General features: G+C 41.3%; 4 protein-coding genes, 1 long non-coding RNA gene and 2 other non-coding genes across 13 annotated transcripts in view; 6 read left to right on the top strand and 1 right to left on the bottom strand.

The window, feature by feature from the left end:
* The window catches only part of dpysl5b (dihydropyrimidinase like 5b), a 51,473-nt gene extending 3,339 nt beyond the window's left edge, over positions 1–48,134 (top strand). The window contains exons 2-12 of the mRNA XM_078399361.1: positions 9,838–9,996; positions 12,396–12,575; positions 12,820–12,888; positions 14,551–14,595; positions 14,688–14,763; positions 26,444–26,600; positions 31,098–31,239; positions 35,219–35,361; positions 35,907–36,114; positions 37,648–37,810; positions 38,377–48,134. Coding sequence (XP_078255487.1) covers positions 9,838–9,996; positions 12,396–12,575; positions 12,820–12,888; positions 14,551–14,595; positions 14,688–14,763; positions 26,444–26,600; positions 31,098–31,239; positions 35,219–35,361; positions 35,907–36,114; positions 37,648–37,810; positions 38,377–38,462 — 1,428 coding nt within the window. The 3' untranslated portion in view covers positions 38,463–48,134. The remainder of the gene's footprint in view (positions 1–9,837; positions 9,997–12,395; positions 12,576–12,819; positions 12,889–14,550; positions 14,596–14,687; positions 14,764–26,443; positions 26,601–31,097; positions 31,240–35,218; positions 35,362–35,906; positions 36,115–37,647; positions 37,811–38,376) is intronic.
* Positions 48,135–48,872: 738 nt separating this feature from the next.
* On the bottom strand, positions 48,873–61,347 carry LOC144593584 (uncharacterized). 2 transcript variants are annotated; one of them, XR_013547269.1, is made up of 4 exons: positions 61,110–61,347; positions 57,790–57,979; positions 54,581–54,750; positions 48,873–49,451 (listed from the first exon to the last, which is right to left on the bottom strand). It is a non-coding gene; the product is annotated as an uncharacterized LOC144593584 (long non-coding RNA). The 2 variants fall into 2 exon arrangements; XR_013547270.1 differs by having other exon boundaries at positions 61,124–61,346.
* mapre3b (microtubule-associated protein, RP/EB family, member 3b) lies at positions 61,224–115,718 on the top strand. Of its 2 annotated transcripts, none has more exons than XM_078399359.1 (7): positions 61,224–61,364; positions 78,766–78,893; positions 80,929–81,074; positions 95,617–95,818; positions 97,312–97,457; positions 107,806–107,958; positions 114,925–115,718. In XM_078399359.1, exons 2-7 carry the CDS (start codon positions 78,773–78,775, stop codon positions 114,994–114,996), a joined length of 840 nt encoding a protein of 279 aa, XP_078255485.1. In that variant the 5' UTR covers positions 61,224–61,364; positions 78,766–78,772; the 3' UTR covers positions 114,997–115,718. The 2 variants fall into 2 exon arrangements, with proteins under 2 accessions (XP_078255485.1, XP_078255486.1); XM_078399360.1 differs by lacking the exon at positions 61,224–61,364 and adding an exon at positions 73,827–73,993.
* A 23,656-nt stretch (positions 115,719–139,374) lies between these two features.
* Positions 139,375–177,803, top strand: tmem214 (transmembrane protein 214). Its single transcript, XM_078399358.1, is given in 18 exon segments — positions 139,375–139,485; positions 139,487–139,568; positions 145,322–145,527; positions 148,280–148,430; positions 149,716–149,850; positions 151,841–151,923; positions 153,839–153,941; positions 154,519–154,600; positions 156,736–156,837; positions 157,685–157,826; positions 158,393–158,484; positions 164,060–164,108; positions 165,168–165,281; positions 166,169–166,286; positions 169,397–169,493; positions 173,717–173,885; positions 174,547–174,698; positions 175,997–177,803. Coding segments are annotated over 18 exon segments (2,046 nt in total). The 5' UTR covers positions 139,375–139,443; the 3' UTR covers positions 176,124–177,803.
* Positions 177,804–189,930: 12,127 nt separating this feature from the next.
* trnay-gua (transfer RNA tyrosine (anticodon GUA)) lies at positions 189,931–190,017 on the top strand. The gene is given in 2 exon segments: positions 189,931–189,967; positions 189,982–190,017. It is a non-coding gene; the product is annotated as a tRNA-Tyr (tRNA).
* Positions 190,018–190,413: 396 nt separating this feature from the next.
* On the top strand, positions 190,414–190,486 carry trnaa-agc (transfer RNA alanine (anticodon AGC)). The gene has a single exon. It is a non-coding gene; the product is annotated as a tRNA-Ala (tRNA).
* Positions 190,487–194,300: 3,814 nt separating this feature from the next.
* agbl5 (AGBL carboxypeptidase 5) lies at positions 194,301–287,121 on the top strand. 5 transcript variants are annotated; one of them, XM_078399353.1, is made up of 17 exons: positions 194,301–194,747; positions 206,005–206,304; positions 208,212–208,383; positions 211,478–211,644; positions 214,007–214,184; positions 217,763–217,941; positions 218,109–218,676; positions 221,566–221,735; positions 226,283–226,418; positions 233,043–233,224; positions 237,326–237,549; positions 246,805–247,011; positions 263,378–263,493; positions 269,356–269,408; positions 272,420–272,574; positions 277,873–277,991; positions 283,751–287,121. In XM_078399353.1, the coding sequence occupies exons 2-17, from the start codon at positions 206,084–206,086 to the stop codon at positions 283,820–283,822; spliced, it is 2,919 nt and encodes a 972-aa protein (XP_078255479.1). In that variant the 5' UTR covers positions 194,301–194,747; positions 206,005–206,083; the 3' UTR covers positions 283,823–287,121. The 5 variants fall into 5 exon arrangements, with proteins under 5 accessions (XP_078255479.1, XP_078255478.1, XP_078255480.1 ...); XM_078399352.1 differs by having other exon boundaries at positions 272,420–272,577; XM_078399354.1 differs by having other exon boundaries at positions 272,420–272,577; positions 283,601–287,121.
* Positions 287,122–288,358: the final 1,237 nt, after the last annotated feature.

The raw sequence follows: 288,358 nt of genomic DNA, 5'->3' as shown, positions 1-288,358 counted from the left end.
CACCCAGATCTCGTTGAACTCCCCCTCCTCCTAACTTGACACCATTCAGATAATAATCTGCCTTTCTATTCTTACTTCCAAAGTGAATAACCTCACACTTATCTACATTAAACTGCATCTGCCATGTATCCGCCCACTCACACAACCTGTCCAAGTCACCCTGCAGCCTTATTGCATCTTCCTCACAATTCACACTACCCCCCAACTTAGTATCATCTGCAAATTTGCTAATGGTACTTTTAATCCCTTCGTCTAAGTCATTAATGTATATCGTAAATAGCTGGGGTCCCAGCACCGAACCTTGCGGTACCCCACTGGTCACTGCCTGCCATTCCGAAAGGGCCCCATTTATCCCCACTCTTTGCTTTCTGTCTGTCAACCAATTTTCTATCCATGTCAGTACCCTACCCCCAATACCATGTGCCCTAATTTTGCCCACTAATCTCCTATGTGGGACCTTGTCGAAGGCTTTCTGAAAGTCGAGGTACACCACATCCACTGACTCTCCCTTGTCAATTTTCCTAGTTACATCCTCAAAAAATTCCAGTAGATTTGTCAAGCGTGATTTCCCCTTCGTAAATCCATGCTGACTCGGAATGATCCCGTTACTGCTATCCAAATGCTCAGCAATTTCGTCTTTTATAATTGACTCCAGCATCTTCCCCACCACTGATGTCAGACTAACTGGTCTATAATTACCCGTTTTCTCTCTCCCTCCTTTCTTAAAAAGTGGGATAACATTTGTTATCCTCCAATCCACAGGAACTGATCCTGAATCTATAGAACATTGAAAAATGATCTCCAATGCTTCCACTATTTCTAGAGCCACCAAGTACTCTGGGATGCAGACCATCAGGCCCTGGGGATTTATCAGCCTTCAGTCCCATCAGTCTACCCAAAACCATTTCCTGCCTAATGTGGATTTCCTTCAGTTCCTCCATCACCCTAGGTTCTCCGGCCCCTAGAACATTTGGGAGATTGTGTGTATCTTCCTCAGTGAAGACAGATCCAAAGTAACGGTTTAACTCGTCTGCCATTTCTTTGTTCCCCATAATAAATTCCCCTGCTTCTGTCTTCAAGGGACCCACATTTGCCTTGACTATTTTTTTCCTCTTCACGTACCTAAAAAAACTTTTGCTATCCTCCTTTATATTATTGGCTAGTTTACCCTCGTACCTCATCTTTTCTCCCCGTATTGCCTTTTTAGTTAACTTTTGTTGCTCTTTAAAAGAGTCCCAATCCTCTGTCTTCCCACTCTTCTTTGCTATGTTATACTTCCTCTCCTTAATTTTTATGCTGTCCCTGACTTCCCTCGTCAGCCACAGGTGTCTCTTACTCCCCTTAGAGTCTTTCCACCTCTTTGGAATAAATTGATCCTGCAACCTCTGCATTATTCCCAGGAATACCTGCCATTGCTGTTCTACCGTCTTCCCTGCTAGGGCCTCCTTCCAATCAATTTTGGCCAGCTCCTGCCTCATGCCTCTGTAATCCCCTTTGCTATACTGTAATACCGACACTTCCGATTTTCCCTTCTGCCTTTCCATTTGCAGAGTAAAACTTATCATGTTGTGATCACTGCCTCCTAATGGCTCTTTTACCTCTAGTCCCCTTATCAGATCAGGATCATTACACAACACTAAATCCAGAATTGCCTTCTCCCTGGTAGGCTCCAGTACAAGCTGTTCTAAGAATCCATCTCGAAGGCACTCTACAAACTCTCTTTCCTGGGGTCCATTTCCAACCTGATTTTCCCAGTCTACCTGCATGTTGAAATCTCCCATAACCACCGTAGCATTACATTTTTGACACGCCAATTTTATCTCCTGATTCAACTTGCACCCTATGTCGAGGCTACTGTTTGGGGGCCTATAGATAACTCCCATTAAGGTCTTTTTACCCTTACAATTTCTCATTTCTATCCATACTGATTCAACATCTCCTGATTCTATGTCACCCCTTGCAAGGGAATGAATATCATTCCTTACCATCAGAGCAACCCCACCCCCTCTGTCCACCTGTCTGTCTTTTCTATACGTTGTGTACCCCTGAATATTCAGTTCCCAGCCCTGGTCCTCTTGTAGCCATGTCTCAGTGATCCCTACAACATCATACTTGCCCATGACTAACTGAGCCTCAAGCTCATCCACTTTATTTTTTATACTACGCGCATTTAAGTACAACACTTTAACTTCTGTATTTACCTCCCCTCTCACATCGTTCACAATTGGCCCTGCCCTTAATTTCTTTTCCGCTCTAGAACTTCTGTTCCCATTCTTCCGAGAGTCTTTTGCAATATCTCCTGTATTCCCTTTTACCTCATCTTCATATTCACAATTTGTTAACCCCTCCCCCCCACTACTTAGTTTAAAGCCACAGGTGTCACACTAGCAAACCTGCCTGCCAGAATGTTTGTCCCCCTGCTGTTAAGATGCAACCCATCCCTTTTGTACAAGTCACCCCTAGCCCAGAAGAGATCCCAGTGGTCCAGAAATCTAAATCCCTGCTCTCTGCACCAGTCCCTCAGCCATAAATTCATACCCTCTATCTCTCTGTTCCTGGCCTCACCAGCACGAGGTACCGGTAGCAGTCCAGAGATAACTACACCCAAAAGAATAGGCTGAAATTATTTATTGTTGAGCAATCTGTTTGATCAGCCATCATAATATTGTTTTATATTGATTTGCCTACACCCCCTACCCACCGGATCCCCCTTCATTTTGGTCCCAACATTTGGAATTCGCTGCTTGGAGAATTTATTAATTGGCATAGCAATTATAGTGTGTTTAGAGTGGTCTTTGGGCAATGTTTAATAAATTGGATAATCTCTATTTAAACTTGTTTAGGTTTTGTCTTTGGATAATCAATAATGTGTTGTGTCAGCCTGCTCTAAATACTACCAAATTATTGTAAATTTGAGATTTGCTGATTTGGTATTGCAAAACAATTAGGAACCAGTTGTATGTAATAAGAAACATTTATTTCACTATCATCAACATGGTTTGGTGCTGGCTATGTTGCAGGAATGTCAGGCATGTTCATTGTTTTTATTAGTAGCGGATGATAGTGGGCAGAAACTGGAGGAGGTGTCATTATTGAAATACCAGCTACGATCAAAATGTAATAGTATCTGGTGTGTTCGGAAGATTCAAAGAAGCTGCTAGGGATTGGTTGATCTGAGAGGAGTAGAAATCGGGCAGCTGTTCTGTTTTTGTCATATTGTCACAGCTGAGTAGCTCGGTCAGAATCTGTTTGCCAAACAGATCATGAACATCCCCAGCCAAACACTGCATTTGCATTATAAAGTAACTAGGATTGGGATTTGATTTACAGCACATCTCTCATTTAATTGTCAGTTTTGATATAGGTCAACGTTGATGTAAGAACAATGGATCTGTTCATGAAAATATCTTTAATATTTATCAGCCATTTATTGCTGATGTATTAATCTTAATCTTTTTTTTGAATTATGACTTTTGAATTTTGAATTGTTAAATGAGACTGAAATGCGAATCATGATGATTATGATGTAAATTTGATCTTCATTATCTCTTTTTCACACTTCACTGCACTTTAGATTTCAATGCACAATTTGAGAGCAAGTAAAATTCACCGAAGATAGACACAAAAAGCTGAAGTAACCCATTCCTTCTCTCCAGCGATGCTACTCCAGCTTTTTGTGTCTATCTTCAGTTTAAACCAGCATCTGCAGTTCCTTCTTACACAAGTAAAATTCTCCCTTTGGCTATCAGTGTACTCGGGAGAATATTTTTCAATCAAACATGTTTCAATTATTGAATATTAATTGTTACAACATTGTAGAATGTAGAAGTGAGTGTTACAGCCCTTGACAAGAAGGCAGCATTTGAATGTGCATCAAAGACTCTGGGTAAAACTAAATTCAAGCCAAACTTGGTTAGTTGGAGTCATCCCTCACACAAAAGAAGATTAAGGTTGATGAGATGTCAGTTATATAAGTGACTGGTCAATGTTGGATGTGTTCCTTGGTTTCAAAGACTAGCCATCTTCAGCTGCTTTATCATTGAAAGACACACAATGCTGGAGTAACAGCAGGTCAGGCAGCATCCCTGGAGAATATGGACAGGTGACATTTCAGGTCAGGACCTTCTTCAGACTGATTGCAGGGTGGGGGGGCGGGGGAGAAAGCTAGAAAGGTGGGGGAGAAAGCTAGAAAGGTGGGGCGGTGGCAGAACAAATCATGGCAGGTTGTAGCTGAAAACAGGTGAGGGGGGGTTAGGGATTGATAGGCAGATGGTTGGACAAAGGCCAGATACACAAGGTGTGAGTTAAAAGGACTAGTAAGTTGCAAATCATGAAGCTAGAGGAATGACAAGGTGCAAATTGTTTAGGTGGTCGGGGAGTGGAGCGATAAGTGCAAGATAGCTGCTTTATTGTTTATCTTGCCTCAAACATGATTTAAAACTGGGGATTTTTGCTTACATTTGGGTAGTATTCAAAGTTAACAATTTTTCAGACAATAAAGCAGTCACTGCCTGTCTGCATGCAATGGACATTAGACAGCATTCACTTGTTTTTATAAATGGCAAGCAATATTATTTTGGTCGGACAGATCAACTCCAACAAGCGAGTGGCATTACCATTGCCAAGTCAAGATTGGAAGGGTTGTGGTGGTTCAGAGAAGGAGGTGGAAGGTCGGCATTGACTACCATCTCAAATGCACCTCTGTCTCAGTCTTTTGTGTGAGGGATGACTCCAACTATCCAAGTTTTCCCCTACATTTGCCTAGGGACAATTCACAGAGGCAATTCAATTGATTTTGACAGCACCCCAAATATATGAACTCTCACAAGGATGTGCTAACCTCCAAGATTTACACCGTTCCTGTCTTGGAATTTATATTGTGGATTAAGTTTAAATGCCAATCAATAATATGAGGAAAGATTTCAGTACAGTGACTGATGGTTCAAAAACACCTCATCATCTCAAGAAAAGTGATGGGGAAAAAAAGTGCTGTCTTGCAGGCAATGTCCACATCAAATATTAAAGATGACATGTTAAGATCAATTAAGGGCACTATTCAGCTGTAAATTGCATTTTGCAATGAAGTACATTAGGTTAAGAGCATTCTCTCCAATTGATCTGTGCATGTGTTTGATTTCACAAAAGCTTCATCGTCTCATCATCACATCCTCTAACCAGGTCCTTCTATTTCTTTCTCTTTATTTCATCCTGTTTAGCCTAAAAGGCATCCGTGCTATTTCTCCCAGCTGTTCAATTAGTAATGTTCAAAATTCTAAGTGTAGTGATCTAATTAACTAATATCCATTAGCTATTTACAATATACATTAATGACTTGGATGAAGGGATTAAAAGTACCATTAGCAAATTTGCAGATGATACAAAGCTGGGTGGTAGTGTGAGCTGTGAGGAAGATGCTATGAGGTTGCAGGGTGACTTGGACAGGTTGTGTGAGTGGGCGGATGCATGGCAGATGCAATTTAATGTGGATAAGTGTGAGGTTATCCACTTTGGTGGTAAGAATAAGAAGGCAGATTATTATCTGAATGGTGTCAAGTTAGGAAAAGGACGTACAACGAGATCTGGGTGTCCGAGTGCATCAGTCACTGAAAGGAAGAATGCAAGTACAGCAGGCAGTGAAGAAAGCCAATAGAATGTTGGCCTTCATAACAAGAGGAGTTGAGTATAGGAACAAAGAGGTCCTTCTGCAGTTGTATAGGGCCCTAGTGAGACCACACCCTGGAGTACTGTGCAGTTTTGGTCTCCAAATTTGAGGAAGGATATTCTTGCTATTGAGGGCGTGCAGCGTAGAACCAGGGGCCACAGTTTAAGAATAAGGGGTAGGCCATTTAGAACGGAGATGAGGAAAAACTTTTTCAGTCAGAGAGTTGTAAATCTGTGGAATTCACTGCCTCAGAAGGCAGTGGAGGCCAATTCTCTGAATGCATTCAAGAGAGAGCTAGATAGAGCTCTTAAGGATAGTGGAGTCAGGCGGTATGGGGAGAAGGCAGGAACGGGGGACTGATTGAGAATGATCAGCCATGATCACATTGAATGGTGGTGCTGGCTCAAAGGACCGAATGGCCTACTCCTGCACCTATTGTCTATTGATGCGTAGGGACGAATTTTAGACATAAATATCCACAATTTCTAAGATCACTAGATAGGAATTGACTGCATAAGCATAATCTAAATTCACTTTCCATGTCCAATGACCAATGTTCAATTCAAAACTACCACAATTGCCCTACTTGGGTACAGTTAAAGTATAAAGGAATTGTTTTTTGATAGAAAATGGCACATGGTGCCTGTACAGTAAGGCCTTTGGGTGTTATGAGGATTGTTTTCGTGAGATAAATTAGAATAACAACTAGTGGCTGGGCTTCCGTAAACTAGGTCAAACATAACATTGGAGCATTTATTTACTATTAGGTTGTAAACTACCCAAATAGAATATGAGATGCTGTCTGAAACACTGAGTTACTCTGTGATTTTAATTCTAATCTTATTTGCAAGATGTGAATGCTCACCTGTGGATCTCTCAACCTAAAGGTTTCAGCCGGGATGGCATAAGGAGGTGGCGGTATCCATTGGAGAAAGATAGACACAAAAAGCTGGGGTAACTCAGCGGGTTGGGCAGCATCTCTGGAGAAAAGAAATAGGTGATGTTCGGGTCTAGACCCAAAATGTCACCTATTTCTTTTCTCCAAAGCTGCTGCCTAACCTGCTGAGTTATTCCAGCTTTTTGTCTATCTTTGGTGTAAACCAGCATCTGCAGTTCTTTCCGGTCCATTGGAGAATATGGTTTGTTTGAAGGTGTTTGAAACTACTCAAAAACAAAGTGCGTCTATTAAGCGAATTGATTAACATGGGTAAAAAGATGACGAGCAGATGCAAGCACGGTATATTTCTGAAAGAATCATGATTGATGATGTCCTGGCAAATGTTTGTTTTGGTTAAATATTTAAGATTCAGGAAAAGTGAAATGAGTTAATAATGTCAGATTTAAGTTCCAAGAAAAATAAAATGCCAAAGTCACAGTGATTTTTGAATTACACGAGACATGATAGAAATGAGAAGTGTTCAGAATCCTAAAGGTACAGACCTATTATTTGATGAGAAAGTATAACACAAAATGGTACATTAAATCCCCATGTTAAAGCAAGTCATAAATTTCCATGCAGTAGTGGTTATGAGAGATATGCCTAACACAAATGCTTTCCTCCAAGTTGTGTGTTAATCTTCAAAATGAAATTATGAATTTAGGTTTCAATACTGTCACATTTTTATCTGGTTTGAGACTGCCTTGCCATGCCAGCAGAATTACAAGTTCATTAGTCAATTTAATTTTTTTCAAATATGTTATCTTTTGATCGATTAAATTATATTTTGTGCTACTAAGTGTACCTTTAAATTTTTTTATTTTTTTAACTCTCTGGGCATGTTTTTGGAAAATCCTAATGTGGTTAACATGAAAGTATTATTGTGAAATAATAGAAAGGTTCTGTGATATCTGTCAAAATTCCAGTCATCTTGAGAGCTGTTCAGTAGATGGTGCTGAAGTTTCCTTGTATTCCAGGAAGCAACGGGGTGTTTGGAATGCGTTGAGTTTCATTCAAATTAGGTTAAAATGTATCACTTTAAACCACATGGAATGGTTCATAACGAGGCATTTGCAGATTGTCCCTCAGGCATTCATAGATAGCATTGTTATTGTGTTAAAAATAAGTTATTTTGCCTTTACAATCTGTTTACAGGATCTAGTTATGTTTTTTTTGCAATCAGGATTACAAAAATGGACAAAGTTATAATTCCTGAAATTCTTGGAAGTACATGAAATATTTATAATCGATTTACATTTTTACTTTGACTTTTCACAAGGTCATGCAAACAACTAAAACGTACCATTTAGTTCACCTTGGTCAAAATTCACCTTGCCCCATTGAGGACTTTAGCGTGAGGACCAGTTCTGTCGTTTTCCGTGACTACTTTAACACTGGTCACTGGTCCCAAATGGCCTCCATTGACATCTTAGTCACACCCCACTTCACATTGTTTTTACAGCAAATTTAAATTTGTTTTCAAAATCACATGACCAATCAATTGATTTCTTAACCAACTGTTGGCACTCAATCCAGTTCATTGCAAAAGAAGTTTGAGTACTAAGTAATTTTCTTCATGGCAGGACAGGGGAAATAAAGTTGGTGTATTTACATTTTGATTACAATGTATGCTGAATCACCTAGAAATAATGTTGTTTCAAAAGTAAAATTGAGGCATTTGTAGCACAAGTTCAGCTGTAGGAACAAGATTGAGATCAAAAATAGACCCGCCGTCCAAGTTGTTTAGTAATTAATTGGAATTCATACAAGAGCTAACCATCCTGCAGCAGAAAGCAGGGATCCGAAAGTCAGCAGGCAAATTAGTCTTGATTAAATTGGGGAAATCCAAGTTAACAGAGGGAGTGATCTATTGTCTTCAGCATGCTGATATAAAATGAAGAATGTTCATGAACATCATGGAACAATGAAAGAAGAAAACAATATGACAGTAATGATTGATTTTATTGATTGAGTATAGAAGTTGGGAAGTCATGTTGCAGTTGTTTAAGACGTTGATGAGGCCGCATTTAGAGTATTGTGTGCAAGAAGTGAAAAGGACACAATAGGGTGTCAGATAAGGAAATGAGAGGAGTGAAATGTAAAGCCAGAGAGATGGATATGGATAGATGGGGAAGGAGGGATAAAAGGGAAAGGGGGTTGGGGTATGGGAAGGGTGGTAAATGAGCGTGCTGAGGACGGGAAAGAAGCAGAGTGACAGGGATGGTAGGAGAAACATGTCACACCAAGGTGGGGGGGGGGGGGGGGGGAAAGGCACAATGGGTATTACTTGAAATTGGACGATTTAATGTCCATACCATTGCGTTATATGCTACCCGAGCGGACTATGATGTGTTGTTCCTCCAGTTTGCGTGTGACCTTACTCTGGCGTCGGAGGAGGCTAGGGACAGGAAAGGTCGTAATGGGAAGGGGAATTAAAATGGGGAGTTTCAGCAGACCTTGGCAAGTATTTTCAAAATGGTCATCTAGTGTATGCTTGGTCTCAGCTCTGTAAAGAAGGTCATGATTGGAGGCATCAAATGCAAGAGATGAGGTTGAAAGAGTGCACATGAATCTTTGTCTCACCTGAAAAAGTTGCTGGGGTTCCAGCCTGGAAGGAACAGTTTTTGGCTCAAGATTCCAGCATCTTTAGTTTCTTGTGCCTCTGGTCATTTTTTGAAGTTGGTCATTGCCTTACACTTATTGAGTGAATGTTACCATTCATCAGTCCAGTGATCGGTGTGCTATTTTTGCCTTGCTGTGCGCTGGGATGCATTGCTTCATTTTCTGAACACCACCAAAAGTCACTACTTCGGATCTTCTGGTTGAAGAAAGGTCGGTGTAAAAGCAGATGCTATAGAACAGAAAATGTTTGATAGCTTCAGTGTTTAAGGCAACATATGTGCAAAGAGAAACTGTTAATGTTTCAGCTCTGATACGTTACGTGTTTCTCTTTCGACATCATCGGTGCGCCTTGAGGATATTCTATTTTTATTTCAGATTTTCAGCATCAGTAGGCTTTCTATTTTCTTGAAGCAAATGAAGACAGTTCTCTGAATAACTGTCACAATATCTAAGCCCTTGGATGATGAAAGTGACATCCATCTTTCTGCATTGAAGGATTTCCATCCAATGCCCAGGTTTTCAGATTTCTTGTTAAATATTGGTATCTGTGCATAAGTGATAGCAGCAATAAGTAATAGTCCATCATTATAGTGTTAATTGTTTTTTTTCTCTGCAGGCTGCTCTTGTTGGAGGTTCAACAATGATAGTTGGCTATGTATTACCAGATAAAGAGACTTCACTTCTCGAGGCCTATGAAAAAGCTCGCAATCTTGCGGATCCTAAAGTGTGCTGCGACTACTCTCTTCACGTTGGTGTGACATGGTGGTCTCCACAGGTAGAGCTATATTTTATTGCTGGCTTTTTCAAAAGTTGTCTTTTTTGTCAGTAAATAGATGGTTCTTTTCATCGGGTTTACATTGAACAAAAGCCAGTATTGAAGATGTTCGATGAAGAGATTAGAGCTTGTTAAAACAAGATTAGTAAAGAATTGGTGAAATAGTAAAGATTAATACATAATTGATTTATTGCTTTGAGTTGGTGTAATGAGGCCTGTCTCGTAACTCTGAATGTCAAAAGTCATAGGATGAAGTTCACATCTTCACTTGAAAAAAATATTACTTTGCCTTGTATTACCTCAATACCTCATTGAACACATAATTGAATGATTGAATCTTGCTTTCTTCCAAGATGACTTCAAATCTCAAAGATTGACTTTGGTGTTATGCTAAGAAGAGGACAGCACAATGGTGCAGTAAATGGAGCCACTGCCTTAGAGCATCAGAGACCAGAGTTGAATCCTGGGCTCCTCCAGCTTCATTAAAAACTCTAGTTGGGCTGTATTTAGAGTATTGGGTGTTATTCTGGTGGCCCGATTCAGCAGGATGCTTCCTGGATTAGTGTATTAGCCATAAGGAGAAGTTGCACGGCAGATTGTTTATTCTGTGCAGTTCTGGTTGTTCTATTACTGGAAGGATATGGAGGCTTTGAAGATGATCCTGAAGAGTTTTACCAGATTGCCATCTGGATTACGGGGTATTTAGCTGCAGCTCCTTCCAGGCACCACCAATTTCTGTACAAAAATGCCCAACACACCTCCTTTAAACTTTATTCTTCTTGACTTAAAGTATGCCTTCTTGTCTTTGACATTCCACCCTGGGAAATATTCTGTCTGTCTGTCTTTTCTATGGCAATCCAAAATTATCCAACCTCTCCTTGTAGCTATTAGCCACTGATCCAGGCAGCATTGGTAAACTTCTTCTGCATCCTTTCCAAAGCCTCCATCCACACCCTTGCTGTAACGGGGTGATCAGAACTGCACACAATATTCCAAAAGCAGTCTAACATAAGTTCTACAAGTCTGCAAAATGACTTTATGACACTTCGCAATGCCCTGACCAATGAAAGCAAGCATGCCATAACCTCCTTTACCACTCTATCTACTTGTGTTCCCACTTTCACGGAGCTGTGGACTTGGACCCCAAGATCCCTCTGCACATCAATACTGTTCCAGGTCTTGCCATTAGCTATGCACTTTCCCCTTGCATTTGAAGTCCCTGGGTGCAGAACCTCTCATTTGCTTGGATTAAACATTTCTGTAGCTGATCTGTATCCCGCTGTATACTACGATAGCCTTCCTCACTGATAAGGGAGATAGTCAATCCAGAGTGGAAATGCCAAATGCTGGAGGGCATAGCTTTAAGGTGAGAGGGGGAATGTTTAAGCGATATTTACAAGACAAGTTGTTTTTTACAAGTTGGTAGGTACCTGCAACGCACTGTTTGGGGAGGTGGTAGAAACAGATGGGATAATAATGTTTGATAGATATTTGGACAGACGCATAAACAGACAAGGAACAGAGGGATGCAGCTCGTGTCCAAACAGATTGGATTAGTTTAGATTGGCATGGCAGTTGATGCAGACATGGTCGGCTGTTCATGTGCAGGACTATTCATGTTCCAACCTCTGTGCCACCAAAGTGCCAGAAAATACCATCTCCACCATTTAAACTTTATATGTAAATTCATTATTATTGCCAACTACTGAATTGTCAAGGTCCTGCAGCATGCCATTGAGCATATGTTCCATTCAATAGTAACAATTGCCAGGCGAATAAATGTGTAGTAAGTCTGTCTGCTGGTAATTAAGGCTGGGCACTTGGTGAACGCTGATGATTTAGTCCAACTTATGAAATGATACATTTGTCTTTAAAGGAAGAAGTGAGGAATGAAAGAGCTATCCTGCGAGGAAATGTTGAGTAAAATTAGCTTTTATTCTCTTGAATTTCCGCAAATAAATAATAATCGTCATGGTCAAGTAATTACAGTAATAAATAGAAATAAAGGAAAACAGATGAGAATTTGTCGGGTAGTTACTGAGAGGCCATTTACCTTTACTGGCATGCTGGCAGCAGCGCTCGTTGCCTTGGGGCAAAGGGTCAGCCATTCAGGAATAAAATTTGAAATTTATCAACTTGGATTGCGAATCCTTAATTCTTCACACGGAGAGCTGCAGCTGTCCTGTTGTTAAGAATGATTGAGAAAGAGATAATAGCATGAAGGGATCAGAAGGGTGGCACAGTTGTTGAAGTTTAGTTATGATATTGAATACTAAAGCGGGTCTGAGGGGGCATTTCCTCATCCTGCTATTTTAATTTTACTGATGAAACTGCTTGCACTATGATTAAGCTGCATGCATGTGAGCCAAATCATCGATTTATTCTTTATAAATATTCAGGTACAATGTGAAATGGAGGAACTGGTGAATGACCTTGGAGTGAATTCATTCCAAACATACATGACATACAAGGACCAGTACATGCTGCGGGATAATGAACTTTACCAGGTTTTTCGTGCATGTAAAAGTCTGGGAGCCATCGCTTGTGTTCATGCTGAAAATGGAGATCTTGTTGCTGAGGTAACACATTTAAGACTACCTGACATGTCATAAATTATAACTATTTGAAATGAGACAAAAAGGAAGTTTAAATTATAATGGGAAATATTCTGGAGAAGGTGACAACAGAATTTGATATTGCCTTTGAGCTTTAATTAATCCTCTGATATATATATATCCCGGGATGCAGATCTTCCTGCAATAAACTGAATTAATTTGATCCAGTTTAATTCCAAGGGAGCTTAAAACTGTACTTTTCTTTCAGGGTGCAAAAGAAGCTCTTGAATTGGGAATCACTGGGCCCGAGGGAATAGACATCAGCAGGCCTGAGGAGGTTTGTCACATTAAAATGATTAACATGCATCAGCTTGAAATCTATTATCAGTCTTGTACCTTCAGATATGCAGATGGTGTTTGAGTACTATGTTTTCCAAGAGAGTAAGAGCACCTTTGGGTATCAAGGTGAAAGTGAAGTAGACTAATGACAAATATTTCACTTATGAAAAATATAATATGTAACTACTTTGATCCATCTGATATTCAGTCTGAATGGCTCTTCTTCATAGCCATTGTAAATCCAGAAAAGAAATGTCACCTTTTTGTCAAAGTGGATGAAGCCAGTTGTTTCTCTTATTATGAAGCCGGTTGTTTCTCTTATTCTGTTCCCTTTGAAATTTCTACTCTTTAAAAAATGGTGGTCTTGGATAAGCTGAACTGTCTTAAAACAAGAACTGTTGCAGATCTCAAGTAGAAACACAAAGGTGAAAACATCTCAGCAGGTCAGGTAAAATCAGTAAAGAGAGAAACTGAGTTTATGTTTACCATCAATTAACTTTTGTCAGAATTGAAATAGGCGAGAATAGTTGTGTTTTGAGGTGAAGGTTTGGCGGGAATAGAGGAATAACGGGGATTTCTCCGATAGGATGGAATGGCAAAAGACATATGTCGACATTCCAGTTGAGACCCTGAATTCTTAAGGGACTGACCAATCCCTCTGTGACTCCTTGGTTCATTTTTCCATTTCCACCAATAACCACTACCTTTCTTAGGGCGTGTTCCCAAGCAACTATGACGAGAAGCCACGTTTGCTTTTTTACCTCATCCCTTTCTGCATGTAGGAAACAAAGTATTCCTTTGCTTTCTGTCCAACTTACTCTGTTGGATTTAGTGTTCACAATGTGGAGTCTACATTTGAAGAAACCAATGCAGATAAGGCAGCTGGTTGACAGAACACCTCAGTTGGGAGATTGTGCTTCGAGTTGTCAGTCCTGTTAATTTTCCACCCGCTATCAGTCTGACTTGTATATTTGACCTCTTATATAGTTTCTATGTAAGCTGCAGGAAAGGTAGCTCATCATCTGAAAGGGTATGTTGTAGCCCCCATATTTAATATTGAACTATTTAATTTCAGATAAACATCTTTTCCATTATTTTGTCAGGTAACTTTAAATAATGTATTGCTAACTGATAGATCTGTTGGGGATTGCTTGGAATGGTTACATGGCAACTGTACAAACAAAGAAGAAATATTCACTGAAACAAGAGACTGCAGATGCTGAAACTTGAGCAAAAAATAAACTGCTGAGGAACTTGGTAGGTGAGGCAGCATTTGTGAATGGAAATTGGCAAACTGGGTTTTGAGTCAGGACCCTTCTTCAAGAATGGAGTTGAGGGGAGATTAAGGTTCTACCAGCTATCTCTCCTCTACTCCAGTCTTGAAGGGTCCCAACCCAAAACATCACCTTTCCATTTCTCTCCACAAATGCTGCTGAAGAAATTCCGATTGACTACCTTCACCAGTAAAATAACTTTGCAGGTCTCTGCCTAAACTCCATTGAATTTCATTCCAACATCTATGGTTATATCTAATTTATTTCTGAGACATGTCCATAAGGTAGTGGGAAAACATGGAAGGCTCTTTACCTTTTTTATTCAGTTAAATAATATATTTTTTCCTTTAAAATTTTTTTAAATACTTATTGTTTGTTTCATATAGGTTGAAGCAGAAGCAACACATCGTGCCATTACAATTGCAAATCGAGTGAGTTTTTCAATAAAATGTTTGTTTCAGCATATTTTTAGTATTTCATTGGGACTCATTATCTAATTGATACCATTACTTTTTCCCTTTAGACCCATTGTCCATTATATTTGGTTAATATCTCGAGCAAGTCTGCAGCTAATATCATTGCTTCTGCACGAATGCACGGTAAGGTTGGTTATCAGAGTATGGAAAAAAATAACCAATAAATCCAGTGGGGTTTTTTCCTCCTATATATTTTGCAATATGTTATTCTTGATTGTCATATTGGTGTATGAGGGTTGTGTATTTTTAGTAGTAGGACACTGTTACTGGTCAGGAAGTCTGAGTCACTTGTTATTCCGTTGAGTAAGAGTGATTTAAAGACAGGACTATAAAGATTTGAGGTATATAATTTGTGGAATTTGCTTCAGATGAAAAGTTGTTTCTCACATTTGTAAATGTCTTTAAAAATTGTAATTTTTTTAAAAAACAACTGTATAAAAAAAATATTTATCACCTTATATTTTCCAAGCATAGACGAACATTGTTGGCTTTTAATGTTGAAATTTTGAATGTGTGATATACTGATCACTGAGAAATCAACATTGATGTTTTTTCAAGGCAACAGTTTTTTATAAATCAAAATTTCACATGACTGAGGCTAAAAAGATATGAATCTTGATGAGGAACACAAAATATAAACAAAAATCACAGCAAAACGGGAAACACAAGTATCATATGTTTTCAGTTCTCTCATCATCAATTTAAGGGTTACAGGAAATCTCATTACTAGAGCCAAGATGTTTAGGCGCTAAAAATCTCTGAAAGAGGCCGGCAAGTAGGCATAATAAAATTATAAAAATGGCATGTAAAAGGCATTTATTGACCAAAAAAGGCATAAAAAGCAGGTATTTCCACCACCAAAATATGGTTAAAAATGATAATATAAAGGTATACTACATTAAATGACAAGTTGCCTGGTTGCACATAATTACTAGCATTTTTTTCAAATTATCTGGTGTCAAACTATGCCGTCCGTCAGACAGAATATGCTTCAATTGTGAAAAACCTCTTTTTACCCCAGCTGAGGTCACTGGTGCATACTCGAAACAAGCTACAGACTCTATATTCATGTCAATATCGTGTGCATAACAACTACCTTTGAGAACTTTAGCTATGTTTTGTATTTCTTCAAGATCTTTGTTACCTAAAATCACTCTCACATTTTCCTTGTATGTCTTTACCTACATCACCAGGATCTTTACGAATATCATCAGTTACTTTGTTGGAAATCTGTAAGTTTTTCACTAATGTTTTGCCACGTATCTCAAGGGAAGTGATAGCTTGTGGGAAGTTTGCAAAATTGGAAGCAATAAACACAAGATCGCAGCGGAGGGACTTTTTCTGCAAGATTTCACCGACGATCCTGACTGCAGATTCTTCTTCTTCAAAACAGTTGACGATTTATTTTATCTTTTCAAAATTTGCAGCATAGTAGAGTACAGCAGAGAGCCATGTACTCCACCTAGTCAAAACGGGCTGAGGAGGTAGAGGAATCTCGGGTGCCATTTCCTTGAACAACTGCACACGTGATGGTGCTTTGAGGAAGATTTTCTTCACATTGGAAACTAGGCGATCGACATTTGGAAACAAGCTACGTATGTGCTCTGCAATTTTATAGAGTCCGTGAGCTAAGCATGTCAAATGCAGCATTTTGGGGAATAAAACTTTAAGTGCACGAGCAGCTTTTATCCTGCACGGAGCTGCATCAGTCACAAACAGAAGAACATTCTCGTGTTTTATACTTCTTGGCCAAAGTACAGCAAGTGAAGTTGTAAACAACTGAACGATAGTTGAGCTGTTTGACTTCTCTAATACTTCCGATGTCAACAAATACTCCTTTGATGGTTGACCTGTCTCCAGTGTACTGATGACCACATTGGCAACATGTCTCCCCACAGCATCGGTTGTCTCGTCTATTGAGATCCATATTCTGTTGCATGCAACTTAATCTATAATTTTCTGCACAACAATGTTGAAGTTGCTGTCAACATAATTTTTCCATAATGATAACTTGCTCGGTATATGTTCCTTTGTATTTCTCTAAAAAACCTCAGAGATTTGTTTTCCAATTTCCGCAGTGGAATTCCAGCATCAATGAATGCCTTGCACAGATCACACGAAAACTCTAATTTGCGACTGGAACCAACAGTAAATGTAGCGAGGAGACAATCTTGCGTATTTCCCACCTTCAGTTTCTCTGCCGCCGACTTGTGTTTAGCTATCTGTACATGCTGGGAGATGTAATATTTCTTCTCATGATTCACTGCTTTCTCACATGCTTTGCAAAACAGCACACAGTTGTCTGTAGAGAAAATATCACTCCCGTACACTCTCACTAAATCGTTCAGTATTTGACAAGGTGTTGGCTTGACTTTAGGCATTTTGACGCTAGCAGGGGTAGATCCTACAGGAGCGGGGATGCAGACCTCTACAGGCAGGCCAAGTACAAGCTCAGAAACATGGAAACATAGAAAATGGGTGTAGGAGGAGGCCATTCGGCCCTTCGAGCCAGCACCGTCATTCATTGTGATCATGGCAGATCGTCCACAATCAATAACCCGTGCCTGCTTTCTCCCCATATCCCTTGATTCCACTAGGCCCTAGAGCTCTATCTAACTCTCTCTTAAATACATCCGGTGATTTGGCTTCCACTGCCATCTGGCAGAGAATTCCACAAATTCACAACTCTGGGTGAAAACGTTCCTTCTCACCTCAGTTTTAAAGAGGAAGAGGAATCAGAGCTGCCAAGGAAAGGAACTGAGAAGTTGAGAAGCAAGTTCTCAGCTAATGACTCTACTTCAGTTTGGAAGGGCTTGCAAGAAATCACAAGCTACAAGAGGAAAAGCCCCTGCTCCTTGGACAATCGTCAGCTGACCAACGACCTGAATGAGTTCTACTGCAGGTTCAATGAACAGAAACTTAATCCTGGTACCCCCTCCCCTCCCTCCCCAACCATCACTTCACACCTACTCACAGCCTGACTCAAATTTGAAAACACTGGACCCTTCCCCACCCACCCCTCTCCAATCACCACTTAACACCCACTTACAGCCTGACTGCAAAAGACTGGGGACGCGTCCACTACCCACGAATGAACGACCGATGGTGGCTCCCCCGGTTTCGCGCCGGTGGTGGAAATTTTCTTGTAAGTTACATTAACATGGCAAAAAAAGGCTAATTTAGGCACGATCATGAAAAAAGGCATTATCTTGCTGAAATCAAAAAAGGCATTTATGGCAAAATCCTGGCTCTACTCATTACAAAATGTCCGTATCTTTGATTTTAAACATATTACCAATGACACCTGTCATTCAAATGAAAACATACAGTGCAGAAATATAATTTGAAATCAGATAGGACCCTGCTTCCATCACATTCTGCTTCAGGGTAAGAACTAAGACCATTCAGTCATTCACCTGATTTGTGTAATTCTGTTTCCATTTTGACTGTTATAAGCCTGATACCTGGTAACAATATGTCAGACTTCTATCAACTACATTTCGATGACTCAGAACATCAAATCACGTTAGTTCAAACATTCATTACCACCAAGATCAGAGTTATTTTAATCTCTTCAACAGGTCCTAGCTTTTTTCCAGTTCCATCACTATCCAAACTCCTCATGTCATTTAAATGGTAAAGATTGGAATTTGTGAAGACACAAAAGAATGCATGTTGGAATGTGAAGCAAAAAGTAAACTGCTGGAAGAACTTACTGGATCAAGCAGCATTTTTGATTCGAGACCTACATCAGGATTGAAGCAGAGAGCACTATCCTACGCACTAGGGACAATTTACAATTTTTACCAAAACCAATTAACCTACAAACATGTACGTCTTTGGAGTATGGGAGGAAACCGGAGCACCTGGAGGAAACCCAGGCAGTCACAGGGAGCACTTACAAACACCATATAGACACCACCCATGGTCAGGATCGAACCCGGGTCTCTGGCGCTGTAAGGCAGCACCTCTACCATAAGCCCCGAAAGCATGGAAGATGCGGGCATCGATCCCACTACCTCTTGCATGCTAAGCGGATGCTCTACTATTTGAGCTAATCCCCCTGCTATAGTTTATAATTTAGTAATCCGTTGGTGGCTTTGGTCAACATCAATAAAGATACCCTTGTTGTTGCTGATGGGATCTTGCCATGTTTCATTAAGGATACAAACTGGTTTGCTGCTTGTGTAATCTAAAAAAATGTGTTCAGTTATTGGGTTTTTCCCAAACCTGATGCCAGATGAAATCAGACCTACTCTGTCCCATTTCCAGCTTAGTTGCACATACCACAACATATACCATCAGAAGCATAAAAACACGAGTCAAAGTAGGAGTCGTCAATATTACCTCTCAAGACTGCTTCAGTAAGTTCATGGCCAATTGTTTACCTTATCCATCTTACTGTCTTGTTCTGGTATCAAAAAATATACTGAGCTAGGTGTTAAACACTGAGCACCCAAAGCCTAGTTAAAGGATGACAATTCCAAATATTTACAACGTGTGCTCTGCAAATAATTTTGGTTCATCTTGGTTTCGATACTACCTTAATTTTGAGGCCTTCCATGTAGAAGAAAGAGATTTCTAGCGTATGTATGTTGGGAACCCTCAATGTTGTGTTCATAATATAATTTCATCTGTTCTAAACTGATGATTATTAGGCAATTGTACACAATTCCTGCACATTAGATAACCTCATCTCCAGAATCAATGGTGCATTGAATCTTCTCAAAATTCAGAGACCAAAATTATGCAGATGTACTCCAAATCAAGTTTCTTCTTAGCTGTGCATATTTGGCATTATTTTTAAATTATAATACAAGGATCAGCATACCATTTTGCCTTCCCACTTCTCTGTTGTACTTGCATGTTTGCTATCTGCATACCTTGAACCATCACACTAAAATCTCTCACCATTTACTTTTTTCATTTGCACCACTTACATCATTAAATATCATGTACAATTTCTCAAGGGTTAAAGTGATTTCTTCTCTCATCCTATTAAATTACATTGTCAGCATTTATACAAACTGCTGCCCATTGATTCATTCACAAGCCCTCCCTCAACTCCCTGTCACCCAGTTTTCACCTACTCCATCTGGCCATCACTTACACATTCACCCCACTGTTCCCAAATGCCCACCATCCTTCCATTTCTTGGTTCCGCTCTGCATCTGCCTTATTGAGTTTGATAATCTGTAGCCCTTTTCGTCTTCCCAGCCACCTACCAGCCTCTTTTGCCATATCCACCCTTCCCTCCCCCACCTGCCAACATCTGCCGATCAATCCCTTCTCCTGGATCAACCTAGATTCACAAATTGCTTGTCAGTTTTTGCCCCACTCCTCCCTCTTGCCTCTATACTGGCCATCTCCCCATTACTCTTTCAGTCCAGGTGAAGGGTCTCAATCCAGAAAGATGATTTCTATTTCCCTCCACTGGATGTTTTTTGAACTCGTTCATTTAATCTGCTTATATCATTTTGCAGAATTTTTGCATCTTCCTTATAATTTCCCTCTCTGCTTTGTATAATGAGCAAATTTGGATATTTTGCATTCTACGGGAATCTGTTCCTCTTCAACTTTGGTTTCAACTTTTAAAATACACCAATCAGCCAAAACGTTATGACCACTGACAGGTGAAGTGAATAACATTGGTTATCTTGTTACAATGGCACCTGTCAAGGGTTGGGATATATTAGGCAGCAAGTGAACAGTCAGTTCTTGAAGTTGATGTGTTGGATGGAGGAGAAATGGGCAGGAGTAAAAACCTGAGCGACTTTAACAAGGACAAATTGTTATGGCCAGACAACTGGGTCAGAGCATCTCTGAAACGGCAAGGCTTGTGGGGTGCTCCCAGTCAGCTGATGCGAATACCTACCGACAGTGGTCCAAGGAGGGATAAACGACAAACTGGCGACAGGGTGTTGGGCGCCCAAGGCTCAGCGATGCACGAGGGCAACGAAGGCTATCCTGTCTGGTCCAAACCGACTGGGAAGACGACAAGGAGGGAGTGTGATGCTCTGGGCAATGTTCTGCTGGGAAACCCTGGGTCCGGCCATTCATGTGGACGTCAATTTGACAAGTGTCACCTACCTAAACATCGTTGCAGACCAGGTACACCCCTTCATGGCAATGGTATTCCCTGATGGCAGTGGTCTCTTTCAGCAGGATAATGCGCTCTGCCACACTACACACATTGTTCGGGAATGGTTTGAGGAACATGAAGTGTTCACGGTGTTGCCCTGGCTTCCAAATTCTCCAGATCTCAATCTGATTGAGCATCTGTGGGATGTGCTGGATCGACAAGTCCGATCCACGACAGTTCCACCTCACAACTTACAGGACTTGAAGGATCTGCTGCTAACGTTTTAGTGGCAGATACCACAGGACACCTTCAGGGGTCTTGTAGAGTCCATGCCTCGGCGGGTCGGCGTTGTTTTGGGGGCACACGGAGGGCCAACAGCATATTAGGCAGGTGGTCGTAATGTTTTGGCTGATCGATGTATAAACCTTCCTCCGGTCGATAAGATAGTTAATCACTTCCAGGGGTCATTACATCCAAGCTGTTTCTGAGTTTTAATGTTGGGCGAGTTTTCAGTTGAGTGTGATAACAGTTGGGTGTTTACAATTAACTGCTGGTCAAATGGGCAGCTTTGGCTTGAATGGCATTGAGTGCCTCAAGTATTAATGGAGCAATCAACCAGCAAACTGAGAGAATTCCAACACATTCTTGACTTGGAGACAACAATGCTGGAAGGACTTTAGGCAGTTTGGAACTCGGTCACTTGCTGCAGGAAACTTAGCCTCTCACTGATTTTAATATTCTATTTACATTAGGTTTACACTTATTACTGTCACGTGCACCCGGGTACTATGAAAAGCTTTATTTTGCATGTTACTTGATCAAATCAGATGATACTTTACATTTGCATAATCAAGCCAAACTCCAGTACAATAAGTGACAGGGTAAGATGCAGAATATAGTTCAACTGGAAATGGTGCTAAATTTACTGGTAGAAAAGAGATTTAATGGTAAGATGATTGTATTAGATGACCGGAGATCTGTCTCTGGGACCAGCACACAAGGAGTCTCCATGCTCTAGTGCCATCTTGGAGGGAAGTCCATGATCTAGTTTAGTTAGGACTAGCTAGACCTGTTGGGGATTACCATTGCCTAAGATTTGTGTAGCATGCACAAATGTTGTCTTGGTGAACATTCAAATGTGAGCCGTTTCAGTTTCTGAGGAGCTGCAAATGGAACTGAATTTTGCAATCATAATATCCCCAATTTCAATTTGTTGGAAAGACGACCATTGATAGTTCAGCTGAAGATTGTTTGGCTTGAGGCATTGTCCTGAGGAACTCGTGCAATGATGTTCTCGTGTTTAGATGATTAACTTCCAATAGTCAGAGTACTGTCCTTTGTGTGAGTTTTAACTCCAAAAAAGCAAAATTGTTCTGTTGATTCGTATTCTTTTTATGGTTTTACCATAGCTCCATTGTGCCACATTTGATAATCAGAGCTTTCACTCTAGCCACCTCGTTAGAATTAATTTCCTTAGTCCACTTTTGCATCGAGACTTTGAGGATTGGTGGAACATTCACTTGGGCTTCAGTGAACAGGGTATCGTTGGGTATGTGCTCTCTGAATGCATTCTCCATGACATTGTACATTACTTTGTTGATTGAAGGCAAACTAATTGGGTGATAACTTCTAGGAATGATTTGACCTGCCTTTGGATAGGACGTTCCTGGATAGATGACTGCAGCAAAAATGCTGAAACAATATGACTAGAGGCATTGAAGACTTCAGTGTTACTGATGTGATGTTGCCTGGTGCACTGTCATTGCTGTCAGCTGTTTTTGTTTTTGGTGCCATGTGGATTGAATCAAATTGACTAAAGATCAGTCTCTGCAATGCAAAGACAGAAAAAGTTCAAAGTTAAATCATTCCAGACTCAAGATATAAATATATCGACGTTTCATTTAATGCATGTGAGACAATAGACAATAGGTGCAGGAGTAGGCCATTCGGCCCTTCGAGCCAGCACCGCCATTCAATGAGATCATGGTTGATCATTCTCAATCAGTACCCCGTTCCTGCTTTCTCCCTGTGAGCTGGGCTCTGCCATCATTGAAGATGGGATATTCTGGAAACAGCCCCCAATTTACAAATTACCCACCAACATTTATCAAAGTGTAAGGTACAGATGCAATTCAGTGGTTTGGGACTGCAGTTGTCCTTGCAATTTTATTATTCTGTTCTTATGTTGCATTTTTAATGAACTGTTACATTACATTTACTCAAATACCATCATAACCATAATGGCACAGATTAACACCACCATCCCCTTCCTTTCTGACCTCTGCATTGTGTCCCTTTTACATTCGTTCACTGCGATGCATCTTCTTTTCCACTTCCCCTGCTACCTCCAAAATGTGATGTGACAATTTGCTGCCTTCACCCCTTTTTGGGTTTCACTGGACGAAAGCCCATTTGTCCTACATCTGCTTTTACTATTTATTTATTTTTAGCTCTTGATAATGTCAGATTTTCATAATGCTCTTTGAACTACCTTCTCCAAGAGTTTCTTGCCTTAATGAATAAAAATTGAAGGGAAACTCTTTGGAATTTAATTCTGATAGCAATTTCATACCACTTAGAACTATATAACCAAATGGAATTGGCCCAATTGTGAAGAATGTAAAAATACATAGCATGCTTATAATAGTGGCAACAATATTATACACTTTTCCCTTCCTTAGAATTGCACATCCGGAAGGTGTGGCCTCATGGATGCTCTCGGCGAAATAAATTTAGGACCTTCCAGATAAATAGACTAAAGTTTGAAATAATTCGGACACCTGATTAATTTTGTTATTCATATTTAGATTATTTTTGGCTCAATATCAGTTGAATTAAAGTTTATTTGCAAAAGAGCTTAAGGAGTTGATTTATATAACTGAACTACTACAGGTAGAATTACTATCCAAGTTTAAGATGTATTTGTGGGCATTAATAATCAAAAAGGCTGATGCCAAAGTCCATGTTAACAGGAAGGAGCGCTCTGATGTTGCAAGTTCATGTAGATGTTACATTTCTATTATTTTCCAAGGCTGAATGTCGAACAGGATGCCAATGATATGTTACAATGCATCTTCTTTCTTTTAGCAATCCCTATGTTGAATATTTCTTCACCTTCATTGCCACTCTTTTCATTCTAAGTCTGCCACACAAGCAGAGTCCTTGGGCACATTGGCTAAGATCATATAGAACCTTGGAACAGGCTTAAGGGGGCTAGTGGCCTGAACCTGTACTTATTTTCTTACATCTCTTCTACATTTTCTTTAAGGCAGACTCTGCCAAAGTGGAACAAACATCATTATTGAATATTTGATGCCAGGTGCCAAGTATGTAAGCAATTCACTCATGGAAGAGCAAAAGCACAGAGCTGATAAATCTGAGAAACAAATATCTGGGAACCAGAGAGAGAATGAAGGCAGAATACATGAATTCTCTAGCAGGAGGTGGTAGAAGAGAAAGAGAAAAAGTGACTGATGGGGAACTTTGCCCAGCACCTCCAAATTCATTCATGTCAGTACACTTTGGTATGTTACTCAACAGTAGCTGTGTACAGTGCCCTCCATAATGTTTGGGACAAAGACCCATCATTTATTTATTTGCCTCTGTAATCTACAATTTGAGATTTGTAAGAGAAAAAAATCACGTGGTTAAAATGCACATTGTCAGATTTTAATAAAGGCCATTTTTATATGTTTTGGTTTCACCATGTAGAAATTACAGCAGTGTTTATACATAGTTCCCCCATTTCAGGGCACCATAATGTTTGGGACACAGCAATGTCAAGTGAATGAAAGTACAGATGCTCCCCACCTTACGATGCTTCGACTTACGATATTTCGACTTTGCGATGATGCAAACGGCAGCGACCCATAGTGAGCCGAGGCTCGCTTCCGGCCATGTGATCAGGTGTATTGAATGCATTTCGACACGATATTTTCAGTTTCTGATGGGTTTCTCAGAACGTAACCCCTTCGTAAGTTGAGGGGCACCTGTGGTCATGTTTAGTATTTTGTTGCATGCCCTTTGCATGCAATGACTGCTTGAAGTCTGTGATTCATGGACATCACCAGTTGCTGGGTGTCTTCTCTGGTGATGCTCTGCCAGGCCGGTATTGCAGCCATCTTTAGCTTATGCTTGTTTTGGGGGGTAGTCCCCTTCAGATTTCTCTTCAGCATATAAAAGGCATGCTCAATTGGGTACAGATCGGGTGATTGACTTGGCCACTCAAGAATTTACCATTTTTTAGCATTGAAAAACTCCTTTGTTGCTTCAGCAGTATGTTTGGGATCATTGTCTTGCTGTAGAATGAACCGTTGGCCAATGAGTTTTGAGGCATTTGTTTGAACTTGAGCAGATAGGATGTGTCTATACACTTCAGAATTCATTATGCTATAACCATCAGCAGTTGTATCATCAATGAAGATAAGTGAGCCAGTACCTTCAGCAGCTATACATGCCCAGACCATAACACCCCCACCACCGTGTTTCACAGAGGAGGTGGTATGCTTTGGATCTTGGCCAGTTCCTTCTCTCCTCCATACTTTGCTCTTGCTATCACTCTGATATAAGTTAATCTTTGTCTCATCTGTCCACAAGACCTTTTTCCAGAACTGTGGTTGCTCTTTTAAGTACTTCTTGGCAAACTAACCAGGCCATCCTATTTTTACAGCTAACCAGTGGTTTGCATCTTGCAGTGTAGCCTCTGTGTTTCTGTTCATGAAGTCGGCTGCGGACAGTGGTCATTGACAACTCCACACCTGACTCCTGAAGTGTTTCTAATCTGTCGGACAGGTGTTTGGGGGTTTTTCCTTATTATGGAGAGAATTATTCTGTCATCGGCTGTGGAGGTCTTCCTTGGCCTGCCAGTCCTTTTGTGATTAGTAAGCTCGCAGTGCTCTCTTTCTTCTTAATAATGTTCCAAGCATTTGATTTTAGTAAGCCTAAGGTTTGGCTGATGTCTCTAACGATTTGATTCTTGTTTCTCAGTCTCATAATGACTTCTTTGACTTTCATTGGCACAACTTTGGTCCTCATGTTGATAGCAGCAATAAAAGTTTCCAAAGGTGATGGAAAGACTTGGTGCTGAGAGCTCTCTTATATCTGCATTAAGGAGGCAATTAAACACACCTGAGCAATTACAAACGCCTGTGAAGCCTTGTGTCCCAAACATTATGGTGCCCTGAAATTGTGGGGTGGGGGGGGGGGGGGGGTGTATAAACACAGCTGTAATTTCTACATGGTGAAACCAAAATGTATAAACATACCCTTTAATAAAATCTGACAATGTGCACTTTAACCACATGTGATTTTTTTCTATTACAAATCTCAAATTATGGAGTACAGAGGCAAATAAATAAATAATGGGTCTTTGTCTCAAACATTATGAAGGGCACTGTACAACTCAAAGTGGAGCAGAGACCCAATGAATCGTTAGTGACTTAGGAAAACAAATAATCACAGTTCTGTAAATATTTTCTTCATAAAAGAAAGTTTTGTTTTTTTATCATGCTTTCTGCATATTTATTTCTCTTTCCAGTTTACCAACATTTAGGTAATTTGGGTAAGACAAGTTAGTAGAGATGAAAGGGTCACTGTAAATTGGAGAAGCTAAATTAAAGTTTCTCTGTGCATGTTGATGTATATTTAGCTGATGAGCTATAACTAAATAAATTAAATGGCCATGTTGATGGGTGTTTTGAAATCCCAACACTTTTTTTAAAGGCAATATTATATATGGAGAAACAACCTTGGCACACACGACTCTGAATGGATCAAGCTATTATCATCCAGACTGGTCTCACGCTGCTGCCCACGTTACTGCCCCTCCTATCCGACTGGATGCCAGCACTCCCAACTACCTCATGAGCTTGCTCGCCAGGTATGGTTCTATAACAGGCTAAACAAGAAAATCTTTATCCTTTACTACCACCCTCATGTTGAATTATCTTTCACTGAGCTGTGATCAATTCTATTAATAAATAGAATATGATTTATTCTGCTCGTTAATTGAAATGTTAGGAAACTTATAACTTAGCAAATGCATTCTTAAAATTTTGATTGGTGCATATGTAAAAGTGAGAATTTTTGGTGTAAATTGAAAATGCTGCTCACAACATGAGAGTAATTATCCATGCTTAAACGATAAACATTAAAACCTATTTTTGCTGTTCAAAACTTAAAAGTTACAAATTGGCTAAGCCCATTTTAATGATCAGCCCACTCTTGAGTAAATCTTGAGAACCAGCCATCAGGACTGGATATCCTGCAACAACTACCAACTTCTGATTCCCATGGACTTTTCCTCTATCTACAATACACAACAGTCAGATAGAATATAGTACACTTGCTTGAATGATTACAGTTCTAACAACACATGAAGCTTGACACTATTCAGAATAAAGCAATCTGCGTGACTGGCACCCATTCTACCACCCTAAACATTTATTTCCGCATTCATAGGTACTATCTTCCTCACTTGCGAGTTATGTTTCCAAAGACTCCAATAATTGAGTTATGTTCACAACAAAGAAAGATGGTTGTGGTCTTCAAGGGCCAATCATTCCAACCCCAAGGCTTCACTATAGGAATTGTCATGGTACTGTTATTCGGCCAATCATCTCCATTTGGTCTGTGACATTTCTTCCATCACAATAAGCAAAGATTGCACAATGTTCAACTCCTTTGTAATATATTAGCAAATGAAGCAGTGCATGACTGCATAAGACGTGGATTGAAAATGACAATTGGCAGCCAGGCAATGACCATGTCCAACATGAGATGGTCTAACTACTCACCCTTGACATTGAATAGAAATGCCATCACCATGTTCTACCCCATCAAAGTTCTGTGAACTACCATGGACCAGGAACTCGACTGGATCACATCAGTACTATGTCTGCAAGAGTAGGTCAGAGGTTGTGTATTCCATGATGAGTGAATTGCCTTCTAACACTCAAAGGCTAATCCACCATCTTCACAAAGGAGCAGTGTGATGAAAGACTTTCCAATTGTGTAAATGAGACCAGTGCCAATAACCTTCAAGAACCTTGACACCATCCAGGACAAACCAGCCCACTTGATTAATTCTCCTTCAATCTCCCTGAATATTTATTCCCTCCACCAGCACAAAATGAGTGGTGTATGTAGCATGCACAAAATATTACTTGCCTGGGCTTCTTTGACTGCACCTTCCAAGCCTTTAGACTTTAGAAATACAGCGTGGAAACGAGCCTTTCAGCCCATTGAGTCTGCACAGACAAGCGATCATCCCGTACACTAAGACCATCCTGCACATTAGGGAAATTTATAATTTTACCAAAGCCAATTATAACAGGTATAACAGGTATAACAGAGCTTTATTTGTCGTTCGGTACCGAAGTACCGAACGAAACTACATAGCAGTCATAGAAAAAAAAAAAAAGAACACAAGACACATAACCCCAACACAAACGTCCATCACAGTGACTCCAAACACCCCCTCACTGTGATGGAGGCAACAAAACTTCCACTCTTCCCCACGCCCACGGACAGACAGCTCGTCCCCGACCGACCCGCTCAGTCCCAGCACCGGGCGCTGAAACGTCTCGCGGCCGAACCGGGCGATGAAAGGCCCGCGACCAAGCCTTGCGCAGCTAGGTCCCGTGGTCGAGCCGCACCGGGCGATGTCAAGTCCGCAGCCGAGCCGCACCAGCGATGAAAAGCCCCGCAGCCGAGCTGCACCGGGTGATGTTAAGCCCCGGAGAAAACCCATTCTGTACAAAACAAATTCTGTACAGGCGGCACCCGTAGTCAGGATCGAACCTGGGTCTCTGGCGCTGTAAGGCAGCAACTCTAACACTGTGCCGCCCCTTCCTTGACCTCTTCCATCAAAGAGGACAGTGATAGTAAGCAAAAGAGAATGCTGCTACCTACAAGTTTCCATCCAAGTTACATACCATCTTGACTTGGAAGTAGTGTGTAAGAGGGGACTGCAGATGCTGGTTTAAACTGAAGATAGACCCAAAAAACTGGAGTAGCTCTGCGGGTCAGGCAGCATCTCTGGAGAGAAGGAATGGGTGATGTTTCTGGTCGAGACCATTCTGCAAACTGGTTAGGGTTAAGGGAAACAAGAGGTATAGACGGTGATGTGGAGAGATAAGAACAATGAATGAAAGAAATGCAAAAAAGTAACGATGATAAAGGAAACAGGCCGTTGTTAGCTATTTGTAGGGTGAAAATGAAAAGCTAGTGCTGTGCCTTGGGTGGGGGAGGTATAGAGAGAGGGAATGTCGGGGCTACCTGAAGTGAGAGAAATCAATTTTTAAACCACTGGGCTGTCTGCCCAAGCAAAATATGAAATGCCGTTCCTCCAATTTGCATTTAGCCTCACTACCACACCTCCATCCCCCACCAGGAAGGCCTTAAAGCCCTCAATTTCTTCCTCGACCGCAGAACCATCCAATTTCACTCTACTACACCTAGCGGAGCTAGTCCTCACCCTCAACAACTTCTCCTTTGACTCCTCCTACATCCTCCAAGTTCAAGGTGTAGCCATGGGCCCCAGCTGTGCCTGCCTCTTTGTAGGGTACATTGAACAACCCCTGTTCCAGGTGTCCACTGGCCCTATCTCCGAACTCTATCTCTGTTACATTGATGACTGCATCGGTGCTACCTCCTGCATCCATGCAGAACTCATGGACTTCATCAACTTCACCACCAATTTTTATCCTGCTCAAATTTACTTGGAACATCTCCGACACCTCCCTCCCCTTTCTTGATCACCATCACAGGAAATAGACTATTGACTGAAGTCTATGACAAACCCACTGGCTCACACAACTATCTCGACTACACTTCTTCCCACCCTGCTTCCTGCAAAGAGTCTATCCCCCTACTCCCAATTCCTCCGTCTATGCCGCATCTGCACCCAAGATGATGTGTTCCATACTAGGAACGTCTCGACCCGAAACGTCACACATTCCTTCTCTCCAGAGATGCTGCCTGCCCCGCTGAGTTACTCCAGCTTTTTGTGTCTATCTTCAGTTTAAACCAGCATCTGCAGTTCCTTCTTACACATTGGACATCCGAGATGTCCTCATTCTTTAAGGAACGGGAGTTCCCTTCTCCCATCATAGATGAGGCCCTCACTCGGGTCTCCTCAGTATCCCGCAGCTCCACCCTTGTTCCCCCTCCCCTGGTCGCAACTGGGACAGAATCCCCCCAGTCCTTACCTTCCACCCCATCAGCCGTCGCATACAACAGATAATCCTCCGAAATTTCCGCCACCTCCAACGGGATCCCACCACTAGCCATATTTTCCCATCTCCACCCTTTTCCGCAGAGACCATTCCCTCCGCAACTACGTGGTTAACTCATCCCTTCCCAACCAAACCACCTCCTCCCCAGGTACCTTCCCCTGCAACTGCAGAAGATGCAATGCCTGTCGTTATACCTCCTCCCTCGACTGTCCAGGGACCCCGATAGTCCTTTTACGTTCGGCAGAGGTTCACTTGCACATCCTCCAATCTCATCTACTGTATCCGTTGTTCAAGATGTGGGCTCTTATACATCGGCGAGACCAACCGCAGACTGGGCGATGGTTTCGCGGAACACCTTCGCTCAGCCCGCCTGAGCCTACCTGATCTCCCGGTTCCAGACACTTTAATTTTCCTTCCCATTCCTACACAGACCTTTCTGTCCTAGGCCTCCTCCATTGCCAGTGAGACTACATGCAAATTGGAGGAACAGTATCTCATATTTTGCTTGGGCAGCTTACAGCCCAGTGGTATGAATATTGATTTCTCTCACTTCAGGTAGCCCCAGTATTCCCTCTCTCTATCCCTCCCCCACCCAAGTCTCACTAGCTTCTCATTTTCACCCTACAAACAGCTAACAATGGCCTGTTTCCTTTATCATCGATACTTTTTCGCATATCTTTCATTCATTGTTCTTTATCTCTCCACATCACCGTCTCTATCTCTCGTTTCCTTTATCCCTAACCAGTCTGCAGAATAGTCTTGACCTGAAACGTCACCCATTCCTTCTCGCCAGAGATGCTGTCTGTCCCGCTGAGTTACTCCAGCTTTTTGGGTCTATCTTCGGTTTAAACCAGTATCTGCAGTTCCTTCCTACACAGGTCTAGCTGAGAACATGTAATGAAGATGGTGGTTGTGGGAGTGTAACAATCTCTTCTGCATGATTATTGATTAAAAGCTTCAACAAAATCTATAAATTTGTTGCGGGATATTAGACAAGAAAAACAAATGTACATCATAACTCGGCTGTGAGGAATTATTTGTGTTGTCAATTATACTTGAATTGAAATAAAGTCTCATGCCCAAAGTATCTAATAACAAGAACACTGCTCAAATACTGTTATTTGATTTATTTTTCGTAGTGATACTATTAATGTTGTTGCCTCGGATCATCGTCCATTTACTATCAAGCAGAAAGCTGTCGGAAAAGAAGATTTTACCAAAATTCCTCATGGTGTAACTGGAGTGCAAGACCGAATGACTGTCATCTGGGAGAAAGGAGTGGTAGGGTTAATTTTGTACAATTACAAATAATTTTGTATTAATGTTGATTATTCTTACATTTGTATTGAAAATTTTGGCTTTTCACACCATTGCTTTTTTTTTTAAAGTGAATTTTGTTTCATGGAATTTCTTTCTCATTGTTTGTTCACTGGTATCACACAGAAATTGCAATGATAAGATCCTGCCTGACATCTCTAAAGTCATAAAAGGGGGGTGTTAACAAATGACTGCTACATATCTTACTTTTCTATCTTGCTGGAATTTCTGAAGAATATGTTTTGGGTTCTCCTTAGTTAATAGGTTGATTTATGCAGTGGATCGATTCTTACCAGTTATCAAATGGAAGGTGTAGCAAAAAGACCCACTTTGCAGAGAGCTGAGAGAAAAAGGCTATACCTGCACCCCGCACCCTCCAGCCCACCATTCCAAAACTGTCTGCGTTTGGTTTCAATATAATATCCATACCTAAAAACATGCATTTCTGGTTGATAACTCTGCATTGGCTGCATTCTTCAACCTTTTCAAAATAGATAACAGCAATTCACCAATGCTTTTTCAGCAGTAAATCCAAAAGTCTTGGTCTCTGCGATCTAAAGATACGGACAGTGATGATCTTGGAATTTTCAATACTTATGTCATTCCCTATTCTCAATCTTGGAGTTGTCCCACTTCTAGTGTAATCATATTCAGTACTTCCTACACTGCAAACAACACATGGAAAATTATTCCGCAATCGGCCTCGATGGGAGTTGAGGATGATCATTTATTGCCAAACACCTGCACATAAGAATTTCATTGTTCTATCTGGGGCATATGACAATAAAACACTCTTGACGCTTGACTATTGATATATTGACAGTTTCCATTGTAGAATCATTCAGCTGTTAACTATCTCCATGTCTGCAAAAAATTGAAAATGGGAAGTGACCAAATCAACCTGGCATAACATTGACTATGTTTGTGCCTGGTTTCCACATCTGACCTCTTTCTTCCCTCCTCTCTGCCACACCCCCTCTCACTGCATCAATGGCTATAGCCAAGTGGGTGAATGGTGCTCTTTTATTGTAGAGAAGGCTGATGATGGCTACGAAGCACTACTTTGAGCAGCTGTGAGCTTGGGCGGACTAGCTTTTGAATATGGAAGATAGACACGAAGTGCTGGATTAACTCAGCGGGTTGGACAGCATCTCCAGAGAAAAAGGAGGGGTAATGTTTCGGGTTGGAGCCCTTCTTCAGACTGAAAGTAGAGGGGAGGGAACTGGAGATAGGAAAAGCCCAGAACAAATCGGGGCCGGCACTGATGACCACAGAAGAGTGGAGCCCATAATGGCCCATTGTTGGCTGGGGAAGCTCTGGTGAAATTAGATCTGACTTCTGTCGCCAAGATGACACAGCCAGCAGGAGGTGGGTGACACACCTTAGTGAAACTTTGTTTACCTGTTCAAAAAGGGCAGAAAAGCTGATCAGGAAGAGATGTGTGTGTTGTTGCCCGAGATTGAGCCTGATTTGGGCTTATCGTCCATATTGGTATTTAGGCCCTGGCATAATTGGTTGTCATTTGCTTGATTGAATTGAGCTTTTAGCTTGTTTTGGAATTCTGTTTTGTCATTCTTGTGGTCTTACAGAGATCGTACTAGGCCGCCTTGTACAGTGCAATGGCATCTTTCTTAAAAGCCTCAGATTTGTTCATCGTAGAGTAATCTCCCTGTTCATCCAAGGTTTCTCCTTAGGATGGACCCGAATTGTCTTTGTCGGAGCGCAATCATTAATGCAAGTCTTGATAAAATCTGTGATGATTAAGGTTTGCTTATCAAGACTGGATGAAGTCTTAAACATGTTTCGGTCCGCTAACACAAAGTAATCCTGAAGTAGACAATCGGCCTCCATGGACCACTGCTATAATACCCTCTTGGTGCTTCATGCTTCAATTTCTGCAGGAACAACATGATCAAAATGAATGAGAGGGATGGAGCAATAAGCATACTTGAAGAATCCATTCATCTCGTGGTTGCTGACTACATGTTGGATTTTCTAAATACATTCCACAAGTCATCTAATTAAGGATGCTAATTATTTCTTGGCTATCGACATGCCCTGCAAATCTGTTTTTCTTCCCTTTCTAAGCTGTGATAGTCCTTTAAGAGTTCCTTGCATTCGTAAATTACTAGCTCCTGAATTGCTACACAATTATTTGTGTGGAATATTTGGTCCTCTTCCTACATTTATTGATGACTTGTTCAAGATTATTAATTACTTTTTCAATGAGTATAATCCGTGCACATCTTACTACTTGTATCAGTGACAATCTATAAAGACAGATTCTATTAGCTATCCCTTAACTGATATTCTCTCCTTGCAAAATTTCTTGAGCAGAAAAATGGGTAAGGTATCTGCAGAGCTTCAGATCATCTGTACCCAATATTCATTTTTACACGGTGAACTCAGAAGTAGGATTAGAAAAAATATTTTGTTTTGTTTGGAATTGATTGAAAAGAATATATGTTCTTTTTCAATCCCTTTTTACATTAGGCTTAATGGTCTAGGTTTTTTATTTTATTTTTCACAAAGTCACCTTTCAATAGACAATAGGTGCAGGAGTAGGCCATTCGGCCCTTCGAGCCAGCACCACCATTAAATATGATCATGGCTGATCATTCTCAATCAGTACCCCGTTCCTGCCTTCTCCCCATACCCCCTGACTCCGCTATCCTTAAGAGCTCTATCTAGCTCTCTCTTGAATGCATTCAGAGAATTGGCCTCCACTGCCTTCTGAGGCAGAGAATTCCACAGATTTACAACTCTGACTGAAAAAGTTTTTCATCATCTTCGTTCTAAATGGCCTATCCCTTATTCTTAAACTGTGGCCTCTGGTTCTGGACTCCCCCAACATTGGGAACATGTTTCCTGCCTCTAAAGTGTCCAACCCCTTAATAATCTTGTATGTTTCGATAAGATCCCCTCTCATCCTTCTAAATTCCAGTGTATACAAGCCTAGCCACTCCAGTCTTTCAACATATGACAGTCCCGCCATTCCGGAAATTAACCTAGTAAACCTACGCTGCACACCCTCAATAGCAAGAATATCCTTCCTCAAATTTGAAGTCCAAAACTGCACACAGTACTCCAGGTGCGGTCTCACTAGGGCCCTATACAACTGCAGAAGGACCTCTTTGCTCCTATGCACAACTCCTCTTGTTATGAAGGCCAACATTCCATTGGCGTTCTTCACTGCCTGCTGTACCTGCATGCTTCCTTTCAGTGATTGATGCACTAGGACACCCAGATCTTGTTGTACGTCCCCTTTTCCTAACTTGACACCATTCAGATAATAATCTGCCTTCCTATTCTTACCACCAAAGTGGATAACCTCACATTTATCCACATTAAACTGCATCAGTCATGCATCCGCCCACTCACACAACCTGTCCAAGTCACCCTGCAACCTCATAGCATCTTCTTCACAGTTCACACTGCCACCTAGCTTTGTATCATCTGCAAATTTGCTAATGGTACTTTTAATCCCTTCATCCAAGTCATTAATGTATATTGTAAATAGCTGCAGTCCCAGCACCGAGCCTTGCGGTACCCCACTAGTCACTGCCTGCCATTCTGAAAGGGACCCATTTATCCCCACTCTTTGTTTTCTGTCTGCCAACCAATTTTCTATCCATGTCAGTACCCTACCCCCAATACCATGTTTCATGCTATATATTTCGAGAATTGACCTGAGTTCAGAAAAGGAAAAGGTTGGACAGAGGTGTACTTTGACCCTGCTTTCAGCATATTATCCTGTTGAGTACATTGATAAAAACGTAGATGCCACTGCATATTATACCAATCACTGTAGAATGCAGAGAGAAATATAAGAATATACATAATGCAATTTTAAGAGTCAAGAATGTTTAATTACTCTCAGTACAAAAACACGAAGAAAAACTTTTTTTTGCAAGCGACAATGAATACAATTTGATATTTTCAGGTCGGTGGCAAAATGGATGAAAACTGTTTTGTTGCTGTGACTAGTTCCAATGCTGCAAAAATTTTCAATTTGTATCCCAAGAAAGGAAGAATTGTTCCAGGAGCTGATGCTGATATTGTTGTGTGGGATCCAGAAGCTACAAGGTATGTTTTTGGAAACATGCGAGTTTTGATTTTTATCAGTCAAGATTTTTGTGGTGACTACAGTGGAAATTATCTGCCCCAGGAATGCTGATGAACTAGAAGCATTGATTGTTGCTGGAAACAGTTCCTATCCATTATACCATTAATCCATATGTAGATGTTTTCTTTTGGCAATAATCAGTTTCGGGAGAGGAAGATTTTGGGGTTAGAAGTTTAGGTTATGACTTATGTGCAAGGCTCTTTGCTGTTTTATACTGATGTGCTAACCTGCATTGTGCGCTTAAAAACCTGCATTAAACCAGGCCCTACTAATTTGACCGTGCTATCATTTTTCCTCATTGCTACATTTTATTCATTATCCATTAGTTAAGAGGCATAATTCGTTCCACTGAATGATAAAACTGAATTGTTTAACGTGGCATTTAACTCCAAATAAACTGGTATATCTTAGGGTTTTTTATTTCTAGATTACAGATAAGGAAATCACACATTTCTTGAACAGTTTTACTTTGCATTTTGTAGTAAGAATGTATTGGTCATTTCAGAACTATCTCTGTGAGCACGCAAGTGCAGGGTGGTGATGTGAACCTCCACGAGAACATGCGATGTCATGGCATCCCACTGGTGACAATCAGCCGTGGTAGGGTTGTCTATGAAGATGGGATCTTTACATGTGCCGAGGGAACCGGGAAGTTCTGTCCACTTCGACCCTTCTCTGAATTTGTGTACAAAAAGCTGATCCAGAGGGAAAAGGTAGAAATGATTACAATTTATATATTACTCCACCTGAATAAAAAATTCAAACTTATGTTGTGCCCTGTTTTAAATCCTTCAGTTGAGGTCACAAGCAGACATTTGAAGAAGGGGAAAACAGGATCGCCTCCTGCTATTTTGTAGTTTTGATAAGGCACATAATGTTATTCAGTGATGACTCCAGTAGAAATTGCAGAGTTGCAAGTGGCAGATGGAATACAGCGTAGCAAAGTGTGGAGTCATGCATTTTGGTAGTGAAAATAAATGTGTAGACTATTTTCTAAATGGGGAGAGAATTCAGAAATCGGAGGTGCAAAGGGAGTGCTGGTGCAAGATTCCCAAAAAGTTAATTTGCAAGTCGAATAGATAGTAAGGAAAGCGAATGCAATGCCAGCATTTATTTAGAGTGGGCTTGAATTCAAAAACCGGGATATAATGCTGAGGCGTTATAAGGCACTGGTCAGACCGCATTTGGAGTATTGTGAGCAGTTTTGGACCCCATATCTAAGGAAGGATGTGCTGGCTTTGGAAAGGGTCCAGAGGAGGTTTATGAGAACGATCCCAGGTATGATTGAGTTTACGTAAGATGAGCATTTAAAGGTACTCGACCTGCACTCGCTGGTTTTAGAAGGGTGGACCTCATTGAAACCTACCAAATAGTGAAAGGCCTGGATAGAGTGAATGTGGAGAGGATGTTTCCAGTAGTGGGAGAATCTAGGACCAGAGACCATAGCCTCATAATAAAAGGATGTACCTTTAGAAAGGAGATGAGGAGGAATTTATTTACTCAGGGGGTGGTGAATCTGTGGAATTCATTACCACAGACAGATGTGGAGGCCAAGTCAATGGATATTTTTAAGGTGGAGATTGACAGATTCGTGATTAGTAAGGGGGTCAGGGGTTATGGGGAGAAACCAGGAGAATGGGGTTGAGAAGGAAAGATAGATTAACCATGATTGAATAGCAGAATAGACTTGAAGGGCTGACTGGCCTAATTTTGCACCTAGAACTTGTGAACCTATGAAGTTGTGGGCTTTTCCCAGGCCATCATACCAACCACATCCCTTCCATTGATTCCATCTACACTGCACACTGCCTCGGCAAGGCCACCAGCATAATCAAGAAACAGTCTCATCCTAGTCACTCCCTCTTCTCCCCTCTCCCATCAGGCAGGAGGCACAGAAGTTTGAAAAGGTGTACCTCCACATTCATGGACAGTTTCTTCCCAGCTGTTATCAGGCAACTGAATGGGTACAGTTCCATCTACCTCATTGAAGACCTTTTGAATGATCTTTAATTGCACTTTTTCAGAGTACAATGTTACATCTTGCACTAAATGTTGTATCTTTATGCACTGTGGATAGCTTGATTTTTTTCATGTATAGTCTTTGACTGGATAGCAGACAAACAAAAGCTTTTCACAGTACCTCAATACACGTGACAATAATAATAAACTAAACTATTAAAGTCTTTACTAAATATTACCGCAAATTGTTACTGGAATTTAATTATTTAAGACATTTCTATTCTTAGAGTCTGAGTGCAAAACCTGTGGATCGTGCTCCATATGCGGGTGATGTGGCGGTTGTACTTAATACAAAAAAGGACATGGCACTTTATTCAGAACATCAATCTCGTGTAACAACACGCCACAGTGGAGCGAGGGACTTGCATGAATCCAGCTTCAGCTTGTCGGGTAAGAGTTCACCACGTTTTACAAATTTCTGTATTTTATATCTTTGAGTAATTAACATTTATTATGCCTGACTTGAGTGTTATTATGTTCTTAATGACAACATTTAACATTGAGAAATCAGATATCAGTGCTTCTCTTTCATAGCAGGGAGTGGGAATGGTAGAGACTAGAAAGCAGATTGATGAATGGTATTGTGAAGTATTAACTGCTTCTCTTCAGAGCTACTGGCTGACTTGCTGGATACTTAGAGCATTTTATGTAGATCTTAGTTTGGAATTTTCTGGAGCAATTAAATTGCTTCTGCTTGAATATTGTTACCTCTGGAATTATTACATAATTACGACGTAAAGCTGATTTTCCTAAATTAATGACACTCTTTGACTAGTTTTATGTGGAGTTCCATGTGGAGTGTGATTCTATGGATAATGGCTTATTTTATTTATACATGATTCAGTGTTATATAGTGTTTCCATATTAATATTTTGTGGGAAAAATGTGATGATATTTTACTTTTACATTTATTGGCAAAGGTAACTTTATTTGCATTTCTTTTCTGTTCTTTGCAGGATCCCAAGTTGATGATCACCTGCCAAAGCGCCCTGTATCTAGAGTTCTGGCTCCACCTGGTGGTCATTCTAATGGCATTTGGTAAAAGAATAGCATGCTGCTAACTGAAACCAACGAAACCAGAATACGAATGAATAAACTTGCTACACACTGGAAACATCTCAGTAACGCAGTATTGACATCTTAGGAATGAACAAACATGCAATCTTTTTTGTTGTTTTAAGGCTTTTGCAAGATGTGTGAGAATATTAGATCAACACTGCAGGAATTTGGTAACACCTGAAAATTGGCTGCTAATAAAATTCACAGATCCATTGACCGTATGTTCGGCTCTGCTGCTGAGTACAAAAAGTCCATAATTCTGCTGTAATAAATTGTGCACAAGTGAAATGTTTTGTGTGTGCATGATGCAATCTGACTTCATATCCTGTACAGGTTCCTCAATTCGTTACTTCCAAAAAATTTTGAATACTTTGAGGGCAATATTTTAAAGTGTATAAATATTTAATGTCTGCACATAAATCATAGTGTAATTTAAGTTGGTGCACACTCGGGTTTTTTTAAATACCAACCGTATATGCTGCTCTCAATTTGAAATTGACAGTTTGTAAACTGATAATTGCATTTACATATATAGATTTTGGGGCGTTTGATCACAATTTTAGAAAACAAATGGAAAATGTCATAGTATGTTACTAATTGTTAATTACATATAATGTATGCTACTTATTAGTTGCATAGATGTCACTACTTAGTTTATTTGGAATGAGTACTATTCTCTGGTTTTTAGAAGGTACCTCAAGTATTTTGTAGCCATTTGAGAAAAATCAAATATAACTAGAGAATTTTCAATTATTTTCCAGAATTGGCTTGTTTGTAGTTTTTGTGACTTCACCATGTAAAGTTAAAGGATCTGTGTTTTTCATACTGTGAATGTATAATCCAACAAAGAATTTGGGAGGAATATCTTTATTTGGTGAAAACTTGAAATTCATTACCTCACACATGCACTGAAGAGGAAGTGTATGGAGGAGAAATGAAATTGGAGATTTACCTGAAACATGAAAATCAATGTTATGATAATGGGCTATTACTGTGCTGTAATATTCCATACAACTAACCTATCTGTGTGGTTTCCAAGTTGACAGTGTGATTATACTGTACACAAATTCTTGAAGTAACTAATTAATGGTTGGTCTTTGATTGTCTTCTGGAAGTAGAAAGAATTTATTTACATTGATGACACCATTAGTCCCACCAATTATCCCACAATGCACACAATTCTGTAACTCTTTTAATGTTTTTAATATCTTGAAAATTATGAAATATGACTGTTTCAAAGCTCAATGGTTATTTCAAGAAACGTGAAAGTTGTGAAAACTTTTCATCTAAAATTTAAATAGTGGTGCCCGACCTACGACCACACACACCTATTAAATAATTTAATCTATTATAATTAAGCTACATACATTTGTTGGACATGTTTGCCTCAATTATTAAAAGTGCACAAATTAATGTGCTTTCTAAAGCAAAATTAAAATTGACTATTATACTTTTATTGCATAAAAGGACTGTTTGCTTGGAATTTCACAGATTTTGTTAAAAATGTTACCTTAAATTAGAGATTGCAGTTAATAAGCATTTATAGCATTAAGAAGTTTTTACCTTGACATTCTTCTCAGTCCATTTCCCTATTTTAGTTTTGAAGATTGCATGCGGCAGACTCTTGTTGATGAAAAGATCTATTGAAAAAAATGTAATTCCAAGCAGTGTTCCGAGTTTGAACTTGGTTGATTTAAAAAAAATGAGATTAACAATATATTAGGCAATTTTTCCCAAGTGAACTATATACTTTGGTATATTTTGAGTTTCGACTATTTTCCTCTTTCTAGGAAAAGGCATTGCATTAATGGAAAAATTAATAATTTGCTTTAATGAAGCTAGCTAAAAATTGGGGAAAGTAACTTTCTTATTTGTGCCATAACATCTGTTTTAAATTGATTTGTTTGCATTTGTGCATTGCTGAAAGTTATCATTTGGCTTAAATATTTCATAAATGTGCATGTAATTTTTATTGCAATTATTATAATAAGTGAAATGGTTTTCTTGACTTCTGTCAAGGTAAGGATTGTGGCAAATTACTGAGGTGTTATCAATACCGCGTGTTGCTAGATTTTTAAAAATCAAATGGTCATTTTAATTTTTTAACAAAATTCAAGGTCTTTATCTCGTAAAGTACAAGTTTATGATTTAATCAAAATTTAAGGTGACCTTTCCTACTGCGGGATTATATGCTTTAAAGAAATCCCATGTTATTTATTTTTCATTATAGCAATACACTATTATCCAAAGCTGAGCAGAATTGTTGTAATTTGGTCAGAAAAATTACAAATGCAATGATTGTGAGCTAGAATTTTTGTGTAATTAAGTAATGAATTATACTTCATTGTCCAGAATTAACTTTTATTAGTGAGTGAAGTTTTAGGATATTGTGGCATTGTGGGGAAGACGGAATTAGACATGTAGTGAGGTCTGTAAATGTGTTGTCTGTAATAAGCACTAATAATCATCATAAGATTTTGTCAACGGATAAAATTTATCATAATTTTAATATATATTATTTATAAATAATTTGATCTTAAATTCAGGCTGCTAAAACAAAAGTATTTTATTTGTTCCACTGAAAATGAATTATCATTGAGCCGATGACCATAGCCTTAATGTGCTACTAACATGGACAGCACAGGTTTTGTGTGTGTTGTGCCAACGGTAAGGAAAACTAGTTTCATTATGGCATTGCTGCCGACTTATAATTGATCTGTCATATGAGAAGGAAGCGGAGAAACCATGTTTTGCCTGCTTTACTTCAAGCATTAACCAAGTGGCATTTTTCACAATGGTATTTAAGAGAAGTTACCAAGTTGCACCAAAAGTGCAAGTTTTTTAAATCTTGAAATTAGAATAGTCAATGGAAGGGTACAGGGCCAGAAGAGACTATTGAAATCCATTAAGACTCAGTTATCAGATTACATGATATCTGCTAAACCCTGAAGAAACCTTTTTTAATCAAACATATATACAATATCAGTATTTCTCAGATTTGGCTGAAATGTTGAAATACTGTACATTTTCAGCAAATAGATTCGGTCATTTAAACTGAAGACAAAATTCAATCTGCCTTTTAAAAAAAAATAAACAAGAAGAATATTTTGTCTTTTAAGTGTTGAATATTTGTTTTTTAGATAACCATGCTCTGCTATAATTTGTGTTGACTTATCAGGCATGTTTGTATTAACCTGGTTCCATTCAGTTTACTTTTGGGGAAATTACTAGGAATGGATATGGTTGTTTTCTAAGCATACAGAAGAAAATTAGAATAGAAGAATAGTTGTAATTTTTTGTTCACCTTGTGACTTCTAACTGGCGGCACGGTAGCGCAGCGGTAGAGTTGCTGCTTTACAGCGAATGCAGCGCCGGAGACTCGGGTTCGATCCTGACTACAGGTGCTGCACTGTAAGGAGTTTGTACGTTCTCCCCGTGACCTGCGTGGGTTTACTCCGAGATCTTCGGTTTCCTCCCACACTCCAAAGACGTACAGGTATGTAGGTTAATTGGCTGGGTAAATGTAAAAATTGTCCCTAGTGGGTGTAGGATAGTGTTAATGTACGGGGATCACTGGGCGGCACGGACTTGGAGGGCCGAAAAGGCCTGTTTCCGGCTGTATGTATATGATATGATATGATGATATGAAATCACAAGGGAAATGGTTGTTTTCCAAATGAATAAAAAAGGCTGTTCAATAAATGGATCTTGACTCCAATTAAGAAATGATATCTTAATGACATTATCTGAATAAAAATAATAAAGCAATATAATTTGGTGAAACTTTTTAATGGTTTCAACAAGCCTTAAGATTAGCTCTGAGAAGGGTCTCGACCCGAAACATCACCCACTCCTTCGCTCCAGAGATGCTGTCTGTCCCGCTGAGTTGCTCCAGCATTTTCTGTCTACCTTAAGATTAGCAGGGTCATTTTTACATAACCATTGTAGTTGTTCTGGTTAAGGGCATGAACCTTTCTTATCTTCTAAAATGGAACCATGGCCTTAAGAATTGATGCAGATAGTCATTAAATTTATAAAATAGAACAATTGCTCTGTGCTTAATCCAAATCTACTTGTACTCTGGCTTCAAAATCAATTTGGAAAGTTTCCAAAATGTGAAATTGTGTTGTGAAGAGAAATGAACAGCTGCTTGCCAGAGACTAGTCTGAAGTGCATGGATAACTAACATACACCTCAGATTAGTTGTGAAAATGGGTTCGTGGTTCAGCCCTCTTTATGCACATTAAAGGTATCTACAAGCAATGTGAATGTTAACAAAATATGGACACTCCACCTGTTGTCTTTCTAGATATTTTAAATGCAAGCCACAGATAATAAGAGACAAAGGTCTCGTCATGAACAGAAGAATTTGAGTTCCAAACAAGCACTTTTTTTCACTGAAATCCACAATGTAGCTACAGGCTGGAGACTATTAATTAAGACACAGCATATGTTGAATTATAGTCATTTTTATCATTTCAAATTTGCAGCTTTTTCAAGGAGTTATCCCTCCAGGTGTTTACTATCCCTTGATTTTCAGCTCAAGTGAGAAAGAGACAGTTAGCTTAGAAATAGCTGAATTACTATTTAGCATTATTATTTATGTGCATGAAAAGTTAATGTTCACATTTTTTAAAATTGAAGTTTCTAATCCTTTAAATTGTTTGTTTTTCACTAAATGTCCTTTTCCCATGTTAATTAAGGGCTATCCACATGGCATTGGTCTTTTAGGGATTTATTGAGAATCGCCTATTTGTTGCTTCTTGCACTTGAATGATTCTTTACCATTGTAGGATTTTCGATACAATTGAAATGTTCTTATTTCTTCAAAATATGATGGCTCGGCCCTGTTTTTGCTGACTTCCAGGAAAATGTTAAAATCAGTGTTGGTTAATAATGCCATGCTTAGTTTACCCATGAAGTGGTCATCCTTGTGATTGCATATTTGTGATGCGATTGGCAATTTCACAAATAGTTTTAGCTGTATACTCTCCCAAAATAGAAAAATGGTTCCCTACTACATCCTTTTAACATTTTTATAGATTTGATAATGTATTAAAAAAAGTAAGAAAAATATGAAGTTAAACACTCATGGTTTTAAGGAAGTATATTTTAAATCAATTGTGGTTTCAAAAGTGGAGGCACAAGGAACTGCAGATGTTAGTTTGCAACAAAAAAAATACATTGTGCTGGAGTAACTTAGCGAGTCAGATAACATCTCTGAAGAACATGGATAGGTAACAGTTTGGGTTGGGTCCCTTCAGTCTGTTTTCCAGGATGCTGTGTGACTGTCTTTTTCTGTTTCCAAAAGTGATTGTCTTTTTGCTTCCCTAATTTCTGCATTATAGCCATGCAGGTTATAGTAATTTCCCCCTTGGATAATTCACAAATCACCAGTGCGTTTTTTTTGTGGCACTTTTAATAGATATACCTGTTACATGGCCAGAAAATTATATAATGATGTTTACCTTTTCAGAGATGCTGGTATACCGTATTAGTGCATATTGTCACCAAAATGCAATGCAAATCATTACTCAAAAAGGAGATATGAAATTCACCCTTGTGTGATTTATAAGTAAATAAATCAACACTTTTTTAACTTGTTTCTTGACGTACGTGCAGATGACTTGGCTACATGTTATGGAAAATAGCGATAGCAGTTTTCCAGGAATGCAACCCAAATCTATTAGAAAAACACATTTCTCCTCAGTTTTTCTTCTAACTCTCAATAACCATTCTAAATTGGTGACTCAACTTTAACTGTCCAACCTATGCAGATAGTGTTTCCTTGTTCACCATGTCAAACTATCTTATTAAATGTCTGATCTGATATGCTCCAGTTAAAATCATTTCAATACCTCCGACTTGTTCAGATATTGCATTCAACTTGCATTGAGGAGGATAGTTTTCCTCCTCAAACTATCCAGTTTGCATTGAATAGTTGAGGACTTGAAAATCAAACCCTTTGATAACAACTATTGACACACAAATTAATATGTAATGCATTATAGTTGTTAGAATGGTACAAAGGAATTGTACAAAGGATCAATTCTAAAAGCAAGTTTTTGAAGAAGGTTCCTGGCTCAGAACATCACCTCTCCATGTTCCCTGGACATGCTGCCTGACCTGTTGATTAATTCTTGCACTTTGTGTCTTTTTTAGTTTAAAAAGCAACCTTGGTTTAAGAGCTATATTTGATCCTTGTCAAGAGCACATAATTTATTTGGTCTGCTCAGGAACTTCAAAAAGGTGCTAATATAATTTATCATTGTAATAGGAAATGGGACACAGGTGCTAAAGCAAAGATGAAGCCACATACCAAATACCAAAATGGATTTTCTCAAATAATGATCTCTCTTCATTCCTTGACAAAAAAAACTTTGAGTGCAGTCCTTAACTTTTACTCTAAACAGTAGATCAGAACTTTCTGGATGAAGGTTAGTTTCTGTGAAACATGACACGACTTGTAAAATCTGGTGATGAAAAAAGCATGTAAAAATAATTAGGCATACTTACATAATTGGCCAACAGCAGATTGATATCAAAACAGCCTGTAATTTTTACAATGTCTACTTTTTTCGATCACTTTCACCCTCTTTTTGCAAGAAATTTTAACTTTATAGCAACATTAAACACCTTAAGGTGAAAAATTTCAACAAAAAGCATGCAAAAGAGGGCATTATACTTTCATAATGGCCTAATTTGTAGATTGTTTCAGGATATCAGTAATGATTATTATGAAACCAGAGATTTTGGATTCAAAACTATGTCAAATTGGAGAAACACCTGGACATAATATTGAAACAGATTTTCTGTATATGTTTAAATATAGTAGTAAAACTAAAATGTGGCCTAATTTATGTTCCTGATATCTTATTTTATTATTTCTGCACATGTGAACACTAAAATTGACATAAGAATGTGGTATATGTGGACTAAAATGAATGGAGATTAACAGTTGCAGTTTCTGTTGTGAGTATTCTTATATTGAATTAAAAGTTGTTTTGTTCCAGTGATAATGGTTGCAATGAGAATTTAAGAGGCAGGAGTTGGTCCCTTGAGCCTGCTCTGCCATTTAGTAAGATTGTACCTATTATAGTTTGGCCTCAATACTACTTTCCTCCTTTCTGCCATTATCCTTTGGCACCCTTGTAGGTCAGTCATTTCCTTAAATAAATTCAATGACCCTGCCTCAACAGCTTCCTGTGGTAGAGAATTCTAAAGAGCTCTGAGCGAAAAAAATACTTCTTTCGCTTTGTCATTATTCTGAAGCTTTTCCCCCTATTTCTAAGTAACTCTACTTGAAGAAACAATGTTTAAACATCTACCCTTTAAAAAAAAAACCCTGAGAATTTTATGTTTCAGTAAAATCATCTCTGAAACTTCCATATCCCAATATATAGACCTACCTTGTTCAATAGTTGTTTATATGTCAAGCCCTTCATCCCAGTATACAACCTAATGAACTTTGCTTTGCCTCCGATACAATTTCTCCTTTCTGAAATACGGAGACCAAAACTGTACAAAATATTCCTTTTATGATTTGCACCAGCCCTGTGAGGTTGCATCAAAATTCCCAACTTTTGTACTGCTTACCCCTCGTAATCAAGGCCAACATTCAATAACCTTCCTGATTCGTTTTACCAGCATACTAACTCTTTGTTATGAACTAGGACCCAATTATTTTGTACTACTACATTTTATTATCTAACCAATAATTTGCTTTTGCAGTTTTTCCTGCAAAGTTCAAAACCTAGCATCTTCTTTCATGATAGTTCATTTCTCAACACTTTCCACTAAAGGGCCTGTCCCACTTTAGGCGATTTTAAGGCGACTGCCGGCGACTAGGCTGTTGCCGGGTGTCGCGGGCATGATCGTGAGGAGTCTTCCAAGAATCGTAGTGGATCTCAGCGCGTCGCCGAGAAATCATCAGGAGTGAAATTTCTCGGCGACAGCTGGCTTGTCACCAGGTATCGTTGCTTATTGCGGGTGCTGTCGCCTGCTGTCCCCAGGTTTGCTAGGTTCTCTTAAATGCATTTAGAAGCACATTATATTAAAATAAGTAAAGTCATTTCAAAATACCATAAAATGCTTGTGATTAACCAATTTATTTACCGTCATGGCATTTGACAGGTAGATTGGAGGCGACAGTTTGACGGTCAGGTAAGCGTGGGAATTTTGCGATATTTATGGCCATCAGCCATTACATTTAAAGTGGGCTCCCAACCCAGATATGCAACCCAGAAACCAGATATGCATCTCCCGTACATTTTTAAAGAATGCCCACACACTTTTCACAAAAATCCACAACCACTTTTTAAATTATTTTTTTAAATACAGCTTTTAGTAAACTGGAAGTAAATCCAGTTTATGCCTTGTTGCAGTGATGCTTGGTTTTTAAGTAACCCATACAAGATGTTATAGTTCAAAACTCTCAAATACTTACCGACTTGTCAGTGATTTCAGCGAAAATTAGGGTGCCTGAGAAGCATTGACAGCGTGGGAATTTCGCGATGTTTCCGAAGAAGCTGTAATCTCGACCTGACTCGGCATTGTCGTCGGGTAAAAGAAAGGTTCAGCGATCTGCTACGACTTTGACAATCGCCGGCAGTCGCCTTAAAATCGTCTAAAGTGGGACAGGCCCTTAACTTAAGCAAGGTTACTGCAGATTGTTTGATTTTACCCTGTATAATGGATTTAAAGTTGATTTTTTTAACCAATTTTAAGGTCTATATCAATATTCATTACTGTTTTGCTTTAATTTGTTTCAACCATGGAGAATTTTACAGTGACTGCAAAATCTTAATGTTTGCTCTGCACTATAAGCTTAACAATTGTATGCAAATGTTATAAGCTATTATGTATCACATAATGCTACTTTAGATTTTCAGAAGAAACCATTTGTGTTTTTGTTATGACATTTTCCACTTGGAACCAGTTTGTTTATTTTCAAGTGAACTAAACCATCCCTTTTAGCAATACTTCAAAAAATGCACCATTTCCAATGTTTTTGTCAGTGGTCTCTCATAGCTACAGCTATATTTCAGCCATGTTGGATTTTAGAAACCAGATTATTTAAACCATGTATTTGAGCAAATTGCTGTTCCTTCAGTTGCTTTGAAGGAAACGGAAAACCACTCAACTAGGATTTTGCGTCGTGATTAAAAAATGAGATGTGCATATTTGCGTTTTTGTACTGTAATGCTGTGAGGAATTAAGCCTTTGGCACTCTGTAGTTTGTTTAGCAAACTAAAATATTGCTGTCGTTGTTAGGAAAGAAAACATTGTGATAACTAAGCTATTTTATAGTTATTTTGTATTTGTGTGTGTATACATGTAAGGTTTGTGATATGGAAAACAGTATTAAAATTGTTTTGGAATGTATACTAGTTTGTGAGATTTCTTTATATAAAATACAAACCGGAAACAAGATATTGGTACAATTAAAATGCAAATAGTCTGTATATGTTTTAGCATATTACAGGTCATTTTAACAAGTGTTTTAACACGTAATCTATACGACATTCTTATACTACAGTTTAAGCTTCAAAGTAGGCTTTGAAAGTATGAAGTTTAATTACCTCGGAAATGTGGTTTGATATTGTAGTTGTAAAGCTGACACACAGCAGACTTAATTTGCTGCCAATGTTTTTAGCTGGTACTCCACAATAAACAACTTATCTTTGAGATCCTCTTTCTGTTTCCTTTACTCCATTCTCGGTAAACAGCTGTCCACACGATTTCCATTTCAGGCCATTGCTACTGATGGTCTGTTTTTTTCTTCACGCATTGCACTTTCCTTTCAAAATCAATTACATTAATTCCCTCAAACATTGAACCCGAACGTTCTACAAATCCAATGCCAACTCCATCAACTTCCTCTTAGCTCCATGTGCAAGTCCATTACAATTCCTATTTTAGTGTTCTTAGATTTCGGCCTTTCCTATAACACCCAAGCATATCAAACCAAAGCAGCAAAGTGTTGTGTCCATCCCCCCCCCCCCCCCCCCCCCCCCCATATTGGTACTTGTCCTGCTGCCTCTCAAAGGTTAACTGTGGCAAACTAAAGTTTTGTACACTAAATCTTTAATACATCATTTAAAATATACCAGCTTTCAATTATCCTTTGTGCAGAGGACATCTGTCTCACTAATTCAATTGAGTTTTTTGGGAGGAAGTGTTGTAGGGAAAGAATAGTGAGGGATAATAACTAGTAAATAGGGTTGTGGATTGTGCTAATGTGGTGCCAGAGAACAACAGACAAAGACTAAAAGTAGGGACATCGAATGCAGCGGTGACAACACCCAAGTTTCAGGAACTTCATTACTTATAGCGTTTTAATAGACAATTGGGACTACAGTCAATGACTTCTGGATAATAATTTTAATCTGTTTGTTACCTAATTAAGTCTGTAAGCTTCATTCTACAATCAAAACCTCATTTTACTGCTTATAAAATTTCGGAGTAATCTTGTCAACTCAATAGTCAATCAATAGTCGTTTATTTGTTACATACACATAAATGTGTAGTAAAATGAAACATTACCCGCAGTTGAACAATAAGACCAATAAGATTAATCAATAAAAATGCAATAACACATACAATCACAACTAACACCAAACAAAAAGAAACATCCATCACAGTGAGTCTCCTCCAGTCCCTCCTCACTGTGATGGAAGGCCAGAATGTCTTTTTCTCTTCCCTGCCGTCTTGTCCCGCGGTCAGGCTGTTGGAGTTGCCACGTCGGGGCGGTCGGGGCTCCCGATATTGAAGCCCCCGCTGGGCGGTGAAAAAAAATCCCGCGGCCTATTTCAGGCCGCGCCGGATGGTGAAAGGTCCGTGGCGGGCCGACCCAAGCCCCGCGATTCGGGGCGGGCGAACACGTTGCCTCTGCCGCTGCCGGAGCTCCCGATGTCGGCCCCCATCCAGGGGCCTGCGGGCTTCCGACTGAGCTCCATTCTGTAATCAAAACCTAGTTTGACTGTTAATCGAGTTTCTGTGTAATCTTGTCATCTGACAATATAAAAACCATTCCAAAGTCGCACTCGGTAGATCAGCTTTGACTGGTCTCCTGGTGTGCCCCAGAAGGAGAATGTACAAACTCCATACAGACACTTGTACACCTCTTATTTCACTTGGGCAGCTTACAACCCAGCAGTATGAATATTGTTTTCCCTAACTTCAAGTAACCCTTGCATCCCCTCTCCATCCTTCCCCCACCCTAGTTGTCGTACTAATTTCACTATCGTCATATTCAGTTACATTGTCTAACTCATTATCACCAAACCCACAACCAACAATGGACCATTTTCTTGGTCATCGTTACTTTTTTGCAAATCTTCCATTCATTTGTTCTATGTCTTTCTATGTCATAATTTTTGTCTCTTAGAGTCATAGAGTGATACAGTGTGGAAACAGGCTCTTCGGCCCAACTCACCCACACCGGCCCACAAAGTCCCTGCTACACTAGTCCCACTTGCTTGGTCCAGATCCCTCCAAATCTGCCCTATCCATGTACCTGTCTAACTCTTTCTGAAATGATGGAATAGTCTCAGCCTCAACTACCTCCTCTGGCAGTTTGTTCCATACACCCACCACCCTTTGTGTGGAAAAAGTTACCCCTCGGATTCCTATTAAATCTTTTCCCCTTCATCTTGAACCTATGTCCTCTGGTCCTCTATTCCCCTACTCTGGGCAAGAGACTCTGTGCATCTACCCGATCTATTCCCCTCATGATTTTGTACACCTCTATAAGATCACCCCTCATCCTCCTACGCTCCATGGATAGCTCACACCCTTTAGTCCTGGCAACATCCTCAAATCTTTTCTGAACCCTTTCAAGCTTGACAATATCCTATAACATGGTGCCCAGAACTGAACACAATATTCTAAATGCGATCCCACCGTCTTATATAACTGCAACATGACCTCCCAACTTCTATACTCCATACTCTAACTGATGAAGCCCAGTGCCAAAAGCCTTTTTGACCACCTTATCTACCTGCGACGACCTTCAAGGAACCATGCACCTGTACTCCTAGATTACTCTGCTCTCCAACACAACCCAGAGGCTTACCATTAACTGTTTTTGACGACCCAAAATGCAACACCTCACACTTATCTGAATTAAATTCCATCAACCATTACTCAGCCCACCTGGCCAATTCACCCAGATCCTGCTGCTATCTTTCATAACTATCTTTATCTGAAAAACCACTCACTTTTGTATCGTCAGCAAATTTGCTAATCTTGCCCTGTATGTTCTCATCCAAATCAGTTCCACGACAGTCCCGACTAAGATGTAACGCATGGCTCAGTTTGGGCATGGCGATCTGCGTGCGCGTCCCGCTCCCCGGCACAGTGTGGGCCACTCCATCCCATCGGTCGCTCCGCACTCCGTCCCGGCTCTGTGATGCTTCCGGTCCGGGCTTCGCCTGCAGCCATTCCGCCTCTTGCTCCTAGGGGGCTCCCTGATGAAGCCCCAGTCCATGCTGATGGGCTGCCCGACCAGCTCCGACCCGTTCAAACCCTCCATGGCTGCCTGCACCTCCTTGTAGCCTAGGTCTCGGACTCCATCAGAGCGTAGCCTTTGAGGTGTTTTACACTAGGGCGTCAGAGATGTCCTCATTCTTCAGGAAACGGGGCTTCCCCTCTTCCATTATAGATGAGGCTCTCACTCGGGTCTCTTCTACATCCCACAGCTCCGCTCTTGCTCCCCCTCCCCCCACTCGCAACAAGGACAGAATCCCCCTCGTTCTCACCTTCCACCCCACCAGCCAGCGGATCCAACAAATCATCCACCAACATTTCCATCACCTACAACGGGACCCCACCACTGGCCATATCTTCCCATCCCCTCCCCTCTCTGCGTTCCGCAGAGACCGTTCCCTCCGTAACTCCCTGGTCCACTCGTCCCTTCCTACCCAAACCACCCCATCCCCGGGCACTTTCCCCTGCAACCGCACGAGATGCAGCACCTGTCCCTTTATCTCCCCCCTCAACTCCATCCAAGGACCCAAAAAGTCTTTCCAGAAGAGACAAAGGTTCACCTGCACCTCCTCCAACCTCATCTATTGCATCCGCTGCTCTAGATGTCAACTTATTTATATCGGCGAAACCAAGCGCAGGCTCGGCGATCGCTTCGCTCAACACCTGAGCTCGGTCTGCATTGACCAAACTGATCTCCCGAAGGCCGAGCACTTCAACTCCCCCTCCCATTCCCAGTCTGACCTTTCTGTCATGGGCCTCCTCCAGTGCCATAGCGAGGCCCACCGGAAATTGGAGGAACAGCACCTCATATTTCGCCTGGGCAGCTTGCAGCCCAGTGGTATGAACATCGACTTCTCCAACTTTAGATAGTTCCTCTGTCCCTCTCTTCCCCTCCTCCTTCCCAGATCTCCCTCTATCTTCCTGTCTCCACCTATATCCTTCCTTTGTTCCGCCCCCCTGACATCAGTCTGAAGAAGGGTCTCGACCCGAAACGTCACCCATTCCTTCTCTCCCGAGATGCTGCCTGACCTGCTGAGTTACTCCAGCATTTTGTGAATAAATACCTTCAATTTGTACCAGCATCTGCAGTTATTTTCTTGTACTACTTGTAGCCTTTGAGGTAGCTGGTGCGCCAGTCCAGGTTGAGGTGCAGGTTTTGATCTCACCGTACTCTGCAAACTTGTCGTGGATGTCCTCCTCGGTGGTTTCCTCGTGGACCCCGGTCACAAACAGGATCCACCCCTCCACCGAGCGTTGATGGCCTGGCTCGTCACCATCTTGCTCCACGGCGTCGTCCTCTCGCATCCTGGATTGAGCGCCTTCCTCTTCTTCGCCTTCTTCAGTTTGTGGATAATTTTGTTGCCCTCATTGTCCATGACGAAGTCCTCGCCGCCCGCCTCATGGAGGTCCAGCAGAAGATGGGTGACGTTTCGGGTCGAGACCTTTCTTCAGACTGAGGATTCTTTCTCTCCCGAGATGCTGCCTGACCAGCTGAGTTACTCCAGCATTTTGAGTCTATCTCTGGACAGTGGAGGCCCGGGCACTGCCAAACGGAGGTTGCTTAGCAACCCGCCTCCTTGCCCGGGCGGCCGCCATTGGTGGAGCTGGAGCACGTGGCCACTGGTTGGGTGAGGTCACGTGGGGCGCGGGGCAAGACGTCACCTTGTCCCATATTTGGGAGTGAGGAAGTTGGCATCCCTACCTTCTACATACTGCTTAAGAAAACTCTCCTGAACACTTGAGGAATTGTACCCCAATTAAACCCTTCACACTATGATTTTCCCAGTCTATATTGTGAAATTTTAAATCCCCTACTACAACCTTATTTGACCTGCAGCTGTCTGCAATCTCCTTGCATTTTTGTTCTTCCAATTCCCGTTGATTATTCGGGGATTTGTAGTACATCGCCAACAAGGTGACCATCCCTTTCTTGTTCCTCGTCTCCACCCATATAGCCTCACTAGATGAACCATCCGTAATGCCACCTCTGAACACAGCCATGACATCCTCCTTAACCAACAATGCAACCGCACCCCCTCCACTTTTTCCCTCACCCCTGTCTCTCCTGAAGCTCCTTAACCCCGGAACATTGAGCTGCCAGTCCTGACCCACCCTTATCCAGGTTTCAGTCATGGCTACAACGTCCCAGTCGCTCGTACCCCCTATCCATGCCCTAAGCACATCTGCCTTACCCGTCAGGCCCCTTGCATTAAAATACGCGCAGTTTAAACCAAACATCCTTCCTCGCTCTCCGCCTTTCATCTGCCTATTATGTCCACTAACCGTTCCTACGCCACCCTCCATACCAACTTCTAGCCTCTCACATGGCTCTGTCCTGTATGAGATCCCATCCCCCTCTCCCCCTGCCCGGTTTCCCTTTCCAGCTGACTTGGTCTGAAGAACAGTCTCGACCCAAAACATCACCTATTCCTTTTCTCCAGAGATGCTGCCTGACCCGCTGATTAGGAGAGTCACAGAATGATACAGGGTGGAAACAGGCTCTTCGACCCAATTTGCCCACACCAGCCAACATGTCCCAGCTACACTAGTCCCACCTGTCCGCATTTGGTGTATATCCCTTCAAACCTGTCCTATCCACGTACCTGTCTGTTTCTTAAACATTGGGATAGTTCTTGTTTTAATTACCTCCTCTGGCAGCTTGTTCCATACACCCACCACCCTTTATGTGGAAAACGTTACTCTTCAGATTCCTATTAAATCTTTTTCCCTTTGCCTTAAACCTATGTTCTCTGGTCCCCAATTCACCTACTCTGGGCAAGAGACTCTGTGCATCTACCCAATCTATTCCTCTCATGATTTTATACACTTCTATAAGATCACCCCTCATCCTCCTGTGCTCCAAGGAATAGTTCCACCCTACTCAACCTCTCCCTATAGCTCAGTCCCTCCAGTCCAGGCAACATCCCCTTAAAACTTCTTTGTACCTTTTCCAGCTTGACAATATCTGTCCTATAATATGGTGCCCAGAACTCTAAATGTGGTCTCACCAACATTTTGCACAACTGCAACATGATTTCCCAACTTCTGTACTCAAAGCCTTTTTAACCACCTATCTAACTGCAACTCCACCTTCAAGGAACCATGCACCTGCACTCCCAGATCCCTCTGTTCTACAACACTCCACAGAGCCCTACCATTCACTTTGTAGGGCCTACCCATGTTAGGCTTCCTCCATGTAGCACCTCCCATTTCTCTGTATTAAACTCCATCAACCATTCCTCAGCCCACCTGGTCAATCGATCAAGATCCTGCTGCAATTTTTCTCAACCATCTTCACTATCTGCTAAACCATCCACTTTTGTATCATCTGCAAACTTGTTAATCTTGCCATGTATGTTCTCATCCAAATCATTGATTTAGATGACAAATAATAATGGTTCCAACACTGAACCCTGACGCACACCACTATTTACAGGTCTCCAGACCAAGAAGCAACCTTCCAACCTGGAGTTACTCCAGCTTTTTGTGTCTAACACCTGTAGACAACATTGATTTTGAAGCCTGAATGCTCTCTTGTGTTGTGAACTTTCCATGAATCGTTCCCAAAGTGATAGCAACCCTTCAATACTGCAGTGTGATGAAAGTACTTACAATGTGCTATTTGATTAAATATTTAAGGTTTTCTCCCAGCAACAATAAAGGAAGGAACTGCAGATGCTGGTTTACATTGCAGACACAAATGCTGGAGTAACTCAGCGGGACAGGCAGCATCTCTGGATAGAAGGAATGGGTGATGTTTCGGGTGGAGTCCCTTCTTCAGGCTGAGAGTCGGGGGAGAGGAAGACACAGAGATAAAGAAGGGTAAGGTGTGAATATGACATCAAAGGGGATGGGTTCAAGGAAAATATAACATATCTCATTGTTAGCTAGTGTAAGTTGTTGACGAAGCATACAAAAATAAAAATTTAATCAAGCCGACGGTTAGACTGGTCGTAGAACTAGGATGGGGGAGGAATGGAGAGGCAGAGCAAGGGTTACTTGAAGTTAGAGAAGTCGATATTCATTCCGCTGGGTTGTAAGCTGCCCAAGCAAAATATGAGTCAGAGATGCTGCCTGTCCCGCTGAGTTACTCCAACAATAAAGGAGTGTTGTAAAGTACAACGATGTGTGATCTGGAGAAGTATAAGCGATGAAGTCAAAGAAGTGGTGGATGTTGTCATTCATGATGCCTCTATCCCTCATAAATTTAATGAAAATGCCAGTGTTGCATTTAAGAATCCCGAGTTCTGTTTGTTAAGATGGAGTGAGGATTAATAGAGGGAGGGAACAGTGAAATTGACAGCTAATGCCTCGCAGGCATTTTGCATTGTAGTTCTAGTCCGTGTGAGAGGACAGAGGGATCACGATGTAGTGAAAACTTTAAAAGCAAGAGGAAGACTTGGCTTAAAAGAAGTTAGCAAAAAGATGATAAACATGTTGCAGTATGCCAATTATGTCTGTAAATTATTTAGGTAATAGTTGGCTGTTCATATATGTTTCTGTAATTCACCATTAAACCAGCTTTGCCGATAAGTCAATATGAATGGTCCAAGAATGATTTAAAATTAATCTCAAGGTTGAGTTTTAATTCACAACACATAACTGACAAACTTGCAACATCAGTCACAAATCTAGGTAGAAACATAAACATAGTGCAGCGTAGATACACGAGATTGATCCCTGGGATGGCGGGACTGTCATATGAGGAAAGATTGAAAAGACTAGGCTTGTATTCACTGGAGTTTAGAAGGATGAGAGGGGATCTTATAGAGACATATAAAATTATAAAAGGACTGGACAAGCTAGATGCAGGAAAAATGTTCCCAATGTTGGGGGACTCCAGAACCAGGGGCCACAGTCTTAGAATAAAAGGGAGGCCATTTAAAACTGAGGTGGGAAGGAACTTTTTCACCCAGAGAGTTGTGAATTTGTGGAATTCTCTGCCACAGAGGGCAGTGGAGGCCAAATCACAGGATGAATTTAAGAAAGAGTTAGATAGAGCTCGGGGGGCTAGTGGAATCAAGGGATATGGGGAGAAGTTATGTATAGGTTGCTGATTGTGAATGATCAGCCATGATCACAATGAATGGCGGTGCTGGCTCGAAGGGCCGAATGGCCTCCTCCTGCACCTATTTTCTATGTTTCTAAAATAGGTGCAGGAGGAGACCATTTGGCCCTTCGAGCCAGCATCACCATTCATTGTGATTATGTCTGATCATCCACAATCAGTAACCCGTGCCTGGCTTATCCCCATATCCTTTGATTCCGCTAATACCTAGAGCTCTATCTAACTCTCTTTTAAATTCATCCAGTGAATTGGCCTCCACTGCCTTCTGTGGCAGAGAATTCCACAAGTTCACAACTGTCTGGGTGAAAAAGTTTTTTCTCATCTCAGTTTTAAATGGCCTCCACTTTATTCTTAGACTGTGGCCCCAGGTTCTGGAATACTAATATATATTATCTCAGTTTTCTGAATCTGTGTAGTAGGCATACTTCCCTTGTCTCCAGATGATGGTGTTAATACCCTGGGACACCAAATAATCCTCTGTGCCTGGATGTGTCTCCCCCAATCCTTTGCTCTGGAATATCCATGTTGTGCACGTCTGAGCACAACAATATCTGATCCGATAAACTTTGTTTTACAAAGTCAAACCAAGTAATACAGTTCAGAGCCAGATTAGTCTCTGAACTGCATGATCATGGCTGATCATGATCTGAACTGCAGCAACTTTATCAGTCCAATTCCACTACAATTTCAACCTGCTCTTTGATGCAGATCAGCTGCAGTTAAATGGCAATATTTAACAATTGAATTAAGACTGGACTTATCAGGCTTTCAATTTTTTATGGGTGGGAATCAGCTAGTGACTACAAAATTATATGTCTTTATGCCTTTTGAGTGACTATCTGACTATCTCAGTGTCATTCTGGTTCAAATTTCCCAGGACTCAATGTTGGATACCAATGAAAAAATCTGGGCTTGCTAGAAATCTGAAGTGTGAAATCTCAAAATGTTAGACACACTCAGCATGTTAGGCAACATCTATGAAAATAGAAACAGTGGATGTCTCAAACCTGAAATTAATTTGGATGTCTGGTTTTAGGAAAATTGTAGAGCAAAAGGGCAGACAATATTTTGTTTCATGATGTAGCCCATCTTCTATCTTAAAACAAATGAACGCATGCAATGCAAATGTTGGCAACACTGAATGCTCCCCATCTGATTTCTGCCAGGTGAAGGAAGTGACACCAGAGGCCCAAATCACTTTTTCACTGATTTGATTTTAACTGACTTGCCACTGATTGGAAGCAGCATTGAAAGTTCTTTGATATTTTGACACTGGACAAGCAATTTTTTTGGTTGTTGATATTTCACTGAACCTTGTAGAAAAATCCAATTATTCAGTTGAAGGTAATCAATCAAATTTGACTTGCAATTTTTACTTCTGCTGCTCAGCTCTCTGTTATATAACACATTAATATCACTTGAGTAGACACACTTAAAATTTCCAAAGTGCTCTCCCAATATTTAAATTTTGCCTAAATGAGAACTTTAATGGAATGGCAAAATGGCTGTGACTGTCTTGAATTCATTTGGACATTTGAGTTTTAACCCACACTAACAAACTGAAACATTCCTGTATCTGCCAACTCATGCAGGTCCCATTCATCTCACCTGATGAAAATGGCCAAACTTTAGCAAGAAAAATGTTTGCATTATAGATTTAGAAAACTTATTTTAATGAAAAGATGCAGTGAGAATGGGCCAAGACCCTTTGGATGTTTTCCCATGAAAGGATGCCATAAATCAGAATGGATACCTGCCATTGAAAAAGCCATTGTTGCAGCTCAAGTATGTAAGCTGAACCCCTTCTGTATTCGGGTGAGAGGCCACACATGTATTACTGTTCTGAAGGACAAGCCCATCATCTGAATCCACCCCTGCCATGTGACTGGCATCAGGTGTAGATGCTCCACTTGGCCACTGATGAGAGGATCCAAGCCAAATAGCTGAAATGAGATCAAAGAAGGAAGTCAGAGAATGAAATGGAATAATGTTGTGCTTCTACACTGAGTCATTCGCCTTTTCAACACAGCTCCCGAGACGGGTAATATACAGTAGTTAGATGTTTGATAACTGAAAATTACATGGAAACCTCAATGTGAAGTCACCGGTGTGAGTCAGAAGAGGCACTCTCCCATGCTCAAATCTGGAACACTCCACTCGACTTTTTACCATGCCCTATTACAACACCTCCTTTCTCAAACAGTAACATCTTATTTCTTTCAACTAGTTTCTTATCATTTTGCTCCAGTTGCTTGTCACCCCATGGTGGTGAGTTTAATCAGCATACTTTTATGTAAAGATGTGTAAAACACCTCATGGATGTCTAAGATAAGCACACAATGCTGGAGTAACTCAGCGGCACAGACAGCATCTCTGGAGAGAAGGAATGGGTGACGTTTTGGGTCGAGACCCTTCTTCAGACTGTCTAAGTTGCCAATGGTTCAGGACCTACCACATGCAAGAGTACATCACTTTGAAGAAACCAAGGTACTTTGCAGGATATCATCCGCATCTGAAATCATGTTAATCCTGTATCCTAATTCTATGTGTTTCCTTTTTTTTGTTTTCAATAAGTACATCACTTGAGCCTATTTTTTGACTATTTTACTCCCTTATCCCCAATGTCTCCAGTACAATGATTACCGATGCCTTTCAAAACTTCATTCTCTCAACTCTCTGTCATAAATTCAACACAGTGGCACAGCAGTAGAGTTGCCAGCGCCAGAAGACCCAGGTTCGATCCTCACTGCAGATGCTGCCTGTGTGCAGCGTTTGCGCGTTCTCTCTGTGACCATGTGGGTTTTCTCTGGCTGCTCTAGTTTCCTCACACATTCCAAAGACTTGCAGGTTTGTAGGTTAATTGGCTTCTATAAATTGCCCCTAGTGCGTAGGTTGCGAAACTGGGATAATATAGAACGGGTGATCGAACGTTGGCGTCGACTCAGTGGGTCGGTGTCGGTTTCCACGCTGTATCGCAAAACAAAACTTTGTTTGTTTACAGCTACTATTCAATTCATTCCATAGACTCACAAATCATTTTACATCTTATGTGCAGGGGGGCTGTTGTTCCTGTACCGTAAGTGATTATTCAAAACATACGATCTGATCTTTTAATGTTTATAACGCTGAAAGAATGGTTTGCTTATATATATTTGGCACTAAAAGCTGTTTTTCATCTTGTCTCTTCACCTTTCCGATTACCACCATTTTAACTTATTACTGCAAAGTTCCATATGCAAACACAATTCCAAGATAAGTTCTTCACAGTTGTAAATAAACACTGTGCCCTAATTATGCTTAAACAGCCTTTACAGTGCCTTTCGTCTGAATTTGAATTGGTTCATATATTTGGTGCGACCATACAATGAGTAGCCATCTTTTGTTTTCTTGATGATTGTTCTGTATTGTGCCTGCTTGTGTCATTGACAACATTCTCACTGTTCAATCATATAATTGATTCGAATGCCATTCTATGATCTCAGCACATAATCTGGAATGATATTTCAGAGCAGTACAAAGAGGGCTGCTGTGTCCGTTGACAAAGCAACAAACCACTGCTCTATTTCCCAATGGAGGTGGACATAAATCATCCCCTGAAAATGACTTAATGAGCAAGGAGAACATTTGGTGCACACAGGCCACTATTCCATTTAAAGAAATACAATATTTTATTTTCTGTCTGTGGGATAACTGGCTACAAGTTACCTTTCAAGTTTGCATTTGTAACAAGATTATTAAATGGTGCTTTAAATCCCCAAAATATCAAAAGAGGGTCGTGAATTCAATACATTTATTTTTCCAAATTCAATCTCTTCCTTCTCACAGTAAAGATGCACATAAGCAGATGTGGATAATGTTCAAAATGTCTTTCTTTAAAGGTGCGAATGAAATACATTGTAAATGTTTACCGTAGCTTTTCCTGGTGAAGAGGTTGGAACCACCAGCATTACACATTCTGGCATATCAGTACTTTCAACTTTTGGAATGGAGGAAAGGAATAAGCATGACTTATAACAATGCAAGGAGCAAGTGCCACGTGTGTTTCTTCTATGGGGGGAACAGCACCCCATATTCCGTCTGGGTAGCTTACAACCCATCGGTCGGAACATTGAATTCTCCAATTTTAGTTAGGCCAACCTACCTCTCTTCTTTCCCCACATCCTTTCTCTCCCCTGTGCCCCATCTGTACTCGCACCTATTTTCCCCTCCTCGCCTTCCAAGTATATTACTTTCTCTATCTTCGCAATTTGTGTCTTGTCAATCTTTTTGTCTCACATCTTCTGTCTTTTCTCCTACTGTCTTTGTCCAACCATCTGCCTGTCAACCCCCACACCGTATCTGTATCCACCTATTATCCGTCAGGCTTTACTCACTCTGCCACTAGTATAAGAAAATAACTGCAGATGCTGGTACAAATCGATTTATTCACAAAATGCTGGAGTAACTCAGCAGGTCAGGCAGCATCTCGGGAGAGAAGGAATGGGTGACGTTTCGGGTCGAGACCCTTCTTCAGACTCTGCCACTCTTCTCTTCCAGTGTTCTCCCTCCTTATAATCACACTGAAGAAGGATCCGACCCAAAACGTCACCAGTCCATGTTCTCCACAGATGCTGCCTGACGCGGTGACAGCTCCTCGACAGTTTCTCCAGCACTCCTCTCTCCCCCCCACCCCACACCACCCCACCCCCCCCCCCCCCCACACCACCCCACCCCCCCCCCCCCCCCCCCCACACACCACCCCACCCCCCCCCAAATACAAGATAGTGGTTGCGTAGGGAAGAAATCCATCCACCTGCCAGCCTTTATGTATCTTAGCTGGCGTACTCTGGTCTGCGAGCACTCGGAAGAGACTAGCAAAGTCAACCATAAATTATCCCCTGAAAAGATTTAATGAGCAGAGAAAGCTTCCAGTGTGTGCAGCCACGATTCAGCGAAAGAGATGCGATCTTTCATTTGCTGCTGGTCAGGCAGCTGGCTGCAAGTTACGTTTTACATTTGCATTTGTGACACCAATATTATTGCATGTGGCTATAATTTTTTTTAAATATCAAAAGCGACTCAATACTTCACGACCTGTCAGCTCTCACTTTGTTGCTGGCGATGTGCTGCAGCGGGCCTCGCGCTGTCCATCCAACGGAACGTGCGCGGGCGGAGCGGGGAGGCGAGGAGTGCGCGCGCCCGCCCGCCATCCACCGGAGTCAGTGCCGCAGCGCTCGGGGCCGCACATTCCCCCCTCCCGGCCAGAGCGCGCATGCGCAGTGCGGACTCGGTGCGCTGCGTTGATCGGGAGACGGCGGCCTGAGCACAGCTTCAGACCTGCAGCAAACGGTGAGTCCCGCAGCCGCCTCCCGTCCCGCAGCCCCCCCTCCCCTCTCCTCCCCTCCCCCACCACCCCCCCCTCCCCTCCCCTCCCCCACCACCCCCCCCTCCCCCACCACCCCCCCCTCCCCCACCACCCCCCCCTCCCCTCCCCTCCCCCGCCACCTCCCCTCGGCCTCCTCCTCCCCATCCACGCCGGGCTTCTCGGAGATCGAGGTGGGAGGGGGTGGTGTGTCTGCTCCTCTCCTCACCCCCCGCTCCGTCACCCCAGGCCGGGCTGCTCGGCGTTAAATAACAGCGCGGCGGCCCCGCACACAGTCGGAGCCATTCAAAAATAAACGGCAGCTTCGGGCGTCGACAGCAGCGAGGCCGCCCCCTGCCCTGTCCCGGCTCATCACTGCATCGAGCACACCGCCATCCACTCCCTCTGCTCTGCTCTGCTCTGTTGTGTATAAGAATATGATATGTATATTGAATGACTTGCGCGAATGTACGCATGCGCGGGGGAGACACCAGATGGTGATAACATGGCAACAGCACGTTTAAATACTTGTGTGTTCCGAGTTTTATTCTGAGTCAGATTCCAGCACAAATACATAACAATTTGGCGACGAGGATGGGATTCCTCTAACAGGAACAGTATTGCGGTCAATTTGAAGCTTTTCTCACGACCGGACATGAAGTTAATAACGCGTTATGTATTTGGAAACTTCGCCGCAAATTTTAGACTGGAATCATGGAACACACGATCGCCGAGTGCACGTCACTCCATCGATACAACCTACCGTACAAGTAGTACTGTAGCTGTGCAGAGCAGCTCATCAAATCGGCCTATAGCCAGCAGACCATCAATTGTGTTCGCTTATTATTGAGTTTCCAGTGCCGTGCAGCCCATGGCCCAAGTCCAGCCGCCGCCATCTTGTCACCAGCAACCGCCACCGACGACGAGAAGCCGAGAGCAGACCCTGGCATTGTGAAAATGAAGGCATTAGCAAGATCATACGTCTGGTGGCCAGGAATCAACAAAGAGTTGGAACAACAAGTGAGAAGTTGTCTAAGCTGTCAGCATAGTCCTGTTGCAGCCCCAATCCATCCATGGGAGTTCCCTGAGAGACCGTGGAGTAGAATTCACTATGACTCTGCCAGCCTCGACAATGAGAATGTGCTGATTGTGGTCGATGCTCACAACAAATGGATTGAAGTCATTCGGGTGAAACACGCAACAGCAGCAACAACAGTGATTGCCCTGAGGCGGTTGTTTGCACCTCATGGGTTACCAGAAACGGTGGTCACAGACAACGGTACGCAGTTTGTGTCTGAAGAATTTGCCAACTTCCTCAGCAGCAACAACATCTGCCACATTCAAACATCACCCAAGCACCCGTCCAGCAACGGACTAGCAGAAAGAGGGGTACAGACGATGAAAGCAGGTGTGAAGAAAGGAAAAGAATCAGACCTGGAAGTAAAGATCCAGAAGTTCTTGCTGACGTACCGAGTCACACCTCAAGGAACGACTGGGAAGTCACCCAGTGAACTGATGTTCAAATGAAAGATCCGCACTAAACTTGGCAGTCTGCGACCCGATCTCAGCAAAACTGTTCGAAGGAAGCAAGCCTCCAATGAAACAGGCAGCAGATCGAGGAAGCAAGAAGCGAGTCTTTGATGTGAATGATCATGTCATGGTCATTTTACATCAGGTCCCACTTGGCTTTACGGAATGATAGCAGAAGTCATCAGTGAAGTCCTGTACAATGTAAAGTTGAGTGAGGGAAGAGTCGTTCGTCGTCATGTCGATCAAATGAGAGCGTACTTGCCAAAAGGTGACGAAAACACCAACTTCCAACAAGGAGAAGTGGTTCAACCAAGCGAGGAGCCACCGATAGTTCTGTCAACTCCAACTGTGGGTGTAGATCCTGAAGGCACCCCAAATGGTGTAGATCCTGAAAGCACTTCAGAGAGTAATGAACCTGATATCCACAGTGATAACACAACATCACAACCAGAGCCTGATATTTCAGAACACATGAAAAATCCAACACACAGATAGACGCGTCTAATAGAACTACAAGAACACCTAAAAGATTTGATGATTTTGTTCTTTATAAACGAACCTACATATACACAAAGCAATGTGTCATGTATTTTGTTTGTCACACATTTTAGTTACGATATGCAGGTCTATTGTTTGATATTATGTGACTTTAGACATGGGTATGGGTGTAGTTGATTTCAAGATAATCCATTAGTAATATTACAGGTTTTGATATATGGTGTTTTGATTAATCTAATTGTAAGACGATTTTCATAATACTATTTGAAGAAGTGTATTTATTCATATAGTATAAGAAAATAACTGCAGTTGTTGGTACAAATCAATATATTCACAAAATGCTGGAGTAACAGCAGGTCAGGCAGCATCTCGGGAGAGAAGGAATGGGTGACGTTTAGGGTCGAGACCCTTCAGAGTGTATTTGTTCAATTATATACACATTGTGGTTTTACACATTGCACCTGGGATCACAGATCATGTTGTTTTGTGAGTTACATTACATTTATTATACATAAGAGAAGAGGAATATTCTCACTAAAGAATATATCCAAGACCGGTTTAAAGTTGTGAACTGAGTGAGGTTAATTGATTTAGTAGGCGACAAGAAGTCACTTGTACAAGCTAAGTTTTGGAAAATAAATTTCATAAGTTTTGGTGTCACAGAGTATGGATTTGTGTAAAAGATCATATACAGTGAAGATGAAATTGTGTTACCCGCCTCCAAGTTAAAGGGGGAGGAGTGTTGTGTATAAGAATATGATATGCATATTGAATGACTTGCGCGAATGTACGCATGCGCGGAGGAGACTCAAGATGGCGATAACATGACGACAGCACGTTTAAATACTTGTGTGTTCCGAGTTTTATTCTGAGTCCAATTCCAGCACAAATACATAACATGCCCCGAACACCTCCCGCCCCGCCTCCGGCCGACCCCCTGCCCCAGATCCCTTATCCATCCTCTTGCCCGATCCGCACCATTCTCCCACCCCCGACCCCACTCCTTCCGCCACCGATCCTCTCCTTTTACCCAGTCCCCGATGCCACTCTCCTCTACCCCAATCCCCCCCGCACTCCTCCTTCCCCCAATCCCCCTCGTCCTGCCTTTGATATCTCCTCCTCTGTCCTCATCCTCACACTTCTCCTGATTCGATTTCCCTCTCCTCCTTACATCAATTCCCTCCTCCTCATGCCTCCTGAGTCCCCCCTCCTTCCCCACCCCACGACCCCCCCTCCTTCTGCAACAGCCTCCAAACCCCTCCATCTGCCTCTCCTAGTTCCTGCACCCCCCTTCTCTCCCTGCGGTCCCCTCCTCCTGTCTACACAACCCCCTCTGCCTTTCATGGCCCCTGAACCTCCACCCACTTTTTCATGTAAACCCCTTTCCTAGCATTACCCCGCTTGCTGATCTAGATGCCCATATAAGCCTGTTCCGTTTGCCTGCATTAGGCCCACAACCCTCTGAACCTTTTCTATTCACGTCCACCTATCCAATTGTCTTTTAAATGTTGTTATTGTACCTGCCTCAACCACTTTCTCTGACAGCTCGTGCCATTTATGTACCTCTTCTGTGTGAAGAAGTTGCCCCACCGGTCCCTTTTTTAATTTTTCCCCTCACCACTGAAAGATCTGTCCTCTGGTTTTTGATTTGGGGGAAAAAGAGACTGCATACATTTGAGGAAAGGTTTACCATACTGGATCCAGGAATTATTGTTTTACTCAGAGAAGAGAATAAAACCAATCTGATTGAAATTTAAAAGGATTCTTACTGGGCCTCACAGGTTTGATGCTTTCCCTTGCAGGCGAGTTCTAGAACCAGGAACAAGGATCGCACAATACTGAGTAGATTCTTTGGGACTAGAGGGGGGAGGAATTCTCTAACTTAGAGGTCTTTGGAAGCTCAGCAATTGAGTTTATTTTAAACAGAAATTGATAGACTACTGAATCTTAAAGGAATCAAGTGATACAGAGGAATGCAGGAAATGGTCCTGAAGTGGAACTTGATTTTATTGAATGGCAAAAGAGACACAGTGTCATATTGCCGACTTATGCAGGGTTGTTTACATAAGTATCAAAGGGATTTTTTGAAAAATTATGTATTTGAACCCTGTTAAAGCAGATAAAAACAGAAAAATGCTGGGAGTATTTAGCGTCGAGCAAGATCTGTGCGAAAAATAATCAAAGTTAACTGTTGCTGAGTGAGGCAAGGCCTTGTAATAGAAATATTTTGCTGAACATTTGTGTTCCTGAACATAATTGTAATTTAATGAAGAGGTTTCAAAATGAAATTATTTGGTAATTGTAGACAGCTCTGGTGCTTTATTTTTGTTTTCCATCAGTATTTATGTATCAATAAATACGCTAAAGGGTTAGTGGCATAATATCACTGTATTATAGTGAGTTGCATAATGCTTGAATTTGCACATTTCTTGTTCATTTTAAAATTAAAACCATAATCACTATAGGAAAAATGCAGTGATATTGAAGGAAGTCACTTTGTTGGTTGAGAGTATTTCATCTGTAATATATATGTAATAATATAAGCGGGTAAAACGGTGGCGCAGCGGTAGAGTTGCTGCCTTACAGCGAATGCAGCACCAGAGACTCAGGTTCGATCCTGACTACGGGTGCTGTACTGCACGGAGTTTGTACGTTCTCCCCGTGACCTGCGTGGGTTTTCTCCGAGATCTTCGGTTTCCTCCCACACTCCAAAGACGTACAGGTTTGTAGGTTAATTGGCTGGGCAAATGTTTAAAAAATTGTCGCTAGTGGGTGTAGGATAGTGTTTATGTGCGGGGATCGCTGGGCGGCACGAACCCGGTGGGCCGAAGGGCCTGTTTCTGCACTGTATCTCTAAATCTAAATCTAAAATCTGCATATATTTAAAATTGAAAACAGAAACTGAGTCCATATTTGCAATATCGTCAAAGAGGTAGAATAAAGAGTTAAAATTTGGCTTTATATAACACATCCGTTTTCCCTGTTTTCTCGCTCACCGTTACTTTTACCAAACCTTTGTGGAAAAAGCTCAGCCCTTCAAGATATGCAATAAATACTCAATTAACTTTGAATGAACTCTAGTTTTTCTTTAAAATTTGGTGTGGGTGTGAATAGGATCTAATGATTTATCCATCTTGTAATTAACATTTATGGATTGTGGATTATCACCCCCCATTTTAATACTATGATTAAATGCAAAATATATCTTTGCATGTTATGAAGATACAGAGCTACATCTTTTTATGGAGGTTATAAATGTACAATTTAGCTTTGTACTGATTTAAAGTTTGGATTTTGTTTATTCTGAATGTATTTGTATTACAAAGTTAAAATGATGTTCATAAACTGGTTTCTGCTTTCTGTAAGTGCATTTATTAGCTATAGGTGTAATGTTAGTTATTGTTCTTTTTTGGCAAACTTAACACAGGTATTTAACTGTGGATAAACAGAACATTGGAGATTTTTATCTGGATCTTATAATATAGATAGGTTTTCTGAATGCTAGTTAGAAAAAAATACAAATTACAAGATGAAACTCGGCCAAAGGCCAAGTTCATTCCTTAGAGCCTGCACCACCATTAAGTGCAATTAAGGTTGACATCATTTTGATACCAGATTTATACCCTCTTTCTATATTGCTTGTTGCCATCTGAAATGCATTTATCAACTGGTCTTATGGAAAATCCTGCAAGTTCACTGTTCTCTGTGAATTTTTGTTTAGCTCAATAACGTAATTATTTCAAGCTTTGTTTTGTGAACACTTAATTAGTCAACACCAGTCAAGTATTCATTTAAAGGATTCTTTCCTTGCCTTGCACTTCTAACGATGTAGCGCAGGATGAATGATCACCAACTGTGCGGTACCCTCTATGGTTTAGTCTGTGAAATTGTATTTTTATGATGGAGCTTGAACTCTGGAACATCTGAGCAGGTCTTTAGAGGAAGTGTTCCTCAAACATGATATAAATTGGAGTTGTGTGTATGTAGCAAAGAGGTCATTTGAGTATCATTCCATGGAGTATCAGTGACAGGAAGGAAAGTTATGACTTTCTCGGTCTTTTTTAAAAAAAAGTGCAATGTGCAGTCACCCAACCCAGGCGACAATGAATGAATGAATGAATGAATAAGTTTATTGGCCAAGTATGCATATACAAGGAATGTGCCTTGGTGCTCCGCTCACAAATGACAACACAAACATACAGTTAACAATTAAGAATAAAGCATAACCACATCAAAACAATAAGGATACAACATTACGGTCTAAACATGTGGGTGAAAATAAACCAGAGCAAAAAAGAGACTACAGACTGGTTATTGAGTAGAACTATCACTCGTGGAAAAAAGCTGTTTTTATGTCTGGCTGTGGCTGCTTTGACAGTCCAGAGTCGCCGACCAGAGGGAAGTGCTTCAAAGAGTTTGTGGTCAGGGTGAGAGGGGTCAGAGATGATCTTGCCCGCTCGCTTCCTGTCCCTTGCAGTGTACAGTTCATCAATGGGGGGAAGGTTGCAGCCAACAACCTTCTCAGCTGTGCGAACGATCCGTTGCAGCCTCCGGATGTTGTGCTTGGTGGCTGAGCCAAACCAGACCATGATGGAGAAGGTGAGGACGGACTCAATGATAGCAGTATAGAATTAGACCATCATTGCCTGTGGCAGATTGTGTTTCTTTAGTTGCCGCACGAAGTACATCCTCTGTTGGGCCTTTTTGACTGTGGAGTCGATGGTGCCCCCCATTCAAGGTCCCTGGAGATGATGGTTGCAAGGAACTTAAATGACTCCACCGATGTGACTATGATGTTGTTGATGGTGAGTGGGGGGAAGGGAGGAGGATCTCTTTGAAAGTCTACAATTAGTTCCACTGTCTTGAGAGCATTGAGCTCCAGGTTGCTGCGATGGCACGAGGACGCCAGCTGTGTCATTCCCCTCTGTAGGCAGATTCCTCCCCATCCTGGATCAGTCCAATCAGGGTAGTGTCATCCGCAAACTTGAGGAGCTTGACAGAGGAGTCTGGAGGTGCAGTCGTTGGTGTAGAGAGAGTAAAGGAGAGGGGAGAGTACGCAGCCTTGCGGAGCTCTTATGCTGAAGGTCTGCGGGTCCGAGATGTGCTTTCCCAGCCTCGCATGCTGCTTCCTGTCCGTCAGGAAGTTGATGATCCACTGACAGAGGGGTTCAGGCACAGTCAGCTGGGAGAGTTTGTAGTGTAGTAGCTCTGGCACAATGGGGTTAAAAGCAGAGCTAAAGTCCACAAACAGAATCCTGGCATAGGTTCCCTTGTGGTCTAGGTGCTGGAGGATGAGGTGCAGGCCTAGATTGACTGCGTCGTCCACCGATCTATTGGTCCTATATGCAAACTGCAGGGGGTCCAGCAGGGGTTTTTTGATGTTTTTCAGCTGGGCCAGCACGTCTTTCAAAAGTCTTCATGACTACAGAGGTAAGTGCGACAGGCTTGTAGTCATTAAGACCAGTGATCCATGTATTTTTGGGTACAGGGACAATAGTGGAGACCTTGAAGCAGGCAGGGACAGTGCAGGTTTGCAGGGACTGGTTGAAAATGTCTGTGTAGAGAATACAGAATACAGAGCTTTATTTGTCATTCGGTACCGAGGTACCGAACGAAATTACATTTCCAGCAGTCACACAAAAAAAAAGAACACAAGACACATAATCCCAACACAAACATCCATCACAGTGACTCCAAACACCCCCTCACTGTGATGGAGGCAACAAAACTTCCGCTCTCTTACCCACGCCCACAGACAGACAGCTCGTCCCCGACCAACCCGCACAGTCCCCGCAAGGGGATGGAAGTCCCCGCAAGGGGATGGAAGTCCCCGCGGCCGAGCCGTACCGGGCGTTGAAACATCCCGCGGCCGAGCCGGGCGATGGAAGGCCCCGCGGCCCCTCAGAGTTTGAGGGTGGAGGGGGAATCATTGTCCTGGAGATTTCCGGCTTTTCTGTTTTCTGAATAGCCTCTCCACTTCTGCAATTTCTATTGTTAAACTGGAGTCATTCTGTGAGGATGTGCAAATTGGTGATTGCAGGGGGGGGGGGGGGAAGGGCCAGTCTTTGCAAACTCCAGCCAGTCTCTGAGTAGGTGTGAATTGCTGCTTGGGGAGGAGTGGGTGGGGACGGATCCAGTCTTTGCAAACTGGAGTCAGTCTTTGAGTATAAGAAAATAACTGCAGATGCTGGTACAAATCGATTTATTCACAAAATGCTGGAGTAACTCAGCAGGTCAGGCAGCATCTCGGGAGAGAAGGAATGGGTGACGTTTCGGGTCGAGACCCTTCTAAATCAGTCTTTGAGTACGTGTGAAGTGGTGGTGGGGGGAGGGGGTCCCAGGATTATGTTTCTGTTTCTCGAACCTGCAGTAAAACTCGTTCAGGTCGTTGGTCAGCTGACGATTGTCCAAGGAGCGTGGGGTTTTCCTCTTGTACCTGGTGATTTCGTGCAAGCCCTTCCAAACTGAAGAAGTGTCATTAGCCGAGAACTTGCTCCTCAGCTTCTCAAAGAACCTTTCCTTGGCAGCTCCGATTCCTCTTCTCAGCTTGTACTTGGCCTGCCTGTAGAGGTCTGTATCCCCGCTCCTGTATGCATCTTTTGACTGACGGAGCTGTTGTTGAACCAGATCCGGGTCTTCATGGGAATGCAACTGTCCTCGCAAAAGCTGACATAGGATGTCACAGTGTCTGTGTACACATCGAGGCTTGAGGTTGCTTCCCTGAACACATTCCAATCAGTGCAGTCAAAGCAGGACTGTATTTTTTCAATGCCCTTGATTGTCCACGTTTTCGTTGTTCTGACCGCAGGTTTAGCAGATTTTAGTTTCTGCCTGTAAGTCGGAACTAAACAATGATCGGAGAGACCCAGAGCCGCCCGAGGAACAGAGCGATATGAGTTCTTGATTGAAGAGTAGCAGTGATCAAGTGAGTAGCAGTGATCAAGTGTCCTCTCCAAACTGATCTCCCGGTGGCCGAGCACTTCAACTCCCCCTCCCATTCCCAGTCTGACCTTTCTGTCATGGGCCTCCTCCAGTGCCATAGTGAGGCCCACCGGAAATTGTAGGAACAGCACCTCATTTTTCGCCTAGGCAGTTTGTAGCCCAGTGGTATGAACATCGACTTCTCCAACTTTAGATAGCTCCCAAAGTACAGACTTCGTGTTACCTGCCCCACCAGAGGGGAGAGGACACTTAGTATAAGAAAATAACTGCAGATGCTGGTACAAATCGATTTATTCACAAAATGCTGGAGTAACTCAGCAGGTCAGGCAGCATCTCAGGAGAGAAGGAATGGGTGACGTTTCGGGTCGAGACCCTTCTTCAGACTGATGTCAGGTGGGCGGGACAAAGGAAGGATATAGGTGGAGACAGGAAGATAGAGGGAGAACTGGGAAGGGGGAGGGGAAGAGAGGGACAGAGGAACTATCTAAAGTTGGAGAAGTCAATGTTCATACCGCTGGGCTGCAAGCTGCCCAAGCGAAATATGAGGTGCTGTTCCTCCAATTTCCGGTGGGCCACACTATGGCACTGGAGGAAGCCCATGACAGAAAGGTCAGACTGGGAGTGGGAGGGGGAGTTGAAGTGCTCAGCCACCGGGAGATCAGGTTGGTTGAGGCGGACTGAGCGAAGGTGTTGAGCGAAACGATCGCTGAGCCTGCGTTTGGTTTCGCCGATATAAATAAGTTGACATCTAGAGCAGCGGATACAGTAGATGAGGTTGGAGGAGGTGCAGGTGAACCTCTGTCTCACCTGGAAAGACTTTGGGTCCTTGGATGGAGTTGAGGGGAGAGGTAAAGGGACAGGTGTTGCATCTCCTGCGGTTGCAGGGGAAAGTGCCCGGGGATGGGGTGGTTTGGGTAAGAAGGGACGAGTGGACCAGGGAGTTACGGAGGGAACGGTCTCTGCGGAACGCAGAAAGGGGAGGGGATGGGAAGATGTGGCCAGTAGTGGGGTCCCGTTGGAGGTGACGGAAATGTTGGAGGATGATTTGTTGGCTACGCTGGCTGATGGGGTGGAAGGTGAGAACGAGGGGGATTCTGTCCTTGTTACGAATGGGGGGAGGGGGAGCAAGAGCGGAGTTGCGGGATATAGAAGAGGCCCTAGTGAGAGCCTCATCTATAATGGGAGAGGGGAAGCCCCATTTTCTGAAGAATGAGGACATCTCTGATGCCCTAGTGTGAAACACCTCATCCTGGGCGCAGATGCGGCGTAGACGGAGGAATTGGGAGTAGGGGATAGACTTTTTGCAGGAGACAGGGTGGGAGGAAGTGTAGTCCAGATAGCTGTGCGAGTCAGTGGGTTTATAGTAGATGTCAGTCACTAGTCTGTCTCCTGTGATGGAGATGGTGAGGTCCAGAAACGGTAAGGAGATGTTGGAGATAGTCCAAGTATATTTAAGAGCAGGATGGAAATTGGAAGTGTTTTGTGCTCCTGAGATGCTGCCTGACCTGCTGAGTTACTCCAGCTTTTTGTGAAATAAATACCTTCGATTTGTACCAGCATCTGCAGTTATTTTCTTACATAACTAAAGTCCTTCATCTCTAGTGACCCAATGAGCTGCTTCTCCAAGACACAAAAGAACCATGCAAAAGCATGTTTCCTAGAATAACACAGTGCTCCAGCTGAAATTTAACCAATGATTGGTAAAGGCTTAGCATGACTTTTTGAGTATGAAGAAAATAAGTTAGAGATGGAAGTGGCAATTGGAAAGGATTTTAACTGAAAGATTAAGCATGATTTTTTTGATTGATGAAGTAGACTTAAGGTGCTGTGTACTCCTTGCTTTCTCCATTACTCTTAGTTAAAATTGTTTTCTTCTCTTTATATTTGCAACATATTTAGAAAAACAATTACCAAATGTTTCTTAATTGTGACATCAAAATTTACCTTGCAATGATTTATGAATTTATTTACTAAATCACTGTGCTCTCCCAACCTCCACATCTTGTTTACTTGGCACTTATCCAAGTTAATTTGCATCTGTGGCAGGTCTATCAATTTTACTGTAAGGATATGAAAATAGGAGTATGCCAAACTTGATTTATAACCGAGGAAGATCATAATGTATTTTTGTACTTGCCTGATTTTCATTCAGTACGTCCCTGGAACTTGTCAAAATAAACTTCAAAATAAACGTCTCGGGGGGGAGTAGGGTTGGGGGGGACATGGACCGTTGTGATTTGCTGTTGAAGACCACTGGAGCAAGTATGTCTTCAACTAAATTAGGTATGTGCAGTTTTTTAAATGAAACTCTTCATTACTTAGTCATACATTTTATGACCATTGTTCTTTTATTCAATAGCAAGAGAATTGGGATGTGTAAGGAAAAAGCAAAATAGAAAAAACAAAACAATTTTTTCTTTGTTGTAAAAAGTATTTCTGTTCAATAACTTTTCTATAATGGTAGAATATACTCATGATAGGCCTGACATTGTACATGAAGTCCAAGAACTGCAGACTGTTGGAAATAATAGTCGTTTTTCACATGTGAATGTAGCGCAACGCGTACGCGCATTTGGCGTGCATACTTTATTTTGCTGAAAAGTTGCATTACGCGCCATATTATGAATTTTGATTAAAAAAATCTGAATTTTGGACATCAAAATTCTGAATTTGTAAAATCAAATGTTGGGAGGTCTGCATAACACCATTAGTGTTCTACTGCTACAGTATTTATAGCAACTCCTGTGGTACAGAGGTGGTCACGTTTTTAATAAAAGGAGACATTTTATTTGGAGGAAGAACAGGATTTTAAAATATAGAATTTGAACTTGTCTGTCTGAAGAAGGGTCTCAACCCTTCTCTTCTCTCCAGAGATGCTGCCTGACCCGCTGATTTACTCCAGCATTTTGTGTCCACCTTCGATTTAAACCAGCATCTATAGTTATTTCCTACACATTAGAACTTCTTAGTTTTTTTTAGGTTTTGGCTTGTTCATAAGGTAAAATTATCATTTCTGTTTTATTCGATGCTCTTTGTTTCTTTTCTGCTGGAATACATAAAATAAGATTGAACTCCTGTAAATGCGGCTGTGTGAGGGGTAGAATTCTGGATTAGTTGGACCATCCAGTTTTTTAAAGTAGTGCCTGACAGTAAACAGTTACAAACGAAATTAGTTCAGGCAAATTTTAATTCAATCTTTCAAGTTTATCAGAAATTATGTACGGTATTTTGCTTTAAAGATAACATTTAGAATTTAATAATTATGCTTGGTAAATCATTAATATATTAAATGAAAATGTTTGGTTTGTACTGTGATCTGAAAATCTAAATTAACCAGCAGTCACCATTAAGACTACATCATGTCAAATTGTTTGAATATATACCCATGATCTGTTCTCTTTCTTCCAATCTAATCCTTCAATTGCTTTAGCAATTATTTGCTGTTATGTCAAGTGGGAGGTGAGCTGTGTTATCTCAAATAAGCTCTAATAATCTTCTGAACTAAATGCTGAGTCACTGCAGCATTTCATTCACTATCATGGCTCCTTCCCTGTTTCCTCTCTCTACTTGTTCTCCATCTGGAAGCAGCAATTCCATTGAAAGCAAAATAATTTGCAAGAACAGCCAGAAAAGATCAGCATTTTAGGTATGCTCTACTTGGTATATAAAAATAGTATTTATGTAAGATAAATCTGATATACTGTAGGCAGTTGTTTTGTAATTTAATATAGTTTTTCATATTTATTGGGAAAGGAAAATATTTACACTTTTCTCAGTTCTGCAATGTTGTAGTGAAGGAAAATTATCTTAGTTGCTGTTGAAGTCAGTGTTCATTAAAGTACAATACATTTGAACAGTAGTTAATTTAATGTTTACTAATACTATTCTTTGTAACATTCGTTAAATAAATATTTTTTTAGTTGTTACTTGGCCAGATAAAAGTAGGTGTGTTTCGGAATATGAAATGTTCTGAATGATAGAAATATTCTCTCCAAGATATCAAATGCTGATATCAATGCATCTATTAAAATAAGCTAAGGCAATGTTAAAGTTGCATTTAAACAATATCAAATGTACCCTTCTTTTCTTATCTTTGATTTTTGCTTTTTTAATGCTGCAATTTGCTTGACTTTAAATACAACATGTAACAGGTTGGTTTAAGAATAAAAATTAATCTGAAACATTGGAACAAATTTAATGAATCTGCATTCCAAGGTGGTAGATGCATTAAGTTAAATCAGGAAAATATTTGATTGGTAAATTGTTTCGTGTGGAGATTTAATTTTTAGTTGCTTTACATCGCATATGGTCTATAGATGGATTACACAGTGAAGATTTATTTGTAACACATTTTAGTTATAAGCGACTTTGGAATAACACATTCACATTTTCCATTTAATGTTCTATACCATTTACCATCAAGTTAAGACAAAAATAATTTTCATGAAAAGTGCAGTTATTTTTGTCAGTAAAGTATTAGACAATTTAGCTCTAAAGAAAGCTGCCTCAATTTTGCATATAAAGTTGTGAGAGATGCTTTATTTTAGTGCAGTAGGCTCTGATCCAACAGTGCAGTATAATATCTGCAGTGAGACATTGTTGATTCGAAATTTACAGTATAAAACATGATACAATTTCAACTTTCCTAGTTGATTAAAAAGGTATCCTAATTTTGAAGAAATTAATAAGCTGCTTCGGTAATATTAAATGAGTAACATTTATAATTCAATTTCATTTCATTAAGTTTACTTTTTTATATTAAAGAAAATTTAAGGCCATTAAAATATCATGTATTAAAATAAATTTTATCGAGGCAAAATTGGATTTGTTTTGATACGTTTTGGTGCTGCAATGAATTGCAACCGATTCTTGCTAATGCTTCTATCAACAAATGATATAGGCTACTGAAGCTTAATTTATCTAAAATTGCAGTGCTGTTGCTGACGTGGCTGTAAAAAGTTCCAGTTCAGCCTGCATTTAACATGGTTGAAAGGATTGCTTTCAACATTCATTGAGCTAACTTTCAAAAGGTACATGCACTTTTGTACCAGGGAAATGAAATTATTGAAGTGCAGTTGATTGACATGGTTTAGGAACATTAAACCTAAAACGAAATTCGGCAAAAAGGCATGTTCAGCTGGATGTTTCCAAAGTCGTAGAATTTTTTAATGTTCAAAGTATTAGTTGATTTTCTTTTCAGGTGAGTATTAGAAATGACTCAAATTTGCAAACATGAATGATTATCAATGTGACCAAACAAGCTGGACATTTTATTGCCTTTTGGTCTTCAACTTGAAATGTGTAATTTTTACAATTTAATTATGCAAACTGATGATATCACATATGGTCAGTGATTAATCTCATCCAAGAATAAAGACTAATTTGAGTGAGAGTTTCTGAATTTTTTTTTGATGGTGCTACATTCAGAGACATTTAAAATAAAAAAAATAACGGAATTAACTTCGCAAAATCAAGGGTATGATTTTGTCCTGCTTTAAATTGGGCATTGTTTCAGACTTGGACAAAATGCTTTTAAGGAAACAGCAATTGTTTTGAGCAGGGAAAATAACTTTTCTCATAAATTGAGCCTGACTATCCTCCTCCTTGGCTGTATACAGATGAAGTTTGTGTTAGTCTCACTTGAGATGCCTAATCCTGTTGTATTCTGGTTGCTTAACATACGTTCTATTAAATGTTGAAGCTCATTCAACTTTGCAAATGCATTTCTATTTTGTCAGCAGCTTCTTCTTTCTGATGGCAACTGTTACTGAAATTGTTTTCTAAGTCTAAAGACAGAAGAAATTTACTTAATTTGTCTTTTCATGTTGAATCCTCGAGGTCCACCTTTCACAAATTGTAGGCTTTTGATGTTTCAGAAGTAACAGAGGAGTTAAAGGAGGTCAGTTCCTCTACTAATCAGGGAGAATGTCACAACAACACTCAGAGAAGACATGCTGTAGGGTCCGTCCCCGATGGTAGAATGGGTAGATCTAAAAAGAAAGACAGGTGCAATCACTCTAGTGGGATTGTACTATAGTCCTCCCAGTAGCCAGTGGGAGATAGAGGAAATGGATATGTGGACAGGTTACAGAAAAATGCAAAAGCATCATTGTTATCTTAGTGGGTGACTTTAACTGGTATTGCTTCAGCACATAATGCTTTGATGGGGCAGAATTTGTTGGGTTTATCCAAGAGGTTTTCCTAATACTCTCCAACTTGAGAAGGGAACATACTGGACCTTGTGTTGGGAAATGAGCTTGGCTAGATGACGGTGTTTCAGTGGAAGAGAATTTTGGGGACAATTATGACAACTCTAAGTTTTAAGATTGTTTTGAATGGGGATAAACTGAACCTTGGGGGAAGGTACTAAATTGGAGTGAGACAGATTACGGTGCTATAAGAGTAAATTGCAAGCAGTTATTATTAGGTAAGTCCATATGTGACACGTGGGAAAAAAACGCACTAAGTGGTAGAGTAACTCAGCAAGTCAGGCAGTATCTCTGGAGACATGGATAGGAGATGTTTTGGGGCTGGAACCCTTAAGTTGGAGGCCTCACCTTTATTCCCCTCCGCCCCCACCTCAATGAGTTCCAGGTTCACCACGATGTAGCGCTCTTCTTCCGTCGCCTCCGTGCCTTTTTCTATGGGAAGGAGTCCTCACCACCCAGTGATGACCCCTTCTCCTGTCTCCACCTGACCACCTCTTGGACTCCCCAGATGGCCCTCTACCTTTAGACCTTTTCATTTCCAACTGCCGGCGGGACATCAACCGCCTCAACTTTTCCACTCCCCTGACTTATTCTAACCTCTCTCCCCCCCCGGAATGTACAGCCCTCCGCTCACTCTGCAGCAAACTTGACTTGATAATCAAACCCGCTGACAAAGGAGGTACCCTGGTAGTCTGGCGCGCGGACCTGTATCGGGCTGAGGCCAGGCAACAACTCTCAGACACCTCCTCCTACTTATCCTTGGACCATGACCCCACAGATGAGCACCAGACCTTAATATCACACACCATTTCTGATTTAATTACTTCCGGCTCTTTGCCCTCTAAAGCCTCCAACTTTATCGTTACCCAGCCCCGCACGGCCCGATTTTATCTTCTCCCCAAAATCCACAAACAGAACAGTCCTGGTAGACCCATTGTTTCTGCTTGGTCATGTTCCACCAAATTAATTTCCACATACCTCGACTCCATCCTACCCCCCCTGGTCCAATCCCTCCCTACCTTTGTCCAAGACACCTCACATGCTCTTTGTCTCTTCAATGACTTCCGTTTTCCAGGCCCCCACTTCCTCATCTTTACTATGGATGTCCAGTCACTCTACACTTCCATCCCCCACCAGGGAGGTCTTAAAGCCCTCCGTTTCATCCTCGACCGCAGAACCAGCCAATTTCTGTCTACTAATACGCTCCTCCGCCTAGCAGATCCGGTCCTTACCCTCTTCGACCCGTCCCACTTCCTCCAAATCCAAGGCGTAGCTATGGGCACTCGCATGGGCCCCAGCTATGCCTGCCTCTTTGTAGGGTACGTCGAACAATTACAGTTGGTGGTGGGGGGGGGGGGGGGGGGGTGTTGATCGGTAGATGGTTGGACAAAGGCCAGAGATGAAAAGGAAGTTGAGAGACAAAAACATATGTGAGATCCAGTAGACCTTGGCTGTCTGAGCACGTGTTTGGCGAAACGGTAGCCGAGTTTACGCTTAGTCTCAGTAATGTACAGAAGACTACATCGAGAACACCTGATGCAGTAATTGAGGTTAGAGGAGGTGCACGTAAGACTTTCTCTCACCTGAAAGGACTGATGGGGTCCCTGGATGGAGATGAGGACGGTCTTGGGACAGGTGTTACATCTCCTGCTGTTGCAGGGTAAGGTACCTGGTCTCAGACGTAGTTAAATTGCATTTAATAATCTAGAGGGTCTCTGAAGAATATTGGCAAGATTCTGGAGTTGAGAGAAAAAAAGAGTTCACTGGGTTATGTAGCATTTCCAGTGTTTTGGTGAATGGTACAAACCCCCCTGGGTCTTGATATCAGTCCAGAAACTGTAACTGGATTTTGTTTTTTAGCATTGGGTATGACTTAATTTAATGTATTTGTGAGGGAATCGAATAAAATAAAATAGGTATTGCAAAAATTGTTTGGGTTGTGTTCTAAAACTGCTGACATTTTTTATCTGAACATCTCTTCCGCTGCCAGATTTCACTCCATCACAACGTAAGATAAGCAGTATTCAGTGAATTTCTTAGTTTTGGAAGTTTCAGAAATGAGTGAGCTTCAATTTCCTATTATACAGATTACCTTTGGCAAAACATATCATTGTTTTGAGCACAATGAGGAGAAATATGCCTTTGCAGGGTGTCTATATCTTGAATTTGATTTGTTTCTATCTTAATCTATTTCTTGTTCTTGCTGCAGCTGGGGGATGGCAGTAAATGTATATTCCACTTCTGTGACAAGTGAAAATCTTAGCCGGCATGAGATGTTGGCATGGGTCAATGACTCTCTCCTGCTCAATTATACCAAAATTGAACAACTATGTTCAGGTAAGAAAATAATAAGATTTTTTTGTGTAAATAATGTGCCTTCTCTAACTTCCAGTCATAATATTTGATCAGTTTTACAAATTAAATAAATGAAAAAAAACCATGTTACTGCAATAATGTTTACTTCTGTTGAATACACTGTGATGGAATGAAATGACACATTGTTAGACATACAAGATAGTTGTCTTAATTATCCCAGGCTTAGAATATAAGAACAGAGGAGAAGGTGATTGAATTCCATGAAATGTATACGAGGCTCTATGCTGTGTACCGTGTAGTTTTGTCACCACACTGCAGGAAGAATGTGATAACGAATCGCCAGGACAACTGAATTGTGATTTAGTGGGGAGACTGACTAAACTGGGATTATTTACATTGAGGTATATTAAATCATGAGATATGTAGGCTGGTTTAGCAGAAGGATCTATTTTCTTTGGAAAGTAAGTTGATAAATACGGGACACAACATTTAAGTATATTGGTGGAGTGTAATAGGGAAGCTGAGGAAATTCATTCTTTTCACCAAGATAATCTGGAATTCAGTATTTTAAACGATAGTAGGGACACAAATCCTTATTGCATTAAAAATAAGCACTTGAAAGGTTATAGCCTACAAGCCTTATGGACTAAGAGCTGGGAAGTGGAAGTAATTTCTGATCAAAATGGACGTGATAGGCTGAATGGCCTCTGACTCTGTACATTTCCATGATTCTGAGGTAATCCTTCCTGGAGGTTTGAATTTGAAGTATTTTCAGAGGATGGGTAACCAATATCATTTGAAGGAAGAGTAATGAATCTTTTCCTGCATCTCTATCTTGCACCACCACATTAAGGCACTAGGCACAGTACTTTAGATGGGACTTAGACACGTTTTATATTAAATAATTGTAAAATGCACTTCAGTGATACATTTTGATTTTTGTGCCGGTCATAAAATATTAGAGCACAAGAAAATAGCGTCAGGAATTGGCCCCCTTGCCCTTCAAGCCGCCTCCTCACTCAGTGTAACTGGCTGATCTACCCAGGCCTCAACTCCTTTGTCAGATCCCCATCGCCTTCAATTCCCTAATTTTCATAAATTTAATCGCCTCCACTTTAAAGACTACTGAGCCTCTGCAATTCGCTGGGTTAGAGAATTCTAAAGATTCACTGCCATCTGTGAGGATAAAATAGTTGTATTTCTTTGCAATGTAATTTCTTCCCATGACCTAGCTCAGAATAGAATGTCTGTTCCAGGAATCCAATGTCATGCTTGAAAATTATGTGATCTGCCCACTATAGCCAACTAAGTGTAAACAAAAAATACTGCAAATGTTTGAGATTTGAAATAAAAACAAAAAATGCTGGAAACACTCAACAGGTCAACCAGCATCTGCTGAAATAGAAACAGTTAACATTGCATGTTGAGATCCTTCTACAGTGCAGCGAAAGAGAGGATAAATAATCTCCCACAGATGTCTAGGCAGAGTTATGGACACTTGCATCACATCATGGGTTACTTAAAGATTCCATTCCTGAGAGCTGTCCGTAAGCCGATTTCTCTGTAACTCAGAACCACCCTTATCTATCGTAACCCATACCATTGTACGTCCATTTGCTATGAATTTCTTTGAATAATCACACAAACACTATCCATAATTAAACTAAAGGAATATATACTGCATACAGTCATTAATGAAACATTATTACTACTAATGTTTTAAAATGCATGGAGGAATTTGAGTAAAAGTGGTTTTCCGTAAATCAGGTCATTCGTAACCTGTAATTCCACTGTGATTTCACTTGAGGCCTTGCACTTGGAGAAATAATTAACTGTGTCATTCATTTCAAAGTTGATATGGGGGCGGAAGGTCATGGGCTGTATTGCCTCCTACTTTGTCACAAATCTCAAAGATGATCGGAACTTTGTTATGCCAGTGCATCCATTCAATGTTTATAAAAATATAAAGTCCATATATTTTTTTTAATCATTAATTGCCTGCCTATATTTTAGAATTCTTGAGCATTTTCTAAAATTTGGATTGTTTTTCCAACAGGAACAGCATATTGTCAGTTTATGGATATGTTATTTCCGGGTTGCATTCATCTAAAGAAAGTCAAATTCCAGGCAAAATTGGAGCATGAATATATCCACCATTTTAAAGTCTTACAGGCAGCCTTCAAGAAAATGGGTGTTGATAAAGTATGTACTCAACTTCTGATTAAAGTAGCATATTTTTATCAGTAAATGGGATTGTTTTATGTTGTTACATTTTCTTGCTGCTTGTCTCTATCTTTCCTTCCTGGGCTGTCAGTTCAATATGGCATAGGAAGTGCTTCCTGCAGGCAACAAAACGTTTTAAAGATTTTCTAATGAGCAATCTCTTTTGCCTTCAAAAGAGTGGAAGACTCAATGGATCTGGCAGCCTCTGGAGGGTGTGAACAGATGACATTTCAGGTTTGCATTCATCTTCAGACTGAAAGAGTAGAGGGCAGAAAGCTGGAAAAGAGAAGTTGGAGAGGGGCATAGCTTGGCTAGAGACACAGTGGATACTGGGGTGTGAAGGTGATTGGCACAAACTAGGTAAATTAGGTAAAAAGACTCGAGATTAATAGGAGACAAAAGGGTGTCAGATTAGAAAAGAAGGGAGTGAAATTTAAAGCTAGAGAGAAGCATTTAAATAGATGAGGATGGAGGATGGGAAATAGGGGGACAAAAGGGAAATAAGAAAATGAAGAATTCAACTTTCCAACCATTGGGTTCTGGGCTACCCAAGTGAAATGTGAGATGTTGTTCCTCTCGTTTACCTGTGATGATGAGAAATGGAGAGGCTCAGGACAGAAAGGTTGGTAAGGGAAGGGGAGTGGTTAGCAACCAAGAGCTTTGTCAGGTCATGGAGGACAGAGCGCAAGTGTTGGGTGAAACGACACCTCGTCTACACTTGGTTTCACCAATGTGAAAGAGTGCACATTGGGAGCACAAAATCTAATAGACAAGGTTGGGAAAGGTGCACCTTGTTGCTTATTTTCTGTTGACTTTTGTTTACCAAACTGTTTTAGCTGTGTCAATAACATTGAAATCCAAAGTGTTTTTTTAAATATATAACAATCAAATTTATATTTCAGGGGGAAAAAATTAAGAATCTGGCAATTTTAATTAAAAAAAAAAAGTATTTAGAACATGCAATAATGTCTGTGGAAAAATTGGTTAAATTGATATTTCTGTTTTGGACCATTCATCAGAGCTTTTTTGATTTTTCAGGTGCAGTAGAATTAAAAGGAATTGTACAAAGGGAAATGGGGATGTTTGTTTGTCAACACTTGCAGTAAATTAAATGCCCAATTAAATGCCCTGTTTGACACATGTGAGGGAAAAGTCTATGTTTTGAGAGTGTGTAAATAACTGAAGAGATGGGGAGTAATGCAGGTTTTCATCATTTTTTTGGAAGCAGATATAAATGTAAAATAATATCTATAGCCAGGCATTTTTGACGCGTCAAAGCCGTTGCCAGTTTTTCGTGCTTTCATTTCTTTCTGCGTGCTCCCCACTCCTCCATTTCTTGAGCAATTTACATGTTGATTTGTTGGTGGCTTTAGTTGTCTTTTGTTAATATCATGTCTGTTATTTAAGCATAATTTTGCACTGAAGCAACTCTGTGTCTTATTGATAGAAGTGTCCTCTTTCCTCTCTGTTCTTTTTAAATTCTGTGAAATGTTCCAGTTCTGATGAAAGGTTTACAATTTAGAATTTTAGATTTGGCTTCATGGATGCTCTTCGACCAGTAGAGAGTTCAGAAAATGTCCTGTTTTATTCCAAATGCTATAAACTCAATTAAAATATAAAATAAACCTTTGGACAATTACTCACATCCAATTGGTGACTCTTTTTACGTCTTTTCATTGAAAATAATTCATGATTTTTCAAACAAATTGTGGTGATTCTACGTGTAGGAAAGAACTGCAGATGCTGGTTTAAATTGTAGGTAGACACAAAATGCTGGAGTAACTCTGCGGGACAGGCAGCATCTCTGGAGAGTCTGAAGAAGGGTCTCGACCCGAAACATCACCCATTCCTTCCCTCCAGAGATGCTGCCTGTCCCGCTGAATTACTCCAGCATTTTGTGTCTACCTTTGTGGTGTTTCTATCTTGTTGGAACTTCTACTAAACCAAGTTTTGGATTAGAAGATTGAAATAACTTTATAAAATGAAATGTGATATCTGGCCGCAATCATGGTTTGAAATTAGTTACTGTTATTTTGCGTGATTTGCACTAATATTTGATTGTGATTGTTTTGCTATTTTGTTTTTAATTTTTCCAGTAAATATTTCCCGTAAATGACTACTATTTAAATGTGTACCAGTTATTGTTCTAGCAGTTGAATTTTGATAGTGTTAGTTAATTTATATTCATTAATTGGCTTACTCTCAAATATTGAAATTTGTATTGTTTTTTAAATCTGTTTTAATTATGCATTTTAATGTAAGGCATAGAAGCCTAAATTTCCACATCTAGGTTCTGGTTTTATTCTCAGCATATATGCAAACTGATCATTCCAATTCATTTCTGTGTGCACATTACAAAAAAATCATTCAAAAGAGGCCTGAATTTGTTGCCATAGTTTGTTGCAATAGTTAGTACAAGTAAATTTTAATTATGTTGAAGGAATAACAATTACAATGGCAATTATAAAGCCTTAGTATTTTTTTCAATCACTGGATTACAAATAAGAAAGTTAAATTCTAACCTTGAAAACCTTTTTAGATTTATCTTTTCGGATCTTTAAAGGTAAGATCTTGAAGTAATTATGGTTTGTTTCAGGAAATATTTTTTTCTGTCTTTATAGCTTCTGCATGGTTATCCATCTGGTAAAGAAAATTATGATATTGTTAACTTTGAATTTTGATAACTTTTCCCTAAAATATTTCACTATCAGAAAATGAGGTTAAATATCCTGGAGTTCATTCTATCTTTTAAGTTTAGCAAAATAATTATGATTGCAAATAATGTTTATATGCACATAATGTTGAATACAAAGACAATTAGCTAAGTAATCTGGTGTTAAACTTCAATAGCTTAAAAACTAATATTTGCACAATTCTGCATCATATGATCCATCAAGACATTATACCTCCAGAAAATATCTACAATTTCTATGTCTTCATACATCCTCCATTTTCAGATGAATTGGGTCTGTCATTCAGCAACAGAAATCACAGGAATCTTTTGTATCTTCCTCAAAGGTTACATGATCTCTCTCACTATTTTGGTTTATCTGACATGTCAGTCCTGATTCCTTCCTTTTTTTCATTCCCTGTTTCAGCAATGTAGTGACTTTATAGGATATGGAAAAGAGTTGTGGAGTGAAGAGGTGAGACTCTCTGCGCAGAATGTATAGTCTGTCCTGCATCTGCAGCCACGGTTGTTGGTGCAGTTTAATTTCTTGGACAATGAATTAAATAGGTTTATATTCCTTTGCATCAAAAGCTTTTTCTTCATTTCTCAGTGGTCAAAGTCTTAGTCTGGGAGTATATACCCAGACAGCTTCTCAAACCTAGCACCGGGTTCATGGTCTACGAGCAGCAGTGTGTGCCCCTTAATGCTTTGGAATCATGAACAACCTCACTGAGTACTACCACACTTTCTCTATAAAATCCCTCAGATCATTTGGCAGGATAACTAAACTAATGTCACTCTCCATCTTGGGCCTTACATCCCAAGCATTGAGGCTCTGATTATGTCCAACCAGCTCCATTAAATGGTTGTATTGGCCCCATGTCTGACTCCTATTTTCTGGAACAAGCACTACACTCCCAGGAAAATTTCCAGGAAGACAGAAAACTGTTTCAAGAACTCACTGACTCATGGGAATTTTAGTTCTTTCCCACTCAACATGGACAAGAACCATTGAAGAAGCAACCAAGTTTATTTAGACTCTGCAATTGTAGCATACCAAAACTATTGGAAAGTGCTCACAATATCCCATACAATCCACCCTGTCAGACTTCACAAGTGGCAGAGTTTGTGGATTCAGCCTAAACCCTTCAGTTAATTCAGAACCCACAGAACCAAAGCTAAAAAAGCAAGTTTCCTTGACTCCACATGACTGTCAAAGAAGACAATGACACCAAGATTTTCCAGGTAAGGAAAGCAGCCTCTCAGCATCTACTCCGTCAACCCCACTGAATATCTTGTGTCAGAGAGATCATCTTGTAAACTCCATCAGAGGAAGAGATTTCCTGGAAGGCAGAAAATGTAGGCCAGTCTTCCTTTCGGCATAGGTCATCCTCTTAAACTGAACAACCAATCTTCTGAATCACTAACTGCAAGGCAAGTACTTCATTCTTCAGATATGAGGGCCAAAACTACCCACAATTTTCCAAATGAGGTCTAACCAAAGCCCTGTACAATTTCAGCTACCTTTTGTGTTTTTCCTCAAAACAAATACCATTTGTTTTCCTAATTGTTTGCTTTCACTTTCTACTTGTTTATATTTTATGCCTTGTAATCCAGCACACCAAATTACCTCTGAACACAAGCATTTCCTAGTTGCTTGTCATTTAAAAAATATTATATTTCTACCATTCACCATCAGCTACTGGGCTCTGCCATGTCTTTTTAAAATTCCCACATGTACATAATTATTTTTTATTTTTCTGAACTCAACTTTTGACTCATCTGACTCATTTTGACTCATCAACCAAGCTGCAAATCGAACGTTATCACATTGTGATTACTTTTGCCCAGAGCACTCATTGGTGTAAGATTACTTATCATTGCCATTATGCAAGGTTAAAGTTACACTGTCCTTGTTTGGTATCATGAAACATTGTTCCAGGATATGGTCTGAAAAGGTGAACTCCAAACTACTTTTTGCCAATTTTATTTTTTGTGCTCAATGTAAATTCCTCATCATTTCTGTCTGTACTGCAAGCTTTTTTTGTATGTTTGCCAATGCGACCTATCAACCACTCACATTTTCATTTATTAATTATTTTTGCCAACCTGGCTGTTGTTTTTGTTTTTCAAGTATCCTCATCACGGTCATCTACTCTTTCCCTTATACCTCTCCAACCATCATCTCTTTTTTCATTTTGCTTTTACTTTAATGTTAAGCAATCTGAAATATGTAATTACTATCCTCGATCACAGCTCTGTAATAGCTATTAAGTCAAACTCGTTTTTTTAATGAATGACATTGCCTCTATTGTATTACAAAAGCTTCTTGCATTCAGACACAATCTTTTAATTTTTAACCATATTTCTTCAAATTTGTTTACTGCATTTTATCATTTAACCCTAACATTCCTATCTCATTCTACCAATAGTTAACTAAATGGCTACTTGATTCTGTCTTGAACTTCTCTTTGAAATCTAAAATTTTCCCTTCACTTGAATCCTATTCCCTTCCACTACCCTGGGCTCCACAAATTCACCAAATTGCTTTAAAATATTACTTTGTTTTACATTGCCTATTAAATGTATCTTAAAATAACAAATCAGCTGAGGTTACGAAATGCTTGATATTTGGTTTCTTTTTACCTATATTATCAACTGAAAACTAATTATGTCACATAACTAACTACTTTGTAGTATGGTTTTTTTTCACACCAGGCATCAAGCAAAATACTGATTTTAAATACTCATTACTTTCATATTCCATTGACCACTAGTATTAAGTGCACAAAGCAGTACCCCTCCTTATGTGGTTAGGAATGTAAAGGTAAAAATCAAATACAGGTGACCACTTGGTTAGTGAGTTCAATTTGTGCATCAACAAATGGCATAAAGTCATCAAAGACTGAAGTTGTTGACCGCTGTTCAGAATCCAAATGGTTAATATAAAAGTTGTGTTATGTGTAAATCTCTGGAGAATCATACATTTTGTATTTATGTTGTAGCCCTTCAGCAAAGTGTTTGTACAGAATATATAACACTTCAGATTTTCAAGAGGACCATAATTCAAATTATCTAAAAGCAACTTAATTTTTTGGGGGATCACGTTCTGAAAACTATCTGGGTTGATCACTTTTATCTTTTTGTTTTGAACTATTAACACAGTTCTTTGATTTGTCATTGATAATCTGGGTGAAAAATAATACTCTACGTTTGCACATTGACCATTCTGTCTTCCTTTCTCTTTTGATTTTTTTTAACTGATATCTGACTCCTAGAAAAGGCCAGTTTTCAGGTATTTATTGCTTTAATTGTCTAAATGGGATCCCAAGCACTTTACAGTCTTAGTTGTTATTGTGTTTTATAAAATGCACTTGGAACTAAGAAGTATTTGAAATACCGTTGGGTATTGGTTCTACCTTTTTCTTCAGATGTACATTAGCCTCTATAAATAGATCTTTGGCACCAGCTTTTGATATTTATCATTTTATCTAACCTTTTATACCAGTTAATATTTCGTTTATGACAATAGACAATAGGTGCAGGAGTAGGCCACTCGGCCCTTCGAGCCAGCACCGCCATTCAATGTGATCATGGCTGATCATTCTCAATCAGTACCCCGTTCCTGCCTTCTCGCCATACCCCCTGACTCCGCTATCCTTAAGAGCTCTATCTAGCTTTCATTGTGATCTTTTAAAATCTTCTATCAGTAGATCTCTTGGTGCTTATTTTTGCACAGGGAACTGACATGCTTTGGTCCTGCAACCACTGTACTTTGGAGTTCAAGTGCAGACTTCCTTGTACCACTTTTAGATATTTTGTGTAATTTATTTATCTTATAATCTGGAATCAGAACTTGATTTCAGCATTGACTCTTTAACATTTTAAGAGGAGACGCATGAAAAATGGATTGGTTCTAGGGCCTGTTATATGAGACAACAATTTGCTTCTATGAGGTAGCTCTCTTCAGTGCACATATCTCCAAGCAAGACATTGTGGAAGGATAATATAAACATAGCACAAAAAGTAAGGAAATTTGTGTTTGGTAGATTATTTCTTTGTTGTAACAATGCTTCTTGGCAATAAATCTTATACCGTTGGAAAGCCTGTTTATTTCCCTTTTAAATGGTGCCACATTTGTAAGGAACATGCATTTGTGGGATGAGCAGCAGAGCTGAGTATATGGGTTGCCCCCATGAAAAATTTGCCAAATCTTCTCTGTCAATGCCAAACAGCTTATTCTGCTGTTGCTATTGACTCTTGTTTTGAGCTTCTGGTACCCCCAGGTGCTGACATTCAGGTGCCTGATTGCCAGCATCTGTGAGCATGGGCCCTGCTACAGTGGTCAGTAGGTGTCTGCTCCAAGAATCGGCATGCCACGTTTGACTGATCTGGATAGGGCCCGTGCGAGAGGGCAACTTCAAGCTGGTGTTCCGCAAAACCAAGTTGCCGCATTATTTGGAGTGAGCCCTAGTACCATCTCCAAAGTGAAGGCCAAGTTCCATATAACGGGGGATGTCAGAGACAGGCCGCGAAGTGAGCGTCCCAAGAAGACGACACCCGAAGAAGACCGTTTCCTCACCCTGTCAGCACTTAGGAACCGTAGGCTGTCTTCTACAGATTTGAGGTCAAGGTTTGCAGGACGATATGGCCGACGGCTCTCTGCCCAGACAATTCGGAACAGACTGCATGCAGCCGATCTCCGGTCTCATAGGGCTGCCAGGAGGCCTGCCATGACTGCCCTTCACCGTCAGGCCCGTTTGCGCTGGTGTCGGCAACACGTGCACTGGAACCTGAACATGTGGAGGAACGTTATGTTCAGCGATGAGTCCAGATTCTGCCTACGGCAGTTGGATCATAGGGTCAAAGTGTGGAGAAGACGCGGAGAACGCTATGCTGATTGCTGCACCGATAGAGTAACATCTTTTGGTGGAGGCAGTGTGATGGTGTGGGGCGGCATCTCCCTCACTAGAAAAAAGAGGCTTGTCATTGGAGGCAATCTCAATGCAGAGAGATATCGAGATGAGATTCTGCAACCAGTGGCAATCCCATATCTCCACAGTCTGGGACCGAACTCTATCCTCCAAGATGACAATGCTCGCCCCCACAGAGCAGGGTTTCTCAGAGACTACCTCCAGAATTTGGGAGTGGAGAGGATGGAATGGCCTGCCAGCAGTCCTGACCTCAACCCCATTGAACACTTGTGGGATCAGCTTGGGCGTGCTGTTGGTGCCAGAGTGACCAACACAACCACGTTGGCTGACTTACGACAAATGCTGGTTGAAGAATGGGATGCCATCCCACAACAGTGTGTGACCAGGCTGGTGACCAGCATGAGGAGGAGGTGCCAGGCTGTTGTGGCTGTGTATGGTTCTTCCACACGCTACTGAGGCTCCTGTTTATTAAATGAATAAATTGTTAAATTGCCAATATGTCTTGTTTCTTCAGACTTCAATCATCCAATCCACCAAACAACACCGAACAAGAGTCATTGGCAGAATAAGCTGTTTGGCATTGGCAGAGAAGATTTGGCAGATTTTTCATGGGCGCAACACACATACTCAGCTCTGCTGCTCATCCCACAAATGCATGTTCCTTACAAATGTGGCACCATTTAAAAGGGAAATAAACAGGCTTTCCAACAGTATAAGATTTATTGCCAAGAAGCATTGTTACAACAAAGAAAAAATCTACCAAACACAAATTTCCTTACTTTTTGTGCTATGTTTAGTTTATTTCACTCCTGCAATATGTTAGCTTTTTTGACAACTTACAACCAAACAAAGGTTGTTCTACCTAATGTATGGCTTCTGAATTGATCATTTCAAGATTAGCTGCAATCTTTGTTACTTGGGAGTGTCTTGATGCATTTTCGAACACCACTGTTGGGATATATTTGCAAAGGCAAATACATCTTTTGCAAGATCAATTCTGTAAATTGGTATGTAAATCAATTCACAGAAATCCACATCACCATTTTTCCCTCAATCCTGATATAATTGTCTTTTTCTGGAGAATAAAAATGAGGAAACATATATGATGCCCCATCTTTGGCACTGATACTTCCTCACTCTAAATATATTTTATCCTCTGAATTAAGAACTTCTGTCTTCCTTCCTCATTGTCTTCATGCTGATTTGAAGTACTTGGAGTTTGATTGTTAATTTTATTTAATTTCTCCTTCGTCATACCACCTCGGTCTACTTTTCAGCCACCTCTGTCAAAAAAAACCTAAGGAGGGAATCGGGATCGATGACTTGTGTACAGTGTGGGAGTGAGGGAGATCACATGGCTGTTGCGAGGAACATTGTTAAAAGAACAGTGTCCTGTGATTTCCCCCTTTGGATGACAGACCTCATTCATCTGTATGTGGAGGATAAACTACATTGAAATCAGGAGGAAAACCTTATTAAGGTAGGTTAACTTTCTTTGCACAGTCCAGCAGCAATGGAGAACTTGCATTTTGCAAAAACTGAGACATGCTATTCGATAATATCAATCGTTTCCACAGCACATTCCTTTGGAGAATGTCAGTTTCTCAGATTTATATACACTAGTAACATGCTCGGTGAATCATATGGCCCACTCCTATTTTCATATTCCTAATGAGTGTCGGTCACAGTTTACCACAACACAATAGTATTATGAGCATTATGTGACACAGGCAAAAAAGACAATTTAAAAATATTTTTCCTGATTATTTTTTTACATTTGGTCAGTTCTTTACATGTTTATTCCAATTGTCCTCTGAATTTATCACTAGCTTCACTTTGATTTGCAAATTTAAGATCTTTATCGTCTTTGGTTTCACCAGTTTCAATGCACTTTCGATCTTATGCACAATAATGTGAGTAATCTGCTTCAGTCTATGCATTTTGAAACAAACATTTTGAATATTCATATGTATTTTAAATTAATACCTGACATAGTGATAATTCAAGCATTGCATTCCAAGGTATAATTATTCTATTCATAATAAACAAGTTAATTCAGGCATTAGTAAAGATTATATAATGATGATGTAATTTTAGGTGGGGGTTGTTCTCACTGATTAGAATACAGCAAGCACTATGTTACTTGGCGAGTAATACAGAGCATAGGAGTCAAATCATAAATAAAACCTTTGAATTCAATCTCAGTATTTTCTGAAATAAATAAATAGATAGTAATAAGATCAATTCTGAAAATAATAAGTTCATAAGTTGTTGGAGCAGAATTAGGCCATTTGGCCCATCAAGTCTACTCCTCCAATCCTGCATTTCCTAGCCAGTCTGGCCTAGCTCTGAACCCATCCTTTTAACTGCCCTCTGAAATGATTTATGAAATAATTCAATTTTTTCAAACCACAGCAGAAAAGAATAAAACTGGATGGCTGAATCTATTACCTAGGCACAGGATATAATAAAGTCACACCTATCTCAATTAACATGCAACGTCTTCCTTGAAACCAGCTGGGAAGTGATGTAAATGTTGGGAGAAGTGTCCTAGAGTTTTCAATGAATACTATGTCATTGCAGTTATTTTCTTTCCAAACCTGCAATCATTGACTCCCAGGAAGGCAAGGACAGCAAGTATGTGGGAGTACGGTTCTGAATCTCATACCAAATTAGATTTGGTTCAAAATCTTAAACACGACTTACCAGTAGTGTTGGCATGTCGTCACCAAATAGGCTTCAGACTTTGAAGGAAAAACAAAGCTCATCTCAGCCTTCTTAAAGGCAACATTTGGTGACTTGGCATTGTTAACATTCACTGTGAAAGAGAAGAATGCATCCATGCTAGTTTCAGATTAAATTGCCCTTACACTTTGTAGTTAAGTGAATTTGTTGGTAGAACTCTGCTGGTTGATACCCGTGTGTTAATCTTTCAGGTTTTTTTTCACTCTTCAAGGAATTACCATGGCTACTTTGAGGAAAGCAGGAGAATGTGGAATAAACACCTCAAATATGGAATATACATCACAAATTAATTTCTGAATATTCATCAACACAGTTATATGGTTTCAAATGAAGACCACCTTGTTTATTGCATGTATTAGATGTTCACTCTGTTCATTAATTTTCCATCCATTACTTTGGCAGTTGTATGTATAAAGAAAAATTTGTATTGCAATTGTTTGACTGTGTGCACATGTCTGCTATTTGGTGGGGGAGAAAAATCTATTTTTTAGCCTACAAAATGAATGGGCTGAATTTAGTTTGATTTTGGTGGTTGTTTCACAAGGAGCTGCCAGCATTTGCCTTGTGTGTGTGGACACATTTGGTACTCACACCTAAATGTGGAAATTGTGAATTTGATGGTAGAACTCCGCTGGCAGTATCAATTTGCACTTTGTCACTGAACGTGGCATGGAGCTCATTCTTATCAATTGGTGTTATACAGCTGTAAGGAATAAAGATAAGAATAAGGTGAGTCACAATTTTTGATTTTGTTTATGTTCATATTTTCAGTGTTATAGTTGATTTTGTTTATATTATGAATTTTTTCAAATGTTTAATTGTGTTTTTCATTTTTGACAGTTTGCAATTGTTTCTGAATGTCAAGAAAATTCAGTAACGCTGCCAGGTATTGAGAGCTTTGACAGATTGCAAAGCAAGGGCATGGCTTTGCCATCAGTCAAGTTTCTTAAGAAGAGTTTCTTGGACAGGTCTTGTTCAGGCCCATCAGCAGCATGCCTTAGTTGAATCTTGCCAAGCCCTGTCATCACTCAGTGCTTTATCAGGACAGTCACTGTCAGCAAGTTTACAGGAGTAAGAGCTCCCTGTCTGCATGGCTGTGAGGTAAATGTAGTCAGCAGACCTTACTGAGCAAAATCCAAGCCAGAAAAGAAGGACTTGGCCTTAACACATTTCTTAATAAAGTTTTGACTTAGAACCCCAAGGGCTCTTAAAATTAGCCTGCAGATGAATCAAACCAAAATATTTTCTTTGAAGAATGTGCAGACTTTATTCTTGACTTTGATTTTCTTAATGCCACATACTTATGTAGGCCATTTTGGTTTACTCTTGAAGAATCTCCTTGTCACAACTCAGATGCAAAATGACCAGTGAAGAAATTTGGGAATATTATGTGAAAAGAAAAGGAGGAATCAAAGTGGGACTCGGGATCATTCCATTCCAAACAATCTTTTCACATTTGTAATAGTCGTCTCCTTTCTGCTGGTAAACAAGTTCCAATCCACATCTGATATTTTACGGCTTCCATAATCATTCTTTAAAAGCATTGTGTGGAACATTACGCTGTGCATTCTGAAAATCCAGGCCAAACAAAAAAACATTTTTGATTGATTTTAGTGGTCTTTATTCACAAATATCACCAACATTTGTCCAGTGAATTGTCCAATTCACAGATTTTTTTTGTATATAACTTTTGATTATAATATGCATTGTCCTCAAGATTCTTCAAGCACCATTTTTCCACTCAGTTTCCCCATGTATATCTCTGCTAATGACCTATTGCATTTACTCTATATTTGGGGCATTGGATAGCTTTGGCAGATAAGATTGAGAAATGAAAGGGATTTTATGTACAATAAGCATAATAGGGTAACCAGAGAGAGAATAGGGCCCCTCAGAAACCAAACGGTCACCTGGAGCCGCATTAGATGGGCAAGGTCCTCAATGGATTTTTCTCCTCTACTATTACTGTGGTGAAAGACATGAAGACTAGGGAAGACACAAAGCGTTGGAGTAACTCACATTTGTGAGGCAGCATTCCTGGAGAACATGGCTCGGCCACATTTTAGGTCGGGACACAAAACGTCGCCTACCCATGTTTTCTGTAAATGCTGCTTTACCTGCTGAAGTTACTCCAGCACTTTGCATCTTTTTTGGTCAACCAGCACCTGCAGTTCTTTGTGGCTACATGAAGATGAGGAAACTTGAGACAGTTAATGGGACAGATATATGAATCACAATTAGACATGAATGTGATGCTGGAAGAGTAACAAATGGCTAATGCTGTGCCTCTGCAAAGGAAGGGCTGCAAAGAAAAACCTGGGAACTATGGACCAGAAAGCAGAACATCTGTGGTAGGAAAGTTATTGGAGAGGATTCTGAGGGATAAGATATACACGTATGTGGAAAGATTGAGGTTGATTTATGGTAGTCAGCAAGGTTTTATGCATGGGAGACACTGACTCATGAATTTGATTGTTTTTTTGGTGTAACCAAGAAGGTTGATAAGATTAGGCCTTAGACATAAACTACATGGACCTCAGCAAGGCCTTTGTTAAAGTTCAGCTTGGTAGGCTGATTTGGATGGTTAGATTGCATGGCATCCAGGGGGAGCTAGCTAACTGGATACCTAATTGACATGGTAGGAAGCAGAGGGTGGAAGTGGAAGGTTGGTTTTCGGACTGGAGGCCTGTGACTACCCTATTGTGCCTCAGGGATCAGTGCTGGGCCTATTGCTACTTGCCATTTATATTAATAATTTGAATGAGAATGTACACGACATGAGTAGTTTACAGCTGACCCTGAAGTAGGTGGTATGGATTGAAAATGATTATCAAGAATTTCAGCGAAATCGTGATCAACTGGGGAAGTGGGCCAAGGAATGGCTCATGAAGTTTAATAAGTGAGGTGTTGCATTTTGGGAATTTCAATCATGTCGGGACCTTCATATTGAATAGTAGCCCCCTGGGGAGTGTTGTAGAGCAGAAGGACCCAGGAATACAAGTATATAATTCCTTGAAAGTGACGTTGCAGGTAGATAGATGTACAAGGCTTTATGCATGCTGGAATTCAGTCCGGGAATTAAGTAGAGAAGTTGGAATGTCATGTTACAGTTCAAGACACTTCAAGATTTATGAGGACGTCAAGAGTGTTTTAATGTCATACACCCCAAAACCAGAACAATGAACAATGAAATGTGCCAGGACTCGAGGATCTGAGCTATGGGAGGGATTGAGCAGGCTTGGACTTTTATTCCTTGGAGCTCTGGAGGCTGAAGGGTGATCTTATAGAGGTACATAAAATGATTGGATGATAAATAGGATGAATGCATAGAATCTTTTTCCCTGAGAAGATGAATCAAGAACTAGAGGACATGGGTTTGAGTTTAGAGGGGAAAGAATTAATAGGAATATGAGGAGCAACTTTTTCCACACAGTGGGTGGTAGGTTTTATGGAGCGAGCTGCCAGAGACGATAGGAAGGGTTTTGAAGCATATGTGCCACATGGGAAATGGGACTAGCTTAGATGAGGCATCTTGGTTGGCTTGGATGAGTTGGGCTGAAGGGCCTGTTTCTATGAATATTTGGCCTGTTAGGTCCAATCTGGTTCCCAGGTGCTCTTGTTTCTGCTTAACTGGCCACTATAAATTATTCCTTATTGTAGATTAATGGCAAAAAACAAACAAAAGTGCATTGATAGGTCGATGTGGTAGAATAAGTTACAAAGATGCAGGGAAACAAAGTGGGAATTGGGACTAATGGATTGGCCCAGGAAGCTGTCTAAGATTGCATGGGTGGCTTTGGATGTGGGAAGAACCTGGAGCCCCTGGAAGCAACCCACATGGTCACAGAGAACACAGACAGCACCAAAAATTCTGATCAAATCCACGTCTCTGGAGCTGTTGGGCAAGAGAACTGACTGCTGCACCACTGTACCATGCTGGTTGAATTGTTGAAATCAAGTATTAACCTAAGAAAAACAAATGCTGAAAAATTAAAAGAAAGGCATGGCATCTGTCCATGTAAAACACTAATGGCAATTAAATCTTTTAAGAAGACATTCTAATGTAAAATCACCAGTGATTCAATGGATTTGATCTGTAAGATTGACATAACATAATTTGGTTAAGAAAAATGATGAGACAAAATTAAGCTTTTTGCTCTTCTTTTTCCAGATTATTCCTGTTGAAAGATTAGTGAAAGGAAAGTTCCAAGACAATTTTGAATTTGTTCAATGGTTCAAGAAATTATTTGATGCAAACTATGATGGAAAAGAGTATGACCCGGTTTTGGCAAGACAAGGACCGGATGCAGTTCCACCACACAACCAAGGTGAACAAATATTCAACAAACCGAAGAGACCCGTGGGTACTGCAGGTAAACCTATTAACTTCTTCAAAATTATTGCATCCGCTGCTCTAGATGTCCACTTATTTACATCGGCGAAACCAAGCGCAGGCTCGGCGATCGCTTCGCTGTACATCTGCGCTCGGTCCGCATTAACAAAACTGATCTCCCGGTGGCCGAGCACTTTAACTCCCCCTCCCATTCCCAGTCTGACCTTTCTGTCATGGGCCTCCTCCAGTGCCATAGTGAGGCCCACCGGAAATTGGAGGAACAGCACCTCATATTTCGCCTGGGCAGTTTGCAGCCCGGTGGTATGAACGTCAACTTCTCCAACTTTAGATAGCTCCTCTGTCCCTCCCTTCCCCTCCTCCTTCCCAGATCTCCCTCTATCTTCCTGTCTAAACCTATATCCTTCCTTTGTCCAGCCCCCCTGACATCAGTCTGAAGAAGGGTCTCGACCCGAAACGTCACCCATTCCTTCTCTCCTGAGATGCTGCCCGACCTGCTGAGTTACTCCAGCATTTTGTGAATAAACCTATTAACTGTTGGGTTTTGAAGTTTTTACCTCTTTGTGCCTCCTCAAATGAAAACATTGTGCTTTTACTTCATGTTCAGTTACACGCACAGGTTGAGTATTGAAGATGAATGTACAATGTGTATAATGACCAAAAGAACTTTGGTCACAAAACTAACCGAAGTTAGGACATTCATGGCAGAGATTAATGCTAAATAAATTACATCATGCAGAAATATGTTATACTATGCTATAGATTCTCAATTTCAACCAGGGCTCCTGAATGCTTATTACATTCCCACATTGAATCATTCTGGCCATTCTTGTAAATGTTTAATCTATAAATTCACCCTTTTTATCTCTTAACCTTTAAAATGCTGTTGGAAACCTATCTCTCTGCCTAACCAATTAGTGATAATGTTCAAATATCTTTTCGTTTGAATCAGTTGTAAATTTTTCAGCAAAGCAAATTGGAATAAACATGTTTCTCTTAACTGAAGTTTATGTTGGTAATGAAAATGTTTTTTTTAAAAGGAGCTCTAATATTGGTATTTTTTAAAGGATGGGGATAGTATATAAGGTGAAATTGGTTGCATTGTGTCAACGAAATAAAAAGCTTTGAAGGTAGACACCAAATGCTGTAGTAACAGCAGGTCAGGCAGCATCTCAGGAGAGAAGGAATGGGTGACGTTTTGGGTCGAGACCTTTCTTCTGAAGAAGTCATCCGTTCCTTCTCCCATGAGATGCTGCCTGACCCGCTGAGTTACTGCAGCATTTTTTGTCTACCTTCGATTTAAACCAGCATCCGCAGTTATTTCCTTGAATGAAGTTTCCTTGGATGGTGGAGAACGGAAGGACAAAGAATGCAGGCTCAATACTGAAAATGAACTTATTAGATTCATCAAAAAATAAATGTTTTACTTTTCAAAATATTGGTCTGTGAACTTTAATCTTTAAATGATTATTTTTGAACGTGCTGAAGTTATTTCTTTTTGATTTCTGGTTTAAGTGCCACAGAGAACATCTCCAACACCACCCAAGATTACAACCAGAATGCCAAATACACCATCCTCAATTGGCATGAGGAAAGCCCAACGTTTTCCTCGAAATGGAGGTAGTGATGCAGATGCACAGATAATAGAACTAAATCAGCAGGTGAGCATTGTAGAAATATACTTCGTAGTTTCAATCCCATGTGGTACCAAATGTTGTATTGCAGACTACATAATCTAAACAAATTAAATATTCACCTTTTGAAACTCAAATGCCTCTGTTGTATAGATGTATAATTTCAACCCAAATGGGGACATAATGAGTGATAGAGTAAAAATTCCACGTTTCATGTCCATAGAAATTAAGGATATTCTGAAAAAGTGAAGAATAAATTAGAGAAATTAATTGTACTTCTGTGTTGTAGCTTCCTAGCCTTATTTTAATGAGGTCAAATGTGAAATACATTGGACTGATGTAGAGTCATAATGTTATACAGCATGGAAACAGGCACTTGTCCATGCTGACCAAGTTGCCAACTTTAGTTTGTACTATTTGCTTGTGTTTAGCCCTTTTCCCACTGAATCGTGTGTGTATGTACCTGTCCAAATGACTTTTAAATGTTGTTATTATTTTCACTTCTATTATTTTTTCTGGTAGCTCATTCCACACAGCCACCATCCTCTGTGGGGAAAAAGCAGCCTCTTGGGTCCATGCTGGGCAAAAGACTGCAACCATTCATCTTATCTATGCTCATCATGATTTTAGATTCCTCCATAAGGTCACCCTTCAACCTCCTACGCTCAAGGGTAGAAGCCCCAGCAGATTCAGTCTCTCTTTATAATTCAAAATACCTCCAGTTCTGGTAACATCCTGGTGATTTTTGGCTGTATCCCTTTGAACTTAATGACATCCTTCCAATAGGTAGGGAAGCAGAACTGAGCATAATACTCCATTTAGTTTCACCAATGTTTTGTACAGTTGTAATTACCTTTTTAATCAATAGTTGGGAATTTTGTTTGTTCTTTGATAAATACATATTTAGATTTTGTGAATTACAAATTAAGCAAATATTCTATGACCCATGCGCCCCATTTTGCCTATTCGGTTCAATAGAAAGTGTACTCATTTTATGGAAATATTACACTAAAAAAGCTGACGATTTACCCCCATTGCTAAGAGACTGGCTGCTTCACACAAAATCATGAGACACCACTGAATTATTGTCAAAATTCAATGTGTTATATTAGCCTGTTGACCTCTCTGGTATTTGGTCAATCATGCCAAAGTTATACAGATCCTTGTCTTTCTTGCATTGTGCTTTAAGACATGGTTAACTGAATGCAAGTTAAACAGTTGAATAGTTTTACGCTATCAAATAAAACCACTGCCAATCCAGTAATAAATGTTTTCGTAACCTAATACATTTATCAAACTCTCTAAACTTTTCACGTAATTTTAAATGGAAGAAGTTAAATATGCATCCCAAGAAAAATGTTTTATTGATTTGGAATTCTTGTTTTAAAATAAAGACTTATTTCCAGGCATTATATTTCAAAGATTTCAAAGATCTTTTATTGTCACGTGTACCAATTAAGGTACAGTGATATGTGAATTGCCATGCTAAAAAAAGCAACAAGACACACAACTACATAAAAGTTAACATAAACATCCACCACAGCAGATTCCCCACATTCCTCACTGTGATGGAAGGAAATAAAGTCCAATCTACTTCCTCTTTATTCTCCCGCGGTCTGGGCGATCAAAGCCCCCGCGCCGGGGCGGTCGAAGCGTCTGCGGCTTGGAGCTCCCGAAGTCGGTCTCTAACCAGAGACCGTGAGCTCCACAATGTTAAAGTCCGCAGGCTCCAGCGGTTGGAGCTCCCGAAGTCGGTCTCCAGAAAGAGGCTGCCACCTCCACGATGTTAGGCCACAGTGCGGACGGAGACACAATACGGAAAAAAAATCACATCTCCGTCGAGGTAAGAGATTAAAAAAAGTTTCCCCCAACCCCCCACCACCCACATAAAACAAGCTAAAGAACAATAAAAACATACTATTAAAACACTAAAGATTCCGGTGGCGTTATGGACTGAACAAGTCGCACGTCAACTAGCTCCGTGAACATTCCGATTTAGGAGAGAGGAACGGGTCGGGCCCGTTGCAACTTACCGGCAATTTTCAACGAAGGGTGGGTGACATCAGATCGCGACTTTTAAAAGTAAATTTCGACAAGTCGCACCCCCCCGTTAAAAATCGTTAAAAAAGGAACGGTCAGAACAAGACCCGTGGAAGAAGAAGAATCAAGCCAGATGGAAGCCTCTGCTACAGCCCAAACCTCAGCATCGGGTCAGGAAGAAACTGCCAGACGAGCAACCCGGAATCCACAGCCTAAAAAAATTGGATTGGAAGAATTTCGCAGCGTTGTGGGTGAGGAGCTTTCAGATATGAAGTCTAAAGTGGTAAATATGACAGTTGAATTACAAGAGATGAAAGCTGAATTAGTTTCCCTTAAAGGAATGAAGGGGGATATACTATCCACTATTAAGGAGCAGTTGGATAAATCAAAGGCTGAAATGAATGAACACATGGAGGAAGTAACCTCCAAGTTACAAAAGTTGGACTCTGATTTTTCTGGTAAGCTGAATCACATTACCGCGTCAATAGAGCAACATGATGAGGCTATAGGTGACTTGGAAAGTTTAGCCGAGACAAGTGCTGAAACTACAAAAGTAGTATTGTCGGAGACTCAGCGTCTTTCTGATTTAGTGATGAGATTAACCGAAAAATGTACTGACTTAGAGGGTCATTCAAAACGACAAAATTTAAGAATCCTTGGTGTTAAAGAAGGCAAAGAAAAAGATAAAAACGTTCGTGATTTTACTGCTGAGTTATTACAGGAAGTTTTGAAAATGGATTCAAAGCCCTTGCTGGATCGAGCCCATAGAGCACTGAGAGCACGGCCAGGTGCTAATGCGCCTCCAAGACATTTGATTCTGAGGGTGCATAATGCTCACGTTTTAGAAGATATGCTGACAAGAATTGCTAGTAACAGAGCTTTATCATTCCGAGGCGATGAGATTCGCATCTTCAGAGATTACCCCTTTGAGGTGGTTAAGAAAAGAGCACTGTTTAATGAGACAAGATCTATTCTTAAGAAGATCCCAGCGCTCAGATTTGGTATGTTGTATCCAGCAAAACTCCGAGTGACCTACAATCAAAAAGAATCCTTTTTTACTGACTATAATAAAGCACTGGAATTTGCTCGGGAGATCGAAAGGTCGCTGAAGGCTTGATTATGATTTCATGGCTATCTTAATTGGCAGACATTTAATTGGACTTTAAAAATATGAAAATTCAAAGATTTAAGTTTAGTGTATATACTATACGTATATTAACCGTAATTAATAATTATTAATTAAAAAAACATGTATATTTTTATTAATCATCACTAATAAGAAGTATAAGTAATATTTGATTTATGTAAACCTTACTTTGAATACTTAATTAATACACTTTAGATAGAAAAATCGATTTAATATAGACTAATTAGTTTCGGGCCTGCCCCGTTTATCTCTCTTTTTAAAAAACAAAAAAAACAAATAATAATTGTGTTAACAAACGGAGCTAGTATTAATTTTATTTTACATCTTACGGAAGCCCTTAGATTTTTTGCCACCTTAGGGTGGCTAACACTAACTGCACTAATTGTAGTTGTAGCTTTAGTTGTCTCTTCTTTTTTCCTGCACTCTTTTAACCTTTTAGATATTGATTTTTTTTTTAGATTTAACTTTTATTATCATGTCTTTTTTCAGAAATTATATACTTTTGGGAGATATTTCCGGGAGGCACTCTACGCTGTACAAAAAATCATCCACCCCTCATTCAAGAAAAATGTTGTAGTCTGGGTGCCAGACCATTTGCTTTATTATAGACCATTCATTGGTTAAGATGCAAGATTCTATTAGGAAAACAGGGGTTAAAGGTATTACATTTTGTAGTTGGAATGTCAAGGGTGTTAATGAACCAATTAAAAGAGGTAAAGTACTTTCACATTTAAAATCTATTGATGCAGACATAATGTTCCTTCAGGAAACTCATCTAAAAAATGTAGCACATAATAGACTGAAAGGCAAATGGATTGATAAAGTATTTCACTCATCGTTTCCCTTTAAATCAAGAGGTGTTGCTATTTTAATTCGTAAGGGTATACCATTTATAAATACTTCCTCTATAGTCGACACTGAAGGTAGATATGTTATATTAGTGGGAGAACTATATTCTACAAAATTGATATTGGTGAATGTCTACGCACCAAATTTTGATAATCCGTTATTTTTTAAAAAAATATTTAATACCATTCCAGAATTTGGACAATATAATTTGATAATTGGAGGAGATTTAAATTGTACATTAGATCCTTATTTGGATAGATCTTCAACTCAAAGGAAAACAAAATCCAAGTCGTGTGAATTATTAAACTCTTATATAAATAATGCAAATATAAAAGATGTTTGGAGGATTGATAATCCTTCAGGCCGAGAGTATTCATTTTATTCACCTGTGCATAAAACTTATTCAAGAATTGATTATTTCTTGGTGGACTCCAAACTTATTCCTTATACGTATAATTCAAAATATCATAATATTATTATATCCGATCATGCCCCTTTAACATTTAGGGTAAAACTCCAAGGAGCAACGGGGAAACAGACTAATTGGAGATTTAACCCGCAAATCTTAAATGAAAAAGCATGTTATGACTATCTTAAATCGCAATTTGAGATTTTTTTTAACGCAAATGACCTTCCTGAAACACCTGCGTCCCTGCTTTGGGAAACATTTAAAGCGTTTGTGAGAGGATGTATTATTGCTTTTCAAGCGTCTCAAAACAAGAAGAACCGAGCTGAACAGAATGACCTGGAAAGTCAGATAAGACAGTTAGACATAACAAATGCCATCGCTCCCTCTATTGAAATACATAATAAAATTGCAGTTCTCAAATATAAGTTAAATTATATCCTTTCAGCTCATATTTTAAGGCTTTTTCAATATACTAAACAAAAACATTTTGAATTTGGAGATAAACCACAGAAATTGCTAGCACGTCAACTCCGTAAATTAGAAGATGATTCTACAATTCATAAAATTAGATCAGAAAATGGAGATTTGCTTAAACTACCTAAGGATATTAATCAGAGATTTTTGCAATTTTATCAGTCATTATATTCATCAAAAATAACAGATACTTCTGCGCAGATGCAAAAGTTTCTGCAGGAATGTAACCTTCCTGGGTTGAATGTGAGTGATAGAAATTTACTGGGCGCAGAAATAACTATGAAAGACGTTGAAGAGACTATTAAATCCATGAAAAATGGGAAGACTCCTGGCCCTGATGGCTTAAATAATGAATTTTATAAAAAATTCAGTGGTTTGATCTCTCCACGTTTGCAAACTGTATATAGTCACGCTTTTAAACAACAGATTGCCACAAACTCTGACTGAATCAACAATAATCCTCATTCCTAAAAAAGATAAGGATTCTGAAGACCCTGGTTCGTATAGGGCGATAGCTCTTTTAAATACTGATCAGAAGATATTAGCGAAAATCTTAGCTCAGAGATTAAGTCTAGTTATAGACAATTTGATACACCCCGATCAATCAGGCTTTATAGCCAAACGATATTCATTTTTCAATTTGAGACGCTTGTTTAATATAATTTATTCAAATAGACTATTAAATGAAGATTTAGCAATCATCTCGCTAGATGCTGAAAAAGCATTTGATCAAGTAGAATGGCCCTATCTTTTCTCAGTGATGGAAAAATTTCAACTAGGGGAAAATTTTTGTGCATGGGTGAAACTTTTATATACATCCCCAACAGCTAGAATATTAACTAATCAAATGCTGTCATCTAAATTTCATTTAGCTAGGGGTTGTAGACAAGGATGTCCACTATCACCACTTTTATTTGCCCTAATTATAGAACCACTTGCTGAGAGTATTAGATCAAATTCACATATTTATGGCTACAACACTAAACATACAACCAATAAAATTTCTTTATATGCGGATGATGTATTAATATATATTACAAAGCCAGAAATTAGCATTCCGAATTTATTAAATCTCATAACTCAATTTGGTTCATTTTCAGGTTATAGAATTAACTGGTATAAAAGTGAAATTATGCCAATAATGGAGCATAATCCGGCCATACTTCAACAATTTCCTTTCAAAATTGCCTATGAAAAGTTTAAATATCTTGGAATTTACGTGACTAGGAAATATACTTCTTTATTTAAATCAAATTTTCCTCCTTTACTTGCTAAATTACACAGAAATATCCAATTTTGGAAAACACTTCCTATATCATTAGTTGGTCGTAGTAATGCTATAAAGATGATCTTTCTGCCACAGCTACTATACTTATTTCAAGCAATTCCGATCTACCTTCCAAAAAAGTTTTTTTTTAAAATTGATTCAATTGTTACTAATTTTATTTGGGACTACAAGACTCATAGAATAAATAAAAGACACTTATGTAAGTCTAAAATTAATGGAGGAATTGCTTTACCTAACTTTTTATTTTATTATTGGGCGGTTAATATTAAAAATATAACCTGCTGGTTGGATGATTCTGATCAACAACCGGATTGGTTAAAGATGGAGAAAGAGGATTGTTTACCATTCGATATTGGTGCGATCCTCTTAGCTCCAATAAATTTAAATAAAAAAACATATGGAGGTAATCCCATTATACATAGTGTTATCCGTACCTGGAAACAATTAAAGCTTACGTTAAAATTGAGTAAATTATCTGTTTTCCTTCCTATTGCGAATAATCCTTCTTTTAAACCGTCTGTCTTAGATAGAGGCTTTGCTCAATGGAAAAGTTATGGAATCAAAAGGGTGGGAGATCTTTACCATAAGGGAACTTTTCTTTCGTTTCAGGAGTTACAGCAGAAGTATGGATTACATGTTAATAATTATTTTAGATATTTACAACTTAGAGATTATGTAAAATCACACATGCAAGAATATAAGTTTAGAGGTCCAGAAACACTTGATGTATGCCTGAATCGACATTATAACTCAAATAAATTAATATCTTTTATTTACAATATTCTCCTTGACATTGACATTCCGTCATCAGAATCTTATAGACGAGCATGGGAGGACGAATTGAATCAATTTATAATGCAAGATATATGGGATGAAAGTTTACAACATATACATCAATGTTCATTAAATACTAGACATTCCTTAATACAATTTAAAATAATACATAGATTACATTATTCGAAGACGAAATTAAATAGGATTTTTCCTAGTATCTCTCCTATGTGTGATAAATGTCAATTTCAAGAAGCTAATTTAACTCATATTTTCGTAACTTGTATAAAAATGCAAAACTTCTGGTTGGAGATTTTTAAAATAGTTTCTAAAGTTATTAATAAAAAATTAGATATGGACCCAAAATTAATTATATTAGGATTATCAGAACATACTACAAATTTTACAGTAAGTCAGGTACATTTTCTTGATTACAGTCTAATAACTGCGAAAAAACTAATACTTAAATTTTGGAAAAAACCAATAACCCCCACAATTAAAATGTGGACTATGGAAATGACAGAGACCCTGCATTTGGAAAAAATAAGGTTTGCCTTAATCGACAAACCTGAGTTATTTTTAAAAATATGGTCTCCATTTATTGAATTTTTAGAAAAGTAAATGGGTTTGGCACAGGACTAAAATTTAAAAAAAAATTTAAATAAAAAGTTGAAACTTGAGTTGGGGGTTGGATGTACAGCTGTGGTTTTTGTCTCCCGGATCTACTCCCGTTAATTTTTATTGTTAGATCCTTTTTTCTTTTTTTTTTTAACCCTCTTACTCTCTCTCCCCAAGTTTATAGTTTTATATTTTTATTTTTACTTTCTCTCTTTAAAAATTTAAAAATTGAAGCTATGTAAGAACGTTGTAACAAATGTGTTTTTTCTTATTTCGATTTGTACATATGCTTTTCAAAAATAATTTTAAAAAAAGATATAATATTAAAAAAAAAAAAAAAAAAAAAAAAAAAAAAAACACTAAAGAAGGTTGGGGCAGTCTGACAGATACGATTTGGTTCAGACATACTTAAATTTAAAGAGACTTAGCTGATCAGCACATTGCTAAATTTTCCATGTTTCCTTTTATACAATTTCCCCCTGGCTGTGTGGTTTACGGAGCTTTGTAGGTATATTGTATTTTTTTCCCTTGCTTAGAGGTACAGTCATGCAAAAATTCACCAAAATCACTGATCAGGAAAAGACTTTTGAGGGCAATGTAAATGCATTGCTGATAGAAGCAGAAGAATTTGAGCATTTAAGAAATGGCAGAGGAAACAAATAAATGCCATTTCTGTCTTCACTGAATAGGAATAAAAATACCCGTAAAATATTATAATCAAGGAACCAGTGCGAATGACAAAAATCAAAGAATTCACAAAAAAACAGACGAGTATTGGGGGAAAAAACAACTAGAGAAGTTTATGAGCCTGAGAAGGGATGCAACTTTATGGTCTGAAATATGTGACCTGAGAAACAGTGGATGCTAGGTGAATGCCAAAATGTTATACGTTTTATAGACAATAGGCGTAGGAGGAGGCCATTCGACCCTTCGAGCCAGCACCGCCATTCAATGTGATCATGGCTGATCATTCTCAAATCAGTACCCCGTTCCTGCCTTCTCCCCATACCCCCTGACTCCGCTATCCTTAAGAGCTCTATCCAGCCATTTTGGGAATGGTTCTGGCAGATTAGAGGATAACAAATGTCACCCCACTGTGCAAGAAAGGAGGGAGAGAAACCAAAGGACCTGGGAAAATGCTGGAATAAAGATGTAATATCCAGCACTTGGAAAATAATGATACGCTTGAACAGAGTCAATATGAATTTATGTAAGGAAAATCAAATTTGGCTAATGGATAACAAAGTTGAAATTAGAGTATTGATTCAGTGGGAAACCTTGTGCAGAAAACAAAATATAGAAGAGAAAAGAGATATGGGATTGATAGAATGAAATCTAAAAGTCACAAGTGAACAATTTTAACTAATTTTTCAAATGACTGAAATCTCCGACAATGTTTCAAGATTGAAGGGAATGAAACAATACGTAAAATTTTCACTGGTGAAGAAGAGTTTGTTTTGTAGATGCTGGAATTTGCCGTTCCCTCAATTATCTGTTTGCAGAGGAATGGACGAGCCATAATTTTTGGTGGATTTGCTGGATATGTAGCACATACTCAAATTCACCACCTTCCATTTGTTTCAGTGATGATTGTCTTAGTAATGCACATGCAAGACATTATGTGGAGATGCCAGACAGAAACTCCTGTTTCTTTCTTCTGCTTTTATGATTAATGCTTTTTTTGCTTGGTCAAATTTACACTTAGATAACAGCAACAATAATTGTTCTGTTTCTGTATGTAAAATAAAAGTTTGGGTGAGCAGCACAAAAACAACTTTCAAAGTAATAACTGCCTAGAATTAGATAGTGGAATTTGCAGTGCTGTTGCTAGGAAAACTTGATTAAAAATTTGTGTTTTAACAAGAATTCTGGTCTAATCTCTAAAGTCCCATCTGGCGTTATCAGGATCCCTCATCCACACTTTAACATTTGCTTCTTGATCCCTTAACCACGTTCTAAACCCATAAAATTGTGGCCTTGTACAACTGGGTTCTTAAATCCTTACAGCCTATAATAATTTCTCTGTTTTGTGAATCTTCTGCAATTTGTCAAAATCCAATGTTTTACACAAAATAGTTTCAGAAAGACAATTCAGTGCAGAAATAAATTAAAGTTACCTTGGTTTTCCAACTTGTGGGAAATATGACCATAATGGACGAGAAAGTTTAAAGTTAGAAATTTAATTTAAAATGATTAAAACTAACAAATAATTGAAAATGTTAAAGAAAAAATATAACATACCTTTTGCACATTATCTTTTTGTGCAGGGCCATCAATCTCTACTCAAAGGATAGGGGGATGCTGCTTGTATATCAACTCATCCTGGTTTCAAGCTGACAGCTACATTTTAAGTGCATCCAAACACTCGTGTCAATGGAGCATGCAATCAGATGCACTTGGCATCTGAGCTTCCATGTTTGACAATGGATATGTGGGGAACTCCTGAGACATGGCTAGTAGCCAGCATTTGCTTCAGAATTATTAAAAATATCTGCCAGTAGAATTCACCCCAATGCAATATTTAACTGAAATATCTTTGTAGAATTTCCATGCCATTGATAAGAAAATGAATGATTTTTTTAATACATGTTTCCAAAACTAATTATTTTTCTGCATATCCTGATCAGCATTTGTAGGCATTTAAATATATTTCTCTCGTGAGAAAATATTAGTTTAGCTACCATTCGGCTATCATGTTATGCAAGTTACCACTGAATATTTTTAGATCAAATGTGCCATTGTAATTTATTATCTTTTTTTTCTCTTTAAATTCGTAAAGCTAATGGAACTGAAACTGACGGTAGATGGACTTGAGAAGGAGAGAGACTTTTACTTCAGTAAACTAAGAGACATTGAACTCATCTGCCAAGAACATGAAAATGAGAACATTCCTGCAGTTCAAAAGATTGCGGAGATTCTGTATGCAACTGAAGTATGTATTTCCATTACTATTATTCCTTTGAAATTCAACTTCAACGTTCAGAAATATTAATGATAATGTTGTCTATATGTTACTAACACTCTCATCTTGTATGTTTGTGGATATATTTGTTCCCGAAATACAGCCAAAACGGTACACGTTGGCACAACAATTTTAGGCCCACCTTACTCACCATTGGCCTGCGGTTCAAATGGTTGTTATATTTTAAAGGTTTTTCATTTTTTAAACTTTAAAAATCACCTTTTTAAACTTTAATAAATCCCTTTTCCATTTGCCCTGCCTGTAAGCCGTGTTCGATGTTACAATGGGAAACCAACAGGTCCGCGCCTGCGCAGTTGGGGCCCGTTGATCTAATACTTGCGTAAGATGGCCACCGGAACCGCGCGTGCGCAGAACAAACGGGTCCATGCCTGCGCACTTGGGGCCTGTTGATCTAATACTTAAGTAAGATGGTCGCCGGATGCGTGCGTACGCAGTTGGGGGAGGGTTGCTGCTCGGAGGGGGGCGGGACCCGCCCGAGTTACGGGAGTGGCGGCCAATGGGGGAGGGGGAGGGTGAGGAGAGCTCTCCAGCTGCTGGCTGCCCAGGGCCAGGGTGAGTGGTTTCCTCTCCCCTTTCCTCTCCCCCTCGCCTGCCCCTGGCCGGCAACGGGTCCACGTGTCTTCAGTTGGGAGAGGGTTGCCGGGCCCACAGGGTCATGATCAGCCATGATCACAATGAATGGCGGTGCTGGCTCGAAGGGCCAAATGGCCTCCTCCTGCACCTGTTTTCTATGTTTCCATGAGAGGTTTGGACCCAACGGGGGTTGCCGGGCCCACAGGAGAGGTTTGCACGGAGGGTTGCGGGGCCCGCAGGAGAGGTTTGGGCCCAACGAGTCTGTGCCTGGCTAGTGTTCTTTAAAATTGATCCCCATAATTATCTTGAAAACCAGGAAGACCCACTGGTTGAAAACTTTAATTTAAATTTTTCTTATTTTACTTAAATATGAACAATATTTTTCTTCATCTAGAAAATTATTAATTCTAACATTTTTTAAGAGAGATTATTTAAGATGTACAATTAACCTTTTTTATATTATCCAGTGTTTAGAGCCAAAGAGTCATGGAGAAAGTGAACAGGCCTTTGGCCAAACTCGTCCATGCTGAGTAGGATGTGTAGGAGGGTCAGGCATGTCTACCTTCGTCCATGCTGACCAAGTTTCCTAATCAAGCTAATTGCACTTCCCTAAGCCTGGTGTATTTTCCTCCAAACCATGTACTTACCTAGTTGTCTTTCACATATCATGATTGTAACCGTCTCTAACACTTCTGGCAGCATGTTACAAATACAGAACACCATCTGTGAAAATGTTACCCCTTGGATCCCTTTTAAATTTTGTCCTTTCCTTAAACCTTTGTCTTATTTTAGATCCCCTACCGCCGATAAAAAGATTGTTTCTATTCATCTTATGTATGCCCTTCTTGATTTTATATCTCTATAAGGTCACTCCTCAGCCTCCTCTACTCCAGTGAAAATTCTGGAAAGTGGTCTCATCATTTGCACCTGCATTACGAAATTAGTTGAAACGAATGAATATTTTATTGATTTATTTACTTTTTCCACATAAATTTCATGAGTGAATTTCATTCCATATATCAAAATTTTGGGTAATAATTTATGAACTCTGTTGGGGCAAGTTTCTATTATCTCAACAGCCGTAACACTCCCTGGTTCATTCACCCCTTCCCATGCCACCGCTCCTTACCCAGGTACTTTCCCATGCTACTGCAGGAGATGTAACACCTATCCCTATACCTGTTCCCTCGCCTCCATCCAGGAAACCCAGCAGTCCATCCAGGTGAGACAGAGATTCACATGCACTTCTTCAAGCCTCGTCTACCACATTCGGTGTTCCTGATATCACCTTTACATCAGTGAGACCAAGCGTAGACTAGGCAACTGTATTGCTGAATACTTGCACTCGTTCTGCCACGGTCTGCTTGATCTCCTGGTTGCGCTAACCAATTTAACTCCCTTTCCCCTTTCCATACTGACCTTTCTGTCTTTGGGCCTCCTCCTTTGCCTGAGTGAGGCTATGCTCAAACTAGACGTGCAGTGCCTCATATTCCACTTGGGTATCTTCAAACCCAACAATATGAATATTGAAGATGGACACAAAATGCAATTTTGCAGTTTCTTCGTTCACATGATTACTGAATTCATGTGCTCCTCTTCCATGCGCATCCATTTATCCCACTATCCTGCCCCTGCTACCCTGCCTCTTTCCACTCTTTTGTTCGCTCATCTTCCAACTCTGACTCCCTCTTATCCCACCTCTTCTCTCCCTCCCCCTCCCCGTCTCCCACCCATGACATTACATTTCTCTCCCCTTATTTGACACCCTTTTGACTCCTTTTCACCTCAAGCCTTTGACACTTACTCCATCCATCTGCTAATCGAACTGCCTGACCTGTATCCACCTGTCACTTGTCAGGTTTTCTCCCCCCCCCCCCCCCCAACTACAATCAAACTGAAGAAAGGTCCTGACCCAAAATGTCACCTGTAAATTCTCTCCACAAATGCGCATGACCAACTGAGTTCTTACAGCAACATGTGTTTTGCTGACTCTTATCACCCTATTTACAGAATGAAATTTGACACAAATTAACATTGAAAGAAGATCCTCAGTCTTCTCTTATGATATTCTAAACCTGGAAAGTTAGTCTGAGATTCTGGATGGCTTAAGAAGGTCCAGTCTGTCATGCTATTCTGGGCCATGGTGTTTTTGTTGAAAATTTCTGTACCTTATGGGTTGGTAAATTATAATGGTGAGGAAGACTGTTCCCTTTAACCTGAAATTAGCTTGATCACTCAGGGTTAATCCCATCCACCACTTGACGGACTAGAACAGGAAAATGCCAAGAGAGAATGCATTTAAATAGACTGCTTGATTGCATAAAATAATATTTTTTAAATGACAGTAATTTGCTTTGATGTCACTTGACTTTCTGACCAGTTGTCTTTCACTTTTCAAATTAAGCTGCTGAAACATTTGAAATGAAAGAATTTCTTCATGGTGATAAGCTGTGCACACCATCCTCTTTTCCACGTCAGGACCCCCCCCCCCCCCCCCCCCCTCCCCTGCACAACCCAAGTCTTTATTTTGGTACATAGCATATTTAGGATCTAGAAGCATTTCCTGGGAAATTCCAAGATTTTAATAGAAAAGAGCTCTGTTAATTTTCATGATAAATACACTTACCTGTCTTTTGTACCTGTAATCTCGTGCTCTGCCAGGATCTGGCGTTTAATTTTTAATATAGTAAATACAGTGACAGTCCTTTTTATATCCAACAGACAATAGACAATAGGTGCAGGAGCAGGCCATTCGGCACTTTGAGCCAGCACCGCCATTCAATGTGATCATGGCTGATCATTCTCAATCAGTACCTCGTTCCTGCCTTCTCCCCATACCCCCTGACTCCGCTATCCTTAAGAGCTCTATCTAGCTCTCTCTTGAAAGCATCCAGAGAATTGGCCTCCACTACTTTCTGAGGCAGAGAATTCCACAGATTTACATCTCTGACTGAAAAGTTTTTCCTCATCTCGGTTCTAATTGGCCTACCCCTTATTCTTACACTGTGGCCCCTGGTTCTGGACTCCCCCAACATTGGGAACATGTTTCCTGCCTCTAATGTGTCCAATCCGTTAATAATCTTGTATGTTTCAATAAGATCCCCTCTCATCCTTCTAAATTCCAGTGTATACAAGCCTAGTCGCTTCAGTCTTTCAACATACGACAGTCCCCCCATTCCGGGAATTAACCTAAACCTACGCTGCACTCCCTCAATAGCAAGAATGCCTTGGAGACCAAAACTGCACACAGTACTCCAGGTGCGGTCTCACTAGGGCCCTTTACAACTGCAGAAGGACCTCTTTGCTCCTATTCTCAATTCCTCTTGTTATGAAGGCCAACATTCCATTGGCTTTTTTCACTGCCTGCTGTACCTGCATGCTTCCTTTCAGTGACTGATGCACTTAGAGGCAGGAAACATGTTCCCAATGTTGGGGGAGCCCAGATCTCGTTGTAAGTTCCCTTTTCCTAACTTGACACCATTCAGATAATAATCTGCCTTCCTATTCTTACCACCAAAGTCGATAACCTCACATTTATCCACATTAAACTGCATCTGCCATGCATCTGCCCACTCACACAACCTGTCCAAGTCACCCTGCAACCTCATGGCATTTTCCTCACAGTTTACACTGCCACCCAGCTTTGTGTCATCTGCAAATTTGCTAATGTTACTTTTAATCCCTTCATCCAAGTCATTAATGTATATTGTAAATAGCTGTGGTCCCAGTTCTGAGCCTTGCGGTACCCCACTAGTCACTGCCAGCCATTCTGAAAGGGACCCATTTATCCCCACTCTTTGCTTTCTGTCTGCCAACCAGTTTTCTATCCATGTCAGTACCCTACCCCCAATACCACGTGCTCTAATTTTGCCCACTAATCTCCTCTGTGGGACCTTGTCGAAGGCTTTCTGAAAGTCAAGGTACACAACATCCACCGGCTCTCCCCTGTCCATTTTCCTAGTTACATCCTCAAAAAATTCCAGAAGATTAGTCAAGCATGATTTTCCCTTTGTAAATCCATGCTGACTCAGAACGATCCTGTTACTGCTATCCAAATGCTCTGCAATTTTGTCTTTTATAATTGACTCCAGCATCTTCCCCACCACCGATGTCAGACTAACTGGTCTATAATTTCCTGTTTTCTCTCTCCCTCCTTTCTTAAAAAGTCGGATAACATTAGTTTTTGGTGGATTAACATCCAGTGCTGACTTCTTTTTTCAACCCATTTATAAATTTGTTGGACTTCATTTGGAGACCATCTCCTGTAAGTTGATGAGAGCAAGACATTGGTAGAGGTGGGAAGTTGAATATTGTGTACTGCATCAGATGAAACCGGAATTCTTGAAGTTGTTTCATTTGAGGAGAAAATGTTTTTTTTGCAATCAGAGATTGAACAATTAAAGTTTAATTAGTGTAGATGGGCTATTGCATGCTAGCCAATCGTAGTGCTTGTTAGTAGTAGTCCCGCCTAGTATGTGCTTTATAATATTAAAAACTCGCCTACGTCAGGCAGTAAATGTAGCAGCTCGGAGCTGTAATGTACTACAGGTCCTATGATGTAAGTACTTCAATAAAATGATGCGTTGTATCTTAGCGTGTACTTAAGCACTTTATTACATGGTGTCAGAAGTGGGATGCGAACCCACGCCTCCAGTTGGAGACCAGAACTTGAGTCTTTATCATGTTTTATGAAGCTCAAATACTGGAATTGTATAGCAACATGGCTTCAGTTCAGATTGTTGCCAAACATCAACAAATAATAAAAAAACCTCAATAACTACAGAGGACTACAGAATGTTACCTGGTTGGCAGAACATTAGGGATAGGGAGATATTGGGCTTGTTTGTTCCACATGCAACATTAAAAAAAAGTAATGGACTGTGCAAATGGAATTTTCAAAATGGGATACTTCCAGAGATAGCAAATGATTCTTTCTGGCAAGTGTCTCCATACCATAGGAATACTGTTACTGATAATAGCTGCAGAGGAAGGGCTGTAGTATTTTTGATTTACATTGGAGTAACCATTAATGCTGCATCTTAAAAAGCAGTGGAATTTAATTCCAAAATTATTTGAGGGAGTTGAACTGATACAAAATGAAGGACTTAAGGATTAAACACAAAAATTATTTGGGAGTAGGCTCAGAGGCAAATGTAACGAGCCAACACACGCACATTGGACCTAATGGTGTAAATTTGAACAATTCTATCAAAATTCTTTCAATTTAAACTATTATTATATAACGGACACAAGAAACCACACGGTGAATGAAAAGTTAGAGGACATATTTCGTAATCAATTCTTATACATCTGATTGTTAATTCATGTTTATCACAATAGCACAGCAGCTCTACAAAAATGAGGATCAAATCCTGATCTGAGGATCCAATACTGTTGAATTTGTCTGCTCTGTGATTGTGAGTTTACCATGGGTACTCTGACATCTTCTCACGTCACAAGCACATCAACGTTCATAGGTTAATTGGTTAAGATAAATTACACCCTGGGTGAAATTGTTAGACGTGAGAAAGAGAGAATGGGTTACAGAAAAAATAATTGGAGAATGGAATTGTTGAGTTGGAGCTGCATGGACTAGATTGTCAAATGGCTTTCATATAGTGTAAGAAAATATGAGAACTATAAAATAGGTTGAGCATTATTGGTGTTATGCATTGGTAATTACAATAAGTTTATTTCACTTGTTAGTAAATTTTACTGGAATTGTGAAATTAAAGCAGAAAATGCTGGAAATACTCAGCTGATCAGGTAGCATCTCTGGAGAGGGAAATGGTTAATATTCCAGGTCATTGACCGGTCATCAGAATGTGTAGGAAGGAACTGCAGATGCTGGTTTAAACTGAAGATAGACTCAAAATGTTGGAGTAACTCAGCGGGACAGGCAGTATCTCTGGAGAGAAGAAATGAGTGACATTTCGGGTCGAGACTCTTCTTCAGACTATGGGTGACGTTACGGGTCGAGACCCTTCTTCTGATTCAGTTTGAAGAAGGGTCTCGACCCGAAACGTTACTCATGCCTTCTCTTCAGAGATACTGCCTGTCCTGCTGAGTTACTCTAGCATTTTGTGCCTTTCATCAGAAGTTGGATTTCTGTTCATTTCGGGCCGTTTTTCAAACAAACATTTAAGTTGCAATAAGTTTGAGACAAGTACAATCCCATAGGCAGCAGTTTCATTTTCAGCAATATTCTCTAATTTTCTTATCCCTCGATCAAATTTTGATTGATAACACTTCAGAACATTGAAGTGTTTTATTATGTTAATGCTATTTACATGTGAGTTATTTAGTCCCGATGAATTAACAAACTGTATTTTTGTACTGCAGGATGGATTTGCCCCTCCAGAGGATGACAACATTAATATAAATCACCCAGAAGATGACCAGGATGAATATTAAGTCTATGTAATAGCTGTCTATACCTTTCCCAATCTGTCTGCTCTCTGTGATTGAGAACCTCCCTAGGCTGTTTACTAACATTAATTAGAGTTGAGTTTCTACAGCCACTACACAATCACTATAAATCTTTACACTCTGCATCACAGATTGCTACAACTATATCATCCTCATCACTATTACTGGCAAACTGTATTATAAAATATATTTAATTTGTATATTTTTCTTAAATAAGTACCTTGCACTTTGGTTTGAAAGTAATCAGAAATCCAGGATGATAATGCAAGTTGTTTGCCTTTGTATTATAAGCAGCATGCAGTTTAGATTTCTTTGAAAGTTAAAAGAGCTTGGATATCCTTGCAGTCACTATAATTTCTGAAAGCATGTGGATATTTTAGCAAATGGTTTATGACAGGGAAGATGGTGATTCTACACTTTTATGCAAATTCGCTTTGAAAAACAGTGACTTGGCTGATTGAGGTCGGAGTTCAGTTTTAATGCTTTAAGAGTAATTTATTATAGTTTGCTATATACATAAGGAATAAGGGACGCTTTTTGATGTGACTGAGATTAACTAAATTCCAGCTGCTTTTTCATCAAAAACTACTAAAATATGCCTTTGACATCACATTTTGCACCCTCTGATACTGTGCCCATGACACCGATGTGTGGAAACAAAACTTGCATCTGTGAACATTTATTTAAAATAAACTTGTGAAAAATAACATGCTTTGTATACTTAATGCCTGTATTGCTGACATAAATGCATGTTTAACATAGTAGGTTTTGATGCATTTCAGTCAGAAGATGACTGTTGGCAAGTGAAGTCAAATTGCGTTTGTCATATGCACAAGTACAGTGAGGAATCAGAATCAAAATTACCTTTATTGTCATCCAAAAAAACCAAGTCTTTTGGACGAGATTTCGTCACCCACAGTCCAACAATAAGAGCAATAAAATAAGCAATTACACACACAACCACAAACCAACACACACAAAAAAAAGAAACATCCATCATAGTGATTCTCCTCCAGTCCCCTCCTCACTGTGATGGAAGGCCAGAATGTCTTTTCACTTCCCCTGCCATCTTCTCCCGCGGTTAGGCTGTTGTAGTTGCCACGTTCCACGCCGCGCAGGATGGTGAAAGGTCTGCAGCGGGCCGACCCAAGCTCCGCGATTCAGGGCGGGCCAAGATGCTGCCGCTGCACGTCGGGGCGGTCATTGCTCCCGACATTGAAGCCCCCGCCGGGCGGAGAAAATCCCGCGGCCTATTCCAGGCCGCGCCGGACGGTGAAAGGTCCGAGGTGGGCCGACCCAAGCCCTGTGATCCAGGGCGGGCGAAGACGCTGCCGCTGCTGGAGCTCCCGATGTCGGCCCCCAATCAGGGGGCTGCGAGCTTCCGACGTCCACGCGGCCCGCGCCGAAGCCTCCGGAGGCGAGTCGCAGCCGCTCCCGCAGCCTCCGATGACAGCCAGCTCCGCAGATGGTGAGTTCGGTCCGCGGGCTCTGCCAACCAAAGCCCCAGGTGGCCCCAGCTGTAGGCCGCCAGCTCCAGGTGTTTTGGCCAGTGGTAATGCCCTCCAGAATGTTTGGGACAGGACTCATCATTTATTTATTTGCCTCTGTACTCCACATTTTGAGATTTGTAATAGAAAAAAATCACATGTGGTTAAAGTGCACATTGTCAGATTTTATTAAAGGGTATTTTTATACATTTTCCTTTTACCATGTAGAAATTACAGATGTGTTTATACATAGTCCTCCCATTTCAGGGCACCATAATGTTTGGGACACATAGCTTCAGAGATGTTTGTAATTGTTCAGGTGTGTTTAAATGCCTCCTTAATGCAGGTATAAGAGAGCTCGCAGCACCTATTCTTAAGTTGTGTCAATGAAAGTCAAAGAAGCCATTATGAGACTGAGAAACAAGAATAAAACTGTTCGAGACATCAGCCAAACCTTAGGCTTACCAAAATCAACTGTTTGGAACATCATTAAGAAGAAAGAGAGCACTGATGAGCTTACTAATTGTAAAGGGACTGGCAGGCCAAGGAAGACCTCCATGGCTGATGACAGAAGAATTCTCTCTATAATAAAGCAAAATCCCCAAACACCTGTCCGACAGATCAGAAACACTCTTCAGGAGTCAGGTATGGATTTGTCAATGACCACTGTCCGCAGAAGACTTAATGATCAGAAATGCAGAGGCTACACTGCAAGATGCAAACCACTGGTTAGCCGCAAAAATAGGATGGCCAGCGAACAGTTTGCCAAGAAGTACTTAAAAGAGCAACTACAGTTCTGGAAAAGGGTCTTGTGGACAGATGAGACGAAGATTAACATATCAGAATGATGACAAGAGCAAAGTGTGGAGGAGAGAAGGAACTTCCCAAGATCCAAAGCATACCACCACATTTGTGAAACACGGTGGTGGGTGTGTTATGGCCTGGGCATGTATGGCTACTGAAGATACTGGCTCACTTATCTTCATTGACAATACAACTGCTGATGGTAGTAGCATAATGAATTCTGAAGTGTATAGACACATCCTATCTGCACAAGTTCAAACAAATGCCTCAAAACCCATTGGCCGGCGGTTCATTCTACAGCAAGACAAAGATCCCAAACATGCTGCTAAAGCAACAAAGGAGTTTTTCAAAGCTTAAAAATGGTCAATTCTTGAGTGGCCAAGTCAATCACCCGATCTGAACCCAATTGAGCATTCCTATTATATGCTGAAGAGAAAACTGAAGGGGACTAACCCCCAAAACAAGCACAAGCTAAAGATGGCAGTAATACAGGCCTGGCAGAGCATCACCAGAGAAGACACCCAGCATCTGGTGATGTCCATGAATCATAGACTTCAAGCAGACATTGCATGCGAAGGATATGCAACAAAATACTAAACATGACTACTTCATTTACATGACATTGCTGTGTCCCAAACATTATGGTGCCCTGAAATGGGGGGACTATGTACAAACACCGCTGTGATTTCTACATAGTGAAACCAAAATGTATAAAAATGGCCTTTATTAAAATCTGACAATGCATTTTAACCACATGTGATTTTTTTCTATTACAAATCTCAAATGTGGAGTACAGAGGCAAATAAATAAATGATGGGTCTTTGTCCCAAATATTATGGGGGGCACTGCATATATTAATTACACATTGGTTCTACAAGATGGTGAGTAGAAAAAACTTTAGAAAAACAAATTATTAGTGCAAAAGACTGTGTTTATGGTAGTGCAAGAGGTAGCCCTTAATATTCTGTTGCCAAGGTAGGATTAGGGTTATATAGGTTGGTTCAAGAAACTTATAGTTGTAGGTAAGCTGCTGTTCCTGAACCAGGTGATGTGGGATTTCAAGCTTCTGTACCTCCTCTCAGATGGCAGCAACAAAAAAAAGGCATGGTCTGAATGGTGGGCATCCTTGATGATATATGCCAGCTTCTTGAGACAGTACCTCATGGAAATGCTTTTAATGGAGAACTCTGCCCATGCTGGACTGGGCTGAGTCCACCACTGTCTGAAGCCGAATGTGTTCCTGTCTGTTGGAATTGCCGTACCAGGTGATGATGCAACTGGTGAGGATACTTTCTCTGGAATATTTGGTGACGTACCAAATCTCTAACCTTCTAAAAAGGTAGAGCTGCTGGTATACCACCTTCATGATCACATCTGTGTGTGATCCCAGTGAAGATCATCTGAGGTCATTGGACTAAAAAAAAGAAAATACCTCATCAATGTCAGCTGGTGAATGGTAACGTTCCTTATATTGAAAGCTGGGAAAACTGGCTCAGTGCTTCAAAGCTGCAGCTCAGAGCACAGATGGATCTCTAGTTCGAACACAGGGGTCTGTACTTGCCTCTATTTTTAAGAAAGACCACTGTTTGGCCTGTGTGTTGCTAAGCCGAGAACCTGTCGTGAATCCTGCCCTACCGACTGATGAGAACATATTTTAATTACCTGCTCTCTGCCAGCACTATCTCAGCAATGAATGACCCATGGGTTGGTGTGGAGAGTTGCCTTTGAGGACAGCTGGGAGTGAGGCTGGGGCAAGCACTGAATAATGAATCCTTATGAATGAACTGTACCCTGGCTGGCAAAGTGGTGTGGGCATTACTGGGAGCTAACAGTACCTGCTCTATGTGTTCACATACTGCCCTCAGACCGTACAGTTTGTCATCACCCTTGTTGGATATCATGAAAACTGCTGTCCCCCAATCTTGCTTGACTGTACAAGCACTTAAGGCGAGTGAACACATTAAAAATGTTACAACAGTGAACTCTGTAGGCTTGAGAGAGTTTTGCAGTCAGAGAAAGAGAGGAGCACACAGAATTTGTCACATTCAACACATGATGATGAGAGGCCATAGGAGCTAGTCAATTTGTAACCACATAGAGCACATGTGTCAAACTCGAGGCCCGCGGGCCGAATCTGGCCTGCCACGTCATTTTATGTGGTCCGCGAGAGCTTAATTGTCATTAGTCGTACATCTTTTAAGTTACAGACATTTTAAACTTTAAAACTCATTTCTAAACACATTTTTTCCAAGTGCTGTGCGTCTGACGTCACCACAGAGGCACGCACGGCCTCTCCTCACTCGCACAAACAAGATGGCCGCCGTTAGCGGAGCCGCACCCCCTCCGCAATCACTGCCTCCCCTCTCTTCACTCCCCTCACTCTCCCACACCCGGGGGACACTCCCGAGCAGGAGGGAGATGGTCTGACTGATGGTCCTCATCCTTCCCTTCAACCCACGCCACGGCATCCTCGACTCCCGCCCGCGCCCAGCGCCCCGCACCGTTACCGCACACAGGCCGCAGCGCAGCGGGCAGCTTCTCCTTCAGCGGCCGCTTCCACCGATGGCGGCGTTGACGAGGGCCGCTTCCACCGACGACCCGTCGCGACTTCAGAAAGATGGCGGCCTCCTCACGCTCCGCCATCTTGTGCGCACCTCCCGCCGCTCCCCTCGCTTCTCTCCCCTCCCCTTCTCCAAGAGTAGCCATCGCCCGACTCGAGTTGTCCCACCTCCGCCACCCGCCTCGACTGTAGTCCCGCCACCCGACTCGAGTAGTACCACCTCCGCCGCCCGACTCGAGTAGTCGCACATCCGCTGCCCGACTCGAGCAGTCCCACCTCCGCCACCCGACTCGAGTAGTCCGGAGCTCCCTCCTCCTCCTCCCTGCACGCTCGGTAAGTGCCTTTCGCCGCCAACGGCTCCACGGAGGGGAGTGGACGTGGGGGCTGAGTGGGTGGAGGGAAGGGGTAGGAGGGGGGTGAGGGTGGGTGGAGGAGAGAATGGGTGGGGGGTGGGGGGAGGCGAGAGTAGGGGAAAGGGGGTGGTGGGGAAAGGGGGGGAGTGAGAGTGGGTGAGGAGAGAGTAGGGGAGAGTGGGACTGGGGAGGGGGACAGCAGGGGGGAGTGGTTGGGGGAAGAGAGGGTGGGGGGGAGGGGAACAGGGGGTCAGGGAAGAGGGGAGAGTGGGGGGAGGGGGAGGGTGGGAGGAGCAGAGAGTGGGGGTGGGAGGGAGAGTGGGACTGGGGAGGGTGGTGATTGGGGGGAAGAGAGAGTGGGGTGGGGGGAAGGGGACAGAGTGAGAGGGGGTGTGGGTGGTGGTGGGGGAAGAGAGTGGGGGTGGGGGGGAAGTGGGATAGTGGGGGACAATTAAGAGACAATTTATTTTAAAGAAAAAACGCGATTTCCCCAGGTCGCAATGGAAACCCTACGAAGAACGGGCCCAATTTGTCAATGTGCTTACATATATTTTTACATTTATGTTAATGCATGTACAATATTTGTACATTTCAATAAATAATAATCAAATGCAGAGACAGTTATTTAACAATATGTTAAGGATTAGTTACATTTATACAGTCTTACAGTTACAACCGGCCCTTTGAGGGCAACCATAATGCTGATGTGGCCCGGGGTGAAAATGCGTTTGACACCCCTGACATAGAGCATTGCAACAGGGAGAGCAGGGCTTCAGGCCAGGTTGTGGGCACTTTAATATACTAATGAGCCCTTTTTGTGCTGATTCCGGCAGTGCTGCCATTAATGTGAAGGTATACTGAACACTAAGGCACCAGTGAAAACTGATTCAACAATTAGGTTGTACTGAGCTACTTAAAACTTGTCCTAAGATCACATATTTTATCATGTTCCAGAATTTTCCTTTAGATAAATGTCTGCTGATCAGGTCTGCTGATGAAGAAGTTGAGGATCCAGTTCCCTGAGTTGATGATACGTTTGGAGGGGATGTTGCTGTTGAACATTGAGCTGCAATCAAACAACAGTCTAACGTTTGTGTACTTGCTGCCCGAGTGGTCCAGTTGGGACATGGCAAGATAGCATCTGCTGTCGATCTGTGGTGGTGTTAGGCAAAGTGACTGATCTTCCAAAATAAATTAATTAGTTGTAAATAAATTCCACAAGTGTGCAGGTGAGCCTGAGGGAATGTGGAACGATTAAAATGGGTTAGAATAGGTGGATGCTTGATGATGAATGCATATTCAGTGGGCTGACAAATCTATTTCCCTGGTAGACACAAAATGCTGGAGTAACTCAGCGGGACAGGCAGCATCTCTGGAGAGAAGGAATGGATGACGTTGAGACCCTTCAGACTGATGTCAGGGGAGTGGGCGGTATAGTGATAAAATAAAGTCGGAGACAGTAAGACTGGTGGGAGAACTGGAAAGAGGGAGGGGATGGAGAGAGAGGTAAAGCAAGGGCTACTTGAAGTTAGAGAAGTCAATGTTCATAATGCAAGCTACCCAAGCGAAATATGAGGTGCTGTTCCTCCAATTTGCACTGGGCCTCACTCTCACAATGGAGGAGGCCCAGGACAGAAAGGTCAGGTGTTACATCTCCTGCGGTTGCAGGGGAAAGTAGGGTGGTTTGGGTGGGAAGGGACTCAGGGAGTTGTGGAGGGAACGGTCTCAGCGGAAAGGGGTGGAGATGGGAAGATGTGGTCCGTCCAACGACCCCGACAGTCTTCAGGCGAGGCAGAGGTTCACTTGCACCTCCTCCAACACAAAATCTATTTCCCTGATTGTGCCCAAAGCTCTACCCTGTTAGTTTCAATTTTAGAGATACTGTGTGGAAACAGGCCCTTAGGCCCACCGTGTCTGCACTGACCACGATCACCCGTACACTAGTTCTATCCACAATCTTCAAAATATTTACTGAAATGTATGCAAAAAATTTCACTGTACCTCAATACATGTGACAATAAAGAACCTTCTCATTGTCCATATTTTTCCAATGGTGGGGAACTTAGCAATGGTAAGTTTTTCACCGAGAGAGTTGTGAATCTGTGGAATTCTCTGCCAGAAGGCAGTGGAGGCCAATTCACTGGATGTTTTCAAGAGAGACTTAGATATGGCTCTAGGGCTGATGGAATCAAGAGATATGGGGAGAAAGCAGGCACGGGGTACTGATTTTGGATGATCAGCCATGATCATATTGAATGGGGTGCTGGCCGATGGGCTGAATGGCCTACTCCTGCACCTATTTTCTATGTAATAAATTTGAATATCAAGGGTGGTTTGTTAGACTATTGAAGTTGGTTATTGCCAGGTACTTGGAAGTTCCAGTTGGATACCTTTTGATGCATTTGACTTATGCACTTGTTTGTGTATGAACTTCCTTGAATGTATCTTATATTTTCTGGTGTATTTGTGATTTTTTTGTGTGTTGGGTAAGCACTAAACTCTTTCTCTGAAACAGAACATCACAGTGTCATTCTCCACTTCATGACATAGGCCTATAATATGAATGAATGAATGAATGAATGAATGAATGAATGAATATGTTTATTGGCCAAGTATGTGCATATACAAGGAATATGCCTTGGTGCTCCACTCACAAATGACAACACAAACATCCAGTTAACAATTAAGAATAAAGCATAACCACATAAAAACAATAAGGATACAACATTACGGTCTTAACATGTGGGTGAAAATAAACCAGAGCAAAAAAGAGACTAAAGACTTTGGTTATTGAGTAGAACTAATAGTCATGGAAAAAGTCTGGCTGTGGCTGCTTTGACAGTCCGGAGTCGCCTCCCAGAGGGAAGTGCTTCAAAGATTTTGTGGCCAGGGTGAGAGGGGTCAGGGATGATCTTGCCCACTCGCTTCCTGGCCCTTGCAGTGTACAGTTTGTCAATGGGGGGAAGGTTGCAGCCAACAACCTTCTCAGCTGTGCGAACGATCCGTTGCAGCCTCCGAATGTCGTGCTTGGTGGCTGAGCCAAACCAGACCATGATGCAGAAGGTGAGGATGGACTCAATGATAGCAGTATAGAATTGGACCATCATTGCCTGTGGCAGATTGTGTTTCTTTAGTTGCCGCAGGAAGTACATCCTCTGTTGGGCTTTTTGACTGTGGAGTCGATGGTGTCCCCCATTTAAGGTCCCTGGGGATGATGGTTCCAAGGAACTTAAATAACTCCACAGATGTGATGTTGTTGATGGTGAATGGGGAGAGCTCTTCGAAAGTCTACAATTAGTTCCACTGTCTTAAGGGCATTGAGCTCCAGGTTGTAGCGATGGCACCAGGATGCCAGCTGTGTCACTTCCCCTCTGTAGGCAGATTCCTCCCCATCCTGGATCAGTCCAATCAGGGGTGTGTCATCCGCAAACTTGAGGAGCTTGACAGAGGAGTCTGTGGAGGTGCAGTCGTTGGTGTAGAGAGAGTAAAGGAGAGGGGAGAGTATACAGCCTTGTGGTGCTCCTATGCTGAGGGTCTGCGGGTCCGAGATGTGCTTTCCCAGCCTCACATGCTGCACGTTGATACATTGACAGAGGGGGTTCAGGCACAGTCAACTGGGAGAGTTTGGAGTACAGTAGCTCTGGCACAATGGTGTTAAATTCAGAGCTAAAGTCCACAAACAGAATCCTGGCATAGGTCCCCTTGCGGTTTAGGCGCTGGAGGATGAAGTGCAGGCCTAGGTTGACTGCGTCATCCACCGATCTATATTGGCCCTGTATGCAAACTGATATTTTTCAGCTGGGCCAGCACATCTTTCAAAGGTCTTCATGACTGCAGAGGTCAGTGCAACAGGCCTGTGGTCATTAAGACCAGTGATCCTTGTCTTTTTGGGTACAGGGACAATAGTGGAGACCTTGAAGCAGGCAGGGACAGTGCAAGTTTGTAGGGACTGGTTGAGAATGTCTGTGTAGATCGGTACCAGTTGTTCGGCACAGAGCTTGAGGGTAGAGGGAGAAACATTATCCGGTCCTGGAGATTTCCAGCTTTTCTGTTTCCTGAATAGGGTCTCCACCTCCGCAATTATATAAGACCCATTTATACGGTTTTGGAGGTTGAGGGATTGTATGTTGAAGGTTCTCTCTATAAACCTGAGCTTCATGTCCTTTTACTTGAATGTAAACTAACTTTTAAAGCCTATTAAATTTTACATATGTTCAATTTATTGCCTGGAGCTTGAGTTTGGACTCTGACCTCACTCAGGAGCATGTCTTTCTCCTGGTGATTTGAAAATTAAGAGGAACACCTAGGTTCTGGGGAGGGTGGGGGTTGAATGGAGGGGTAGACAGCATAAACTTAACACGGATTGGAGGAGCATGTTAATCTGAAGATGTAAAAAGACTCAAAGTGGTGGAGTAACTGCGTGTCAGGTAGTATCTCTGGAGATCATGGTTATAGACAATGGGTGCAGGAGTAGGCCATTCGGCCCTTCGAGCCAGCACCTCCATTCAATGTGATCATGGCTGATCATTCACAATCGGTACACTGTTCCTGCCCTCTCCCCATACCCCCTGACTCTGCTATCATTCAGAGCTTTATCTAACTCTCTTGAAAGCATCCAGAGAATTGGCCTCCACTGCCGGCAGAGAATTCCACATATTTACAACTCTCTGAGTGAAAAAGTTTTTCCTCATCTCCATTCTAAATTGTCTACCCCTTATTCTTAAACTGTGGCCCCTGGTTCTGGACTCCCCCAACATCGGGAACGTGTTCCCTGCCTCTAGCGTGTCCAATCCCTTAATAATCATACGTTTCAATAAGATCCCCTCGCATCCTTCTAAATTCCAGCGTATACAAGCCTAGTCGCTCCAGTCTTTCAACATACGACAGTCCCGTCATTCCCCACCTAGTGAACCTATGCTGCACTCCCTCAATAGCAAGAATGTCCTTCCTCAAATTTGGAGACCAAAACAGCAGGTGTGGTCTCACTAGGGCCCTGTACAACTGCAGAAGGACCTCTTTGCTCCTATACAATAGACAATAGACAATAGGTGCAGGAGTAGGCCATTCAGCCCTTCGAGCCAGCACCGCCATTCAATGCGATCATGGCTGATCACTCGCAATCAGTACCCCGTTCCTGCCTTCTCCCCATACCCACTCACTCCGCTATCCTTAAGAGCTCTATCCAGCTCTCTCTTGAAAGCATCCAACGAACTGGCCTCCACTGCCTTCTGAGGCAGAGAATTCCATACCTTCACCACTCTCTGACTGAAAAAGTTCTTCATCTCCGTTCTAAATGGCCTACCCCTTATTCTTAAACTGTGGCCCCTTGTTCTGGACTCCCCCAACTCCTCTTGTCATAAAGGCCAACATGCCATTAGCTTTCTTCACTGCCTGCTGCACCTGCATGCTTACTTTCTATGGCTGATGAACAAGGACACCCAGATCTCTTTGTACTTCCCCTTTTCCTATCTTGACACCATTCAGATAATTGTCTACCTTCCTGTTCTTACCACCAAAGTGGATAACCTCACATTTATCCACTTACACATTTAACTGCATCTGCCATGCATCTGCCCACTCACACAACCTATCCAAGTCACCCTGCGTCCTCATAGTATCCTCCTCACAGTTTGACCTTATCAAAGGTTAGGTGACGTTTCAGGTCAAGACCCTGCTTCAGACTGATTGTAGGGGTTGGGGTAAGAAAGCAGGAAGAGAGGAGAAACAGGACAAAGCCTGGGAGATTATAGGTGGAAGATAGAGACAAAAAGCTGCTAGAGACAAAAGATAGCGACAAAAAGCAGACTTCAGACTGCTAAAGTCTGAAGGAAGGTTTCGACCGGAAACATCACCCATTTCTTCTCTCCAGAGATGCTGAGTTACTCCAGCTTTTTGTGTAGATCTTTAGTTTAAACCAGCATATGCAGTTCCTTCCTACACAGATAATAGGTGGACACTGGTGAGGGGGGTTTGACAGACAGATGGTTGGACAAAGGCCAGAGATGAAAAGACAAGATGAGCCTGGCCATGAATGTCAATATGTATGAGGGGATGTGTGAAAATTCCTGCATGGATTTGTGGAGAAAGGATCCCACAAGAGATCAAATGTTCAATGCAGCTCCCATTTAAGTAACAACCATTTCCCACTAGGGTCACGTATCCCTATGTCATGAATGGTTTTTGAAACTGTTGGCTTACCCTTTGTTCATTTTCCATTTTAGCAGCAGTAGGGGCCCGCTGGGTGATCATAATTCCCATTTGACTTGTAGCTATTTCTGGGATGTGAAATACGGTGACATTTTGTTCTCCTGAGAAGCTGGGGTTTTATTTCTGTAATGAGAGTTTTTGCTTGAGACATGTTAAGAAAGAATATCCATGTCTGCTGAAACCACTACCATTTTAAAGAACAATTAATTAATATGATGCAAAGTGGGTATTTTAGTACGTTAAACAATATTGAAATAAATGCTTGCCAATCCACCATATGGGTAATGTCTTCCCTGGCCACAGTGCAGCAGGAATTCATTTGGTTGTGAGATTCTATCTAAAACATTAACACAGCTTTTTTGTTTGGATATTAATTTATTGGGTATTTTCAACATTTTTCAGAACATGCTTCCAGGGATAATTTTTCTCTGTTTAACTGGTTTGAATTGGATTGTTAACTCCATCATATTCATTACCATAACACCTGGGCAGAACTCCAATCAAATGGTACATCGGACATGTTATTTGCTGTGAGATCAAAATTAACTGAATCACTTAGCAAATTGATGTTTGTCCACTTGTAATTTTACTTACCTTCTACATCAGCATATGAGAATGTGAAAGTGGTGATCAACTGTAGGAAGTTAATAGACATTCCACTGAACAGGAGGCAACACATTAACTCTAATATGTGCACTGAATTAATGTTCTTTCTGAACAAAAAAAATTCACGGACGAAAACCATGCAAGCCTTTTATTGCTTCTAATTAGTTCCAATGAAATACTGCACATTAACCTTAGTCAAATTATATATTCATTTACAGTTATCTTTTTCTTTTACACGGAGTATAACAATAGATCATTGTAAAGATCTTGTACTCCCCCCCCCCCCCCCCGCCCCCCGAGTTAAAAAAACTCAGTTATTATCTATCTTCTGGTTCATCTGTTTAAAGGCAGAATATTGATTTTAACTTTGACGGGCTGCAGCTGAAAAAACATGAACCACCTTCAGAGAATTTGATCTCTTAAGGGAATATTTTTCACCTTTTTACATGAAGACTTCAACCTATAACAGCTACCAATGTGCCAAAGTGGCAGATGCTCCCAATTTACCTGAAGACGTAAGGCAATGTAAATAAATTAGCAGGAATTATGGAAAAAATAGCTAATTATGGTACAGCAGCAGTGTTCATTTTACATTTGTAAAGCAAGGAACAAGCCAGCCGTATTGGATAATAGTTGGCAATTTGGTAAATCCTGCTCCGTCATCGGCAAAGGTTTCTGCATTTTTATATAATTTCAAATAATATTTAGAAAGATTAACTTTATGATCGCTTCCTGGAGATTCTGCTGAAAATCTTATTTGAAAATTGGATGTGAGGCAGTGCTGTGTGGCAGCCGATAAGTCACTGGGCAAGCTCCATTTCAACGGTTCCTAAGCCTTGGACTAGAAGATATCTATGACTTAAAGAAGAGCATCGAGAGCATCTGTAAGTTCATGTGCTTGAACATAAAGAAGAGAATATATGCTTGTGAAATTTAAAACATCATCTGGTCTGATATTTCTCTGTAAAACAAGGAGAACTTTATTTTCCTAGTGCTGCACAGGAGAAAGGGGTGTGGAGACCTTTGGCTGCTGCAGAGCTTAAAGTGTACTTGCTATTCAGATGCCCAAGAATTCTTAATCTGGTTCTACGTAGCATACATAGAACGGAGATGAGGAAGAACTTTTTCAGTCAGAGAGTGGTGAAGGTGTGGAATTCTCTGCCTCAGAAGGCAGTAGAGGCCAGTTTGTTGGATGCTTTCAAGAGAGAGCTGGATAGAGCTCTTAAGGATAGCGGAGTGAGGGGGTATGGGGAGAAGGCAGGAACGGGGTACTGATTGAGAGTGATCAGCCATGATCGCATTGAATGGCGGTGCTGGCTCGAAGGGCTGAATGGCCTACTCCTGCACCTATTGTCTATTGTCTATTGTCTATAAGATAGAGATAGTACAGCTGGTTAACCATACCTGTCCAGGTTCATGGAAGGAGAGAGACAGAGCTCAGTTCTAGCACACAGCTTGAATTTAAAGAGGCAGCATATCTAACAATGTGTTAATTCTATTTTGTACCTTGGTATACGATAGGCAAAAGGAAGGCAGGTCCACAACATTGTTTGGGGAATTGCACCCTACTTACCAGGCAGGGTTTTTGCCTTTTTTAAAATAAATTTGCATCACTAGATAGTGGATTATTAAAGTTTCATTGGTATGAAAGAGATAATATTGTAAATGGCATAATTTTGTAAAGTATAGGAAGGAACTACAGATGATGGTTTTTAATCGAAGATAGACACAAAATGCTGGAGTAACAGCGGGACAGGCAGCATCTCTGGTGAGAAGGAATGGGTGACATTTTGGGGCGAGATCCTCCTTCAGACTCAGAAGGAGGGTCTCGACCCAAAACGTCAAACATTCCTTCTCTCCAGAGATGCTGCCTATCCCGCTGAGTTACTCCAGCATTTTGTGTTAATATTGTAAAGTGGCAAGTTCATCATGGGAACATGGCCAATTAAATATATAGGCTATTTGGATTTATAAATTGCAGAATATAATATAAAAGCAATGATATTAGCTAATAATTGTGGACAACTCTGGGCCCCACCCTTCAAGAAAGATGTAAAACTTAAATGAGTTCAGGGAAAGATTTTAGGGATGAAGGTGTTAGTCATGAGGAGAGATTGGACAATTTAAGAATGTTCCAATTGATGCAGAGAATGTAAAGAGATGGCCCAATGTAGTCTTTAATGCTATGAATAAATGGGGAATGGTTAAAAATTCATAGAGCTATACACCACTGATACAGTCACTTCAGCCCAACTTGTCCATGCTGATCAATGTGTCTAACTGAGCTAATCAACTTTTCTGCAAGTTTTTTTGTTATGGTGATTGATCAGTCAGCAGAAAGACAATACATGATTACAATTCGAGCCATTCACAGTATACAGTTACATGATAAGGGAATAACGTTTAGTGCAAGATAAAGCCAGTAAAGTCTGCTCAAAGATAGTCCGAGGATCTCCAATGAGGTAGATAGTAGTTCAGGACTGCTCTTGAGTTGTGGTAGGATGGTTCAGTTGACTAACAACAGCTGGGAAGAAACTGTCCCTGAATCTGGAAATGTGTGTTTTCACACTTCTACACCTTTTGCCCGATGGAAAAGGGGATAAGAGGGAGTGGCCAGGGTGTTACTCGTCCTTGATTATGCTGCTGGCCTTGCCGAGGCAGTGTGAGGTATAAATGGAGTCAATGGAACGAAGGTTGGTTTGTGTGATGATCTGGGCTGCATCCACAATTCGCTGCAATTTCTTGTGGTCTTGGATGCTGTTCCCAAACCAAGCAGTGATGCATCCCGATTACATGCTTGTTATAGCACATCTGTAGAAGTTGGTGAGAGTTGTTGGGAACATGCCAAACTTCCTAAGCCTTCAAAGGAAGTAGTGGCGTTGATGTGCTTTCTTGGCTGTTGCTTCAATATGGGTGGTCCAGGAGAAGTTGTTGGTGATTTTTACTGTAAAGAATTTGAAGTTTTCAACCATCTCTACTTCGGCGATGCAAACTGGGGAATGTGTACTGCTTCGCTTCCTTAAAGGGCTTGTCGCACTTAGGCGATTTTAAGGCGACTGCCGGCACCTAGGCTGTCGCTGAACGTTCGCTGGGGTGTCGCGGGCATGATCGTGAGGAGTCTTCGATGAATCGTAGCGGATCTCGGAGCGTTGCGGAAAAAATTTCCAGATAGAAATTTCTCGGCGACAGCTGGCTTGTCGCCAGGTATCGTAGCTTATTGCGGGCGCTGTCGCATGCTGTCCCCAGGTTTGCTAGGTTGTCGCAGATTTATTTAGAAGCACGTAATATTAAATTAAGAAAAGGCATTTGAAGATACCAGAAGATAGTTTTGTTTAACGAATTTATTTACCGTCGGGACATTTGACAGGTAGATTGGAGGCGACAGTTTGACAGTCAGGTAAGTGTGGGAATTTCACCATGTTTCCGAAGACGGTGTAATCTCTTAGCCAGGTGCTAGTTTCACAAAAAAAAGTAACTTGTATCGACCTGACGTGGTCATTGTCGGAGGGTAAAAGAAAATTGTCGTGGTCATTGTCGTAGGGTAAAAGAAAATTTTGGTGATCTGCTACGACTTTGAAAAGTCGCCTAAAAAATCGCCTAAGTGGGACAGGCCCTTAAGTCGACCACTATCTCCTTTGTCGTGCTGACATTGAAAGGTTGTTTTCTCGACAAAAGGACCCAAGGTCCAAGACACAATTCTCCATTCTGTTATTCGTCCCTATTGAGTGCGACGGCAAGAAAACATATATAACTGTTCTCCGAAGGACAGCTTTATATCAAATGAAGCACGAGCTAAGAAATAAATATGAAAAGATATGAAAACTGTTCTTACATTTTATTTTACATAACTCCCTGATTTTTCTTTTGATATCATGTGTTCACCATTGCTCACCAATTTAATAATAGTAGCCACCAATTTAGTACAAATGTCAGTTTGATTAACAATTATTGCTATTGAAATAAATTAATTTTAGCCCTGAATTGTCACACTACTTATTCAGAGCGTGGCCACTGTATGATGTTGCAAGAATAACAAGTTATTTAACTTCAAACCTGGCTTAATGACCATCGAGGGTGCAACGTTATAGACAAGGCCACAATTCCCTAACAGTGCCGCCCACCGGAACCTCCCCCGGGTAACACGCACGCGCAAGATAACTTCCTCCAGGAACGGCGTCTGCAATCACTCAACATAGACTGCGAATACAGTGAGTGATCTACATCCCCTTTCCTTAGCTCCTGCTCCATATAATGGCAGAATATCTTGTTAAGTAGTAAATATAGCAGGACTTATACAAAATGACCAATATCCAACAGATGTATTCAGTTACTGCAATGAAAAACATATGAGGTGAGAAAGAGAAGAGAAGAGTTACTATAGTCAAACAAGTATACACACTGTGAACACAAAATGAAGGTCACAGCATAGTAAACATACTTTATATATTGACTTGAACACTTGATTGTCAGTTTTTAGCATACTATAAATTAACCTGAACATTGTGTCTATGTATATTTAGCGGAGAAGTGAATTCAGTCTCTGTATTTGTGATTTGCCTTGCTGACACGACCTGAGCGTGTTCTGTTAAGACTCTCAGTGGTATTCAAAGGCAGCTTAGCCACTGGCACCTGAACCTGGAGCTGCTCAGTGCCCATTATTTCTTGTCCGTCTCTTGTCAGAGCGTTATAGTTTTTTGACCCAAGTCCAGTATCCTGGTGATCAGTGTCACTTGGATTTAGCTGTGCTGGGGCAGGCTCGACTGCAGGCAAAATGTGTCTGCGATTCCTTCTGTACAGCTTTCCTTCTGAGTGAATAAGGTAAGACCTGGGCTCCTGGCATATTTTCTTTACCATGCCTGTCCTGTTGTAACCTTGTGGCGTCTGAAACCTGACAACCTATCCTTCTATCAAAGGCTAAAGTGGTCTCCTTGATTGGTCATAGCACACTTTTTGTGACAGCCTTTTATTTTGAAGCTTGGGCTTTCATACACAGAACTTTATTGTCATTCGGTACAGATACCGAACGAAATTTTCTCAAGTTTACCTCGTGAGTCTTACGCATATGTGGTTCAAGCAGCTTCCTTGAGACTGGGAGAGTAGTATGTGTTTGCCTTGACATTAGTCTTTGTGCTGGAGATCCAAGCTTTGTGTCACATGGCACATTTCTGAGATTGAGGAGGTTTAGAAAAACATCACTTCCATCTCTGTGAGACTTCTCCATGATTTTAGCGCTGCGGACAGCTCTTTCAGCTAACCCATTAGATTGGGGATACTCTGGGCTGCTGGTAACATGAATGAAGCCCCACTGTGTAGCGAAATCTTTAAAGTGTTGGCTTGTGAACTGTCTGGCATTGTCTGATACGAGGGTGTGTGGTGCTCCATGAACTGAAAATGTCTCAAGTTTTGAGATGACTGTTGCTGAAGTACCTTCACGAATCAGGTCAATTTCATACCAGCCTGAATATGAGTCCGCTAGCACCAAGTACTGCTGACTGTAGTTTGGAATGAATTTTCCAAGGTAATTGACCATCCCCAGAAATCTTTGCTGAGCGGGGACATCTGCTGGCACTGGCATTTCACTGATTGCTGTTGTTTTGGAAGGGTCAGCTTTGAGGCCTTCACTTGTGAAAACGTGTCCAACATAGCTGACCTGGTTCAGCTGGAACTTGCACTTGAAAGGATTGAGCCTCATGTTCACCTCTCTGGCACGGTTGAGCACTTTTCTCAAGTTGGCGTCGTGGTTCTTCCACGTTTTTACCTCCAATTATTATGTCATCGACTGTGATAGCACAGGGATATCCAGCGAAAATCTGCTCCATGGAGCACTGGAACACTTCACTGGCAGAGGTAAGTCCGAATGGCATCCTTAAAAATCTGTAGCGACCAAAAGAAGTGCTAAAAATGGTTAGCATTGAAGATGTGTGGTCAAGTGAAATCTGCCAAAAGGAATTCTTAGCATCTAAGACGGAAAACGCCATTGCATTTGACATGTGTGCAGTCACTTCTTCCACAGTACGCATAGGGTGATGTGGCCTTTTCAAAGCAGTGTTCAGGTCTCTTGGATTAATGCATATTCTGATTTCCTGTTTGTTCTTTTTGTTGGAGGCAACCATAGATGACACCCAATTGGTTGGCTCAGCCACAGGAGTGATGACACCCAATTCCTGCATCCTGTCTAGCTTAGCTTTGACTCTGTCCTTCATAGCCACAGGAATCTGATGTGCAGGACGAACAACAGGTCTCACATCTGGGTCAAGTGTCATGGAATAGGTTGCAGGCAGCTTTCCAAGCTCATCAGTGAAGAGATCGCTGTATTCTGTTTGAATTTGATGTGACAGATCATCTTTAGTGGGGCTCAACTGGTGAACATCCTTACTGAATGAGATCAGCCCCATTTGCCTGCATGCACGTAGCCCTAGCAGTGGCAGAGCATCCTCTTGGACAATGTAAAATGGCAATATGTATGGCTGTTCCTCTAGGTGGCACTGCAACTTAACCATACCAACAGGTTTGATTTTGCTGCCCCCATATGCAACAAGGTTTGTGGCTTTAATACATGTTCTTATTTGTTCTTCATCCTGTAGTTGTTCAAATGTATTTTTTGACAACACATTACGCTTGGCACCTGTGTCTACTTTCATTTCAACTGGAATGCCATTAACTTGCACACTGACCAAGGCTTCATCATTTTTTTCTATCTAATGCATCAATTGAATCAGCAGTCATTTGCAGTGTTAATCCATCAACATAGAATGTTTCATCAGCACTGCTGTCGGCTTGGTCAGGTTCTAGCTGGTGAACAGTCCTCCTAGGTCTCGGCCTGTTGTAGGTTTGTTGTGTGGACTTGCAGCACTTTTAAAAATGATTCAATTTTTTCCAAGCATGGCACTGTTGACCAAAAGCTGGACATTTGTCTCTTTTAGCTGCATGACTACCTCCACAGTTGTTGCAGTTGACAATACACTGTGTCCCAGTTTTTTCTGACTGGTTTTTCATTTTTATCTCAGGCTTTTGTTTTCTCATGAACCTAGCCTGGACTGCATCAACATTTGTGACAGAGTGCTGTGGAGAAGCCAGTGTTTTGTTGTGCTCTTCAGTCAGCTCATGAATTTGACAGATAGAGACAGCCTCAACTGGTTTCAAATTACCATCACGTAGTAACAACCTTCTCAAATTGTCATTATTGATACCACAGACCAGTCTATATCTAATAAGCTCCTCATAGAGATCTCCAAATTTGCAGCTTTTTGCTTTCATCCTTAAATCACTGACATATTCAATTGTCTCACCAGCCTTTTGATTCCGTGTGTTGAACTTGTGTCTTTCCATGGTAACATTGGTCTGAGGGTTGAATATCTCCCGAAATTTCCTCTTGAGGCATTCAGGATCCTCTTTGGATTCTGCGGGAACGAGGATGTCTCCACCCTCGCCGGGCTCCCTCACTTCCTCCGTGTACATAAAAGACTGTTTACGTTCAATGGCCTTTGGTCCCGCTAGATTGAGAAGAATGTATGCTTGAGTGGGGGCGAGCTTGTTAGGGTGCCACCGCGATGAAAATGTCATATTCTTGTTCACAAATTCGCCATTATTTACCGATGTTACCGTCAAAGACGAGTGGGACGAGCCTCCGGAATCCATCCACCATGTTGACTGTTTAGCTGCTAGTTGCGCCATCTAGCAGGCTGCTAGTTGTCCTCGCTTGAAAAACAAATCCTGGTCGAAATACACAGTCCATGAAAGTTCCGGAATAAAACTTCTGACAACATGTCTGATGTTGCAAGAATAACAACAAGTTATTTAACTTCAAACCTGGTTTAATGACCATCGAGGGTGCAACGTTACAGACAAGGCCGCAGTTCCCCTGGCCGCAGGTCCACCAGAACCTCCCCCGGGTAACATGCATGCGCAAGATAACTTCATCCAGGAATGGCGTCTGCAATAACTCAACATAGACTGTGAACACAGTGACTGATCTCAAGTCACCACACAATCTGTGGAAGTATCAGTGGAATGGATTTTTGAAGGAAAATTCTCAGCATTATCCAGTATATATCAGTTCTTTCTTCCAAAATATTACCCTGTTTACTATGCATTATGAGCAACCTGGAGCTCCGAGCAACAATCACCTCCAAGTGTTTTTGAGGGGGATTTTTTCACATCATTTTCAAAAGGACACAATTGTTGATATTTTGTACAGTGTAGCCCTTGCTTGTGATTGCACTAGGTCATAAGTGATAGGAGTAGAATTAGGCCATTCGGCCCATCAAGTCTACTCCGCCATTCAATCATGGCTGATCTATCTCTCCCACCTAACCCAATTCATCTGCCTTCTCCCCATAATCTCAGGCTAAAATAAGACATTTTTAAGAAGGTGAATATTTATGTCTCTAGGCAGTCACTGAGTACGATCAAATCAGAATGATAGACGTGAGCATGAAATAAATCAAGGAATATGACTGCTTGACGAGGGTCTCGACCCCAAACGTCACCCATTCATACTCTTCAGAGATACTGCCTATCCTGCTGAGTTACTCAAGCATTTTGTGTCTCTTCGATATGAAAGCAGTGCAGGAATATGGCGCTGAGGTACATTAGCTTTTTTTAATTTAAAAAATGAACTTTATTCAGAATTAGAAACAAGGTACAGAACAAAAACTGCAAAAAATCTTCACACATTATCAGAATCTGTCAGCTGTGATGTTGAGAAGTTGAATGGATTTGAAAGGCCCGTTGATTTGCACCTTCTTTATTAATGAGCAAGAACGCTTGATACACACTGTTCCGTACTTCCTCTACCACCCCCATAGAACCCAACCCCCCCCCCCCCCCCCCGATTGATCCATTCCATTGAACTCAGGGCCGGATTAAGCTAGTGCGGGGCCCGTAGCATATGTTATAAAGGGGCCTTAAATACAGGACAAGGTGACGTCACCACCCGTTCCCCACGTGACCTCACCCAGCCAGCGGCCACGTGCTCCCGCTCCACCAATGAAGGCAACCCAGGCCGGGAACGCACTCAGCCCCGCTCCCTGAATATACTTGGCCCTGCTCCCCGATCGCACTCAGCCCCGCTCCCCGAACACACTCGAGCCCCGCTTCCCGAACTCCGTTAACATTAACGAGCTCCGTTAGCCTACACTGTCCGGGCCTAATACGGGACTCTCAGAGAGTGTGTGATGGAGGGGTTTAGTTTAGGGATACAGCACGAAACAGGTCTTTCGGCCCACCGTCCGTACCGACGAGCAATCCCCGCACACACCAGGGACAATTTTACACATACACCAAATCAATTAACCTACAAACCTGTACGTCTTTGGAGTGTGGGAGGAAACCAAAGATCTTGGAGAAAACCCATGCGGTCACGGGGAGAACGTACAAACTCCATACAGACAGCACCAGTGGTTGGGATCGAACCTGGGTCTCTGGGGCTGCAAGCACTGTAAGGCATTAACTCTACCACTGCGCCACCGTGGAGAGAATGACAGAGGATTGCGAGAAGAGGGCCGGAGGAGTAGGAGCCGAGGATGCCAGAGAAGTAGAGACGGGGAGGGCCAGAGCAATATGGAAATGGTAGGGCCGGAGGAGTGAATAGAGGCTGGACTGGAGGTATAGGGGTGAGAGGGACGGAGTAGGGGAAGGACTGCTGGAGCAGTGGATGCTGAGAGGCATGCAAGGTGTGGGGTAGAGGAGGTGGTAGAAGAGTGGAGGGGGAGACAAGGCCTGGGAAGTGAGGAGAGAAGGCCGGTGGATTGGTAAGAAAGAGGGTCCAAGCTTTTTGGGATGGGTAAGAGGGAGTCGCAGGATTTTGGGAGTATGGGCCAGAAGAGTAGACGGAGAGAGAGGTGCGGATGGGTAGGTGCTGAGAAAAGGCCGAAAGTGTGAGGGAAAGTGCCTATAGAAATGGAAAGTAAAGGCCGGGGGGGGGGGGTGGGGGGGGGGGGGGGGGGGGGGCGACGGAAGAAGGTGTGGGGGAAAGAGGTTCGGAGGAAACGGGGAGAGCGTAATGGAGATGCACAAGAGGGAGAGTGGGACAGAAGACTGGGAATAAAGGGGGGAGATAGATTGGCGGAAGAGAGGACTGGAACAGTATCTATTTGAAGGGACGAAACGGGGAGGTGAGAGGGAAGGGGGATTGGGGAGAGAGATGCCCAGTGGGTGGGGAGAAGGAGAGAGCCGGAGGAGTAGGGAGAGAGAGATGACCGCAGGAGTGAAGAGAGAAGGCCCTAGCAAGGAGAGGGAGGGGTGGAGGGGTAGGGAAAGAGCAGACGGGAGGTATGTGGAAGAGTGAGCAGCGGAGGATTCGGGCTACAAAGTGCCAGAGGAGTAGGGAGGGAGCACCTGAGGAGTAGGGAGAAGGAGGGCCAGAGGAGTGGGAGAGATGGGGTGGGGGGGTGGGTGATGAGGTGGTGAAAGTGGCCCAGGGACCTAAGAGAAAAGAGCCAAGGATTGAGGGGGCCGGGTTGTGTGGGGAGACAAGGCCAATATTCGAGCAGAGGTCTGGAGGAGTAAGGTGTTTGGGTGAGGCCAGAGGTGTGTGGAGTAAGAGGGCCAGAGACTGGGCGGTTGGGCGGTGATGCCGCCGGCTGTCCATTGGTCCGCGCAGTCCCGCCAACACATTCAAACCGTGGCAGTTGGGGAGCGCCGCGCGCAACACAGCACCCCTCAGTGGGATGCCGATTTCAAGCATTTCGTGCGGGGCCCTTGAAAGAGCAGGGCCCGTAGCAAATGCTACTTTTGCTACTTTGTTAAACCGGCCCCCCATAGACTCTCCTCCCCCTCCATAGACTCTCCTGCCCCCCGATAGACTCCCCCCCCGCCCATAGACTCTCCTCCCCCATAGACTCTCCCCCCATAGACTCTCCCCCCCATAGACTCTCCCCCCCATAGACTCTCCCCCCCCATAGACTCTCCCCCCCATAGACTCCCCTCCCCATAGACTCCCCTCCCCATAGACTCTCCCCCCCCATAGACTCTCCCCCCCATAGACTCTCCCCCCCATAGACTCTCCCCCAGAACATAGACTCTCCCCCCCCCATAGGCTCTCCCCCCCATAGGCTCTCCCCCCCATAGACTCTCCCCCCATAGACTCTCCCCCCCATAGACTCTCCCCCCCCATAGACTCTCCCCCCCATAGGCTCTCCCCCCCATAGACTCTCCCCCCATAGACTCTCCCCCCCATAGACTCTCCCCCCATAGACTCTCCCCCCATAGACTATCTCCCCCCCATAGACTATCTCCCCCCCCCCATAGACTATCTCCCCCCCATAGACTATCTCCCCCCATAGACTATCGCCCCCCCATAGACTATCACCCCCCCATAGACTATCTCCCCCCCATAGACTATCTCCCCCCCCATAGACTATCTCCCCCCCATAGACTATCTCCCCCCATAGACTATCTCCCCCCCATAGACTATCTCTCCCCCCATAGACTATCACCCCCCATAGACTATCTCCCCCCCATAGACTATCTCCCCCCCATAGACTATCTCCCCCCCATAGACTATCTCCCCCATAGACTATCTCCCCCCCCCATAGACTATCTCCCCCCCATAGACTATCTCCCCCCCATAGACTATCTCCCCCCATAGACTATCTCCCCCCCATAGACTATCTCCCCCCCATAGACTATCTCCCCCCCATAGACTATCTCCCCCCCATAGACTATCTCTCCCCCATAGACTATCTCCCCCATAGAGTATCTCCCCCCCCATAGACTATCTCCCCCCCATAGACTCTCCCCCCCATACTCTCCCCCCCATAGGCTCTCCCCCCATAGACTCTCCCCCATAGACTATCTCCCCCCCCATAGACTATCTCCCCCCCATAGACTATCTCCCCCCCCATAGACTATCTCCCCCCCCATAGACTATCTCCCCCCCCATAGACTATCTCTCCCCCATAGACTTTCTCCCCCATAGAGTATCTCCCCCCCCATAGACTATCTCTCCCCCATAGACTATCTCTCCCCCATAGACTATCTCCCCCCCCCCCATAGACTATCTCCCCCCCCCCATAGACTATCTCCCCCCCCCCATAGACTATCTCCCCCCCCCCATAGACTATCTCCCCCCCCCCCATAGACTATCTCCCCCCCCCATAGACTATCTCCCCCCCCCCCATAGACTATCTCCCCCCCATATACCAGCTTCCCCCCGAATAGACTACCCCCTCTCCCCCCCCGTAACCCCTCCCCCCCGTAACCCCTCCCCCCCGTAACCCCTCCCCCTCGTAACCCCTCCCCCTCGTAACCCCTCTCCCCCCCACCGTCCGGAAAATGGCCGACGTCATAACGGCATCGAGGCAACGTGGCGCGCCGCGCGCTCTCTGATTGGACGGGAGGCGCCGTTTGAAAGGCACCGGGCCTGGAGCAGAGCGCCAGCACTAGATCGGCGCGGTGATCCCGACCCTCCGTAATGGCGACCACCGGCAAGTGGGAGCTCGTCAACAAGAAAAACAAAAAAACCAGCCTTCACCAAAAATGAGAAGAAGTTGGCCCGCAAGGCTCTGTCGGAGAACATGCCTCGCATCGACCCAGTCCGTGAGTACCGAGCGTCGTGCCCTCCCTGCCCTAGCCTAGTCTGTGGCCCAGCACAGACAGTGCAGCTGCCGGGGGGAGAGGCGACCTCCGTCTGATCGGCGCCGAGTCGAGCCGGGCACTGCACTGCACTGCACTGGTGGTATCCCGGCAACGTCCCGGGGCCGCCTTTGGTCCTGCAATTCGTCCCGAAATTTAACGCAACGTTTTGCTGCAAAACCCGGCAAGAAGTGTCACCCAGTCTTCCAGATGTTGCGATTGGGGCACAAACAAAAATCTCCGAAAATGCTGAGAACACGAAACTAAAAACACAGCAGGTCGGCAGTCGGTGGGGGGAGTGGCGACGTGGATATTTTGGGTCAATGGCCCCCCTCATCAGACATGAGGAACGTGTTTAAAGTTCGAGCGAGGGGGAGCGGTCGAGAAAGGAAATTGTCAAAGATTGCGGACAGAAATCCTCATGGGTAACAGTTCCTTTAAAAAAACAAAACAAGTTCAGATAGGAGAAAAATGAAATTAATTAAAACTGAAAAATACAGCCACATCGAGGAAAGGAACAGAAGAGATACCTGCACTGAGGATTAAAGTGTCCCTTTAAGATTGGTAGAGGACGTTGAGACCTGGGGACGATCAGCCATGATCATATTGCCTGTTGGGCTGTGCTTGAAGGGTCAAGTGGCCTATTCATATTTATTGATATTCTTCTGTTTAATTCAGGATCTCATTTCCCTCCTTGACCAAATGTAATTACTCCAGTGTATCCTAGCAAAAGATTGATGAACACTCATACCGCTTGTCTGAAGAAGGGTCTCGACCCGAAACGTCACCAATTCCTTCTCTCCCGAGATGCTGCCTGACCCGCTGAGTTGCTCCATCATTTTAAATCTTCCTTCGATTTAAATCAGCATCTACAGTTTTTTTTCCTACCCATATTGCTTTAGTCTGTACTTTGAAGTTAACCATTTTGGGAGACACTGTAAGTGACTGTACTGGCAACATCCTCCTAAATCTTCTCTACACCCTGCCCTGCTTAACAATATCTTTCCTATAACAGGGTGGGCAAAACTGAACTCGATGCTCTTAATGTGGCCTCACCAATGTTGTATACAACTGTAACATGACCTCCCAACTTCTATACTCAATACCCTGACTGATGAAGACCAATGTGCTGAAAGCCTTCTTGAACACCTCTTGTAACATGTGATGCCTCTTTCAAAGAACTATGTACCTGCACTCCTAGATCCCCCTGTTCTATAACACTCCCCATAGCCCTGCCATTCACTGTGTAGGTCCTGCCCTGGTTTGACTTTCCAAAATGCAACACCACTCACTTCTTTTTATTAAACTTGCTTATCTTAATTTTCTAGTTTTGGTAAAGAGGTCTAGCATTCAAGGCACTGACTCATTTTATTTCTTCCTCCTTCCCACCGCCAAACAGAATCATTACATTAATGATAAATACATTTATATTGTCTGATTAAAAGCTAAATTGTTTTACTTTTTTCAACAAATGAAAGTTTCCTGTGACATTTTCGAATTGAATGTATTATGCAGCATTGACCATGCCCCTTCCCTTTTAAATGAGTGTTTTTATTTTAGTAGGAAATACTAGCAAATTGAAATTTTAACTCTGTATTGTAATGCCATTAATTGCGTACCATATGATCTATAGCATTATCTTTTCTCGGTTTTCACCGGCCAGTAAATTAAAGATAAGTGAAAAGACATGTACAAAGTGGTCACTGAGGTTTTCTGTATTTGTCTGGCCAGTATGGCCTGCACGCAATAAGTCTTTAGTAAAGAAACAAGCTGCTGGAGGGACTCTTTGATGGTGGACACAAAATGCTGGAGTAACTCAGTCATCATTCATCTATATATAATCACTGCGTTACTCCAGCATTTTGGAGTATATATATAAAGCAGCACCACTGAATGGTTGGATTTCCAGGAGTGAGGCAAGGGTTGGAGCAATAGGCTTCTTTGTTGGTTGTAAAGCAGTGGTCAAGGGTGTTTAATCCTCTGGTGTTGCAGGCGACATGTTGGTGGTAGTTTGGGAGTGATTTTTTTCAGGTTGGCTTTGTTGACATCCCCAGCTATGATGGTAAAGGATTTGTGGTACGCTGACTGGTGTTTGTTGACCACGGCGTGGAGCTCCTCCAGTGCTGGACGGACGTCTGCCTGGGGTCGGATGCAGACTGCGGTCAGGATGATGGAGGTGAATTCCCTCGGGTGGTAGAAGGGGCACTTCACCGCCAGATGTTCCAGGTGCAGAGAGCAGGAGTTAGACATTACTGCCACGTCTGAGCACTACGAAGAGTTGACCATGAGGCAGACAGCCACCTCACCCTTATCCCGATGCCTACATTCGGTCCATACGATGGATGGCGAACCTTCAGGCTGGACGGCTGAGTCTGGGGAGCTGGAGGTGAGCCATGTCTCTGAAACAGCACAGAGCATTCCCTCAGTTCCCTTTGGTAAAGCAGCCTTGACGTTAAGTCCTCCACTTTATTTTCCCGTGATTGAACATTGGCTAATAGGATGGTAGGTAGAGGGGGTCATAGGCCCCTGCACTTCAGTCTGACTTGTAGTCCTGCCCGCCGGTTATGTCAAGGTTGGCTGCAGGAGGTGCCCCGGAACACAGAGACGGTCGGGTGAGGGGAGGAATGTTTGTTCGTGGGCCGAGCCAGTCGAGGATGACTGAGGAGGCCCTGCAGCAGCCTGGGTCTTAACACGATCGGGGGATACTCCAGTACATCAAGTGAGTAAATCAAACTAAGAAGGGTCTCGACCCGAAACGTCACCCATTCCTTCTCTCCCGAGATGCTGCCTGACCTGCTGAATTACTCCAGCATTTTGTGAATAAATCGATTTGTACCAGCATCTGCAGTTATTTTCTTATATAAACTTTGGACTACAATCACTGTGTGGTGCATTTAAGATAATAAAGCTCCATAAAGCATAAATCTTTCCCCTCTCGCCATAAACCTATGTCCTCAGGTTCTTGATTCCCCAACTCTGGGTAAAAGTTGAAGGTAGACACAAAATGCTGGAGTAACTCAGCGGGACAGGCAGCATCTCTGGAGAGAAGGAATGGGTGACATTTCGGGTCGAGAGCCTTCTTCTGGGAAAAAGTTTCTGTGCATCTTCCCTATGTATTCCCTTCAGCCTCCTGCACTCCAAAGAATTAAGACCCAGTCTGCCCAACATCTCCCTATAGGCCCTCGAGTCCTGGCAGCATCCTGTAAATCTTTCCAACTTGATGACATCCTTCCTATAGCAGGGTGACCAAAACTGAACACAATACTCCAAATGTAGCCTCACCAACCTCTTGTACAGCTGTAACATAACGTCCCAACTTCTATAATACCCTGACTGTTGAAGACCAATGAATCAAAAGTTTTCTTGACCCCCCATCTACCTGTGACAAAACTTTCAGAGAACTGTATACTAGATTCATCTCCTCTTGAAAACACTCCCCAGTGTCCTGACATTCACCAAAGGTCCTGCCCAGGTTTGACTTCCCAAAATGCAGCACATCACTCTTATCTGCATTAAAATTTATTAACCATTCCTCAGCCCATTTGCCCAGTTAATCTCACATTTGCCCAGTTACCTCACTTGTGTATGATTCATATATCTCAGCCTGGGCTCTTGTCGTCATACAGTGCAGGTTCCTCAACTATCAAACATCCATTTTCACTAATCCTACTTTGTTTCCATTTTATTCTTCCCACCTTCAACTCTCTCAACCATCAACTTTCCCACATTCTACTTTTCTCCACATCTGAGGCAATTTGTAGTGGCCAATTAATGAATTAAATTAGCTGCCAAAAGGGACCTGGAAGAAAATGAGTACCTGGAAGAAACCAATGCAGGCATAGCATCAGAGGTCAATATTGAACCTGGGTAACTAGAACTATGAGGCAGCAGCTTTTACTTGTGCTACTGCTTGCACTCTGGTGTTGTGAGCAATTATGTGTGAACAAAAGATGTTAGGACAAACTTTAAATTATTACTGCTAATGGTGTGGTTATATAGTGAAAGTTCAGCAGCATAGGAGTCCACATGTGTGCTTGTGAATCACAGAATGGTTAAGCAAGGAATAAGGCCATTTGTTTTTGAGTCCCTGTTAGCTCTAAGATTAGTCCACATCCACTCTCATCCTCGTTCCCTTTTGCTTATCATTTCTAAGTTCTTGGTATTCAGCTCTCTTTTAAATGCTGGAACTGAATCAGATTTCTACAGCTATACCGGGGTAATGCATTCCAGACTGTAACCACTTCCTGCATTTAATAAGAGAAAATGTTTGGTTTGGTTCTTTTGACGGTTACTTTCATTCTGTGTCTTCTGCTTCCAACTTTAATAGTGGACATCCTTTTGCTCTGTCTGATCACCTTGCTACCTCTTTTTGTTTCAAGGAAAGAAGCTTCTTCAATCTATGCGTATATTCAAGCACTTCATCCCTCGAGTCATTTTAGTAAATCTCTTCTGCACTCTTTCTGAAATATTCCAATAGTGTGGCGGTGTGGCCTGGGCACATGATTCCAAATATAACCAAACTGGTTTTTATAACGTTTACTGTGACTTCCTTGCTATTGTGTTCTGTTTCTACTTGTAAACCCGAATCTCATATTTTCTTAAAGCAATTTTTAAATTTGCCCGGTCTCTTCCAATGTACAAGTTGTGTACATCTTGACCTCTGTTCTTGTTGTTTTTTGAATTATATGCTCGTTGCTCCTTATATACTTCATTGAAGATATAGCGCATTTCAGAGAATGTCACCTGGCACTTATTTCAGAGGTCTAGCTGTTCTCTGCCAAATCTATCTTCCTCACAGTTCAGTATGTGTCCAGATTCTGTAAAGTTTTGTCTTGGAAATTGCCCTTTATGCCCAAGTTCATATATATATATATATATATTGGGCAAAGCAAGATCTTAATACAATAGGCTTGTATCCTGCTCAAATGAAATGGGTTAGATTTCACCAGCTGCAGAATGCACACACGAGTCCTTTTCAGCCGTACTGCTCCCTATAATCTGCTGGATTGTCTGTATGGCCATTCCCACAAAGCAGTTCGTTCAGTCAGAAGTTTATTTCAGCTAGATCTGAAATGGCTGAGAAACATTTTTGCAACATTGAAAACAATTAAAATGAATTTGCACATTAATTGTTGGTAAATTAATTTGAATGTATCTAAAAATTGAATTTAATCGGTAATTTAAAAAAAACCTTTTACCTTCATGTGTACTTTTAATATTGGTCACACCCAAATTGAGGTTAGGTTGGCCAACTGCAGCTGGACACTAAACTTAGTGGGTAGGTGGGATGTATATCTGACTGCTCTTAGTAAATTTATGGATCGTTCCTATTGATGAAGTTGAATATGATGGCCTTGGACCTGCAGCATGTTCCATACTTATGTGCAAGCCAACCAATTACCTTGCACTTTTTGGTTTGTGATTTTTGCACAACTGACTATTTTCTGCAGTCCAAGTGGTCAACCATGTGGCTACTTTTTGCCATCTGCATGCTACTTTGTTTTCAATCCCATAATTAAGTCTAAATCACAATTGTGTACTACATAAAGCAAGTGGCCATACACCAAACCAGTTCAGTTTAATAGTGGACTGCCTGTCCCACTGTGGACTTGTATTCACTACTGGACTTGTATTCGCTGCCCTATTAATGTTGAAATGTAGTTTTCATATTTTCATGTGAAAGGTAAACCATGTGACAGAGATGTTTTTTTATTAAGCTCCTTTGAAACCATCCGAAACCCTCTTTGAACTTGGATTTGAGAAAATGGGAAAGAAGCAAAACAAAGAGCAAGTTCCTCCAATATCTTCATCTGAGCAACTGCTGCAGAAACCACCCACTGGGGGAAAGGTGATCAAGAAATCCTCTGGTGATAGTGTACCAAAGCACAAGACATTTCCTTCTTTGGAGGCTGCCATTAAAGCTGTACGTACTTGAGAAATATTTATTTTGTTCTGTCTTTCAGTATAATGTATTGGTGTTTCTTTAAGTTAATTTTGGTAAGCATTCTTTGGAAATTTTGTACTGAAAAATTGAGGTTAATATTTGCAGTTATTAAATTAAATGTGTTAATTTTATTGCATTTGAAACAAAATATAAACATGATCAATACTGAGTACGTAAGGATGAAATGCAGTTACCCATCCACCTCTGGATTCTCTTGAGTAAAAACAACCTGTTATGTAAACTTGTGCAGGAAAGAACTGCAGATGCTGGTTTAAATCGAAGGTAGGCACAAAATGCTGGAGTAACTCAATGGGACAGGCAGCATCTCTGGAGGGAAGGAATGGGTGACGTTTCGGGTCGAGTCCCTTCTTCAGACTAGTGTCGGAGGAGTGGGCGGGACAGAGATAGAATGCAGTCGGAGACAGTAAAACTGGTGGGAAAAGGGGGAGGGGATGGAGAGAGGGAAAACAAGGGCTATTTGAAGTTAGAGAAGTCAATGTTCATACCGCTGGGGTGTAAGCTACCTAAGCAAAATATAATATATGTTGTTCCTCCAATTTGGGCTGGGCCTCCCTGTGACAATGGAGGAGGCCCAGGACAGAAAGGTTAGATTGGGAATGGGAGGGGGAGTTAATGTGCTGAGCAACTGGGAGATTAGGTAGGTTAAGGCAGACTGAGCGGAAGTTACGTTCAGGGGGGGAGAGGTTAGAGTAAGTCAGGGGAGTGGAAATGTTGAGGCGGTTGATGTCCCGCAGTTGGAAATGAAAAGGTCTAAAGAAGGTAGAGGGCCATCTGGGGGAGTCCAAGAGGAGGGGGTCTGGTGGAGACGGGAGGAGGGGTCATGACTGGGTGGTGAGGACTCCTTCCCATAGAAAAAGGCACGGAGGCAGAGGCGACGGAAGAAGAGCTCTACATCGTGGCGGACCCAGAACACGTTGAGGCAGGGTTGGAGGGGAACAAGGGTGAGGACCCTGCTGAGAACAGGCCATTCCGTATCAGAAAGGGGGAGGTCAGAGGGGATGGTGAACACAAGGCAAGGGTGGGGTTTGGGGTCGGAGGAAGGCAGGTGCGTAGATGAAGGCCTAGGCGGTCTGGTGGGGTGGGGGGGTGGTGCGTGTTCGGAGAGGAATTGGGCATGACCATTGTACTGGTGGAGAGTAACTGGGACCACCTGGTTAAAAGTGGAAGAACCAGTGGAACCCCCACTGATGTTCCCTGTTGCAGGGGGGAGCAGTAGGACCCAGCACAGTCTGACCCAGTGGTGTGGGAGTCTGCATCGTGGAGATGGTGGGCCTAGTGCTGAGCCTGGGACTTGGGTAAGGCGACGGCTGCGGCCCGCTGGTGGGCGGTGGAGTGGCGAGGATTGGCGGAATCGTTGGTGGAGGCCCGCAGGGGCTGGAGTCCGGGCCAGCGGACTCCAGTGTAAACTTGCTGGATCAGGCAGCATCTGTGGAAGGAAATAGACATGCGATTCTGAAGGATCCCAAATTAACTGTTGTCTGTCTGCAAATGCTGCCTGGCCAACTGAGCTTCTCCAGCAGTTTTTTACTTGGTCTGGATTTCCCTGTTGCAACAATGTACTGCGTTGTTAAAGTGACAGAAGTAACCTTTAGCCCTTCAGGCTTGTTCTGCCTTCATGGAGATTGATAGCTGATCAGGGTTTAAATTGCATATTTCATTGTTTCTTATCTCTTGGCACTTTTCAGTTAATAAGAATCTCAAGGTTTAAAATTAACTATTGACCTGGAATTGACTGCCATTTGCACAAGGGTTCCAAACTTGTTTCACCGTTTGAATGCTGACGATGTTTTCTGAACATGAACTCCCAGCTACTGGAATTTGTGGAGATGGTGTAGCTCATTTCCCACTGATATGTTACAGACACTCCTTTGTATTCTAAATTCCTGGGATTTGCATAAATATCTACAATACTTTAACATTTGAATTGCTTCTGTATTTGGATGTGACCTCTTAATTGTTGAAAATAGCATCCCTAAAACTCCAGATTTTCCACATGGCCTGTAGATTTCCAAAATTTGCAAAGTGCTGTGTTCTATCCTTTCCATCTTGTGTAGATAACCTTCATATTTTCCAACTTCAAAAGAAATTTACTTAATCTGTTATTTTTGTTGTGGATATTTCCATCTTCAGCCTTGCAGTATCATGTAGCTTTCTCATTGTTAAAATTTTCAAGCTCATCGTCTAAATTGTTGTGTGATTTTATAATCTGACAAATGAAAGTCGTATTGAATTATGTTTGAATTTGAAGAGCTCAGTGTCACTGATTAAGGATGAAGTCAATTTGCCTGCTTGCTTATTTGTTCAATGCGAGCATTATTGTCCGTCCCAGGTTATTCCTGGACTGAATAGATTAAGTCAGCTTGAACCATATTTAGGCCAGTTTGGGTAAAAATGGTCGATTTTTGTTTCCGGGTGGCCAGTGCGAACCATATATGTTAGTTTCAGCTACTATCTTTCCCAATTCTGAATTGTATCGTATCTAAATTCTCGAGCTAGTATGGTAGGAGTCAAACTTGTGAAAGCTTTCGGATGTGTATTCAAACTTGTCTCTCCAGATCAGTAGTTTGGAAACTTTACCTCCAGACTGCCTTACCATCATTCTGCCATTTGAAATGCCCATTTTGGAAAAATTAACACGATTATGCAATGTTTTCATGTCACCATAATTGAAGTTGTTAAGTATCTTAAAAAGCCATCATTTTCTCTGCAGCTTGATTTGAAAGAACTTCAGGAGCAAATGGATAAAAGTCAAGACTTGTTTCCTGGGAATCCATCTGTCTGGGTGAAGGATCTGGCTGGATACTTGAATTATAAACTGCCGGCACCAGAGTCAGACCCCACCCTCAGTCAGTTTTCTTATGGTCAGTTGGGGTCAATGTTGTAATTTTGTATTTCCAGTTAACCTGTGATTTCACATTGATTTGTAGATACTGTGGTGCGTATCTAACATGTACACCAATGAAAAGATCTTTGCTCTTTCCCCATGCATTATGGAAACATATGCCCTTGTCACTGTTTCCTTGTTGTGTGGATAAACAGGAATGTGGAAGTACCACTATATTGCCATGATCACAGGTTTCTTTTTGGAGAACTACAATGTTCTAAACAGGAGGTAAGGTGTTAGGAATCTTGGACTAAAAGCAGAGTCGGTGCTTATTCTTAGATTCTTAATACTGCACCTTCTCCAACAATTGATGGGATAAAGGGAAAGTCAATGATTTTGTTAAAATGAGACATTGAAATTATGTTCTCCATAACATAGGAAATTGTAATTCACTGTTGACATCAATTCATTTTCTTGGCACAGTGGCTCCAGTGTAAATATTAAACCACATTAAACAAGTGGTAGTCCAATGGAGGTTATTCAGTTAAGCGCACGCTTTATGTTTGCCCCTATGACTGTCCTTCGTATGCAAGTTTTTTAATGACAGCAGGCCTCTTAACCTGTAATAAAATGCCATAGTCTCACTGTGACTCCGAATTTTACAGTCAGTGGTCAAGCAGTAGCTGACAGTAGCCACTTGAAATTGATTCTCCAGGAAGAAATGCTGACCGGTCTGCACAAACCGGACAATATTTACACCCTCTAATTATCAGATTTAGTTAAAAACAAAGCCCTGACACTAGCTGCAGTGGCATCACTTAATAACCTGAACAGCTATTCGCTATGCGCAATATCGACAGCACAATTTTTATCTACTTTTTAAGCAGCACCTAGGGTGTTAAATAAGTTTTGTGTAATAGAAATGGTTAATGTCAATCCTGAATTTGTTTTAAACTTAAATTACTTACTTTGAAATCTCTCTCTGAAGAAATAATTATACATAGCTATCCTTATTTTAGAATCAGACGTTGTTGGATAGTAATTAAAAATTTGTTTTCCATTTTAAAAACTCAGATCTCTTGTAATAAAGCATAACATTTAAAATTATTGAAGCGAGTTTCCTTAATTCTACTGGAGTTGGCATAGAGGTATACTGAGTCACTGATGGCAGCATCACAATTTCTGTGCAGATCTGTGCCTCAAAATCTTGGATTTGTCAGTCTTGTAGTGTGGTATTGCTGGTGCTTTGTGCTGTTTAGTCTTACAGTTGCAGGAGGCAGCAGTTCTTAACTTTAACTATCTTTTTGAAAAATCCTTTGCAGATTATCCATATTGCCATGCAAGTAAAGATCTTAAGAATATCATCAAATCACTGCTAGGAAAAGCATCCGACGGCCTGGAGCACTTTTTTGATCACTGTATCTACACAATGTTGCGAGAACAAGATAAAACTGCAGGTAAGTAACTGCTGCGATCCATTTTGCCAATTTTATCTTTCATTATATATGGTGTCATCTTGGGTCAAACATATAATAGTCAGGCACGTGAAGTTTCCGTGCATTTCCGTGTTTTTAAAATCCATTTTCCTCTCTTTTTGCATGATTTCCCGTTTTTCACTTTGCCAAATAAACGGAGAAATCGGATCGAATAAAAGAAAGGAAAAAAACCAATGTAGAGACTTGTAATTAACACTAGGGTTCCGCTAGAAGTCGCTAGGGGTCCTGCGAGAAATCCCCCGGGCCCTGGAGGTCTCTCCGAAAATGTGGCACCTAGGCTGGGCAAAGCAGCCAATCTCGACCTCATCGGGACATCCATGGCCAAATTGGTTGAATTTGCAACCTGCGGCCGGGGCTCTGGAACCAAGAGTGCCAGAAAATCAGTGGTGGAACTGTAATGAGTAAATATTAAATTTAAATGCAAGATTATATAACTAAATTAATTAAGACAGGGTTAAAATATAAAACCCATCAGAAAAGCCAATGACCACCTTTTTGGGCTGATTATCAATTAATGTGCGAATTTAGTTAAATGTTATTAGTGTACAGTGACAAATTCACATTATTTTGTAATGTCTTTTTACTTTGAAATGCACTAAAACAGGCTTGAAACGGGTAATTTTGTGTGTAAATTTTCAAAACAATTCCAATTTTCTGACCTGTTGTACGCCTCGTGCAAGCGCTCAGCTCTTTCCCTCTTTTTTTTACCTCACTCGCATGCCTGAATAGTTCAACTTGGATCTTTTATGATCTACTTCAGGTCAAATCAGTGTTAGGTAAAATAGATGTCTGAATGGTACCTTTGTTTCTCACGTCTTCATACAAAACAACATCACTCATGCAGTAGGCCTTGCCATCAAGCTACCCTTCAGCTGAGCCAACTTTCTTTATTGTCCTTAATAGTTTCATTCCTGAAACCTGCAGAATATTGAAATATAAATATTAACATAAATGGCATGGCTAACATATAATAAATCGGACATGATCATCTCTGCTCATAAAGTGGTGCAAAATGTGATACTTTGCATTGACTGATCAAGAGAATGCTTCTCTCTACTTTTATCGTTTAAATCTGTGTTCATCTTTGCGGGTAACTTGGGTAAACATGGTGGCAGATGTTTAAGTCTGTGCATCTGTGTAGTGTGAGTGCAGATTTTGATGCCATGACCAAAAAGCATTGACAAATATACATTGTTTTAGTGCATCCTTTCAATAGTATTATCAGTAGCTCTAGTGTGTGCTGATGATTGGTAAACGGTTCACGTTAGTGGGGGAGATATCAGTCAAGCAGCCTACATTTTGTTTTGCTGATATTATAGCTGCAATCAATCGGGAAAATGAAGATTAGACCACCTCGAATTTTGCCATGGAGGTTTGTGAATCAGGAGTTGTTGCTTTGCTATCGGGTGGGTTCCTCGTCGTTTGCAGGGTCTTCTGTTCACTGTGCCTTTTTGTTCAGTCAATTTTCTGTTCAGCAATAGCCACCTTGCAGATGATGGGGTAGATGAATAATTGTCAGTGGTAGATGAATAAATTCTGAAGATAATTGCTTCACTTTGTGTAGTGGAAATAACTTTTTACAGCCCAGCTCTAAATGATAAGACAACCATCTTGCATCTTATCAAGTACATGTGTCCAAACATTGCTGAATGAAATATATCAGGATGAAGATCTTCCATTTTATTTCACACTACTTGATGGAATTTGTTGATTGTGGAATTGTCTAAGTCCATGAAATGGATTGGAGTTTGTAGTCTTCATTGGAATTCATGTTAACAGCACAGTGTCATTATAGGTCTCTGAACTGCTAACAAATGGAGTGGGTGAGCAATTGATGGTCAATAGTATATTTCACTGTAGTCTTCACTGATGAGCATTCTAGTAATACACGTACAAATGAAATAGCTATATGCGAACAAAAATGTTTAATGAAAAAATTTGCTTCTTTCAGGTGAATCTCTGCATGGCTACAGAATTTGTGTTCAGGCTATATTAGCAGAAAAACCTAAAATTGCAACCATGAATTTAGGAAAGGTAAGCAGATTGCACTGCATATTGGTTGTTTTGTGGTGATTTATTGCAAATCCAAACCAAATGCATTTTGTTTAATATAACTAGTAATTCAAGCATTTAAGAAGCATTGGACTCGTGCATGAAGAAGGAAAACGCGGTTAAACTGATAGATTGGAATGAGGAACAATGGGAAGTGACTTGTTGTCTTGCACTAGCTCACCTAAATGGTTTCTCTGTTGTATATTTTGTGTAAACCATTGGACTTTGAGAGAAAACCATTTTTTTAACGCCAAATTCTGCTTGCTTCTATATACCATTTCTGTAGCTTTATTGATTCTCTAATTATCTATCACTCATGTTACACCTTATTTCCCATTGGATGCAAATCGTTTGTCAAATCTAAAGACCACCTATCCTTGAGTGTCCACACATTGATTTCAAGCTACATTATTCTGTCTATCTTGCATCAACCTCATTTTTTCCCAATTGTTGTTTACTGAAGTTACGTCTACAGTTCAGGTGGTGGTGGGGCCTTGCGGCCGATGGACCCTTGCGGGTCGACCCGTGGTCGGGGAGGGTAGCCACTGTGAGGGGGGAGGGAGAAGAACAATGGAGGACCTGGCATGGGGGGACCGCCGTGAGAGAGGGGAAAGAACAATGAACAATGGAGGACTCGGCATGGGGGGGGGGGGGGGACAAAGGAGGAGCCGGCAGGGGTACTTTGTAACTTTGTCAGTACCGTTTATGTGGTGAAAATTTGCATACCTTGGGTATGCAAGCAAAGAATTTCACTGTACCTAATCACATGTGTCAATAAAGTATTCCATTCCAAGTTACACTTGATATAAAGCACATGGTGACTGCATGACTTACTGCACATAACAAATTTTCCTGTTTCTTTCCTCTTCTCCCTCAATCCTCAGTAATTGGTTATCATACTTGGTTTTTGAAGGTTGAGTTAATGAGCCCACTATCATGAAAACACTTAGTTTTATTTGATTTTTGACCGTAATGCGAAATGTTTCAGTGAGCGAAATTCTGGATTTTATCAGAATTTTGAATGGATTTCATTTCAGCAAGGATTTGACCATGAACACATTGAAAGGCTGATGAGGGAACATCAGGCTTGGAGCCAAGGTTGCTATTTTTCATCTCGTTTGACATTTTCTTCAGCTTTCTTTTGGAAAAAAAACATGATTGAACCCCTCGTGGCCTTTATTAGGTGTTCATTGTGGTCAGATGTTGTGCCTTTGCATAAAACCTCCTTAAGGAGCGCAGCTACTTAATTTCTTTGTTGCTGGTTTGGCAACACCTTGACATGGAAAATTCTGATTGAAAGTGCAGCCTGGTTGTTTACACATTGCAACAGAGACGTTTAAATTAAATTTGCACAAGATTTATTTTTAAGATGCAAAGTTGTTTTAAAAAATATATCAAATATTTGTTTAAATGTATACTGGTCTTATCGAATTGACCATTAGAAATATAAAATCTAGGTAGAGTTCATGTTCCAAATTATTCTGCCTATACTTGTTTAAAATTCCTTACGGTGTGAGTGGCAAAGTTGGTTAAGTGTTCTGGGATATAAACCTAAATGCTGGAGGAAATAGACAGATGATGTTTTGAGTTGGGACCCTTCAGATTGAAGTATTTCTAGATTTTGCTTTATAAAATGAGTTAAATATAAAACTTATTTAAGTGTAGTTGTGGCCATTTAGAATAATTTGTACAATCGACCTTGGTTTCAATTCACTTCATGATGTTTATAATGACATTGAGAGGTTGGATGATTCAATACTTGCTCAATTACTTTTATTGTGAATGTCTTTAGTGATCCCAGCGGGCTATATGAGTGTTTTATGCATTTTTAATGATCAGTAAACTTTTCCTGTTTATCTTGCAGATGTATTCTAATGATGTTGAATTTTTTTTTCAGTATCTAGAAATGTTGAGATCTCAGTATAATAAACCAATTAAATGCCTGAGCATCATGTGGGCCCTAGGGCAAGCTGGGACAGATTTAGCTGAAGGATTGAAAGGTGAGGAATCTGTGATTAACAAATTAAGAGTGGAATTGTTTTCTATTTTTGTTTAATACCATTCAATTATTTGATACATCCCTTTCACTCTTGATCTTGGTATATCATCTCGTACATCTAGTTCACATCTAGGGTTGGGGGGGGGGGGGGGGGGGAGGGGAAGAATGGAATGGGATAGATGAGGAGAACATTTCCGAATGAGACCAAATGGATTAAATGGATGTTGGACGCGCAGTTGTTTGTTGGTGTTATGTGTGTTCAATAGCAGGACTGGGATGCGGCAGGCTAAGGTAATGAAGAAACAAGTGGATATCTTGGTCGTCTTTCTGCATCAGCACAAGTGGCTTCTGCTAATCAGTTCTGTATGTTTTTTTTTAATAAAAATCAGAATCCCAACATGTGAAATTTGATTTTCATTTTCAGTTGAGAATTCTGCTTTGAATCCAAAATGATTATATTTGGACAAAGTTTCCCCTCATTGGCTTCTCTCTATCAATTGAGCAAAACACTGATCCTAAGTAAATTTAGTGCAAGTAACCTCTGACCTGAAAGCTTTTCTGTTTTTCCTCTACCCTAGTATGGCTGAACATTATGCTTCCTGTATTGGGCATCAAAGCACTCTCTGCCTTTGCAATCAGCTACTTGGATAGACTGCTAATGTGAGTATTTCACTCTGAAGAGTATGGGAAAAGATGGCTGTGTTGTTTTAAAAGGCTGAATATTAATAAAACCTAATTTGTGCTTTAATTACTGTTTTTGTTCCCCCATAATGCAGTAGAGCAGTGTTCTTGTACACCGGCATCTGCAATACTTAAAACCTTTCCACAGCCAATCTTCTGGCACTAGACTGCCATTTTTAAAAAAAAGAGAAAATTACAGGGGTCTGACTGAAACTCGTTTCCTTTAACATAGCTGGCTTTACGTTTGTTTTTCCGATTAAGATTTGTTTTCCAAAATAACGTCCAATGCAGGAAGACTGACGCCTCAGCCAGCTTGTGGAATACAATTTAGAGGGAAACCTGGAGAGAGGATCAGCAGGTCGGACAATAGACAATAGGTGCAGGAGTAGGCCATTCGCTCTTCGAGCCAGCACCGCCATTCAATGTGATCATGGCTGACCACCTTCTTACGTTTGAGGCAGCAGAAGTTATGAAGTTGCTTCTGCCTCTGCTGTCTCTGTTTGTTGTCATTTGCTCGACTGAGGTCAGATCATTCTCAATCTGTACCCCATTCCTACCTTCTCCCCATACCCCCTGACGCCGCTATCATTAAGAGCTCCATCTAGCTCTCTCTTGAAAGCATCCAGAGAATTGGCCTCCACTGCCTTCTGAGGCAGAGAATTCCACAGATTTACAGCTCTGACTGAAAAAGTATTTCCCCATCTCCGTTCTAAATGGCCTACCCCTTATTCTTAAACTGTGGCCCCTGGTTCTGGACTCCCCCAACATTGGGACCGTGTTTCCTGGCTCAAACGTGTCCAATCCCTTAATAATCTTATGTTTCAATAAGATCCCCTCTCATCCGTCTAAATTCCAGTGTATACAAGCCTAGACGCTCCAGTCTTTCAACATATGACAGTCCCGCCATTCCGGGAATTAACCTAGTAAACCTACGCTGCACACCCTCAATAGCAAGAATGCCTTACCTCAAATTTGGAGACCAAAACTGCACACAGTACTCCAGGTGCGATCTCACTTGGGCCCTGTACATCTGCAGAAGGACCTCTTTGCTCCTATACTCAACTCCTCTTGTCATAAAGGCCAACGTGCCATTAGCATCTGTGCCCAAGGGTGAGGGAAGATGAGTCGAGGTTACGGGTTGATAATCCAGCTGAATTGATTTCTCTGTTTCTCTTTAAACAAATATTGTCTGACTTTGCATTTAGAGTTCTGCCATTTGCAGGGTTTTTTTCCTTTTGCGTTAATGAAGTTTTAAGAGCATACCAATGACTACATTCTCAGAAGACCAAGGAAATTTGGCATGCCTCCAATGACTTACCAATGTTTACAAGTGCACCATAGAAAGTATTCTATCTGCCCAAGACTTCAAGAAATTGCAGAGTTGTGGCTGTAACCCAATTCATCATGCAAACCAGATTCTTCTTTTCTCTGCCTCCATGTCCCAACGACTCCATCTACACTTCATGCTGCCTCCAAAAAACAGTGGACATAATCAACACTCACACTCCAGTCATTCTCTGTCCTCCGATTTCCTATTGTGCATAAGATACAAAACCTCAAATGCATCACCAGATTCAAGTACACTGCTCTTTTTAATTTTCATCTTTCTCTGTCGTAACACTATATTCTGCATTCTTGATTCCTTTCTCTATTTGCATCATCCGTTGTACTCCTGTTTGAAATTCTTGGACTATTGTATGCTTTGATCTGTCTGGATTGCATGCAAAGCAAAGTTTTTCACTTTGTCTTGATACATGTGATAATAATAACAAACCCATAATAAACCAAAACAGCTATTTTAGAAATGAAGCACACTTGTAAATGTAAATTTTGGGGCCAGAGGAACAGTGCTATCAAGCAAATTAAAAAAATAATTATTTGCATTTATAGACAGTGTGTCTCATTTTTGGATATATCTTGAGTGGACAACTAGTATGCTGGGATACTCAATGTGATGCTTTTGAATTGATTTCAATGTTGAAGATGGTCTCAGTACACCCATGGATGTAGCAGAGTGTCTTCAATAACTTCTGGTTTTCTGTGTTTAATAGCAAGTGTGCTAATGATAGAGTTGCTGTCAAATTTACTCTTGCTGTTATTTATTTACTTTTTAGGATGCATTCTAACTTGTCCAAAGGATTTGGAACAATTGGACCAAAAGATTTTTTCCCCTTGCTGGACTTTGCTTACATGCCTAATAACTCGCTTTCATCCAAGTAAGTTAAAAAATTGAATTTGATGCTTGTGCATAAAAACTAGCCTGTGGGATTGTTCTAGGTTTGAAATTTATTTCAATACTGCATATTGCATACGTCTTCCACAATCATGCAAGTGTGCAGACTATTTTTTTTTTCTGACAAAAGTAAATTATTTAGTGTGCCTAACTCTCAACTGACATGGTCCAAATATGACAGCTAATCTCTGATCCTTTCTCATTTCTATTTTGAATGCAAATTCCCTCCTGCTTCAAAATATTAATGCCATTAGCAGGTATTTGATCATATCTCCTTGAATTTTGCCCTGGGATTTGCAATCTTCTATGTATGTGATCCTATTTATCAAACTGGTTTAGACTTTCTCATTAGCACCTGACTTTTATTTTGAGGCTGGGAGAGAAAACAGGTGAAATGCCTAAGCTAGTTATATTTGAATTTCTGACATCACATTCTTCATCTGGGAAGATTTCAGTCGTTTAAAGGTTGTCTATATTCCCGCAGATAAGTGTTTCACAACATAGCAACTTTATCTCCAAATTTTTTTTTCTTTTTCATGCAGTGTTAACAATGCAGCATTATCTTTTTCAAATGTAGGAAACTCAAGATTACTTATCTTGTTACCATTTTACAATGCAAAAGTGACTTTTAGACTGCAAAATAAAGGCAGTGTATTTTCACAGGTTTGTATCTAATCAAGCATTGAATTGGAAAAATTATTAAGGAAGATGTTATGCTTCCCAGCAGCTTTGGGTAATTATTTCAGAACATAGCCCATCTTGTGTAATTGCCTACAAACACAAATGTAATTTATAATTGTTGATAATCTTCTATTTTCTAACTCTTTTAGTTTGCAGGATCAGTTACGCCAACTTTATCCTAAGCTCAAATTATTGGCACTTGGAGCCAAACCCGAATCTGCACTACACACCTACTTTCCCTCCTTTTTATCCAGAGCAACACCCAATTGTCCTCCAGACATGAAGAAAGAGGTGAGTGATCAACTTTAATTTTGCTGCAATTAAATACAATTTTGAGGGAAAAGTGAAAATCTTTTTGTTAAGCTTCTTCCTACAAATGCATTCACTGTATTTAATTTTTATTCAAGAGTTGATTTTTTGTGCCTGGCTTAAATTTAGGCATTTGCAAATTTAGTTAATTATGAGGTTGACATGAAATCAAATTCCCTGATTTTGGGGAATCAAATTTAGATTGATTAATCATAGTTTAAGTTTTAAGCAACTCTAACCCGAAAGAGCCTATAAAACAAAAAATAGAGGTGCACTCAAGCTAGAATAAATCAACGTTTATTGCTGATTATTCACTTAGACGCATCTAAACATGTAGACTTATTCTAGCTTGCGTATTCTAGCTTGAATTTTATGTTTTATAAGCTCTCTCGGTTAGAGTTGCTTAAGATTTAACCTTTGGTGAATCCATCTAAATGGTTCTTTTGTAGTTGAGCAATGTGGAAATAATATTCTTGATCTGAATTGCACCACATATGTCTGGTGTTTTTTGGTATAAAATGAAGCGAATGTTTTTTCTTAACTTGCAGCTCTTAAGATGCATGGTTGAATGTTTGACCACAGATTCTAACAGCTTCAGTGTTTGGAGACAGCTTTACACCAAACATCTCTCGCAGTCCAGGTAAATAGTGCAACCTAAAATAAATCATTGTTAACAAATGAACAGTTAACTAGGATAACTAACAACCTGATCTGGTATTTATGGCATCTTGTTTAAAATCTATCTCTCGCTAGTATAAGATCCCTATTTTCTGGGATCGGATGGAGCAGACTGGTCCATTTTCGAATTTCCATTGCAGCTTGATATGAATTTGAGAATGTTGCTGATTTCTATGCACATCTTGTCATCAGTAAGTCCAAAATATTTTTGCAGGCCATAGCCCCTGACACCTATACTAATCAAGAATTTATCAATCTCCACGAGTGATAGCCACTTATGAGAAATAGCCGAAGAAAAGTATTTTATAGACAATAGGTGCAGGAGTAGGCCATTCGGCCCTTCGAGCCAGCACCACCATTCAATGTGATAATGGCTGATCATTCTCAATCAGTACCCCGTTCCTGTCTTCTCTCCATACCCCCTGACTCCGCTATCCTTAAGAGCTCTATCTAGCTCTCTCTTGAAAGCATTCAGAGAATTGGCCTCCACTGCCTTCTGAGGCAGAGAATTCCACAGATTTACAACACTCTGACTGAAAAGGTTTTTCCTCATCTCCGTTCTAAATGGCCTACCCCTTATTTCTTAAACTGTGGCCCCTGGTTCTGGACTCCCCCAACTTTGGGAACATGTTTCCTGCCTCTAATGTGTCCAACTCCTTAATAATCATATATATTTCAATAAGATCCCCTCTCATCCTTCTAAATTCCAGTGTATACAAGCCTAGTCGCTCCAGTCTTTCAACATACGACAGTCCCGCCATTCCGGGAATTAACCTAGTGAACCTACGCTGCACGCCCTCAATAGCAAGAATATCCTTCCTCAAATTTGGAGACCACAACTGCACACAGTACTCCAGGTGCAGTCTCACTAGGGCCCTGTACAACCTGCATGCTTCCTTTCAGTGACTGATGCACTAGGACACCCAGATCTCGTTGTACGTCCCCTTTTCCTAACTTGACACCATTCAGATAATAATCTGCCTTCCTATTCTTACAACCAATGTGGATAACCTCACACATATCCACATTAAACTGCATCTGCCATGCATCCGCCCACTCATACAACCTGTCCAAGTCACGCTACAACCTGATGATATGCAGATTATATTATGGTTTTAAACATTAAAAAAATGAAGATGGGACAGTTTTTCAACTTTTCAAATCTCTTAAACTCTTGTTGGGGTGGCTATTACTCATGTGCAAGCTTTGACACTGAAGACCAGGAAATATCAACAGGGAGCCAACAGTTAACATCATGGCAAACCCAGATTTGCCCCTTGTGTCCACACAACAATATCCACTTCATTGTCCTGCTGATAGACACAAAAGGCTGGAGTAACTCAGTGGGACAGGCAGCATCTCTGGAGAGAAGGAATGGGTGACGTTTCGGGCTGAGACCCTTCTTCAGACTGGTTAGGGATAAGGGAAACGAGATATATATGGTGATGTGGAGAGATAAAGAACAATAAATGAAAGATATGCAAAAAAGTAACGATGATAAAGGAAACAGCCCATTGTAAGTTGTTTGTAGGGTGAAAATGAGAAGCTAGTGCGAATTAGGTGGGGAAGGGATAGAGAGAGAAGGAATGCTGGGGCTACCTGAAGTGAGAGAAATCAATATTCATACCACTGGGCTGTAAGCTGCCCAAGTGAAATATGAGATGCTGTTCCTCCAATTTACGTTTAGCTTCACTCTGATAATGGAGGAGACCGAGGATGGAAAGGTCTGTGTAAGAATGGGAAGGAGAATTAAAGGGTCCAGCAACCGGGAGATCAGGTAGGTTCAGGCGGGCTGAGCGAAGGTGTTCCGCGAAACAATCGTCCAGTCTGCGTTTGGTCTCGCTGATGTATGAGAGTCCACATCTTGAACAACAGAAACAATAGATGAGGTTGGAGGAGGTGCAAGTGAACCTCTGCCTAACCTGAAAGGACTCCGGGGTCCCTGGACAGAGTCGAGCGAGTTGGTACAGCGACAGGTGTTGCATCTTCTGTGGTTGCAGGGGAAGGTACCTGGTGAGGGGGTGGTTTGGGTGGGAAGGGATGTTAACCAGGGAGTTGCGGAGGGAACGGTCTCTGCGGAAGGCGGAAAGGAGTGGAGATGAGAAAATGTGGCTAGTGGTGGGATCCCGTTGGAGGTGGCGGGAATTTTGGAGGATTATGTGTTGTATGCGACGGCTGACGGGGTGGAAAGTAAGGACTTGGGGGAGGGGAAGTAAGGGCAGAGCTGCGGGGTACCGAGGAGACACGAGTAAGGGCCTCATCTATGATTGGTGAGGGGAACCCCGTTCCCTAAAGAATGAGGACATCTCGGATGTTCTAGTGTGGAACACTTCATCTTGGGCGCAGATGTGGCATAGACGAAGGAATTGGGAGTAAGGGATAGAGTCTTTGCAGGAAGCAGGGTGGGAAGAAATGTAGTCGAGATAGTTGTGGGAATCGGTTTGTAATAGACATCAGTCAATATTTTCCTGTGATGGAGACTGAGATCAAGAAAGGGGAGGGAGGTGTCGGAGATGGTCCAAGTAAATTTGCGTGCAGGATAAAAATTGGTGGTGAAGTTGATGGTCCATGAGTTCTGCATGGGTGCAGGAGGTAGCACCGATGCAGTCATCAATGTAACGGAGATAGAGTACGGAGATAGAGTTTGGGGATAGGGCCAGTGTATGCCTGGAACAGGGATTGTTCGACGTACCCTACAAAGAGGCAGGCACAGCTGGGGCCCATGCGGGTGCCCATAGCTGCGCCTTGGACTCGGAGGAAGTCGAAGGAGAAGTTGTTGATGATGAGGACCAGCTCCACTAGGTGGAGTAGAGTGTTAGTAGAGGGAAATTGGATGGTTCTGCAGTCGAGGGAGAAACAGAGGGCTTTAAGGCCTTCCTGTTGGAGGATGGAGGTGTAGAGTGACTGCATGTCCATATTAAAGATGAGGGAGAGGGGGGGGCTTTGAAAGTGGAAGTCATTAAAGAGACGAAGGGCATGTGAGGTGTCTTGGACATAGGTCGGGAGAGATTGGACCGGGGGGATAGGATGGAGTCGAGGTACGTGGAAATAATTTTTGTGGGACAGGAGCAGGCTGAAACAATGGGTCTGCCAGGGCAGTTGTGTTTGTGGGTTTTGGGAAGAAGGTAAAAACGGGCTGTTCGGGGCCTGGAAACTATACGGTTGGAGGCCGTGGAAGGCAGATAGCCAGAAGTGATGAAATCAGTAATCGTGTTTGAGATTAAGGCCTGGTGCTCATCTGTGGAATCATGGTCCAAGGATAAGTAGGAGAAGGTGTCTGAGAGTTGTCACCAGGCCTCAGCCCGGCGGTAGAGGTCAGCGCACCAGACTACCACGGCACCTCCCTTGTCGGCGGGTTTGATAGTAATGTTAGGGTTGCTGCAGAGTGAGCGGAGGGCTGTATGTTCAGAGGGGGTGAGCTTAGAGTAGGTAAGGGGAGCGGAAAAGTTGAGACGGTTGATGTCACGCCGGCAGTTAGAAAAGAAGTCTAGAGAGGGTAGAGGCCATTCTGGGGAGTCCAAGAGGAGGGGGACCTGTGGAGATGGGAGAACGGGTCATCACTGGGTGGTGAGGACTCCTTCCCATAGAAAAAGGCGCGGAGGCGACGGAATTAAAGCTCTACGGTGTGGTAGACCAGGAACCCTTTGAGGTGGGTCCTGCAACCTGATATAGAATGACAAACACACACAGATATTCTGAAGAAAATTAAATGTTTGCAAAAGCAGCAATTTTTTTTCTCTAGGTTTCACAATATTCTAGCAGATGTAGTCATCTAAACCACAACCTGAATCTGACAAATATTTGTATACATTTCTTTATTTAGCTTGTATAAATGAATATTGTCATAATTAGCAGCATTAACTGATGCAGCAGAAAGCCTATTTTGAAGAATCGGTTTGCCTGACCAAAAAGATTAATGTTAAATTTTATGAAGTTAGTTCATTTAAAAGTTTAGTGTGCAATCCAAGTTGAATAATCCTTTTGTATTTGCATTATCTGCATTTTTCCCTGATAAAGATCTGATCTGCATTTCTTAACTTCATGTTTATTTTTGAATATTCCATGAGAATTTTCTGTCGAGTTTCTGAAAGTCATATTAAAGATACACTACATGTAATAGGACATGTAGTGACATTCAAGAAACTTTTTAGAGAAGCAGATGGATGTGCAGAGAATGGAGGGATATGGATCATGTGAAAGGGGATGAGATTCATTTAACGGCATCATGTTCGATGTAGAGTGTGGCCAAAGGAACATTTTGTATGCTGTGCTCTTCTTTAAGCTGCTTTTATTATCTTTCTCTTCTTGTACTTCAAACCCTCTTGGTGACTGTGTTTAAATTTTGTAAGAAGTCAATTAACACTAAAAAAGGGTGGACCTGTTGGGCCCAAACCTCTCCTGCATTGTTCTAGAACCCTCCTCTCCCCCTTCCCCACCCCGCTGGCTCCCCTCCACCCACTCACCCATTCCATCCCCCCTCGACCCCTCTTGAGGCGGTGGCACCTCATCGGCGACTGTCCCCATATTCAGCAGCAGTGGCGGCGACGGCTCAACGGAGAAGGCCATTGCTTTGAAGGGGAAGAAGCCCTGGCGGACAACCAGCGCGCTTTAAGCGGGAAGAGCCGGTGACCAATCAGAGCGGCGGCGCTGCTCCCCGCATGTGGGACCCGGAACAACGACCAATCGGGCGTCGAGCGGGAGGTCGGAGCCAATCAATCTACCCCAAGTGGGGGGGAGCAGCAGGAGCCAATCGGGATGCGCCGGATCCCACATGGGGGGGAGGGAGGTGGTTGAGCCAATCAAATGGCGATCTTAAAATGGCAACCCTCCCCAAACTGCACATGCGGATCTGGCGGCCATCTTATATAAGTATTAGATCAACGGGCCCCAACAGCGCAGGCGCGGACCCGTTGGGTTCCCATTGTGACGTTGAACACGGAGGTATTACTGCGCAGGTGCGGCTCACGGTCACTCCAAGTGGGAGCGATTTATTAAAGTTTAAAAAGTGAATAACTTTTAAAATATAATAACCATTTGAACGGCGGACCAATGATGAGTAAGGTGGTCCTAAAATTGTTGCGCTATCGTGTACCGTTTTGGCTATATTTCGGGAACAAACGAACAAATATACAAGATGAGAGTTTTAGTAACATATATATATATATATATATGTATATTTATAGATAGATTGATTTACTCAAAGCAGCACTTTGCACTTATGGACGTTTGAAATGATTGCAATTTCATTTAACTGTAATAGTTAATGTCAGTTCCAAGATGAAATGTATACTGACTGCTTATTTGTGTAGGAAAGAACTGCAGATGTTGGTTTAAATTGAAGGTAGACACAAAATTTTGGAGTAACTCAGGCAGCATCTCTGGAGAGAAGGAATGGGTAACATTTCGGGTCTGAAGAAGGGTCTTGACCCGAAACGTCACCCATTCCTTCTCTTCAGAGATGCTACCTGTCCCGCTGAGTTTCTCTAGCATTTTGTGTCTACCTGACTGCTTATTTAGTGGGTTTTTTTTTCTTTCAGTCTTCTGCTAAATCATCTTTTGGAAACCTGGGACAACATTCCAGTCAAGGTAACTTTCTTCAATTGGGTAAAAATTATTGGGTTTTTTGTTTGAAAAGTATTAGAGGCAATTTGTGTTTTTGTGAGATTTTTAGTCTTCACGGTTTTCTAGCCTTTTGTTTCATAGCCTTAATTGTAAAAACAGCATTGTTTTCATTTTAGTACTTAGCCTGGGTATTATTTAAGGCAGAATTGAGGACAGTTTCTTCAGGCTGCTGTTTGGACTTCAGACAAATTGATGAAGTTAGCTTCTATTGTATAAAATTTAACAGATTCAGTACTGAGTCGAATGATGCTATAGTAAATAATTGTATTGAACTCATGTTTTCAGTAACCATTTCATAGAATCATAGAGTGATACAATGTGGAAACAGGCCCTTTGGCTCAACATGCCCACTCTGGCCGACATGTCCCAGCCACACTAGTCCCACCTGCCTGCGTTTGGTCCTTATCTCTCCAAACCTGTCCAGTCCATGTACCTGTCTAACTGTTTCTTAAATGTTGGAATGGTCCCTGTCTCAATCAACTACCTCCTCTGGCGGCTTGTTCCATACATCCACCACCCTTGTGTGAATTATTTGTTGAATAATTTATCTCATTGACTGGAGAGTTCAAAATGCTTTTTCGTAAAAGCAGAAATTGTGCCACACAATAAGTGCAACTTAATTTATCAGAAACGTCTTTATGATCTGAGCATAGTGTTATCTGCCTCCTCTGTGCATATGGTAGTGGGGCCACCTGTTTTGAATATGAAGGTTGGAGGATGGTGATATATTTTTTCAAAACAAATTGGAAAATCTGTAATGAAGCAACTGACCCATTGCTGTGAAAGTGTCATTCTTAAAATACTTTCATGAGATGTATCTTTCGAAAGTTCATAATATAGAAACAAACCCTCAATTTATACTGAACTATTTTTACGACAATTAAAATCTTTGATCCTCAGAGTGAAAAGAATATTCTTTGAAAGTGGCAAGTGATGAGCAATCATAGGTTTTCTAATGTGCCTGATGTTCACATTTTTAGAAATGCATGTTCATAAATTAACTTTGAAGACTCCTCATTGCAGGTGCAGAAATCTCTGCAGGAAACGGTGCGATCATTTAAAGTTACAAATGAAGAACTGTCTGCAAAGGGTGCCTTGAATTCACAAGAAATAAGTGCCTGCAACTCTGCATGTAGTGTAAGGATATTAAATAAATTTAATACCTGCTGTTGGAATGCGTTAGTATTGCGAACTGTGTACATTTTTCCCCCATTGTTGGATTTGAAAGTGAATGCTTACAAGTTCCTGGATATAGCCTAAATGACCTTTTAAAACTATTTGTTGGCCCAAGCTTTATTTATCTTCCTCAGTGGACATGGTGGCACTGATGTAGATGCCATTTAACATTCATTCCAAAATTCGCTCTGTGGTGCTGAGCTGGTGCCTATCGATGTTCTTTGTTGTGGAAAGTACTCCTGTAGTCCTGGTCATTGTGAAATTATTGGCTTTTGATCCAGTAATGAAGAAGGAATCGTGAAACGCGGGTCAAGAAACCGCAGGTGTTGCTACTGTAACTTCTGCATTTACCAGTGGGGTTCTCTAATTTTTTCCCTTGGAAGCGGCATATTAAGATGGGATGTCATTTTCCACATATTAGCTGGGAGAATCCAGCTTATCTTGCCAGTATCTCACTTGGCTTTTGCAGTATCTCGTACTTGATAAAATCTTTGTCCCTGGTCTTATCAGAAAAGAGGGTCTTTTATGGCCCTTTTGGGGCATTCTACACGCCTTGTTGATGTGCAGTCATTGTTAATGGAAATGCAGTAGTTAGACACCCAGCGAGGTATGTTTTTTAATCCGTTTTTGGTTGGTTGATGTTTGCAGAGAATAACACTATTAATCACATACGAGTAGTACTTTGGAATATTCAACCAACACTCTGATTTGGAGCCAGTAATATTAACTAATCATAGTTGATTAAATGAAAAATGCTAATTGTGTGTTTCAGTTCTTCGTGTGTCCAATTAGAAAGATTTTTCTGTGCACTATGATGAATAATAAATGTTTACCTGCCTGTTTTCCAGAATATCCTGCAGAAGTTGAGAGGCGGTGGATTTCCCTGGTTTCGTCTGTTACTTGTTCTAATGGTTTTTGCTGCAGGGTTTGTGCTACATGATATTAGAGTACATGGATCCTTCAATGGTTAGTAAAGTTAATAACTCATTGTTGAATATTGTTATTTTGGAGGACGATTGGTGCAAAAGAAAAAAAATGCAGAGTCAACCTTGGGTCTCACTATAAATTATTTGCATTTATCTCTCAATTAATATGGTCTCCATTGATTTTTGGAGCAAATAGCAGAAGTTTATTATCTCAGTGGTGTTAGGTTAGGTAAGGGGGAGGTGCAGCGAGACCTGGGTGTCCTTGTACACCAGTCACCGAAAGTTGGCGTGCAGGTACAGCAGGCAGTGAAGAAAGCTAATGGAATGTTGGCCTTCATAACAAGAGGATTTCAGTATAGGAGTAAAGAGGTTCTTCTGCAGTTGTATAGGGCCCTGGTAAGACCACATCTGGAGTATTGTGTACAGTTTTGGTCTCCTAATTTGAGGAAGGACATCCTTATAATTGAGGCAGTGCAGTGTAGGTTCGCGAGATTGATCTCTGGGATTGTGGGACTGTCATGAGGAAAGATTGAAAAGACTTGGCTTGTGTTCACTGGAGTTTAGAAGGATGAGAGGGGATCTTATAGAAACATATAAAATTATAAAAGGACTGGACAAGCTAGATGTAGGAAAAATGTTCCCAATGTTGGGTGAGTCCAGAACCAGGGGCCACAGTCTTAGAATAAAGGGGAGGCCATTTAAAACAGATGAGAAGAAACTTTTTCACCCAGAGAGTTGTGAATTTGTGGAATTCTCTGCCACATAGGGCAGTGGAAGCCAAATCACTGGATGGATTTAAGAGAGAATAAGATGGAGCTCTAGGGGCTAGTGGAATCAAGGGATATGGGGAGAAGGCAGGCATGGGTTATTGACTGGGGACGATCAGCCATGATCACAATGAATGGCGGTGCTGGCTCGAAGGGCCGAATGGCCTCCTGCACCTGTTTTCTATGTCTCTATGTTTCTAAGTTTAGTTGGCAACTAAATACAGTACCAGGCCAGTTCTAGAATTTAGTTGACTCGTGAAGGTCCCATCTTTATAACCTCTTTGACCTCATGGACAACTTTTTGTCCTCCTTGATGCCTTGACGTGAACATTCATCAGAAATTGGCAAGATCCAGGAATTTTATCAAAATATTTGGCAGTATAGGGAAAGTTGAAAAGGGATTTGAATATTTTAACAGTATCTTGGCCTTGTGCAATATGAAATGGTAAAGGTTATGCTGAGAATATGTAAAATGCTAGTTTGTCGTGACTGGGGTTCTGTGTTCAATTCTGGCTATCGTATTTTGGTTGACCATCCCCTGAGAGGTTGCGGAAATGCAGAATAGTACAGGGATGAAAGACTTGCAAGGCTTGAGCTTTTTCCAAATACTTAAGGAATTGTTTATTGATTCATCAAGCAATTAAAATTACTGTAAATGTCAAAATACAATGGCATATGATTTATAACAGATGACAGTCAAAAATGATAATTGTGTAAATCTACCTCCTGTGAGGATATATTTGGGGACCGTGAAGGGTGACACTATCACACCCATCCCCCAAACTTGGGATGCTCTGACTTCTGTTTGATCTTGCACGGTTCTGCTTTTAAGACCACAGATATTTTTATGGAATGTTCATTAATGCATTGTCCGAGAGGCATTTATGACCATAAAACAATTGTCAAATATGTTTTGTACTCGCGTGTGGTGGAACTACCAAACTTGCACTTGACTTTCAATGCCGAGCTTGCCTACTTATTGCATATGCAGATTAGAAGCTTCTAGAGAATTTTGTACTGGATGGCAAGTCACCAATCAAAATTATAAATTTGAAGTTAGTTCCAGCAGCATCAAAGTTTGTCTGTCTTCCAACAAGAAATGTAATTAGCAGTCTTTCGCTGTCTACTGACGTTCTTGCTCCTTGTACAAATGGTAGTGAAGAAAACATCAGAAGAAAAAGACTTAACACCTGCCCCTATATCTCCTCCCTCGCATCAATCCAGTGACCCCAGCAGTCCTTCCAAGTGCAATAAAGGACCATGTGCACCACCTTTAACCTTAACTACCATATTTTCTGTTCCCAATGTGGCTGCCTTTATATCGTTGAGACCAAATGTAGACTAAGCGACTGTTTCACCAAACACGTGCTCGGTCTGCCAAGGCATGCTGAATCTCCAGGTTGCTAATCATTTTAACTCCCCTTCCCTTACTGATCTTTGACTCAAACTATGAACAGCACGTTGTATTCTGCTTGACTAGCTTACAACCTAACAGCATGCAAATTGAATTCTCTAATTTTAGGTAACTTCCAAACAAAGGTCCCATGCCCCTCTCCCTTCCCTGTGCCTTACTTGGATTCACACCCATCTCCCCCTTTCCCCTCCGTCCCTTCCTCCTGCTTCACAATTCTTACCTCTTCTATCCTTCTCATGCTTTTCATCTCTGGCCCTTTGTCCATCTAGCTGCCAATCAACACCCCACCAAACTGCATCCATGTATCATTTGTCAGGCTTTGTCCGACCACCGCCTCTCTTCCAGCTTCAGTCCAAAGAAGGGTCTTGACCTGAAAAGTCACCTATTCATATTCTCCAAGGATGCCCGATCTACTGAGTTACTCCAGTGCTTTGTTAAAAAATATATATATAAATCGGTGTCTGCAGTTCCTTGTGAATCTATTAGAACAGTAGACCCACCTGTTGTGAATGTAAATGAGCATCCAGATATAGGTTTGATAGAAATGCGGTTATTGGTCCAAGATGCCAAATTAAATTTGGGCAGCTTGTATGGTAGTTATGATATTTTATAATCTTTATTGTTTCTGTAATCCAACAAGAAATTGCATTCAATTAATGTTGAAGTCAATTAACCTTGCATTTGGTCTCTATTTTCCATGCTTTTAATCGGTCAATCACATTTTAATATTCATTTTGTGGCGTAAAATTTCCAGTAACAAAAACGTAATGAGCTTTCCCAGTATTCCTTGAAGATCAAAGTGCCTCAAATGCTTTAATTTTGTTCAGAAAATTCTTCAGATATGTATTCTGCTGGAGACATTTTCATAAACTTAGTATCGTGTAAACTATTGAAACCAGCAATGCCTGTTCAGAAATATTTGAAAATCATTATTACTGGCCAGTCATCGATTCTCTTTGTCTTCCTCAGCTTCTTCATCTGCTCATATCCTTCAACAGTCAGGGTTGATGTCTGTATCTGAACAGGCTTGGAATAAAGTGTCTTATTATTCCAGACAGGGATACAGGTGGGTGTATTTGATAAAGACTGAAAATACTACTGTCTTTTTTCGAACTGTCCTTCATAAAATAGAAGATTTGAATTCAGAACAAAGTACAATTTGACTTTATTGTTAATTTTCAAATATCAATGGTCTTTCAATTAAATCTTCCCTGATTGTTTGCATTTCCTTTCAAGTGGATCTTTTATTTTATTGGCAGTAATTGATTGTCATATCTAAAATAATGCAGTAGTTAAAATTGTAACAGTTCAGCTTGCCTATAAAGATCATCTTTTGTGTCAAAGTACCATATTGTTTCAATATTTCAAGTCTAAAGGCTTGAATTTACAAAATCTTAAGCATTATAAACTGACAATAGAACCTAGTCCCTTGAACAAATATTCTGTACTCTCAGTGGGAATAATGTGATCGATTATTTTTAAATCTGTTTTTGATATGGTTATACATTAATTTTTAAAGTCGGTCACCCAGATATAAAGTACAGCTATCTTTTTTGAGTTGATAGGAATGGATGGGAGAAGCTACTGAGGTCGAGCAGGACTTGGAGGGAGTATGGGTGCAAGTGGAATTGAGTATGTAAAATTGTAATCTCCATGGTGTGAAATCCTTTCCATAATTTCTGTTTAGTTTAGATATACAGCGCAGAAACAGGCCATTTGCCCCACCCATCTGCCAATCTCCCCCCACCTACATCCATCATCATTTGTTGAGCTTTGCACCATCCCAACCCCACTTTTCCAACTCCACCCCCCCCCCCCCCCCCCCCCATCGGTCTGAAGAAAGGTCCCAACTGGAAAGTTTATTGTCAGTCCATTCCCCCCCACAGATGCTGCCTAACTTGCCGTTCCTCCAGCTCTTTGTGTTTTTGCTGTTTATTTGACAGCTCTCAACCATTCTGTACCATGAATCTTTAATTAAATGGATTAAAGGCAGATAAATCCCCAGGGCCAGATAGGCTGCATCCCAGAGTGCTTAAGGAAGTAGCATCAGAAATTGTGGATGCATTAGTGTTAATTTTCAAAACTCTTTAGATTCTGGAGTAGTTCCTGAGGACTGGAGGGTAGCTAATGTAACCCCACTTTTTAAAAAGGGAGGGAGAGAGAAAACGGGGAGTTATAGACCAGTTAGTCTAACATCGGTAGTGGGGAAAATGCTAGAGTCAGTTATTAAAGATGTGATAGCATCACATTTGGAAAGTGGTGAAATCATCGGACAAAGTCAGCATGGATTTACCAAAGGCAAATCATGTCTGACGAATCTTATAGAATTTTTCGAGAATGTAACTAGTAGAGTGGATAAGGGAGAACCAGTCGATGTGTTATATCTGGACTTTCAGAAGGCCTTCGACAAGGTCCCACATAGGAGATTGGTGTACAAACTTAAAGCACACGGTATTGAGGGTTCAGTGTTGAGGTGGATAGAAAATTGGTTGGCGGACAGGAAGTAAAGAGTAGGAATAAACGGGTCTTTTTCGGAATGGCAGGCAGTGACTAGTGGGGTACCGCAAGGCTCGGTGCTGGGACCCCAGTTATTTACAGTGTATATTAATGATTTGGACGGGGGAATTGAATGCAACATCTCTAAGTTTGCGGATGACACGAAGCTGGGTGGCAGTGTTAGCTGCGAGGAGGATGCTAGGAGGCTGCAGAGTGACTTGGATAGATTAGGCGAGTGGGCAAATGCATGGCAGATGCAATATAATGTGGATAAATGTGAGGTTATCCACTTTGGCGGCAAGAACAGGAAAGCAGAGTATTACCTGAATGGTGACCGATTGGGAGAAGGGGAGATGCAACGTGACCTGGGTGTCATGGTGCACCAGTCATTGAAAGCAAGCATGCAGGTGCAGCAGGCAGTGAAGAAAGCGAATGGTATGTTGGCATTCATAGCAAGAGGATTTGAGTTTAGGAGCAGGGAGGTTCAGCTGCAGTTGTACAGGGCCTTGGTGAGACCGCACCTGGAGTATTGTGTGCAGTTTTGGTCTCCTAACCTGAGGAAAGACGTTCTTGCCTTAGAGGGAGTACAGAGAAGGTTCACCAGATTGATCCCTGGGATGGCGGGACTTTCATATGAGGAAAGACTGGATAGACTGGGCTTGTACTCGCTGGAATTTAGAAGACTGAGGGGGGGTCTTATAGAAACATATAAAATTCTTAAGGGGTTGGAGAGGCTAAATGCGGGAAGATTGTTCCCGATGTTGGGGGTGTCCAGAACCAGGGGTCACAGCTTAAGGATAAGGGGGAAGTCTTTTAGGACCGAGATGAGAAAACATTTCTTCACACAGAGAGTGGTGAGTCTGTGGAATTCTCTGCCACAGAAGGTAGTTGAGGCCAGTTCATTGGCTATATTTAAGAGGGAGTTAGATGTGGCCCTTTTTGCTAAAGGGATCAGGGGGTATGGAGAGAAGGCAGGCACAGGCTACTGAGCTGGATGATCAGCCATGATCATATTGAATGGCGGTGCAGGCTCGAAGGGCCGAATGGCCTACTCCTGCACCTATTTTCTATGTTTCTATAGGGCTGATAAATCCCCAGGGCCTGATGGTCTGCATCCCAGGGTACTTAAGGAGGTGGCTCTAGAAATAGTGGAAGCATTGGAGATTATTTTTCAATGTTCTATAGATTCAGGATCAGTTCCTGTGGATTGGAGGATAGCAAATGTTATCCCACTTTTTAAGAAAGGAGGGAGAGAGAAAACGGGTAATTATAGACCAGTTAGTCTGACATCAGTGGTGGGGAAGATGCTGGAGTCAATTATAAAAGATGAAATTGCTGAGCATTTGGATAGCAGTAACGGGATCATTCCGAGTCAGCATGGATTTACGAAGGGGAAATCATGCTTGACAAATCTACTGGAATTTTTTGAGGATGTAACTAGGAAAATTGACAGGGGAGAGTCAGTGGATGTGGTGTACCTCGACTTTCAGAAAGCCTTCGACAAGGTCCCACATAGGAGATTAGTGGGCAAAATTAGGGCATATGGTATTGGGGGTAGGGTACTGACATGGATAGAAAATTGGTTGACAGACAGAAAGCAAAGAGTGGGGATAAATGGGGCCCTTTCGGAATGGCAGGCAGTGACCAGTGGGGTACCGCAAGGTTCGGTGCTGGGACCCCAGCTATTTACAATATACATTAATGACTTAGACGAAGGGATTAAAAGTACCATTAGCAAATTTGCAGATGATACTAAGCTGGGGGGTAGTGTGAATTGTGAGGAAGATGCAATAAGGCTGCAGGGTGACTTGGACAGGTTGTGTGAGTGGGCGGATACATGGCAGATGCAGTTTAATGTAGATAAGTGTGAGGTTATTCACTTTGGAAGTAAGAATAGAAAGGCAGATTATTATCTGAATGGTGTCAAGTTAGGAGGAGGGGGAGTTCAACGAGATCTGGGTGTCCTAGTGCATCAGTCAATGAAAGGAAGCATGCAGGTACAGCAGGCAGTGAAGAAAGCCAATGGAATGTTGGCCTTCATAACAAGAGGAGTTGAGTATAGGAGCAAAGAGGTCCTTCTACAGTTGTACCGGGCCCTGGTGAGACCGCACCTGGAGTACTGTGTGCAGTTTTGGTCTCCAAATTTGAGGAAGGATATTCTTGCTATGGAGGGCGTGCAGCGTAGGTTCACTAGGTTAATTCCCGGAATGGCGGGACTGTCGTATGTTGAAAGGCTGGAGCGATTGGGCTTGTATACACTGGAATTTAGAAGGATGAGGGGGGATCTTATTGAAACATATAAGATAATTAGGGGATTGGACACATTAGAGGCAGGAAACATGTTCCCAATGTTGGGGGAGTCCAGAACAAGAGGCCACAGTTTAAGAATAAGGGGTAGGCCATTTAGAACGGAGATGAGGAAGAACTTTTTCAGTCAGAGAGTGGTGAAGGTGTGGAATTCTCTGCCTCAGAAGGCAGTGGAGGCCAGTTCGTTGGATGCTTTCAAGAGAGAGCTGGATAGAGCTCTTAAGGATAGCGGAGTGAGGGGGTATGGGGAGAAGGCAGGAACGGGGTACTGATTGAGAGTGATCAGCCATGATCGCATTGAATGGCGGTGCTGGCTCGAAGGGCTGAATGGCCTACTCCTGCACCTATTGTCTATAATAGTGTAACTTGGGGAGCATGATCCATAAATTTATTTCTGAATCCTTAAAATGCATTTTATGATTCCAGTGTTTGCTGTCATAAGTGGTTTCTGACCTGTCCATATGCTCATGTTCATTATCTTTGCAGCTGGGTGGAAACAAATACTCCTCATTATTATTCAGAGGCTGTAACTATGTTTGGACCAAATCTTGAGCTGGGGTGGAGAAGGTTATCTGAAACAACTGTGTATATAAAAGAGAACCTGTCATATCATGTTTCGTGGATCATTGAAAATGTGCCCAAGTTTGCTCATTGGGTAAGTATTAATGTTTTCATAAGTCCCATGCATGCAACAGGTTTTAATAGTGACATGTGCAACACTCCAAAGACGTACAGGTATGTAGGTTAATTGGCTGGGTAAAGGTAAAAAATTGTCCCTAGTGGGTGTAGGATAGTGTTAATGTACGGGGATCGCTGGGCGGCACGGACTTGGAGGGCCGAAAAGGCCTGTTTCCGGCTGTATATATATGATATGATATGATATGTTTGTCACCTCCGTTTCATGTTTTGCTGTTCACTTTGATGTTTGATAATTTGAACTCTTGACCATGCATTTTATAATGTTAAAAAGCAAGATGAGATCCCTCTGATTCCATTCTTGCTCCCACCTCCGAAAGGTGTAAATGGGGGTTGTGTTGTTTAAGATCATGTCCATACTGCAAGATGATTGGATCGAGAGACAAGCAAAATCCAGAATAATGTGGAAAAAAGTTTTGGAGCAAAAGGGGATTATCTCGAGTGATAGTGTCCACTAAGCATAGATACTTTAATTCAATTACTACTTTTTACACAATTGGGGATTTAGGTAGAGTGGTATTCAAGTGGAAACTCTCTTCCCTGGTATTTAATTCAGTTGCGTATTTTGGATTTGTGAAAATATAAGACTTGGACACAACCTGAATGTCTTCTCTTTTCAGCTTCACTCTAATCTTCCGGACGCAGTGTTCCATTTTGTAGAATATATCAAGGAATTGCTTCTCTTTGTCCATCAGAATTACATATTACCAATTGTGGAATATATGAAAATAGTGATAATGCAGTGGTGGAGACATTTTGTTAATTCTTGCGAGTAAGTAGCTGTTCTGTTACTTTATTCCCCTTTTCAAGCTGTTTGGAGCCCAAATCATTGGCAGTGAAATTTGGTGTATGTTGGTGTTTCTGGGGTACAGTGGTGTTTCTCATATTCATGGCGAACATTTCATTTTTCCAATGCACGATTATCTGACTATTTACTTTCACTGGTGAAATACTGTAAAACTCTAATCTGGCACCCATGGGACTTTATAGGACTACGGGATATTCGTCCTATTAATGTCATGAAATATTTCATTTATTTAGATGTTATACAGTTGTAAAAAAAATTCCAGTAAATTAGGAAAGTGTAGAGGAAGTGTAACCTGACGAGCTAGATAGTGAATAATTGAGATTTCTGAATTGGATTTAACACAGAAGTTTTACTGTACAATAATCAATGGTTTCTGGGGAAAAAATCAAAGTATGTTGTTATTAGGATTAGGATGTTGTTCTTTCCTAGCATCAGTAGCAAAATCCACCAACACCCATCCCCAACTGTGACACCTCTCATAAATTCTGAGTTTCAAAGTAAATGGTCATGAGATGTGAGTTAAAACTTAAATTTTATCTATTGCAAAATTCTCAGACTCATCGAGCTTCACTACACATGTTTCACGTCTCTGGCCTCAGTCCTATTTGGTTCAGTTTGATATTGAAATGGGAGATCTTTTGATCTTCAAAGAGTACAGTCCCCTGGTTGCACATTTAATATTTTTTCCATCAAACATCACTAGAGTATGCAACAACTGGTTGATAATATCATTAAGTACAGATAACTTAAAAAAAGAAAGAACAGTATTTTTTGTATTGCAAGATTGATTTACAATTATGTTACATCTAACAATTGAAACTTTGAATTTATTTCAAAAACTAAGCAAGGTGTAAGTAAGGTGATGGAAGAGAATGGGGTAAATTCAAGTAATAACTAAACCTGCATTGCGTAGTATCTATGTGCCCCATTGTTTCCCCCACTGCCTTCATTCATCAACCATACTTTAAATTGTTCAAGTATTACCATACATTTGTACTTCTGGATGATGTGAAGGGAGTATTTATAGATGTTTTAAATGCCAAACATAAAGATCTCAGGTGGAAATGGTTAATTATAAACTAGTGTTATAAAGCAGCGTCTGTGGAGAAAACAGAATGTTTCCGATCATTTCTCCACAGATGTTGCCTGACTTGAGTATTTTCAGCTTTTAGTTAGTTTCTGTCTGTGGTTTGGGAATGCATACCAAGCCTGAGCTGGCATTTGCAATTGTTTATTTTTTTTACATCCCTGCCAAACTCTAGGGGTGAAATCAATTGGGATTGCATGAAGAAACACTTTGTGAACATCACACACGTAACGTGGGGTTATCTACAGAATACTACTACCGCTATCAAAAACTGGGCTGCCTCAATGATCTCCAGTTATTAAACAAGAAGAATGTTCATGTTGTTTTCGGAGTAGCATAACCACTTTCAGCATTTTTGAGGAGATGGATTGCATTTTCAGCCGGAGAGAGCATAATCAGTTGAACTAAAAGTACAAATGCCGCTTAATTCCTTCATTTATAAAAACTTTATATCAAATGCATGTATTTTGTACCCTGTTTTCCCAAAACTCTTCAGTGGTGACTGTCTTCTATATTGTAATTACAAGATCTTTACATTAAATTTTGGATGAAAATTCTCAATACCAATTAATATTTATTGCTATAAATAAACAGCTGTTCACACATTGCAAAAAATGATTTGATTCTAAATAGTATATTGAATATAGTATTTTATGAACATCCAATGCTATACAAGCCAATTGTACACTTTAATGGGACATCTTGCATATTAAAGTAATTGCGTTGTTAACAACTAACAGCTAATTTATCAATCTTGGTGGTTTGTGTCCAGTTACCACAGTGAGAGGTTGAAGTCATTCATGTTGCATGCAGTCTATCAAGAGGTTTCATGTGAAATATTGTTTGTAACAGGTATGAATGTCTAAGTTCAGCAATCTTATTAGAAATATTCCAACTAGCCCCTGTGAAATGGGTTGCAAAATCTGTAATTTCTACTTTTACCTCCTACTCATATTTAATTTTTTTACATGTTCACACAGAATATGGTCATGTTATCAAATAGCATGAAAGTTTTGTTCAGAGTAAGTGACACAATAGTGGCAAGACATCAATGGTCTGATTAATCATCTTTATAAGGAACATCATCTATTACAGGGCAAATTATAAAGGCACTTGTTCTATCCATAGTAATTGTAATAGTTTTCAGTCCATCGAAGATATGTAATTCTAATATAATTATTGAGGGTGCACCTAGCCAAAATTCTAGATGATGTGAAATAGTGCAATTTGTCTTGGCATGTATGTTGCTGTTTCTAACTCCACTTCCAGATCTGAAAAGATCCTTACAAATGAGTTGGAGTTCAGCTAGCGCTTTGTGGATGCTTCATTTCAGGAGCCAATTGCAAAGCATTTACAAATACCATCTCTGCCGCCTCTCCTCTTTCCACCCCCTCCCTCCTCCACAGCACAATCCCCATAACATTTGGAAATTGCAGGTACATTAAATGCTCTCCCAAATAGCGTGGATAAATTGAAATAAAATGCTCAGGTCAGGGACAATGCCTAGATTTAGTTAAATAGCGTGGGAGCCGGAATGAGTCTTTGCATGAAAAGAGAGCCAATCTTTGCACTCTGAATAATTGTTCCAAATGAAGTGTTTCAAATTGGCAGTTATGACAATTTTTCTCCTGTCAATGTCACTTTCCTTGTCCTATCATATGCACTAGATGCAAAATCGCTTGTAAATATTGTTTAAAAATATATTTTGCCTATTCCATCAACTGACTCCATTTATTAATGACATTTTGTTTTGCTGTTGAGATGGAACACTGTTGCCTTGTTCATACACTAATTTATTAAAGTAAATTTTAACTGGGGGAAATTCTACAATGTACATATGAACCAGAGTGCTGGTTGGGGTTGGTAAACCTTTAGCTAACTAGTCATATGTTATTTCTTTTGTAGGACCAATGTGTTGTCTTTAAATGTACATTTCAATCATGAATTAATTTCTGGTGGAAAAATAAATGGTATTGAACAAGTATTTTGAATCATTGATTTTAAGAAGTAATTCTAAACTGTTCAATATTCCTTAAGGCATGTTATCCCCCCAAAACTGACATTTCCACTAAACAAAAATTAGCATACTTGGGTAAATTTAATGTAGTTGGTCAATTAGTGCTCTTAATACTGGACCAGTCACCACTTGAACTGTAAGTTAGAGTTTGGCAGGGTTGCTCAATAAGGAAAAATCGATTTGAAAGATGAAAAGGAAGTTCCTACTTTGTCAGGATTGTCCCTAATATAGTCCAGATTGTTGTATTCTGGGGTTTTGTTTTCTTTTTATGAGAAACATATTTGATTGTACAATGCCTGTGTTTGTTATCTTGTAACTTCAAAGAATGCAAGCTGGCATAAACCGAACTATATTTTCATGGGACCATGAAGTTGTCGAGATAAAATAGGCCATGTGGAATCTGGCAATGCAAATAGTGTAAAAGAACAGTTCAGAAATGGGAAGAAGACACTCATTGGGAACATGTAAAACAAAATAATGGATTTCAATAAGAATGGCTACTCTTTCTCGTACACTATGAAGTGCATCTAAAAAATTGACCCATTTTTGTAAAAATAAACTAACCTAGGAGCAAACAGTAGATGGGCAAAGACTTTGAGACTGCTGAGCAGGAATTCTTTTTGATAAGATACAAGTACTGTGTTGATAAGGGACAGCACCCAACCTGGTTTGCATCAGGTGGCCAGGACTTTGCTGTGAGCTGCTGGACACTTACATTATAACTTTGTGCAACCTGTCCAGTGTCAACTTATTCTTCCTGGTGAAGAAAAATATGCCCATCCCCAAATCATTCATCTTTGACTTAAATTTATTGCATGAAGACACTGACTCCTTGATCTGAGGGAGGGGAAACACCACTTTTCTACCCTGTTGAATTTTGAAGAGTGAATTTTGAAACTTGAGCTTCTGGTTGCATGTCATTTCAACTCCCTCAGATAATAACCTGGTGACCAGACTATAACCTTTCAATGTCAGCAAGACAAAGGATATAGTGATCGACTTCAGGAAGTGAAGCCCTATATGCCCCAGTATGCACTGTCGGTGTAGAAGTAGAGATGGTTGGAGTACATATCACCAGCAACCTGTCCTGGACCATCCATATTGAAGCAATGGCCAAGAAAACACACCAATGCCTCTATTTCCTGAGAAGGCTTAGGAAGTTCAGAATGTCCCCAACAACTCTCACCAACTACAGATGAGCCATAGAAAGCACTTTATCAGGATACATCACAGAATGGTCTGGGAACAGCTCCATCCAAGACCGCAAGAAGTTGCAGAGAATTGTGGATGCAGCCCAGACCATCACACAAACCAACCGACCTTCCACTGACTTAATTTACACCCCACGCTGCCTTGGCAAATGACGGTCTGCATCCCAGGGTACTTAAGGAGGTGGCTCTAGAAATAGTGGAAGCATTGGAGATCATTTTTCAATGTTCTATAGATTCAGGATCAGTTCCTGTGAATTGGAGGATAGCAAATGTTATCCCACTTTTTAAGAAAGGAGGGAGAGAGAAAACGGGTAATTATAGACCAGTTAGTCTGACATCAGTGGTGGGGAAGATGCTGGAGTCAATTATAAAAGACGAAATTGCTGAGCATTTGGATAGCAGTAACAGGATCATTCCGAGTCAGCATGGATTTACGAAGGGGAAATCACGCTTGACAAATCTACGGGAATTTTTTGAGGATGTAACTAGGAAAATTGACAGGGGAGAGTCAGTGGATGTGGTGTACCTCGACTTTCAGAAAGCCTTCGACAAGGTCCCACATAGGAGATTAGTGGGCAAAATTAGGGCACATGGTATTGGGGGTAGGGTACTGACATGGATAGAAAATTGGTTGACAGACAGAAAACAAAGAGTGGGGATAAATGGGTCCCTTTCGGAATGGCAGGCAGTGACCAGTGGGGTACCGCAAGGTTCGGTGCTGGGACCACAGCTATTTACGATATACATTAATGACTTAGACGAAGGGATTAAAAGTACCATTAGCAAATTTGCAGATGATACTAAGCTGGGGGGTAGTGTGAATTGTGAGGAAGATGCAATAAGGCTGCAGCGTGACTTGGACAGGTTGTGTGAGTGGGCGGATACATGGCAGATGCAGTTTAATGTAGATAAGTGTGAGGTTATTCACTTTGGAAGTAAGAATAGAAAGGCAGATTATTATCTGAATGGTGTCAAGTTAGGAGGAGGGGGAGTTCAACGAAATCTGGGTGTCCTAGTGCATCAGTCAATGAAAGGAAGCATGCAGGTACAGCAGGCAGTGAAGAAAGCCAATGGAATGTTGGCCTTCATAACAGGAGGAGTTGAGTATAGGAGCAAAGAGGTCCTTCTACAGTTGTACCGGACCCTGGTGAGACCGCACCTGGAGTACTGTGTGCAGTTTTGGTCTCCAAATTTGAGGAAGGATATTCTTGCTATGGAGGGCGTGCAGCGTAGGTTCACTAGGTTAATTCCCGGAATGGCGGGACTGTCGTATGTTGAAAGGCTGGAGCGATTGGGCTTGTATACACTGGAATTTAGAAGGATGAGGGGGGATCTTATTGAAACATATAAGATAATTAGGGGATTGGACACATTAGAGGCAGGAAGCATGTTCCCAATGTTGGGGGAGTCCAGAACAAGGGGCCACAGTTTAAGAATAAGGGGTAGGCCATTTAGAACGGAGATGAGGAAGAACTTTTTCAGTCAGAGTGGTGAAGGTGTGGAATTCTCTGCCTCAGAAGGCAGTGGAGGCCAGTTCATTGGATGCTTTCAAGAGAGCTGGATAGAGCTCTTAAGGATAGCGGAGTGAGGGGGTATGGGGAGCAGGCAGGAACGGGGTACTGATTGAGAGTGATCAGCCATGATCGCATTGAATGGCGGTGCTGGCTCGAAGGGCTGAATGGCCTACTCCTGCACCTATTGTCTATTGAGTCTCACCCTAGCCACTCCCTCTTCTTTCCCATCAGGCAAGAGGTATAGAAGTGTGAAAACACACATTTCCAGATTCAGGGACAGTTTCTTCCTAGTTGCTATCAGGCAACTGAACCATTCTATGAACAATGAGGGAACAGTCCCGAGCTACTATTGTAAGATTTGAGAAGTTTTCCCTCATCCTGCAAGCAACACCAAACCAAAGAGCTGCAGTTTGGACATTTTAAACGGGAGACTGGGGCTGATAGTGGAGAAAGGCTGCGGTCAGTTTACCAAGGGATGTCACAATCCGTGGGTCCTAAGATGGCCGCAGGACCTCGTGACCAGCCACAAAAGCAAAAACCTTACAGCCCAGTCTCTAGGTTTCTGCAAAGCCACGGCCAGAACAATGGATGGGTATTGGCCATGTAGAAACCTGCGAAACCAGGTCGAAGTCCAGACACTGGGGCGCTGACATCAGCATACTCACAATGCCCCAAGCCGACCTACACAGTTAATCTCGTTAAGGGGGCACAATAACCCATAGAAAACTACCTGGTAGGTGATGGGAAACCAGTTAAACCCATCACCTCGCAACGAAATACCAATTAACACCGTCTGGCCATCCCCGGTACCCCCGGACATAAGCGCAGATCAGAGAGAAAACTCAATACATATCTTTTAAACAAAGAGATCCCAAGATCTGGCGGGAAATAGGACGGGTCAGAATAGTATAACTGGCCACGACTTTTGGGTTTTAAACTCAAGTCAAACGGATGCAGGAGGAAGAAAAGACAGGCAAGAAGAAGCGAAGTGCAAGAGAGAGGAACCGGCACGCAACTCGAGAAGAAATACTGCAAGAAAACCTGCAAGGAACGCAAGAAACGGAAGGAAGAAACTCAGAGGACAAGCACGACCATCACGGAAAGCAGCGGAGAAGCAGCACGAACAGCCAGTAGCCCCAGTAATAGCCCCATGGTGAGCATGTACCCCGATCCAGCATATCCTGGACATAGTTTAGTGTAGAGGGGAGGGTGGTTTGAATAAACGTGGGTGTGTAAAGGAATATGTGTTGGTCAATTTTGCGATGTGTCGTACGTTCCCCATCTTACAGTCGTGTATATGTCTTGTAGAACTGTGCGTTTTAGAATTCAGAGTAAAAGGTATTCGTGTATATGTCTTGTAGAACTGTGCGTTTTATGATTCATAGTCAAAAGTATTCATGTAATTCGGTATGTGTCTTATGGATATGTCTTATAGAACTGTATAAGTATTCATGGACAATAGTCCCAAGCGCTCAATAAAAGCCTTTTCCATTTAAACCCTGGTCTTCAAATCTGGTCTGGTTGAATTTTTCTGCACTATAAACGCTCCTGCATCTGTCCAGTGTCTAGAACCGTAGGGGGTGAGTGGGTCGAACCACTCACAGGGAACCAGTGTGCGCGGCCTGGTCAAGGGATCAGAGCAAGGCACGGGGACCTTAGGTCGGGCGAAAGCTCGGCGCAGAAACCCCTTATAGATAATGGCGACCACGAAGGGACACTGGCAGCAGGATGATGGTGTACCAGAAAAAGATTTTAAAACTAGGGATGTAATGGACGAGCGCATTGCGGACTATGTTTTTAGCAAGGTGAATATCACCAAACAATGGATGTGTGGTTTGTTAGAGAACAAGCGCCCACTGGATGCAGCGATCCGGTGGACGGCCAGTAAAGCCCACAAGAAATCTGTAGAAAAGGCGGTCTGGCTGACCTGCTATAAAAAGCAGGTCCAGCTTTTGGACCGCGTGGTTGTGGCACAGGCAGCCCAGATCAGGGACCTTCAGGAGGAGGTAGAGGAGAAGGCTGCGGGTGGGCACCAGTTGATTGAGGCTCTGGACTCCTTAAACAAGGAGCGCCGGGTCGTGACCAACCGCCACAAGGCCAGGGTAGAACTCATGGAGTGCCAGATCACTGAGGCCATGCTAAGTGAGGGCAGGCTCCGGGAGCAGTGCGCTTCCCTGAACCGCCAGCTGGAGACCCAGGAAGAGAACCTTAAGGGAGTTAGGGCAGCATATAAGATGGTTTTGGAGGACAGGTCGGAAGGGGCCGACCACGGGGCCTGCCTGCAGGAGATAGAGGGTCTGCGAGGTGCTTTAAATAAAGCAAGCGGGCTGGTCTGTTTGATGAACCCCCCCGCGGGCCAGTCACTAGCGGGTGCGAAGGTCCCGGTTCCGATCCCTAGAAAGACCATGGTGGCTTCAGCCCCCAGACTCCGCGATCCCCCTAGCTACGAGGCATCCTGGAAAAAGGGTAGTGTAGGGGAAAGGGAGAGAGAGGAGCTCCCGGTCGAGGGCTCGGCACCGGCGCCCATGTGCCCGGTCCTGGAAACCAGACGGGGACCCACCGCGCTGAATGGGGACGCCGGACCCATTCAGAGCGAGATCGTGGTGCCCCACAGCTCCCAGCAGTTAAGAGCTATGATCGGGCATGTAGCAAAATTGTCCGAATCAGGGGACCCTTCGCTGCATTTCAGGGAGGTCGAGCAAACCGCCGCAATCAACGGTTGCGACGAGGGAGAACGGGCAAAATTGTTGCTGTTCTCCCTGGACAGCTCGATCCTCCAATGCCTCTCAGATGAAAGCAAAAGAGGGACCAGGACCTACGATCTCCTACGGGACGAGGTCCTGGAAGTCTTGGGAATGGGCGATGAGGGTCCATTTGCCCGATTGGGGAAGACCCTCCAGATGGAGGGAGAACCCTCAAAGGTTTTCGCAGCGCGACTGTGGTCAGTATACCAGAGCAGCTGCCCGCATGTCCCCGCGCGGGATGTCCTGGTCGGGAATGGGAGAGCCCAGTGGCTCCGATGTTTGGTGTCAAACAGCCTGGCGGCCGTCAGGGAGCAGGCGAAAGCCTGGTTTGATCCCACAAATAGCACGGAGGAGGCGGTTTTGGACCGTCTCATGGTAGGGTATAGTAACACCCGGAGCACGTCCACCCGAATCGTAAAAGGGAAGGTGCACGTGGCGGAGGCGACTGCACCGGCCCAAAAGGAGTGGCGACAGGAGGGTAACCCCACCGCACAGTCCAAGTGTTTCAGGTGCGGTAAGGTGGGGCACTGGTGGAAGGATTGCAGGGCCCACACCAAGGAAGATAGGGTTGGCACCACCCTGCGCGCCGATGTCCCAGTTAAGCCCGAGATCATCGAAACGATGATCGAGGTGATGCGGTCCCTCATGGCCGCACAGGGGAAGGTGGCAGTCGCTACCGGCTCCCCGGGTGCGAGGGGGGCATTGAACATTCCCCAATGACATCAGCCCGCGAAGCCCGCCTATCTGTGTCCTCTCCGCTACGATGCGTGGAAGAGGCCGCTTGTGGAGATGGAGTGGAGAGGCAAAGGGGCAATTACCTGTTGGACACGGGGGCTTCATGCACCGTGGTCCACACAGAGGAACCCTTTGACTCTCCCCTGTCCACAGGGGTCCCTTTCGCACTGGCGGGGTTCACAGGGAAGGAACAGGCTGGCGCACGTTCCATCCCGCTGTCCATTCACTTGGGAGCACTCCTCACTTGGGAGCACATGGGAGTGTATCCTGATGAAGTGGACAGAAGGGGGTGGGAAGAGGATTAGGGGAAAAGAGGGGAAAGGGACTCTGTGCACCAAGAAGCCGCCCGAGGGTTACGACCTCGAGCGCATGGTGGCGGAGGTCCCGGCCAAACTGCAAGAGTGTGTGGGGAACAACCTGAACGCGTTTGCGACCCACAAACACGATTGTGGTAGGGTAGGTAGTTATAAGCCTGAAGCACAGGGGTCAAGCACAGGGGCCAGCCCTGTGAGTGGGGACTCACAGCCAAGGATGAGGCAGGTCACGCAGACAGGCAAGGTTGCCTGCGTGAGGGGGGAGGACATTCTCCAGGAATGGAGGGTCTCGCGTTTTGGGTGGGATTCAGACGAGGAAGAGCCTGATCAGCTCGACCAGGGGCTGGATCCCATTACGGAGGAAGAGGAGTCGGAGGGGGACGACAGTAACGTCCCCGACTCAAGCACCAGGAAGGCGGGGGTAGCGGGCGGAGGCTCACCACCTGTAGGTACAGGCAGGGTGAGGCCGGATGCCGCGGGTATACCCAGCACCAAGGGGGCAGAGCTGGATGAGGCGGGGCCAGGGTCGGCAGCGGCACGGCAGGAACCAGTCCTCAGCCAGGCTGTCCAGGGGGCAGTGCCTAAGGTGACTCTCCGTAGGTCCAGCAGGGAACCCCAACGTAGAAAGTTTTGGCCAGAGGTCAATCACGCCCCGAGGTATCGGAGCCAAGTGAGGAGGAGGGAGCTAACGTTTCAGAGGAGGTTTAGCCCCCGACAGGCTGCGGAGGATCAAAGGTGGGAGACAGCGTGGTGCAGCCGCAGGAGATGAACCGCTGCAGCCCTGACAGGGATTAGCTGAGCCGCCCTGGGAAGGCGGCGCTGTATTATATTTTAGATAGATAAGGATTAGGTAATATAGATAAGTTTTGTGGGGATAGTTGTAAATAAAGTTGATGCGTCCAGGATGTGTGGGTGTGGGGTGCAGGCTGGGGGTCAAGAGACCCGCCCGCAGAGGCGTTAACAAAGCCAAGCGCTCCCCAAGAGGCTGGCTATACCATATTTCTTTATCTGTTTTTCTGGAGTGGAAGGAGGCACTCGTATGGTGGATCGTTGCCACGGCGATCGGATGTGGGTGGGCCTATCGGGGCCGCACCAAGGACATCATCATTTACGGCTGCTCCGGGGACACGGCTCCCATCGCGACCGATGGGACTGGAAGGAGAGAAGCGGAGGAGACCGCAGTTCACTTCCATGAAGGCCGGTGGCCGGGGTGGCTGGGATCGAACTCTTCAGAGTATTCCAACGCCTCAGGCTTTGCTTATCGGGACACTTCGTTATTGTGCCCGAGAGTCAAGATCATCGCCCAAAAGATCAGCGCCACCGTTGGCAAAAGGATCTGCCTGGTATGCACGGGGAAGGTCCCCGCGAGCAGGCGGTGGTGGCTGAGGAAAACGAGCAGGACAATGGCCAACTCCACTGTTGAGTGGGAGAGACTTGAGAACGACACTCACAGGACTATTTCTGGGACTAAAGAACAGTTGAGTGTGTGTTGGGACAAATGGTGGGAACCGGATGAGGGGATCTATATGTGTATGTGGGGTTCGAGGTATCGCTGACGTGCGGGTGGGCGAGCAGGACCCAGCCGCAAGCTGCTAGAAGGACGGGCCCCCTCCGCACCGAGTGAACTGTGATTTGCATTGTTTTTTCCAAAATTGTATAAAGTGTGATTATGAAGGAATGTACAAAATGTAAACGTTGTAATATAGTTTTGCCCGGGACACGGGCAGTAAAGGTCAGCCTAAAAGATGGGGACTGTACGTTCGCAATGGAACACTAGTTAGTTAAAACCTCAGGGGTCTGGATGTGGAGAATCGGGAAAACATTGCTCAACCACATTATTTAATTGATTCGATAAACTGGGGTTATGCAAATCAACAGGAGGGACTGTAAGATTTTAGAAGTTTTCCCTCATCCTGCAAGCAACACCAAACCAAAGAGCTGCAGTTTGGACATTTTAAACGGGAGACTGGGGCTGATAGCGGAGAAAGGCTGCGGTCAGTTTACCAAGGGATGTCACAATCCGTGGGTCCTAAGATGGCCGCAGGACCTCGTGACCAGCCACAAAAGCAAAAACCTTACAGCCCAGTCTCTAGGTTTCTGCAAAGCCACGGCCAGAACAATGGATGGGTATTGGCCATGCAGAAACCTGCGAAACCAGGTCGAAGTCCAGACACTGGGGCGCTGACATCAGCATACTCACAATGCCCCAAGCCGACCTACACAGTTAATCTCGTTAAGGGGGCACAATAGCCCATAGAAAACTACCTGGTAGGTGATGGGAAACCAGTTAAACCCATCACCTCGCAACGAAATACCAATTAACACCGTCTGGCCATCCCCAGTACCCCCGGACATAAGCGCAGATCAGAGAGAAAACTCAATACATATCTTTTAAACAAAGAGATCCCAAGATCTGGCGGGAGATAGGACGGGTCAGAATAGTATAACTGGCCACGACTTTTGCGTTTTAAACTCAAGTCAAACGGATGCAGGAGGAAGAAAAGACAGGCAAGAAGAAGCGAAGTGCAAGAGAGAGGAACCGGCACGCAACTCGAGAAGAAATACTGTAAGAAAACCTGCAAGGAACGCAAGAAACGGAAGGAAGAAACTCAGGGGACAAGCACGACCCTCACGGAAAGCAGCGGAGAAACAGCACGAACAGCCAGTAACCCCAGTAATAGCCCCATGGTGAGCATGTACCCCGATCCTGCATATCCTGGACATAGTTTAGTGTAGAGGGGAGGGTGGTTTGAATAAACATGGGTGTGTAAAGGAATATGTGTTGGTCAATTTTGCGATGTGTCGTACGTTCCCCATCTTACATTCGTGTATATGTCTTGTAGAACTGTGCGTTTTATGATTCATAGTCAAAAGTATTCATGTAATTCGGTATGTGTCTTATAGATATGTCTTATAGAACTGTATAAGTATTCATGGACAATAGTCCCAAGCGCTCAATAAAAGCCTTTTCCATTTAAACCCTGGTCTTCAAATCTGGTCTGGTTGAATTTTTCTGCACTATAAACGCTCCTGCATCTAAGTCCAGTGTCTAGAACCGTAGGGGGTGAGTGGGTCGAACCACTCACGGGGAACCAGTGTGCGCGGCCTGGTCAAGGGATCAGAGCAAGGCACGGGGACCTTAGGTCGGGCGAAAGCTCGGCGCAGAAACCCCTTACACTATCTACCTCATTGGAGACTCTCGGACTATCTTTAATTGAACTTTATCTTGCACTAAATGTTATTTCCGTTATCATGCATCTACACTAGATGGCTAGATTGTAATCATGTATTGTCTTTACGCTGACTCGTTAGCACGCAACAAAAGCTTTTTACTGTACCCCAGTACACGTGACAATAAACTAAATGAAATATTTCATATTCTATAACTCAATGATATAGACATTAACTTTCCACTTTCAGTAACACACATTTTTGGTGTTCCTTTCCCACTCCTTCCTGTCTATCTAGGTTCTTCCTTTGTTCACCTTTTCCATTCTCTCAACACTGCAGTTCCATTTGCCCACCACCCTTACAACCAAGTGTTTCCCCTCCAGGTCTACCTTTCCTGCCCATTTCCACCTATCCATAATTGCTCCCTTACTGGCTATAAATCACTTCTACCCTCACGTCTTCCCCTCCCACACCAATCTGGCTCAATCTGCCCATATTTATTTTCCTGATCTGTTTCCACCTTTCACCCACTAACCATCCTAAGCTTCACTGCCCTCCCCCAGGAAAGATACACCTCCTTGGAACAGAGGCCAGAATCCTCTGCAGTATTAAGGCCCTTTTGTTACCTATCTTCATTATTTTTCGTATGGGCACCACTTTGGCAACAGTCTTTGCTCACTGACAACCACATTGAATACTAAATTAACATTGCTTATTGCTGTTTAATAATGTCATGGGGACTTATGCAACGAAATTAACTGGCAAATAGGAAAATACATAGAATTAAATAGGCATTCAATACACACGCGAGGACTCGGGCTCTACGGTCCTGGCCCATTGCATTCCTCGCTTCTCATTACTACTGTCCCTGAATCCTTTCACATAGAATTTTCTATCACATTTTTTGCCCTCTGACCCTCTACTGTCCTGCCATAAACTCCCAGCCTTATATCCAATACTCTTTAGTCCCACCCAGTAACATGTCTGGCCACCACGTCCCATCTCCGCATCCAACATCGACCCTGACCATACTCCAGCCCCACCTTTGCATTCATCAGGTACCATTCCCGGTCCCCAGGCCCATGCAAGCACCTGGCACCGATCACCATTAAATAGGAGGCCAAATGTGTCAACTCCTGTACTGCTTCCTTCATCTGGTTGGTCTCTAGGTTTTAACATCTCGCCCATGAAGTCTTCCAATCAGTCAGAAGAAGAATGCCAACCTGAAATGTGTGTCCATTCACTCCCTGAATGCTGACTGGCCTGCTGAGAACTTCCAGCACTTTGTGTTAAAACAACATCTCGTATTTTGCGTGGGTAGTCGACAAGCCAATGGTACGAATATTAAATATTCCAGCTTCAGGTAACCGTTACCCCTTGTGTTTCCCGCGCTCTCTGCTTCTGATCCACTTAGGTCTTTCTGCCCTCCTTTTCCATACTCTCCTCTAGTCGCTCCAAATCACCCAGTTTTGTCTCACCCTCCACCTAATCTGGATCCATCCACCCATCACTCACATACTTTCCCCACAAGGTCTCCTCTCCCTACCCAGCTAGTCCTAGTTGCCCATCAGCCCTCTCTTATCTGGTTGCACTGTTACCTTCTTTATCGGAGCTCAGCATCTGCATCTCTTGGTGGGCCTTCACTTATCACCCTAGTCTCCACCTTCATCCACCCCTCCCGATTCCTTCTGCCTACTTTCTTCATGTCTGATTCCAACTTAGCATCCCAGCCTCTGCCGAACAACCCGGACCCCCCCACCCCCACCTAAACTCCATCTACCCATCATCACATCCCTCCTTGTTCCACCTGACTCCCCTTCACACTGTAGTATAAGAACGTAACTGAAGAAAATACATTCTGGCCTTCCATCACAGTGAGGAGGGGACTGGAGGAGACTCACTGTGATGGATGTTTCTTTTTTGTGTGTGTTGGTTGGGGTTGTGTAATTTGCTTGTTTTATTGCTTTTATTGTTGGACTGTGGGTGACTAAATTTCGTCCAAAAAAATTGTTTTTTGGATGACAAATAAAGATATCTTGAATCTTGAATGCTGGTACAAATCGAAGGTCTGAAGAAGGGTCTCGACCTGAAACGTCACCCATTCCTTCTTTCCCGAGATGCTGCCTGACCTGCTGAGTTACTCCAGCATTTTGTGAATAAATCCCCTTCACACTGGCCGTCTTTCTTCTCCACCCTCGATCCAAACCGTAAACAACCGATGCATTGACAAAAAAGACATGCTGCTCGACTTGCTGAGTACCTCCGTCAGTTTATATTTTGTCTCAGTCTCTCATGCCTCATTCCCAGCACCTGACTGAGGGATTGAGCAACACGGTGAGTGCGGTGCAACACCAGCACCACTGGACGGGCACACGAGGCGCGGGAGCAGTGCACTCCGCAGTGCCTTCGATAGCTCAGCTGGTAGAGCGGAGGACTGTAGGTGATTACTTGGAAATCCTTAGGTCGCTGGTTCGATTCCGGCTCGAAGGACTTTTATTTTTCTTCTTTTCTATGGGATTTGAAGCCTTTTTTCTAGCGATTTATGTATTTCAAGGAAGCAATTCATGTACCAATTTAATTCAGCGGGTCGGGCACCAGCTGCAAGGGGGAACGGGTAGGTGGCGTTCCCGTTCTTCAGAGCCCGGCTCTGTTATCTCCCCAGATGCTGCCTGCCCCACTGAGTTCCTCCAGCACTTTGTCTAACGCTCAAGGTTCCAGCACTTTCAGTTCCTTGCGTCTCCAAGATCAATTTATCCCGTGGTTGGAGGCTCATGCTCGGGGGGAATGTGGAGGGATCGTATTGTATTACCATTTAACAGATATCACTAATAGCAAATTGCGTTCTTCGTGGCTTTTCACGGTTCCTTTGGATTGCAATGTTTAGCAGGGGGATTAGCTCAAATGGTAGAGCGCTCGCTTAGCATGCGAGAGGTAGCGGGATCGATGCCCGTATCCTCCATGTTTTTCCTGCAGTCATTTATTAAAGGATTTTTCATGAGATGGGTTGTTTATCTACATTTCGGACGGGAAAAATAATTCTGAGAGTGTTTTTCGCCTGAATAGCCTGAGATCGGGATAAGATGATGATCCGGTCATAGTTTTGGTTCACACGTGTGGCTATCACCTGTGGAGCAATGCCGGCTCACTTGGACGGGGCCGGAAAGTGGAGCACCTGGTGGCGACGGTGGAGAAAAAAAAAGGTGTGTGGCAGACGGATCGGAGGAGACCACCTTTTATGTTTTAGATTTACAGCATCTGCAGTTGTTTTTGATTCTCACTCAACTTATCATTGGGCACTACTAATCAAAAGGTATAGGAAGAAATGTTACCACTGACAAATTGACATTATCCCTTAACTCCTGAAAAATATTCTTATCTGGGTCCTAATGCAATATAGATTAGGACGGAATGATTATTTTTGTTGCTTACTCCAAGATTAATAGAAAACATTACAGAGATAAAGAATTGAATCGCAGTATGTAATTTTTTTAATTTTATTTTTCTTTGTGGAAAATGCTACAGGTAAGCAATTGGTTTGAGATAGAACAGGAAATTGCGAAACATTGCTACAGAAGGGTGGGTTTATAATGCATAAAGGTTTATAATGCAGACACCAAGCATCACCCATGCAGAAATGGGTGGTGCATGGTGGACTCATTGATTCTACCAGCATATTATCTCTTTATCCCACTTTATAAGGGTAGCTAATGTTATCCCACTTTTTAAGAAAGGAGGGAGAGAGAAAACGGGAAATTATAGGCCAGTTAGCCTGACATCAGTGGTGGGGAAGATGCTGGAGTCAACTTTATTCTGTCTTAAAACTGTTAGAATTTGTTTCGTTGGGTTGTTGTTTAAATTAATTAAATTATTGCATCGTATGGGAGGCGCATTCCCAATCTCGTTGTACCCCTGTACAATGACAATAAAGATATATTGTATTGTATTGTATTGTAAAAAGAAGAAATTGCAGAACATTTGGATAGCAGTAACAGGATCGTTCCGAGTCAGCATGGATTTACAAAGGGGAAATCATGCTTGACTAATCTAGAATTTTTTGAGGATGTAACTAGGAAAATGGACAAGGGTGAGACAGTGGATGTAGTGTACCTGGAGTTTCAGAAAGCCTTTGATAAGGTCCCACATAGGAGATTAGTGGGCAAGATTAGAGCACATGGTATTGGGGGTAGGGAGATCGATAGAAAATTGGTTGGCAGACAGGAAACAAAAAGTAGGGATTAACGGGTTCCTTTCAAAATGGCAGGCAGTGACTAGTGGGGTACCGCAAGGCTCGGTGCTGGGACCGCACCTATTTACAATATACATTAATGACTTAGATGAAGGGATTAAAAGTAACATTAGCAAATTTGCAGATGACACAAAGCTGGGTGGCAATGTGAACTGTGAGGAGGATGCGATGAAGATGCAGGGTGACTTGGACAGGTTGTGTGAGTGGGCAGATGCATGGCAGATGCAGTTTAATATGGATAAATGTGAGATTATCCACTTTGGTGGTAAGAACAGGATGGCAGATTATTATCTGAATGGTGTCAAGTTGGGAAATGGGGAAGTACAAAGAGATCTGGGTGTCCTTGTTCATCAGTCACTTAAAGTTAGCATGCTGGTACAGCAGGCAGTGAAGAAAGCTAGTGGCATGTTGGCCTTTATGACAAGAGGAGTTGAGTATAGGAGCAAAGAGGTCTGTCTGCAGTTGTACCGGGCCCTAGTGAGACCACACCTGGAGTACTGTGTGCAGTTGTGGTCTCCAAATTTGAGGAAGGACATTCTTGCTATTGAGGGTGTGCAGCGTAGGTTCACTAGGTTAATTCTCGGATTGGCGTTACTGTCGTATGTTGAAAGACTGGAGCGACTAGACTGGAATTTAGAGGGATGAGAGGGGATCTTATTGAAACATATAACATTATTAAGGGATTGGACACGTTAGAGGCAGGAAACGTGTTTCCAATGTTGGGGGAGTCCAGAATCAGGGGCCACAGTTTAAGAATAAGGGGTAGACCATTTAGAACAGATATGAGGAAAAACCTTTTTCACTCATAGAGAGTTGTAAATCTGTGGAATTTGCCTCAGAAGGCAGTGGAGGCCAATTCTCGGGATGCATTCAAGATAGAGCTAGATAGAGTTCTTAATGATAGTGGAGTCAGGGGGTATTGGGAGAAGGCAGGAATGGGGTACTGATTGTGAATGATCAGCCATGATCACATTGAATGGCGATGCTGGTTCGAAGGGCCAAATGGCCTACTCCTGCACCTATTGTCTATTTAGTGCTTAACCCTGTGGACAGAGCAAAGTGGACATGTGAAACTCTTCACCATTGTGAACGTTGGGTATCAGTGAGTGCGGAAGTCTGAAACCTCACATAATAAACAGTGCAAGTACCAGTGAAGCCCCCCCCACCAGTTATGCATTTGCGAATGAAATCCTTTGCCATGGATTATTCTGAGTTAAGTTAAACATCTCCCACAGATGGATTATCCAGGTTTTGAATCCATCCTGTCATGAACTGTTGAAGATGCAGCAGACCCTTCTGTAGATGATGACCAGGTTAAAAAGAATTTAAACTGAACAATATGGTTATATTGCTAATTTGCAGCTTCTCCAAATTCTCTGGGACAATTGAATGCTTTTTACTGATGTATTGTACTGGCTTGTTGTCACATTTTTTTGCTGCTTTTACAATGGGAGGATAACTTTGCCCAGCTTGGATTTGCTGGTTTAGAGCAATTTCTTTCACAACACTTTTTCCTTGTAACTTATTCTTTCCACATTTTCTTAACATCGACTAGTGCTATTTGCAGTGAGCTGGTTAAAAGCTGGTACATCTAACAATTTAATTGTTCAATGCATGGTAATATGATAATTAAATTCTCTTGGGAGAAATCGGAGCGTCCTGGGGAAATCCATTTGGTCACAGAGAGAACGTGCAAATCCTACTCATGTAGCAGTCGAAAGGTCCCTAGCGCTGGGAGGAAGCAGCAGGAGCTACTCTCTTCTCCCCTCCCCTGGACTGACAGTAAAGGACGGTATTGCAGATGCAGTTTAACACCGAAGATAGACACAAATTCCGGAGTAACTCAACGGGACAGGCCGTGTCTCTAGAGAAAAGGAATGGGTAACGTTTCGGGTCGAGACCCTTCTTCAGACCAGGACTACAATCCAGGGAAATATTGATTATTCACAAATAATCAGTGAATATTGATTTCACTAACTTTAAGTAACCCTCTCTCTCTCTCCACTCTAGTTCTCCGATTAGCTTTACAGTCACTCCTAGTTACGCTGCCTGTCCCGCTGAGTTACTCCTGCATTTTGTGTCTATTTCCCTGATCAGCGTTTGCTTTTTCACACTTTACCCGTCCATTTCTCGCTTCCCTCTCTACCGATGAAGGTGTCCCGCTCACAACACCTTCTCTCCAGAGCTGCTGCTGAGACAGTTACTGCAGCACGTCACGGACCATCCGCCAGTTAGCGGCCCGGCCCGGCACTGCGCATGCGCTGCCAGTGAGCCCGGCGCGGCGCCGCGCATGCGCTGCCCTGCCAGTGAGCGGCCCGGCGCTGCGCATGCGCTTCCCTGCCAGTGGGTGGGTGGCCTGGCGCTGCGCATGCGCCCTGCCAGTGGGTGGGCCGGCCGGCAGGGCGGAGCCGCGCTTTTGTTGTCAGCCAATGCGTGTGCGCCGTGCTGCGTTGGCCAATGGGGGAGACGGTTGCTGCTGCCAGGCGGAGCGGGGGTGGGGGGGGGGGGGGAGGAGGGTTGGCACCGGTTTGTTTGGGGAAATAGACAAAGAGCCGCGGGCGCCGTCAGCGACCGAGCGTCACGGAGCCCGACCGACCGGCTGGCGGAGACCGCAACACAAGCGCGCAGGGCGGGCAGCAGAGGGTAGCCAGGGGCTCGGGCGAAGGAGGCAGCGCCAGCCTGAGCCGACAGCGGCTCGGCCACCGCGACAACGGCTGGAGGAGCCGCCGGCAGCGGGAAGCCGAGGCGCGGCGGCGGCGGCGCGACCGGGACGCCGTGACCCAGAGCCGGAGGAGAGAGCGGTCCACCGCCGAGCCTGGCGGCGAGGACAGCGAGCAGGTGGAGTTCGGGGACCGGACGGAGGAAGGGGCCGCTGGACAGGCTGAGGGAGGCGCGGAGATCCCTGGGGATGGAAGCAGCAGCCCCGGGATCCGGCTGAGCCCCGCCGCGGGGAGGCGGCGCTGACTCGGTCCAGGTGAGCCAGGCCCGCGTGATGTCACAAGCAGCTGACGTCACCCAGTGACGCAACCGGCAGCCGTGCGACAAGGGTAGCGCTCCCCTGTGAATGACATCACGTGGGAGAGGGTGATCGGTGGACCCGTGACACTGCTGCCAAAACAAGGGACATCGAGCGTTGTCTGTTTTGACACCAATGTGTATGTGTCTGGTCCTGGCAATTACTGTCGGTTTGTAGCGGCATTTGTGGGATCGCATTAATGCCATTAATACTTGACGCTGGTCATTTCTATATAGATGCTATATCAGCATCAGGTCCCATTCCCGCGCTTGTAATTTCTGTCAAGTAATGTAATTCATGAAATGGGGTTTGGCTTGGTGGATCGAGATACTGTCAGTAACATAACAGTCAACATAATAACAACTGGAATGCTTATTGTTAAATTTGAAGGAGATAAAAAAGCATATGTTACCGTTATTTATCTATTCAAATGTAGTTTGTGATGCATTTATTAACTTGGAGATTAAATTAAAGCCATTTTCTTAAATTCACATCTAAGTTTTGATGGGTCATATCATTGTTAGTGATTCTGGAAAAGGCCCTTCAGCCCACTGTGTTCACACCGATCATTGATTACCTGTTTACACTAGTTCTATGTTGTCCCACTTTTTCATCCTTTGACCAGGGACAATTTACAATGGCCAATTAACTTAAAACAATGCAGTTAGACACAAAATGCTGGAGTATCTCAGCGGGGCAGGCAGCATCTCTGGAGAAAAGGAATGGGTGATGTTTCAGGTCGAGACCCTTCTTCAGAATGATGTCAGGGATGTGGGCGGGGCAGATAGAATGTGGTCGGAGAACTGGGAAGGGGAGGGGATGAAGAGAGGGAAAACAAGGGCTATTTGAAGTTAGAGAAATCAATGTTCATACTGCTGGGGTGTAAGCTACCCAAGTGAAATATGATGTGCTGTGCCTCCAATTTGTGCTGGGCCTCACTCCGACAATGGAGGAGGCCCAAGACAGAGAGGTCAGATTGGGAATGGGAGGGAGAGTTAAAGTGCTGAACAACCGGGAGATCAGGTTGGTTAAGGTGGACTGAGTGGAGGTGTTCAGCGAAATGATGCTATGGACCTCCACTGTGGTGTCAAGTCAAGTCAAGTTTATTTGTCACATACACATACACGATGTGTAGTGAAATGAAAGTGGCAATGCCTGCGGTTTGTGCACAAAAAAGAATTACAGTTACAGCATATAAATAAAGTTAATAAGTTACTGTAGTGTAGACAAAAATTCAGACGGAATCATATAAACAAACTATAGAGCGGAGGTGCAGAACCTGGCGGACTGGTGCTCGGATAACAACCTGTCCCTAAATACCACCAAGACCAAGGAGCTGATCATCAACTTCCGTAGGTCACATAACGGGGAATATGCCCCGATCTCTATCAACGGGAACAGTGTGGAGAGAGTGTCCAGCTTCAAGTTTCTGGGCACTCACATTTCAGAGGACCTAACATGGTCCAATAACACTGCTGCGCTGGTCAAGAAGGCACAACAAAGACTGTTCTACTTAAGAACACTGAAAAAGTCTGGTCTACCCCAACAGCTGCTGACGACCTTCTACCGCTGCACCATAGAGAGCATCCTAACGCATGGCATCCCTGTGTGGTACCTCAGCTGCACGGAGGCAGAAAGGAAAGCTCTACAGCGGGTAGTCCATAGAGCTCAGAGGGCCATCGGAACACAGCTACCAAACTTGGAGGGCATCTACAACACACGATGCCTCAGAAAAGCCACCAGCATCCACAAAGACTCTTCACACCCCTGCAACAGTCTGTTCGAACTCCTTCCATCGGGCAGACGATACAAGGCCTTCTACGCCTGCACCTCCAGACTCAGGAACAGCTTCATCCCCAGAGCCATAGCTGCTATGAACCGGTCCTGCTGAGCCGGATGGCCACAACGCATAGATCAACTTGCACTTTACCCTGTCTAAAAACTGTTACAATTGTTTCATTTCGTTGGGTTGCTGTTAATTACTTAAATTATTGCATCGTATGGGAGGCGCATTCCCAATCTCGTTGTACCCCTGGGTACAATGACAATAAAGATATATTGTATTGTATTGTATTGTACTCCTTCCCATTTCCTGCAGTCGGTGATTTGGTCCTTCATTTTGCAGCGATTAAGAGAGGGATTGTTGTTCGAACACCATGTTACTAAGCTCTCTGCTTCCGGTACTCTGTCTTGTCATTGTTTGAGATCTGGCTCATCACAGTGGTGTAATCTACAAACTTGCAAACGGAATTATTGCAGACTTTGGCTGCACAGTCGTGAGTATACAGGAACAATAGTAAGGGGCTGAGAACGCATCTTTGTAGGGCACAGGGGTTGAGAAGAATTATTGTAGGGGATGTTTTGTCACCCATTCTTGCTAATTGTGGACTGTGAGTCAGGAAGTTGAGTTCCAGTTTGCTGAGTTCAAGGTCCAGAAGTTTGGAGGTTAGTTTGTTTGAGATTCTGGTGTGGGAACAGAGCTCTCGTCAATAAATATGAGTCTGATGTGGGAGTCCTTGTTATCCAGATATTCCAGGAGCGAGTGTAGGGCCAGGGAGATGACATTGTTGTGAACCTGTTGTAGTGGTAGGCAAATTATAGACAATAGACAATAGGTGCAGGAGTAGGCCATTCAGCCCTTCGAGCCAGCACCGCCATTCAATGCGATCATGGCTGATCACTCTCAATCAGTACCCCGTTCCTGCCTTCTCCCCATACCCCCTCACTCCGCTATCCTTAAGAGCTCTATCCAGCTCTCTCTTGAAAGCATCCAACGAACTGGCCTCCACTGCCTTCTGAGGCAGAGAATTCCACACCTTCACCACTCTCTGACTGAAAAAGTTCTTCCTCATCTCCGTTCTCAATGGCCTACCCCTTATTCTTAAACTGTGGCCCCTTGTTCTGGACTCCCCCAACATTGGGAACATGTTTCCTGCCTCTAATGTGTCCAATCCCCTAATTATCTTATATGTTTCAATAAGATCCCCCTCATCCTTCTAAATTCCAGTGTATACAAGCCCAATCGCTCCAGCCTTTCAACATACGACAGTCCCGCCATTCCGGGAATTAACCTAGTGAACCTACGCTGCACGCCCTCCATAGCAAGAATATCCTTCCTCAAATTTGGAGACCAAAACTGCACACAGGGCCCGGTACAACTGTAGAAGGACCTCTTTGCTCCTATATATAACTCCTCTTGTTACGAAGGCCAACATTCCATTGGCTTTCTTCACTGCCTGCTGTACCTGCATGCTTCCTTTCATTGACTGATGCACTAGGACACCCAGATCTCGTTGAACTCCCCCTCCTCCTAACTTGACACCATTCAGATAATAATCTGCCTTTCTATTCTTACTTCCAAAGTGAATAACCTCACACTTATCTACATTAAACTGCATCTGCCATGTATCTGCCCACTCACACAACCTGTCCAAGTCACCCTGCAGCCTTATTGCATCTTCCTCACAATTCACACTACCCCCCAGCTTAGTATCATCTGCAAAATTGCAATGGTTTGGAGACTGGAGTTCATCTGCTCCATGTGAGGTACTTCATGATTGTAGAGGTACTTGTGAGGTACTTCATGATTGTAGATGTCAGAGCCACCAGACAGTAGTTGTTAAGGTATGCTTTTCTTCGGCATTGGGTGACAGGAAATGTTAAATTTGTCCCTGAATATCCTGCCTGTTGTTCCAAGCAGGTTCTGAGAACAGGACTCGAGGCAGGTGCCATAATTTCACTACCTTTCTGCTCATAATGAGCATAGAATACATTGAGCTCGTTGGGGAGGTATGCAATATTGCCCGTGATAATGCCTGACTTCACATTGTAGCCTGCTATAGCATGCATACCTTACCACAATTGATGAGCATCTATGTGGTTATTCTGGGGGACTATCTCGGTCTGGAGTTCTCTTTTAGTGTCCCTTATGACTTTACAAAGGTTGTATACAGATTTCTTGTGCTAGTTGGGATCGTTCGACTTGAAGCCACAGACAGCCAATTCTAACAAGAAAAGCTGAGTTCACCATCCCTTGATAATAAGGATGTGGAGGATAAAGTAAGGCTAAAAGGGAAGTTAAAGTTAGACACCCAGATTTAACTATGGCAGAGAACACAGAAAGACTAGGAATGAATTACATTGCAAATTTGTTGAACAAAGAGGACATGGAAAAAATATTGTGTAGAAAGGAACTGCAAATGCTGGTTTATACCCAAAATAGACACAACGTGCAGGATTAACTCAGCGGGTCAGGCAGCATCTCTGAAGAACATGGACAGGTGACCTTTTGGGTCGGGTCTCTTCTTCAGACTGAAAGAAGAGGGGAAGGAACTGGAGGTAAGAAATGGCCAGAACATAGCAGGGCTGGCAACAGATGACCAAGGAAAGGTGGAGCCCATAATGGACCGTTATAGGCTGGGGAAAGTGAAAAATGAAGGATACAGGGATGGCAAACAGTGGGACGATTAGAACACCTAGGGTGGGGGAGGGAATACAAGGGTTATGCAAGACCTCCCAACTTCTATACTCAATACTCAGACTGATGAAGACCAATGTGCCAAAAGTCTTTTTGACCACCCTATATACCTGCGACTCCACCTTCACAGAACCATGCACCTGCACTCCTAGATCCTTCTGCTCTACAACTCACCCCAGAACCCTGCCATTCACTGTGTAGGTCCTGCCCATGTTAGCCTTCCAAAATGCACTACCTCACATTTCTCTGTATTAAATTCCCTCAACCATTCCTCAGCCCACCTGGCCAGTCGATCAAGATCGTGCTGCATTTTTCACAACCATCTTCACAATCTGTAAAACCACCGACTTTTGTGTCATCTGCAAACTTGCTAATCTTGCCATGCATGTTCTCATCCAAATCATTAATATAGAAGACAAACAGCACCGAACCCTGAAATATCTGAAATTTTCAAGTACTTTGAAGTTGCAGTAAAGATCGATCATAATCATATCATCATATATATACAGCCGGAAACAGGCCTTTTCGGCCCACCAAGTCCGTGCCGCCCAGCGATCCCCGTACATTAACACCATCCTACACCCACTAGGGACAATTTTTACATTTACCCAGCCAATTAACCTACATACCTGTACGTCTTTGGAGTGTGGGAGGAAACCGAAGATCTCGGAGAAAACCCACGCAGGTCACGGGGAGAACGTACAAACTCCTTACAGTGCAGCACCCGTAGTCAGGATCGAACCTGAGTCTCCGGCGCTGCATTCGCTGTAAAGCAGCAACTCTACCGCTGCGCTACCGTGCCGAACTGTTTACAATTTGTATGGATTTCTTAAAGATTTTCAAACAACTGCCACATAAATATATTAGCATGATGAAGTTCTCGCTTTCAAAGGGGCAATGCAAAATTAATTAAAGGACAAAGTGGAGAGTAGTCATGAAGAGTAATGTTTCTTACTGGAATACAGTTGGGGTCCCGTTGATCTGGTGCTTACATAAGATGACCGCCGCATCCGCGCATGCGCAGAACAAACGCATCCGCGCTGCACAGTTGGGGCCCATTGATCTCGGGTAGGAACAGGGCTTGGCCACCTGTCTCTTGGGCGGGTTTGCTGGCTCCGAAATGGTGGGAGAGCCAGGCCTGCTGCCGGGGGAGGCAGCCGGAGCCTGGTCTTGGGCCTGAGGTGGGCCAAGGGGAAAGGCGGCAGCAGCGGCGGTGAGGCCGGCCGTTGGTGGAGGACGAGGCCTGGGCCTGCCCTCGGCTCCCCCGTCCCCCGTCCCTTTCCCTGGCCGGCTCAGCGCCTTCCCCACGTCGCCCAGAGTCCAGTGGCATCGGCAGCCGTCCTGGCTGGGAGGCAGTGGGGGAAGAGTCCAGCAGCATCGACCCAAGGGCCATCAGTGGGAGAGGTGCCGCCGTCTACCTACCGCACTGAACCCCCGCACCGGGACAGGACTCCCCTGCCCCCGCACCACTAATGGCGGTCGCCCAGGCTGGGAGGCAGGTTGATACGCAACCTCCGTTAGGCGGCAACCAGGCTGAGGGAGGGAGGGGGAGAGGGGATGGGGAAAGTGAGGGGGAAGGGAGGATGGAGGGGAGTGGGAGAGGAGTGTGCTGCACCAATGCAGTAGAGATTTGGGCCCAACGGGTCCACTTGGTCTAGTAACATATAAATTAATGCAGTTGAGTGGGAAATTTGCAGAGCTTTGTGCTATCCTGTTGGGCTCCATGAACAGTTCAGAAGGGCACCTCTGCTTTTCTGTTGGCTACAATCTCTATTCTGGAATAGCTAAACACGCATGTTGGTAGTTATATGTATATCTTGGTGGAAGATTTGTTCTATGCTGCAAGTTGTACTTGCACTTCCATACCCCTTTTCAAATATATCAGTATTTTTGGATGGTCAAATGAATAATCTAGTTGTTTGAAGCAGTGGAGTTGCAAATAGAATTATATGTTTAGCATGCGATATTATCCATCTGAATACAAAATGGAAAAGAACCTCGACAATAAAATTAGCATTGCACTGTCGGACAAAAACTGCTTGAAAAAGTTAAAATCTGGAGAAAGGAAGAACTTAAAACCTACATGGTCTCATCAGCTAATTGAACCATTTGAAAGAATCATTAGTAAGTCGACCATGGTTTTATTAGATTTAAACCAGTTATGAGTAACGATAGGACTGGTCCACATTAAAGTTTGGAATTGGGGCACGGTCAACTTGGTATTAGACAGGAACTTGCAAAAGTTGATTGGAGCAGGTTGTTTGTGGGCAAAAGGAGGTCTGGAAAGTAGGATGCTTTTAAAAGTGCTATAGTGAGAGTTCAAGGTATGTTCATATTAGAGTGAAGGGCGAGGCAGATAGGAGTAAGGAACCCAGGATGATGAGAGAAATTGAGGCTCTTGAGGCATGGGTCAGGGAAAGACAGCTGGAATAGTCTACCTCGCAAGGAATATAGGGCATTGAGGAGCATTCTTAAAAGAAGGAATCAGGAGGGCAAAAAGGGGGCATGAGATAGCTCTGGCAGATAAGATTACAGAGAATCCAAAGAGATTTTGAAAGTATCTCCAGGGAAAAAGGACAACTGGAGAGACAACAGGGCTTCTCAGAAACCAAACTGCTAATCCACGTGTGGAGCTGTAGAAGATGAGTAAGGTTCACAATGAATATTTCTCCTCTCTTTTTACCACACGGAAAGACATGAAGACTAGGAATCTTGGGAAAGTTAATGGAGAGATCCTGAAGATAGTCCATATCACAGTTGAGGAGATGCTGGACATCCTAAGACTAAATAAAGTAGATACATTTCCTCAGCCTATCAGATTTATCCAAGGGGCAACGATATGTCGCATGGAATCAAGGGAGAGCTAGGTAAATGTATACAGAATTGGCTTCATGGTTGAAAGCAATGGATGGAAGGTTGTTTCTTGGAATGCATGCATGTGATTCGCGGTGTGCCATTGAAATATTTGTTGGGCCCTTTTGGATTAGACAGTTTGGAATAGAATGTACAAGGCATGAGTTTGGAGATGACACTGAAATGGGCGGTATCATAGACAGTGAAGAACGTTATCAGGAATTACACCAAGCTATCAAGAGATCAGCTTGGCAAGTGGGCCAAGGCATGGCTAATGGAGTTTAATGTCGATAATTGTGAGGTGTTACATTTTGAAAAGTCTCCTTGTACTTCTTGCGTTTGAGGCAGCAGAAATTATGTAACGCCCTCCAGGTGCCGTAGCCAGTGCAATGTGCTGTTGTCAAGGGACGTGAGGTCTATCCCTCCACCAGGGGGACGGAGGACAGTGCAGTCGAAAATGAGGTGCTGCGCTGTTTGCTGGTCTGCTCCACACACGCAGGCTGCTGGAAAGTCGAACCAGGGCTGGATCTTCGTAATGAATGGTAGGGCTACGGAATGTTGTAGAGTAGAGGGATCTCGGAAGCAGATTCATAGCTGCTTGATAGTGGTGTTGCAGGTAGATAGTGTGCTGAAGAAGGCTTTTACCATGCTGACCTTCATATGTCAGGGAACTGAGTATAGAAGTTGGGAAGTTACGTTACAATGAGGCTGCACTTGGGAATGATGTGTGTAGGAAGGAACTTCAAATGCTGGTTTACACCAAAGAAAGACACAAAATGCTGGAGTAACTCGGCTGGACAGGCAGTATCTCTGGAAAAAAGGAATGGTTGACGTTTCGGGTCGAGGCCTTTCAGATTGAGAGTCGGGTGGGGGGAGGGAGTCTAGGGATATGGAAGGGTGTGGTCTGAAAATGACAGATCAAAGCAGATGGTGATAGGGAAATGTAGAATGGGCCATTGTTAGCTGAGGGGAAGGTGACAAGAAGGCATACAATCAGTAAAATTAATCAGGACAGTGAACCTAGTTGAAGAATAGGGTGGGGGAGGGAAAGCAAGAATTAATTAAAGTTAGAGAAATCAATAATCATACCGTTGGGTTCTAAGCTGCCCAAGCGAAATATGAGATTTTCCCCCAATTTGCGTTGGGCCTCACTGACAGTGGAGCAGGTACAGGACAGAAAGGTCAGTATGGGAGGGGGAGTTAAAGTGTTTAGCAACCAGGAGATTGTGTAGGCCCAGGTGAACTGAGCGGAGGTGTTCAGTGAAACAATCGCCGAGCCTGTGCTTGGTCTTGCCGATATGTAGGTCCACACCTGGAACAGCGGATACAGTCGATGAGGTTAGAGGGGATGCAAGTGAACCTCTGCCTCACCTGAAAAGACTGTCGGTTTCCTTCGACAGAGTCGAGAGAGGTGGTATAGGGACAGGTATTGCATCTCCTGCAGTTGCAAGAGAAAGTACCTGGGGAGGGGGTGCTTTGAGTGGGAAGTGATGAACTAACCAGGGAGTTCGGTGGGGGGGGGGCGGTGGGGTGGAGAACGGTCTCTGTGGAAAGTGGATAGGGGTGGATTTGGGAAAATGTTGCTAGTCGTGGGATCCTGTCGGAGGTGGCGAAATGTTGGAGGATTATCTGCTGTATGCGACAGCTGATGGGGATGAAAGGTGGTGAAGACGGTGAGATCAAGAAGTGGAAGGGAGATGTTGGAGATGGTCCAAGTGAAATTTGAGTGCAGGATGGAATTTGGTAGTGAAGTTAATGAAGTTTGTAAGTTCTGCATGGAGGTAGCCCCGATGCAGTCATCAAGGCAGTGCAGATAGTCGGGAATGGGATAGAGACGTCTCTCAATAACATCTCCTCCCACTTTATCCAAATCCAAAGTGTAGCCAGGGGCACTCGTACGGGCCCCAGCTATCCGAGATGTCCCCGTTCTTTAGGGAACGGGGGCTCCCCCCTTCCAACATCGATGAGGCCCTCACACGGGTCTCCTTGGTATCCCGCTGCTCTGTTCCTTCTCCCCCTCCCCCTAGTCGCAACAGGAACAGAGTCCCCCCTCGTCCTCACTTTTCACCCCATCAGCAGTCAGATACAGCATATCCAGTAATCATCAAAGGTATCACAAAATGCTGGAGTAACTCAGCGGGTCAGGCAGCATCTCAGGAGAGAAGGAATGGGTGACGTTTTGGGTCGAGACCCTTCTTCAGTCTGAAGAAGGGACTTGATCCGAAACGTCACCCATTCCTTCTCTCCTGAGATGCTGCCTGACCCGCTGAGTTACTCCAGCATTATGTGATACCTTCGATTTGTACCAGCATCTGCAGTTATTTTCCTATACAGTAATCATCAGACATTTTCGCCACCTCAATACTCGAAGAACCTTGATTTTCTGACAGTAATTTAGGGAATCATTTAAATTAGACAAATGGCAATGGTGGAGTTGAAAAGCACCACAGATGAGAACGAGGGTCTTGAACGTCATGGCTGGAGTGTTCTATATTTCACCAATATAATGCGTTCAGTATTTTAAATGGCACATGTTTAAGAGTCGAGTGTTTAATTGACATATATACTCACAACGAACAATGATATTCTTACTTGCTACAGCATACCAGGTCTGTAAATGCAATAACACATAGATAAATATATAATAATAAGAAATGCAATAAATTAATAGCCTTGGTGTTAGGTAATCGTAAAATTGCAAAAAACAGAAGTGTTTGATAGTTGCTCAGGTTAATGTGTAGTTTAAGAGCCTGATGATTGTTAAGAAGAATCTGTTCTTGAATATTACAGGCTCCTGTATGGAAGCAGAATGTGGATAAGGTGGTGTGGGTCTTTGATGATATTAGTTATCTTTTTGAGGTAGTGCCTTTTTTGGTGGTGGGGAGGTCAGTGTCCCACTATTCCTCCTTCATTCCTGGGTGTTCGAGTTATCTAATCAGGACATGATGTAACCAGTCAGTTTGTACAACTTGTATAATTCCAATAGAGTATTTGACATACCAAATCTTTTCTATCTTCCAAAGAAATAAAGGCGCTGATGAGCTTTCTTTGTGATTGCATTGATGGGCTGGGTCCAGGACTGATCTTCCTATTTGTATCAAACGCAGGCTCGGCGATCGTTTCGCTCAACATCTTCGCTCAGTCTGCCTTAACCAACCTGATCTCCCGGTGGGTGAGCACTTCAACTCCCCCTCCCACTCCCAGTCTGACCTTTCTGTCATGGGCCTCCTCCAGTGCCATAGTGAGGCCCACCGGAATTGGAGGAACAGCACCTCATATTTTGTTTGGGCAGCTTGCAGCCCAGCGGTATGAACATTGGCTTCTCCAACTTTAGATAGTTCCTCTGTCCCTCTCTTCCCCTCCCCTTCCCAGTTCTCCCACTGTCTTCCTGTCTCCACCTATATCCTTCCTTTGTCCCGCCCCCCCTGACATCAGTCTGAAGAAGGGTCTCGACCCGAAACGTCACCCATTCCTTCTCTCCTGAGATGCTGCCTGAGATGCTGCCTGACCTGCTGAGTTACTCCAACATTTTGTGAATAAATACCATCGATTCGTACCAGCATCTATAGTTATTTTCCTACACTTCCTATTTGTACACCTCATCACTTTTATAGTTCCTGCAACAACATGATAGTTGGGTTGAGCGTAAGAATGTGATTTTCAGGGTTAAGCTGTGTGTACGCCATTCTGTAGCAGCGATTTCTGGTCAGCCTTGCCACAATGGCAATGAATCGATGAATACAGGGAGAAATGAAAATTTCTGGTCTCAAAGATCAGTCAGATTTTGATGCAGAAAAATATAGATATTTTATTTAATTTGTTCTAATTTCTTTAGTTTTAACATAACTATTCAGTTAATAATAGTTGTTTTCTTTCCCCATGTAGATCTTCAAGGCACAACTCTCCTCTTGGCAATACATGAAAGAATGTCATATATCTTGAAAGGTTTTTGCGTGCCACAAAAATGGAAATTCGCTGTGGCGGCTTGCTTTTCAGTTCTATGTTTGATTCTGGAAATATTGCTCAAGTTGAAAAGGTGGAACATCCTGAAGGAACAGAGGATTCAGCTCCCAGTAGTAATGGAACCTCTGGAAATTTTGGGAATACGATACTGCCTCCAGATTGCGAATTTAATGTGTGGACCAAGCCAGATTGTGCAGGGACGGAATTTGAGAATAGTAACAGGTAATTCTATATGTTTTTCCTATCACTAGAATTGTGTTTCTTTTTGTTTTTGTCTCCAGATTTCCAAATGGTTCAATTTACCAGGAGGTTTGGAGGAAATATTGTATTGCAGGGTAAATCTGAAAAATCAGCAGTGCAGTTATTCCTAATGGTTAGGAAAAGACAGAATAACATTATTTTAAATACATGTGTTATTACGTTTTACGTGTTATTACACGTGGATTAAATTGTAAATAGTATATATGGATAAAAATGCCATTGGTTTTAATAAACTGGTGCCTTGCTTAGCAAGCAGGGTGCTTTCCCAGCATCAAGAATGTAAATTAAACCAGGATGAAAGGATGTTATTGTGGTATTATATTGAGAGAGGTTTACTGATAGCACTGCTATGCCTGGAACCTGGGTGCTGAGAATTGATGTAAACTGCTGCTCTTCCTGCTACTGTGCTGGGATTGCCCCAAGGATAGACCACCTATGAGGGCTGGTGTTGGGCTGGCGTGGGGGTGTGGTGTGACTGCTCAGTGCTGGGCTGAGGGTCTTGGGGATGTGCCATTACTAGCAAGATGAGTGTGGGGCATTGTTGGGAACTGTCAGCAGCTACTCCATGTGTTGTCCGACTGCCCAGAACTGACAGATGTGGTAGGTGCCTTTGTCTCCCTCACCACACCTCTGGGATTGTTTGGCTGCACAGTTGTTCTTCATGTCAACAAGCTTAACAGTCATAGTTGGCTATTCGACATTTCATCAGAGAAATCTGCGGGCTGGGAAGTGTTGTGCAGACAGATAAAGGGGGGGTATAAAAAGAAACTTAATTTGCATCTATTGGAAGGAGATTCTTGAAGGAGGATCTGCACAGCAATTGAACACGTGGATTCAGAGCAGCCAGTGCCCAGCAATGGTCTGTACTCATATTGGCAGCTAGGGTGCAGCCCCAAGTCTGCATCTTAGCCCCAGGCAGTCAGACAGGTTGGTCCATCACCAGGTTTCACAAAGCCACTTCTCACTGAGCATTGGGTAATTTATTCCTGGATCTGCAGATGTCCCTGGCACAGCAATATGGAGAAAGCAGGGTTTTTTGTGCCTGTTGAAGTTTCTGCCTCCCTTGCTTTGATTGGCCGCAGAGTTTGTCCCTGCCTGGAGATTTATTATAATAACAAATTGACTGATCAATGAAAACTGTTGAGGTTGTTAACGTAGAGAATTTTACAAGTTGGGGTGAGCTGTGCAGCAAAAGAGGGAGGGGAGGCAGCATCCATCAGTCCATCAGGAGTGGTGAGTGGTTTGAAATGCTGAATCCTTCCTCAACTACTTTTTATCTGTCATTCCGTTTGTTTTCTAATTAAGTAGTCAATAAGCCCAGTAAGCACATGCCTTCACTGGCTTTATTAATATAGAAATTGGAAATTAACCCTCTATTACTTATCTGTATATTGTCACAATCCATTCTCTTATTCAAAAAATTAACTCTCTATAACATGTACACATTTCCTCGCCTAAATTGTTCAGAAAATTATAAATATTAATGTATTTTTTAAACAGACTTCAAAGAGGTTTAACTTGCTGTGCAGTCTACCTGCTACAGTTCAGTTCAGTAAATGGACACCTTTTAACCTTCATGGGATATTAGAATGTAATTTGATTATTTTGATTAGTCGTGAACTCCATTGTTGTATCCGGTGATGAGCATGTTGATAGCAAGTTATCTGAATGAAAGTGCCATTTCCAAAGAATTTCACAAACTTATCTATGTTTGCAGATATGATATCTATACTATAACATTTATTGGACCGTTTAAGCTTAAGGGATGTATTATGCAAAAATGAACTATTTTAATCTTTTTTAAATGTGTCAAAGCTAGGAAAGTTGTGTTGTATATTAACTCACACTTTTGTCTTGCTTATCTTCAGGTCCTGGTTTTATTTCAGTGTGAAAGGAGGAATTCCAAGTAAAGTCATTAAAATCAATATTATGAATATGAATAAACAAAGCAAATTATACTCTCAAGGAATGGCACCATTTGTAAGGACCTTGCCTGGAAAACCCCGTTGGGAACGTGTGAGAGATAGACCAACTTATGAGGTATGGAAGTGAGCAATTTTGCATGCATTTGTTTTCATGTCAGAACAGACCTTCTGTGATTAAATTTAAATTGGTGAATTCTATGTATTTTTTGGAATAACTAGTTAACATGCATCAGTCTGAAGAAGGGTCTCGACCCGAAACATCACCCATTCCTTCTCTCCAGAGACGTTGAGTTACTCCAGCATTTTGTCATACCCCCAGTTAACATGCAAAAAGTGTTTCTATCCTGCAATTAGACAACATCTGAATTCACTTGCACAGTTGAGTGGACATTGACGACTCTAGGCAATTTCTCATTTGTTATAGTTTTGTGCCATTAAAAGATGTTTATCAATCATTGTTGCTAATTTGAAATTCATCTGCATATTTTGATTATTGTATAGTTCTTAAAATAAAAGTTATTAGTTACAAGACAACGTCTAAGAAATTCAAAACACACAAACTGCATTTATTTGTATTCAGAAATTCGGCCCCTAACTTGCATTCACTGCATCCATGACTTGAGTTACACGCACACAGCAGGTGACACGTGTGGTGCCACAGATTCACTGTGTAATTTTGGGGAATTTTCTAATTTGTAAGAAAATTGTTGAGTATTGATTGTTCTCTACAGCCCAAATAAAATTTGAACATCCACTGATATTTTGTAATTGTAAAATATTCTAGGTTTTAACAAATGCCATTGAATTTTTTTGAGTTTGTGTTCAACTTGGAGGATACACCCTTATTTAGTATCATGTTCTGCCATCAATTTAACTTAGTTGTTCCCCTGAAGAAGGGTAAAAAGGATCAAGATTTATATGGTGTCTTTAAAGTAATAAAACATCCCATGGTGTTTCATAGCATTATGAAATAAAATTAGCTATGCAGTCAGATATTGGGACAGCTAACTGGGTTGGTAAGTTTTGGAGAAACGAGATGTCAATGTGATCAAGTTTATTAAAGCAGTTCCTTGATTTTGACCATGACAACCACTCTGCCGGCAGTCAAATAATTAAAATTGGAATGTGGAACATACCAGAACCGGAGGAGAGCAGACATTTGGAGGTTGCTACGCCGGTGAAGCATATGGAAGTGGGGTATTGATCTTGTGAAATTTTAAATCGAGGATATAGAATTTTAAAACTAAGTTATACAACCTGGCAACATGTATGCCACCAAGCACATGAGAAGTTACATGCTAGGATATAGTGAAGAGTGTCGATAACTTCAGGCTTATGGATTGAAGCCATCCATTGATGCCTCGGAATTATCAAGCTGTTGACCATGCATGGTTTCAGCAGCAGGTAAGCTGACACAGGAGTGGTTAGATAATATTACAAAGATCAAAGGAGATGGTCTTGATGAATTGAGATATCGCATACCTTTGCGTAGGAGGAGGTGGCCCAGCATTTGTCTCAGAGGTTGCAGTGAAGATATTAATGCAGGAATTTATTGACACAAAGTGCTGGAGTAACTCAGTGGGTCGAGCAGCATTTCCGAAGATTATGGATAGGTGACTTTTTGGGTCAGGATCCCTCTTGGGGGGGGGGGGGGGGGGGGTGGCAGGGTAGAAGAAATCTGGACGAGCAGTGCAGCAGGACAAACCCTGGCAGCAGGCACTGGGTTGATACAGGTGATGGGGCCTAAGGTTTATTGCCACATGGATGAACAAAGGCAGGATATGAAAAGGCAGAAGGTGTGAGACAAAAGGATTGAACAGTTGCAAATTGTGAAACTGGAGGAAGGAGTATATGAAGAAGGGAAGGAGGAGGGAAGAAAGAGGTGTGAGCGGAGCACAGGAGAGAGAGGGGGTTGCCTTTTTTTAACATCTAGTTTACAAGAATGAGTGTTGTATGTAAATTTGAGACCAAATTTAATGTAGCAGAATTGATCAACTGGCTAGGCTTTGAAACATTCAGATTAACTCCATTCTACCCAGAAGGCCATGGTGAACCGACGCAAGTGTTTGGCGAAACAAGGGCTTGGTCTCGGCAATGCACAGGAGGCCACCTCAGGAACACCAGATGCATGAGATTAGAGAAGGTGCATGTGAACTTCTGAATCACCTAGAAGGGCTGCTGGGGTCCCTGAATGGCGGTGAGGGAGAAGGTAAAGGGACAGGTGTTTTATCTCCTGTGGTTGCAGGGGAAAGCCTCTGTGACACTATCACCAAACAATTGAACTCGGTTCGTCAAGGCCTACTGGATATCCCGGTTGCTAACCCCCTTCCCATTTCCCATTCTGACCTTTCTGGCCCAGGCCTCCTTTATTGCCAGAGTAACCACAGGCAAACTGGGGGACCAGCACCTTATATCTCGCTTAGGTTGCTTACAACCCAATGATATGAACACTGAATTCTCCAATTTTAGGTAACTACAACTAAATCTGGGTCTCTGGCGCTGTGAGGCAGTGGCTCGACCAGCTGCACCACTGTGCCCAATGTCCAACAATGTAGTGCATGAAGGAATGATCAATATGTTACTCATTTTCAAATTTGGTGTTAATCCCAATCCTTCACAATTGCCATCTCTTCTAATTTTAATTGATGAGAAGGTGATGAATAAATGGAACACTTTATTGCAATTTTGGAAAAGCTGGAGATATTCAGCAATCCAGGTAATGTCAGTGAGGAGGAACTAAGTTAATATTTCAACAGAAATTCAAACCTATTTAAAAAATATATATTTCTTCAAGAAGAATTAACATTTTCTAATTCAATTAATTCTTTAGATTTATCTTTTCTCCGCCTACCCCAATCAGTCTGAAAAAGAGTCCCGACCTGAAATTGTCACCTGTCTATTCCCTGCTCAAATGCTCCCTGAGTTCCTTCAACACTTTGTGTTTTGCTGAAGTAATTGTGTATGGTTGATTTATTATTTTACATAAAACATTTATTTTTGAAACAAACCTAAGACTAGAGCTGCAAGGATGAGCTAGGTCGCTAAATTTGTTACTGCTAGCACATGATTGATTACAAGTGATGTCGATTATTTATCACATATAATGGAAAAAAGCTAATATTTCCTTCCAACAACTTGTTTCCGCTTGATGTGTGTATTAGCTTGAGTTGTTTGTTATTACTTTTTCCTGCCATTTATTTTCAATTTAGATGGTGGAAAACCAGTTTATTCTTACCTTCATGCATCGCTTTCATGAATATCGTGGAGCAACTACCTACTTTGCATTTTGCTTTCCATTCACGTATACTGAATGTCAGGAGATGCTGATGCAGCTGGATGAAAAGTTTGAATATTGTAAACGGCTGACTTTAAGCAGGTACTGTGCAATCTTAGGGTTTCAACAGACAACTTGCACTATAAATCTTCCAAATAATTTCCATGAAAATAAAATTATTCTGTTGGAAAATCAGTTGCATGCTAAATATTAAATATATTATTACTATTTGGATTTGTTGCTTTTCATTGTCATGAACTTGCATTCTATCAGTTCACGTCCAGGCTGTCTGCAAGAATGTGCAAACATAGAGTATTCATTAGAAACTGGGAAAATTTCACAAAGTTGAATCAATCAGCAGTTAAAATAAATGTTATATATTTAAAATTAAAAACTCAAAAAACAATTTCTAAGATGTACAGGAAAGAGTGTCATGCCTTGGATTTCAATTTGTTGGTAGCTTTTGCCTTAAATTGAACATGACTTGGTTAACATTAAGACTGAAGGTCAAACCAGGATCAATATTCTCTCCTTACTGTATTCTTTCCCTTCTGAATTTACATTTTGTTTCCTTATTACTGCTCTTATTCTTCTCCACCCTTGTTGTTCTCGGCTAAGTACTAACATTCTTGTCTATAAACCAGGAATCTGTAGAGTTAAGTTCCCCTCAAATAATTTTAGCATATATTCCAGACTGCCACCATATAACTACTGTACATTTCAGAATAAAAATTAACTTTGAAGTACTTTACAATATTCTGGTATTGTAAAAGTTTGTTATAACTGATTACTCTATTTTAGTGTGAGCAATTATCCTGCTGACAGATAAAATATTTCTTCGTCATGTTGCTCCAGGGCATTAAGGTTTCAGCAATGTAGAGTTTGTTGACCTTTATTTTAACTGGGTATCAAAATCAAGTCAAATGATTCCAAGTAACAAATGTATTACAAATTTAGATTAGCTGAAGTGGGATAAATAGATGAGCTGAACAGTGGTTCAGTCTGGTTTAAGTAAAACTGGAGGAGTCTGAGGAATATTGCATTAATATGCAAAGAGGGAAAGAAATTAGCTCCATCAACCTTTGAAGATTGGTGGAAAGGATGTTATACTACAGCAGTTGTTTTTGGAACCAATTTAAACAATTCAATATAGAACTCCCCAAACTGAAGTTATGGTGGTCAGTTCCTCAGACTAAATAATACCAACAACTTGGCCTGGACTAGCTATATCAAAGCAATGACCACAAAAGCACACCAATGCCTCAACTTCCTTAGAAGGCTTAGGAAGTTCACTTAGCATGTTAACAACAACTCTCTCCAACTTCTGCAGATGCACCGTAAAAAGCATTTTTTTGGGATGCATCACTGCAAGGTTTGGGAACAGCTCCATACAAGACTGCAAGAAGTGGAGAGAATTGTGGACGCAGCCCAGACCATCAAACAAACCAACCTCCCTTCCATTGACTCCATTAATACCACTCGCTGCCTCGGCAAGGCCATCAGCATAATCAAGGATCAGTCGTACTCCAGTCACTCCCTCTTCTCCCATCAGACACGAGGTATAGAAGTGTGAAAACACACATGTCCAGGTTCAGGGACAGTTTTTTCACAGCTGTTGTCGGGTAACTGATCTATCCTGCCAACATCTAGAGAGCAGTTCTGAGCCACTATCTACCTTAGTGTAAATCTTCGGAATATCTTTGATCTGACTTTACTGGACTTTATCTTGCACTAAACGTTATTGACGTTATTTCCTTTGTCATGTATCTGTACACTTTGAATTTCATAAAGAGTTACAAGCAGCTCCTCATACAAACAAGATGAATGAATTGACAACCACCTCAAAGGCCCTAAAATTCCAACATAAGCAGTTAGCCATTTATTAGTTTTAAAGGTTAAAATATATTGGAAGAGATCTTGGGGAAAGGACAGGCACGTGGAGCATTTATTTAATAAATGAGCAACGATTTCGCTAGTCACGAGTGAAGTGCCAGTTTGTAACATGTTGTTATGCCATCAGTTAATTTTGTCTGCTTCACTGCAAAATCTCTTCAAGGTATTTACACTTTGAAGATGTTCTCCTCCTTCCTCCGAGCCTTATTTCTGTGGCTCCCTCTCCCCTAACTCTCAGTCTGAAGGAGGGTCTCGACCCGAAACGTCACCCATTCCTTCTATCCAGAGATGCTGCCTGTCCCGCTAAGTTACTCCAACATTTTGTGTCTATTATCAGTTTCCTTTTGTGTTTAACTATTAATGGTATTTTGAAAGCTACCATTGGTTGCAGACCTATTGAAGTTCTTATCTTGTTATCTCCAATAGAGTCTCTTTATCCTCATCTCTATAATTTGTAAAGTAATTTTTATAGACTATATATTACTTTCTTGTCTCTTTGATGTTCTTTGTAATTTATTGGCTTGATTTTGTGTAGAAATCAAATGGTAATTAGAACATTTTTATTTTTCAGCCCTGCTGATACTATTTATTATCGCCGTGAGCCTCTGTGTTATTCTCTGGACAATCGACGTATTGATCTCATCACCATTTCTTCGTGTCATGGAATGATGGTTGAATGTGAACCAAGGCTTGAAAAACTTTTTCCAGACCATTCCGTTTCTCGCCCACGTGTGTTCTCTAGAAAACAAGTAAGAAAGCAAACAGCTTATTTTATACTTTGCTGACTCATATCCGGCCACATAAAAAACTCGAGTAATTACAAGAAATTTAGCAATCTGCTCCAATGACATTAATTTTTGTTGAAATATTTTATTTATTTATTGATCCATATATTAGAGGGTCATTAACTTAGCTGATCATTTTGAGTATGGAGAGAGAACTTAATCTCAGTTATTTAAAAAAAACGTTCATGTAGTTTATCTTCCTCTCTGGAAGGTATCAAGTTTCACTGAGGTAAACAATTGTGTAAATGTTTCAACAGGCTGTTTGGGGCCAACTAATGTGTTTGAGCTTATCATGGATGTGACCAGTTTTCTAAAACTCTCAGACCTAAAAAAACTGCTTTCCATCCAATCAGAGAACACTACTGCTTGCCCTATTATCTTTAAAGATTTGAACTCCTCGTTGAAATTTCCCTTTATCTTCTTTACCATCCCCTTCCCTCTGAGTTTTGTTTCTTTTGAAACTTCCTCAGAGCAGACAACATTCAAATGAATATATGATGTGCCATCTCCTTATTGGCTCCGGATTATTGTGGTCATAGGATCAATTTTAGGGTACTAGATTCTTTAAGTCATTGCACAAAACACGAGTGCTTGAACCTTTTTAATGCATGATTCCACATACACACTGAAGGAACAGCACCTCTGGGTAGTTTATAACCCAATGGTATAAACATTGAATTTTCCAATTTTAGATAACCTCGTCAACCCCCCCCATTCCCTTTTCTCCACCCCCCCCCAAAGTGTTCCATGTAGACTCGCACCTATTTCTTCCCTTCCCCTCGCCTTGCCTCTCCCCTACATTCCTTCCTCCAATTTTGCAATTCTTCAATCCTTTTGTCTCGTATCTTTTTTCATCTCTGTCCTTTGTTCAACTAACTGCCTATCAAACCCACTCTCCCAAAATGTTCTCTTCTGTGCCCTCCCACCCCGCCCGCAATCAGTCTCAAGAAGGACTCCGGTGCAAAATGTCCCCTATTCATGTTCCCAGTGATGCTGCCTGACCTGCTGAGTTACTCCAGCACTTTTTTTTTACACTGGCATCTGCAGTTCCTTATTTCTACAAGAAAAATTATAGTCTCTACTTTCTATCTTCTTGTCCATTTTCTAATTACCTGCATTTGTTAAATTTGCCATATGCTAATCATACTTGAGATACTATAATTCTGAGATTGACAGACTTGCAGATGCATACTTTTCCAGTGAGATTAAGATTTCAGGAACTCCATAGATTATGAGAGAAAACTGGCAGGGAACATAAAAACTGACTGCAAAAGCTTTTATAGATATGTGAAGAGAAAAAGACTAGTTAAGACAAATGTAGGTCCCTTGCAGTCGGAAACAGGTGAATTGATCATAGGGAATAAGGAGATGGCAGAACAACTACTTTGGTTCTGTCTTCACTAGGGAAGACATAAACAATCTGCCGGAAATAGCAGGGGACCGGGGGTCTAACGAGATGGAGGAACTGAGGGTAATCCAGGTTGTCGGGAAGTGGTGTTAGGTAAATTAAATGGATTAAAGACCGATAAATCCCCAGGGCCTGATAGGCTGCATCCCAGAGTGCTTAAGGAAGTAGCCTCAGAAATAGTGGATACATTAGTGATAATTTTTCAAAACTCTTTAGATTCTGGAGGAATCAATTCACCAATTAGGAAAAGGGGAGTTCCTGAGGATTGGAGGGTAGCTAATGTAACCCCACTTTTTAAAAAGGGAGGGAGAGAGAAAACGGGGAATTATAGACCAGTTAGCCTAACATCGGTAGTGCGGAAAATGCTAGAGTCAGTTATTAAAGATGTGATAGCATCACATTTGGAAAGTGGTGAAATCATCGGACAAAGTCAGCATGGATTTATGAAAGGCAAATCATGCCTGACGAATCTTATAGAATTTTTCAAGGATGTAACTAGTAGAGTGGATAAGGGAGAACCAGTCGATGTGTTATATCTGGACTTTCAGAAGGCCTTCGACAAGGTCCCATATAGGAGATTGGGGTACAAACTTAAAGCACACGGTATTGGGGGTTCAGTGTTGAGGTGGATAGAGAATTGGTTGGCGGACAGGAAGCAAAGAGTAGGAATAAACGGGTCCTTTTCGGAATGGCAGGCAGTGACTAGTGGGGTACCGCAAGGCTCAGTGCTGGGACCCCAGTTATTTACAATAAATATTAATGATTTGGACGAGGGAGTTGAATGCAATATCTCTAAGTTTGCGGATGACACGAAGCTGGGTGGCAGTGTTAGCTGCGAGGAGGATGTTAGGAGGCTGCAGAGTGACTTGGATAGATTAGGAGAGTGGGCAAATGCATGGCAGATGCAATATAATGTGGATAAATGTGAGGTTATCCACTTTGGCGGCAAGAACAGGAAAGCAGAGTATTACCTGAATGGTGGCCAATTAGGAAAAGGGGAAATGCAACGTGACCTGGGTGTCATGGTGCACCAGTCATTGAAAGCAAGCGTGCAGGTGCAGCAGGCAGTGAAGAAAGCGAATGGTATGTTAGCTTAGCAAGAGGATTTGAGTATAGGAGCAGGGAGGTTCTGCTGCAATTGTACAGGCCCTTGGTGAGACCGCACCTGGAGTATTGTGTACAGTTTTTGTCTCCTAATCTGAGGAAAGACATTCTAGCCTTAGAGGGAGTACAGAGAAGGTTCACCAGATTGATCCCTGGGATGGCAGGACTTTCATATGAAGAAAGACTGGATAGACTAGGCTTATACTCACTGGAATTTAGAAGACTGAGGGGGGATCTTATTGAAACATATAAAATTCTTAATGGGTTGGAGAGGCTAGATGCGGGAAGATTGTTTCCGATGTTCGGGAAGTCCAGAACCAGGAGTCACAGCTTAAGGATAAGGGGGAAGTCTTTTAGGACCGAGATGAGAAAACATTTCTTCACACAGAGAGTGGTGAATCTGTGGAATTCTCTGCCACAGAAGGTAGTTGAGGCCAGTTCATTGGCTATATTTAAGAGGGAGTTAGATGTGGCCCTTTTTGCTAAAGGGATCAGGGGGTATGGAGAGAAAGCAGGTACAGGTTACTGAGCTGGATGATCAGCCATGATCATATTGAATGGCGGTGCAGACTCGAAGGGCCGAATGGCCTACTCCTGCACCTATTTTCTATGTTTCTATGTTAACGCTTGATTTGGTCTGATTTATGTGGGCAACACCGGGAAATCTTAGTATGAAGTCAAAGATTATTGGGTATACACAAGTGCTTTTTAAAATATCTTATCCCACAAAAAAAATTTGCTTTGTATTTTAAAATGATTCTAATTGAAAAATAATTATGATTCCTCTCACTTTACCTCGGGTAAAAACAAATCTCCCATATCTAATCCCTAAAGGTGCAGTACATTGGATGTGAATGATTTAACATGTTTATAATTAGCAGTATCATAACCTATAGAAGTGATCAGATACTCACTGCTTTGGTGCTATTTTATATTTGTAGACAGTTGTTTATACTTCAAATTATTTTCATTCGGATCATATTTGAATGAATTGACGAATATTGCAAAATGACTCTATCTTCTGTTTTAGGTATATTTTCTCAGCAGTCGTGTACATCCTGGTGAAACTCCCTCCAGCTTTGTTTTTAATGGTTTTCTGGAGTTTATTTTGCGAACTGATGACCTTCGTGCTCAAATGTTGAGACGAATGTTTGTCTTTAAACTTATACCCATGTTGAATCCTGATGGTGTAGTGATGGGACATTATCGGTAAGCATATAAATATTTAACTGCTGCAAACTGCTCTGATACTTGACTACAATACTTGCTTCCTGTAATTATATTGGCTAATCTGTACTTTATTTGGAAAAGACTTGAGTTAGCAATTTAACAGCATCAAATTCTTGTTTACATCTGATATGCTTTGTATTTACCAGGACTGATTCCAGAGGTGTAAATTTGAATCGATTGTACATGGATCCAGATTTCAATTTGCATCCTTCAATTTATGCGGCACGTGCAGTCATCCTTTATCATCATGTTAACAACCGTGTGCCTTCTGACAACTGTGAATTGAGAATGTTTTCTTCCGTGTTATCCAATGGTCCTTTATGCACAAAAGACTTGAATCATTCCATTAATAACCCTTCAATTTCCTCTGAGGTCTTGTTATCAGAATTGGAGAAAAGCAAAAATTTGAAAAATGTTGTAAATGGTGAAATGGATAGCGTCATTACCTACAAAGACCACGACCACTTAGATGCATTAATACAAAGCAAAAATAATAAGCATCAGTTTCCAGAATGTCACAATGGGAAAATTGATTCACCTAATGGTGAAGGTACCCTCAGCGAGAAAGCAAGTGATTCTTCTGACTCTTCAGAAAACACTGAACACATTCCTCCTCACGAGAGTGGGATGGCATACTACGTGGACTTGCATGGACATGCTTCAAAGCGTGGCTGTTTTATGTATGGGAATTGTCTTCCATCTGAAAATAACCAGGTTAGTATCCATTGTCTATTATTTAATGATTGCTTGGGACACTGTACACATGAACAAACATCAACTTTATTGGATTACTTGCTTAACAGTTGATTTAGTTAAGTGTAAAGTGCTGGAATAACTCAGAGTCGAGCAGCATCTGTGGAGGGAATGGATAGGCAACATTCCAGGTCGGGATCCTTCAGACTGATTCTGGTAGTGGGGGAGGGGGCGAAAGCTGGAAAAGAGATATGGGGGCCGGGCAAAGTGTGACAAGTAATTGGTGGATACAGATGAGGGGCAGTTTGATTGGAAAATGGGTGGAGTACGTATTGAGTATAGAAGTTGGGAGGTCATGTTGTAGTATAAGATGTTGGTGAAACCGCATTTAGAATATTTTGTTCAGTTCTGGGCACCATGTTGTAGGAAAGATATTGTCAAGCTTGAAAGGGTTCAGAAAAGATTTATGAGGATGTTGCCAGGACTAGACGGTGTGAGCTACAGGGAGAGGTTGAGTAGGCTGGGTTTCTATTCCATGGAGCGCAGGAGGATGAGGGGTGATCTTTAAAGGTGTAAAAAATCATGAGAGGAATAGATCGGGTAGATGCTCAGAGTCTCTTGTCCAGAGTTGGGGAATCGAGGACCGGAGAACATGGGTTTAAGGTAAAGGGGAAAAGATTTAATAGGAATCCGAGGGGTAGCTTTTTCACACAAAGGGTGGTGGGTCTATGGAACAAGCTGCCAGAGGAGGTAGTTGAGGCTGAGACTATCCCATTGTTTAAGAACCAGTTAGACAGGTACATGGATAGGACGGGTTTGGAGGGATATGGACCAAGCCAAGCAAGTGGGACTAGTATAGCTGGGACATTTTTGCCCGGTGTTGGCAAGTTGGGCTGAAGGGCCTGTTTCCACACTGTGTCACTCTATGACTCTTAAGTGCAAAGGTTAGATGAAAATATTGTATCAGCATTGCCATATTTAAAAAATCTTCTATACTTCCATTAACTTAATTTTTTTTTAACCTGTCCACAATTGCTCTTGAAAAGATGACAACAACATCCATAATTTTGCTAATGATTAATAGTAGATTAATAGTAGAATGACCATGTGACTAATTTGTCGGACTGTAATTATTTCTGGAAAGTTAGCTAACGACCAGTTCCAGAACACAAGTCTTCAACTGGTGCCTTGTCTTGTCCCATAGTCTTTGACATATTGAATAATTTCAACCATTTCTTTTTGGGGATACACTCTACAACCATGGCACAAACTAATCATGTTTATATTGTCAAGTTAGAGAGGGACAGAGGCTGAACAATAAGGTTTGTAAGTAATACGTCACATTTGCAGCATTGGGTGTTTCATTTGATACTACAAGCAAGGTGATGTCGCTCTTAATGAAAATTCACTCACATTCAAGGTCATGGAATTTGGTAGAGGTTGGCATTAATTCCAAGAAAAGATTGAAACATTATTTAGAGTCATGTGGTGTGGAAACTGGCACTTTGGCCCAAGTTGCCCACGCTGACCAACATGCCCCATCTACACTAAATTCACCTTCCTGCTTTTTGGCCTATATCCCTCTAAACCCATCCTCTCCATGTACCTGTCCAAATGTTTCTTAAATGTGTTAGATTTATTTTAGAATATTACATTTCCTGTAACAATACCTGAAGTCCCATCAATGAGGCTCAATGCAAGCTCAAGGAACAATATTTAGAAAGCCTAATCATGTTTATATTGTCAAGTTAGAGAGGGACATTCATCATCGCTTGTTTGGGCATGTTACAGCTTGCATGACTTTATATTAAATTCTTCCACTTGAAAAACCTTGCTTTTGAATCAAGTCTGGTTATTTTTGTTTGACATCCCTTTTTCATTATGAATTATTGTCTGCTGACCATGAACCAGTAGACCAGACTTCTCCTTTACTTCATCAGTTACTAAATGTTTTGGGTCCAGAATTTCTTGTGCTCTAGATTTTCTGAGTCTACTGTTGTTCTTGTATCTTATAGTGAGCTTTGTTCAGGTCACATCAGATGCTGTCATGAGCTGAGGAGTGACTTTGCAGTGGTATACAAAATAATGATAGACATAGATAAGATGAATGTTCACAATCTTTTTCCTAGGGTAGAGGAGTCCATATCAAGAGGACATGGGTTTAAGGTGAGAGGGGAAAGATTTAAAAGAGACCCAAGAGGCATTTTCTTCACGCAGAGGATGGTGGGTTTATGGAGTGAGAAGCCAAAGGAAGCTGCAGAGGCGGGTACAATTGTGCATCATCTCTTCCCTCCTCTTATCTATGTCATTAGTACAAATATGTACCATGTCCGCTATCTGTTCACCCTCGCCCTTTGGAATATCCTGCTGCCAATCCAAAATATCCTGGACCCTCGCACCAGGGAGGTGACATACCATTCTGGAGTCTCATTTGTGACCCAAGAAACCCCTACCTGCTTCCTCTTATTATAGATTCCTCTCACACTCATGCCCTCCGGGTCTTATTCCTCCCCTTCTGTTTAGGAAAGCCCTCTGCTGTGCCACATACTGGGCTATTGCTGCTGGGAGGCCATTTCCCACCCTCATCCCATCATGTCCAACATGGTTTACTTGTTTCAGAGGGGAATGACTGCAGGAATTCCTGTACAACTTGGTGTCACTTCCAGATGGTCATCCATTTTCTCTTTCTGTGCCTGCGGTACGACAAAGTAATTAAACGTACTATCTACAAAAAATTTCCTCATCCTGATACTGAATAACTCAACAGTATTTCTATTTGACAGAATTGTCAGTAAAAGTCTTGTATTTTAAAGCTACTAATTTTATTTACTTTTGTTTCCGTCTTGCTCTGGAGTCTAAAAAAGGTAGAATTCTATTTTGATAATTACACTGTTTTTATTGTCTCTACAGGTGGAGAATATGTTGTTTCCAAAATTGATATCCATGAACTCGGCTCACTTTGATTTTGCGGCTTGTAACTTTTCTGAGAGAAATATGTATGCCAAAGATAAAAGGGATGGACAGTCTAAAGAGGGAAGTGGCAGAGTGGCAATCTACAAAGCCATTGGAATTATTCACAGGTGACAGGATGTTTAATGTACCTCATAATTTGGATTGCATAAAAATATTATTTGGATATGCTTAAATCCTTATTGCAAACATGTTATACTCGGTACTGTTAGTTCACTAATGGCACGTCTACTCTAAACATTAGGGTTGAAAACTAAGTTTTGCATGTTTATATTGAATGAAAGATATGACAGTACAATCAGAGAAGGCTGAAAACAATTATTCAAATTTGAAGGTAGAATATTTTTTTTAATATGCATTTTTTCTTAATACCTTTATTTATAATGACTACATTTTCTTCAAATGCAGGGGTTTTATCAAATATTGGAAGTGTTAGATTATCTAAATTTTGGAGTTCCAAACCAGATTAAATTGCGATCTAGTTTATTAACACAATGAAAAATTATAAAAACAAAGGTAAATGTGCATCAATATGGATTTGATCGAGGAATAATTAAATGTTCTTATGTACAGGTAATTCTGCTATAATGTGATAATTAAGAAACACCATGTTATGGAAAAACATGTTACAAAACCAGTTTTGTCATTGAGGAAAAGGCGATTAGGTACTAGAGAGTTTCAGACTATAAATAACAAAGTTACTTCCCCCACAGGATTTTCAAAAAGGAAGGCCTTTTTAATAGTCACTAGTTTATTTTTGTTACTGCAATCTAAAAATACTGATGGCTGCATGTTACATTGTTTAATAGATTATTGTGCGCAAGTGTCAGGAGAAGCAATGCTTGTTGCCTTCAAAGGCCATCTGTCATGAAACTGAGAGATCGTGTTCTTAAAAGTCAATGGTGTCCGATTACTGCAGTCGAGGGGGGGGGGGGGGAGAGGAAGAACAGTTCCCGATGTAATTGTAATCTCTATCAATAAGTCAGAAGATCCTCATGGGGATGAACCCTTGGAAAGCATCTGGTCCTGATGGTGCACCTGGCTGCCTTTGCATGGACCAACTGGCTGGCATTTTTGCAGTCATTTTCAATTCAAGGTCTAATTTTCCCATTATACCCAGTATCCAAGAAGATATCAATAATACCCAGTATCCAAGAAGAGTACAGTGACCTGACCTGCCTCAATGACTACCAACCAGTAGTACAAATGTCCATGGTGAGAAGTGCTTTTAGAGATTGGTTATGCTGTATATCAACTCCTACCAATGCAAGGACCTGGACTCGCTATAATTTACCCATTGCCACAATAGATCAACGGGGGATGTGATCTCACTGGCTCTCCACTCTGTACTGAATCACTTGCTCATAAGATCACATGTTGTTCTTCGACTACTGCTCTGCATTCAACATCACCATCACCTTAAAGTTATCAAACTCTGGGAACCGTGTCTCTGTTCATCTCCAAGGAGCTGGATTCTAGATTTTTTCATCGGCAGCCCACAATCAATATCAATTGAGAAGAACACTTCCTTTTCCATAGCTGATAACCATCAGCTCAGGGCTATGTGCTCAGTCCTCTGATCTACTCGCTCTTTAACCACGACCGTCCAGCCAGTTGCAATGAATAATTGGTTGGACCAATAACAGGTAATGATGTGTCAGAGTATAGGATGGAGATTCAAAATCTGATTAAATGCTGCCAAAACATAAATCTTGCTCTCAACGTCACCAAGGAGCTGATTGTTGTTTAGAAAGGGAAAGCCGAAGATCCAAGAACCTGTCTTTGTTGGTAGTGGAGAGAATCAATAATTTCAAATTACTGGGTGTGCATAATCTCTGAATATCTGTCCTGAGCCCAGCACATTGATGCAATCATAAAGCCCGTCAACGTCTCTACTTCCTTGGAAGATTGAGGAAATTCGTTATGTCGATGAATACTTTCTTGAGTTTTCTTGAACTACTACAAATATACGATAGAGAGCATATTGACTGGTTTCTTTGCGGTTTGGATTGGCAATTTGAATGCACAGGAACTATGGGGATTACAAAGAGTGGTAGACACTGCTCGGTCCATCCTGGGAAGAATAGCTTCTTCCCATCAACCATTAGACTCTTGAACACTGCACAACTTTAATCTCAAATTTGAACTATGGACCATCTTTGGTTACTCTTACGACTTCAGGGCTTTGTAGCACTAGTCTTGGTGGTTATCGATTGATTGAATTTCTGTTTATTATACAGTGCCCTCCATAATGTTTGGGACAAAGATCCATCATTTATTTATTTGCCTCTACTCCACAATTTGAGATTTGTAATAGAAAAAAATCACATGTGGTTAAAGTGCACATTGTCAGATTTTATTTAAGGTAATTTCTATACATTTTGGTTTCACCATGTAGAAATTACAGCTGTGTTTATACATAGTCCCCTTATTTCAGGGCACCATAATGTTTGGGACACATGGCTTCACAGGTGTTTGTAATTGCCCAAGTGTGTTTAAATGCCTCCTTAATGCAGGTAATGCAGAGTTCTCAGCACCTCCAGCTTTGGAAACTTTTATTGCTGTTTATTAACAGTAGGACCAAAGTTGTGCCAATGAAAGTCAAAGAAGCCATTATGAGACTGAGAAACAAGAATAAAACTGTTAGAGACATCAGCCAAACCTTAGGCTTACCAAAACCAACTGTTTGGAACATCATTAAGAAGAAAGAGAGCACTGGTGAGCCTATTAATCACAAAGGGACTGGCGGCTAAGGAAGACCTCAACAGCTGATGATAGAAGAATTCTCTCTATAATAAAGAAAAATCCCCAAACACCTGTTCGACAGATCAGAAACACTCTTCAGGAGTCAGGTGTGGATTTGTCAATGACCACTGTCCGCAGAAGACTTTGTGAACAGAAATATAGAGGCTACACTGCAAGATGCAAACCACTGGTTAGCCATAAGAATAGGATGGCCAGCTTACAGTTTGCCAAGAAGTACTTAAAAGAGCAAGCACATTTCTGGAAAAAGGTTTTGTGGACAGATGAGACGAAGAATAACTTGTATCAGAGTGATGACAACAGCAAAGTATGGAGGAGAGAAGGAACTGCCCAAGATCCAAAGCATACCACCTCCTCTGTGAAACACAGTGGTGGGGTTGTTATGGCCTGGGCATCTATGGCTGCTGAAGGGACTAGCTCACTTATCTTCATTGATAATACAACTGCTGATGGTAGTAGCATAATGAATTCTGAAGTGTATAGACACGTCCTATCTGCACAACCAAATGCTTCAAAACTCATTGGCCGGCGGTTCATTCTAAAGCCAGACAATGATCCCAAACATACTGCTAAAGCAACAAAGGAGTTTTTCAAAGCTAAAAAATGGTCAATTATTGAGTGGCCAAGTCAATCACCCGATCTGAACCCAATTGAGCATGCCTTTTATATGCTGGAGAGCAAACTGAAGGGAACTAGCCCCCAAAACAAGCAAAAGCGAAAGATGGCTGCAATACAGGTCGAGCAGAGCATCACCAGAGAAGACATCCAGCAACTGGTGATGTCCATGCATCGCCGACTTTAAGCAATCATTGCATGCAAAGGGTATGCAGCAAAATACTGAACATGACTACTTTCATTTACATGATATTGCTGTGTCCCAAACATTGTGGTGCCGGGAAATGGGGGGACTGTGTATCAACATATATGGGGTATGGGGTGAAGGCAGGAACGGGGTATAGATTGTGAATGATCAGCCATGATCACATTGAATGGTGGTGCTGGCTCGAAGGGCCGAATGGCCTACACCTCCACCTATTGTCTAACACTGCTGTAATGTCTACATGGCGAAACCAAAATGTATAAAAATGGCCTTTATTAAAATCTGACAATGTGCACTTTAACCACATGTGATTTTTTTTTTCCATTAAAAATCTCATTGTGGAGTACAGAGGCAAATAAATAGATGATGGATCTTTGTCCCAAACATTATGGAGGGCACTGTATTTTACCTGTAGTATTGTGTTTACAGGCCTGTTATGCTGCTGCAAGTAAGAATTTCAAAGTTCCGTTGTCCGTACATATGGCAGCCACTCTTGACACTTGATTTGAAAATGTGCATTGTAGCAGAATTGCCTGAACTTAAAAATTTAAAAATTAGCAAGCCCATCCAAATATAAATTGATATGACAATAAAACATTCTGTTTTCTCAATATGTTTAAAAAAAAGAAATCTCTTCATTGAAAATCAATTATTTTGTACAATCTTTTCAGAATGTACGGCACTGAAAGCTTACCATGATTACCAAAGTCTTGAAGATTAGTTACTTGGAATTTTGTTTTGTTGCTTTTGTTCAAGGGAAGATAATCGCATCAGTTCAGTTGTGAAAAGTGTATTTTTAAAAATTATAATTAGAATATGGTCAGCATATGTTTATACATCCTGTAATAACAGTTGGTGCTCGATGTTATTTTTCTGTTTAATACTTTGTTGCTTGGTTCCAATAGACGGATAGTTGTTAGGTGATAGATTTAAGAGTGGTTGTAATGGTTGGTGTGAAAGACAACTGAAAAGTGGATGATGCTCTTCTCAGTTTAACCATTAAATTGAACATTAGTCTTGCGAGAATATTTCCTTAACCTTTTCAATTTTTCAGTTTTGCATTCTATTTTGCAGCTATACCTTGGAATGCAATTACAATACAGGCCGTTATGTGAATCCAGTCCCTTCTGCATGCCATGACAATGGACGAGCAACTCCACCACCAGCACCTACGTTTCCACCTAAATACACTGTAGAAGTCTTTGAACAAGTATGTAGTAACAAGTTAAGTGTTCAGCACTTTTTGATTTTAAGAATATTGTAGTTGAAGTTATACTTCTGGCAGCTGTTAAGATAACATTTAATTTTGTATGTCATGTTCAGTACAGGCTAAATAGAACAGGAGAGCTCAGAAACTGGCTCTTCAGCCCGCATTGTCCGTGTTGAACATGATGTCAGGTTAAATTAATCTCCTCTGTCTGCACGTGATCCACACTCCTTCATTCCCTGCATATCCATATGACTATCAAAAAGCCTCTTAAATCCCACTACCGTGTCTACCTCCACCATACGAAATATAGAGAAATACATTTTTTATGCACCTATTAAAAAAATCTTGTCTTGCACATCTCGTTGAATTTTTTCCCTTTTACCTTAAATCTATACACTCTAGCCTCCACCCTGGAAAATATTCTGATTGTCTACCCTATCTACAGTGCCCTCCATAATGTTTGGGACAAAGACCTATCATTTATTTATTTGCCTCTGTACTCCACAATTTGAGATTTGTAATAGAAAAAATCACATGTGGTGAAAGTGCACATTGTCAGATTTTATTAAAGGGTATTATTATACATTTTGGTTTCACCATGTAGAAATTACAGCTGTGTTTATACATAGGCCCCCCTATTTCAGGGCACCATAATGTTTGGGACACATGGCTTCACAGGCGTTTGTAATTGCTCAGGTGTGTTTAAATGCCTCCTTAATGGAGGTATAAGAGAGCTCTCAGCACCTAGTCTTTCCTCCAGTCTTTCCATCACCTTTGGAAACTTTTATTGCTGTTTATCAACATGAGGACCAAAGTTGTGCCACTGAAAGACAAAGAAACCATTATGAGATGGGGAAACAAGAATAAAACTGTTAGAGACATCAGCCAAGCCTTCGGCTTACCAAAATCAACCATTTGGACCTTCATTAAGAAGAAAGAGAGCACTGGTGAGCTTACTAATTATAAAGGGACTGGCAGGCCAAGGAAGACCTCCATGGCTGATGACAGAAGAATTCTTTCTCCAATAATGAAAAATCCCCAAACACCTGTCCGAAAGATCAGAAACATGCTTCAGAAGTCAAGTGTGGATTTGTCAATGACCACTGTCTGCAGAAGACTTCATGAACAGAAATACAGAGGCTACACTGCAGGATGCAAACCACTGGTTAGCCACAAAAATAGGATGGCCAGGTTAGTTTGCCAAGAAGTACTTAAAAGAGCAACCACAGTTCTGGAAAAAGATCTTGTGGACAGATGAGACAAAGATTAACTTGTAACATAATGAATTCTGAAGTGTATAGACAAATCCTATCTGCTCAAGTTCAAACAAATGCCTCAAAACTCATTGGCCGGCGGTTTATTCTATAGCAAGATAATGATCCCAAACATACTGCTAAAGCAACAAATGAGTTTTTCAAAGCTTAAAAATGGTCAATTCTTGAGTGGCCAAGTCAATCACCTGTCTGAACCCAATTGAGCATGACTTTTATATTGCTGTGTCCCAAACATTCTGGTGCCCAGAAATGGGGGACTAGGTATAAACCCTGCTGTAATTTCTACCTAGTGAAACCAAAATGTGTAAAAATATTCTTTATTAAAATCTGACAATGTGCACTTTAATGTGATTTTTTTTCTATTACAAATCTCAAATTGTGTGGAGTACAGAGGCAAATAAATAAATGATGGGTCTTTGTCCCAAACATTATGGAGGGCACTGTACGTGTTTCATAATTTTACATTCTTTCTATCAGTTTTCCCCTCAACACCTGACACTCCCAGAGAAAACAATCCAAATTTGTCCAACCTCCCTTTATAGCTATTGTTGTCTAATTCAGGCAACATCTTTTGCACCCTTTTCAAGACTTCCACATCCTTCCTGTTATGTGCTGACTGCAGAATTGTGGCCGCAATGTTTATTTTCATTTGTCTATGGATAATTACAATTTGACATTATGTTACAATATGCAACAATAACAGGATTGTTGTTGGGGGTGACTTTAACTTCCTCAATATTGACTGGAACTTGCCATGTGCAAAAGGCTCAGTCAGAATTTGTTACGAGTATCCTGAAACAACACCTGGACTGTCCACCTTGAGGATGAACCAGAATGGACCTTGAATGCAAAGGCATTGCCAATTACTTAAAGTGAATTAAAATTAAGCCTGGCCAGGTGACTTGTGTTTCTGTGGAAGAGTATTTAGGGAAGATCACCACTCCATAAGTTTTAAGATAGTTATCAACAAGGATAAAGACTGGGGGGAAAGGTACTAAAATGGAGTATAACAGATTATGAGGCAGGAGCGACAGAGAGAAAACTGGGAGCAGTTGTAATTGGGTTCACATCTAACATGTGGGAGTCATTTAAAGGCCAGCTGATCAGAGTTCAAAACCAGCATGTTCCAGCAAGGATGTATGTTCTTATGCAATCTAAAATAAGAGCTGAGAATAACACAAATTTTTAAAAAAACACAAGGGATTTGTTAAAGAAATATTGAGGGAATGAGATGACACACTTAATAGGCATAGATACTATTTTCCTATTGGAATGAATTATTATTATTTTTTAATTCACTTGCTTCTGATGTTTCACAGCCCACACTGGAAAACTCTTTAGTTAAATGATTGTGTTGACAAAGTGGTTGAAGGCAGGTATTGCAATTCCACACACAGATATAGATTTTGAGGTTGTGGTTATTGGAAAGGTAAATTATAAAAATGCTTTCTGATTTCTGTGTAACGGACACAGTGCAAACTCCATTTTCAAGTTCACCGGTGACACCACTGTTGCTGGACAATTTGCAGATGTTGTTGAGATATTGATGAAATCATCTGACCAAATGGTGCCAGCATAACAATCTGGCACTCAATGTCAGTAAGACCAAGGAATTGATTGTGGACTTTGGAAGAGCAAGGATGTGGACCCACAAACCTGTCCATACCGATGGGACGATGGTGCAGAGAGTCAAAAGCTTCAAATTCCCGGCGTGCATATTTCTGAAGATCTTTCCTGGACCCAGCACACTGATGCAATTATAAAGAAATTTCATCCACGCCTCTACTTCCTGAGAAGATTGCGAAGATTTGGTGTGTCGAGAGGATTCTCTTGAACATCTACAGATGTACAGTAGAGAGCATATTGACTGGTTGCATTACGGCCTGGTTCAGCAACATGAATGGCCAGTAGCGAATAAGACTGCCAAAAGTGGTGAACATTACCCAGTCCATCACTGGTTCTAACCTCCCCACCATCGAAGGGATTTACAGGAGTCGCTGCCTCAATAAGGCAGCCAGCATCATTAGAGACCCACACCACCCTGGCAACACACTCATTTCACCCCTGCCATCGGGAAGAAGGTACAGGAGCCTGAAAACTGTAACATCCAGGTTCAGGAATAGCTTCCCTACAGCCATCAGGCTATTAAACACTACAACCTCCAAATAAGCTGTGAACTACATAGACTTGGGGACATTGGTTTCTCTTAATTACCATTCCTTATGCAACATATACCCACAGTCGATGAATGCATGGAGGGCCGCAGTGAGGGAAGAGGGGAAGAACAATGGAGGACCTGACGTGGGGGGACCGCCGTGAGGGGGGAGGGAAAGAACAATGGAGGACCCGGCGTGGGGGAATTGGTGGGAGGGGGTGGGGGACAAAAGGAGGAGCCGGCGTACTTTTAACTTTGTCAGCACCGTAGGTAGCTGCTATTTGAATACATTGTGTATGCTAGCAAAGAATCACTGTGCCTAGTCACATGTGACAATAAAGTATTCCTATTCCTGTGTGTGTGTATGTATATATACACACACTGAACTTTTTTTTCTTGTTTATTATATTGGTTACAGTTTACTATGTTTACATATTCTGTTGTGCTGCTGCAAGTAAGAATTTCATTGTTCTATTGGGGACGTATGACAGGCCGACTTTTAATTTTGTTAGATGCTATCCTGCTTCATAACAAGGGTGAGTGGGAAAAACGTCACCATTATTAATGTTGTTGAATGGGGCAACAGGATTACCAGGAGCATTTTAGTTTTTAATTATCTTTATAAGTCATTGTCAATGCCCTTGTATTCAAGTAGATTATTCTGGTAACATTGTGTATGTTGCCTTATAATTCCAGCCACTTAAAATAGACAGTATATAAGGCGTCCTACCTACATCAGTATGTGAATGTCGGAAGCTATAGATAATTTATTATAGGTTTATGCACATTGTTGCATAGGGAATGATAATTAACAGAAAGCTGACTGCATGATAATTAAATATTCCAAGTAATTTGTCTTTAAGACGGGCATAATGAAAAGAAAGTGGGTAGCCCTGGCTTGGATATTGGAATGTAAAATAAATAGATGGAATTCTAAAACAGTAAAAGAGTGAGGACAGTCGACCATTGGAAACAATGGGTCCCTTGAAGACAGAAGCAGGGGAATTTATTATGGGGAACAAAGAAATGGCAGACGAGTTAAACCGTTACTTTGGATCTGTCTTCACTGAGGAAGATACACACAATCTCCCAAATGTTCTAGGGGCCGGAGAACCTAGGGTGATGGAGGAACTGAAGGAAATCCACATTAGGCAGGAAATGGTTTTGGGTAGACTGATGGGACTGAAGGCTGATAAATCCCCAGGGCCTGATGGTCTGCATCCCAGGGTACTTAAGGAGGTGGCTCTAGAAATAGTGGAAGCATTGGAGATCATTTTTCAATGTTCTATAGATTCAGGATCAGTTCCTGTGGATTGGAGGATAGCAAATGTTATCCCACTTTTTAAGAAAGGAGGGAGAGAGAAAACGGGTAATTATAGACCAGTTAGTCTGACATCAGTGGTGGGGAAGATGCTGGAGTCAATTATAAAAGACGAAATTGCTGAGCATTTGGATAGCAGTAACAGGATCATTCCGAGTCAGCATGGATTTACGAAGGGGAAATCATGCTTGACAAATCTACTGGGATTTTTTGAGGATGTAACTAGGAAAATTGACAGGCGAGAGTCAGTGGATGTGGTGTACCTCGACTTTCAGAAAGCCTTCGACAAGGTCCCACATAGGAGATTAGTGGGCAAAATTAGAGCACATGATATTGGGGGTAGGGTACTGACTTGGATAGAAAATTGGTTGACAGACAGAAAGCAAAGAGTGGGGATAAATGGGTCCCTTTCGGAATGGCAGGCAGTGACTAGTGGGGTACCGCAAGGCTCGGTGTTGGGACCGCAGCTATTTACAATATACATCAATGACTTGGATGAAGGGATTAAAAGTACCATTAGCAAATTTGCCGATGATACAAAGCTAGGTGGCAGTGTGAACTGTGAGGAAGATGCTATGAGGTTGCAGGGTGACTTGGACAGGTTGTGTGAGTGGGCGGATGCATGGCAGATGCAGTTTAATGTGGATAAGTGTGAGGTTATCCACTTTGGTGGTAAGAATAGGAAGGCAGATTATTATTTGAATGGTGTCAAGTTAGGAAAAGGACGTACAACGTGATCTGGGTGTCTTAGTGCATCAGTCACTGAAAGGAAGCATGCAGGCACAGCAGGCAGTGAAGAAAGCCAATGGAATGTTGGCATTCATAACAAGAGGAGTTGAGTATAGGAGCAAAGAGGTCCTTCTGCAGTTGTACAGGGCCCTAGTGAGACCGCACCTGGAGTACTGTGTGCAGTTTTGGTCTCCAAATTTGAGGAAGGATATTCTTGCTATTGAGGGCCTGCAGCGTAGGTTTACTAGGTTAATTCCCGGAATGGCGGGACTGTCCTATGTTGAAAGACTGGAGCGACTAGGTTTGTATACACTGGAATTTAGAAGGGTGAGAGGGGATCTTATCGAAACGTATAAGATTATTAAGGGGTTGGACATGTTAGAGGCAGGAAACATGTTCCCAATGTTGGGGGAGTCCAGAAACAGGGGCCACAATTTAAGAATAAGGGGTAGGCCATTTAGAACAGAGATGAGGAAAAACCTTTTTTAGTCAGAGAGTTGTGAATCTGTGGAATTCTCTGCCTCAGAGGGCAGTGGAGGCCAATTCTCTGAATACATTCAAGAGAGAGCTAGATAGAGCTCTTGAGGATAGCGGAGTCAGGGGGTATGGGGAGAAGGCAGGAACGGGGTACTGATTGAGAATGATCAGCCATGATCACATTGAATGGTGGTGCTGGCTCGAAGGGCCGAATGGCCTACTCCTGCACCTATTGTCTATAATGCTGTAGCTTATTGCCTTTAATTTTGGAATGAGATCAGATGAGCGATTTGAGCTCAGCTGAAGACTGGCATTGCAATGAATTCATGAGGGATGAAATCCCTAGATATATTAATATAGGAGATAGGTCAATGAGTATATCTAAATAGATTAGATTTAGTTAATCATCTCTGGTAGATATCACTGGACCCACTCCAATTTTCTCCTGCCACAACAGATCGACAGTGGATGCAATCTCGCTGGCCCTCTATTCTGTGCTGGATCATTTAAATGAGAGCACTAACATTTAGACACCATTTGGTTAGTTACTCGAATAGAGTGGGAATTATAAATTTGACGCGAGTGGGTTATGACGCAGAACCATGGCTACTGTGTAAAATAAATCATTTGTGCTGTTGAAGAACTTTGAGTTTCACTTATTTTCCTAGATCGGTAGAGCTCTAGCCATTGCAGCTTTGGATATAGCTGATTGCAATCCTTGGCCAAGAGTTGTTATGTCAGAATACAGCTGCCTCACAAAGCTTCGAGCATGGATGTTGAAATATGTTCGGAATATAAGAAACACAGCAATGTCTAAGAGAAATGGTGCAAGGATTTCAAAAGCTTTCGGGTGAGAAAATATTTTGTAATGACAGTTGCTTGTTCGTAATTTTACCATGTCGTTTTTCTGATTTTCCCCATGTGTTCCATTTCTTAAAGCTTTGTTTTCATCATTAAGGTTTGTGGTAGTCCTAATATATTACCGCAAGAGTATTGAAATAAGCATTATATAACTGGGGGGGGAAAAAAAACGATTTTTATAAAGATGTATTATTTTTTGTACTCCCAATTTAGTGGAACTTAATACCGTGTGAAGTTTCAGATGGTTCATGACCATAGATTTTCAGATTATTTCTTGTTCAAGCATGTCAACCATGTTCTAGCTGTTTGTTCAGTCTGAGACAATTGCAAACTACTGATCTATAACTCAGATTTTACCGGAAGAAAAATCAGTGAAGGTCCTAAATCTAGTTTTTACAAATACTATTTACTGGGCTGACTTCAGTGTGAATGGCTGAGGATGTGGAGTTTTTAAAAATGCGTCCACAAGAACCTTTTGCACCTTTAAAAAGTCCAACTCGAGAAGAGGACAGTTGCAAATCCAGATGTTAGAATGCCAAAAATAATGTTTTGGAGATGGCGACCAGAAGTTTCAATGTAGTTATAGACAATAGACAATAGACAATAGGTGCAGGAGTAGGCCATTCAGCCCTTCGAGCCAGCACCGCCATTCAATGCGATCATGGCTGATCACTATCAATCAGTACCCCGTTCCTGCCTTCTCCCCATACCCCCTCACTCCGCTATCCTCAAGAGCTCTATCCAGCTCTCTCTTGAAAGCATCCAACGAACTGGCCCCCACTGCCTTCTGAGGCAGAGAATTCCACACCTTCACCACCCTCTGACTGAAAAAGTTCTTCCTCATCTCCGTTCTAAATGGCCTACCCCTTATTCTCAAACTGTGGCCCCTTGTTCTGGACTCCCCCAACATTGGGAACATGTTATCTGCCTCTAATGTGTCCAATCCCCTAATTATCTTATATGTTTCAATAAGATCCCCCCTCATCCTTCTAAATTCCAGTGTATACAAGCCCAATCGCTCCAGCCTTTCAACATACGACAGTCCCGCCATTCCGGGAATTAATCTAGTGAACCTACGCTGCACGCCCTCCATAGCAAGAATATCCTTCCTCAAATTTGGAGACCAAAACTGCACACAGTACTCCAGGTGCGGTCTCACCAGGGCCCGGTACAACTGTAGAAGGACCTCTTTGCTCCTATACTCAACTCCTCTTGTTACGAAGGCCAACATTCCATTGGCTTTCTTCACTGCCTGCTGAACCTGCATGCTTCCTTTCATTGACTGATGCACTAGGACACCCAGATCTCGTTGAACTCCCCCTCCTCCTAACTTGACACCATTCAGATAATAATCTGCCTTTCTATTCTTACTTCCAAAGTGAATAACCTCACACTTATCTACATTAAACTGCATCTGCCATGTATCCGCCCACTCACACAACCTGTCCAGGTCACCCTGCAGCCTTATTGCATCTTCCTCACAATTCACACTACCCCCCAACTTAGTATCATCTGCAAATTTGCTAATGGTACTTTTAATCCCTTCGTCTAAGTCATTAATGTATATCGTAAATAGCTGGGGTCCCAGCACCGAACCTTGCGGTACCCCACTGGTCACTGCCTGCCATTCCGAAAGGGACCCATTTATCCCCACTCTTTGCTTTCTGTCTGTTAACCAATTTTCTATCCATGTCAGTACCCTACCCCCAATACCATGTGCCCTAATTTTGCCCACTAATCTCCTATGTGGGACCTTGTCGAAGGCTTTCTGAAAGTCGAGGTACACCACATCCACTGACTCTCCCTTGTCAATTTTCCTATAAAAATGGGCATGGAAAGATTGGAAGTTGAAGTCCTGAATTCGGATAAAGCTGATTGCAATATCATAGTATGTATCCTGGCAAAAGTAGTTCTGGGAGAGTTACTTGCAGGTAAGGAGGAAAAGTAAGAATGCAAATAAAAAGGATCTTTGGATGTCAAGGAAGATTGTCGGTTCAGTAAAGAAAGAAAAAGATGCATATAGCAAAACTAGAAAACTGGAAACTTTACCAGAGATTAGAAGGTTTCAACAATACAGTAATCCCTCGTTATTACGGACTTTTTTATAACTGATTTTGATTATTGCGTATGGACCTACCAACTTTCACTGCTAGGCCAGGGTGCTGACACTAGCCTCTGACGGCAACCACCTACCAGGCTGGGCTGCCAACGCCACCCCTGGTCTGTACCACCACTCCAGCGCTTCCAGGCTGGGCTGCCGACCTTCATCCTCAGTATTCAAAAGAGAGTTAGATAGAGCTCTTCTGGCTGGCAGAATCAAGGGGTATGGGGAGAAGGCAGGAAAGGGATACTGATTGTGGTTGATCAGCCGTGATCAAATTGAATGGCGGTGCTGGCTTGAAGGGCCGAATGGTCTACTCCTGCACCTATTGTGTATGTATCTATGTCTATGTACCGCCAGCCCACACAGCTAACTCGGCTGCTTTCAGGGCACACCTGCCGTTGACCTGTAGAAGCTGTACCCAGGCTGCAACCAGTGACTCCACCAATCCTCTTCTCTCCCACTGCCACCAACAGGCTGGGGGCCATCAACTCACCTGGGTACCAGACTGAGAGTCTGAAGAAGGGTCTCGACTCAACGCTTCCTATCCATGTTCTCCAGCGATGCTGCCTGACCTGCTGTGTTACTCCAGCACTTTGTGTATTAACCAGCATCTGTAGTTCCTTGTTTCTACTCCTTATGCAATGTTAATGCCTTATTTGATTGTTATGGACAATTGGCAGTAACGGACATCATTTCTTCCCCACCCCCCCACGCAGTGGCACTAACGTCCATGGTTATGAAATGCTTTGAGAGGTTGGTTGTGACACATATCAACTTCTACGGTAGCGAGAACCTGGACCCACTACAATTTACCTGCTGCCACAATAGATCAATGGGTGATGCAATTTTTTTGGCTCTCCACTCTGCACACGACCACTTGGACAATAAAAACACATACATCAGGGTCATCAATTACAGCTCGGTATTCAACACTATCATCCCCTCCATACTTGTTACCAAATGGTCGAGTGCACATCCCTCTGCAACGTGATCCTCAACTTCCTTATCAACAGAACACAATTGGTATGAATTGGCAACACCACTTCCTACTCAAATAGCATCAGCACAGGGGCACCTCAAGGCCGAGGATCCACAAACCTGCCTTTGAGAGAGTCAACAACTTCAGGTTCCAGGGTGTGCAGATCTTTGAAGATGTGTCCTGATCCCAGTACATTGTAATCATGAAGATAGCCCATCAAAGCCTCTACTTCCTTAGAAAATCGAGGGGAGTTGGTATGGTGACAAATACGCTCTTGAATTTAAACAAGTTCAGGTAGAGAGCATATTGACCAGTTGCATCACAGCGTGGTATGGCAACTCAAATGCCTGAGAAGAAAGGAGATTCCAAAAAGTGCCTGCTCAATCAGGAGTATTGACCTCCCCACCATTGAAGAAATCTGCAGGAGACGCTGCCTCTAAAAGGCTGCTAGCATCACCAAGGACCCATACCACCCTGGCCAAGCTCTCATTTCACTCCTGCCATCAGGAAGAAGTTAAGGAGCCTGAAAACTGAGTCTGAGAACAGCTTCTTCTTAACAACCTTCCGGCTATTGAATACTGAAAATCCAACTAAACTACGAACTGTCTTGATTGCACTAGGAAACTTGAGCTTTGTTTTCTTTTGCACTATATCACATTTTTTATTTATTCAACTTTTTTATTTGTTTATTATGTTACCTATTGAGTACTGTGTTTACAAAACTGGTGCTACAGCAAGTAAGAAGTTTGTTGTTCCGTTTCGGTACATATGGACAATTAAACACTTGACTTTATTTCGGATTTATATTTTTGTGCATGGAAATAATCCTTCAGATGTATGGGTTCCCTCTACTTGTTGCTTTCTAAGGTTAACATGGTTTATTGTCATAGACGTTTGAAGAATAAACTTTTAGAAAGTAAAGCACTTAAATTCATTTCATCATTACAGATAATTGCAGATAATGCAGATTTAATCAAACATTTAAAAAAAATGTTCTCTTTGCTTAGTGGGATAACATCTTCAGTCTCGGAAAATTCACTCAGTAAAACCAAGAGTAATGGGATTGGGAATCACGGAAACGGTAATGGGCACCAAAATCCATCACAGATTAAAGCATCTCCCAGTTTCACATTTGGATGCAGCTCTGGACTAACCAAAGGGATTTGTATACCAGCAATACCTAATCATAATCCTCCAAAAGGTGGCCACAAAACACTGGGTCCAGTGAGAGGTAAGATGTCCCTTGCACTGTAAGTGGCTACTGGAAAAGTAGCTTCTGTGTTAACCCTTTATGCAGAATTCACTGAGTGGATGTTGATATATCTTTACATCAAATTGTTTTCAGGTATTTCAATTTGTTAGAGATATTGTATTTATGTAACATAAAATGTATATTTCTTGGAACATTTAAAATGATTTGGCAAGGAAAAGACGAGATTGTTTTCACTTGGGGAAGGAAAATGATTGTTGAAACATTGGTGATGGGGAGAATAAAAGTTTAGTCATGAGTTCTATATTACCATCAGTGCACTTAAGAGTAAAATCTCCCTTGTCCGTCTAACTTCATCGGTACTCTGTACTGATTTCCCTTGGCAAGAATATTGAGGTACACTATGATTATTAATTGATTACTAAGTGGTTCAATTTTTTTTTTCTTAAGTTTTGTTGTCAGCTTGCAAAAGATACTTGTGGATGCAAATACCCTTTAATAATTGGCAGCTCTGATTCATGTGAAAATTAATTACCCAGAGTCTCTATAAATGCAATGAAGACTTAAGAGGATCTTGAATTTGTTACTATCAATGTGAATAATCATTAACTTTTTGTTTGTATGCAGTATAAATATATTTATAATGTGGTAATTGCTATAAACATCATTTTCTAGTTTCAAATCAACTTCAGGGCATTGCACAAAAAATACAGACCTGCATTATAATTGTTTTCAAATAATATTGCTATTTCTGGCCATGCCTTTTATTTTCTTTAATAATTGGTATGGCTTGAGTTTTGTAGATTTAGAATTTCATTCATTGACCTTGAATCCTGAAATAAGGTACAAGGCTTTTTTGATATTTAGGAATACAAACCTTTGCATGTATTCAGTGAGAGTCAAGGTACTATAGATATTGTTGCTATGCCGATCATGCACCAGTTTTGTGAAATGTGAGAGGAGAGAATATTAAAAATGACTTTGTTACATCAATTAGAATTGAAATGTCTAAAACAAGAAAAAATATGAGGGCTAGCATAAATTAAATACAAATCCTCTCCAGGTTATGACACTCCAAGGACTGATCATAACGTAAATTGTTAAAATTTGGAAATGAATAAAGAACAGTGTATAAGAGAGGAGCACAGAAATAACTGTGATGGCAGAGCGAGCAGAAGCAGGAAGAGCAACTGCAAGTCGGCCTCATTGACTCGGGGAGCAAGCGAGTCAACTCAACATCCCAGTTCCACCCGGCTTGGAAGCTCGGGCTGGAGGGTGTGGGAGTGAAGGCAAGCAGAAATAACTCATTCCCACCTTTAGAAGATGCCTGGAGCAGCCGGCAAATGCATGATGCCTGTGTGCCAAATGCTCATTCGTATGTACAGGCTGTCCTTGAATCAGGCATTCATAACATGAGGTGGATCTGCAATATTAAGGGAATGAAGTGACAGCTAAAATGCAGTTTCTGGCCATTACTGCTACAAAATAAAATGTGTGTTTTGAAATGAATTACAGGTTATATTTCCTGATTCAAATGGTTTTCCTCTTTAATGCAGAATATCACATTTCTAATAAATTGCTGATTGATGTGTACTTCCCACTTACTGATTTGATCTAGTCTGCAATTAATGTCTGTGACTTCTCTCTCAATAGTAGTGCATTGACACAGTCATTTGCAGTTACATAAATAGCTACACAACAAGGAACCAGGCCCTTCAACCCAACTTGTGCATGCTGACCAAATCAGCATTTTGAGCTAGTTCCATTTGCCTGCATTTGACACATATCCCTCTGAACCCTTCCTAGGCATATAACTGTCCAAATGTCTTCTGAAAGTCACATTTGTATCTGCTTCTATGGCTGATACGGACTCTCCTCTGAGAGAAAAATATTTCCCCTGAGATCCCTTTCAAATCTCTCTCATCTGAAGCCTCTGCTCTGTGGTTTTGGAATCCTCTATCCTGGGAAAAAGACTGAGTGTTCATTTTATCCATGCGTCTCATGATCATGTACATCACAATAAGGTCACTCTTCAGCCCATCCAGCCTCTTCCTGTAACTCAAGCCCTGGTAATATCCTGGTAAATCTCTTCACCACCCTATACACCTTAATGATATCATTCCAAAAGTTGGGTGACCAGAACTGTGCACAGAACTCCAAATGTGGTCATCAACAACTTGTACAGATGCATCATGATATCCCAATGTTTGTGCTCAATCCCCTACCTAATGAAGGCTAACCAACCAACTGCCTCTTCACAACATCCCAACCAATTTACCAATGTTGGGGAACAATGCACATGTACTCACAGATCCCTCTGTTCTGCAACACTCTCCAGGGCTCCACCATTTATATGCAAGTCCTACCCTGGTTTGACATATCAAAGTGCAACAACTCACACTCACCCTTGTCAGAATTAAATTCCATTTGTCGTCCCTTGGCCCAACTTTCCAACTGAAATAGATCTCGTAAACTTGTCGGCATGCAGTGTACCACTCTTTTTGGTAGTCTGCAAATTTACTAACAATATTAAGTACATTGTCATCCAAATCGTTAACATGCTAACAAACAGCAAGGACCAAGCACTGACCCCTATGGCACTCTGCTGGTCACAGCCTTTCAGTCAGAAAATACTGCGTGGTTTACACATCCTACCCCTCGCTCTGTGTCTGTTTCCCCACTCCTTTACCTTTGAGGGTCTCCAAGTTACATACTAGGGTCTCCCTGTCCCAAACCTCACTCTGGGAAAGGCTGGGAACTGTTACCTTGCTCGCTCTATTGTGGTTCTCTACGTCGTCTCACTCACTATCAGAGGTCTCCCTGTTCAAACCATTTGTTCTGGGCAGAGCTAAGGTCCGTCTCTCCCACTCCCTCTGTTGGTGGTTTCTGCCCCAGCCTTCACTTTGCCCGGGATCTGGGGAGAAGGGAGGGGTAAGGGTCCTGGTCTCACCCGTGGGACAGGGAAGTGTACAGGGCATGGGGGAGGGAGGATGTATGTTATGAATATGACCTTAGCGTGCACTCCACAAACCTCTTCAAGAGGTAGACAAACATATGGGGGGGGGGGGGGGGGGCACTACAGCTGAGAGAAACGGTGGCAAAAAATTACATTGAATAGCTGAAGGTTGTTGTAAGTGCGTATTTTTTGATCTTGAACTTGTGGTAAAGCTTTTTTTAAAGAAAAATATATTTTGGCATTTGTTGGCAGATTGATAATAATGTTAGTGATTTCTTCTTGGAGCAATGCATTTACTTTTAAGGAAATATTTCTGTACGTTTACTCGACTCTACTTTGTAGATGTGGCACTAAGCCATGCGGCCCTTCGAGCCTCTCCCATCATATCATCATATGATCGTGGCTGCTCCTTGATCTCAATACCATTAGCACTTAACTACTCAATGCAAATAGTATTTAAGGAGTGTATATGGCCTAGGCATGGAAGGCCATGGACCAAATGCTGGAAGATGGGATTAATATGGATGGGTCCCCACTGGTCAGCTAAATGGCCTAGTTCCAAGATGTATGGTTCTATGACTATCACTTTATTACCACACTCTCCTAATATCTCGAGATGTCTTTGTGCCTCTGTCAATAACCTCCTCAAATATATTCAGTGACTTGGCCTCTACATTCTCCACAATATTCTGTGGCAGGGAATTCCAATGGTTCAGGGTGAAAAAGTTTCTTCTCTTGTGGGTCCAAAAATTCTTAACCTGCTCTTGAGAATGTAACCAAGATGTCTTTAGTAATCTTATGGACCAATAAGTCCTTTTATTCATTTAGGATTAAGAAGTCCTAAATATCTTGTCTTGTGCCTTGCGATACTGCCTGATCTTAGTGTTTTAAGATTTTTAAAATTTTATTTTGGATTTGCAGCATCTGGATATTTTGTTTTTGCATTGGCTGCATCTGCCTGATTGCTTCAAACTCTATTTCTGTACTCCTCTGATTCTTCAATACTGCATTAGTTCTTTAAAAAGTGCTTGATTCACCTTTTAACAAGTTTGTGGTAATCCTATTATTTTTTTCTTCTACAGTTTGTTCCCATTATAATGCGAAGCATACCACCACATCTGTTTTTAAAAAAAATGTTGATTATGCTTTATAAGTGAAGGCCCTTGATGCAGCTGGACATTTACATACAGTGCCCTCCATAATGTTTGGGACAAAGACCCATTTGGCCACTCAAGAATTGACCATGTTTTAGTTTTGAAAACCTCCTTTGGTGCTTTAGCAGTATGTTTGAGATCATTGTCTTGCTGTAGAATGAAGTGCCAGCCAAAGAGTTTGAGGCATTTGTTTGACCTTGAGCAGATAGAATGTGTCTATACACATCAGAATTCATGATGCTACCATCATCGGCAGTTATATCATCAATGAAGATAAGTGAGCCAATACCTTCAGCAGCCATACATGCCCAGGCCATAACACCCCTACCACCGTGTTTCACAGATGAGGTGGTATGCTTTTGATCTTAGGTAGTTCCTTATCTCCACCATACTTTGCTCTTGCCATCACTCTGATACAAGTTAATCTTCATCTCATCTGTCCGCAAGACCTTTTTCCAGAACTGTGGTTGCTCTTTTAAGTACTTTTGGCAAACTGTAACCTGGCTATCCTATTTTTACGGCTAACCAGTGGTTTGCATCTTGCAGTGTAGCCTCTGTATTTCTCTTCATGAAGTCTTCTGTGGACAGTGGTCATTGACAAATCCACACCTGACTCTTGAGTGTTTCTGATCTGTCGGACAGGTGTTTGGGGATTTTTCTTTATTATAGAGAGAATTATTCTGTCATCAGCTGTGGAGGTCTTCCTTGGCCTGCCAGTCCCTTTGTGATTAGTAAGCTCACCAGTGCTCTCTTTCTTCTTAATGATGTTTCAAACAGTTAATTTTGTTGAGCCTCAGGTTTGGCTGATGTCTCTAACAGTTTTATTCTTGTTTCAGTCTCATAATGGCTTCTTTGACTTTCATTGGCACAACTTTGGTCCTCATGTTGATAAACAGCAATAAAAGTTTCCAAAGATGATGGAAAGACTGGAGGAAAGACTAGGTGCTAAGAGTGTTCTTATACCTGCATTAAGCAGGCATTTAAACATACCTGAGCAATTACAAACACCTGTGAAGCCATGTGCCCCTAACATTATGGTGCCCTGAAATGGGGGGGGGGGCGGGACTATGTATAAACATAGCTGTAATTTCTACATGGTGAAACCGAAATGTATAAATGTGGCCTTTAATAAAATCTGACAATGTGCACTTTAACGCCATGTGGTTCTTTCTATTACAAATCTCAAATTACGGAGTACAGAGGCAAATAAATAAATTATGGGTCTTTGTCCCAAACATCATGGAGGGCACTATAAGTTCAGGCATACAAGCTATTTAGTTTTGTAAGACCGAACATTAACGATGCTGGTTAATACACAAAAGGGCACAGAGTGCTGGTGTAACTCAGTGGGTCAGGCAGCATCCCTGGAGTACATGGGTAGGTGACATTTCGGGTTAAGACCCTTCTCCAGAGTTCTTCAAAAGAAGAGTCTCAACCCGAAATATCGCCTATCCAAATTCTCAAGGGAGGCTGCCTGACCCACTGAGTTACTCCAGCACTTTGTGTCCTTTAAAGCCATTTCGTATTGATGGTGTTGTAATTTGGCGCAAGTAACATTTGATGCTGCTTCACAGCGAATTAAGATTAGGATGCTCCGGGACTTGGAAGTAATAGCAATCTTATAAATGTCAAATTTGAAATAATGCAGGAAAGCAATTCCAAAAACAAATTAAACAAAAATATTGGAATGCATAGCCAAGTACAGTAACATACAAACTGGAAATGCTAACACTAGAGGGCATCTCACAGAGCACTTTTGAAATGCTCTGTGCAATTCATGTCTCAACACTACCTGAACAATGTGCAAAGATGCCAAGACGGGAGAATATGAGGAATAGTTCAAAATGTAAAATCTTGAACTCTGAAGCACAATGTTTGAGAAGGATTAATCCCTGCAACTGTTCAATCTTTAGACACTGCATCAAGATTAATTCACTAAATTGCTCTCAGGTATTGGCCCTTGAGGGAAAACAATAAACTTAGCTTCATCCTAACTGTATTAATTTTAAAACTTGGATAGGTTTATTAATATTAATACTTGGGAGAGCATATTTGGGCATGGCCCCAGCTTAGTATATGTTTTTATCTTGCATTATGACCATTTTTGTTTGAATAAATGCCATTTCAGAAATAATGATGCTGGGTTTGACTTTTCAGCTTTCATCCAAAGTGATACAGTGAGCAAGTTATTATATTTCCTGTTGTCTCATGGGCAACATCACAAATCTTTCAAGAGTGCATTTGTCAATATAATTGAGTGGAAGAGAGAAGGAAATAGACTCATTATTGAATAACCATTTTAGTGCTGATCTATATTGAACTACTTGATCGATCAGTACAGTTTCTGATAAGTACAAATACATTTTACTCCTTGTTTGAGTATGTCTTTTTTTTAAAACTTGAACACAGTTGCAAAGCTCCTAGGTGGAGTCCATTGGATCCTCATTTGGATAGCAGAAAGTAGAGTGAATAAACTAGCTAACTAAAGATTTTCCGCTTTGGAATTGTTGGAAGAATTTTATTCTTTTGATACATTAATCTTTGACTTGCTGATTTAGTTAATTACTTACATTTCTTTCAATTTACATTCCAGCTCGTCTCAACTGAAAATACTGAAGCTAATCATTCTGAGTGGTTACATGTAACTATCATTTAAATAATGCTGTATCAAAGATTACACGATTTTTAGTAGTGTTATCCATGTATCAGAGAACACAGAATAAATATACATATTTAAGTGGAAAGTTTGTTATTGGCATTCTTTGGCCTCATCAAGAAAGAAACATGAAAACTGTCTATATTTCTTTCAGCAAGCAAATATCAACTACATGCTGATCTACACTACCACATAGTCACATACATATGTGTTTTGTGCAAATGTATTAAATTCTGGAAACATTTGAGGTCTTGATTATTTTGTTGCTTTAGTGTCACATTAGAGCACTGAATTAGAGGATCCATGTTGATCATTTAGTATTTGGAGCATTACATTTAAATGGGAATGCATATCGTGGATATATTATGGAGACTTAAAAAACTACAGATGCTGAAATCTTAAGCAAAAAAAATAAAGTGCTGGAGGACCTCAGCAAATCAGGTAGCATCCGTGGAGGAAAAGGACAAATATTTTTTTGGTGAGGATCCTACTTCAAACTGATGGTATAGATAGAGAAAGCTGGGGGCACAGCAAAGCCTGACCAGCAATGTGGAGGAACATATTTCTTGTATAATGTTAATTGAAATATGGTTGCTTTGTTATTCAGAATTATGGTTTTAATATAAAAAGTAAGATATATGGTAATACTTATAATTATGCAACAAGCTAATTACAATGCTCTCCAAAGAACAAAGACCCATCATTTATTTATTTGCCTCTGTACTCCACAATTTGAGATTTGTAATAGAAGAAATCACATGTGGTTAAAGTGCACATTGTCAAATTTTAATAAAGGCCATTTTTATACATTTTGGTTTCACCATGTAGAAATTACAGCAGTGTTTATACATAGTCCCCCCATTTCAGGGCACCATAATGTTTGGGACACAGCAATGTCATGTAAATGAAAGTAGTAATATTTAGTATTTTGTTGCAAATCCTTTGCATGCAATGACTGCTTGAAGTCTGCGATTCATGGACATCACCAGTTGCCATCTTTAGCTTATGCTTGTTTTGGGGGCTAGTCCCCTTCAGTTTTCTCTTCAGCTTATAAAAGTCATGCCAATTGGGTTCAGATCGGATGATTGACTTGGCCGCTCAAGAATTGACCATTTTTTAGCTTTGAAAAACTCCTTTGTTGCTTTAGCAGTATGTTTGGGAGCATTATCTTGCTGTAGAATGAACCACCGGTCAATGAGGTTTGAGGCATTTGTTTGAACTTGAGCAGATAGGATGTGTCTATACACCAGAATTCATTGTGCTACTACCATGAGCAGTTGTACCATCAATGAAGATAAGTGAGCCAGTACCTTCAGCAGCCATACATGCCCACGCCATAACACCCCCACCACCGTGTTTCACAGATGAAGTGGTATGCTTTGGATCTTGGGCAGTTCCTTCTCTCCTCTATACTTTGCTCTTGCCATCACTCTGATATAAGTTAATCTTCGTCTCATCCGTCCACAAGACCTTTTTCCAGAACTGTGGTTGCTCTTTTAACTACTTGGCAAACTGTAACTTAGTCATCCTATTTTTGCGGCTAACCAGTGGTTTGCATCTTGCAGTGTAGCCTCTGTATTTCTGTTCACAAAGTCTTCTGTGGACAGTGGTCATTGACAAATCCACACCTGACTCCTGAAGAGTGTTTCTGATCTGTTGGACAGGTGTTTGGGGATTTTTCTTTATTATAGAGAATTCTTCTGCCATCAACTGTGGAGGTCTTCCTTGGCCTGCCAATCCCTTTCAAATTAGTAAGCTCACCAATGCTCTCTTTCTTCTTAATGATGTTCCAAACAGTTGATTTTGGTAAGCTTAAGGTTTGGCTGATCTCTCTAAAAAAAATTATTCTAGTTTCTCAGTCTCATAATGGTTTCTTTGACTTTTATTGGCACAACTTTGGTCCGCATGTTGATAAACAGCAATAAAAGTTTCCAAAGGTGATGGAAAGACTGGAGGAAAGACTAGATGCGGAAAGCTCACTTATACCTGCCTTATGGAGGCAATTAAACACACCTGAGCAATTACAAACACCTGTGAAGCCATGTCCCAAACATTATTGTACCCTGAAATGGGGGGACTATGTATATTTCTACATGGTGAAACCAAAATGTATAAAAATGGCCTTTAATAAAATCTGACAATGTGCACTTTAACCACATGTGATTTTTTTTTTCTATTACAAATCTCAAATTGTGGAGTACAGAGGCAAATAAATAAATGATGGATCTTTGTCCCAAACATTATGGAGGGCGCTGTATGTAGTCTAGTTCGGTAATAATTGTATCTCCATGATAATTTCGTGAAATCTTTCGTTTGAAAGCTATGAAGAATAATTACCTAAATTACCACACAGATTGCAAAAGGTGAGACTTGAAAAGAACATTGTGTATCCACGTGAGCTTTGCATAACCTGAATTTCTATAGTATTCCAATTAAAAAAATTTAAGACAAATGTTGAATTAAAAATTACAATTCATTAATTTTGTAGCTTTTGTGTTTTGTTCGCTTAGAAACTAGAGCACAGGAGAAGCGTCGTCAGCATCAGGCTATGCTGCGAGCAACAGGAGTCAACACTCCCAGCTGCCCACATGGTTCTACCACCTATCGACTCATGCAGTGCCCTTCAACTGTCACCCTCGGATCCTCCAGAGACCCATCTCAAGTTCAGCCTTCCAGTTTAGGGTCTTGTACTCTTCCAACGTCCTTCAACATGACAGGTTTGTATACAATCACAACTCAAAACATAACCAAATATTGTCCAACTCTGAAATCCAACTCCAAGCCAATTCTGTTGAATGAAGCCTTAACCAAAAACCTGTCACCTCTGCTTCATCCGAGTATTCCTTCCCTGGGATTTTTGAATGAAAGGAACAGCATTTTGGGACCTTCATGTAGAATCAAGAGCCAGAAAGGAAGGGAAAATCAGAATTGAGGAAATAATGTGACTAACGAAAAGAAAGTATACTTCAACCTTCATAGTTTCATTAGAGAAACTTTTCCAAGAGTGAGGGACCAACATGATTTTATTGTTTTGAGGCTTTCCTGATATAACAAGTGGTTGTGCATTCAGTTCCACAAACTGATTAAAAGGTATATTCCACCGCAAATGTAATATCTAATTCATCTTTTTTCCTCATCTTGGATATTTGTAAGTAATATTGCACTAGAAGTGTATTATTTTCAATGTTGACAAATTATTAAAAAAATATAACAATCACTTTGAAAGACATTTTATAATTGTCCCAAGTACCATAGGGAGAGTGAATTTAATCTTTCTGATATTTCTGCATGTATTGTCATGATTTGTGTGTTTAACGTATCCAAAGGGAAACATATAAACTTATTTGTATATAGGTTTTAATATTGTTAAGAATGAAATTACATAAGATGAGTCTAGAATTTGTTTCTTTAAAGCATTATGTTTTTTTTGTTGCATAATTGCATATTAATTGTTTTCATGCACTTTGATACTTGTTACCTACAGGACTGGGTATTACTTACTGATGCAATGTATTTTCTATTTAACATTTAAGAAATAATGTTCGACACAAAATGCTGGAGTAACTCCACGGGTCAGGCAGCATCTCTGGAGAAAAAGGATGGGTGATGTTTCAGATTGGACGGAATCCTTCTTCAGATTGAAGGTAGAGGGGGGAACTGGAGGTAGGAAAAGGCCAGAACAAATCAGGGCTGGCAACAGATGACCAAGGAAGGGTGGAGCCCATCATGGCCCATTGTTGGCTGGGGAAGAGGTAATAATGAGAGCTGTACAGGAATGCAAATAGTGGAACTGGTAGGGACGACTAGAGTGGAGGAAAAGTGGGGGGGGGGGGGGGGGGGGCGAGGCAGGGAATGCAGGGGTTACTTGAAATTAGAGAAATCACCTTCATACCACTGGGATGTAAGTGAAATATAAAGTGCTGTTCCTCCAAATTGCAGATCTCTGTAATTTCAAGTGATACCTGCATTTCCTCCCTTCCCCTCCTTCCTCCCAGTTCCACTGTTTGCATTCATGTACAGAAATTCCTGCACTGTTCGCATCCCTGTATCCCCTCTTCCCCAGCCAACATTGGGCCATTATGGGCTCCACCCTTCCTTAGTCATCTGTTGCGACCCTGATTTGTTCCGGCCTTTTCATACCTCTATTTTCCCTCCACCCCCTCACATCTACCTTCAAACTGATGAAAAGTCACCCATCCTTTTTCTCCAGAGTTGCTGCTTAACCTGCTGAATTATTCCAGCACAATGTCTTTGGTATAAACCAGCATCTGCAGTTCGTTCCTACACGTAAGAAATAATGTTCATGTCCCACCCACCCTCCACCAAAGTCAATGAGTAATGGTCATTGTATTTTTATTTCTGAGACTGTAATCAGGTCATGTATTGGCACCTCTGCCTATTGTCATGCAAAGAACTTTCTTAATTTGGAAGGGAATTGAGCAAGTGAAGGTCATTAGGAATTGAGCCCGATCCAGTCCCCACATTCATTTGCACATCCATTGCAGCTGATTGTATTTAAAAAGGTGTTTGACCTTTCTCTTTGCTTCTTCCAACTTGTCTTTGGGAATGTTGAGCTCAGTTGCAGTGCGCCCTATGTCATTCCAGCTGAAAGTAGCCAGTTAGTGTAGAACAAAATAGCCTGGTTTGGAGATATAGATGAAAAACGTTATGTTCATATGTTGGAATGGCATGTTTATACATTAGAATGACAATATACTGCTAAAGTATAATGTATGTACACACTCACTCACACTAAATTATTCATTTTGCATATTGTCACCCCTAGATCTGGAAGTAATGTGAAAGGATAAAAGTTAACAATTTAACATTATTATTTCAAGAGGTAAAAATCAGGTGATTACAGAAAAGCAGCAGAATAGCAGTATTAGCTGCCATATGGCATAGTGGAGAAGCAAATACTGAAATATACTGTCAATTATACTGGACCACCTATATTGAAGCAACGACCAAGAAAGCACACCAACGCCTCTACTTCCTTAGAAGGCTGAGGACGTACGGCATGTCCCCAACAACTCTTACCAACTTCCACAGATACGCCATAAAGAGCATTTTATCGGGATGCATCACAGCTTGCTTTGGTAACAGCTCCATCCAAGATCACAAGAAATTGCAGCAAATTATGGACGTGCCCAGACCATCACACAAACCAACCTCTCTTCCATTTACCCCATTTATATCTCGCGCTTCACCCACATAATCAAGGACGAGTCGCACCCTGGCCAATCCCTCTTCTCCCCTCTCCCACCAGGCAAAAGGTATAGAAGTATGAAAACGCATACCTCCAGATTCAGGGACAGTTTCTTCCCAGCCATTATCAGGCAACTGAATCATCCTATCACAACTAGAGAGCAGTCCTAAACTACTATCTACCTCATTGGTGACCCTCGGACTATCATGTATTGGACTTTTCTAGCTTTACTTGCACTAACGTTATTCCCTTGTGTATACATGGTAAATGGCTCGATTATAATCATATCTTTCCGATGACTGATTAGCACGCAGCAAAAGCTTTTCACTGTACCCCGGTACATGTGATAATAATAAAACTAAACTAATTATGTACAGATTGTGCAAAAATATTTTTTCAAAAGTAGGTTGTTGAGGTGTCAATGAGAAACTTACCTATAAAAGTAACATAACACAGTGCCCGAATATGGATAGAAAGGAAATTAAATGTCAGAAAACAATTAGAAATTCATGGGCACCTTTCTTCCTGGTTGTGCTTTTATGCGCTCTCTCAAATAGGTAATGTAGTGCGGGAAGTCATAGCAAAATGCGCTGACAACATAGTCAACGTAACTGTGCAAATTAATGTTATTAGGTCAGTAAGTGAAGTTTTTATTGGTGTAAGTGTACCACACTAACCACATATTTTTGATTTGGTCGTGGTACAATATTGGTGCACTAGATGGGGTTTTTTGGGAGGAGTGCCTCTTTTCATAGATATCATAGAATGTCCTTCCATTCACTAGTGCTTAGAAGAATGCAAGTTCTGAGAGGGATTGGCAGTGCAGATGCTGAGATGCTTCTTCAAGCTACAAGGTCTAAAATTAAGGTTTATAATCAAAGGATGAAGGCTTAACCATTTAACAGAATTTTCATCACCAGTAGCTTGGGAATCAACATTTTCTGCATTCAGCTTCAACTCTGGAACCGTGAGCGTTTTTTTTGATAGGTGCCCGAGGAGTTATTGTTCCGAAGGGACATCCTCCTTTCCCACATTTAAGTGGCATTGGCATGTTTCAAAGAACAAGGGAGTTCTCTAAATGCCGAGGCTAATATTTATCACTCAACCAGCTTCAGGGTAGAACAAATTACCTAGACATCTCAATGTTTTTTATGAATTTTCATTGTGTACAAGATAAATGTGTGCACACTTGTTTTCATTGGCTAGATGGAGGGGTGGGATCAGAAGAGCATGGGGAGGAGAAAGAGGGGCATAACAGGGAAATAGGGGGCAGAGAGGAATATTCGGAAGACTGACAAGGAGAAGGTTGACTGGCGGAGAGTGAGAGATGGTGGGAGAAATAAATTGTGGGGGTGGGGAGCATGGGAAAGAAAGAGCTGGGGGGGAGGGGGGTATATTACTTGAATTTAGAAAATGTAACGTTTATAACATTGGATTGTAATACTGTCGTGTTAAATTGCTAAATGCACCAGAACCGGAACAATACAATTCTTTCTTGCTGTAACTTTACAGCCATACTAAACACAACATATAAATATATAATAATTATCAGTTACAGGTAATCCAGCCCATGATTGTGCAAGTAAAGTATGTAGAGCAACCAATGTGCAAAACCCAAGGTAGTTCGGTGGAGAGGCAGGGTTGTGGTTACGTTGTGTTGAGTGGTTCCTGAGCATGTTGATTGATGGGAAGAAGCTATTCTTGAACCTAGCTCCTGTATTGCCTTCTTGATTCTCATAACCAGTTGGGAGTGTGGCCAGAATGGCGTGGATCTTTGATGGTATTTGCTACCTTCTTGAGGTAGTGCTTCAGGTAGATCCCTTTGATATTGGGCAGATCAATACCTGTGATGGACCAGGCAATGTCCACTACTTTTTACAACCTCCTTCATTCTTGAGCATTTGAATTACTGCTGTGATGCTAACAGTCATTATGCTTTTCCACTGTACATATGTTGAGGTTCAATAGATTATTTGGCAACGTGTCAAATCTGCTCAAACCTCTGAGGTAGAAGACGTGTTGGGGAGCTTTCTTTGTAATTGCATCAATGTGCTGAGCATTATGATCAGGACAGATCATACAAGATGTGTATGCCCAGATTCTTGATGCTGTTGTCCCTCTGCACATTGTGCAACTGATGAAAACGTGCATGGTTCTTCTAAGCTTTCCCTTCCTGATTCTTGGCGTTAAAGTGATAAAAGGCATGAATTAAATGCAAGTTGCTGTTGACCGAGTTTCAGTTATTGAGGATATGAAAAGCATAAGCCAGGTGCTTCCTGCAATATTTAATATGTAATTGAAAAGTTGAAATTATCTAGGCTTTAATGTGATATTAAACCGTTTAATTGACAGTGGTGAAATTGTCATTCACGCTATTGTGGAGATACATTGATGGCAAGTACAAGAATAGTAAATTGATATAATTATCATAATTGTACTGTTATCATTTAAGTTTAAACCAAATTTAAATAGCCTTTTTAAGGCAGAAATATAAAATTCTAGGCACATTAACATCCATTGTTTGAATTTGATGTACCAATATTAGGAAAATGTAATTTCCGTTATTGTTTCTGTAAATCTAGCCATTTAATCAAGTTTTGAAGACTAGGGCATTCAAAGCAGCAAGTTGACAAGTGCACCTCATTAAATTTGTCATACTGAGCAATGGTACATCCATGCTTAGTTTGCATCACTGCCTCCTAATCTGTATTTTTCATATTCTACCTTGTGTATATATATTACACCATATACAGTGAAAGAATAGTACATCATTTTATTTATTCTATCAGTAGCTGTAACTATCATTTTGTTTCATTGATTTTATTTTCTAGTTATGATGTTATATTTAATGTGCAGGATATTCAGTAAACAAAGAATGAATTTGAAACGTGGCTTTAAAGGCAAACTCAAATGCAAAATGTACTGTCATGTAAAAATAATCACTTCATTCAAACATTTCTTGACAGATTAAGGAATATGTTGAGGTAAATTACTGTTCAAGTTCATTTAGTGTCTTATTTTTCATGATGTTTTAAAAATCCCATCCTTTTTTAAATTGTCACATCGCACTTTCTGTTAAAAATTACTTTTTGCCGTTAAGAAGATATTTAGTCATGAAAAGAGTCATGTTTTATAACTTATTAGTCTGTTCTTAGTATCATGAGGTGAGAAGTGAAGGAGGCTAGGTAGATGAGTTTTCATGTTGAGTGTGGAGTTGGAAGATGCAACATTATTTTCACCATTTTTTATTTGACTGCAGATGGAACTAAATCATTTAGGCAACAATTGAAATGTCTAAATTAAAACTATTTATTTGTGTTTTGAATGTACTGCACTTATTCATTTTTTGTTTCAATTAATGTAGTCAAACAGATTCTGGTTTAAAAGTGCTTATTGCTAAATGTATTCCAAATTTGGTAATTCTCAATTATAGCACTAATGGATCCAAATATGATTACAAAAGCACTTTTGATTTGAACCCATCTTTTGCTCCTCAAATAGAACTGTATTTGACAGTAATTTGATTCTGGTCAGTATGTGAGCCTCTTTGAAGAAAGGATCTAAATGACCTGAATTCGATTTTTCGTATCCTGAAATGGAAAAGTATATATTTCTGTAAATGAGGAATTATCTCCCACATCCTATTGCCCTTTCAGTAAATTCCCATTCCACCCGGTACCTATATTCACTAAAATATATACATGACATTGAAGTATTAACTGTAAAATTTATGATTAAATTGCTAATAGTTCTCTGATAATATTTGGCAGTTGATGCCAAACTTTCTTAATAAAATTGAGGCCATTTTGGTTTTTGTAGTGTGGCCAAAAATGTTCTTCTTGGTATTGTCCTGAAAACAAGAGGAAGCTGGATCTAGGACAATACTGAAACAGCTGATATAGCAATTGTAATGTATTCATAAAAGAATTATGTTGATATATGGTAAAATGCACACTAATTATTTCATTAAAATGTGACCTTCTGGTTAGCCAAGTGAAGTTTGTGCCATTATATTAAATGTTTCAATTTACGGATTCTAGTGCTCAACTGCATATATGGTAGTATGCTTTATGCTGAAATAATAAGTCAATGTTTATTCTAAATAACTAGTTTTTCTGTTTATGTTTGACGTAATTCTCTAGAGAAATCATTTGAAAAACTGTGGACATTTTATTGACATGTATAAGATACAGGTTTATAAATGTATTTAGAAATATTTAAAAACCAAGTTGGGGGTTTACTCGATTTGCCTTTTTTTACCAATCACTTTTTTGAATTGGCTATTGGATGGGAGTGGTTGTGATTTTTACTATTTACAAAATTTTGGAGGTTTGGTGTCAAATTGTTTGAAATTTGTTAATATATAAGGGGAATGAGATCTTCAGTTGCTGTGTGTTGGTATTGCACATGAAATGGAAATGTATAAATATATACAAGACTAGAATAATCTAAATTCAGTAGGTTAACTCAGTATTTTAATTCAGTAGCAGGGTGAACAATGCCCACGTTATCCAGTGGCTTAAAACGACACACCATAAACACATGCCTTCAGGTAATATTCAGTTCGTAAATGTTAGTATTTTTTGGGGGGCAATCCAATTCAAAGCATGCAAGCGATATCTCAGTGGTATAGTGAAAGTTAAACCATTTTACAACCCTAATGCTCATGATAGTTTAATTGGATTTGAAAAACACTAAAATAATTGCATAACTAATAAACTATTTTGCAACAGTAAGATTTTTCAGTAGCATTTATCTGATTCTACAGAAGAATTTGAAGGCCTTAAAGATAAGCCAACAATAAAGAACAATTTTTAGCATTTTTCACATTGAGTTTGCAGTCTGATAAAAAAAAAATTCATTTACGTTGCAAGTAATTTTAAATTGTGCTTTACTGTTGTGGTTTAGCACAGAATTATTTGAGTATTACAGTGACAGTGCTTTTCTACTTGTATTTTCTTCATATGCTAGAAATTCCCTCCTGGATTTCCCTTCCCTCCAAGAATTTAACAATTTCCCTCCTGGGATAAATAAAGTTCTGTTGTATCGTTCTATTGTATATGGAAATATCCTGTTGAGGGGCAGGGGCTATACGGATGAAAGTGAGGAATATTTTATGGCATAAGGTAAGATAAGAACTATTGAGAAATGAGCAAGATATAAAATAATACAGCATTCATTTTAAAACTCAAATGGTCACCTTAAAAAATAGAAATCTGCTCCTGCTTCAAGGAAGGCTAGGGTGCACAAGGCTTGTGATCTATTGTATAAAGCTGGTCTATGTTTTCTATTAATACAAGTACCAAAGCAAGCAGAAAAACTTTCAGAAGTGTTAAAGTTGAGGTTTTTAATATTTAATTTAGTGCTCAACTGTTTGCATTTGATATCTTTAAAAAATAATGGTACTCCTGTGAGAAGTTGACAATTTCATGCCAATTGCGTACCTCTGTAAGTTTAATATCCTTCAATCTTTTTGGTATTGTAGATTTTGTGAAGTTTTGTCAGATGTGTGTTTTTTGGTAAATAAACTTGATTTTTATGTTTTCAAAAAATATTTCCTCTTGTATTCTTCCCTTTTTTCTATGTGATCATGCGCGCACATATGATAACCAAAGTGTATAAATTGCAATAAAAACTGAAAATACTGGTAATAGCATCATTCAGAAGAGAAATAGAATTAATGTTTCACCTGACTGCTGTATTTTGAGCATTTTCTGTTCTTATTTTAGATTTTCACCATTTGCATTTAAAAATATTTATATCCACGTTGCTTGTGGATTGATTCATTTTTAGTGTAGAGATTATTTTTCCCTCGCTAAAAACAATCTTGCTACTAGTATTTGGTGGGATATAGTCCTAAACTGTCTCTTATTAATTGTGCAATGGAATCATCGAGTCATACAGCACAGAAATAGGCCCAATGGCCCAACATAGCCACGCTGACCAAGATGCTCCATTTACGCTAGTCCCATCTGTCTGCATTTGTCCATATCTCTAAATCTTCCCTATTTATGTATCTGTCCAATTGTCTTTTAAATGTCACAATTGAATAGTTTCAGTTGTGGAATGGAGTCGGAGACTTTGTTTAACGGTAGGAATAATTTAACTGACTGTGTGATGAGAGGCATTAATCCACTCATTAGGAACTAGATTTGATTTACCACTTCAGATTTTGTTAAAATTCCCTTGCTTGAAACAAATTTTTTTGAAGAATTGGCTGCTGACCAGTCATCATCCAAATGTATTGGGATGTTCATCAGCAGGAATTTGTATAAAATGACTCGCAGGTTTTGATAATGATGTCAACAGAATAGGGGGAGGATACAAAAATAGAATTGCATTAGTTTACAAAATTTGTGAACTTGCTGAAAGCAAGGGGGAATTGAGAATAGAGTCATACGGTGTGGAAACAGGCCCTTCAGCTCAACTTGCCCACACCAGCCAACATGACCCAGCTACGCTAGTCCTACCTGTCTTTATTTGGCCCATATCCCTCCAAACCTGTCCTCTCCATGTAAAACTTGGAGAAATTGCATCGAATGTGGCATGTTACAAATTTAAATGGATTTCTATTGATGACTTCTTGAGGCCAGCTTCACTGGCCATGGTAAGAGAATATTATCGTTTCTGGTCATTCTGTGTGTTATTCTATTTAATAATGCAATGAAGGCATGTATGTACATGCACTGTGTATGAGTTACTGTAATCTCCTGCCCTGTTCATTTTTACATCAGTGGAAGATCAATTACAGTATTCCTGTGACATGAAAAGCAAATGTAAATCAACTACATCTGTGAAACATATGAATCGGTATGGGTTTTAGGAAATTCCACAAATTTCCTCCCTGTACAATTTTTTTAATCACTCCCATCTCTTCTGGCTGTACTGGCTCCTAAGTGAATTAGTCATCTGATCCTCTGTTATATGCTGTACACATTCAACCCCCAAATAAGAATCAATTAATTTCTCAGTTAGACAAATAAATAGCAAATTAAGCAGTTCCTCAACATTCATTTGGAATTGACTTGCCAGGCTCCCAACCCAACATGCCATCTTAAATGTAAAAAGGCCTCCAGATATGGGATACATCAATGTCTTATATAGCCACCGAGCTTTTGGACACATCCAGTACAATCATGCCAGATGGCCAGAAGTGGTTGCAATCTAACCAAATGAAGCTTTTTGTCTTTCAATTTAAGTAATCAGAAATCTAGTTCATGTCCCATCTAATATCCTAGTGATGACAATCTTTAAATGTTGTGAAACAATGCTACATTTATGGTTACAGTGCAAATTGACAAAGTGCTTGGAAATGATGAAAAAAAGCATGAGTTAATATTTCCCCACTAAATTTCTTATAGCTATTGTAAACTACTTGCTGCATCAGTGTTCTAGTCAAATATTGGACACAATTTATTAATACCATGTTGATGTGTGGATCGTAAAATAACAAAAGGAACCGCTGTTGGTGTTGTGGGCTGAAACCTAGTTCCCAATGTGTTCTTGTGTAACTTTGAGTCCATATGTTACACGTTCAACAGTGTAATTAGGCCAAAGTTCAAATCAGTGATCATTTTATTGATGCTGGATCAGGGTCAAGAGCGAAATACAGCTGAAATGAAACCTTTTGCTCAGGGTGTAGTATCCTTTTTGTTCCACAAGTAACACAGGTTTGATCCACAGGTAACCTGTCAGGCACAGGAGAAATTACTACAGATGGTATGAAATGTCTGATCAAATGCATTGTCTCAAATATAATCACAATTTGATGATCAGATCACAAATATATTCAATATCTCAGAATACAAATTAGAGAAGACACTTCCCTTCCTACTATTTCCCATTTTGCTGACAAATGGATCCTGCAACATTTGTCTTTAAAGTTATAAATATGATTAGATTTCAAGAAATATAAAGTGATGAAGGTTTGCTTAAACAATGCTACTTAAATGCAAAATAATTGCATCATTTCAAAAGCGACTAACCTATTTCACTTGGGTCGTATTCCTGCTGTTTCATTATTAAAGGCAGCCATTTACAACAGTTGCCCCTATGAATTCCGTTTGATTTTCCCTCTGCCCGACTGCTTTCATGATAAATGCCTGTCAAATTAACTGTACACTGTTCAGTTTGTGTTGGAGAAGGAAGATTTGGATGTAATGGTTTATGCCAAATTAAATTTGAAAACTTTCTCTATTACAATAGAATATGACTATTTTTAGAGACTACGATGTGGCTTTTGTGCTTAAAATATAGCCTGGAGTCTACTCTTGAGATCGTCAGTAACAGTCACTGAAATAATGATTACTGTAATGGTTTGTAAGATTATTTTAAACACATGACCTTTAATTCCATTCTCATGACAGAAAGTTGAGCATAAAAACATTGCAGTAAATGAAAAGGTTGTGTTCCATTTTTAAGGCTGGGTAAACATACGCAAACTAATTTTCAGATGGGGAAATCATGTCAAGCACTAGAAAAGACTGAAGGAACCTGTTTTAACTTAATGTTCAAGAGGTAGAAGTTTACAATATTCTGTGGTGTGCAATAAATCAAAGAGGTTGTTGGATTCAATCTGTTAAGCTCTGAGAGGATAAACAACTGGATTCTAAAACGGGCATGATACTAATTCAAAAAATCTAAGGGATTTTGTGAATAATTGCACAATACATCATGGTGATTGTGAACTTTCACTGTCCAAAAGTTATATTTGTCCATTGTAACTTATTTTCACCCAGACAATTATTCAGAATAGAAGTGGTGGTGGTTTGCAGGACTGCTGGTGTCCTGGCCATTCGACTTCAATGATCCTGTTGCAATGTCTGCACTTCTTTAGTGCATCTAAAAAACTCTGCACATTTACAGGAAAATGCAATTCTATTTCTGATATTTGCTTCCTCATCTCTGCCTAGTTCAATACAAGAATTAAAGATTGGTTTAGTTTTAGATTATTGTCACATGTACCAAGGTACAGTGAAAAGCTTTTGTTCCAGTCAGCAGAAAGACAATGCATGATTATAATCGAACCATTCACAGTGTACAGATACATAAGGGAATAATGTTTAGTGCAAGGTAAAGCCAATAAAGTCCAATCAAAGATAGTCCGAGAGTCCCCACTGAGGTAGATGGTAGTTCAGGACTGCTCTCTAGTTGTGGTAGGATGGTTCAGTTGCCTGATAACAGCTGGGAAGAAACTGTCTTTGAATCTGGATGTGTGCATTTTCACACTTCTACACCTTTTGCCCGATGGGAGAGGGGAGAAGAGGAAATGGCCAGGGTGCGACTCGTCCTTGATTATGCTGCTGGCCTTGCCGAGGCAGCATGAGGTATAAATGGAGTAAATGGAAGGGAGGTTGGTTTGTGTAATGGTCTGGGCTGCGTCCACAATTCGCTGGAATTTCTTGCAGTCTTGGATGGAGCTGTTCCCAAACCAAGCTGTGATGTATCCTGATAACATGCTTGCTATAGCACATCTGTAGAAGTTGGTGAATGTTGTTGGGGACATGCTGAATTTTCTAAGCCTTCTAAGGAAGTAGAGGCATTGGTGTATTTTCTTAGTCATTGCTTCAATATGGGTGGTCCAGGAGAAGTCGTTGGTGATATTTACTCCTCGGAATTTGAAGTTTTCAACCATCTCTATTTCAGCGCTGTAAATGCAAACTGGGGTATGTGTACCATTTTGTTTCTTGAAGTCGATCACTATCTCCTTCCCTCGCTATCTGAAGCACCCTCTATTGAAATGATGAGAAATTACATTTGCAAAACCTATATGTTCTGCTTTAAGATTTGTTTCTGCCACTTGGCTCAGATCCCATCTCAGTATATTTGTTCCACAAGACTTTGTTCAGGGTTTTATCCATAAAGTTGTGTTATATTTTGTGTTTATTATTTCTCAACCTTTAATTCCCTCACTCACCATCTCCTTTTCCAGTCACAACTCGTGTATGAAATTTGGCAAAAATACTAAATTAATGATTTAAATTCTAAAAATTATTGGTGTCAGGGAATAAGCCAACAATGTTTAGTGACTTTTGAGATTATTAACTGCACTGGTTTCAGTTACCTATAAAAAATACAAATAAATTACATGGCATATTATTGATTAATTTTTGATCTTGTGAATGGGAACAATATGCATGGTATTGTTGATGCTATAATATAAGATTGGAAAATAGAATTTAAAACTCAGCATGATAGATTTGGTCACTAAGAACTGAGTTGAGAAATTGCTTAATCAACCGGCTGTGAGACATTGAATTCTCCATCCTGGGTGGCTGAGGATGGTTGTAAAGCACGTTTGAGGCAGAGATCGGTAGATTTTGGATCCTAAGGAATTGGTGGACGTGTGGAGCAGCGGTGTCAGTAAAAGAACTTGAGCACAAAAGTGTCATTCTTGCACAATGGGAAGAAATTATTTTTGATGGGGAATGGTCTCTTGATAATGTGTACAATCTATTTACTGTGGAAGGTGTTGGAGACCTAGCCTCACTCTTAAGACAATATTGATTACCGGCAGTGTATTTTCTACAATTATCTTTTTATTTGGGAATTGGACACAATAATATGTGTTTGAATGTTAATTAATCAGTCTCAGTTGACCCTTGATTTTTTTTTCAACTACCAGAATGAAATGCTCAGTGATTCCACTGATTCAAATTTGCCAGCCTGCATTAATATTGATCAGATGGCACTCTGGTGGTTTTGCACTTGTTTTGTTTCTTTGCCTGCTTTATAACCATATGCACAATTGTGCCAAGTGTGGGAACGGTAAAAAAAAAAAACACCTGAATGATTTAGTTCAATGAGCTGAAATGATAAAAAAGCTTCTTGTGCATTATTCTGGTCAGGAAATAATTATCAGTACAGCATTTGTAAATCATAGCTCTGGATACCAGCTTTTGGAACTACCCCACGTGACATTGGATAGGGTATGAGGATCATGCATACACTAATTTACTGATAGGGACATAAAGCGCTAACTATTAATAAATACTGAGTATTTGTGTGTAAACACTCAGATCAAAGTTTTCTTCATCATTGCAGGAATCTTAATGTAGAATAAAAGCTTACTTTTATTTCTGGCAGTGCTGAGTGCTAATGGGAAAATTATACAAATATAGAAACTGAAATTTACAAATATCATGGAGTGTAATTCTTTAAATCCAGATACAGTGTTTAAGGAATTGCTCTCCAGAGTGGATGATGATGAAAACCGGATTTCCCTGATTCAAAATGAAAATAGTTTGCAGAATTGATTGATTGTTTCTTACAAGTGTGAGAGAATGATGAAACAAATCTCACTAGCTTATATTGGCAGTTCTGGTTGACATTGCTAGCTTTCAGCCAAGTCTCAGACCACTGTACTTGTGAAGCTCAAATGTGGCAATCTGCAACGTTGTAATGGATGGCACTGCGTTCATACAGCAGATCTTATTCCTTTCAACGTTATTAGTAATAGTCGCACATCCTCTTCATCTTTCATAAGAAGGAGGCAACGCTGAGAAAACCGCTGCACTTTCAGACACCTTGTGCCTGAAATAAGTTGAGGATGAGGGATATTCCTGAAGAAAGGGCCCTGCCGACTAAATTGACAAAAATTAAAAAGTTGAAGAGCAATAGATTGGTTCAGGCACACGTTGAATATTACCTTCGAACTTTTTCATTTAGATCAAAGTAAATTGTGCAAGATAAAATTATTGTATGCAACTTAGTTGTGATGATATGGGCTCATGGTGGTAGAAATTTCATGAGACAGATCTTGAAAACAGCATCATTGGTTTTACTTATGTATGTGCTGGGAAGTATGGTTTTAAAACTTTATGCACAGGAGTCTCGTATAATGAAAATTAGTGTCATTTGGGCAAGAGAACAAAAAATAATTATTAGAAGCACGAATAGGGAAAACTGATGATGATTAGAGAATTACACTCTTTTAATGCTTTTGCTTTTGAATGCTTTTTTAGCTATTCAGACAAGTTGCATATCTTGATCTTTCTTAAATATCCCCATGCCCGCACCGATCCTTGCTTTCAATGCTTTAGACAAGGTGGGAAGTCATTTTAAATGACTAATGGAATGAAGGGGTATATATAGCCAAGTAAAAGCAATGCCACAGTTTTAGAATGCATGGAAAGAAAATGCTGGTTAAATGTGGTCACATCACCAGATTTATTGGGAAGATACGAGATAAATACAGGGTATTAAGTGAAATCAAGTAGGGTAGTAGGATTATCGATTAAAGATTTAAATAATTATTAAGAGAAACCACTGTCCAAGGATGGTAAAATTTTTAGTAGTTGTTTACAATGCAATTGAAGCTGTTTGATAATTATACTATGCCATTGCTATTAGAATTTTAGGAAACTTTCTGGGATAATGAAATGTTATGTAATACAACAGCAAAACATTATTTGTTTTGTATGCTAAGCCTGTTTTTGCCATGAGGTAATTCTTCATTTGTGAAAATACAATGGCCATGAATCCTTTAGGATGACTGTTAGGCTGAAGACAGTTTATACTTTATTCCAAAATATCAAATGGTTGAAAACATATTTCAAAAATAAAAAAGCCCATTTCTCCCTTTGATAACACTCTTTCCTGGTCAAGATTGGTGCATATAAAATCAGATTTGTTTCTCTCTGGAAATCTCTTCACTATTAGTGTCATGGTCTATAAAGATGGTCAACATCTTGAGTACTACTGCTAACCTTCTGGAGACTAATCATCATGGAGCCAAACTCTCCAATAGGAAGTTGCCTGGTGCCTGGCATGCAGCCTGGTATTTGTATGTCAGTAACTTATCAAAATTTCCTCCAATCTTGCTTCATTTAAATTAACATTCTTAAGATGAAAGTTAATTCCCATCAAAACGTTTGAAAGCCTCAAAGAACCATATGCCTTTGGGGTGTGTAAGAAAATAACTGCAGATGCTGGTACAGATCGAAGGTATTTATTCACAAAATGCTGGAGTAACTCAGCAGGTCAGGCAGCATCTCAGGAGAGAAGGAATGGGTATTGTTTCGGGTCGAGACCCTTCTTCAGCCTTTGGGGTGCTGACATATGGGAAGATTAAATATGTTTGAAATATCTTTTGATACCAATATTGAAAATTAATCAACTTTACTAAAATTAAATACAAAATTAAGAAGGTTACGCCTCAGTTTCATCTGATGTTCATAAGACCAGATCTAGATCTAGATCTACTACTATGCATGGTATTGGTCTCCTTCTTGAAGGAAGAATTGCATCAACAGCAATCCAGAGAAAGCTTCAACAATTACTAGATCAATAATTGTAAAGTGCAGGTTGACCTGAAGAAGGATTGATCAGATCTCAAATAATATTCAAATATTAGCACAATATAAGTGCTACATAATCACTCAAGAATGAGAATCATGTTTGTCCCAGTTTTTCCTGTCTTCCCCATTTTCTTGTCCTACCTTTCTTCTCGTGGTGACCTAGAAACTCTAGAGCATGTTGAGTGCTTCTCAGAGCCAACTCTTAGAATATTTATATAAAGACTGAACTACCTCCATAGCAATACAGCTGCTCACCTGAATTTCTGTTTGAATTGTCATGATCTCTGTACTAGAGATCGATTCAGTTTGGAACTAAACCTGTTGAGATGACAAGGCTATTCTGAAGAATGAGCCAAAAATTATACATAGGCTCAAGCGTGAATGATGGCTAAAATGTTGTGTATGTGAATGCGGTGACAGTTCCTGTAACTTAAGGAGTCATAACTGCAAGAACGGGAAGTAAATTAATTTCCAGAAAAATAATTTTCTTAATTAGGAAAAGTACTACCAGAGTGGTGAAGATTCTAAAACTTGCAAAGTGGCGAATGCTGATATGTACAATTATTAACATTCTAGGGTTCAGAGCCACAATCATGCCTGGTGCATTTAACAATGGCATCCCTCAGGAAATATTAGAACACGCTCAGCCATTAGAAAATAATACAGTCACTGGAAGGACAAGCCATGTGCAGGTACAAAACATCTTATTTTAATGCTGTAAGTATGAAGAACAATTGTTAAAACTAATTTCGAAATACAAACTAAATTGCTGTCTTTGACACAAATACTTCATTCTGACATTCAACTGTTGTAGAATAATGTAATTAGGTTATCATTGTAATACATTTGTAGAACACATTTGTCAGCTTTTAACTTAGCCTTAAAATCTAATTTAATAAAATTATAGCCTATAATTATAAATCTTTTCAAATTACTCAAATTTTTGAGTACTGCACTCTCATTTTGGAGTCATCCATTATTATCATGGATGATATGGAAAATGTTTAAACTTAGTATCATATCATATCATATATATACAGCCGGAAACAGGCCTTTTCGGCCCTCCAAGTCCGTGCCGCCCAGTGATCCCCGTACATTAACACTATCCTACACCCACTAGGGACAATTTTTTTTTAACATTTACCCAGCCAATTAACCTACATACCTGTATGTCTTTGGAGTGTGGGAGGAAACCGAAGATCTCGGAGTAAACCCACGCAGGTCACGGGGAGAACGTACAAACTCCTTACAGTGCAGCACCCGTAGTCAGGATCGAACCTGAGTCTCCGGCGCTGCATTCGCTGTAAAGCAGCAACTCTACCGCTGCGCTACCGTGCCGCCCTATGTGATGATAGTGGATGACTCCAAAAAGAGATGGCAGTACTGGTACTTAAGAAATTGATTAATTGGTCAAGATTCATAATGTTTAGACTTTCCATGTGAAGGTTGGTTTCAAGGAAGGTTCACATATTTTGTAATTGTGAAATACAACCTATCTCAGTTTGTATTCATTTATTGTAATGCGAGACCAGTAACGGGAGTAGCTCAGGTGAGGAAAGATTTACTTTTTCAGTTGAAGGATGAATTGAAATACTATGACCATCAAATATCCAAAGTAATTTTTATTACATACTCTGTACTATTAGAATGGGGATAGTGTTTCTGGTCAGCAGCAGACCATTGCACAACTGATTGTTATCGGATTTGGTTATTAGCTGAGGGAAAAAAAATATTTTGATGGAATTAATTTCATTCTTTTTGATACCTTGATTATTCCAGTGATCTTGCATAGAAGTTTACAGTACAGAAATTATATTTGCAACAGGTTTTGCATGTGCACAATAAATTCAATTAGAGTCATAGTCGTACAGCATGGAAACATGCCCTTCAGCCCAACTTGTCCACAATGACCAACATGTGCCATCTACACTAGTCTCACCTGCCTATGTTTGGCCCATATCCATCTAAACCAGTTCTATCCATATACAGTGCATTCAGAAAGTATTCAAACCCCTTCACTTTTTCCACATTTTGCTACGTTACAGCCTTATTTTAAAATGGACTAAATTCATTTTTTTGTCATCAATCTACACACAATACCCCATAATAAAAAAGCAAAAACAGGTGTTTAGAAATCTTTGCAAAGTAATTAAAAATAAATAACTGAAATATCACATTTACATAAGTATTCAGACCCTTTGCTATGACACTCAAAATTGAGCTTATGTTCATCCTGTTTCCATTGAATATCCTTGATGTTTCTACAACTTGATTGGAGGTAAATTAAATTGATTGGACATGATTTGGAAAGGCACACACCTGTGTATATAAGGTCCCACAGTTGACAGTGCATGTCAGAGCAAAACCCAAGCCATGAAGACAAAGGATTGTTCGTAGACCTCCGTGACAGGATTGTGTCGAATCACAGATCTGGGGAAGGGTATAAAACAATTTCTGCAGCATTGCAGGTCCTGAAGAGCACAGTGGCCTCCGTCATTCTTAAATGGAAGAACTTTGGAACCACCACGACTTTTCATAGAGCTGACTGCCCGGCCAAACTGAGCAATTGGGGGAGAAGGGCCTTGGTCAGGGAGGTGACCAAGAACCCAATGGTCACTTTAACAGAGCTCCAGAGTTCCTCTGTGAAAATGAGAGAATCTTCCAGAAGGACAACTAAATCTACAGCACTCCACCAATCAGGCCTTTATGGTAGAGTGGCCAGACGGAAGCCACTCCTCAGTAAAAGGCACATGACAGCCTGCTTGGAGTTTGCCAAAAGGCACCGAAAGGACTCTCAGACCATGAGAAACAAGTTTCTCTGGTCTGATGAAACCAAGATTGAACTCTTTGGCCTGAATGCCAAGCGTCACGTCTAGAGGAAACCAGGCACCGCTCATCACCTGGCCAATACCATACCTACGGTGAAGAATGATGGTGGCAGCATCATGCTGTGGGAATGTTTTTTAGCAGGCAGGATTTGGGAGACTAGTCAGGATCGAGGGAAAGATGAACGGAGCAAAGCACAGAGAGATCCTTGATGAAAACCTGCTCCAGAGTATTCTGGACCTCAGACTGGGGCGGAGGTTCACCTTCCAACAATGATCCTAAGCACACAGCCAAGACAACGCAGGAGTAACTTTGTGACAAGTCTGTGATTGGCCTTGAGTGGCCCAGCCAGAGCCCGGACTTGAACCCGATCGAACATCTCTGGAAGGATTTGAAAATAGCTGTGCATCAACGCTCCCCATCGAACCTGACAGAGCTTGAGAGAATCTGCAGAGAAAAATGGGAGAAATTACTCAAATACAGGTGTGCCAAGCTTGTAGCATCATACCCAAGAAGACTTGAGGCTGTAATAGCTGCCAAAGGAGCCTCAACAAAGTACTGAGTAAAGGGTCTGAATACTTATGTAACTGTGATATTTCAGTTATTTCTTTTTAATTACTTTGTAAAAATTTCTAAACACCTGTTTTCGCTTTTTTATTATGGGGTATTGTGTATAGATTGATGATTTTAAAAAAAAAGAATATAATCCATTTTAAAATAGCAACGTAGCAAAATGTGGAAAAAGTGAAGGGGCCTGAATACTTTCTGAATGCACTGTACCTGTCTAATTGTTTCTTAAATGTTGCAATAGTCCCTGCCTCATCTACCTCCTTTGCCAGCTCATTCCATACACCCACCACTCTTTGTGTGGAGAAAATTACCCCACAGATTCCTATTAAATCTTTCCCCTTTCACCCTAAAACCATGTTCTTTTCTTGATCTTGATCCCCATCTCGAATCCCCAACTCTGGGCAAAGGACTGTGCGTATAAACAATTTGTTCCTCTCATGATTTTGTACACATCCACAAGATCACCCCTCATCCTCCTGCACTCCAAGGTATAAGAGTCCCAGCCTGCTTAACCTCTACCTACAGCTCAGACTCTCGAGTCCTGGCAACATCCTCGTAAATCATCTCTGTACCCTTTCCAACTCTACAACATCTTGTAACATGGTGCCCAGAACTGAACCCAATTCTCTAAATGTGGCCTCATCAACATCTTATATAACTGCAACATGACCTCCAAACTTCTATACTCAATGCTCTGATGAAGGCCAATGTGCCTTTGTGACCACCCTATTTACCTGTGAAGTCACCTTCAAGGAACTATGTACCTACACTCCTAGATCCCTCTGCTCTCCAACTCTCCCTGCGCCCTACCAATCACTGTGTAGGTCCATCCCATGTTAGATTTTACAAAATGCAACAACTCACATTTCTCTGTATTAAATTCCATCAACCATTTCTCAGCCCACCTGGCCAACCAATCAAGATCCTGCTGCAATTTTTTGACATCTATTTGCAATACCACCCACTTTTGTATCATCTGCAAACTTGCTAATCTTGCCATGTACGTTCTCGTCCAAATCATTGATATAGACGACAAAAAGTAATGGGTCCAGCACCGAAACCTGAGGCACACCACTAGTCTCGGGCCTCCAGTCCAAGAAGCAACCTTCCACCATTACCCTCTGCATCCTTCCATGAAGCCAATTTTCTATTCATTCAGCTATCTCTCCTTGGATCCCATGCAATGTAATAGCCCAGTTCATTTATGTGCTTAAAATAATTATCCAGCATGTCAAGAATATTTTGCCTCAATTTTGTCCTGCGCCAAAGTACTCAATGCTCCAAACATCTTCAGTGTTAAGGATTATTTCCTGACTTCCAATGTTTGTCAACTGAGATTTATCTTGCCATATTTGACATATATTCTCATTATTAGCTTTCCACATAGAGTAAGAAATATGTTTTCATTCATAATTCCAGAATAAAAATAAGTTTTGAATTAATCTTCCAGTGGTTATATTTCAAGAATCTAGTTATTCAACATTAATGTTTTTTAACTATTCTTGCCAGGAATCTCCACACTGTGGTGGTAGGCTCTTTCTGTAAGGGAGTATCCAGTCATTAGTTCCCTCAATGTGGTTGAAACACTGTTTGACACAATTTTATGGTGAACTCTTTCATGGTCTTTGCTTCTCTTTAACAAGCTGGTAATGGAGAAGCCTTTTACGCTCTTCATCCACCTGCACTCTAATGTTCAGTGAATTCAGAATTTGCAGAGCTAGTTCTATGTGTTCATGTTTTTTGACATCTTTCAATTTAATATATGATTTAATTTACTGATTCTCTCTGGGAACTCCATAGTAAAATGCACCCTTCACTCAACTGCTTATTTTGCTGTGCCCTAGGTGTCTATCTGGTCCATGTCCTTACTCTGTTAATATTATGGTAGGCCAAGATCAAAAGTAAACCCAACACCGATCCCGAGAAACATCAAGGTACAATCCTGTTCTCGTTTATCATAAGTCCTTCCCTGTCCATCAATATACAGTATCTTCTATCCTGCTCTATCTTTTAACAAAAACATGCATTTATAGACTGCTTCAACTCATAAAATAGCCCAAAGCACTTCAAAGGGGCATTACAAACAAGATTTGACATTGAGCTACATAACTGATGTCGGGGCAGAGGAAGTGGTCCAAGAGATATCTTAAAGAAAAAATGAAGGTATCCCAAAGATATTTAGAGTGGAATTCTAGAGCTTAGGAGCTTGGCTGTTGTATGTTGACTGAGGGCTGATTGTCACAGTTGATGGGTTAAATTGCAAACCTTGTTTATGTTGTTTTTTGCATTTACCTAGATACACCATGAACAATCCTTTGAGCTTAAGATTCTAGTTCTGTAGAGGTGCAAACCATCCTGCCTGTACAGGTGCCACCTCCCCAGTACCTGATCTAGTCCTCAGGAATATAAAGAGAAACTATGTTACAGGCAGCAAAGAATACTCGATGAAAGAGAAACAACTACAAGATTTGTACAGGGGAGACCCGAGTTCCATGCTGCCTTTTTGGAGGCGGCAGATAGATCAAACAAACTTTGAAAGGATAATATCAAGCCTAAGGTCGCAGGACTGGAAGTTATCGATTATATGTGATGAAAGAAAAAGTGGTAAAAAATTGTGAGGGCAATAAAATTAGCAATGAAATACTGGATAAGCAATGAGAGATCTTCAAACTCAAGAAAAATGGAGTACATGATAATCATACATTTTTAAGATGTAAAGGGATTTACAAAGGAGCCTGCTCTATAGGTAAAAGTAGGAAGTTAAACCAATATAATAAGAATCATTTGATAAAGTGATCAATTGGAAACAGTCATACAGAATATAAAAAATGTTATTGAACAAAGAATACAGAATGAGGGAAAAGCAGGGTAAATGGGAATATCATGAAATATGGAAATAGTACAAAGAAAGACGTGTTTCTTTCTCATGTTTACATAATTTGAAAGAATAAGTCTGTGAGACATTGATATTGACAGTATCACTGCCACAACACGTGTGAGTGCATATGCTTGCCATTTTGTCCTGATCACATGCACCTATATCTGTACAAATTTGAATTTCTCGGCTATTCACTGGGCTAAAAGCATTGCATGTGATTTGGGTTTTTTCTCTCTCTGCCATGTTAAAATTATCATAAAGTTTTCTTTTGTTCCCCTAGAACTCACTGGAGAAGAACAAATTAAAAGTCAGGGCATCTTTTGATATCACCAGGTAGCACAATATTTATTGTATTCTTAACTAAGTTATTCTCTGATAAAACCTTTCTTCACCCACACTGAGACTTGCAGACCTCATTCAAGGTCAGCTTAGTAAGATGCTTGTATTCCTTTCAGTTCCTTGCAGTTGTATTCCATGTCATTTAAAATACCATAGAACTATTGGTTTCTTTAAAACAGTCACCAATGCATTACACTTGCAGAAATATTGTTAGTGCTCCAGAATTTTATCTTTAAAGCTTATTCCTGGACATTTTATGATTTCATGTGAACATAAAACCAAAACTTAAATTAATATTCCCTTTGTTTTAATTTCAGTTATCAATTGGGATCAGTGAAAGTTTAACAGTCATATGATTAACTTAAATGCTAAATTGCACAATTTTAAATTTAGCTTGCATTGTAATAAACTGCATAATGCCACAAAATATTACAATTAAATTTTTGGTTCTGTCTCTTTAAACAAAAATGTAAATTGTCTTTAATCTTTACATATGTTGAATTGCTTACTGCATGCAAATTTTGTTCTTCACATGTTAGGTTTTTCCCTTATTTGTGCATAATTATGTTTTTTCATTTAGTTTATTAAAATAATTAACATTGTCATCTGAAAAAAATTACAAACTAAATTCTATGTAAGAGCCCAGGTACTGAGTTGAGTTGGGTACACAACTATCTATATTACATCTGCAGGAAATATTACTTCACAAATTACATATTACATAAGCCTCCAATTGCTGTTACTTATCACAATGCAAATTACCTTCATAGCAAGACTAAATGTGTCACATTTGCTCATAACAATAACAGGGCACTTACAGCAGAAACAAAGTTCAATAGGTGCCTATTGAAAATATTATATTGCTTGGTAAATTGGTATATCAAAACATTTACACTTTTGTAATTGCACATTAAGTTCCACTTTCATTTCTGGCAGGTATCTTTGGCAGCAAACCTCGCCCTAGAGATTATGTAGAGTAAAACTCTGAAAATCCACTGTCCAACTATTTATTAAAGTTGTTCCTGAATTTAGAGGTGTCCGTAGTGGGGTTTAAATTGGAGAGGACGAGGTTATCTCCTTGAAAAAAAAAAATCAAAATATATTGATGTGTGCAAGATTAATTATGGTTGGGTTGATTGAGAAAAGCTGATCCTATTTATGGATGCTTCAAGAACTGAAGGAATAGATTTAAATATTTGGGCAAATGATAATAGGGGAAAGTGAAGAAAATGGTTCTAATATATATTTTATATTCTTAATAATCTAGAGCTCATCATTTGTAAGTCATAGTGCCATACAGTACAGAAACAGGCCTTTGGCCCAACTCGTCCATGATGCCCCATTTGAACTATTTGTCTCAGTTTGGCCCAAATCTCTTTCAACCTTTCTATCCATGTACATGTCCAAGTGTATTTTACATGCTGTTATAATACTTTCCTCAACTACCTACAATGGTAGCTCGTTCCATACACTCTGTGAAAATGTTGCCCCTCGGGTTACTGTTAAATCTTGCTTGACTCACCTTAAACCTTAGGGTGAATGCACAGTATTTTACCCATCCATTTGCCTCATGGTTTTATATCTGTACAAGATCACCGCCTCAGCCTCCACATGGAAGTGTGGAGAAAATATAAATAAAAAACACCAGCAATGTGCCTGAAATTCAAGAGAGTCAGGGAGTGGAAGTTAATGGAGTGGCTATTACTAGGGAGGTGCTTGGGAAGCTGAAAGGGCTGAAGGTGGATAAGTCACCTGGACCAGATGGACTGCACCCTCTAGGGTTCTGAAAGAGGTGGCTTTAGAAATTGTGAAGGCATTGATAGTGATATTTCAAGAATCACTAGAGCCAGGAGTGGTTCCAGATGATTGGAAAATTGCCAATATTACCCCGCTGCACAAGAAGAGAGCAAAGCAAAATAGTGCGAACTATAGGCCGGTTAGTCTGGCTTTGGTGGTTGGTAAGATTTTAGAGTCCATTATAAAGGATGAGGTTATGGAGTACTTAGAAGTTCATGATAAAATAGGCCAATGCCAGACAAATTAGCTGGAATTCTTTGAAGAAGTGAATAGCAGGGCAGACAAAGGAGAGTCAGAAGATGTTGTCTACCTACATTTTGATAAGGTGCCACATAGGAGGCTACTAAGGAAGATGAGAGCCCATGATATCATAGAAATAGAAACATCGAAAAATAGTTACAAGTAGGCCATTTGGCCCTTCAAGCTAGCACCGCCATTCAATATGATCATGGCTGATCATCTAAAATCAGTACCCTGTTCCTGCTTTTTCACCATATCCCTTGATTCCTTTAGTCCAAAGAGCTTAATCTAACTCCCTCTTGAAAATATCCTGTGAATTAGCCTCCACTGCCTTCTGTGGCAGAGAATTCCACAGATTCACAACTCTCTGGGTGAAAAAGTTTTTCCACATCTCAGTCCTAAATGGCCTACCACTTATTGTTAACTGTTACCCTGGTTCTGGACTCCCCCAACATTGGAAACATTTTCCCTGCATTTGCATGTCCAATCCTTTAAGAATGTTATGTGTTTCTATAAGACCTCCTCTCATCCTTCTAAATTCCAGTGAATATTCTCAGTCGACCGATTCTTTCATCATAGGTCAGTCCCGCCATCCTGGGAATTAACGGCTTTCTGAAAGCAACTGTTTACCATCCGACACACTAGGGACAATTTACAATTTTACCAAAGCCAATTGATTTGCAAACCTGTACGTCTTTGGAATGTGGAAGGAAACCGTAGCACCCGGTGAAATCCCACACGGTCACAGGGAGAACGTACAAACTCCGCAATGATGGAAGAAAAGTTCAATATCATGTGGGAAAGGGAAATGGAGGTTAATTTCATATTTCTGCAGTTATGATCTGCACAGGGACATATCTAGTTTCAAAGTTGTCTTTTTAAATTATCATAATTCAATGATATATTTTGTGTCTTTCTGGTTAGTGATAGTGATGAAAGTGCGTTAACGTACTTCTCTTCTTTCATAGTTCTGAACAGCTGAGACCCAGTAAAATCCCAGTGAGAATAAGTGGCATGCTTCCATCCCAGGGAAATCTACGCCTCACTAGATCTGCCAATCATAACCCACAAGTGAAAATATTGAAAGCTGTCCGGCCAAAAGTTGTGCAACTTGAGCCTAAAGGTTGTAAGTACAAGATCCCTAGTTCCATGTGTTCTCTTACCTTGGGGGTGGTATTGTGTATATTTTATTTTATTTTCAACCATAACATTCAACTTGCAGACTGGCAGATACTGAAGCAACTTGTATAACTGTTGCACTGTGGTTACGTTACTGGTTAAAATCATTGATCCAATTGCACAAGTTCAAAACCCAGCACGGTAAACAATTAAATAATCATCTACCCTCACCCGACTTGGCCTTCATGACACTTCAGATTCACCAAACCAATTGATAATGCCGTCCCAGTTCAGGAAAAATTGGGAATGGACAACAAATTCAGTGGTATGTCATGCTGATGATGCCATGCCACCAACGCAATAGCTTGGAGTGGAGATAAATGATTCTGTAATGATACCGTTAGGAGATCCAATCTAAATCACGCATGTAACTTTCCTCTCGCTTGAAACCCAAACAATTCTTTATGTATTCATTTTTGATTCCCATCACCCTCTACTACCTATTCAATATACTCTTATTATTAATCCTGGAAATGATTTAAAAATATATTTTTTACAATTTCTTGTGTATAATGGATTTTACATTTTTTCCCTCTTAAGCTGTAACAATTGATCTTTTATCTCTGAGATACTTTTCTTTGCCCCAGCTGCGACAGTTTGTTTCAAGTTACCTTGCCCCTTTAGAATTGGATATTTCTGCTAAATATACCACAGCTTTTTTGTTTTAACAAAATAAATAATTTTCTGAAATCTTTCCATGTACCCACCAGGCACAATTGGAGTGAACAAAAATCAAAAATATCAAATGAGCCTTCATCGACCGGAAACATTGACTGTTTCTCTCTTCATGGATGTTACATGACCCAGGGTTTTTCCATGTTTGGTGTTGACCCTGAGGGCTCAATTATTATACAGAGCCTGATACTCTGCAAAGTGATGCAAGAAAAGTCTCTCAAAGGATTTGTATAGGTTCATTATAACCTACTTGCTTTTTAATTCTGTAATTTGTATGAATGTAGAACATATAGCACAAGAACAGGCCACATTGCCTGTGCCGAACATGATGCCGACTAACTCTTATCTGTTTGCACATAATCTATATCCCTCCATTCTCTGCTTATCCTTGTGCTTATTCAAAAATCTCTTGTATGTCTCTAAATTAAGGTATGATGCAAACTTAATTTCTCCATTTGCTAACTTTTGCCTGCTGTATCCATCTGAGATGCTGTCTATAATGTTCTTAGTTTAGTTTAGTGAAGCAGCTTGAAAACAGGACCTTCAGCCCTTGAAATCCACGTCGACCTTCGATCACACGTTCACACTAGCTCGAAGTTATCCCACTTTCTCATCCTCTCCACTCCTTGCACATTATGGGCAATTTTACAGAAGCTATATAACCAACCAACCTGCACATCTTTGGGATGTGGGAGAAAACTGGAGCACTCTGAAGAAACTCATGCGGTCACAGGGAGAACGTGCAAAGAATCGAACTCGGAACTCTGGTGCTATGAGGCAGCTCATAGCTTTAAGGTCAATTTAAAGAGGATGTGTGGGCAAGTTTTTATTTTACACAAGAGTAGTGGGTGCCTGGAACATGCTACCCGGGATGGTGGTGGAAACAGATATGATAGTGCTGTTTAAAAGGGATTTTGAAAGGCAAATAAATATGCAGGGAATGGAGGGATGTGGATTACATGCAGACAGAAATGTATAGTTTAACTTGGCATCATGTTCAGATATTGTGAGGCATAAGGACTGTTCGTGTGCTGTTCTGGTCTATGTTCAAGACTGAGGAAATTCGACAACTCTTAACTATTTCTAAGGATGCACATAGAATGCATTCTATTAGTCATGGAGTGATACGGCGTGGAAACAGGCCCTTTGGCCCAACTGGCCAACATGTCCCAGCTACACTAGTCTGACCTGCCTGCGTTTGGTCCATAACCTGTCCTATCAATGTACCTGTCTAACTGCTACTTAAACATTGGGATAGACCCTGCCTCAATTACCTCCTCTGGCAGCGTTCCAAACACCCACCACCCTTTGTGTGGAAAAGTTACCCCAATTAATTATTAAATCTATTCAATCTTTTCCCCTTCACCATAAACCTATGTCCTCGTGTCCTCGATTCATCTACTCTGGGCAAGAGACTGTGTATCTACCCGATTTATTCCTCTCATGATTTTATACACCTCTAAGATCACCCCGTATCCTCCTGCGCTCCAAGGAATAGAGTTCCAGCCTACTCAAGACCCTCTAGTCCTGGCAACATAATCTTCCCTGTACCCTTTCCAACTTGACCTGTACCCTTTCCAGCTTGAGGAGCTTCCAGCTTCCCTCATATTCTCACACTACTCCTAGCATGCTCTGCTCACTGCTTTCTCAGTGAGGTATTCTCAGTTGTAAAACCAGGTGGAACATCTATTGGGATGCATTAAAGCTTGGTATGGCAACTACTGTGCACATGACCGCAAGTAATTGCAGAGAGTTGTGAACGCACTCAGTCCATCACGAAAGCCAATCGCCAATCTCAACCCCCTACTCCCCACTCCCCACCCCTCACTCTCATTGACTCCACCCACATTTCATGCTGCCTCGGAAAAGCAACCAATGTAATTAAGTACTGCTCACAACCCAGTCATTCTCCCTTCTCTCTACCATTAGGTAAAATGTATAGAAGCTTGAAGGCAGCAGATTCAGGAACAACATCTTTCCTGCTGTTATCAGATTCTTGAACAGACCTCTCATGCTAACGATGAATTCCCGATCTTCCAATCTGTCTTGCTGTGGCACTTGCACATTTTTTTTGCCTGCACTTTCTCTGCAGTTGCAACACTATTTTGCACTATCCTCATTTGCACCACCTGATGCACTCTCGTGTATGATATGATTTGCCTCATTCTAAGGCCCCCTCGGTCATGGCTGACCATGGGTGATGCATCCTGGTTGTTGGCTGCCTGCTCCAAACCTCAGCTAGAGCAGCGTCGATGTGTGGTCGGATGCAAGCCTGGGCGATGTCATATGAAGGACAGGCTGTTGCCCATGCAGTATGTTCCCGTCTCCACGTCGCTGATCGATCCAATGGAACAGCAGAGTCATTACAGTTTGGCACCAGCACCGTCGCAGGAGCTGCCAGAACGAGGTTGTAGACAACGACGAACTGCATTCGGGACTTCGACTGGATTTTTCTTGAGGTTTACTCCTGGAGCCTTTTCCATGACTGGATATGGCCGCAAGGCAGTGGAGGTTTTAGATCAGAGTTTTCCCTCTCCTAGATGGACTGCCTTCCCAGGCTGACGAGGCTCGTCTCCCTATTGTACATATTATTGTAATCATTGAATAAATCTATTTTTGTTTAAAACAAATCATGAGAAAAGATATTTTCTGCTGTAGCCAACATTGAATTTTGGAACTTTGGATTTTGGATTCCTGACGTCAAATGGGCATGGCATTGGACTACTTATGATCACTGGGGCATTGTGGAGTCGATGCGTGGGTGAGGTGATCAGGAGGATGAGGGGTGATGGAGTAATTAGCCTTGATAACAGTGGGTGGTTGGGGATGCAAAATGCAGGATGTAAGAAGGTTAGTGTGCACCGTCGGGCAGTGTGGCTGCAGGGAGGGTCGGGATGCAGCCATACCCCGACGGCAGAGCCGGAAAACCCACCTGGAGAGGGAAGCTGCCGAGCTTGGCCCCTTCTCGTCCCCGAGGACTGGGGAACCGGGGAGGAGCATGGAGGGAGTCGGCGGCGGCGTATGCAAGAACGAAGGGCCAGTAAGAAGAACTGGGGGTCTTACCTTCCGCAACCTCAAGGTCGGCTGCGTCTGGGTCACAAAGGCGGAATGTGGCCGGGTGAGGAGAGGTCACATGGTTCGCTGGCCAATCCGGATGGAGGCGCATCTGCAACGGGCTTCATGGCCAACTACAGCTTGGGCTTTGAAAATGGCACCAAAACCTGGCAACTCTTGCATATGGTCCCAATGGGCTATTTCTACCATCTGTACTTAGTCTGGGATTGTACTCGTGTATGGTAATAATTTACTGAATTGTCTGTAAATGAAGAACTTCACTGTACTTCGTGCAAGTAATAATAAAGAACCATTGGGCCATTGTTTGAAAGATGAAATAAAGCTTCTGTAACCCTATGTTTTTGGTGTTGTTTTACTGCTTGCAAAACAAAGTTTTTCACTTTTTCTCAGTACACGTGACACTAATAAATCAATATCACTTTAATTCTCATCCATAAACTTTGGAGAGATTATTCAGTACCCATCTCAGTTAATGCATATTTAATTGAAGCTCAACACCTGCCTATCTCAGTTTGTGTGTTTAAAATTAAGCCAATGTTAACTTGGTCAGACATCTTCTCAACTATACACCTCCCATTTCATAGCTGCTGAGGTGAACCGTTAGTGGATGGTTAAATGTAGAAACAAAGAACTGATTGTACATGTTCATAAATGTCAACATGCAAGAAATCAACAATGGTTTTTATAATATTATCTCATGGATACTTTTATTTTTACCATTAAATTCCAATTATACTAAATTCCCGCTTTCCTGCTTATTCTCGCCCTGCTCACAGCATGCTCTGTTCACAGCTTTCTGAGTGAGGTATTCTCAGTTGTAAATCCAGGTGGAACATTGCTAAGGGGCAAGGCGGTACCATTGTCTTTGTAATCTGAAGCATTTGACTCGAGTGTGTTAGAGTAGATTTTATTCTGTGGCTTTACCTGGGAAGCTGTATGCAAAGTAAGATTTGGCCAAGAAGGTGCAAGAACAACATGGATATGGTTCCCTTAGGCATGCTACCCGTGATAACATAATTAACCCTATTTTTTCTCATTTGTCTCAGTTGTAGAGTTTCTTGTGAATGACACACGGAATATCTTAATTTATTTGTTCCATTATAGATCAATTCCTTTCGAATTGGAGAAACACAGCTAACTGGTGCATGTTATAATGACATCAGCAGTACAAGAAGTGCATTGCTGCACATTTGTAACATTCAGAAAAATTTCAAAAAGTATTCCCAGGCGGAAATTTAGAGTCATTTTGAACATGTAGTGGGATACTATGTAGATTTGTCTCTTATAATCATCTTAATTTTTATTTACTCCATAAAAATGCAGAAATTGAGAAGCTTTGGAAATACATTTAAAAGATTATTTTGATTTAATATTCCAGAGCATTAGAATTCAAAGATTGAATGTCCTAGTTTGGATTATAAGTATCACACAAATAATTATTGCTTTAATCTGGGATAAGGTAAGTAAATAATCAATGGATTTTCCTTGGCAGGTAGCATATTGGATTGTCCTGCAATGACCTTCACTCCATCAGTACTGAAATGTAGTTCTCAAGACTCTGTATGCACTACTATTGGTGAAGCGGAAACTCAGCTGGATATCTGTGAGAAGGTACTTGTTGCTTATTTAACATCGTTTTCAGTTCCTTTTGGCTCACATGGGTCAGCCCTCAGCTACTCCGATCGTGTTAAGATTTTTGTTTCATTGACCTTGGACAGTTTTATTTTACTGAGCACAGCTCTTAATTGACTTGACTATAATTGAATTGTGGATAATAATAATAATATATTCCTTTATTTGTCCCACACCGAAGAAATTTATAGTGTTACAGCAGCAAAGTGGATAGCAAGAGACATTCATTATAAATAAAAATAAAGATAAGGATAATTGTCATCATTTACTGTGTTTTTTTACTGTTACTGTTAACTGGTCTGTTGACTGGTCTGCTGGGAGTAGCGCTGGTTGTGCAGTCTCAAAGCAGCGGGAAGGACCTCCTATATCTCTCCTTCACAAACTTGGGGTGAAGGAGTCTGTCACTGAAGGAGCTACTCAGTGCAGTGACAATGTCCTGCATGGGGTGGGAGTTGTCCAGCAGCGATGTTATCTTTGCCATCATCTTCCTCTCTCCCACCGCCTGCACTGGCCTTCCTGATCAGCTTGTCAAGTCTCTTCCCCTACGCTGTTGAGATGCTGCTGCTCCAGCAGACCACTCCATAGAAAATGGCTGATGCAACCACAGTGTTGTAGAAGGTCCTTAGGAGTGCCCCCTGCACTTCAAAGGACCTGAGTCTCCTCAGCGGGTAAAGTCTGCTCTGGCCCTTTTTGTACAGTGCATTGATATTTTCGGTCCAGTCAAGGTAAACACCCAGGTACTTATAAGAGTCCTTATAATAGAACAGGTTTAGAGGGATTTCGGCCAAAAGCAGGCAGGTGGGACAAGTGTAGCTGGGACATGTTGGTCGGTGTGGGCAAGTTGGGCCGAAGGACCTGTTTCCACATTTCATCACTTCACTGGGCAGTGCAATCCAGTACCTTTCACTCTTTGTAAAATAAAATTGGCTTGTAAGTCTTCTTTGAACTTTATCCCCTTTCATCTTAAATTTAACATTCCTACCTGGGGAAGAAAAAGACTTACTATCTACCATATCTATGCCTCTCACAATTGAGTGTAATTCTATCTGGTCACCCACCACCTCTGATGCTCCAGAATTTTTTTAACACTCTAGTTGTGTTACCACTTTCAGGTGGTATGAACTTGTCCCCAAAATCCCTCTGCACATAGATGCTGTTAAGGGTCATGCCATTAATTGTATATTTTCCCCTTACATTTGACCTTCCAAAGTGAAACACCTCACACGTGCTCAGATTAAATTAAATGTCCCAGCACAGATCCCTGTGGACTCCACCAGTCACAGACCTCCAGTCTGAATAATATTCTTCCATCACAACCCTCTGTCTTCTATTAGTAAAGTAAGCAACTTGTGCATCCAAACAGCCAGGTCAATGTTAATCCCTTGCATCTTAATCTTCTGGATCAGTCGAGCATGGGATCAGTTTATCAAATGCCTTACTAAAATTCATGTAGACAACTTCCACCACCGTACCCGCATCGATCACCTTTGTTACCCCCTCAAAAAACTCGATCAAGTTAGTAAAACACGACCTACTGTCTACGAAGCTATGTTAAGCATCCCTAATTAAGCCATTCCCCTCCAAATGGCAGTAAATCCTATCTTGAAGAATTCCCTCCCAATAGCTTCCTTAATAGTGATAATGGGAATAAAGAAATGGCAGATTAATTGAATAAGTTTAAGAAAATAACTGCAGATGCTGGTACAAATCGATTTATTCACAAAATGCTGGAGTAACTCAGCAGGTCAGGCAGCATCTCGGGAGAGAAGGAATGGGTGACGTTTCGGAGTCTGAAGAAGGGTCTCGACCCGAAACGTCACCCATTCCATCTCTCCCGAGATGCTGCCTGACCTGCTGAGTTACTCCAGCATTTTGTGAATTGAATAAGTTTATTGCATCAGTCTTCACAGCAGAAGACAACACCAGCAAAATGCCTGAAATTCAAGGGAGTCAGGGTGCAGCTTATACTAAGGAGAAGGTGCATGGAAAGTTGAAAGAATTGTAGGTGGATAAGTCACCTGGACCAGATGGATTACACAGCAGGGTTCTGAAGGTGGTAGTTTTAGAAATTATGGAGGTAGAGGACTAGAAAATTGCAAATATTGCATTCAAGAAGAGAGTGAAGCAAAAGAAGAAACTGCAGGCCAGTTAGCCTGATTTCAGTGGTGGTTAAGATTTTAAGTGGTTAAAGAGTCCATTATTATAAAGGATGAGGTTTCCGAGTACATAAAAGCACATAACGAAATAGGTTGAAATCAGCCTGGTTTTGTGAAGGGGCGATCTTGCCTGGCGGATCTGTTGGAATTCTGTGAGGAAGTAAATAGCAGGATAGACAAAGGATAGTCAGTGGATGTTCTTTACCTGAATTTTCAAAAGGCTTTATAAGGTGCCCCACGTGAGGCTGCTAAAGAAGATGAGAACCCATGGTATTAAAGGGAAGATACAAGCAAGGATCTTCCTGAATGGCAGAAGGCAAAGAGTGGGAACAAAGGGAGCCTTTTCTGGTTGGCTTCTAGTGATTAGCTGAGTACCGCAGGGGTCGGTGCTGGGGCCACTATTCTTCATGATGAATATCAATGTTTTGGATGAGGGAATTTAAGGCTTTGTGGCCAAGTTTGTGGATGATACAAAGATAGGGGGAAGAGGCAGATAGTGTAGAGAAAGCAGGTACTCTGCAGAAGAATTCCCTCCCAATAGCTTCCTTAATAGTGACAGGTTGGGAGAGTGGGCAAAGAAGTGGCAGATGGAATAGTGTGGCAAAGTGTGTAATCATGCATTGTGGTAGTAGGAAAAAAGGCGTGATCTATTTTCTAAATGGGGTGAGTATTCGGAAATCAGAGGTGCAAAGGGACTTGGGAGTGCTGGTGCAGGATTCCCAAAAGTTTAATTTGCAGTTGAACTGGTAGTAAGGTAAGCAAATGCAATGTTAACATTTATTTTGAGAGGACTCAGATTAAAAAACAGGGATGTATTGCTGAGGCTTTATAAGGCACTGTTCAGACCGCATTTGGAGTACTGTGAGCAGTTTTGGACCTCATATCTGAGGAAGGATGTGCTGGCGTTGAAGAAGGTCCAGAATAGCTTTTGAGAATGATGCCGGGGAGAGTTGGGTTAACATATGATGAGCGTTTGACAGCACTGGGCCTGTACTCGCTGGACTTTAGAAGAATGAGAGGGGAACTCTTTGTAACTTAACGAATAGTGAAAGGCTTGGATAGAATGGATGTGAAGAGGATGTTTGCAGTAAGGCTCGGTGCTGGGACCGCAGCTATTTACAATATACACTAATGAGTTGGATGAAGGAATTAAAAGTTCCATTAGCAACTTTGCAGATGATACAAAGCTGGGTGGCAGTGTGAACTGTGAGGAAAATGCTATGAGGTTGCAGGGTGACTTGGACAGGTTGTGTGAGTGGGCGGATGCATGGCAGATGCCGTTTAATGTGGATAAGTGTGAGGTTATCCACTTTGGTGGTAAGAATAGGAAGGCAGATTATTATCGGCATGGTGTCAAGTTAGGAAAAGGGGATGTACAACGAGATCTGGGTGTCCTAGTGCATCAGTCACTGAAAGGAAACATGCAGGTACAGCACGCAGTGAAGAAAGCCAATGGAATGTTGGCCTTCATAACAAGAGGAGTTGAATATAGGAGCAAAGAGGTCCTTCTGCAGTTGTACAGGCCCCTAGTGAAACTGCACCTGGAGTACTGTGTGCAGTTTTGGTCTCCAAATTTGAGGAAGGATATTCTTGCTATTGAGGGCATGCAGCGTAGGTTTACTAGGTTAATTCCCGGAATGGCAGGACTGTCGTATGTTGAAAGACTGGAGCGGCTAGGCTTGTATACACTGGAATTTAGAAGGATGAGAGGAGATCTTATCGAAACATAAAAGATTATTAAGGGGTTGGACACGTTAGAGGCAGGAAACATGTTCCCAATGTTGGGGGAGTCCAGAACAAGGGGCCACAGTTTAAGAATAAGGGTAGGCCATTTAGAACTGAGATGAGGAAAAACTTTTTCAGTCAGAGAGTTGTGAAGGGCCGAATGGCCTACTCCTGCACCTATTGTCTATTGTCTACATTCTTCCGAATAAACGATCCTGTTCCTAAGAATATTCTCCAATAAATTCCCTACCACCGATGAGAGGCTCAGAGACCTATAATTTATTTGATCTCTGTTGCCCTTAAACACAGGAACAACACTAGGTACTGTACAATCTTTTCAGACATCACCTATGGCTAAAAAGGATGCACAAATCTTTGTCAGGCCCCCAGCAATCTCCTATCTTGCCTCTCTCAATAACCTGGGATAGATTTCATCATTCTCTGTGACCATTTTAACTTTCTTCAGGAGACCCAAACCACCATGTTCATGATATCAGCACACTTCTCCCTTTTCTCACTGTCCCCCATGTCATTTTCCTTGTTGAATGCCATTGCAAAGTATTCATTTTGTATCTTGCCTACATTTCATGTTCCCTTTTAGTCCTCCTGATTATTTGTTGAGGAATTTTCCTGTTTGCTTTATAATCTTCGAGGTCATAATCTGATGTCGGGTTCCTTGCAGCTAAACCTTGCATAAGCTTCCTTTTTTTGGGCTAATTTTGCCACATATTTTAATATCCAAGGTTCCTGAATCTTGCCATCCTTGTATTTCTTTCTCATAGGAACATCTTGGTTCCGAATTCTGACCAGCTGGCCTTTCCATGAATCCCAATCTAATCTTCCCAGCTTCTGTCTAATACTATTGCAATTAGCCTTCCCTCAAGTTGACACTTTCCCTTAAGATCCAGTTTTATCCATTACTTAGAGATAACTTAGAGGATCATGACACTGTTGCCAAAATTATCTCCTACTGAAAGTCCGATCATCTAACTAGTACAGTTAGGCCCCTTCCCTGCAACTTCAAACCAATCTGGATGTTCACATTGTGTCAGAAATGAAGTTTGCCACTTGGTGATTATAACTTGATCATTGGAAAGGAGCTGAGGAGGAATTTCTTTAGTCAGAGGATGGTGAATCTGTGCAATTCATTTCCACAGAAAGCTGTGGACAGGTTAATGGATATTTTTAAGGCGGAGATTGATAGATTCTTGATTAGTACGGGTGTCAGGGGTTATGGGGAGAAGGCAAGATAATGGGGTTGAGGGAAAGATAGATCAGCCATGACTGAATGGTGGAGTGGACTTTTGATGAGCCAAATGGCCTAATTCTGCTCCTGTAACTTATGAACTGAGGGGCTAAAATGACTAGTGAATTTTGAGAAACTGGTAAGTCCATGTGACATGCAAGAGCTGGGCATTGAGATGAGCGCATTCTTGATTAGATATGCTTGTGTTATTGGAAATTCTACTTGCAACTTCAGTATGTCCTAGCAATGCTTTTAATCTAGTAAAGTGTCCAATTATCACAGATTGCAATAGCAACAATATGTTATTTTGATCTTAAGTGGCTGTGTCAAGTGTATCCTTTTTAAATAAGTTTATCATTTCTATTTTTGAGCAAACATCGTGCTGTTTTAATATCGCTTCCTTCTAATGTCTGTAAAGGAGATTTTGGTTCCAAGACTGACTTCCTCCCCTTGGGTTTCAGATGCAAACTGTGTAGGACTGCAATGGATTGAAAAGACAATCACAGAGAATGATGTTGCAATGTATTTAATTTCTTGCATGATTAATATACTTTTGGATGAATTAATTCTGAATACTATTTACATAGCTACCTCTGTATCTTTTTCAACAGCTGTTGCTGGTAACTGGAACAGAGCAGATACCCACATATAGGAAGCTTTTTTCATTTTGCACTGATGGCTGATGCTCCAATATAAAATTTCTATGATTTGCATTGAACTATTTTCTGAAATATCTTTTAGTCTGCCTGAACTGAGTGTGTGTCTGTTGTACCTTTTTTCACCTTGGGTGAAAACTATTGTTCCTTAATTGTTGTTGGGTTCAAATCCTGAAATTCTTGTCTAAGGTCAGTGGTATATACCATGATAACACAGAATGTGGCAGTTCAAAAGGATGGCTTCCCATCTCCTTTGATCTATCTCTCCCTCAACCCCATTCTCCTGCCTTCTCCCCATAAGGATGGCTTCCCATCTCGTTTGAGGGCACTTTGGGATGGTTTTAAACTTTTAACCCTTCTATAAACTTTTTTTTAAACATTGGAGTGCAGGAATGATGTTTCTAGCTCAAATCTAGCAATGTGCCAATGCTAGTTTATAGAAATGAAAGTGGCTTTCTTGTTATAGGTTAATAAGTTAGACTGTTGGTCTAAACACCAGGCAGTTTTCTCATATTTTAAGAACTCTTAACACTAGTTCTTAAACTTTTAATCGGAGACTGGATTCTTCAAGAAACTGGCTACCCTTGGAACTGTCCATGTTATGTGAAAGAAGTAATAGAATCTATTTTCCTGATTCTCATTCCCACAGGCTAATAGTCTTAACACTCACTATGCCAGCAAAAGGCAGACAGCAATAGGGATTAAAAAATACAGAGAGCTGGAGTATCTCAGCAGATCAGGCAGCATTGGCAGATGGAAATGGGCCACAATGGTAATAACCTTGATTGCAATTTCTGCCCCTGCAGTTATTCCTCCCATTTTTCAAAGTACTGAAAATGAAATTGATGGAGTGTTATAAATTATTGTGAGCATATGACATAACACTAACAAAGGCTAGGAAGTGATTCTTTCAGGTTGTAAAATATCAAGAAAAAGGATAGGAAGAAAGAGAGGCACAGTGCTTGAAATATTCAAAACTCTTTGGAGCATTTGAAAATAGGGACGATACACTGAAATATTTCAGTGTCTAAGGTGTAAGTATAGATAACTTTCATAAACTTTTCTTCCATATTTAATCTTCCTTTGCTTGTTTCTAAAATTTACCCAATTTCCTGACTTACCACTGATTTTTAGCAATATTTTAATACTCGTTCTTTGCATAATGTCCTTAGCGAACATGCATGGGTTACCTTCTCATCTCATCCTTATTTCTCGAGCAATATATCTTGGTTGAGGATTATAAAATATCTTCTTGTGTGTCTGCTACTGCTTATAAGCAGACATTTTTCACCTCATTTTCCCAGTTTGGCATTGCCAACTCTATCTTCTTAACATTTTTAATTGCTTTTAAGACATTAGTTTCAAATCTATGTTTCTCTCTCTCAAATTGGATGTGAAATTCTGTGCTGCAATGATCACTGATCTCTCCTCTGGAGGGTCCTCAATGAGCTCTCCATTCGTCATTGGTTGATGTCAACATCTAAGAACTGTAAATGGCATTGCTTGGAAACCAGTCATTACAAGCTTGGACTGACATTAGAAATGTATGAAGCAGTTGAAGCGAAATGTTATCAATTGTACTCCCTGAAGGAAACATCCTAAGATGCAAATGCAAATATTGTCATTTTAATTGGGGCAATTGATTAGGGTGAATATAAATTGACATATAATGTATGTGAAACATGATCCATTGTGATCAGAGGATTGGGTCTGTTGCATCATCAAGAAACAAAGTTTATTTATCATACCTGTCTATATTATAGCTGGTTCCAAAAATACTAGTCTGTATTTATTGCAAGCTGCAGCTTCTTGCTGTCTGGCATTTATGCGATGAACACATCTGGTAAAAGAGCTGTTATAAAGCAATTACTACAGCCTGAATTAATACATTTTTTGCATTATAAAATTTTTGGAAATTATCCTATAATCAGGCTTTTCACAACCTATTATTTAATTAATGACATGTTATACAAGTGCCTGATAGAATGTGTAGAAACATAACTGTTCCAGCACAAAGATGGCCTATTTGATCTGATAACTCACCATTATTCTTGTAGTTTGCAGAAGTTGAGTTTTTAAAAAACTTTGGATATTTGTTTTGTTTTCTGTCAGGTGGAAGTTCAATTTCTTGACACTATTTTATTATTTAGACTGCTGACTGGCTCATGTCTTCTTTGAAAATCACTACAGATGTAGTCCGTATCACCTTTAAAATGTATATTTGACGTGCTCGCCCTTTGTATGTTTCCTTGTATATTTTTTAAATGGAATACTTTTTCAAAACTTGAGTTGTATTCTTGATAAGCATGTACTGATAATTTCTGAAATTACTACTTTTGTACAAAACAAAATTCTGTAATATTGTGTGCATCCAGTGTAACGTGTTTGGAAATTGTTGTGTTGGAATTCATTGTCATTGTATTTGGGGGTACTGTATATCCAAGTTAAAACATTCCAGTTATTTGAATAATGCAGTAAGGCATCACTTTAAAGAAATTGACCAGTCAATATAACTTTAAATGTGAAAATGACTTTCACCTGAATTTGTAAAGTATTGCAGGGAAATTATTCTCTGTAACAAATGATTAATAATGATTACATGACTAGCTGTGGTAATAACTTTAAACTAAATAGACAGTTGATTTTGTAATTGTTTGTGAAACATTCCAATATTTTTTATAAAAGTTGCTTCAATATCTGAGTAAAACTTAAGGACCTCTCTGATTGTTTTCCAACTGTTAACTTAATAGTGTATTTTTAAAAAAAAAGATTGTTTTAATATAGTTGCTCAATTAAAGATCTCAGAACAATTTATGGGATTGTTAACATTTAACTTTTTAGTAATGACCTTTTTTTCAGTGTGGCATATTTGGCAAGAAATTGAGGTAACTGATTGTTGACACTTTTACTTTTTAAGAACATTTTGTGGCTTTCTGGAGGAATTTTAACATTTTGCATAACAGCTTGTTTTTTAACTTTGTAAAACAAGTACTGGAAAACTAAGTGTGCAATGAAGATCAAAAACACTATTTTAAGCAATCTTTTTCCTCTCCCCTGTCGCTCAAACCACATTATAAGTATGCACTCACTTAGATAACGGCTCTTAATTTACATGTGGTTTAAAGGACATTTCTTAAAGTTCAAGGAACTTTTTTGAAGTAAGAAGGAAAGCAAATACTCACCATATCAGGGTCACATTGTATTCACACACTCAGAAACAAATGTCAAATGATTTTATGGTGTAGATTGGAGTTACCATAACCACTGTTCCCACATAACATTTTCTATTAAAATTCGCAACTAGCTGACAATTTTCACTTTGACTATTGCTGAATGTAATAAAAATGTGTTGTAGATGATCAGTTGAATTTTTGGTTATTATCAAGATTTGAATGCAAAGATTTTTATATTTTGGAAAAAGTATTAAATAACAATATATTCAGAGATTCATTCAGTCTGAAGAAGGGTCTCGACCTGAAACATTGGCCATTCCTTCTCTCCCGAGATACTGCCTGACCCGCTGAGTTACTCCAGCATTTGTGTCTACATTCAGTTACATTAATCATATTAACTATAGGGGCTCTTGCAAATGAACATCTAAAATTCAAAACCTATACTTTCCAGTTTTTTGTTGACAGAATTTAAAATTTTAAACAGGCAGATTTATTTTTTCAGAATAACATAGCACAAAAAGTAAGGAAATTTGTGTTTGGTAGATTATTTCTTTGTTGTAACAATGCTTCTTGGCAATAAATCTTATACCTTTGGAAAGCCTGTTTATTTCCCTTTTAAATAGTGCCACATTTGTAAGGAACATGCATTTGTGGGATGAGCAGCAGAGCTGAGTATGTGGGTTGCGCCCATGAAAAATCTGCCAAATCTTCTCTGCCAATGCCAAACAGCTTATTCTGCCATTGACTCTTCTTCGGTGTTGTTTGGTGGATTGGATGATTGAAGTCTGAAGAAACAAGACATATTGGCAATTTAACAATTTATTCATTTAATAAACAGGAGCCTCAGTAGCTTGTGGAAGAACCATACACAGCCACAACAGCCTGGCACCTCCTCCTCATGCTGGTCACCAGCCTGGTCACACATTGTTGTGGGATGGCATCCCATTCTTCAACCAGCATTTGTCACAAGTCAGCCAATGTGGTTGTGTTGGTCACTCTGGCACGAACAGCACGCCCAAGCTGATCCCACAAGTGTTCAATGGGGTTGAGGTCAGGACTGCTGGCAGGCCATTCCACCCTCTCCACTCCCAAATTCTGGAGGTAGTCGCTGAGAAACCCTGCTCTGTGGGAGCGAGCATTGTCATCTTGGAGGATAGAGTTGGTCCCAGACTGTGGAGATATGGGATTGCCACTGGTTGCAGAATCTCATCTCGATATCTCTCTGCATTGAGATTGCCTCCAATGATGACAAGCCTCGTTTTTCTAGTGAGGGAGATGCCGTCCCACACCATCACACTGCCTCCACCAAAAGATGTTACTCTATCGGTGCAGCAATCAGCATAGCGTTCTCCGCGTCTTCTCCACACTTTGACCCTATGATCCAACTGCC

This window comes from Rhinoraja longicauda, chromosome 5 (genome assembly GCF_053455715.1).
Source record: "Rhinoraja longicauda isolate Sanriku21f chromosome 5, sRhiLon1.1, whole genome shotgun sequence".
NCBI lineage: Eukaryota > Metazoa > Chordata > Chondrichthyes > Rajiformes > Arhynchobatidae > Rhinoraja > Rhinoraja longicauda.
This window is presented reverse-complemented; position numbering and strand designations above follow the sequence as displayed.

What these genes read in the sequence shown, in the direction of transcription:
- mapre3b (XM_078399359.1), top strand. Translation starts at nt 78,773, where the DNA reads ATGGCAGTAAATGTATATTCCACTTCTGTGACAAGTGAAAATCTTAGC. An exon ending in AGAAAATGGGTGTTGATAAA is followed by an intron (nt 81,075 to 95,616) that starts GTATGTACTCAA and finishes TTCTTTTTCCAG; the next exon opens with ATTATTCCTGTTGAAAGATT. An exon ending in TAATAGAACTAAATCAGCAG is followed by an intron (nt 97,458 to 107,805) that starts GTGAGCATTGTA and finishes AAATTCGTAAAG; the next exon opens with CTAATGGAACTGAAACTGAC.
- agbl5 (XM_078399352.1), top strand. Translation starts at nt 206,084, where the DNA reads ATGGAAATTCGCTGTGGCGGCTTGCTTTTCAGTTCTATGTTTGATTCT. An exon ending in GCCATTGGAATTATTCACAG is followed by an intron (nt 221,736 to 226,282) that starts GTGACAGGATGT and finishes TCTATTTTGCAG; the next exon opens with CTATACCTTGGAATGCAATT. An exon ending in AACGTCCTTCAACATGACAG is followed by an intron (nt 247,012 to 263,377) that starts GTTTGTATACAA and finishes TTAACATTCTAG; the next exon opens with GGTTCAGAGCCACAATCATG.